The following is a 288,358-nucleotide window of genomic DNA, read 5'->3' as shown; positions in this document are numbered from 1 at the left end:
CATAGGGAGCCCAGTTCTGGGGGGTGAGCGCCTCCGCAGGTGCGTTTTCTCTCTGGCTCACACACCACCTTGACTGTTGTGAGCAGCGGACGGGCCTGGAGGGAAGGTGGCCTGACCCTGACCCTCACACAGCGCTGGCCTGGCCGACCCTCTGGGGTCTCTGGCCTTAGGGGTTCCAATGGTCTCACTGGCCTCTGCTCTTGGCTTAATGCCAAGCGGTGACCTGCCCTTGAGCTCTGGGAGGGAAGGAACACTGTTCCTGAGTCGCACAGGCCCTTCTTCTGCAAGAAAAGGGAAGAAAATTCTCCCTCATTAGTAGCCAAGGGTTAGGGCCGAAGAGGTTACCTAAAATGTAAAAGATGTGATTTGGGGTCTATCAGCTTTAATCCCCTCCTTTCCATTACCTCATTGATGGTTCTTTCCTTTCAATAGCCTAGAACTCTTGACAAAAATAGCAAAGGTCCGAGGAAACATGTATTGATCAGATTTTCTAGAATATTCCCAAGTCCTTCTCTGCCTGCACTTGTGCCGCCCACTGCAAGTTCTGCAGGTGAATGCAACTGGGGGGTTGGCCAGCTCTTCTCATGACCTGGCATTTCACGTGGAAGGATGATCGCTCAATTGTTTCCAAATCAGCGTGAATGTCACACGGGGGCCAATTCTGGGATCACCCTTCAAAGCTGCTGTGTGTGGTGTACGTGGTGAGTGTGTGCATGTGTGTGTGTGTGTGTTTGTGTGTATGTGGTATGTGTGTGTGTATGGCATGTGTGTGCATAGTGTGTACACGTGGCGTATGTGTTTACATGGTATGTGTATGTGTGTATGTGTTTACATGGTGTGTGTGTGGTGTGTGTGTGTGTATGTGTGTATGTGGTATGTGTGTGTGTATGGCATGTGTATGCGTAGTGTGTGCATGTGGCGTATGTGTTTACATGGTATGTGTATGTGGTGTGTGTGTGGTGTGGGGTGTGGTATATGTATATGTGCATGTGTGTGTGGTGTATGTGTGTGTGTATGTGTGTATGTGGGGTGTGTGTGTGTATGGCATGTGTGTGCGTAGTGTGTACACGTGGTGTATGTGTTTACATGGTATGTGTATGTGGTGTGTGTGTGGTGTGGGGTGTGGTATATGTATATGTGCATGTGTGTGTGTGGTGTATGTGTGTGTGTATGTGTGTATGTGATGTGTGTGTGTATGGCATGTGTGTGCGTAGTGTGTACACGTGGCGTATGTGTTTACATGGTATGTGTATGTGTGTATGTGTTTATGTGGTGTGTGTGTGTGTATGTGATGTGCGTGTGTGTATGGCATGTGTGTGCGTAGTGTGTACACGTGGCGTATGTGTTTACATGGTATGTGTATGTGTGTATGTGTTTATGTGGTGTGCGTGTGTGTATGTATGTGGTGTGTGTGTGTATGGCATGTGTGTGCGTAGTGTGTACACATGGCGTATGTGTTTACATGGTATGTGTATGTGTGTTTGTGTTTATGTGGTGTGTGTGTGTGTGTGTGTGTGTGTGTGTGTGTGTGGTGCGGGTCCCCCCTCGAGTGTGGAGGAATTCCAGGAGGAACGTAGCTGGAGGAGGTAAGCTGATTTCCCAGCCAGAAGGCTCCATCTGTGAAGCCTGGTGTTTGGTTTCTGTCTGTTTTTGTTTGTTTTTTGTGACCTTGAGACTCACAGAGGCTTTCCTCCCTGAAGCGAGCGTCTGTGGATGCTGCGTGGGTCTGGTTTCTGGAGCAGAGGGAGGCGAAGGGGAAGGCGGTCCTCCTCGGCAGGAGGACGGATGGCAGGACGGTGGGCTCAGACCCTTGGGTGCTGGCCCGTGTGGATTCCAGCAGCCGGGCTCTCAGCACTTTGCCACTTCTGACGTCAGGTGGCAGGGACAGGCTAGATGCCTTTGAGTCAACTGCTTGAAAGGCTCTAGAAGGCACTGGAGCGTTAGAAGAAGGCCAGGCCTCGAGTTTAAGCTTTAGCCTCTTGGTTTCTTCTCTCCAAGGAAGGTCTCTGGGGGAGCCTTGGGCTGAGGACGGCTCAGGGCTATGGTCCTGCAGCGCCACCTGGGGGCGACGAGGAGAATGGCCACCGGAGGATGAGCCAGAGGGACCTTCCGCGGTGGGTGGCCAGGGGCTCCTCTCTCTGGAACTGACCCCAGAGGAGACTCCCCAGTCTCTTGGGAGACCCTGGGGATTTGCTTCCTGTTTCCATCAGTAGAGAGAAAAAAACTTGCCCCGCAAGCCCTGGCTTCTGTGGGATTGCCTTGCTGGGGAATCTCAGAGCGACCAGAAGACCCCATTTCCCACCCTTCCTGCCCCACTTTTTGTTAGAATACCTGTTCTATTAAGAGGTAACAATTATTTAAAGATCCTGAGAAGATTCAAACCGGGGAGACAGTATAACTGATTCACTTTGTTATAAAGCAGAAACTAACACACCATTGTAAAGCAATTATACTCCAATAAAGATGTTTAAAAAAAAAAAAAAACTGGGGAGACAGTGGAGTCCGCCAGGCCATTTTACAGATGAGGAAACTGAAGCTCAGAAAGGCTGTCTCCTGAGTCCCAGCCCCGAGCTCCCCCATCCCCCGTCCTGCAGCGTGTGGCCCACCCGCCGTGCGGCCCGTCCAGCAGAGGGGCTCCGGGGACACACGGAACAGAGCAGAGAGGACCTATGACGATCTGAAGGGAGGGAGGCTGACCAGAAAATAAGGCCAAGGCAAGCGTGGAGCTGAATGTCTCAGAACGGGAGCTGCGGGCACGAGGTGGACAGAGTGACCCTGGGGAGGCGGCACAGAGGCAGCACACTTACCGTGAAGATATCCAGAGTGAACCCTGGGTTCAAGAGAGCTGCGGCTCTGGAGAACCTGGACGCAGCTGCATGCAACCTCTGTGGAACAAAGAAGGAATGAGTATTGCAATAAATTCCACATCTGAGTCCCACAGCCCAGCCCCCTTCTCCTTTGGCCTGGCCTGGCCGCCTTGTTCTCCGATGCTCCTCATCACCGACCCTCCCCCAGAGCCAGGCCACTGGCCTCCCTGGATGCTCTGTCCCCAGGCATTGGCTTTTGCTGGGTCCCCTTGCTGGGATGCCTGCCTTGCCCCTCTCCTCTGCAGCAGGATGAGCTGAAGCCCCACACAGCCAGGGGCTCCTGGAGAGGTGGATTAATTCGCCAGGGTTGCTGTAACAAAGTATGGCAGGCGGCGTGGGTGGGGAGGGGCTTAAACAACAGGAATGTATCATCTCAGGGTTCTGGAGGCTGGAAGGCCAAGATCAAGGTGTCAGCAGGGTTGGTTCCTTCTGAGGGCTGGGACGGAGCATCTGTTGCAGGCCTCTCTCCTTAGCTTGCAGATGCTGTATTCTCCCTGTGTCTCTTCACGTGGCGTTCTTCCCGTATTCCTGCCTGTCTCCAAATTTCCCCTTTTTATAAGGACACCAGTCATATTGGATTAGGACCCACCCTAATGACCTTGTTTTAACTTGATTGCCTTTCTAAAGACCCTGTCTCCAAATAAGGTCACATCCTGAGGAACTGGGCGTGAGGACTTCAACATATGAATTTTGCAGGGGACACAGTTCAGCCCGTAACAGTATATAGTTCTGGTCAGACAGTCACTGGGCTCTTCCTCCTGCTAAATTGTCTGACAGCTGAAGGGAATGGATTTCTGAATGGAAATTCTGATATGGAAGATGGCTTGGAAGCTTGGAGAGCAGCGAGGAGGAGATTTGGGGGGATGTAAAGGATGGATGAGGCAACTCCAGTAGCAACAGAAACCCTGACGAAGATCAGAGCCCTGTGGAAAGAAACAGTTTGGGGGAAGGTTTTGCTCTTTGAGTGTGAGATAAATTTCTCTTCCATCTCCTTTGGAAAACTTTAGCAAGTGTTACCTTATTTATCCCTAGATTGGAGTTAGATTTGTGTTGGGGATGCAATGTGAGGACACCCAGATTGGCTCAAGGGCAAGGGCAAGCACTGCTGAGGAACCCAGGGAGAGCCCCAATAAATCTAGATCCTACTCCTCCTCGGACCGGCTCAAGGCCCTCTTCCCTGCACAGCTGAGCTGCCTTTGTCGCAGCAAAAACACCCACATTACAGTAAACAGATCATCCACACCGTTTCCACCACAACCATCCCACTGGCTGTTAGCCTTACTTCCTGGCTGGTTCTTGTGCACATGTCCAGATGCAAACACGAGTCAGTTCTGTTTCTCCCTCAGCCCCACCCCAGGGTGCTTAATATATGCCCTGCACACAGCAGGTGCTCAAAGCATGCTTCTATAAACTGTAGACCTCTGGAAGGCCGACCCACCTCATGCTCCTTTATACCAGCATTAATGCAGCGCCGGGTGCATGCACACCCCCAGCTCCCCAGATGCAGGCCCAGTGCCTAGAATGTTGGTGGGAAGAGTGACCCTCACTTTGTACCCCTTCACTTTGGGAGCGGCTCCCACCAAGGTCTTCTTCAGATTTCTCCCTTCTCACCAATGTTGGCAGGGTTTAGAAGTTACTAGAAGGGCCCTGTGTTTAAGAGGGTCTGTGGCTGCCGCTCCCTTTGATCTCAGGCCCGCCCTCAGGCAAAGGAGCCAGGGAAGCATTTGGCACCCCAGGCAGATCTAAACCAGGCTCGGAGGGGCCGTTTGCTTCAGGCGCCAAAGCGATGGAATTTGCCTGATAGTCTCCGAGAATCTCTTCCCACTTAATAAATTCTGTTTGAAAGGAATGATAATGGTTTCAGGGACAACGTGTTGGAGATGGATTGGAACAGTCAGGAGAACAACGGGTTCAAGGCTGCCAGACCCGCTGACACAGGCTTTGCTTCAGGCCGCGCGGGAGGACATATGGGCTGTCTAGACTCTGGGCAGGTACAAATCTGGAGCTGGAGCGGGGCCACGTTGTGAGCGGAGGGATGTGCAAGGACAGCTGGAGCCAGAGGACAGCACGAGGGCAGGAAGGGCGGTGGGGGAAGGGTGGGGGGCCCTCTTTGATGCTGTTCCAGCAAATCAAGTCTTTTTTTAAAATATATTTTATTTTTTTATTTGGCCGCGCCGGGTCTTAGTTGCGGCATGCGGGATCTTTAGTTGAGGCATGCGAACTCTTAGTTGCGGCATGAGGGATCTAGTTTCCTGACCAGTGATCGAACCCGGACCCCCTGCATGGGGAGTGCAGAGTCATAGCCACTGGACCACCAGGGAAGTCCCTGCAAATCAAGTCTTGAGAGCCCCTGGTTGCCGGTCAGCGGTGCTGCCAGTGGGCCAATCATGGGCCAGTGACAGTGATTGCCGCCTCTGCTGCTTGGGAAACTTGGCACTGCTGAGGGCTCTGGGCTGCTCCTATTCAAACCAGGAGGCAGAGAGCCCTGCTATGGGCTTGCTGGGAGAGGGAGACTGCTCTCAGCACATTCCCATCATTGGGAAGGTATAAATACCCATGCAGTGTGTTTTACACATTGTTTTCATGTAACATGGAGCGATAATAAAAATAAACTAACATTTTGATAGTACTTTTCAGCTTACAAATTCTTTTGTGTATTTATTCGTTGATCCCTAAGTCTGGGAGAGGGAGCTGCCCCAGGAACCATCGGGAAACGTATGGGAGCCAAGGAGTATATTTTAGAGAAAGCAGGCATCATCATCAACATTGTCACTTCCATCTCACAGATGAGAACACTGAGGCTCAAAGAGTCTGGGACTCCCTGAAGAGCAAGAAGTAAATAGCAGAGGCAGAACGTGTAGCTCTGGATCTTCTGCTCCTGTTACTCCTACATTCAGCTGTTTATTGAACACATACTATGTACCAGGCCTCACAACAGCCCTGCAAAGAAAAAACTGAGTCTTGGAGAGTCCAAGTCATTATTAGAGCTGGGCTTTGAACCTCGGTCCTCTGATCCCAAACCCCACATTCCATGTGCTTCCTGGCCTTTCCTCTCCTCGGGGTGTAGCTCATTCCAACCCTACACATAAGGGGAGAGAGAAAGCTCCTCCAGCCCCAGGTTGGGTAGGACTAGGGCATCCCTTACAGACTGACCCGGTCAAGTCTGACTTTTCCTTGTTAGTGTGTTGTCCTCACAGTTTGTCCTTGGATGTAGCTGAGTCATTTTTTAATAGGAGATCCACTGTGTTTGAATTTTTAGGCACACTTTGGGGGAATCAAATCTACTGGCTTCCTTACTCTTTTCATGAGCTCAATAGTCAGCTCCCAGTGCCTGGGGTTTACTGTTTGTGCCTTCAAATTCAGGTTTCAAATATCCACATCGGTCCAGAAAAACTCTTGCCATTGTCTCCAGAGTCAGCTAAGGTGTCTGCAGGAGCTTAGGTCTTTGAAGACAGGCTTCGGAGTTTGTCATTTTCCCATGGTGCTGGGTGATAAATGTTGCTTTGCTTTCTGCTCTTTCTTCTATTTTTTCAGGCTTGTTCTTAATGAAAAGAAATGGCAGTTGGCAACGTCCCTGAAGCTTTTTAGTGGGGCTCCTGTAATGAGGTTTGCTGAAATTCTGGGTAGGAAATGTTTCCTCTGTAGGCTCAGATGCAGGATTTAAAATTTTGTGATGTCTGTGGCCTTTTTCCTTTGAGCCAGCTGGGTTTGCCTCTTCAAAGATGTCATCCCCAGCCTTGCCAAGCTTGGAGTTTACTGCTCCACTGTTAGTGAGGTACGTGAGGGTAAAAATAGGTCAGTGCTTTTTCTTCCCTCTCTTTTAAAGAAGAAAGTGTGTGTGTGTGTGTGTGTGTGTGTGTGTGTGTGTGTGCGTGTGTGTGTATTTTCCAACATCCCATCTGTCAAAAACAGTTGAAGAAATTTTAGCTCACTTTCTCCCCCAAAAGTTTCACTCCAGGACTGACTCAGATTGTGGAACACTTCAAGGAAAAAAATTTCCATGAAAGTTAGCTGCAATTAACGAAGAGGGAGGTGCGGCGGGGGGAAAGAATTCCTCAGTGTTGGCTGTAATGTCAATTTTGCTGCTGTCTGACAAACACATATAAAACACGTAACAGATCCATGGCCTGTTCCCTCCACATCCAGATTATTATGAGAAGTGAACACTTCTTTCCATTACGAATTTGCATGGCTTCATTTTCCCAGCTGAAACTTTCAACAAGATGAAATTATACACACAGGAGCACATTATAGTCTTTGAAAATACTGATGAAGAACGTTTCCTAAAAATACATAAATCAAGGAGTCAGTTCATCCATGAATAAATTTGCTGTGTGCTAAAAGGGATGGGTTAGAAGCCTGAATGCAAAACTGCTTAAATGCTTTTTACTGACACAGGGAAGGAGTCAGCTCTGTGAAGACTGTGAGTTTTATCCTATTTGTATCTGACTTCTGTTTCTTCCAAGTTCAAAAGTATCCTTATGGCCTTATCTGTAAGTACAGCCATGGGTATTTGCATAGAGCTTTATTAGTTTGCCTGGTCCTTCCCCTCCTCCCCCCCCATTTACTCCCCCGCCCCGTCCCCCTCCCTCTCCCTCCCTTCCGCCTACCTCCCCCCTGCCCATTTTCTTCCCCACCTCCAACCACGGACCTCCTATTTCTCCTGGGTCCTCAGCGCTCCCCTCCCTACTGGGTCTTCTTTCCATGAGCATGTCAACACCCTCAAGGCTCTTCCATCTGAAAACTGAACAAAAGCCTTCTCTTTGCCACATCTCCCTCCAAAACACCCTACATATTTTCTGCCCTTCACAGCCAAGTTGCTTGCTAGAGCGATCTACACTCTCTCACCCACTAGACATTCCCCAAACAACTACTGTGTGGTTTCCTGACCCTGCTCTGGGTTCATCAGTGACCTCTACATAGCCACAGCCAGGCCTCCTCTTATGGGGTTTTTAAAAAATTGAAGTATAGTTGATTTACAGTCTTTTAGGTGTACAGCAAAGTGATTCTCATATATATATATACATATATATGTATATATATATATGAACTTTTTATATATTCTTTTTCAGATTCTTTCCATTTTAAATTATTATAAGATATTGACTATAGTTCCCTGTGCTATACAGTAGGTCCTTGTTGTTTATTTATTTTATTATGGGATTTTCATGTAGCATTTGACAATGACCATCCCACCATCCATCTGCCCATCCACTCATCCATCTGTCCATCCACCAACCTACCTACACATCCACTGAACTACCTAGCCAGCCAGCCAGCCACCCAATCACCTATTCATCCATCCATCCACCCACTTACACATCCATTCATCCATCCATTCACCCTTCCATCCATCCACCCACCTACCTACACATCCACTCATCCATGCATCCATACATCCATCCACCTACCTACACATCCCTGCACCCATCTATCCATGCATCCATGCATCTATTCATCCTTCCATCCACCTACCTACACATCCATCCATCCATTCATCCTTCCATCCACCTACCTACACATCCATCCATCCATTCATCCTTCCATCCACATACCTACACATCCATCCATCCATTCATCCTTCCATCCACCTACCTACACATCCCTGCATCCATCTATCCATGTATCCATGCATCCATGCATCCATTCATCCTTCCATCCACCTACCTACATGTCCATCTATCCATTCATTCATCCATCCACCTACCTACACATCCATCCATCCATTCATCCTTCCATCCACCTACCTACACATCCATCTATCCATTCATTCATCCATCCACCTACCTACACCATCCATTCATCCTTCCATCCACCTACCTACACATCCATCCATCCATTCATCTTCCATCCACCTACCTACACATCCATCCATCCATTCATCCTTCCATCCACCTACCTACACATCCATCCATCCATTCATCCTTCCATCCACCTACCTACACATCCATCCATCCACCACACAGTTGCCTGATGTGTCTCCACTTTTAGAACCAGACCCCTGGCTTCCGTGCTACTGCTCTTCCCCGGTCTACTCCCACCTCTCCGGCTACCTCTCCTTAGTCCCCTCTCCCAGCATCTCTTCTTCTACTTGCCCCTTAAATATCAGTTTTATCCACGGCCCTGTCCTTGACCCTGGGGTTGCTCAGCGTCCACATTCTTCCACTCTTTGCTTCAACTTCTCCTTTGGTACTGATGATGCCCAAAGTTGTATCTGCACCTTAGGTCTCTTCCTTAAGCTCCAGAAACCCCCTGGGTCCCTCCAGTATCAGGTCCTCTGATTCTAAGTTATCTTATCCACAGCCCACTCTTCACTCTGTGATCAGAGAATGGCTCCAGAATCCTGGGGGTCATCTTGACTCCGCTTCTGCTTTGGTCAAGTTCAAATCCCTCCTTTTGGGGCAAATCCCATCCGCTTAATGGCCCCTTTGTGCCTTCAGAGAAGGGGGCCCAGCACTACCCGAGAGAGCGTCAGCTCAACCTCCAATCCACGAGCCTCAACCTGCCTGCTTCTCACTGACCCCAGCGGTAGCCCCTTGGTGTTGAAATAATAACAGTGAACATGTAATGCGTGCCTACTGTGTACCAGGTGCTCACAGTACACTTGTACTGTGTACAAGTGTACTGTGAGCTCAGAACTAGTATTATCCCAATTTTACAGATGGGAAAACTGAGGCCCAAAGTGGTTTTTGTTGGGCCCTTCATGTGGACGGCCTCTTAGGCAACCCAGCCTGTGTGGCTGTCCCTCTTGCTTCACTCCACAATCCCAGAGCAGCCGCCGACCTCCAGCTCAGGTCAAAGTTCTGGGGTCCCACTTGCTGGGACCTCACTTCCTCTGCCCTCATTCCTGAGTTCCTACAATTTTTTTTTTTTAATTTAAAATTTTTAAAAGTCTATGAACTAAAATCCTATGTCCTCAGGTTGTATCCTTCCACCCCTTTTCCTCACTGCAGCAGGACTATTTCTTCAAAATACTAATCTAGTCATGTCCCTTCTTATTTAAAACCCTTCAGTGACATGACTTTGTTCTCAGGACAAAGTCTGAACTCTGGGCTGGGAGTGGGTCATGGCAGTTTCTTTTTATATATATATAAAACTGAATCACTTTGTTGTACACCTGAAACTAACACAACATTGTAAATCAACTGTATTTCAATGAAAGTTAAAGAAATAAAAATAATAATTTTTTAAAAGACCTTCTCTGTCACCACGGGTGGTTCTGGATGGGAGGATGTGTGTGGGCTCATCCACAAGGGAATACTTTGTACTACTGCATCTCATCAATTCCAAAACACATTTTTTTCATACTTAACACTGAGCAATCAGGATGCATAATACACTCAATTGCCATTATTTAAATGGCAGTTTAAAAACTTGTATTAGTGATACATCAAATAAAGGAGTATCTTATAATCAGTGACATCTTAGATAGGATGTATTGTTTCACTTTTATTTTTATAACCAACTTGGAAATCCATTGAACAAGATGTCTGTTGGCCAAATACATTGTCATCTGCTTCATGGAAATAATGAAAAATCTGCCAATGAAGCAAGTCCTTTGTTGGCTGAGGTTGTGACTCATATATTGTTGATGCCCTGAAACTTTGGGTCTGTTCTGACCCTTGGCAGGAGCCTAAGATTCTTGTGTAGACGGTGACCCTGGTGATGGCAATCCTATCCCTAGGGGTCTGGGGATGCTTATATTCTATTGCTGCTTTTTCTATTACTGTGTTTTCCTGAGAGCTAAGGATTTGCATTAGCTTGGGCAGTAGTTTTAAACTTTACTGGGCAGCCACTAGGGCTCGTCCACATTAAATGTCATGGTGGTAGAGACTATGAAACAACTTAAGGAGGCCAGGCAAATAGGTCTTGCATTCCATCTACTATTTTCTGTAGGGGTATGTTGTATAAATGAGTTAAAGAGTGGCCCTTGTGTATTGACCCCTATGTTGTTGACTTCTTCATGCCTACCTGCACTAAAGTCAATTTTTTACACATCAAATGGCTTTTTAAAAAACTTATTTTATTCAAGTATAGTTGATTTACAATGTGTTTATTTCTGCTGTACAGTAAAGTGATTCAGATATATATATATATATAGATATATATATATATGCATTCTGCAATGGCTTTAGATAGAGCCCAAATAAGTATGTTTTTTATCCATTTAGGGCCTACCTGCTTTGCATAACCCATAAGTCATGAAACAGCACCCAACATCTGCTGTCCATAGATAAAGACAAACCCCAGGTCTATAAAAGATCCTAAACCGTGACTGCCCTTTGGAGCTCTCTGACCTAAAGACTCCGCACCACGTTGCTGAGTGACCTCACCTAGACATGTGATGCCCTCTTGATCCCCCTCTCCCCTGGGAGTGCCCTTGATGTCCCACCTTCTGGGTGGTGGCCCTGAGCCTCTGTCCCTGGAAGCTCTCCTGCTGTGAGGGACTCTCCCTTCCAGGTAACCTGTCCAAGTGCCATCCAAATAAAGCTCGTTGTGTGTCACTGCCACCTCGTGGTCATGCCTTTTTCCTTCATCAGCCCTGAAATCCTAGAATTCACACAAGATATAACTGTGTAAAGACGCAGATACGTACGTCTAATTGTAAACATTGACCTGCCACGAGGCTTCCCTGGAGTCTGAGAGCAGGGCTGATGACACCATTGAAAGGGCATTGTTTTTACCTAAAGACACAATATATGCAGGGGTGAATCATTACATATGCAGAAAATTTCAAGATTAAAAAAATGGCATCAACTCCCTTAATGCAAAGATAAACACATTTAAAAATTACAGAGCAGGGCTTCCCTGGTGGTGCAGTGGTTAGGAGTCCGCCTGCTAATGCAGGGGACATGGGTTCTATCCCTGGTCCAGGAAGATCCCACATGCCGTGGAGCAACTAAGCCCGTGTGCCACAACTACTGAGCCTGCACTCTACAGCCCACAAGCCGCAACTACTGAGTCCGCGTGCTGCAACTACTGAAGCCTATACGCCTAGAGCCTGTGCTCTGCAACAAGAGAAACCATCACAATGAGAAGCCCATGCACTGCAACGAAAAGTAACCCCTGCTCGCTGCAACTGGAGAAAGCCCGCACGCAGCAATGAAGACGCAACGCAGCCAAAAATATATAAATTAAATAAATAAATTTTAAAAAATATATTACAGAGCAGATGAGTGAGCACACTTGGCTCATTGGTTTGTTGCTGTCCTCTGTGGGCCTAAGGGCTGCCCCCTGGGCCATCCCAAGGGAGCCAGCTCAGCTCCATTCCCAGGAAGAGGGCACAGCTCTTCCCAGTAGCAGACATCACCGACGGGTGAATGTCAATAGGCATCTCTGATGGGGATGAAGCTAGAGACCTAGTGATCATCACTAGAGATTGTTGCACTTGTAGTAGATGCCAAGTACTTGGATTATTGCAAGTAAGACTCATAAAACTCTGTTATTAGCCTTATAATACAAATGAGGGAACCTCAACTCAGAAGAGTTCATTGACTTGCCCAAAATCACAAATCTAATTGGTGGGACAATTGGGATTCAAAACCAGGTCAATCTGAGTCCACGAGTGAGAGGTTTGACCATCTCTCTCGGTTGCAGAAATTCAACCAGCCCAAGCATTTTGCAACAGTTCTGTCAAAGGGCTGGATGAAGGATGGCAGTGATGGAGACAGGAATTGTGTCTTCTCCTTCTGTCTCCCGCAAAGTTATGGGCAGAAGAAGGTGGGGGAGGACTCAGGGGATGGGCAGACCCTGCGGACACCCTACATCCTGGAGTCAGACTTGGGTCCTGACCTACTACGGGTCGAGTGTGGTACAACAGGGCTCTGCCCGCCTGAAGCCCAGTTCCACAGACCCAAGAACCCTATCAGCCTTCCAGATCTCCTCGCTGGTCACCTACAGCACCTGGGCCAAGGACTTCCCTATTCAAGCAAGAGTGATGCTCAAGAGACAGGGGATGGAATGGGATGCTGAGACATCAAGGGGAGATTTTAGTTCTTTCCAACCCACAACCAGGCTCTTGTTCCCCGTGACAGACCAGTCAAGAACATCCTACCCCCACCCCTCCCTGTAAGAATCCCACCCCCACCCTTCCCTGTAAGAATCCTACCCCTCACCCCTCCCTGTAAGATGCTCCAAGTGTTAGTTTCCTAGTGCTGCTGTGACAAATTACTACAAACTGAGTGACTTAAGCAACTGACATTTTTTGTCTCACTGGAGACTGGAGGACCCAGATCAAAGTGTCAGCAGGGTTGGTTCCCTCTCAGGGCTGAGAGGGACAGCTTGTTCCAGGCGTCCCCCCAGCTTCTGGTGGTTTGTTGGCAATCCTTGGCCACCCTTGACTTGTAGAAGCATCACTCCGACCTCTGCCTCATCTCCACAGGGTGCCCTCCCTGTGGATGTGTCTGTGCGCAAATCTCCCCCTGTTATAAAGATTCTAGTCACATTGGATTGGGGGCCCACCCGACTCCAGTACAACCTCATCTTAACTAATTGCATCTGCAAGGACCCTATTTCCCAATAAGGTCACATTCTGAGGTATGGGGGGTTGAGTTTTTGAGGGGATGCAGTTCAGCCTATAACACTCCATAACTCACATTTTTTTTTCTTTTCTGTGATGGTTTCCTTTAGCGATGGGCCACTGTGATAGGAGAGCCCCCTCACATTCACAAACCAGCTGCCCCCGCTCCACACCGCCCCCTTCTGGCAACAGGGGGAGCGCAGGCGTCTACGATGCATGTCAGCTGAGTACGTGTTTCTTCCTCTGAGGCCACAGAAGCCTCATCGCAGGGCACAGGCTGCTTGCGGTGGACACACGGTGGGAGAAGGGGGGCCAGCCTAGCGTGAGGCCTTGGGCCACCATCCGCTCTGAAGTGCTGGTTTTTCTCTCCTTCAGTCTTGTTCCTGGGCTGTTCACTGTCTCCTGACCTGGTCCCAACTCCACTGGCTGCAAGCTTTTCCTTCCCTCCCTTCTCTGTTCCCTGCACTATGTTTTCGGCTACCACCTTGGCTCCTGTTCATGGCTGCCCTGGCCGCCTTGAGTAATGTCTCTGAGGTCTGAGCTGACCTGGAATCATCCTACCTCTGCTCCTCTCCTGTGAGGGAAACGAGCACACCGGGCCCCAGCTCCATGGAGGGCCCTGAAAATACGACTCAGAGGTTGCAGAGTGCCCTCGTGGGCTGGAGCAACTCTTCAAGGGAACACCAGGTGGTCTGAGGACAACTCGGCATCACCACCTCTCCCCACCTCCAAGGTCTCTTCTGCAGAGAAAGGCAAAGCCAGGAATGTTTCCCCGATCCCCATCCTGTCTGGCTCTCGGTTAGAGTTTGCAAATGAGAGGTGCTCCTGAAATTAGGAAGAAGGGAGAGGAAAGGCCATTATTCTTTGGAGGCAGCCGTGTAACTGAGCAGAACCCTATGGGCCTTCCCAGGACAGACCCCTTCCCCATATCCTCTGCTGTAGCTCCTTTCTGAAGTACCCAGATAATAGTATCTCATGCATATTTCCCGAGTTTTTCAGATGCTAAAAACCACCACTGAATAGAAGAAACTACTTGATAATCGTGAGCAGACCTACTGGCACCTAAGGACTGATAATGTTAACCCTCGTGACACCGCCCTGTTACCTCAACATCAACCAAACAGAGAATTGTGCACGAGCTGGTCACACACCCTGGGACACCTCTCCCTCACATTTAAAAATGCTTTGCTGGGCTTCCCTGGTGGTGCAGTGGTTGAGAATCTGCCTGCCAATGCAGGGGACACGGGTTCGAGCCCTGGTCTGGGAAGATCCCACATGCCGCGGAGCAACTGGGCCCGTGAGCCACAACTACTGAGCCTGTGCGTCTGGAGCCTGTGCTCCGCAACAAGAGAGGCCGCGATAGTGAAAGGCCCGCGCCCCGCGATGAAGAGTGGCCCCCACTTGCCGCAACTAGAGGAAGCCCTTGCACAGAAACGAAGACCCAACACAGCCAAAAATAAATAATAAATAAATAAATTTATAAAAAAAAAAAATGCTTTGCTGAAACACTTTGGGTAGTTCGGGATTTTTCAGCATGAACCACCCATCTCCTTGCATGACCCTGCAGTAAACCTTTCTCTTCTCCAAACTCTGATGTTTCGGTATTGTTTGGCCTCATTGTGCATTGGGCACGCGAACTTGCGTTCAGTAACAGTTGCAGCCACAGCTGTGGGAGCTGGGATTCGGGACGTCTTCCTGGAGCTCTCTTGGGAAGCAACCCTCAGCTGCCACAGAGGATGCCGGTGGGAGCTTCCTAGAGGCTCTTGCCAGTCATGTGACTTCTGGGGTCCCTCTGCTTACGTGTTTCAGGCTGAGGCCTCTGGTGTTAGCTTCCCTGACCTTCAGTCTCCAAGGTATTCCACTAGTTCACTATACCCCTAATTCTCTAAATTAAAACTTCGAATACTTGGAATACCCAGAATGAACTTCTGTTTTCCCAAATGAATCCTGATTGAAACAGAAATAGTCAATCTCCAATGAACACAAATGTCTGCAGCCTGCTCCAAGAGCGGGGTCCTCTGGTGTTTTGCTAGGACTGGGAGATAGCTCTTCGGCAATGAGGAAAGAACAAGGCAGATCCCAGCAATGAGAGCAGTCTCTCTGAGCAAGCCACAGTGGGGAGAGAAAAAGGGCATTCCATTGGCCCAGTAAGAAGAAGCAAAGAATCAGAAAAACCCAGATTTGAATCCTTCACTAGCTTAACTCACTGCTTCACCTTTCTGAATCTGAGTCTGAGTTTCCTTCTTGTAAAAGACTGGAAGATCATCCGATGAGTAGAGATCAGTGAGTGGGCATGTGACCATTCCTCACCTGATCTTGTTATGGGGCTTAGGTGAGATGACTTAGGTAAATTCCCCAGCCCGGAGACTAGCAATAGAAGGCACCCAATAAATGTTAGTTCTTTTCCTCCTTCTTGGCAGAGACAGTCATTTGCTTAAAAAAGATGCTCCCAGCAGCTTTCATCGCCTTTACTTTCAGCCTGAGGCTACAACTTCTAACTCTTCCCTGCTATTCAGAAGGAAGAGGGATAAAGAAGCAAAGAACAAACTCTGCAGTGCCCAGCGAATGTTCCCTTCTGCTGCAGTGCAGTCTCAGCTAGCACAGCTCCATAAGGCAGTGCATTGGGCCCCCCCAAACCAGTGTGGGGACAACAGATTTACATATAAATGCTAAAACTAGAAAGCCTCCAGAAAAAAACATAGAGAAATATCCTCGTGACCTTGATACAGGCAAACATTGATCAGGTAGGACACAAGAATACCAACCATAAAATAAATTGATAAATTGGACTATGAAAATTAGAAGTTTTTCCTCATTAAAGGCACTGTTAATGAAATAGAGAGGCAAGTTGCAAACTCTGAGAACATATTAGTAATATGTATGTCTGACGAAGACTTGTACCTAGAATGTATAAAATACGTCTGCAAATCAATGATGAAAAGATAAACAACCCATTTAAGATGGACACAAGACTTGAACAGATGGTTCATAAAAGAATATATGTAAATGGGTAACAAGAGCATGAAAAGGTATCCAACTTATTAGGCGTTAGGAAAATGCAAACTAAACCCACTAAGAGATACCACTTCGCACCCACCAGAAAGGCTAACACACAAAAGGCTGACCATACTAAGTGCTGGCGAGGATTTGGAACAACTGGAGTCCCATACATAGTTGGTAGAAGCGTAAAATGTTACAATGATTTTGGAAACCAACTTGGCAGTTTTTTTCAAAGTCACATACACCTATCCTATGACCCAGCAACTTCATTCTTAGTATTTACCTGAGAGAAATAAAAACCCATCCACAAAAATATTTGTAAAAGAATGGTCCATGGTTGCTTTATTTGTAGTAGTGAGTAACTGGAAACAACCCAGTTTGCAGAAAACAACAAACCTCAACAGGGGACGGGATAAATAAATTGCGGGCAAGCCATACAATGCAGTGAAAAAGAACAAACCACTGATAGATTTGACGCCTTGGAGAATCTCAAAAAATTGTAAGTCAAAAACGCTGGATGCAAAAGGTTGACTACCAATTCCCTTTACCCGAAGTTCAGAAACAGGTGAAATTAATCAATGTTGATGGAAATCATGACTGGTTATCTGAGTTGGGGCAGGAATGGGTACCGGCAAAAAAAATAAAAAGTAAGCAGGCACTTTCCAGAGTGATGTAAATACCCTACATCTTGACTGAGGTAGTAATGACATGGGTATAGACAATTATCAAAATGTACTGAATAAACCACAAGGACCTACTGTATAGCACAGGGAACTACATCCAATATCTTGTAATAACCTATAATGGAAAAGAATCTGAAAAAGAATATATATATATATGTATAACTGAGTCACTTTGCTGTACACCTGAAACTAACAGGACATTGTAAATCAACTATACTCCAATAAAAAAAAAATGAGTGGATAACCAAATATTATTAAAAATAAAAAAATACATTGAAGTATACACTTATGATCTATCCATTTTATTGTATGTTAAAAAAACCCAGCCCAGTGAATTTCCTTCTCAGATTTCCAGAGCAGTTGCCTAGACCTCCAAAGAGGTCAATTTCACTCCAAGGACACGGAATGCAGCATCCAGACTAGAGGAATGGAAGGCAGATCCAAGGAACGAAGGACACCTGGATGGTCAACTTACACAACGTAACCTTGTCTCTGTCACCCACAGAGTGTTAACGTGCATTTATTTTGTGCTAGAACTGTGCTACTCGTTTCTATGTACCGTTTAATCCTGGGGAAAAAAATACAACAACAAACCAAACCCTGAAGCTCCAAGCAGTGAAACGATGCACAGCTAGGGCTGTAACTCAGTCTTCGGATTCCAAGCTGAGTGCTTCCTGTGGTTGTCTCTGGGGGGAGAGTGGGAGGACAGTAGGTGGGGAACTCCTGCCCCAAGCTCCTCTGAGGGCTGCAGGCTGAGCAAGGCTAGAGGCGGCGCCTTCACCAGCCAGGGACACCCACACCAGCTTTCCCTCCTCTGTTGGACACTGACCCTGAAAGTCTTCCCTAGACTGGTCCTGGTCCCGTGACTCATAACCAGACTCATAATGAGAGGTTTGCAGGTGAGTCCTGGTCCCCTCTCCAAAAAAGGCTCTCTTGTTTTCACATGGACCAGCGCGCAGAAACACTGGTGAGACTTATTTTTGCAAATCCCGCCAGGCTTGGCATGACCTGCAGGCCTGGAAGACGCTGGCTCAACAACACAGCTGCAGCCGGGGAAAGAGCTGGGAGCCCATAAATGGCCAAGGTCATTGGAGAAACCACGAAAGCGGCCTCAAGTGTTAGGCCCTGAGGGCTGCTTGAGCGGAAAACCCAGGTCAACGCAGCAGAAAACTGCCCCAGCTTCCAATCCACCAAAGCACCTGCTTCCTGAAGGGGCTGGGTCCCCGAAGAGACACGATGTCATTGATTTTTATCACGTCTCAGTGAGGTGACCTTCCCGGGGAGGAGAACGGAAAACATGGGCCTGCAGAAGTTCAGGGTCTGTGCTGGGAAAAGAAACACAATTTGCGGCCTGTTGGAGCAGGTCCCCAAGTTTCAGGAATAAAGCTGCCTTGTCATACTTGCCTAGACCCATGGGGCCTGAGACGGCCACAGAGCCTTAGCGAGTTCCTTCTGTGGAATTGTCTGGAAAATACAAATGTTTAATTTCTTAACAGGCCTATCTAAATGGAAGTTATTGTGGCCATGGAGAAATAAAATATTTGAATGCTAAGCAAAATAGATGAAAAGTTTCTTTAATCTTAAGAAAAATAAAATTGAGCAAGACCTTATATATATTGTGATGTGTATGTAATGTACATATGATATATATTCACATATACATGTGAATATCATGTATATTCACCTGTTGAAAGAATGCTGTTTTTCTTTGATGGTGCTTCAATTTTTAAATTCTGGCTAATTCTATTTTCTCTGTCTTCTGCCAAAGGCAGAAATTATCATCTCCATTTTATACATGTATATGTTGACTGTATATTCTGTATACATCAAAGTATTATTAATGAAATGTTTGCACAGAGTTGAACATTAAATAATACCAAAGACTCATAATGAGAGGTTTGCAGCCCCGTGTCTCACCCCATCCTCCTTCGATCTCCCTAAGCTCCCCCCCGGCCCTGCACCCCAGCACAATCACCTGTGTTTTTCCTTTGGTTGAGGCTGAGCAAGGAAACACACTTAGACTAGAGGTCAGCTATAACGAAGATAAGGTATTTAGGGTTTGTTTTTTTTTTTAATTGAAGAATAATACCATACAGAAAAGTGAACAAATTCGTTGCTACAGATAAAATGTATTGTCACAAAGTGGACACACCCATATCATCACCCAAGTCAAGAAACGGAACATAACCAGCTTTGGGGACACCCTCCCCCCAACTCCCCTCCCTTCTCCCCAGAGGTAACCATTACCCTCACTATCATCATTCCTGAGCTTTGCCTCCTTGAAATTTCTTAAAAATGGAACCGCTCAGTATCTGACATAGTTATGTCTCACTTCTTTGACTTGACATTTTTGTGAGATTCACTCATGTTGCTGCATGCAGCTTTAATTGGTTAATTGCCATTTCTGTGGAGTTTTCAGTGACCACAATTTATTTATGCATTTTATGGCTGATGGATATGTGGGTTGTTTCCACTGTTGGCTACTGCACAGAATGCTGCCGTAACATTTTTGTCTTCTGTTGCATATGGGCATGGATTTCTATCTATGAGTAGAATTGCTGTGTCATAGGACACATGTGGATCCAACTTTGGTAGATATCAATGGACTGTTTTTTAAAGTGCGCCAATTTACATTCTCACCAATAATATATGAGTTTCAACTGCTCCATATCCTTGCCAATACTTGATACTGTCAGTCATCTTAACTTTAGCCATTCTGGGGGTGGTATTGCAGTGTTGTTTTAATTTGCACTTCCCTGATGACTAAAGGAGATTGACTATCTTTTCATCTGCTTTTGGACATTGGATATACTTTTGTGAAATTCTCAAGTCTCTTGTTCACTTGTCTTTTGTGTTGTCTTTTTCTTATTGATCTGTAGGAGGGTTTTCACATCTTGGCTATGAGAATCCTTTTCAGATACATGTATTCTTCCATACTCTCATTTGCCTATTTGTTCATTGATGGTCCTTTTTGGTGAATAGGTCTTAATCACATTAATTAATTAATTAGTCTCTTGATTTCAGTTGATTCACATCTTATTCCTGTACCTTCACTCTGTTTACTGCCTTATAGTTCTCCAGTGCCTTTAAGTAGATTTAAAAAACAGTTTCTCCAGATCTTCTAGATGTCCCCTACAGAAGAATTGGGCAAAACTCCCTCAGGCAACCACCATGAATTTGTCTAGTTCCTTCCTCTGGCATTTTCATATTTCCAAATTCACACTCTGAGCGCTATTTCTTTCTTTCTTTCTTTTTTTTTTTAAAGGAATTCCTTTATTTTTATTATTTATTTATTTGTTTATTTATTTTTGGCTGTGTTGGGTCTTCGTTTCTATGCGAGGGCTTTCTCCAGTTGTGGCAAACGGGGGCCGCTCTTCATCGCAGTGCGCGGGCCTCTTACTATTGCGGCCTCTCTTGTTGCGGAGCACAGGCTCTAGACGCGCAGGCTCAGTAGTTGTGGCTCACGGGCCTAGTTACTCCGCGGCATGTGGGATCCTCCCAGACCAGGGCTTGAACCCATGTCCCCTGCATTGGCAGGCAGATTCTCAACCACTGCGCCACCAGGGAAGCCCCTGAGTGCTATTTCTTGATTTAACATTCTAGACATTTTATATTGATTTTATATTGTGGTAGGTGAGCATTTATCTATCTTACACTTGTACTCCACATCCTTCTATCCTCGCAATATAGTTATTTCATAATTTCAAGCTCTCAGCCGCATTCACTTTACATTATATTAAGCTATCTAAATAGTATTCACCGCAGATTCATGGGGGCGGCAAGAGAATTACAGAGTCAGTTATATTTGAGATGATGAGTGAGAATCTCTTTGAAGCTTTCCGCAGCCCCAATCAATATTGTAAAATTGCCAGAATAGTCTCAGTTCCAAAGACAGCAAGCTCTCACCATTCTTAGGCTGAATAGTTCCTTCTATTTGGGAGTGACCCCCGAAGGACCATGCTGTATGGAATTTATCAATTTCCTGAGGCCTGACTCTAAATTGCTGGGACCCCCCCCCCCAGTACCCACATCTCAACAAGGCACTGCTAGTTTTTTCTGTTGCCATACATGCCAACAGTGAGACTTGGAAAAATAGCCTCAAAAAGAATTCCAACTGCTGAGCCTGGTGATGGAAGAGAAGACGAATGAAAGGAATTTAAGAAAGTTTTGGGTCTTTGCCAGAAAAGAGAGGTTTTAGAATAAATTAGAGTGGCGTGTTGAATTCTGTGGTGGCTGGGATTTATTATGTGAACAGGTCCTGCATCAGCTCTGTAAGGAAATGTCCAAAGGTGCTTTTTCAGTGTGTTTCATTTGTATTTTTAAATAAGAGGATTAGAAAAGGCTGTGGGATAGACTCCTTTCAGAAGTCAAGAGTTACCTGTGTTGCAACTTACTGTTCCTATAAATACACGTGCACTTGTCATTTCACATGTCCGAGGTTTGGTTTGGAGAAAAGAGTCAAAGTGAAGGTCACCCATAGCAAGGGTGATGCTGGATGTAGAGTTACCTGCCTCCAAGCCCCCCAGCTCCTTCCTCCTGGGTCCTGTCCTTACAGGAGGTTCTGATGGGGAGATTTCATCAGTGTCTGCACTGCCCACGCTCCTGCAGCTTGGGGAGAACCATGGCTGATGAGCAGGTCAGGCAGGAAAGATCGCACTGAGACAAAGTGGCCTTGCTGCTCTCTTCTGAGTCTGTGATTTTAACTGTTATTGGCAGCAGTACTTTGTTGTTGGATTTTGTTTTACTGAATTTCTTAGTATGAGGTTCATGAGGAACTTCTTCACTCTGTTTTCCTTTCCCATCCCTCCATCCCTCCATCCTAGCCCAACTCCTGGCTGCTAGTCGAGGAGCTCTACTCATGCCCTATCACTTGAAATGAAGGTCAGTAGGTTTCTTAAAGTCTGTGATCTCCCACCGCTTCAGCACCCATGTGGATGTCCGGCTCTCCTGGCCCCTGCCCTGCATGTCCCAGGAGCATCTAATAGTAGCAGTTTTGACACCAGGGAGACTTTGCAATGTGCTTCATCCATTCACCAGGCATTTATTAAGCATATACTATGGGCCAGGCAGCATACTGGGCTCAGGATACAAAGGTGACAAGACGAGGTCCCTGCCATCAGGGGTCACAGTCTAGGTAGACGCTGCATATCCATACACACACTGGTACAACACAATGTTATATATCAGTGACAGAAATCTGTGGGGTCACAAGGAATGAACAGTGGTGCTAGGAAATTCACCAGGCAGACGTGGGGCGGGGGGTGGGTATGGAGAAAAGGAATCCCAGGGGGAGGAAGAAGCATGGACAAGTGTAGATGGGAAAGTCTCACGTGGTCTGGAAACCATATGTGATCTGTTATGGCCAGTGAGGGTGGGACACGGAAGAAAGGACCTTTTCTCACGGAGCTTATAGTCCAGAGGGGTGGGTGGCCAGACAGGTTCACAACTCTCAGAGGAAGCAGGAAGTAGTAAGAGCTTGTTTTAAAAGAATGGATACAGCGCCAAAAGATTTCAAAAAAGTGAGACAGGATTTGGGTTGGAGGCATCCAAGGAGGCTTGGCGGGCTGGAGTTTGAAGAGCATGTAGGATGGACTGCAGTGATGGGAGAACATTCCAGAAGGAAAGGACAGAGTGGGGGTTGTGTGTGTGTGCATAAGAACAAGGCTAATGGGTGCAAGCATTGTTCAAAGAATAAAGAACAATGGGAGCAGGACAAGCTCAGTCTTATGGACCAGAGGGGCCCCAAGAAGTTGGGATGACAACAGCTAGTGTGTGTGTGTGTGTGTGTGTGTGTGTGTGTGTGTTGGAGTTAGGACGGGGGGGCGGGCACAGCGAGGGAAGTGAGTGACATGTGAAATACTGAGTCCCAAGCTGGATTGGATTTGGAGGAAGCTGTTTGGGAAGCTGGGGGTAACTTTGGCACACCTTCCTTGGTTTAAATTTTCTTAATGCTTTTACAGAAAGACATTTCTATATTAAAATAAACATGAAAAAATACGAAATATATATAGGTTTCTTTTAAGATAAAAAAATACAACTTCTAAGAAATCACGACTGCCTCCAGAAGGCCGCTGGGTGTGGGTTCCCTCTCATGGCCATTAGGGTGACTAAGGATAAGATCGGAAATGTACAGGGAGCGAGGTCAAGATGGCGGACTGGGAGGACTCGGAATTCGCGTCTCCGCACAACCAGGGCACCTACCAGGCACCTGTGGGGGACCACAGACACCTAAGGGGACGGGAGGAACCCCCAGTGACCGGGTAGGCTGTGGGGTGTGGGGGGAGTGAAGGGGGAGGAGTAGTGGAGGCCAGACGGAACTGGTGACCCTGAGGGGCGGCTGGGGGAGGGGAAGGGATCCCACACCCGAAGGGGGAAATTGGGGAACCATTGGGAGGGCAGAGGAGCAATAGGGAGCGTGGCCAGGTTTCCCCTGACCACGTGGACCCCCAGGAACCTGCTGAGATCCCGGGCCTGATCCTCTGCCCACCGAGGCCCCCTCCAGCCGCGCGGGTCCTGAGGGAGTGGGAAGGAGGGAAGGGGGAGCAAAAGTAAAGGCCGGACCTCCAGGACCAGAATGGCTGGGGGAGGGAAGAAGTCCCTACACCCAGAGGGACTCACCCACGGTTAGGGGTCCAGTGGCGATGGGGGAGACCCAGGGGGAGACCGTGTGGGAGGCATGCAGGAATGGAAGGGAAAGTGGCAGTGCTTTCCCTGTCCACTTGGGCACCGGGGAGCCTGTTGGGTTCCTGGGCCAATCCTCTGCCCTCGGATCCTCCCTCCTGCTGTGCAGAACACAAGCCCCGCCCTTACACCTCCACCCAGGGCCCCACCTCTACACTCGGAGACCCCCTCTGAGACCCCCTCCAACGCACTGGGCCTAAACCCCACCCACACACGCTCACCCAGGGCCCTACCTCCAAACTCTGGAATTCCACACTCCAGAGGGCCTCTCTTCCACGCTGCCTCTCCCCTTCTGGGCAGTCCTAAGCAGAGGCCCCACCCCACGCTTGAATGTTGCCCTGCCTAGGTCCCACCCTCAAGGACTTTTCTGGCTGTATAGGTTTTGAGCCGAGACCCCGCCCCACACTCAAACGTCACCCCCCCACCCACCTAGGTCCCACCCCACCCTAGACCCCACCCCTGCCTAAGTTCCACCCCCACAGCCAAGGCTTTTGTTTGTTTGTTTGTTTTCCTCTTTTTGACTGGGGTTCTGTTTTACCTTGTTGATTCATTGCTGTTGATTCTTTTATATTTTTATTTTTCCTAATAAATCTTTTATTTTTCCATTTTATTTTATTCTTTTTACTTTGTTATTGTTCTCTCCTTTTGGCTTGTTCCCCACCCCACCCCCCTTTCATTTTTCCCTTTTTCTGTTGTGGTTTTATTTTACCTTGTTTCAATTATAGTTTTATTTTTCCTAATATATATTTTATCTTTCTAATTTTATTTTGTTTTTTATTCTTTGATGTTGTACTGCTTCTTTCTTTCTTTCTTTCTTTCTTTAAACTGTGCCACGAAGCTTGCGGGATCTTGGTTCCCAGGCCAGAGGTCAGGCGCGAGCTCCTGTGGTGGGAGCTCTGAGTCCAAACCACTGGACTAACAGAGAACCTCAGACCCCAGGGAATATCAATTGGAGTGAGGCTGCCTGGAGGTCCTCATCTCAGCACCAAGACCCAGCTCTATCCAACTGCCTGCAAACTCCAGTGCTGTACGTCTCAGGTCAAACAACCAGTAAGACAGGAATACAGCACAACCCATAAAAACAAACAAACAAACAAACAAATAAATAAAATGAAACAACAAAAATATATGTTACAGATGACGGAGCAAGGTAAAAACCTACAAGACCAAATAAATGAAGATGAAATAGGCAACCTACCTGAAAAAGAATTCAGAGTAATGATAGTAAAGATGATCCAAAATCTTGGAAACAGAATGGAGAAAATACAAGAAACATTTAATAAGGATCTAGAAAAACTAAGGAGCAAGCAAACAGTGATGAACAACACAATTACTGAAATTAAAAATACTCTAGAAAGAATTGATAGCAGAATAACTGAAGCAGAAGAATGGATAAGTGAGCTGGAAGATAAAATGGTGGAAATAACTGCCAGGGAGCAGAATAAAGAAAAAAGAATGAAAAGAATTGAGGACAGTCTCAGACACCTCTGGGACAACATTAAATGCTCCAACATTCGAATTATAGGGGTCCCAGAAGAAGAAGAGAAAAAGAAAGTGTCTGAGAAAATATTTGAAGAGATTATAGTCAAAAACTTCCCTAACATGGGAAAGGAAATAGTCAATCAAGTCCAGGAAGCACAGAGAGTACCATATAGGATAAACCCAATGAGAGACACGTCAGACACATGTTAATCAAACTGTCAAAAAATAAATGCAAAGAAAAAATATTAAAAGCAGCAAGGGAAAAACAACAAATAACATACAAAGGAATCCCCATAAGGTTAACAGCTGATCTTTCAGCAGAAACTCTGCAAGCCAGAAGGGAGTGACAGGACATATTTAAAGTGATGAAAGGGAAAAACCTACAACTAAGATTACTCTACCCAGCAAGGATCGCATTCAGATTCTATAGAGAAATTAAAACCTTTACAGACAAGCAAAAGAGAATTCAGCACCACCAAACCAGCTTTACAACAAATGTTAAAGGAACTTCTCTAGGCAGGAAACACAAGAGAAGGAAAAGACCTACAATAACAAATCCAAAACAATTAAGAAAATGGTAATAGGAACATACATATTGATAATTATCTTAAATGTAAGTGGATTTAAATGCTCCAACCAAAAGACATAGGCTGGCTGCATGAATACAAAAACAAGACCTGTATATATGCTGTCTACAAGAGACCCACTTGAGACCTAGGGACACATACAGACTGAAAGTGAGGGAATGGAAAAAGATATTCCATGCAAATGGAAATCAAAAGAAACCTGGAGTAGCAATTCTCATGTCAGACAAAATAGACATAAAATAAAGACTAGTACAAGAGAAAAAGAAGGACACTACATAATGATCAAGGGATCAATCCAAGAAGAAGATATAACAATTGTAAACATTTATGCACCCAACATAGGGGCACCTCAATACAAAGGCAAATGCTAACAGCCATAAAAGCAGAAACCAACAGTAACACAATCATAGTAGGGGACTTTAACACCCCACTTTCACCAATGGAGAGATCATCCAAAATGAAAATAAATGAGGAAACAGAAGCTTTAAATGATACATTAAACAAGATGGACTTAATTGATATTTATAGGACATTCCATCCAAAAACAACAGAATACACTTTCTTCTCAAGTGCTCATGGAACATTCTCCAGGATAGATCACATCTTGGGTCACAAATCAACCCTTGGTAAATTTAAGAAAATTGAAATCATATCAAGTATCTTTTCAGACCACAATGCTATGAGACTAGATATCAATTACAGGGAAAAATGTGTAAAAAATACAAACACATGGAGGCTAAACAATACATTACTTAATAACCAAGAGATCACTGAAGAAATCAAAGAGGAAATCAAAAACTACCTAGAGACAAATGACAATGAAAACATGATGATCCAAAACCTATGGGATGCAGCAAGAGCAGTTCTAAGAGGGAAGTTTATAGCCATACAATCTTACCTTAAGAAACAAGAAGCATCTCAAATAAACAACCTAACCTTACACCTAAAGCAATTAGAGGAAGAAGGACAAAAAAACCCCAAAGTTAGCAGAAGGAAAGAAATCATAAAGATCAGATCAGAAATAAATGAAAAAGAAATGAAGGAAACAATAGGAAAGATTAATAAAACTAAAAGTTGGTTCTTTGAGAAGATAAACAAAATTGATAAACCATTAGCCAGACTCATCAAGCAAAAAAGGGAGAAGACTCAAATCAATAGAATTAGAAATGAAAAAGGAGAAGTAACAATTGACACTGCAGAAATACAAAGGATCATGAGAGATTACTACAAGCAACTATATGCCAATAAAATGGACAACCTGGAAGAATTGGACAAGTTCTTAGAAAAGTACAACCTTCTGAGACTGAACCAGGAAGAAATAGAAAATATACACAGACCAATCACAAGCACTGAAATTGAAACTGTGATTAAAAACCTTCCAACAAACAAAAGCCCAGGACCAGATGGCTTCACAGGAGAATTCTATCAAACATTTAGAGAAGAGCTAACATCTATCCTTCTCAAACTCTTCCAAAATATAGCAGAGGGAGGAACACTCCCAAACTCATTCCACGAGGCCACCATCACCCTGATACCAAAACCAGACAAAGATATCACAAAGAAAGAAAACTACAGGCCAATATCACTGATGAACGTAGATGCAAAAGCCCTCAACAAAATACTAGCAAACAGAATCCAACAGCACATTAAAAGGATCATAAACCATGATCACGTGGGGTTTATGCCAGGAATGCAAGGATTCTTCAATATACGCAAATCAATCAATGTGATACACCATATTAACAAATTGAAGATAAAAACCATATGATCATCTCAATAGATGCAGAAAAAGCTTTTGACAAAATTCAACACCGATTTATTATAAAAACCCTCCAGAAAGTAGGCATAGAGGGAACTTACCTCAACATAATAAAGGCCATATATGACAAACCCACAGCCAATGTCATCTTGAATGGTGAAAAACTGAAACCATTTCCACTAAAATCAGGAACAAGACAAGGTTGCTCACTCTCACCACTATTATTCAACATTGTTTTGGAAGTCCTAGCCACGGCAATCAGAGAAGAAAATGAAATAAAAGGAATACAAATCGGAAAAGAAGAAGTAAAGCTGTCACTGTTTGCAGATGACATGATACTATACATAGAGAATCCTAAAAATGCCACCAGAGAACTACTAGAGCTAATCAATGCATTTAGTAAAGTAGCAGGATACAAAATTAATGCACAGAAATCTCTTGCATTCCTATACACTAATGATGAAAATTCTGAAAGAGAAATTAAGGAAACACTCCCATTTACCATTGCAACAAAAAGAATAAAATACCTAGGAATAAACCTACCTAGGGAGACAAAAGACCTGTATGCAGAAAACTATAAGACACTGATGAAAGAAATTAAAGATGATACCAACAGATGGAGAGATATACCATGTTCTTGGATTGGAAGAATCAACATTGTGAAAATGACTATACTACCCAAAGCAATCTACAGATTCAATGCAATCCCTATCAAACTACCAATGGCATTTTTCTCAGAACTAGAACAAAAAAGTTCACAATTTGTATGGAAACACAAAAGACCCCAAATAGCCAAAGCAATTTTGAGAAAGAAAAACAGAGCTGGAGGAATCAGGCTCTCTGACTTCAGACTACTACAAAGCTACAGTAATCAAGACAGTATGGTACTGGCACAAAAACAGAAATATAGATCAATGGAACAGGATAGAAAGCCCAGAGGTAAACCCATGAACATATCGTCACCTTATCTTTGATAAAAGAGGCAAGCAAATGCAGTGGAGAAAAGACAGCCTCTTCAATAAGTGGTGCTGGGAAAACTGGACAGCTACATGTAAAAGAATGAAATTAGAACACTCCCTAACACCATACACAAAAATAAACTCAAAATGGATTAAAGACCTAAATGTAAGGCCAGACACTATCAAACTCTTAGAGGAAAACATAGGCAGAACACTCTATGACATAAATCACAGCAAGGTCCTTTTTGGCCCACCTCCTAGAGAAATGGAAATAAAAACAAAAATAAACAAGTGGGACCTAATGAAACTTAAAAGCTTTTGCACAGCAAAGGAAACCATAAACAAGACAAAAAGACAACCCTCAGAATGGGAGAAAATATTTGCAAATGAAGCAACTGACAAAGGATTAATCTCCAAAATATACAAGCAGGTCATGCAGCTCAATATCAAAAAAACAAACAACCCAATCCAAAAATGGGCAGAAGACCTAAATAGACATTTCTCCAAAGAAGATATACAGATTGCCAACAAACACATGAAAAGATGCTCAACATCACTTATCATTAGAGAAATGCAAATCAAAACTACAATGAGGTATCACCTCACACCAGTCAGAACGGCCATCATCAAAAAATCTACAAACAATAAATGCTAGAGAGGGTGTAGAGAAAAGAGAAGCCTCTGGCACTGTTGGTGGGAATGTAAATTGATACAGCCACTGTGGAGAACAGTATGGAGATTCCTTAAAAAACTAAAAATAGAACTACCATATGACCCAGCAATCCCACTACTGGGCATATACCCTGAGAAAACCATAATTCAAAAAGAGTCATGTACCACAATGTTCATTGCAGCACTATTTACAATAGCCAGGACATGGAAGCAACCTAAGTGTCCATCGACAGATGAATGGATAAAGAAGATGTGGCACATATATACAATGGACTATTACTCAGCCATAAAAAGAAATGAAATTGAGTTATTTGTAGTGAGGTGGATGGAGCTAGAGTGTGTCATACAGAGTGAAGTACATCAGAAAGAGAAAAACAAATACCGTATGCTAACACATATATATGGAATCTAAAAAAATTGGTTCTGATGAGCCTAGAGGCAGGACAGGAATAAAGACACAGACGTAGAGAATGGACTTGAGGACATGGGGAGGGAGAAGGGTAAGCTGGGACTAAGTGAGAGAGTAACATGGACATACATACACTACCAAATGTAAAATAGATAGCCAGTGGGAAGCAGCCGCATAGCACAGGGAGATCAGCTCGGTGCTTTGCGACCACCTAGAGAGGTGGGATAGAGAGGGTGGGAGGGAGGCGGAAGAGGGAGGGGATATGGGGATATACGTATGCATATAGCTGATTCACTTTGTTATACAGTAGAAACTAACACAACATTTTAAAGCAATTATACTCCAATAAAGATGTGAAAAAAAAAAAAAAGAAAGAAAACCAAGGGATGAGATCGGAGATGCCCTGATATCCCTGGTCGATTTAACTTTCACGGCACCTCTGTGAGGTAGCGGCAATCACGCCTACAGATGAGAAAACAGGCCCAGCGAGGGTGTGTAACGTGCTCGAGGTCACACAGCTCATGAGCAGCAGAATCCGAACTCAAACCAGGTTCTTGGTCCAAGTACAAGTTCTTTCTGCAACAGACTGAGTGGTTGATAAATGAGATATGGGGGGAAATAAAGCTGAAATAGGCTGTTGCTAAATCACGGAGGTTCTTGAAAGCCAGCCCAAAAGAAAGGTTGCAAGCAAAAAGAATGTTCACGGCCCACTAGGGTTAGACCCAAAAGGTGAGAAGAAGAGGAGCAATATGGTCCCAAGAGAGCTAGTTATTCTCATCCCAGCTTCTTTGGAGCCATCTCTTATCCCTGAGACTGAGGGTGACCTGCGCTGAGCAGTGGCATTATTCCCATGGATATAGTAGGAAGCACACACCTCTTTCTCTTTGTTTTCTACTTAATGTTGTTCTGCCAGGCACAGAGCCCTCAGAATCACCGAGCAGCCCCTTCTGGAACTGAACACTGGAGAAAGGGTGTCGGCCACCTGTAACTTCTCCCAAGGTGCCCTTCCCACGACTAGGATATATCCCGTAGTCAGTCGATGCAACAGGAGGGAACCATGTTACCGGATCTGAAAGGAAATCGATGGAGAGTGGGAACCGTTGCGGGCAGTTGCAATTTTCTAGATCTATTACTTTGCATTTGGAGATCAGTGAAACAAAACGTCGTGTTGCTATGAAAATCAAGAGATTTATGTAGTTTTTATCGTAGGAAAACAACAACTTCATAAAGGACCCCAAATGGTAACTTAGTGGAAATAAAATGTGAAGAGTTACTTGTGGCTTGAGAGAAGTGGAAAAGTGCTCCTTTGACTAGGAAATGGTGGTTACACTTTGCAGCTGAATGTCATTGTCTTTCTTCCTTTCCTTTTCTTTCTTTAGAATGCACTGAGAGAGTTTGTTGAGAAACCAGCCAACATCCTGGAGATCCTCAGGCCACCTCAAGTACTGCTGTTTCTGGACGAATCCTCTGATGGAGCGATGCTTCATCAGCTGGTACTGGGACAGGGACCCCACCACCACCATGATGAGGGCGCCACTGAGGTCAGCTAAGCACCTGCTCTGGGCGTAACTGAAGGCTTCGAGGCACCACCCGTCTCTAAGGAAGTGTCTGCTCACGAGACAGACAACCTTTCTGCTGTTCCACAGGGCATCCTGGATGTTGGTGATGTGGTTTTCCCCGGGCAAAAAGTCTCTCTCTTCAAAGCACAGGTTAAATCTGTTTTGGTTGCTGTACTGGGCATCCAGGTGTTTGATCAAAGCATTCTGCACCCATTCAAAGTCTTTGCTACTGAAGCACAAATAGGCATCGTATTTGTATGTCTCTGATTCTCTTCCCTCGATGGGGTCCTTGAACACCAGTCTCTGGGCTTTCTTATAACAGATGAAACAAAACCCCCGAAACTTCGTAACGATGAGGATGGCCACGAGGAACAGAGTCAAAGTGACAGTGAAGAAGATGAAAAGGGAAAACTTTAGGGACTTGAAAACTTCCTCTTCATCACAGTCTTCCGTGGAAAGAGAGTAGAGGGGAGCTCCAGCCATGGAGCTCGGGTACATGCAGTATATGTCTGCCGGAGAGCCAAATATTGTGACGTTGGTTTGATTGAGCCAACTGATAAAAGTGCTAAGTTCGCACTCACAGATGAACTTGTTATGAGTTATGTCCACGGCACTCAGCGATGCAAATAAATCAGGATCAGGAGAGAGGAGCTGGTTTCCGGATAAATCCAGGACCTCTAAATTAGCAGGTAAGTCGCCAGGAAAAAGAACGGTCAGCCTGTTGTCCTTGAGGCTGAGTCCCCTCAGTGCAATCAGATGACGAAATACTCCTGGTGGAAGGAAATTCAGGTAGTTTTTATTCAAATACAGGACTCGGAGATGCGAAAGCCCCTTAAAAACATCCCAGCAGAACCCGGCTCCCCAGGCAAGCTGCAACATATTTTCTTCAAGGAAAAGCTCTTCTAAGCTGAGGTTCTCTGAAGGGGCATGGTTTTGTTTACAAAAGGAAAAGCGATTTTGATTTAAAATGAGAATCCGGAGATGAGGTACCTGGAGAAGGAAGTAGAGATTATCCAGATTTTCCAGCCTATTCTCTGATAAGGTGATGAAGTTAGCTGTAAGTGCGATGTTCGGCAAAGTAGCCAGTTTATTGCCACTCAAGAAGATATTAGGTATGCTCGGAAGAAAAGAAATAGTTTTAAGAGCATTATCCCGGAGATCCAAGGTGTTTAATTTCTCCAGGAATCTGAATGTTTGGTCCTGAATGATCCCGATGTGATTCTTTTGCAGATCAATATAGGCTACCTTAGGTAGTCCATAGAAATTAGAACTATACAATTCCCCCAGAAGGTTATGTGATATATTGAGAACTTGGAGGTTGTCGAGTCCATAAAATGCTTTGCCTGCAATATTGTTTATCTTGTTGTAGGCGAGGTTCAGAACCTTCAACTCCTTGAGCGTCTCAAAGAGTTGGAAGTTCAGGGAGAAGATAAACCCATGTGAAAGGTCCAGCTGTATCACTGAGCTTCTGGCCAGACCAGCAAAGGTGTGCTGGTCAGGGTCTTTGATGTTAGTGAAGCCAAACCCAGAACCCATCACGTGATGGGTAAGAACCAAAGAGAAAATCTGGCTTCCATTGATGGCATTGCTGAAGTTTCTTGTGACGTCCACTGTCCAGCCATTGCCAGAAACATCTAGGGTTTCCAGGACCATGTTTCTGAATGGGTTCAGACATTTCCCCCAGTCCACTGAGACCCTGTTGTACAGGTTATTACCAGCAAGGCTTAAAAAGGAGAGTGTTTTTCCCTGGAGGGGTTTGAGCTCGTGCTCACATACAGTGGTTATTTGGTTGAGGGAAAGATCGATGGACTTCAAGGAATTCAATTCCCCGAATGAAGGATGAAGGTAAAGACTCTGAATCTGATTTTTGGATAGATCCAAGTGAGTCAAAGACCCCAAGTTTCTGAAATAGCCATCTTTTAATACAGCACTGGAGAGACCACAGTAAAACAGTCGAAGTTCAGAGAGATGGGGCAGTTTCTGAAAAGCATCTGGGTGCAAGAAGTCTATCTGACTTTTGCCCAGGTCCAAGATTCTGAGATTGGGCAGGTTTTGGAAGGCTTCTTTGTCAATGGTCAAGGGGGTAAACTGAGTCCCGAGCTCCAGCAGCTGCAGCTGCTCCAGGAAGGGGAAGGACGCGGTTGTGACTGTCCTGATGTAGTTGAAGCTGAGCAGGAGGCTCTTGGTGGTGCTGGGGACCTGGGGGACTTGGGTGAGGTTGCAGAAACGATATAAGGCTCTCCAACCATCGAAGAAGCAGGAAGAAATTCCAAGCGCGGGACTGGCCATGAGCACCATTCTTAAGAGAAGGTCCAGGTGGTCTCCCATGATCCTATGGAGAAGAAGGGAGAGTGAAAACGCAGGAATCTAAGCTCAAGGCATTGTGCATGGGCTCTTAGGGCTTGGGGGATTCCTCTGTGATGTGGCGTTTCCTTAGACCCTTTGTTTCTCTGGATCCATGGCTGTAGCGGTTGGCAGATACTGTCTGGTGTAGACAGAGCTTTTCTCACTCTCTATCATTTATGTTGCATTTTTCTACATAGCAAGCACAGTTCTAAGTACTTTAGAAATACTTCATTTAACCTTTATGATAACTCTGCATTCATTCCTAAGTTTGTGCCTTCATTCATTCAAGATTTGCTGATGGAAGTTGGAGAAAACGGCAGGAGGAGATACATTTTAACTTCACCTCAGCCAGGGACCCCATTCCTAGCCCAAGGCAGGCTCAGCTGAGGAGTGGAAAATAAATCCACTGATTTTCTTCCCCCTCTAACCTGTCAAGGATACTAGCTCATCTCCATTCATCCATCCTTACTCCCTACACCGTGCGTCTCATAATATAAAAACTGGGTATGTTGTTTTCCACAAAGAGTCAGATTTCAACAGTTTAACAAAAATGTATTCAGCACCTCCTGCACGCCTGGCACTTGTGTGACCCCATGAGTGTACAACTAAACAGAAACCAGTCCCCTTGCCTAAGCCCAATGGGTGAATTGACTGTCTGAGTTGAGCATTTGCCTCACACACACAGCAGCAAAAGGCACTGAATGAGTGTGTCTGGTCATGTTCCCAGTGCTGTGCTGGGAGCTGTGAGGGGTACAGAGAAAGTGCACGAGGGCCCACCCCTCAGAGAGCTTCGCCTCTACCCATCTGCACGGCATCTCCACCTTGGTGCCTGCGAAGTATTCAACTTGCTCTACGGTGTAATATCTGAACGCCTCTGTTGCAAGGTAAGGAAAGACCTACATGGCTCAGAGGGCAGGAGAATGAGGGGGAAAGAAAAGACAGAAATAGGAAGAGGACCCTGGTTTATAAAACCATCACTGGCACAGTTTCAATATCAGGGTAGACAACGTGAAGCAGTCATGGTACTACAGGAGGCACTGGCCCTGGACCACCTGCCAGCTCTGAAGACGTTTCGCTGTGTTGGGGTAATTTGTGGTGGGGTTTCCATAGCACCTTTGAGGCTGTGACACACAATTTACAGCAAATCAGAAGTAGACATTGACTTCTGAGTTGACCCAAAATATCAGAAGCAGGCATTTACGCATTAAGAGTAGGGCAGCATGGTATACTGATGTATACTGTCAGGTGAGATACAACTATTGCCATTTCATATCTGAAATTAAACAATTTCTTGTTGTTAGAAATTAAATATAACCTACTATTAAAAACAAACCAACAACCAGGCATTTAATAATCATTAGAAAAAACTCGCTGAGAATGTTTATCACGGCTCTTAATTTCTCCACCGTTTCCACCCAGAGGCTCAGGGTAACAACAGCAGGGTCACCTCTGTTCCCTGAAACGTCACCCACACTTCAGCAGGTCCTGTCAGTTTCACCTTCCACGTCTACTCGGTTCAAGCCGCCATCTCTTGATGGGGCTAGACTTGGGACTTCTTACTGGTCTCTCTTATATCTGGGCTGACTCTCCATTTTCCAAACAGCAGCCAGCGTGTTCTTCTAGAAACATAACCCAGGTGATACCACGCCTCTCTGCACAGAGCCCTTGCTTCTCCTCCCACTGCTCTGGGAATAAAATCCTGCAAAGACTTCCTTCATCCGGCTCTTGCCTGTCTCTTCAGCATCCCCCTCCTCAATAACTTGTTCAGTTAATATCTGCTGAGCATCTATGTGTCTGGCACTGTTTTAGGAAGAGGAGATACAGTGGTAAACACAATAGACTAAGCCTGCCCTTTTGCTCTCCAAAAATGAGCATTTGCATCATATACCAAAACTTGCACCCGATTTCAGAGGGTTCACTGACCTCCTGAAGGCTACCCCTTTCAACCTCATGATGAGAACCCTTAGTCTACATATAACAACCACCACATTTTATGTTCTAGAATGGGGCTTGGAAAACTTTTTCTGTAAAGGGCCAGATGGTAAATATTTTAGGCTTTGCAGTCCAAATACTGTAGCTTGCCAACCTCTGTTCTAGAAGAAAAGAGAAGAGAGACTTTGATTTCACAAACGAGGATTTTAAGTGACTGCAAGATAAATGTGCCCTAATACTGAACTGATATTTGCAGGAAAGAACTAGCCTGGCCCCCACGCTGCTGACAGTTTTGCAGCTGTTGTTTTATCCAAACATCAGAATGAATTCTCATCTTATGTAATCTGACAGGAAAATCCCTGCAGAGACGTGGAAGTGAGAACACCAGTTCAGAATAACAGAGTTAAGATGTCTAGTTTCAATTCTGTCTTTTTACAGACCACTCAGGGCTGGCCTCGAAACGCCTACACTGTACTGGGCGGCTTGACCTTGAATTTGTAGTAATAACAGGTGAAAGAAAGCCCCAAACAATACATATTCAAGATACTGAATTTTCAAGTCCATAATGGGGAAGCTAAAATTAAACCGTAAGGTAGATAAGGCCAGCTGAACAAACAGATTTTAAAGAAAATTATCTGGGCTTATGTCATATTACAAAGATATCGTGCAGACCTATTTTCTTATGAAATACAGCAAGGTGTGAAATAGCTACATCTTCATCTCTGAAGCAGACTTCTGTGGGTCAGGTGCCAGGACAGGTGAGCAGAGGAGCCAGGTGAGCTGAGCTGACAGGAGTCTGGAGGGGTTATTCATGAAGACAGAAGCTGGGAGGAGGGACCACCCATGCAGGGGTGTCCTGGAATGAGAGCCAGGAGCCAAAACGCGTTGAGATAAATATGAATGAGCACTGATACAGGGCAAATCTAATTCAAAGATGAGAACCAGGCCATGAAGTTGTTTCAGACCCGACCAGACCTCAGAAACATGAGCGACCAAGAGTGAAGTGTAGGCAGTGAGACAGGCCAGGTGGGCAGCAGCTGTGGACTTTGGGAACCCAAGAGAGAAGATCAAATGACCTAAAACCCCAAACCCTGAATGGGTTGAAGCCAGAGGGAGCAAGAGGGATGAGGGTGTGTGGAGTAAGACCCCGAAGAAGAAGCCTGTGCTAGCCGGGGCCACTTGCTTCTTTCTCCCAAAGTGCAGGTCGCCGACGGCAGCTTCTGACCCTGCAGAGGAGGGCGCCATCTAGTGGTGGCTGGAGTGAGTTCTCTGAGGCAGCAGGTAGAGGAACACGACAGCGCGCTCCTAAACCATTATTGAAAAGATGGTGAGTAGCGACAGGTACTTACACTGTTAGTTCTGCCATCAGGAGACACAGGCATTCCTTCCTAAAAATCACTCAGCTACGCAAAATCACACAACAAAACCACAGGGCTTCTGGGATAAAAGAGGACGGCATATAGCACTCAAAACCTTCATCAGCGGCACCTAAAAAAACCTAATAAAAATGGTAGCACCATCTTATACGTGTTAGGCGGTTAATACATACACACTACAATAAATATTCCTTTACCTTGTAAAAGACCTGAGGGTTGCTGCCTCGGGAGCTACTGTGAGGTGCTGGACGGAGGGGGTTATTTGGTATCAGGGGAAGTTGTACACCAGTTGCGGATGGGTGTTGGCTCAAATCACAGGCGGAGCAAGGAGGTCACTGGCAGGTTTTTGAGGTCTTTTCCTTCATCATATGTAGGTCGGTTCAGCTGGGTACAGTTTTCTTCATTTAAACTTAAGATATGGCATCTAAGCAAATGCAAATTTCATGTTCACTAATATGCTAATGTTGTTCCCTAATATATCAATAACTTCCCTAATATATCAGTATTGTTCCTTAATATGTCAATGTGCTGGAACAGATTCATTATTTCAGAACAAGCATTATAGCAGAACTGACTGTACTCTCATTCAAGGCTAACAGTTCCAACTGAGAGTAGAAAAAAAGTAGGTTCTATATATGAGTCTACCCTCTGTGCCTGTGTGATAGAGTTTGGAGAAGCCATGGGACTGGCTTGGGAATCATCCCTGGGGACCAGTGTGGACTCAGGTCCCAAAGGGCTCAGAGACTCGAGTGGATAGTGTCACCTCCAGCAGCTTCAGCTGGTTCCTGTTTCAACAGGAGACTGAATGGGAAGAGGAAGTTCTCAATCCTGGCGACACATTAACCACCGGGGAGCCTCAAGCCCGCTGAAGCCCAGGCTTCCAATAGACCAGTTAAATGAGACTCTTGGGGGGGGGGGGGCTCAGGGGTCTGTACTCTTAACAAGTATGTGAATTTTGTACACACCCACATTTTAGAATCACTGGTATAAACCAATGGTTCTCTAACTTGGCCATACATTAGAATCACTGGGGGACTTTAAAAATAATGCAGGTACCTGGGTCCCATCTGAGAGGTGAGGTTGGTCTGGGGTGTGGCTAAGGCATCCTGAGTTGTTAAATCTCTCCAGGTGATTCCGATTTCTGAAGGTCGGCTCACACGGCTGCAATTCTGACTGTACCTTGGAACCACACAGGGTGCTTTAAAACTGCTGACTCCACAAATTAGACATAGAACTACCACAGGACCCCGCAATTCCACTTTTGGGCATATATATATACCCCAAAGAATTGAAAGCAGGAACTCAAACAGATATTTGCACACCACGTTCATAGCGGCATTATTCACAATAGCCAACAGGTAAAAACGATCCCAATGCCCGCTGACAGATGACGAGATAAAGTGTGGTACACATATGATGGACTACTATAAAGTCTTAAAAAGGAAGGAAATCCTGGCACATGCTTCATCGTACATGAACCTGAAAGATGTTATGCTAAGTGAAATAAGCCAGTCACAAAAGCACATATACTGTGTGATTCCACTGAGATGAGGTCCTTAGAGTAGCCAAATTCGGAGAGACAGAAAGTGGAATAGAGGTTGCCGGGGGCTGGAGGAGGGAGGATGGGGAGCTACGATTCTGTAGGTTCAGAATTTCTATTTGGGATGATGAGAAATTTCTGGAGATGGATGATCGTGAGGGTAACACAGCAATGTGAATGTCCTTAATGCCACTAAACTGGACACTTAAAAAGGTTAAAATGGTGAATTTCATGCCCTGTATATTTTACCACAATCAGAAAATAAAATTACAGAGAAAAAACCAACATCACTGCTACCTGAGCCTAACTCCCGGAAATTCAGTTCGGTAGGTCAGGTGGAGCTGGGGTAGTGCGTTTTATGGCCCAGGTACTTTGAAGCGAGTGGTCCTCAGGCCATGCTTTGAGAGACGCCGGTCTAAAGGATTCCCTCCAGCTCAGAAGCCCCGTGATTCTCTTAGAGGAAGAGGGCTGGTAGGAAATTCAGAGGGCTGTGGATAACTGGCTTTTGATTACTGAGGCTAACTTGCGTCGAGGGCTCTGAGGGGTAACAGGAAGAGCACAATCAATGCGGGCCTCAATACTCCTGCCAAACGCTGTTAATTGAGATAATGAGACCAGAGGGAGAAGGGTCGGCAGCCCTCTCCTCTGAGTGGAATTCATTTAGCTTTAATCCCAGCCGTCAGCAGAGTGGGTTCCCTTTCTTGACTTGGTTGCCAGCGCAGCAGAGCCGTGGGCCTCACCTTGGGTGAGTTACAGGCCGTGGTGTCTCCATGGGCAACGGGGAAACCTGCACGCAGGGGCACCTCTGCTTCCTGGGCAACACGGTTAGCCTGCAAATCCCGCTGGCTGGGGCCGGGGCTTCTCCTGGGCTAAGTTAAATGCTTGATCCTTAACAAATAATACTCATAATGGGCTCTTTGAGAGGATCCGGGATTCTGAGCTTGGCCGCAAGGCTGGAGAGAGAATGTTTCTCCTGGCAGGTGGTAGCTCACATCCGGCAGGCGGTCGGAGTGCTGGGCATGGAGGACCGCTGTCTGAGCAAAACAGTTCATTCATTTCCAAATGGGTGCTGGGGAGGGTTTCTCCAAGGGTCACATAGTAATAAAAATCCTGGACTGACACCTTATTTTTGATAAAGGAGGCAAGAATACACAATGGAGAAAAGACAGCCTCTTCAATAAGTGGTGCTGGGAAAACTGGACAGCTACATGTAAAAGAATGAAATTAGAACACTCCCTACCACCATACACAAAAATAAACTCAAAATGGATTAAAGACCTAACTGTAAGGCCAGACACTATAAAACTCTTAGAGGAAAACATAGGCAGAACACTCTATGACATACATCACAGCAAGATCCTTTTTGACCCACCTCTTAGAGAAATGGAAATAAAAGCAAAAATAAACAAATGGGACCTAATCAAACTTAAAAACTTTTGCACAGCAAAGGAAACCATAAACAAGACTAAAAGACAAGCCTCAGAATGGGAGAAAATATTTGCAAATGAAGCAACTGACAAAGGATTAATCTCCAAAATTTACAAGCAGCTCAATATCAAAAAAACAAACAACCCAATCCAAAAATGGGCAGAAGACCTAAATAGACATTTCTCCAAAGAAGATATACAGATTGCCAACAAACACATGAAAGGATGCTCAACATCAGTAATCATTAGAGAAATGCAAATCAAAACTACAATGAGATATCATCTCACACCGGTCAGAATGGCCATCATCAAAAAATCTACAAACAATAAATGGAGAGATTAACCAAGATGGCGGAGTAGAAGGACGTGCTCTCACTCCCTCTTGCGAGAGCACCAGAATCACAACTGGCTGCTGGACAATCATTGACAGGAAGACCCTGGACTTCACCAAGGAGGACACCCCACGTCCAAGGACAGAGGAGAAGCCACAGTGAGACGGTAGGAGGGGCTCAATCAGAGTAAAATCAAATCCCATAACTGCTGGGTGGGTGACTCACAGACTGGCGAACACTTATACCACAGAAGTCCACCCACTGGAGTGAAGGTTCTGAGCCCCACCTCAGGCTTCCCAACCTGGGGGTCCGGCAAAGGGAGGAGGAATTCCTAGAGAATCAGACTTTGAAGTCTAGTGGGAATTGATTGCAGGACTGTGACAGGACTGGGGGAAACAGAGACCCCACTCTTGGAGGGCACACACAAAGTAATGTGTGCATCGGGACCCAGGGGAAGGAGCAGTGACCCTGGGGGAGACTGAACCAGACGTACCTGCTGGTGTTGGGGGGTCTCCTGCAGAGGCGAGTGGTGGCTCTGTTTCACCGTGGGGATAAGGACACTGGCAGCAGAGGTCCTGGGAAGTTCTCCTTGGCGTGAGCCCTCCCAGAGTCTGCCATTAACCCCACCAAAGAGCACGGGTAGGCTCCAGTGTTGGGTTGCCTCAGGCAAAACAACCAACAGGGAGGGAACCCAGCCCCACCCATCAACAGTCAAGTGGATTAAGGTTTTACTGGGCTCTGATCGCCACAGCAACAGGGAGGGAACCCAGCTCCACCCATCAACAGTCAAGTGGATTAAGGTTTTACTGAGCTCTGACCGCCACAGCAACAGTCAGCTCTACCCACCACCAGAGCCTCCCATCAAGCCTCTTAGATAGCCTCAACCACCAGAGGGCAGACAACAGAAGCAAGAAAAACTACAATCCTGCAGCCTGTGGACCAAAAACCACAGTTACAGAAAGACAGAGAAGATGAAAAGGCAGAGGGCTATGTACCAGATGAAGGAACAAGAAAAAACCCCAGAAAAACAACTAAATGAAGTGGAGATAGGCAACCTTCCAGAAAAAGAATTCAGAATAATGATAGTGAAGATGATCCAGGACCTCGGAATAAGAATGGAGGCAAAGATTGAGAAGATGCAAGAAATGATTAACAAAGACCTAGAAGAATTAAAGAACAAACAAACAGAGATGACCAATACAATAACTGAAATGAAAACTACACTAGAAGGAATCAATAGCAGAATAACTGAGGCAGAAGAACGGATAAGTGACCTGGAAGACAGAATGGTGGAATTCACTGCTGCGGAACAGACTAAAGAAAAAAGAATAAAAAGAAATGAAGACAGCCTAAGAGACCTCTGGGACAACATTAAACGCAACAACATTCGCATTATAGGGGTCCCAGAAGGAGAAGAGAGAGAGAAAGGACCAGAGAAAATATTTGAAGAGATTATAATCGAAAACTTCCCTAACATGGGAAAGGAAATAGCCACCCAAGTCCAGGAAGCGCAGAGAGTCCCATACAGAATAAACCCAAGGAGAAACACGCCGAGACACATAGTAATCAAAGTGGCAAAAATTAAAGACAAAGAAAAATTATTGAAAGCAGCAAGGGAAAAACGACAAATAACATACAAGGGAACCCCCATAAGGTTAACAGCTGATTTCTCAGCAGAAACTCTGCAAGCCAGAAGGGAGTGGCATGAAATACTTAAAGTGATGAAAGGGAAGAACCTACAACCAAGATTACTCTACCCAGCAAGGATCTCATTTAGATTTGATGGAGAAATCAAAAGCTTTACAGACAAGCAAAAGCTAAGAGAATTCAGCACCACCAAACCAGCTCTACAACAAATGCTAAAGGAACTTCTCTAAGTGGGAAACACAAGAGAAGAAAAGGACCTACAAAAACAAACCCAAAACAATTAAGAAAATGGTCATAGGAACATACATATCGATAATTACCTTAAACGTGAATGGATTAAATGCCCCAACCAAAAGACATAGACTGGCTGAATGGATACAAAAACAAGACCCATATATATGCTGTCTACAAGAGACCCACTTCAGACCTAGGGACACATACAGACTGAAAGTGAGGGGATGGAAAAAGATATTCCATGCAAATGGAAATCAAAAGAAAGCTGGAGTAGCTATACTCATATCAGATAAAATAGACTTTAAAATAAAGAATGTTACAAGAGACAAGGAAGGACACTACATAATGATCCAGGGATCAATCCAAGAAGAAGATATAACAATTATAAATATATATGCACCCAACATAGGAGCACCTCAATACATAAGGCAACTGCTAACAGCTATAAAAGAGGAAATCGACAGTAACACAATAATAGTGGGGGACTTTAACACCTCACTTACACCAATGGACAGATCATCCAAAATGAAAATAAATAAGGAAACAGAAGCTTTAAATGACACAATAGACCAGATAGATTTAATTGATATATATAGGACATTCCATCCAAAAACGGCAGATTACACGTTCTTCTCAAGTGCACACGGAACATTCTCCAGGATAGATCACATCTTGGGTCACAAATCAAGCCTCAGTAAATTTAAGAAAATTGAAATCATATCAAGCATCTTTTCTGACCACAACGCTATGAGATTAGAAATGAATTACAGGGAAAAAAACGTAAAAAAGACAAACACATGGAGGCTAAACAATACGTTACTAAATAACCAAGAGATCACTGAAGAAATCAAACAGGAAATAAAAAAATACCTAGAGACAAATGACAATGAAAACACGACGACCCAAAACCTATGGGATGCAGCAAAAGCGGTTCTAAGAGGGAAGTTTATAGCTATACAAGCCTACCTAAAGAAACAAGAAAAATCTCAAGTAAACAATCTAACTTTACACCTAAAGAAACTAGAGAAAGAAGAACAAACAAAACCCAAAGTTAGCAGAAGGAAAGAAATCATAAAGATCAGAGCAGAAATAAATGAAATAGAAACAAAGAAAACAATAGCAAAGATCAATAAAACTAAAAGTTGGTTCTTTGAGAAGATAAACAAAATTGATAAGCCATTAGCCAGACTCATCAAGAAAAAGAGGGAGAGGACTCAAATCAATAAAATCAGAAATGAAAAAGGAGAAGTTACAACAGACACCGCAGAAATACAAAACATCCTAAGAGACTACTACAAGCAACTTTATGCCAATAAAATGGACAACCTGGAAGAAATGGACAAATTCTTAGAAAGGTATAACCTTCCAAGACTGAACCAGGAAGAAACAGAAAATATCAACAGACCAATCACAAGTAATGAAATTGAAACTGTGATTAAAAATCTTCCAACAAACAAAAGTCCAGGACCAGATGGCTTCACAGGTGAATTCTATCAAACATTTAGAGAAGAGCTAACACCCATCCTTCTCAAACTCTTCCAAAAAATTGCAGAGGAAGGAACTCTCCCAAACTCATTCTATGAGGCCACCATCACCCTGATACCAAAACCAGACAAAGACACTACAAAAAAAGAAAATTACAGACCAATATCACTGATGAATATAGATGCAAAAATCCTCAACAAAATACTAGCAAACAGAATCCAACAACACATTAAAAGAATCATACACCACGATCAAGTGGGATTTATCCCAGGGATGCAAGGATTCTTCAATATACGCAAATCAATCAATGTGATACACCATATTAACAAATTGAAGAATAAAAACCATATGATCATCTCAATAGATGCAGAAAAAGCTTTTGACAAAATTCAACACCCATTTATGATAAAAACTCTCCAGAAAGTGGGCATAGAGGGAACCTACCTCAACATAATAAAGGCCATATATGACAAACCCACAGCAAACATCATTCTCAATGGTGAAAAACTGAAAGCATTTCCTCTAAGATCAGGAACGAGACAAGGATGTCCACTCTCACCACTATTATTCAACATAGTTCTGGAAGTCCTAGCCACGGCAATCAGAGAAGAAAAAGAAATAAAAGGAATACAAATTGGAAAAGAAGAAGTAAAACTGTCACTGTTTGCGGATGACATGATACTATACATAGAGAATCCTAAAACTGCCACCAGAAAACTGCTAGAGCTAATTAATGAATATGGTAAAGTTGCAGGTTACAAAATTAATGCACAGAAATCTCTTGCATTCCTATACACTAATGATGAAAAATCTGAAAGAGAAATTATGGAAACACTCCCATTTACCATTGCAACAAAAAGAATAAAATACCTAGGAATAAACCTACCTAGGGAGACAAAAGACCTGTATGCAGAAAACTATAAGGCACTGATGAAAGAAATTAAAGATGATACCAACAGATGGAGAGATATACCATGTTCTTGGATTGGAAGAATCAACATTGTGAAAATGAGTATACTACCCAAAGCAATCTACAGATTCAATGCAATCCCTATCAAATTACCAATGGCATTTTTTACGGAGCTAGAACAAATCATCTTAAAATTTGTATGGAGACACAAAAGACCCCGAATAGCCAAAGCAGTCTTGAGGCAAAAAAATGGAGCTGGAGGAATCAGACTCCCTGACTTCAGACTATACTACAAAGCTACAGTAATCAAGACAATATGGTACTGGCACAAAAACAGAAACATAGATCAATGGAACAAGATAGAAAGCCCAGAGATTAACCCACGCACCTATGGTCAACTAATCTATGACAAAGGAGGCAAAGATATACAATGGAGAAAAGACAGTCTCTTCAATAAGTGGTGCTGGGAAAACTGGACAGCCACATGTAAAAGAATGAAATTAGAATACTCCCTAACACCATACACAAAAATAAACTCAAAATGGATTAGAGACCTAAATATAAGACTGGACACTATAAAACTCTTAGAGGAAAACATAGGAAGAACACTCTTTGACATAAATCACAGCAAGATCTTTTTCGATCCACCTCCTAGAGTAATGGAAATAAAAACAAAAATAAACAAGTGGGACCTAATGAAACTTCAAAGCTTTTGCACAGCAAAGGAAACCATAAACAAGACGAAAAGACAACCCTCAGAATGGGAGAAAATATTTGCAAATGAATCAACGGACAAAGGATTAATCTCCAAAATATATAAACAGCTCATTCAGCTCAATATCAAAGAAACAAACACCCCAATCCAAAAATGGGCAGAAGACCTAAATAGACATTTCTCCAAAGAAGACATACAGACGGCCACGAAGCACATGAAAAGATGCTCAACATCACTAATTATTAGAGAAATGCAAATCAAAACTACAATGAGGTATCACCTCACTCCTGTTAGAATGGGCATCATCAGAAAATCTACAAACAACAAATGCTGGAGAGGGTGTGGAGAAAAGGGAACCCTCTTGCACTGTTGGTGGGAATGTAAATTGATACAGCCACTATGGAGAACAATATGGAGGTTCCTTAAAAAACTAAAAATAGAATTACCATATGACCCAGCAATCCCACTACTGGGCATATACCCAGAGAAAACCGTAATTCAAAAAGACACGTGCACCCGAATGTTCATTGCAGCACTATTTACAATAGCCAGGTCATGGAAGCAACCTAAATGCCCATCAACAGACGAATGGATAAAGAAGTTGTGGTACATATATACGATGGAATATTATTCAGCCATAAAAAGGAACGAAATTGAGTCATTTGTTGAGAAGTGGATGGATCTAGAGACTGTCATACAGAGTGAAGTAAGTCAGAAAGAGAAAAACAAATATCGTATGTTAATGCATGTATGTGGAACGTAGAAAAATGGTACAGATGAGCCAGTTTGCAGGGCAGAAGTTGAGACACAGATGTAGAGAATGGACATATGGACACCAAGGGGGGAAAACTGCGATGAGGTGGGGATGGTGATGTGCTGAATTGGGCGATTGGGATTGACATGTATACACTGATGTGTATAAAACTGATGCCTAATAAGAACCTGCAGTATAAAAAAACAAACAAAACAACTAAAAAAAAAAAAAAAAAAAAAAAACAATAAATGTTGGAGAGGGTGTGGAGAAAAGCGAACCCTCTTGCAACCCTCTGTTGGTGGGAATGTAAGTTGATATAGCCACTATGGAGAACAGTATGGAGGTTCCTTAAAATCTAAAAATAGAACTACCATACGACCCAGCAATCCCACTACTGGGCATATACCCTGAGAAAACCATAATTCAAAAAAGAGTCATGTACCACAATGTTCATTGCAGCTCTATTTACAATAGCCAGGACATGGAAGCAACCTAAGTGTCCATCGACAGAGAATGGATAAAGAAGATGTGGCACATATACACAATGGAATATTACTCAGCCATAAAAAGAAACTAAATTGAGTTATTTGTAGTGAGGTGGATGGACCTAGAGACTGTCATACAAAGGGAAGTAAGTCAAAAAGAGAAAAATAGGGCTTCCCTGGTGGCGCAGTGGTTGAGAATCTGCCTGCTAATGCGGAGGACACGGGTTCGAGCCCTGGTCTGGGAGGATCCCACATGCCGCAGAGCAACTGGGCCCATGAGCCACAACTGCTGAGCCTGCGTGTCTGGAGCCTGTGTTCCGCAGCAAGAGAGGCCACGATAGTGAGAGGCCCGCGCACCGCGATGAAGAGTGGCCCCCGCTCGCCACATCTAGAGAGAGCCCTCGCGCAGAAACGAAGACCCAACACAGCCAAAAATAAATAAATAAATAAATAAATAAATAAATTTTTTAAAAAAAGAGAAAAATAAATACTGTATGCTAACACATATATATGGAATCTAAAAAAAAAAAAAGGTTCTGATGAACCTAGGGGCAGGACAGGAATAAAGACGCAGATGTAGAGAATGGACTTGAGGACAAGGGGAGGGGGAAGGGTAAGCCGGGACGAAGTAAGAGAGTGGCATGGACATATATACACTATCAAATGTAAAATAGATAGCTAGTGGGAAGCAGCCACATAGCACAGGGAGATCAGCTTGGTGTTTTGTGACCAACTAGAGGAGTGGGATAGGGAGGGTGGGAGGGAGATGCAAGAGGGAGGAGATATGAGGATATATGTAAATGTATAGCTGAATCACTTTCTTGTACAGCAGAAACTAACACACCATTGTAAAGCAATTATACTCCAATAAAGATGTTAAAAAAAAAAAAATCCTGGACTGAGTCCACATGTGAATACGTTCAAGGTCAGCCTTGGAAAAAGGCTCAAGGCCAGTGGACACGGGGACCCTCCCAGGGCAAACGTGTTCTCCAGATGCAGAATACAGCATCCCATCGGGACAAGCCAGCAAACGGGAACTCTGAAGGCTGCAATGTCGCCGGGGCCATGGTCCTTCCAGCCCAGCATTCCGCCTCTGACAACAGTTCCAATAAAACCCATGGGTGACTGCAGTGCCTTGAACTCAGAGTTTGCTCCCCAGATACAAGTCCAGCTTCCTCCACAAACCACCATGACTTTGAGGCTCTCCTGGGTGTCCTCTTTTTCATTCAACACCACCTCTTTTCGTGGTGACCAGCTGCTGTACTGAGAATCTGTGCTTGTCCTAGAGTAACTCTTCCCAGGCCGAGCCTCCCACTCTGTGCTGGTCACTGCTGGACGCTGGGGAGTCCCTACCTGCAAGGGTCTCAAGGTTTCTAGAAAGACTCTAGAGCAGGGATGCCCCAAGTGATGTCCCCGACAAGCAGCATCAGCACCACTTGGGGCCCCACCTCCTCCTGAATCAGAAGCTCTGGGGCTGGCGCCTGGCAGGCTGTTTTATCAAGCGCTCTGGGTGATTCTGATGCACACTCAACATCTGAGAACCACTGGGCTCACTTCTGGAGGGAGGAAATAAATATAACCTAATAACTACAATACCGCACAGTGGGCATCTTCGCCTACATGCTCGTCCCCACAGAGCTCTGAGCTTCCCCCTTCCCTCATCCTCCCAGTCTTTGGGAGGTATCATTGTCTCCCCATCTATACACTCGAGAAAACTAAGGCCCAGAGCAGTTAAGTAACTTCCTTAAGAGCACACAGCTCTGTCTACCCTCTAAGCCTAGCGTCTCTGGCGTGGCTGCACAAGTGGGTCAGTACAGGGGTACTGCTGTAGCCCACCTCTTGGTCATCGTCTGCTGATCTTGTGGTCACTTGCCCTGGGTCACAAAGGGTATGAGCCCTGGCTCCCAGGGGAAGGTGAGCCTCTCAGCCCCTCGCCCCTTTCAGCTCCGCGTGAAGGCCCACCCTAGCCCGAGATGGTCCCTTTGAAATGCTGAGTTCTCTCCCACTCTCTCAGCACAACCTTCCTCCTTCCAGGTCTCTTGGGCCCTTCCTTCCACTACACTGACTCTCTGACGGCCCCGTAATTCCCCTTGAACCTTCCGTGACCTTTAAATGCATCCGCCTCTTTACACCTCCCCATGGTTCTAGACTCCACAGACCTTCTCTTCAAACCCTCTTTCAACACCTCCAACTCGGATGCCTCCTTGCTCTGCTATCCCATCTGTCTATACCAGCCACCTGCCCTCTGCGCGCCTACACCTGGTGGCTGTTGCTCTGTCAGGAAAAACCGCCTTGGTGCCCACACTTAATGTGCAGAATCCAATCGTGCTGTCACCCTCTCTCCTACCCCTAAGGAGTGATTCCAAACCTTCACCAGCTTTCTCTCACCCATCCTGCCTGGCCTTGGCCCTCTCAGAAGATGTTGACCTTGCTTCCTACTTCTAGGAGAGAAGGAAGGTCTGGCTCTTGACGTGGCACATGCCGCAGCCATCCAGTGACTCTCTGTGTCCGCCAGCAAGGCCCACAGGAGGGCTTGTGGCCCGTCCTGGGGCCAGTGCCCTGCGGAGCCACTGGGAGGTGAGCTCCAGGGTCTAGAGTGTGTGGTGGGACTGAGGCAGCTCAGGCTGGTCCGGCCAGAGAGGGCAGCTTGTTGGTGCACACCTGGGTGCAAAAGGCACTCCACGGCCAGACCTGGCAGTCCATTCATGCAAAAAAAAAAAAAAAGAAAGCGTGCTCCCCACCCACCCTTCTCCTCAGACCCATCACACGCCCGAGGGGAGACAGTCATCAGCAGCTTCCATGAGCATCACAGATTCACACAGCAGGGCAAAGCCTGACGACTCTGTAGGGGTATTTGGTTCTCCAGAGAGGAAGCAGACAATTAGCACACTGGGTCTCTGTGCACTGGTGCGACCTCAGGAGAACGGTTTACTGATTTGCTGGTGCCCGGGGGTCTCATTAGGGTTTGTTTGCATCTCTCCGTGTGCATGATGCTTCGATACAAAGCTTGTCTAGTGAGTCTAGCCCAGCGAGAAACTTCCCTTTCATGTGTCGGGGTGGAAGGGGATATAACAAGAAACTCAGTCAAATGCCTTGCTGAGTTCCCTGGGCTGCTGGAAGCTGGTAACCCTGTCAGGATGGAAATGAGCTGAGTCTGATACGACTTGCTGTTCCAGAACCTATGCTGACCTGCCGGGGTTCCCGCCACCTTTCCTCAGAGCTGCAGACCCTGGGCCAGATCTCTTCTAGGAATTTGTCCACAACTGCTGTCAAGCTCACTGGTTTGTAGTTATTTTGTAAATATCTGTTGAATGAATGAAATTGCCACATCCTGCCTCTGGGTCCTCCTCCCTCTTCACGGCCCGCAGGGCCAGCTGCCAGGGTGCTGAGGGCTCATCTGCACTCTGGATCCCTCGGATGGGCTGCTTTGAGGCGGGGGAAAGCCTGGAGCTCTTCAGAGCAGCTGCAGCTTGCCTGCTTTCTCCCCTCCTACCTGGGGGTGGTTATCTGTGCTTATGATCCCATCAGCTTCTGAGAGGGGGCTTGCCCCTTCCTTCTTCCTCCTCATCTGGACATACCTTGAAATATCCTCTTGGGCATCTGTAGCATTTCCTCCAAATTCAGAGCATTTGGGGCTATAGCCTTTCTGATCAAACACTGCACCATATTCATCTTTGGTTGTGGACCCTTATTTCCATCTTCAGTACATATGAAACTCTAACAAGGTGGGTGAAGTCAGACCAGCTTCCTTAATCCCCCACTGGAAGAAGCCTCAAGTACATCAATGCAGATGGTGGCTAATTCTGTGAAGTTCATCTCAGGACACCACCACCAGCATCGATTCCGCTCACTTCCAATTGTTTGTGCTGCTCAGCTCCACAGCCCCTGCCTCCTGTCTGGGCTGCTGCAGTGCCCACCCCCTCCAGCTGATCGCCCACAGCAAGCCTGACCCCGACACCTGCATCTCTCGCTCAGCTAAGTGAGGGGGCTTGTAGAGCATGGCTCTGACCAGAAATCTTCACTAGCTCCTCCTGCCCACAATGACCCAACTCTTCAGGGCATAAAACTGCACTGTGGATGATAATCTATTCCTGGAATGGCTGATTAGAGAGGTCCCTTAGCGCCTGAACCCTCCCATCGGACAGAGGGGAAACTCCATCCAATCTACCTTCCGGCTTATCTAGTCTTGCCTGGGCTCCAGGGATAACTCACCTTCTCCCAACGTGAAACTGGAGCCCAGAGATCCAATTTCTCTGCTTATGCTGATCCTGGGCTTGGAATGCTTGTTCCCATCTCATCTGCTTACCCAACTCCAACTCACCCCTCACAGGCTACCCCAGAAGCCAACTCTTTCGTGAAACGGTTCTCATATTCCTACAGGCACTTTATCTCCCTCCCTTGTTCTGTGTCCATTTTCACGATGGCATTTTCATCACATCTTGTCTCCTCCAGATTGTCCATCTCCTGAGGGTAAGGACCCAGTTTTGCTCATGCGGTACCCCTGAGGCACACAGCACAACTGAAGCGCCCGGTGATATGTTCCCCGTTAACATTTTGAAGGAGAGTGCTTGTCATCAGGAGTACTTACGTCCAGTCCTAACAGAAGGGGCTTCTAGTATGTTCTTATTCTAGAGGCACGGGGTCCCTGATTGTTTAAAGTCTTCAGTTTCTGAGACAATGGGACCTCCTAGCAGCGATGATGGTCGTCAGTGTTTTTCTGGTGAATCGAGAGAAAGGGCTTTTGTTTTCCTAAGGGAGAACAGGAAAGCTAATTAGGAGGGAGAAACAGAAAATATTACGTAGATGTTCTTCTGTGCCACACAGTGATTTTCTCTGTAGGGGTATTTAAAACTTTAGGTGTGTCTCTGATTAAGGGGAATTTTAATTGAAAGAGATCAAGACCCTTTGGTAAATCGAGGCATTTGGAACATCAGAGCTGAAGAGACCTGGAGAAATCTCATGCCCAGCCTCTGGGCCAATTAGTCAGGGGGGCTTTCTTCCTTGTCCCTCCAGGGAGGGAACTCCATACTTTCATAATCCACTCCATCTTTATTGTCACAGTGGTGGTGAGGAAGCACCTCCCTTGGACCCAGATGTCCCTTTCATGACGTTTCTGTGGTCATTTAGTTACTGGGGACCCACACACAGGATGAGGACAATCCACCGTCTTCTCCACAGGGAGCAGAGAGCTTGTGGGTTTCTAGGGAAAAAGCTAGGTTTGCCATCAGGGTTTGACATTTCTAAGCAGTATGATTAAGTAAACTGTGGTTGAGCTAGGAGACACTGGATAATTATTGGGTCTCAGATTTAGGATGAGATGGGCCCTGAAAGTTAAGAATGACATATAGTACTTTTCACCATTTTATTGAACTCTGGCTCAGAGGTTAAGCATGTGCCTGTCACATATCCATCACATTGTGGAGCTAGGATTTGAATCCAGTTGTGAGCTTAGTTGTCATTTTGATCTTCAAAAGAAAAAAAATCAAAATTGTGGACACTGCAGAATAGATACAGAACCTCCAAGGATGATTTGCCTATGAATCACCCAGAGATCTTGCTGAAATGCACATTGTGATTCAGCAGGTCTGGGGAAAGACCCGAGATTCGGCATTTCTAACAAACCTCCAGGTAATACTGATGCTGCTGGTTCAGTGACCATGATTTGTGCGGTAGGGACTTAAGAGAGCTGTTATGGGCCTCACTGCTCACTACTCAGGCTGCCTCATCTCCCAGGAATAAAGTATGACCAGGAAGCTGCATGATCACTTTTGAGAAGGGGACCATACATTCGCCCCCAATTCTTCTTAGTCCTGAAGCCTGAAGCATTGGATGGTGCTCGAGGAGGGTTATTTGAGGCTTCTGAGGCAGGGGAGCTGGGCAGGTCACATCGTTTTACTTGGAGCTAAGGAAAAAGGAGAGCTTGGGTACCACTTCTCAGGCTCCCGGACAGGCGCCTCTCCTGGAGACCAGCAGGGGGCGCACAAAGGGCGGAGACCAAGGCAAGAGCCCTCCAAGGGCCTCTGGAAAGTCTGGGCTGAGGGGTGTGGAAGCCACCAGGGGCTCTGAACTGAGCCCCGCTGAGAAGTTCCTATTGCTCGCTTACATTTAGAAAGCACGCAAGTGCTCCTGGCAGGCTGGCACAGGGAGAGGAGATCACGACTGAATTTCAAAACAGGACTGTGATATCTTTTCTTCCTTGGCATGCACCTTAGAAGGAATTACCCACCCCTTCCCCCATCCCCATGCACCCTTTGAGGCTCTGAATCTGTTGGGCAGTGTACACAATTTTGATTTTTAGGAAAGGTCAAAATGACAACTAAGTTTGTAGCTGGATTCAAATCCTAGCCCCACAATTTAATAGATGTGTGACCTTGAGGAAGTGCTTAACCTCTCTGAGTGCCAGCTTAAATCACCTACAGATCGCAACAATAATAGTTTCTACTTCCCTGGGGAAGCATCCACAGAGGCTTTTGAGGACCCTCCAGATTCCGAATGAAGAGCCCCGTTATTGATGTATCATCCTCTAATATTTCTTGCTTGCTTAAGTAGACAGACATCATTTATCCAACTGCACCTCACCAGAAATGTATTCCTTTTGGAAACCACTGAAGGGGAACAGTGAGAGAAGGAAACGGAATTATTTCTCAATACGCTGGGGAGATTTGGTGTTTCTCCTTTCTGCAGTCATGGGAAATTATGTAAAAGTTTCCCCTGTTGTCTTTAATATCTTCAGGTGGCAGTCCCCCCAAACCAAAACAAAAACAGCACCATCCAGAGGCATGACAGTCTGAAGGCAGGATGTTAAAGACCCAAATGGTTCAGGTACAAAAATGGCTTCTCTTCTGTCTGCACATTATAAACTCTTTAGCACACAGTTTTAAAGCATCTGATTGAAAGAAATAATTCCATCCGAGCGGTTATTAAAAACTAACAACTAGCGTGACGCATCTAAAAATCCTTGGGAACAGATAGCTCACCAAGGAATTGAACATCTCTGTCTTCAGCTTCAGGCAGCACCAATATCCTCAATTAGAAAATTAACATCTGAGACTCTGACAGCCCCCCGAATGCAACTCAGCTAAACCCCGTGTGTTCAGGGGTAAAGTAAATTGCCAGGAAAGATGGGCAGCTGCGAGGTCAGGAGCCCGAGCAGACGGAGAGCTGGGAAGTCTGATATTGCCTCCCCTGAAAGTAATGACACAGGCAACCCGCTAAGAGCGGCAAAAATCATTTGGATTGTGATGTAAATTGGAAGCAGCTGGGGGGAGGCATGGGCAAGAGAAACCTTATTAAACTATGATCCGTTAGACACAGGGAATGGAAATGTGAAGAGATTACAAAACACTTGAGAACCGTCCTGGGAGGGATCTGCAGTCTGTGCTGGGTTAACAAGAGCATCAAGAGAAACCTCCCTAGGCTGGTAAAATCAAGTCCGCTCTGCGGCTGAGGGAGACACCCCCTGGTGAGAGGTGAGGGAAGGGAGAGGGAGGGAGTCAGGCCAGGAGGAGGGGGTCCTGCATCTCCAGGCCTGCCGGCTGCAGAGGAGGAAGGATGATTTCACTGGCGGTGCCCCAGGGACTGTAAGCAGGGCAGGCAGGGCTGGGAAACACGCCCCTGCTGGAAGCACGCATTCCTGCTACGTGCCCAGCGTCCAGGGCCCCCAGGGAGGTGCGTGGAATGTGGAATCTGCCCTGGGCAGGCTGCCCGGGGTGGCTGTGCTCCATTCTGAATGGGGGAGGGGTCAGCAAGAAACTTGGCTCCTCAGCGCTGTGGGTGGTCCCTTCCAAGATGCATGAGATATGGCAAAATCTCTGGGCTGGGAGAGGGGAAACCTGGGTTCTAGCCCTCCTTCAGCCATCACCTGGGCATCCTTGACAAGTTAAACTTCCCTTGTCCTGTTTCTGTACGTGTATGATGGCAAGTTTGAACTGGAAGCATTTTCACAGCCTATAAACCCTAAAGTTATCTAATGAGACTTGCTGAGTATCATGACAGCAATCACAGACCAGGACACAATCACAACCCGCCCCCCACTTTCAGCAAATTTGCAAATCTGTTATAGATATTCTTGAAAATATCTATGGAAAACAATGGTATTGATGTACCAATAAAATGGATAAATAAAATGGATCCACATATATCCTAGCCTCGAATAGCAACTTTTTCCCGCCTAGGAATTTACTCTCAGAGGGAACTGCTTCTTTGGCTAGATAATCTTTTGAGAGTAGAAAACTTTTCCCCCTCTTTGTATTTCCACCTTCCGCTGCCCACCTCCACCCTCTAGAAGTCTCCTCATGTCATTGCCCCAGGCCAGGTATGTAACAGGACTGATTCCAGTTTGCAGGATCTTCTGGCTTTCATTTCCCAAACAGGGACTTATGTCCAGGACACAGAGGCTTTTCCAGGAGGTCCTGAGAGGAGTGAAGTTGGAGGGGCAAAACAGTGAGGTTTGGAAGAAACAGGAAAGGAAGAGAGGTCTGGGGGCCCCAGGAGGACAGGACTTTGGCAAGTCCCCAGAGTTTGGCCGTGTGGTCCAGAAGCAGCAGAGACTGCCAGGGAGGCAGGGTCAGGAGCATGCTCAGTGGTAACCTGAATGGACCAGACTGGTGAGTAGGATCACCCTAAGCCCTGCCCCGAGGTCTTGGCACTGCGTAAGATCCAGAAATTATGACACCACCCTGGGGTGGTTTCTATTCTTGCCAGCCTGGTGAGACAAAGGGTGCAAACGGATATTAAGTTGATCTCTAGAAAATAAAAGGAGAGGCAGTTATTTCTTACGCACCTCAGCGTCTTATTGATTCATACTTGCAATCCTTTTGTGTGTTGAGAAAGAATGTAAAGTTAGCCTTGGGGCTTTCTAGAACCAGTTAAGTCTCGGACCACGTTGAGGCAGAACCTCAGAACACAGAAAATCAGGGCTGAAAGTGGTTTTCAATCTTGCCTTCATTATGGCCAAGTTCAAATGCTGGCTCAGTTGTCCTGTCTACAGAATGGAGTGGTTATGAGGATTAAATGAGATGATACATGTAGCTCATATTTCTGGGTCCCTTGCAGTGTCTTGCACATGGTAGATTATTCGTTGACTATTAAATTATTTATTGACTAGTAAATCATTTATTGATTATTAAAGCTAGACTAACCTACTATGAATAGACAGATAGATAGATTAGTAACGGGTTTGGTGACCTTGGATAAGTCATGCTGTCAGCAGCGCAAGGACTAAGAATCGTGCAGTAGTGTCGGGACCGTGAACATTCATCTAGAGTAAAGCACGAGCTGCTCATCTTGAATCAGTGCAGTGGTTTAAGCGCGTGGACCCTGAAGCCAGACACATCCAGCTGGAACCCTGGCTCTCCATTCGCCGCTGTGTCATTGGGTGGACTCCCTGGGCCTCATTTCTGTCATTGGAAAAATGAGAATAATAACAATACCCACCCCATAGGGACTCAGAACAGAGTCCGGCTCAGTGTAAATGCTGTTTTTGCGTTTGCTGTTATTGCTGGTGTCATGAATTTGTGCACAGTCAAGGAGAAAACATCTGGTCCCCACCGTTATGAAGCAAAGTCAAGTATGGGGCACTTGAGACAAGTTTACGGCATGCCAGGGAGGTGAGAACCAGGTGTTTCCAGGTTGCAATACCCTCTTGTTGGATCTGGCAATACCATGACTTTGGAGATTACCCCAAATCAGAGTTCTCTGGGACAACTGTGGGGAAGGGAGGGGAGGAAGGTTAAATGAAATACAATCAATGTGAAGCGGGGAATTTATGTATTTTCCTTAGCATAAATGGGCTCCTTCCCTCCTGCATTCAACTGTGGTTAAATCTCTTACAAAACAAACAAAACTATCTTCTCTTGACATGACCACTCCTCCCTCCCTGCTGAGAGAAAATCTATCCTTTTGTGGGCAAATTCCTCAGACATGAGGTCTGAAGACTCCACCCAATGATCCCACTGCCCAATAACCTAGCCTCTTCTGACCCCAAGAGACCTGGCTTTCTTGTGGGAGCTCCCCTCTCGAATTTGGCCTCCTTCTCATCTATTCTTGCCTGAATCTCTCTGTTCTTCTTTTTGGCACACACAGCTTTGGCCGCCCATCTCTTCTTGAACTATCTCCTCCCTTGGCTTCCTTGATTTTCTTCTCTCGTTCTGTCATTCTGTTTTCCATCAGTTCCTCTCTCCCGCCCCCTGCCCCTAGAATGTAGGTTTTCCCCTAGACCTTGTTCTCGGCTTAGCTTCTTCTGGCAGTGATCACATTTGCTTTCACATGCTGGACCATCCCTACTACACTCCCACCATCTCCCCCTAACCCTGACCTGAATCGTATTCAAAGTGCTGATTAAAGGACATCCCCACTTGGGTGTCCTGCAATAACTTCAGATGCAATAATGCCCCAAAGTGACTTAACAATATTTTGGTCTTTGAAAATCCTCCAGAAAACAGAAACATTTTTGCACAGTGCTCAGAAGGATGTGGGTGGACCTCTCCCTGGGCCAGGGACCCAACTCTCGTGTGAATCAATTTCCCCCTGCCTCACAGGTTATGAGCCAACCTTCTCCTTTACTCTATATTACTCATCACCAAATCTTACTTGTTTTCCTTTCAGATGTCCCTAGTGTTGTCCTTCCTTTTACATTTTCATCACCCAGGTTCAGCCTTCCATCCAATGTATGTTTATTGGGCACTCTCTCCCAGGAAGGCTGTAAGCTGATAGGGCTTCATCAAGGATGAATCCAGTCCCAGTGATCAGGGAGCTAACAGTCAGGGCTGGGGCGGGGTGGGGCGCAGCCACAAGAGGGAGGGATGCTGTGAGAGGGTGTGCTGGCAGGGCAGCGGGGCACGAAGGAGGACGTGCAAACCCAGCCTGAGGGACCTCTACTCCCAGGGGATATAGACACTGAGCACTGAGCCCTGTGGATGGGGAGGGGTAAGCTCGGGACAGCAGTGGGCATTCCCGGCAGAGGCTGTCAAACAACACCGTCAAGGGAGAGGAGGAGCCCAGGCATGGGAATACACTGTGGGTTCAAGGTGGGAGCTGGTGGGAGGTGAGCCTGGAGAAGACACCCTGGGGCTGGATCAAGAAGGTCCTCGAAGTCTGTTCTGAGGCAGAGGGGGCTGCTAAGTGTTTTGAGTACTGCCACCACATTAAACGCGAATTCCTCCACCAAACTTATCCAATCTTTAAATTCCCAATAATAGTGCTTAACCCGCAAGTAGGTGAGGTGCTTCACAGTGCCCAAGTCTGGCTGAATTTCAATCAAGAATCATTTACCAAATGCTGCCTGCTATGTGCCAGACACCAACGCCGGCTCAGAGGACCGCGACCTGAGTGAGACACAGCCCCGCCTCTGTAGGTGGGGCAAAGACCCCTCAACCCAACTGGGCAACACAGGGTGTACGCACTTCAGTAGAGGTGCAGGCGAGGTGCAGCGGAGGGCAAAGGAGGAACGCCCCCAACTCTGCCTGAAGACTGGGGAAGGGGCCAGCCAGGGAAGTCTTCCTTGGAGAAGGTGCTATTTGAGGTGCTTCCTAAAAAACAGAGGATTCCCGGGACTTCCCTGGTGGCCCTGTGGTTAAGACTCCACGCTTCTAATGCAGAGGACACGGGTTTGATCCCTGGTCGGGGAGCTAAGATCCCACATGCCGCATGGCCAAAAAAACCCAAAAAACAAGAACAAAAAAAACCAAACCCAGAGGATTCCCCAGCAGAGAGAATTCTGGGCACAGGAGAGCAAGCGTAGGGAGAGAGAGGCATGCAGAAGAGGCCTAGTCAGAGCGCCATGGGCAGTCAGTGTGGTATGGGCAAGGGGTGGACCGACAGTGGCAGGAGGCGGGGCTGGGGAGGAAGGCAGGGAATTGGGACTGCATGGGGGAGGGGCAGCGAGTGCCTTTGCTTAGTCTGAGCTTCATATTATCCTTGGGCTTTCTGCCCTCTGCCTTGCCTGGTGCCTGACTGTTGTTTCTATAACAAATGCAGCTGAAGACCAAGTAGCTCCCGAAGCCCTCTCTGCCTTTTCCAGCCCACATGGGCTGTCTTCTTTGAACCAGCAGATGACAACACCTAATTTCACTTACTTGCTCTCTAATTGTTACGCAGGTGCTGGTTTTCTCTCCTCCCCTGAACCTGGAAGCTTCTGAAGGGCAGGAACAATGCCTCAAACCTGAGTTGGTCCCATAAAGCTGAGCACAGTGTGGGTCGTGGCCCCCATATGGGGGAGGGCGCTGCAAGACCAGTGCTGGGAATTCCTGAAGTTTGAGACCTGACTGAAGATTTGAATCTGCTTTCTGCATTCTTCTCCACGAAACAAAAAAGGGAAGCAAACACATGTGGATTCAGTAACTGTACATTCCAGTGTTTTCTTGCTCTCCAAGTCTATGAGCATGAATAGACAAACAGGCCTATTTTGATTTCAACACTCAGCAACGCCAAACTTCCGGATGTGGAGAAATCAACAAAGAAGGCTCTGGGACACAACTTCCTCAGAAGTCTTGCCTCCTCAGAAACAAACCCAGAAAGCTGGCAGGGATGGCTCTTCATTCAGACAACAGAATCTAAAGGCTTCTTGCTCTGCTCAGAGCTATAATACCCAAGGGGATGATCCTGTGATGTCATTTAGGATGGAAGTACCGGTCGGGTTGATATGCATGGTGTGGGCATAGGGATTGTTAAAATATGCTGGGCAGTTAGCTTTGGCCTGGGCCCCTCCTCTGGGAACCCCCCTGGAATGTCTCCACAATCCGGCAACTCAGGGATCAGCACTGAGCACCACAGACCTTCTCCCAGGGCCCTGTCCCAGGGTTCCCTTTCAGACTGGCTGTGCCCGGCACAACCGGAAGTTGCTGGCCACTGTCTTCTGTCCACAAGAACAAGGGTGAAGTGAGTCAGAGGGTCCAGGAGATCTTGGACAGATTTGTCAGTGCTCAGCCTGGCTGAGTAAATGCAGGGAAAAGTGATCGAACAACAGACGTTTGGCAAAGGCCTGGCTGCTCCCCAGGGCAGCTCTCCAGCATCAGCGTGGAATCACTATCGCCCTCGTCCAGGCACTGAGCAAGAGGGTACATCCCAGATACACCTGACAGCCAAACAGGGCGCGGTATTGATTGGGTCACTGCTCGACAAGAGTGCCTACCTGAAGGACACTGGGGTTACTTGCTTGTTTGTGGGTCCCGGTGCTGGATAGGTGTTCCAAACACTAAGTGACTACATAGCTAACCCACTGCAAGGGAAAGCCTCCGCCACCAATTCCCACCCAACATGGCCTCAGCAGACTTCCTGGGATAGCACCCCTCACCCCCAAGACAATCAACTAACCCCCTTCCTTACCCCTTAAAAAATGTCGTTCCAGCTGTGGTTTTCCAGGAGCACTGCCACTGTGCTCTTATTTTCATAGGCAGATTTTTTTTTTTGAACATAAAAGTCAACAATATTTACCTTGGAGGCTTTGCCAGGCTGCTCTACCTGGTGTTATGGGGGCGGAGAGGCGGAGGTTCAAAGCCTTTTGTTGAGCGGCTCAGTAACTTTCTCGGATTTCCATGGCTCTGCTGAAGGCGGCTGTCTCCCTTTTGCAAGGAAGATAGTGAAGCCACCTGCCCCTTCCCAGGGTGGGAACGAAAGTGAAAGTGAGAAAGTCTGATAGCACTGTTCCACGGTGGAGATGCAAGTGACTTCTTCACAGCCAAGGTTTCCCGAGTCCCGCCGGCAAGGTATCTACGTGCTCCCCCTTTGCCCCCACCCCCGGGGCCCCGAGGAGCCAAGAGCGCGGTCCTGGGAATGGATCCAGGGAATGGGCGCCAGGGGCGCAGGAGGAGAGCTGGAAACAGCCCAGGACGCCCCTGGAGGGGAAGAGGCGCCCGATGGCCACAAGTGGCCCGATCCCCGCCCCCCACCCCTGGGGACTCCGGGTCCCCGCCCTGCCCCTCCTCTCTTGCACCGCAAGGCGCTCACCTCTGGGGAAGTCTCCCGGCGCCGCGCGCCAAGTCTCGCTCCTCCCAGCCGCAGAAGCGGCGCCCCAGGCAGGGCCCCAGAAGACCCCGCCGGCCCCGCCCCCGGACAGGCCCCGCCCTCGTCCCAGCCCCGCCCTCGTCCCAGCCCCGCCCCGCAGCCCAGGTAACCTCTGCGTTCTCTCTGGCAAGTGGACCTCCTGCTCCAGCCCTGACGCTCCTCAGATGCGCCCCGGAGACCCTGCGGCTGCGGGGACCGTCGAAAGGGTCCGTTTGACGAGGAAGAATATAGGGCACCCATGGATTTGGGAGTCGGGAGGGAGGGACGCGGGTGCTGGGTGAGTGGGGCGACCTGGATCCCAGGGGGAGGGACCGCCTATAAGGGCTGCGGGCGTCCAGGTCCGGAAGAGGGGGACCGAGCTGCAACCTTTGTAGACTCCCGAAATGTCCCTCGAGATCATCCAGGCCAGCATTCCCTTCCCTTCCTCTTCCCATTGTACAGAGGGGGAAGCCCAGGCCCGAGGACCTGGAGTAGTGGTCCAAAGGCACAGCCAGAAGCTGGCGAAAGAGGAACTCGACCCCATGCCCTCTGACTCCCAGTGCAGTGCTCCTTCCACTACGCCAAACCGCAAGCTAAAAGCGGAACATTCTGATTCATTCCAGTCAGCGAGGGCCAGCTGGGAGCTGGCGCGATTTGAGGAAGGAAGCCCCGGGTTTGTCTGGAGAACCCCGGAGAAGACAGACCCTTTCTGTCCCATGAGCACGGCGATCCTTCTGCCCTGCCTTCTCTTTTTCTTTTCCCAACTCCTCCACTGCTAGAGTTTGCAGGTAAAGGGACCTGTCAAAAGTAAAAACCCGGCTCCCCAGAGGCCTGTGCAACCAAAGGGTTAAAGAGAGGTGACCGTCAGAAAGTGGTGGAGGGGCTCGCTGGGATGAAACCCAGTTCAGGGACAGATAGGGCACTGTCTTGAGTAGGACTGAGGGTGGGGGGAGCGTGAGGGCGGGCGCACAGACTGCTCGGGTGGATGAGACCCTCAACCCCACTAACGGCGGGAGCTCGGGTGTAATCACAGGACGGCTGACTCTCCCACCCGCTGGCCGGTGGAACTGGGTGATAGGATGGGCAGGGCGGGAAAGATCCGTGTAAAACGTGGGACTTAATTACAGCGCAAGGATTTCATCACAGAGTGTTTCCGGCTTCTGTCCTTGGCTGGGAGCCTGAAGTGTGAGTGACAAATTGCCTCAAGTAGGTCTGAAGGGCCGCGTGCAGAGGGATAGAGCCGCCTTCCCGCTCAACCCTAACCCCACTGTTTGGGGGGCTGCGGAGATGGAGGGGTGCTCACACTCTGGCTGCCAGGAGTGGAGGGGGGGTGGTCTTCAAGGGCACCCAGGGAGTGCTGAGAGCTGGGAGCCCCAGCGGCCAAACCCTGACCGGAAACAAAGCCTTGCTGGGACAGGCCCAGGCTTCCCTTTTTTGTCTTGTGGTATCAGGGGCACCAAGTGGGAGAGCTTGGTTCATGGCATGTTGACCCTGCTTTGTCCCGCTGGAACTGAAAGGCCAGCAGGGGCCTTGCAACCCGCAGGAGCAAGAGTGCTCAGAATAGGTAAGGGAGGGAGGAACATCCCAGGCTGGAAGGCCTCCCCAGGGACAACCAAAGCCCTCTCCCCAGGCCAGGCACCTGGCTTGGATACCATTTCCATTCACCTGGCTGCAGGGACTCATGTCAGGCCTGGAATGACTCTTAGATCCTGAGGTCACTGAGAGAGAAGACAACTTAGGCCTGAATCGCCAGGACAGCTTAGGGTGTTCTCACCTGTGGCCCTTGAAGTGAGCTTCCATCATCTTTCTCCAGCGTGGCAGGGAAGGGGCTGGTGATCAAAGCTTTTGCTGATTAGGGCCGAGGCCTGTTGCTTGCTTTTCGTGCATTAAAATCCAGAACGGTACACACCCTCAGGGCAGCACAAGGTGCTCACAGGCAAAGCCCTCTTAGAGGTTCATATCACTCCCCTGTTTAAACTTTCAGTTACTTCCCTATTCACTGAGATTAACATTCAGATTGCAGACCAAGGCCCTGGCAACTTCTCCAGGCTTGTCTCCCTAACCCTCACCTCTCAGACTCCAGCCTCACCAGCTGCCTTTCACTTGCTTAGGGTCCTTACACTGCTCCTTCGGCCTGGGATAACCCTTCCCCACGACTCCGCGTGGTTCACTCCCATCCATCCTTCAGTCTCCCCTCAAAATGGCACCTCTTGTCTTTTTTTTTTTTGGCCAGGCTGCGCAGCTTGTGGTATCTTAGTTCCCTGACCAGGGATTGAGCCCAGCCCGGCAGTGAAAGTGCCGAATCCTAACCACTGGACAGCCAGGGAATTCCCTCAAATGGTACCTCTTCAAGAAGTTCCCTATCCCCTCTATCTAAATGACGCTTCTCCTGTAATTCCTTCTCCTTGTATCCTGTTCTTTTTCTTCACAACTCTCACCTCGATTTGTAGTTTTGTACATTGTGTCTATTTTGTTTACTGGTTCAAGGTCAGTCTCCCCTTAATACTTAATAGACCGTAAGCCTCATGAAGGGAAGAGCCGAGTCTGATCTGTATCACTTTGAATCCGGTATCTGAGAAGTGTCTCCCAATAAATATTTGTTGGTAAAAGAATGAATGAAAGAATGAATGATATTAGCACTCTTCATTTTAAAGGACAAAATTAGAACTCAATAAACTTGTAAGCATAGGCATTAGGGACTATTTCTATTAAAAAGGTAATAACCAAAACAAGATTCAGGGAAATACAAATTCCAAGGTTGATTAGGTACTTCTTAAAACTAACTGTCCATTCAACAACCATATATTAAGCTTCTACTCTAGACCCTGTGCTTCTGGCCAGGAATACAAATCTGAATAAGATCTGGCTCTCAGCATCAAGGAGCTCACAGCCCAGCGGAGAGGGTGGACATGTAAACAAATGGTTACAGTATAATTTGATAAATGCTACAGTAACATGTGTACCTAACTCTTCCCGGAAGTCCCTGCATCCAGGACCTGAGGTCATTGCTGCAACTAAAAAGATAACGGCAATTTTTTCACCCGGACAGAGCAGAGAGAGGGCATTCCAGGCTGGGGGAACAGCTGGAAGAGGAACTGAGGGGAGAAGGGGGGTGGCTCCCTTGGGGAACTGTCACGGGTTTGGTGTAAATGGAGTGAGGGGGTGGGGGCCAGATCGCAGGAGTCCATCACGTAGGCTCTGCTAAGGAGTTTGGATTTTTCTCTGGCTGCCTGTGGGGACTGGGGATCCATTGGATGGTGTTAAGCAATGGAGTGACACCACACCTTCATATTTGTCTACTAAACTTATAACCCTGACATCAGTGTGCACAATGAATGGGGTAAGGGATGTGGAGGGGGGCAGGTCTATCAGCAATAAGCCCAGCTAGGAGGCTACTGCTATTGTCCAAGCAGAGATAATAAGAGCATACATTAGAGCAGTGGCATTCATTCATTTCAACCAATAAATTTTGTATGCATTTATGAACCAAGCCCCATGCTGGTAGTAGGATAGGAGATTAATAGCCAATGTTTACTGGGTGCTTACTAGGTGCCCTACTCTGTTCTGAGCAATATACAGGCATTCACTGATTTCGTCCTCACCACAGCCCTATGAATCAGGACAATTATCATCCCCATTTTACAAATGGGGAAACTGAAGGAGAAGAAGTTGTGTAATTTACACTTGCTTACACAGCTAGTAAATGACAGAACCAGGATCTGAACTCAGGTAGTTGGGCTTCAGAATCCATGCTCTTAACCGTTATCCTATACTGGTAACACGGTAATGAACACGCTAGACAAGGTCCCTGGTCTTATAGAACTGACATTCTGGCCCTGGAGATGTAGAGAAGACAGATTAGAACAAGGTTTAGATCATGGAATCAGCAAAACATGGTCCCTGCAAAAGAAAGTGATGTCAGGGTAATTTCACAGGATCCTGCCTTTGTGACTGGTTACAGTTGTACCAGTCACAGAGCTAGGAAATACAGGTTTGGGGCGGTAGTATGGTAGAAGGTGGACTTGGAGGGACAGGTTGAGCTCAGTTTGGGGTAAATCGGTGTTGGGTTGTCTGTGGGATGTGTAGGTAGAGCATCCAGCAGGCAGTTAAAATCTTATATCCGAAGAACAGGAGAAACTTTTATATGGAGACAGAGTTGGGAGGCATCAAGATAGAGGTACCAGTTGAAGTACATAGGTGAAAAACTGTCTAGAAGATAAGCAAAGTCAAGGCCCAAGAAGGAGAATAAGTTCATTAAAGAAAAGATTGATAAATTTAACTACATTAAGACCTCTGTTCATCAAAAGACATTATTAACAGAGTGAGTAAAAAAAACCGGAAATAAAACTGGAGGAGATGTTTGCAACACATATAATTGCCGAAGAACAAGTATTCAGATCATATAAAGAAGTCATACAAATCAGTCAGGAAAGACAAAAGAAAAATGGACAAAAGATACGGGCAGATACCTCACAAAAGAGGAAATCCAAGATAACCAGTAAATCAACAAATGAAAAAGTGCCGAATTGCATTAGTAGTATGCTAAATGCAAATGGAAACTATAATATGTCACATATTACACATACATCATATGGACCCCAAGTAAAAAATCTGATAATAACAGGTGCTGGTGATGATATGAAACAAAAAAAAATTCTCAAACATTGCTAGTGGGAATGAGAATTGGTACAACCATTTGGGAAAAGTTTGGTATTAACTTGGAAAGCTGAAGATTCACATGCACTAAGACCCAGAAATTCCATGCCTACAAAGTATATAACCTGGTATTCTCCATACCAGAATATATACATGAAAATGTTTAAGGCATCATTGTTGTAATATCCCTGCAGTAGACAGTTTCTATAATTGCTCCCAATGATTCCTGCCTCCTGGCATTCTTGCCTTTTTGTAATCCCCTCCACTTGAGTGTGGGCTGTATCTAGTAACTTGCTTCTAAAAAACAGAATATGGCAAAGGTGATGGCAAGCCATTTTTGAGACTAGGTTATAAAATAATGTGACTTCTACCTTGATTATACCTTCTCATTGGCCCTCCACCATGTTGCTACCATGTTGCCAGCTGCCCTATAAAGAAGTCCACATGGCAAGGAATTGAGGGAGGCCTCTTGCGAACAGCCAGTGAGGATCTGAAACCATTAGTCCAACAGCCTGTGAGAAATAACTCTTGCCAACCACCACTTGAGTGAATTTAGAAGTGAATCCACCCCCAGTCGAGCCTTAAGATGAGACCATAGCCCCAGTCAGCCTCTTGACTGCAGGCTTGTGAGAGATCAGAGCCAGTTAGACCATGTCTAATGTCCTGGCTTCCAGAAACTGTGACATAATACATGTTGTTGTTTTAAAACACTAAGTTTTGGGGCTGATCTGTTATACAGAAATAGATAACTAATACAGTCACCAAACTGGAAATCACCTGAACATCCATCGAAAGTAGAATGGATAAACAGACTGCAGAACAATAATGGTCATACAATGGAACATTAGACATCATTGAAAACAAGTGAACTATAACTATAGCCACCAATACGGACAAAACATAAAAACACATGTTGAGCAAAAGAATCAAGACCTAAGAGAAAAGATAAATGTTATTCCATTTATGTAAAATTCAAAACAGGCAAAGCTAAACTATCCTGTTTAGATATACATAAATAGGTGATAAATTATTTTAAAAGATCAAGAAAATGATGATTGTGGAAGTCAAGGTGGCCATAGGGAGGAAGGCACCATTGGGGAGGAGCCCCAGTGTTCTTCTAGGGTGGGGACAATGTTCTGTTTCTTGACCTGGGTGCTGGTCACTGAGGGTTTGCTTTATGATTGTTCATTTCAGTGTGCTGCTATGCTTTATCCACTTTTATGTATGTGTGTTATCTTTCACATTAAACAACTGTAGAAGAGATAAAGGAAGAAACAAATAAAGTGGAAAGAAAAATAGGAGGAAAATGAAGAAAGAGAGGAACCAAGGAGGTTGTTGTATGAATTTCAAGCAGGCGGAAGTGGTCAACTGTTCTAGAAATCAAATACCAAAAAGAGTAACGTCTTCCCATTGGATGTGACAAATTGGGAATGTGTGTGGCAGAATTCTGAGATGGTCTCCAAGGTTTCCACACCCTGGTGCACCCACCCTATGTACTCCTCTCCCCTTGAGTGTGGGTGAGACCCGTGACTATGATGGGGTGTTTCCGTCTTTGATTAGGTTATGCAAGCCTCCATCTTAGCAGACTGTTGAGAGATTCACCTGTTGGCCTTGAAGAAGCAAGCAGCCTGTTGTGAACAGCCTTATGGAGGAGACCATATGTTTAGGGCCTGAGGGCAGCCTCTAGGAGCTGACAGTGGTCGCTGGCCACCAGTCAGCAAGAAAACAGGGGTTTCCATCCTACAGCCACAACCCCAAGCTCCAGAAAAGAACATAGCCCAGCTGATGCCTTAATTTCAGCCTTGTTAGATCCTGAGTAGAGAATCCAGCTACATCACTGGACTACTGACCCATGAGACTGGACTACACCATGCTTGGACTTCTGACCCACAGAAACTGTGAGATGATACATGTGTGTTATTTGAAGCCACTGAGTTATGCGACAATAGAAAACAAACACAGCAGATCATTGAGGACCTCAGTATCGAGTTGGTCATTGAGAGAAGTCTGTGCAGGTCTTTAAAATAGGATGATGCCATGACTCCCATGCCCCTGTGGTCCCTTTGCTTGAATTCAACAAACTCTCCCTCACTCTGCTACCTGACAAATTTGGCTGGAATAGATCATTCCTTCTACTGTGTGCTGCCATCATATGCCATCCCTGTTATCGGTGCCACCGTTCTCCCCTTGAATCCAATTTACTCCTGTCCATCATTCTGCCAGGCTGTGAGCTTCAAGAAAGCAGGTCTCTTTGTAGAGTTTCCTTATCTTCACCTTTATGTCCCTGGCCCCTTGATCTGGTTATGACACATGGTGAGTGCTCAATAAACGCTGGCCAAAGGGGTGAAGCAATGAATGGTGAAAACCCATGCTTGCTTCATTATGCTTGTCGGGAGCCAGGCTTCGGGAATGTACAAAGCTGACTTTCTATGGCAGCTTTGCGCTCTGGAGTTCTATGGGACCACCACCATGTCAGGGAATTTGCAAGCCCTGGAAAGGCCCTTATGGGTGACCATGGTTGTCCCCTCTCTAGGGCCAGTTGTCCATGTACCGCTGAAAAGGAGCCCACGGAGAGGGCAGCTGGGATGGCCCTGTCTACCGATGGTCTCAGATCTGAGCTGTAAAATGTTTCTAAAAGCCCCTTGGCGAGGTCATTTTATAGCTCTTCAGGACGGCCAATTATTTGAGGGCCTGAAACAGTTGGAGGGCTCAGGAATATGACAAAGGCTGTGTAATTCCAGTTTTATAACTGAACTTCATAAGAGTCCTTTGGCCAATGCTCTAGGTTAGGAAAGGAAATAGCTGCTTGTCACACACTCCTAATGTGAGTTGACATTACCCATCTGGTCTAGTGCTGGATTTTAGCTTTCTGTTCTTTTGGAAATGTCCCTCACTGGATTTTTTTTTTTTTTTTTAATAACATCTTTATTGGAGTATAATTTCTTTACAATGGTGTGTTAGTTTCTGCTTTATAACAAAGTGAATCAGTTATACATATATATATGTTCCCATATCTCTTCCCTCTTGCGTCTCCCTCCCTCCCGCCCTCCCTATCCCACCCCTCTAGGTGGTCACAAAGCACCGAGCTGATCTCCCTGTGCTATGCGGCTGCTTCCCACTAGCTATCTATTTTACATTTGGTAGTGTATATATGTCCATGCCACTCTCTCACCCTGTCACATCTTACCCCTCCCCCTCCCCATATCCTCAAGTCCATTCTCTAGTAGGTCTGTGTCTTTATTCCCATCTTGCCACTAGGTTCTTCATGACCTTCTTTTTTTTTTTTTTCCCTTAGATTCCATATATATGTATAACAAAAAAACAAACAACCCAATTCAAAAATGAGCAGAAGACCTAAGTAGACATTTCTCCAAAGAAGATATACAGATGGCCAACAGACACATGAAAAGATGCTCAACATCACTAATCATTAGAGAAATGCAAATCAAAACTACAATGAGGGGCTTCCCCGGTGGTGCAGTGGTTGAGAATCTGCCTGCCAATGCAGGGGACACGGGTTCGAGCCCTGGTCTGGGAAGATCCCACATGCCGCAGAGCAACTGGGCCCGTGAGCCACAATTACTGAGCCTGCGCGTCTGGAGCCTGTGATCCGCAACGAGAGGCCGCGATAGTGAGAGGCCCGCGCACCGCGATGAAGAGTGGCCCCCGCTTGCTGCAACTAGAGAAAGCCCTCGCACAGAAACGAAGACCCAACACAACCATAAAAAAAAAAAAAAAGACAAAAATGTAGTTCCCAGAGGCTCTCATTATAAAAAAAAAAAAAAAAAAAAAAAAAAAAAAAAAAGAAACTACAATGAGATATCATCTCACACCGGTCAGAATGGCCATCATCAAAAAATCTAGAAACAATAAATGCTGGAGAGGGTGTGGAGAAAAGGGAACACTCTTGCACTGTTGGTGGGAATGTAAATTGATACAGCCACTATGGAGAACAGTATAGAGGTTCCTTAAAAAACTAAAAATAGAACTACCATACGACCCAGCAATCCCACTACTGGGCATATACCCTGAGAAAACCATAATTCAAAAAGAGTCATGTACCAAAATGTTCATTGCAGCTCTATTTACAATAGCCAGGACATGGAAGCAACCTAAGTGTCCATCGTCGGATGAATGGATAAAGAAGATGTGGCACATATATACAATGGAACATTACTCAGCCATAAAAAGAAACGAAATTGAGTTATTTGTAGTGAGGTGGATGGAGTTAGAGTCTGCCTCACTGGATCTTAATTGCTTCCTTCTTCCCCTCCTTTTCCCCCGTTTCTTCACCTCTTTCCTCCTTTTACCAAAACAAAGTTTTTTATTTTCAGCATGCTTATGCAGGTACACCTCTCTCCTTTAGACTATAAGCAATCAAACTCCCTTTGATTCTAGGTAGAATCTGGCTACTTCTTCCTGGATCCTCCTGTTTCTACTCTCCCTACCCCTTCCTCCTCCCAAGTCCCAGTCAAGGTGGAATGTCTTTTACCTTGTTAGTTAGTGAATGCAGTTAGAGTGAGCAGTTCACCCTCCTGGGATCCACACTTGCATGTCTGAGATCACAGGTTCAAGCGTAGCTGCAGGGCTGCTAAGATGGCTTTGCTGGGTTGTGCCTTCTGAAGATTTCCCAGTTGGTCGGCAAAAGGTGGTGGGTCAGAGGGAGGTGTGTGTTGACAGGGGTGCAGGCACTTTTCTTCTAGCAATGTTTCATTCTGCTGCCTGGCAACACCAATCATAAGAAAGGGAGATATTCCCCTCCTTTCCATCCTCTTCTGTTTATGCCAAGAGCATGAATTATTTTCTTTCTCTCCATCTTTATTTTCTGTAACCTCCTTGCTGCATTTCTATCAAAGAATATGTCTCTGAGAATCTCGAGGAGGGCCTGGTGAGACCCTACATCACACACTTCTACCAACGCCCAAGGAGCAGTCATAAGGTTAAAATGTGACTCCCCGCAGGGCAAAGGCAAAAGTATAATCAGAGTGTTATGTTCCCGCTGTGGGCTGGAGGGAGCCTCTCCTTTTGGGTGAGTTGCCATCAGACTCAGGAGTCTTCCATTATCTGGGTCTGGGGGGAAATCTGCCCACCGTGACCAGAAGCTTCATGGTTGTGTCCTGTCTTCTTCCCTCATGGCTGTTGAGCATCTGGGGCAGGGGATGGGTGTTGGTGGAAATGAACTTCATGACCTCACTTCACCCAAACTTGATTCTCCATAATCCAGTTGCAAAATATTCTTAGGTGGTATTGCAATTTTGGTTCCTTAAAAAAACTTTGTGGGGACTTGCCTGGTGGCAGAGTGGTTAAGAATCCGCCTGCCAGTTCTGGGGATGTGGGTTTGAGCCATGGTCTGGGAAGATCCCACATGCCGCGTAGCAACTAAGCCCATGTGCCACAACTGCTGAGCCTGTGCTCTAGAGCCCGTGAGCCGCAACTACTGAGCCCACGCACCTAGAGCCCGTGCTCCGCAACAAGAGAAGCCACCACAGTGAGAAGCCCGCGCACCTCAACGAAGAGTAGCCCCGCTCGCCGCAACTAGAGAAAGCCCACGTGCAGCAATGAAGACCCAACGCAGCCAAAAAATAAATAAATTAATTAATTAATTTTAAAAAACAAAACAAAACACTCTGTGGTAAAACGTTTTGTTTTTAATCCATTTGACCTTGAAGAAACAGTTTGATCTTGTTGATAGCCATCTCCTCCAAGCTGCCTTCTCTCTTTGTTTCTGTGACACATCAGCGTCACCCCTGATCTTTTTTATCACAGCTCCTCACGTTAGATGAGAAAGGTCATCTCTCTTAGCTCAGCTCTCCGCTCCTGGCCACTTCCATGACCTGGCCGGCCCTGTGTGCTTCCAGTCACCTAGCTGGGCCATGATGAAGCTGTCTTGCATGACTGCTTCCTCCCACACTTAATAGGCACAAATGTCCATCCAGATTTTCCTTTTGAGATTTCTCTTGCTACCAGTTCTTTACCTCTAGTCTCATCAGCACTGCCCTAGTCCAGGACCTCATCTCTTTGTTCATTCATTCAACATGCATTTATTAAACCTCTACTCAATAGCGACACGGGCTGGAGAGCCTCCTAGCCCACCATTCAAAGCCCAGCTACCCTATTTCCCAGCTCTATGACCTCCGATGCATTTTTCAATCTCTTTAAACCTGTTTCTTATCTGTAAAATGGAAAGAGTAATACCTCCCTTATCAGGCTATTGTCAGGATTAAAATAATACACATCCTGTACATCGCTTAGCAGAAAGCTGGTGGGTTATAGGTGTTCAGTACTTTAGTTGTTCCTATTGCTACATGCCAGCTGCTGTGGGAGCACCATTTAGGGGGGAAGGAGCCTGACCATTTACAAGAATGAGATGGACATGCACACAGGTAGTCAATCAATGGCTACAGTTGCAGCAAGAGACATCTGTAGGGGATATGTGCGGTCACGAGCCCACCTGGGAAGGATCAGGAAAAGCCTCAGATGGGAGGCACAGGTGGCCTGATTTTTTTTTTTTTTGAATTTTATTTTCTTTTATTTTTTATGTAGCAGGTTCTTATTAGTTATCTATTTTATACATATTAGTGTATATATGTCAATCCCAATCTCCCAATTCATCCCACCACCACCCCCTGCTTTCCCCCCTTGGTGTCCATGCGTTTGTTCTCTACACCTGTGTCTCTATTTCTGCCTTGCAAACCGGTTCATCTGTACCATTTTTCTAGATTCCACATATATGCATTAATATACAATATTTGTTTTTCTCTTTCTGACTTACTTCACTCTGTATGACAGTCTCTAGGTCCATCTACGTCTCTACAAATGACCCAATTTCGTTCCTTTTTATGGCTGAGTAATATTCCATTGTGTATATGTGTCACATCTTCTTTATCCATTCATCTGTCGATGGACACTTAGGTTGCTTCCATGACCCGGCTATTGTGAATAGTGCTGCAGTGAACATTGGGGTGCATGTGTCTTTTTGAATTATGGTTTTCTCAGGGTATATGCCCAGTAGTGGGATTGCTGGGTCATATGGTAATTCTATTTTTAGTTTTTTAAGGAACCTCTATACTGTTCTCCATAGTGGCTGTATCAATTTACATTACAGGTGAGTTGATTCTTGAAAGACCACCAGCTGAGTCATGTTTGCCAGACTCCACCATGTCAAGCCCAGCATCTTCCACTAGCGGTGGCCCTGACCTCCTGACTGCTCTCAGCGGTATATCTCCTGCTCCCCTTCAAGTCACCCTCCATGAGCAGTCAGTGACTTTTTGAAACATAATTCATGGGTCATTCCACTACTTAAAACCTTCCAATGGCTTCTCCTTGCACTTGGAATCCAATTAAAACTCCTTTGCATGGCCGGCGAGGCCCAGTGTGACTGGCCGTGCCTCCTTCAAGCTCAGCTGCTGTCCCTCTGCCTCTCGCACTGCTGTCCTTTGTGTTCTTCTTCCAGCCTTTGTCCCTGCAGTACCCCCTGCCTGGAATGCCTTCCCCAGGGCCAGCCCCTTCTCACCCTTCAGGCCTCAGCCCAACCTTGAGACCCTGAGTCCTTCCCTGACCAGCTTGTCTAACACAGAAATCCTTCCTCATCGTCTCCCCCATAGGATAGTATCAGTATCTTATTTCCTTCACATCCTTCGTCACTGTCTGCAATTAGCTGTGTATTCATTGGTTTGCTTGTTTAGTGTATGAGCTCCCCAGTCACCTAAACTTCTAGTCTGTTGTGCCTCTCACCTGAGGTTTTTCTTGATCCTTCCCAGGTCCATGATTAGCCCATGGGTGGTGTTCAGTAAGCATTTGTTGGTACATCAATAAGCTGAGAGCATCTCTTTATGGCTGGAGAGCTGACAAGGCTGGATGGGCAGGACCCTCTGTATCTCATGGCCTTGCTCCAGTCAACTCCAGATACAGTCAGACAAGCTTTCCTAAAACCTGCTGTCTTCACGTCCCTTCTCTTTGATAACACCCCACTGCTTGTTGCAACTAAAAGTATCATTCCTGGGACTTCCCTGGCGGCACAGTGGTTAAGACTCCACGCTTACCCTGCAGGGGGCCTGGGTTCAATCCCTGGTCAGGGAACTAAGATCCCACATGCCACACAGCACAGCCAAAAGATTAAATAAATAAATAAATAAATAAATAAAAGTATCATTCTTGACTTTATTTAAAACAAGTCTTTTCCATTTCAAAATTGACATCTGGATATTGTAGAAAGAATGGAAAATTCAGTAAAGGAAGGGAGGAAAAGAGATTACTCATAGTTCTTCCATCTAGTTATAACCGTTACTAACATTTGAATGAGTTTCTTTCCAAGTTATTTGCTATGAATATTTTAAATGCAATCATCATATGGCAAATACAAAATTGTATATGTTGATTTTTAAGAAATAATCTCTTTTTCCTGACTATAAAAGTGTACACATTAATGGTGGAATATTACAGAAGATGAAAATATAAAGAAGAAAAGAATTACATTCTTCTACATTCTTATATTCTTTTCGTACACACACACATACACACACGCACACGCACACACAACCCATACTTGGCACTTCATTATATTTCAAAACACAAATTCAACTTTACCATACATTAAGGAGGACTATTTTATAAAACACTTGTTGGAAGACAGAAAAGAGAATTCACATCCTATCTGCAGAAACTTACTTAAATTCCTCTCTTTCCCATTGGTCTCTTTCCTGGGCAGTGGAGAATAGCGGACAGTATAATGAAAGCAATGAACACAGGTCCTGCTGCCAGAACTGCTTGGTTTGAGCCCCAAGTTCTGGTACTTACTAGATCTAGGACCTTGGATGAGTTACTTGATCTCTCTGTGCCTCAGTTTCCTCATCTGTAAAGGGAGGATAATAATAGCATCTACTTTACAGAGTTGTTAGTACTTTCAAAAATGTACCTGGCAAATAATAAGTGTTAGCTATTATTATTCTCCTATTTAGCCACCCCCAATTCTTTGTGTTTCGGAACAATTCAGATACCACCTCATTTTGCATGCCATACTCAGCAAAACAAAAGTCTCCTGGTTGGAAAATTTAACCATTTGTAATGTGCCTGTCTGTGTGCATGTGTGTATACGAATGTACACATCACCATCCACCCTAAGGCTCACTAAAGTAAACTTCTGACATAAGCAAATATTTCCCTAGAGAGGATTTCTGCAGTTTGGGAAATAGGATTCATTTTTGTCTCGCTTTCTCATTCATGCTCTTCCAAGCTCTCTTTATATATATGCATTTGTATGTGTATGTATAAATGACACAGTCGAGATCACACTACGTATATTTCTTCAAAGAGTAATTAACATAAGAACATTCACATATCTTAGATAGAAGATGATATGAATAGAGGTTAATGACATAATATTTGCTTCTTGGTATTGTACTATTTTTTTAACATCTTTAATGGAGTATAATTGGTTTACAATGTGTACTACTTTTTAAACATCAAAAATAAACCCAAGGGCTTCCCTGGTGGCGCAGTGGTTGAGAATCTGCCTGCTAATACAGGGGACACGGGTTCGAGCCCTGGTCTGGGAAGATCCCACATGCCACGGAGCAGCTGGGCCCGTGAGCCACAACTACTGAGCCTGCGCGTCTGGAGCCTGTGCCCCGCAACGGGAGGGGCCGCGATAGTGAAAGGCCCGCGCACCGCGATGAAGAGCGGTCCCTGCACCGCGATGAAGAGTGGCCCCCACTTGCCGTAACTAGAGAAAGCCCTCGCACGAACCGAAGACCCAACACAGCCAAAAATAAATAAATAAATAAATAAATAAAGTAGCTATAAAATTAAAAAAAAAAAGTATTAAAAAAAATAAAAATAAAAAAAAATAAACCCAAAAATTTTGTACCACTCAAGATATAGAAAAATCGCTATTAAAGTTCCTTATTATTAGGTGGCCATATTAAAAAACTTTTTAATGGAAGGCAAAAAGAGATTCTTCATTTAGTAATTCTCCTGGCACAGCCTTCTACCGTGTTAATTATTTACTATTGTACATAACTGCTGGAACAGAACAGCAACAGTTACTGTTTTGTTGCCTGTCAAACCTGGCAGGAAATACCTTCTCAAGTATGGAGTGATGCATATGGCTCAAACCACACCTCCTGGTGCTAGAAAAGATATAGAAGCAGAAGGGAAAGGAAATGAGGGGATTCTGAATGGTCAAGCTTTGCCCTAGGTAGACACATAATCGGATTGGATTGCTAAGGGGATTCAAATCCAGTAAGAAAGGACCCACAAATACTCTTATATGTGATTTTACCAGTCTTGATCTAAATTTAGCTCTCGGTCAAGTGGAACATATGTTCATGTAATTTTTTTTCATAAAAGTTATTTTTCCATGCCTCTGTATAAGAATATTATTCTGCTGCTTCCATATATTACAAACAATTCGGATGGGAGTAAAATTCTTGAATCCTTACTTTCTTCATTCAAAACATTCTGGATATAACTTAAAAAAAATATTTAGCATTGTTGAGAAGTCTATAACATAAAATCCATTCCTTTGCTTATAATGCAAATAAAAAATTTCCCTTTTCTGTTTTTCTCTTTCTGACTTAGAGAGTGGCATGGACATATATACACTACCAAATGCAAAATAGATAGCTAGTGGGAAGCAACCGCATAGCACAGGGAGATCAGCTCTGTGCTTTGTGACCACCTAGAGGGGTGGGATAGGGAGGGTGGGAGGGAGGGAGATGCAAGAGGGAAGAGATATGGGAACATATATATATGTATAGCTGATTCACTTTGTTATAAAGCAGAAACTAACACACCATTGTAAGGCAATTATACTCCAATAAAGATGTCAAAAAAAAATTTCCCTTTTCTGGATGGTGATAGCGATTTCTAGAAATGGGTCAAGTAATTAATTGTGCCTGGAATCCAGACTACGCTTTTGTACTTTCAGGCAACTTATGAATTCTGTAACATGTTTTTAAATTATGTCTTTGATTATGTCTTCTATTTGTTCTGATGTTTTGAGGAATATTTATTATTCCTATGTCATACAATTACCCATTGAAGTGTACAATTCAATGAATCTTAGTGTATTCCCAGACTTGTGTAACCATTACCTCAGTCATTTTTAGAATGTTTTCATCACCTCAAAAAGAAACCCTGTACCCTTTAGCTGTTACCTCCTATCCCTCATCACCTCCAGCCCTGAGCAACTACTAATTGGCTTCCTGACTCTGTAACTTTTCCTATTCTGGACATTTCATATAAATGGACTCATATTAAAACAAAAAAATTGTATGACATGTGAATTATATATCAATAAAGCTGTTTTTAAAAAGAATATAGTGGGAAGAAAAAACCCTAGCAACTTCTGACATGTTTCCTCAGACTCTGCCAGTACACTTTAGCTGACAAATCTTATCAATATTCTGATGTTGTCTTATCAATTCTGATGTTTTTAGGAATATTTATTATTCCTATGTCAAATCCCCATTCTCTTTCATTTCTGCTGCTCGGAAACTAAGATTCATTTCTGTCTTATTTTCTCCCTCACACCCCCTCAGGTGCTCTCTCTCTCTCTGTCTACATACCTGTTATCTTCTTTCTCATAGTTTTCATGCCTTTGTCTTTTCTTCTGCTTTCTGGGAGGGCTTCTCAAGGTGGTCTTCCCATGACTGATTTAGCAGATCATAGTGAGCTCTGCTCTTTACTGACACATTGCAACTTTCCATCAACTTTTTATTTTGAAAAATTACCAGACAAAAAAGTTGAAAGAATAACACATAATGATCATCACATAGGTTCACTGTTAATATTTTGTTTAGTTGTAATATATGCATATTTAAAATGCTGACCCATCTGAAAATAAATTGCAGATATTATAATATGTATCCTTTAAGTACTTCAACATGGAACTCTTAAAAATAAGGACATCCTAGGGACGTCCCTGGTGGTCCAGTGGGTAAGACTCCATGCTCCCAGTGCAGGGGGCCCGGGTTCGATCGCTGCTCGGGGAACTAAATCCCGCATGCATGCTGCAACTAAGAGTCCGCATGTCACAACTAAGACCTGGTGCAGCCAAAAATAAAATAAATAATAAATAAATAAATAAATATTAAAAAATAATAAGGACATTCTAGCAACATGGATGGACCTAGAGATTATCATACTAAGTGAAGTAAGTTAGAAAGACGAATACCACATGATATCACTTATATGTGGAATCTAAAATATGACACAAATGAACTTATCTGCAAAACAGAAACAGACTCACAGATGGAGAGAACAGACTTGTGGTTGTCAAGGGGGGCGTGGGGGAGGGAAGGACTGAGAGTTTGGGATTAGCAGAGGCAAGCTATTATATATAGGATGGATAAACAACAAGGTCCTGCTGTATAGCACAATGAACTATATTCAATACCCTGTGATAAAGCAAGATGGAAAGGAATATGAAAAAGAATGTATATGTATGTATAACTGAGTCACTTTGCTGTACAGCAGAAATTAACACAAACTTGTAAATCAACTTTACTTCAATAAATTGAATTTTTTAAAAAAGTAAGGACATTCTCCTCTATAATCTCAATATTGTTTCACATTTTAAAAACTTAGCAATAATTCCCTCATATCTAATATCCAGTCCATACTCAGATTTCCTCAATTGTCCCCCAAGTGCCCTTTTTCCAAGTCAGTACATAATCAAAGTTAATACATTGCTTTTTGTTGTTTTACTTCTTTAGCCTCTTAATTTAGAACAGTTCCCCCTCCCCTTAGCACACTTTTTCCTGATATTAACTTGTACATCCTCCCACATTCTGGACTGTCTGATTGTTTCCTTTCAGTGTATTGAGCATGTTTCTCCAACTCTGTATTTGATATAAAGTGGAAACTTGGTTTAAATGTGTGATTGATTCTGCCTAGATATTTTTGGCAAGAAAATTCATGGTGATACTATACTCCTTATATTGCCCGATGTTCCATTAGTCATGATTCAAGTTTGATCACGTTGTTAAGGTAAGAACAATCTATTGCAAAGATGTATTTCCCCTTTGAGATTAGCAAGTGGTATGTGGGGTGATATTTGGCAGAAATATGAATTTTTAATTCCTCCACCGCATGTTTAATTTCCCTGTAATATTTTCTTATCTTCCTTTTTGTATAATAATATCTGCCATCTTTTCATCTCAGATCGTTTTTTCTTTGCTCTGCTTTATGAAGACCATATCTTCTCCTATCCTTTAGAGAATGCCAAGTACTATTTCTCAATTTTCCTTTTGGTGTCTGCAGAAAACCACTTCCAGAGATCTGGGCATTCTCTAAGTCTTCAGGATGACGGATGCTTTCCCATGGTCCACGGTACATTTTCGTAGGTCCTGTCTTGGGTTTTGGTTTACTTCTCAAAGCAGCAGGGACCCACCCAGACCCAGTGCATGTCCACAGAGGCATGTGTGGCTCATTGTAGCATCTATTTGTTCACTTACCTTTCTGTCAAATTTCCTTTCCGGCTTCATCTCTGGACAACAGGTCAAGGGGCAGAGCTCTCAGCCCAATTCCTATGTCTATGGGGCTGCCGTCACCTCCATTTCACTGGATGGAAATGCCTCCTCTCAACCCCTCCTGCCTGTGGACAGTGCAAAATGGAAGTACAGTCTCCAGAGGTCACTGCTACGGGGGCTCTTCTTGACATGCATCCCCCTTTCCCCCTCACTTCTCACTGTCTGCGTCATTGGCTTAGGAAGTAGAAGTCTATAAACAGATACATAAAGAGAGAGGGGGCTAATGAGGGGCTGGGGGGAGAAGGAACGCAGTTCTTTGCCTACTTCTAAAAGGAGCTGCTCTGTGGTCTGACTGCCCAGTTTCCTGGTTTGTACAGATTTTGTGTTTTGGACTCAAGGTTAGGCAGTGGGGGGAGAGATGAGGGGCCCTCTCTCTATGTTGAGACCGACAGCCTCATATCTGCCTTTGATTAGGCTTCTCAATCCAGTTTTATAAACTTTGTAGTTACTAACCGGGGAGAGATTGACTGTTAGACCTAATTTTTAGTGAGTACTCACGCTGCATCTTCAATATTTTAATGGGAAGTGGGGAAGGTTACGTTGGTGGCTGACACCCAGGTGGCCATGGAAACTCTCTGTTTGACGGTCACGACCCTTTGGAGTCCAGCTCTATTTCTTACCCAATTTATTTCCACTCCACCCAGGCCCTTTCCATTCCAGTTGGGATAACATCTCTGTTGTATTTGGAAAGCCAGGCTCATCCTTGCCTTCATCTAGTTGGTCCCTCTCACCTGGGACCGCTTTCCTCCACCACCTAACCCTTAAGGTACCCTTTACCTCCTCCAAGAATTGAGGGGTCAGCCCCTCATGAGTCCATCTCTCTCTGAATTCATGGAGCATGCTGTGTCTGAATCGACTCTTTCAGCCCCGATTCTCTTTTCTGTCTACTCTGCCTTTTTTTTTTTTTTAATTTATTTTTGGCTGCTTTGGGTCTTCGTTGCTGTGCATGGGCTTTCTCTAGCTGCGGCGAGTGGGGGCTACTCTTCATTGCGGTGCGCGGACTTCTCACTGCGGTGGCTTCTCTTGTTGCGAAGCATGGGTTCTAGGCACGCGGGCTTCAGTAGTTGTGGCACGCAGGCTCAGTAGTTGTGGCTCGTGGGCTCTAGAGCACAGGCTCAGTAGTTGTGGTGCACGGGCTTAGTTGCTCGACGGCACGTAGGATCTTCCTGGACCAGGGCTCGAACCTGTGTCCCCTGCATTGGCAGGCGGATTCTTAACCACTGCGCCACCAGGGAAGCCCTACTCTGTCTTTTTGCTTCATGGCTGTCAGCTTTGTCTGCTGAACTAGCCTGAAGCTCCCTGAGGGCGGGGACTAGGAGCTTCTCTTTATGCCCCTGCCCCCCCCCATCCCCCCACCACCAGCATCTCTGGAGGCACTGAAACACACCCTCCTCAGGCACAGAACTGTGAGACCAGGTGAGTCTCAGTTTTTTACAGCTCTGATTTATCTGTCAAGTGAAAAAATAGTGCCTCTTCCCAGGGCTGGTGTGAGTATTCAATGAATTCACGTGCGTGGACGTGTTTTTTGCTCAGTGCCTGGAATGTACTGGGCACTCAGAAATATTTGAATCTAAGTCTACATTACTACCTATTCATGTACAGCCTGTCCTGGAAATCGCTATATAAACTACTCACTACTTTCCCTCTTTCTTTATCCTGTCCTCTCTTTTTCACCTTTGTGCTTCGCACATTCTTTTACTTTCTTCCTTTTTGTTTGTTATTTCATACGCTCTCTACTGTCACACTGAAATGGTATATTTTTCTGGCTTCCATGGCCTATTTCCTTGACGTTCTGAACAGTTGGGGTATATAAAAATAATCCAGTCTCTAATAGTCACTGCTACTGAGTGTCTTCTGTCAACAGCCCTCTCCTCTGTCCTCATTCATTCATTTGGTCATTCACTCATCCATCCAAATACTATTTATTTACTTGTGGCAACTTTGTAGATGAAAATGAAGAGCTTGGAGCACGTGTGCATGCGTGCGTGCATGCATATGAGTGTACACGTGCACACATGTGCCTGTGTGCATAATTGCAGCCACCTACTGGTTACCATGACAGATTACAGGATAAAGATAGGAGAAAGAGGATGAGAAGAGAAGGCAGAGCTCAGCCAGGCACTGCTATGTGCAAGTAACAGACACAATAACACACTACAAACATATGTTTTAAATTTATTTATTTATTTATTTATGGCTGTGTTGGGTCTTCGTTTCTGTGCGAGGGCTTTCCCCAATTGCAGCGAGCGGGGGCCACTCTTCATCGCGGTGCACGGGCCTCTCACTGTCGCGGCCTCTCCCGTTGCGGAGCACAGGCTCCAGACGCGCAGGCTCAGTAGTTGTGGCTCACGAGCTTTGTTGCTCCGTGGCATGTGGGATCTTCCCAGACCAGGGTTCGAACCTGTGTCCCCTGCATTGGCAGGCAGATTCTTAACCACTGTGCCACCAGGGAAGCCCCAAACATATGTTTTTATTACAGAAAAATGTGTTCAGAATTCCTTTTCATCACGTTAGGGAAATTCCCATTCAACTCTATAACCTTTGGGAAACTCCCCATAATTCATAGAACATTAATAATACCCCCTGTGTGTCTCAGTTCAGTTGGGTTCACTGAATAGGAACCAGGACTCTGGAGAAGATGGGCCACAGCCAGGTGGGAGCTGGGAGCAAATGAGAGGTAAGCTTGCTGTTTCCCTGAAAAGTAATTATGCCAACGATCTGCTAACTGCAGCAAAAAACCACTGGGCTGTGATGTAAATTAGAGAGGGTTTGGTGAGGGAGAGAAGCTGGGAAGAGAAAAACAATTAAGCTGTGATGGTTTAAGCACAGAGGACCAGGCTGTTAGGAGAGATTATAAAACACTGGAGAACTGTGAGGGATGGCTAGTCCATGCTGGGTGAAGAGGACCATCAAGGGACACCTCTTGGAGCCCAAAGTTTCGAGTCAGCTCGGCCACTGATTAGGCTGACCTGGTGGTGGAAAGGGGGAGGTGGTGACACAGCCCAGGAGGTGCTGGTGCCAGGTGACTTCAGGACACAGAAACTGCAGAGGAGAGAGGAAATATTTCACTAGAGGCACCTCAGGGAGTATGTGAGCAGAGGTGACAATTTGGAGAAAATAGCCCTCCAGATGTAAACACAGCACCGTGTTCCTAACTGCATCTCGTTCCAGGAACTGGTTCATCCTGCAGCCATCCCAGCTCACCAGCTCTGGATTCACTAGCCCACTCAGGTTCTCTGGGGCCTCTGCTTATCTGGATGGACACAAGGCCTGTCAAGGCTCAGCTGCCCCCTTCCCCAGACCTCTCCAAGGCAGACCATGGGAAGACAATCCCCAATGTGGGTGGGACAAGCTCTATCCTCAAAAGAAAAGATCTGTCCTGAACAAAGATTCAGAGATGCCTTCATCATGTCCAGACCTGTGGGTGGTCCTCATCGTGCTCCACGTGAACCTTGGGTTTTCTGTCTTGGGAGGCTCCCCATTGCCCAGGGACAGAAGTCTTTCTTGGCATGTTAGTTGCTATGGCCAGAGGAGCTCCATTACCCTGGACACTGGAGCCTGGTGGAACTCTAGAAAATTGTGCTGTTCAGGACTAGCTCAGTGCGGGGAGGCTGACAATCTTCCCGCTCACTCTCTTCCTCCCCTCCATGCCTTTCCTCTTCATAAGGTTGGCCCTTAGGACTACACACTTTCACCTCCCATCCTTGAGATGTGGCCATAACAGCTTAGCACATACACATCCTGAAACTCTTGCTAATCCTAGCCAGTAAAAGGAAGCAAGGGATTTCTTAAACAAGATACAAAACCCAAAAACCTTAAAAGGAGGAATTGATAAAGGATTTGAGCACATTAAAACAAAAATCTTCAGTTTTCATGTACTTCTACTTCATTATAAATAAGTGAAAACACAACTCAAAAACTGAGATAATATATTAGCAACGTGCATGGCTGATAAAGTTTAGAATTCAAAATATATAAATAAATGCCTACAAACCTATAAGATAAAGACAGACAGCACCATGGAAAATGCACAAAGGATAGGAAGATGCAATTCCTAGGAGAGAAAGCTTCAATGGCCAATAAATTCATGAAAATTTGCTCAACCTCTGTCATAATAAGAAATGCAACTAAAAACGAGATGCCATTTTATATTGGCTGGAAGAAAAAAGGTTTCTTCTCCAATCCTGATGTTTCCTTTAAGAAGGAAGATCCCCCCACTATATATCCATAGCCTCTAGTCCTACCCTTTCCCCTCCCCATGGAGATGGAATGAGTTATCTGGTTGGGGGGGGTGTCCTTTGACCCACATTTTCCTCCTGAATGCAACTTATCTAAAAAAGATCTTCAATGCAAGGAGTTTTGTTTCTTTCTCTTTCCCTCTTCACTTGGCCCAGAATGATCCAGCAGTCTGGGTAAGCGTGATTACACTGCAGATTCTATCCTGCCATGAGTGGGTTGTTCCAGGCTTAGCAAGTTCTTTTCTGCTCTTGTGCTGACCCCAATTTATTGCTATTTGATTCTCCATCTGCTGGGTCCTTTGTCTTATTTCTCAGTTGGTCAAGAGCTTGGGCAAGAAAGAGTAGTCCTATTGGTTGGGCTGCCCCAAAGCCTGTCCATCAATTGGCAGAAATGAAAAACAAAACAAAAACAAAAGCAAAATAACAATACCAAGTGCTCTTAAGAAAGCAGAGCAGCAGGGCCTCTATGTGCTGCTGATGAGAGAATAAACGGATGCATTTATTTTAGAGAAAAATTGAACACTACTAAACTTGAAAATATTGATTCCCTAAGGCCCAGCAGTTCTTCTTTTAGGTAGAGACCCTCATCCACATGAACATGAGTATACATTCAGCAACGCTGGTAGAAATGAAAAGTTGGGACTGACCTAGATGGTCATCAATTGGCAAAATGAAGAAACAGGTCACGGTATATTTATACAACAGAGAGCCACACAACTACATTTATCAATAACCATAAAAAAAACTTGAATGAATAACAGAAAAGTTGCCAGTGGAGACATAGAGTGTGATACCATTTAAATAAAAGTTGGAAATTGTACAGAATAACGCTGTATACATATGTGTGGTGATGGTGGGGGGATGTAGGTGCAGTGGTTGTTGTACCAGGCACTGTATGTACATTATTATGTGTCATCAGCCCAATGATCCTGTGAAGTAGGTGTAATTAGGGATGAGAAACTAGGGGACCCATGGCTATAAAGGGGAGCAAGAACAGAACTTGGGTTTATGTCATCCCGGGGCTCACTGCCTTCTACTGACTTCAGAAGGGCAATTGCAGGAGGTAAGAAGATGGGTCAAGGGAAGTCATATGGGCTTCACCCATGCTCCTGGGCAAGGGGCCCTGGGTCTTTGTCCTCAGCTCCAACTGGATGGGCTCCTTCTCCTGCCCAGGCATCTGACCCCTTCAGCTTTTTCTCCATCTTCCAGCATCCTGATCCAGGGAGTCCCTAGGGAGCACGATCAGATGAGACTAAAAGACTCAAGATTTGACAATGACCATTTTGGAAAAGGTGAAATGTAGAAAGTAGAGATTCATAAAGGACGGAGAAATATTGAAAAATTTCCCAGGACTGGATATTGTATCGTTAACAAGCTGCAATCAAGTGTAATAAAAACTTGAAAAACTGGTTTAATGAATTAGGAGTTTTATTTTTCTCTTGATACAAGAAGTTCACAGGTAGGCAGGGTGTGATTCAAAGGCTCAAGGTAATCAGAGTCAAAGTCTCAGCCACTTCTTGGCATTTTCTCCATGGTTGCCCTGTGGTCACCTCCAGGCAGTAACAAGGAGAAAGGTCAAGGTCAAAAGGAGACTCACTCACTGAATCTAGCTGCCCTTAGAAAGATGGGAGCCCTCTGTAAAATCCCATCTGGTGATTTCTACTTACATCTCATTGGCCAGAACTGGCACTTGTCCACCCTATCTTCAAGGAAATGTAAGTTTTTTTGTTTTTTTTTTAAATTGAGTCCACCAACAAAATCAGAGTTGTGTTAGTAAAGAAGAAAGGGAGTACCAATATTAGATAACTCAAAAGTACTGAAATCCCCCTGATAGGAAAGGAGAAAGAACTTTTACCCTTGAATATCTGGTCCATAAAAAGGTCCATAAAAGTTGGATTTTTAATTTTAAAAATCCATTTGAATTTTACATTCAGTCCTATATCTGCTTGATTACAAAAGTCAATGTATAAATTACTTATTGGTTAAAGTACTTAACTGTTTACCCCAGAAACTTTTAAGTAAATTCACACTCCAGGAAGATGTCTCCTATTGATCCATTGTTTCTTGCACTCCCAACACACCCTCACACATCCCTGGAGTTGGAAGAAGGGGAACAACCCATTTAAAAAGCACTATAAAGTGATAAGGTGGATGAGAGGTGGGACATGAGGTAGGGATTTCAATTTATTCCCTGCTTGGGAACAAATGTTGACGCATCTCTAGAACTTTTTGTGCAATCCTGGCTGCCTTCCAACCAGCACACGCTGCTCTGAGCTGTTTCTCTCCCCTGACCACACTCCATCCTCTTGTGGCCACCCGTTTAAGTCTTGTGAAGCTCTTTAGGCACCTTTTCTAGTTCACTTTTCACAACCACAGTGCCTTAGGTCAGGTTCTCCAGAAGCTGACTCTGAGACAAGGACTTGTGTGTAAGTGATTTATTAAGAAAGTGTTCCCTGGAGGGACTTCCTTGGTCGTCCAGTGGTTAAGAATCTGCCTTCCAATGCAGGGGATGCGAGTTTGATCCCTGGTTGGGGAACTAAGATCCCACATGCCATGGGGCAACTAAGCCCACGTGCTGCAACTACTGAGCCCACGTGCTCTGGAGCCCACGCACCACAACTAGAGAGCCTGTGAGCTGCAACTACTGAGCCCACACGCTCTGGAGCCTGTGCACCACAACTAGAGAGAAGCCTGAATGCCACAACAAAGAGCCTGCACGCCACAACCAAGAGACTGCATGCCTCAACTAAGACCTGACACAGCCAAAAATAAATAAATAAATATTAAAAAGAAAAGAAAAGAAAGTGCTCCCTGGAGAAATGAGTAAGTGGTGGGGGAAGAATGACCAGAAAGGAGAAAATGCCCAGCAGGAACCCTGCTATGTACTAATTGTGTCTTCTAACCTCCCTCAAAATTCATATGATGAGGCCTTAATCCCCAATGTGATAGTATTTGGTGGTGGGGCCTTTGGGAGGTAGCTTAGATTAGATGAGGTCATGAGGGTGGGGCCCTCATGATGGTATTAGTGCACTTATAGGAAGGGACCAGAGAGTTTGTTTCTCTCTCTCTCTCCATCATGTGAGGGCACAGCAAGAAAGTGGCCATCTATAAGCCCAGAAGCAGGTTCTCACCAGAAACCTACTATGCTGACACCTTGATCCTGGGCTTCCAGCCTCCAGAGCTGGGAGGAATAATTGTTCTTTGAGCCACCCAGTCTGTGCTATTTTGTTACATCAGCCCAAGCTAAGACAAGCACCTTGAGGCAAAGTCTCAACCAGATGGTGCAGAAGAGCTCTTGAGGGTAAATGATGTCTCAGAAACTGTCCTGATGGAAGGGTCACACGAGCGAGCTGTTAGAAGCACAGGCACACCTATGTCAGGGAACCAGAGGGAATCCAGGCTGAGCACTCACAGTGCCTGCTACACACAGGTGGCCTGGCAGCCCTGTGCTCCCACCTGTGGACTGCCCCATCACCCACGGGCTCTGAGGGTGGCCAGAACCCCTTTGTACAGTTTACCCTTGTGGTCTGGGTTAAACTGAGATCCTTGCTCACCAACGTCTGATCCCAAAGAGAATTTGGAAGTCACTCATTTATTCCATTTACTGTCACACAGACAATATTACAAACTGTTGCCTGAAGGAAAATGAAAACAGAACTGTGAAATTTGATGCAACTCTGTGATCTGTTTGTAGCAGCAGATTTTCCATCTTTCTCAGGCCAACAGCATCATGGTGAGACCCCCATCTGCCTGTGGGACTATAAGGTGCAAAATACCAACTTGGACCTCGGCTTAGTGCGGAAACATCACTGTGTTCCCTTGTCCACGTCGGCGCATGAGCTTGAGACGTTTGTGTTCTCAAAGAGCCCAGATGCCACCTACCCGGAGACCACTTCCCCCAAGCTCCCTCCCAGGAACTTTTAAATTCTTAGTCTTTTTCTGACAAATTTCACACCAGTTTTGGTTAGTGCTGGCACATCTACATCCTGGGACACATGCAGCCTTAAAGATGTTCTTGGGGATATTTAAGTTGATGATGATGATGATAGAAAGAAAGAAAGGGAGGGAGGGAGTGAAGAAGGAGGGAAGAAAGAAGGAAAGAAATTAGTGTGTATTGTACATAAAATTAGTGTGAAACACTTCATATTTTACCCTTTAGAGTTGTCCTTAAGAAAATGTAACTACTCTGAAAACAGAGCTGTATGTTCTTGATGAAAGGATTTTTTTCTGTAAGTTATTGACCTTCCTTAGTGTCTGCATGTAGAGGATGCAACCATCTAAATTGCAATAGGAAAGCCTTGTGTCTGCAGAATTGTCATCTATAGAAAACAGCATGTCATTGACACTTCAGAAAACTAAAACTTTCTCTCTCTCCTTGCTCTGAAAGAACCAAACATGAACACTATCTAAACATAGAGGAAATATTAACTCATTAAACACTATTAAATGAAAAAAAATCATGATCCAGTTTGTATAGAAGATCCCAATCTTATAAAAATAACAAAACAGTGTACACCTGGGTCTGAAGATATATGCACATAAAAAAGTCTGAAAAGGAATGCACAAGTGTACCCCACAATGTACCCCTCCTTTCATTGTTGGCACAGTCTCCATTCTTGGGGACTTATAGAGGACAGGAAGACCAGAAACACACAAATGAAAAGCCAAACACAGCCTAGGGAAGGGCTGAGCAGAGAACAGTGGTGCTGGTTGGCAGTGGTTCATGACACTGCTTTTGGTGCCTGATAGGCCTGGGTTCAAATTCAGATTCTGTCACTTACCAGATGAGACCTTGGGCAAGTGACTTTACTGCTCTAAGTCTCATTTTCTTCATCTTTAAAGTGGGGTTCATAATCCCACCTTACAGTGTTATCTGACCATAAAAGTGGTAATATCAGAAAGTGCTTAGCGAAATGACTGGCATATAGCAAGGGCAAAGAAAATGGGAGTGGGTTTTTTTTAATATCAACTTTATTGAGGTATAATGTGCACACAATAAAATGCACTGAGCCCCACAAATCATGTAGCTGTAGCCTATCCTATCGTCACCATAGATTAGACTTGCCCTTTGTATAGTTTCATATAAATGAACTCATAAGTATGTGCTTCTTTCACTTGGCCTAATATTTTTTAAAATATTTATTTATTTATTTATTTATTATCATTTTGGGGGGGGGCTGCGTCGGGTCTTAGTTGCGGTACGTGGGATCTTCGTTGCGGTGCACGGGCTTCTCTCTATTTGTGGTGTGCAGGGTTTTCTCTCTCTATTTGCGGCGCGCGGGCTCCAGGGCACATGGGCTCTGTAGTTTGCAGCACGCAGGCTCTTTAGTTGAGGTGCGTGAGCTCAGTAGTTGTGGCGTGCAGGCTTATTGCCCCGCGGCATGTAGGGATCTTAGTTGCCCGACCAGGGATTGAACTTGCATCTCCTGCACTGGAAGGTGGATTATTTACCACTGGACCACCGGGGAAGTGCCTGGCCTAATATTTTTGAGATTCAGTTGTGTTGTTGCATGTATCATTAGTTTAATTCCTAACAGCCCCAAACTGACAACACTCCAAATGTCCATCAGCAGGTGAATGATATGCAGTGAAGAATTATCCAATGAAAGTTCTGGCTTTTGCCTTCGGCTACTGGGAGGTGATCTTTAGGCCCCTGGAATATCCCGCTTCATAGGACTGTCTGGGGACTTGACCACCCATCAACCTAACAAAGTGATTTAGGATGGATGGGTCTTTGGAACACACTATATCAGTTCTGGAGGCTGGAGACTAAAGGTCAGCCGTGTGGCAATATGTGATCAAGCTCCAAAAAAACTCTGGACACCAAAGCATGGATGACCTTCCTGTATTGGCAATACTCTGTCCATTTTGCCACACATCGCTGCAGGGGTGTGTGTGTGTGTGTGTGTGTGTGTGTGTGTAATACATCCCTGAGGATATGGAAACCTCATGTTTGAAACCCTCCCAGATTTGGGCCTATGTGGTGGAACATTTCGTTGGTTCTAATTTGTAACCCTTTACTATAATAAAAATGTAATTCTATTATGGCACTTTCCTGAGTTCTGTGAGTTGTTCTAGCAAATTAGTGAAACTGTGTGTGGTCATGGAGACTCCCAAATTTGTAGCCAGCTTATCTGAAGTGAGGGTAGCCCTAGGGACCCTCAAACTTGTGGTTGGTGAGTGACCTGAGGTCATCTTATGGGGATGCTTCCCTCAGACTTTGCAGTTTGACAAACTGATTGCAAATGGATAAAAAAACTGTAGTAGGTACCATGGAAGAGTACTCAGTGGTTAAAAAAAGGAACAAGCTATTGATGCATGGGACAGAGAGATAAACCTCAAAAGCATTGTGCTGAGGGAGTGTGAATTTTAATGCAGCAATTCAGCAACTGACTCAGACAACACATGACCAGGCACCGCTCTCCCGGGCTCATTGCACAAGAAATGCTGTGCTTTCACAGGAAGGCTAAATGCTATGGCCTGTGGGTGCGGAGAGCTTCAGTGGGAAGTGAAACGTGGGCAGGGCTGGAGGATAGAGAGGTGTGGAAGCCGAGAGGGCACTTCCGTCCTACCCAGATGAAAGGTACGCTTGAGGACAAGCCTGGCAGGAGCACAGACACTGAGGACTTGGAGAAGATGTGGCAGGCTAGGGGCCAATGGGAATTAGGATTCACCTTGTAAGGTGTGGCATTTCTGCAGAGCCCCAGGGATGGGCTGCAGCATGGGTATGGGGTATGGCAGTGAGCCTGGGCTTGTGAGGTGGCAGAGCAGGTATGAGGACTGGCTCTACCTCTCACATTATGTCACCTCAGGCACATCTCATTACCTCTGACCCCCCCCCCCTTGCCCACTCCTCAGAGGGACTGACCACCCCTGCCCTGCCTCGGAGTGGTTTTGGGGGGGGTGACATCACCTACTTGAAAGCATCTTGGAGCTGCCATGAGCTATTCGAGGGAAAGAGATTGTGTCCTTATTTTTGCAACTCTCCCCCAGCCCCTTCCCACAGACATTTGGCCACCACTGCAAGTGATGCTTATCACAAGGTAAGCACATGGGTGTGACAACATAGGGAATTTTAAAAGACTCAGCATCCACTCCAAACCAGTTGGGGGCTACACATTTTAGTTACATGATCTGTAAACCTCCCCAAAATATTCTTAGCTGGAAATTAGTATCCTCATCTTATGGGTGAGGAAACAGAGGCTCAGAGAGAGGAGGAAGTTGCCCAAGACAGATTTCAAAGCCCAGATTGTCTGCTCATCAGCCCTGCTCCCCCTGCCCACCCTGAACCCACAGTGCAGCCCTTGGACTCCAAAGGCCAGGCCCAGGACATTTAGGGATGTGTTGGCTGCAGACATCCCTGCGGTGCACATTGCAGGTCTGAGCTGTCCCACAGTGCTCCAGAGAGCTCTCGTGTATACAGACGTCTCTCTGCCTTTGGAATCTTGTTTTCCAAAATTATGATAATGGCAACTGCTAACGCTCAGGGCATGCAGCTCAGCTTTATATGTTCAGTGCCTCGATCCCCACCGTCATTGCCTGTTTTACAAAAGGTGGGAGGGGTGACATCGCTTGCCCAAGGTCATACAGCTAGCAAGTAGCAGAGCTGGGACTTGAACACAACTTGACCCCCAAACCTCCAATGATGTCAACCACTGTGTTTTGGGGATTTAAGGAAGAAGAAACTGGGAAGGAAGAGAGAAGGCAGATGCTCAATTCTGAGGATATCCTGAATACTCTCAAGGAAGGCCAAGAATAAAGGAAGAGAAACATAGACTAATAGAGACGGGCACCGACCAAGCCAGAATGTACAACGCAACCAAGATTCCGGTTCCCCTCCAAAAGTGTTCTATTTTCAAAATGGCCACATGTTAAAAATGGCTTCTGCAGATGAGGAACAGAAAGGCCAATCCTTGCTGCTCTCTCGGAATTGCAATTCCTCAGAGCTGCCGCCCAGTGCAACCACCAGAACCAGGTCTTGCTGTGGACCCTCACACAGGCAGGTGGATTTTTCATAAAGACTTTGTTTTTGATCTAGAGGAGAATAAAATTATTCTCAGGGGCTCTGACAGCTTAGTGGACCAGGAAAGACTCTCCAGCCCCCCTGTCTCAAGTGCATGGCGGGGTCGCTGGGAACCTGCAAACCAGAGGAGGGGATCAGAGAAAAGGGCAAGCGGCTGGAGAGAAGGGAGAGGCTTTATAAATAACTCCATCCTCCCTCCGCCTTGAAATCACAGCACCGTGACAGGTTGTGAAATTAAATGAAGAGCAGGCAGGGCCCTGGAGAAGCTAAAGCATCAGTGAGGAGAGAGGGTGCAGGAGGGTGATAAGCTAGAGAGGCAGGTTAATGATAACACAGGTAAACAGGTGGCCCCCGAGAGGAGTCAGAAAACCCTGGGCTGTGCACGCGTCTGTGTGTGTGTACTTGTGTGTGAGAAAGATACATACACACACACAGGGAGGGAGGGGGAGAGAGAGAGAGAGAAGGAGAGAGAGAGAGAGAGAAGCCCATGAAATCCATTTGTATTTCAGCCCTCCCTCCCTTTGTAGCTAATTAAAAGGGTCCTCCTCCCCGACACGGAGGTCTGTGTGGACTCCCACATTGTCCCTGCCAGTCCATCTCTACCCTCATCCCCAAAGGTCACTATAAACTACTTTGGGGTGAAGGTATCATTAAAATTTAACACCCTGTACCCCACTGACCAGGAGTGGAGGGATGATTAGGCAACCTGGTCCCAAAGAAGGGGTACCAGAAATGACTAAACTAGGTCTTCAGAAAGAGGGGCATCCCCCTTCCACAGACCCCAGTCGCCTCTCACTGATCTGCATCAGGAAGTTGGGAAGATGTGTCTCAAATCTGCTCCCTGAGTTGTGCCCCCGAGGCAGGGAGCCCACTTCCCAAAGGCCTGGAGTACAGAACATTGTTCGAGGGATGGGTGCCCTTTCTCTCAATGAGGTTAAGCATTTCCTTCTCCAGCTTTACTCAGTGGCTGTTTCTTATGTTCCCGCTTCCTTGACAGTCTGCTTCCTTGCTGAAGCATCTCAGACCTTCATGGTCCCTCTCTCCTGGCCCCTCTCACCCCCAGCAGCCTCTCTGGTCTGAGGCTGACCCTAGGGACTACTATGCTATAGACTGTATTGTGTCCCCCGAAATTCACATGCTGAAGCCCTAACCTCCAATTTGATGGAATTTGGTAGTAAGGCCTTTGGGAGATAACTGGGATTAGATAAGGTCATGAGGGTGGGGTCCTTATAATAGGGTTAGTGGCTCTATAAGAAAAGGAAGAGAGAGTTTGTTGTTTCTCTACTATGTTAGGACACAATGAGAAGGCGGCCATCTGAAAGCCAAGAAGAGAGCCCTCACCAAGAACTGAATGGGCCGGCACCTTGATCTTGGACTTCCCAGTCTCCAGAACTGTGAGAAATAGTGTCTGATGTTTAAGCTACTTAGTCTCTTATATGTTGTTATAGCAGAACAAGCAGACTAATGCATACTACAAATAATTCTCAAGCCCTTTCAAGTTTATATAGCATTTATTGACCCTGGTACTAGAAAAAGTTGAAGTCTGAGAGGCTGCCCAGTTTGCAAGGACTTGTGGTCTGTTTGATGATACAAGACTCACCACGAGGCAGACAGACATATGTAATAGGGTCTCTGAGCAGGAGCAGCTCAGTGTCGATCAGCGTAGTCTGAGCACATCTGGCTCAAGGACAACCATTACCAAATATACACACTCTCACCCATACAAACACAATTTTTCCCCTCAAATCCTTGGTAGCTAAGCTGTGTGACCACATGGGACAAAGTCAAGAGAAGTCTGCAGCCTGAGTAGGTTTCTCCAAGAGCTCTCACTGCGACCTTGACAAATGGCATCCTGTGAGTTAACCTCACAAACTAAACCAGTGGCTCCTGCCCCACTCGTCACCATAGCCGCATGGGAAAGACATGCCTGGCCATGGACCTTTCTATCAATTTGGTTCAGATTGAGCCCAGCCTCTTTCTTGGGATGGTTTTGTCTTCTTGCTCACGGCCTTTTTTGGTTTGTTCAAATATTTGCCTTATATTTTTTCCTACTCTGACTGGGGGCAGAGTCTTGTTAACTTAAGGATAATCCTTGAATGACATTGTCCTCCACGGTCCCTTCTAGAGATAGGAATTTCCTCCAAAGCCCTGGGATTGAGGTTTTCGCCATCTCATCTAGGATTCTCTGACAGAGAGAGGCTTCATGTTAAGTTCAGCTTTTCCTTCATACGAGGGGATAGTTGTTGCAGACTTATGGAAAGCTATTCCAGAACACATGCTACCCACTCCCAGAAATCTGCCTGAGCTACCCAGATTCAGTCAGAGTCCATTTACGCAACGCTGAGAGTTCTCCACACATAGAGAACTTTAACATCCCCAGGTAAATAGCTCTGCAAGGAGAACATGCAAATTATGGCTTAAAGCCTGCCTCTATTTTTGCACAATGCCTACCAATGTGGCTTTACCTTTTAGCTTGGGCAAAGTAGCTACTACTTCTTTTACGCAGAATCTATGCCCTGCATGAATTTGTTTCCTGAGACTGTTAGAAAAATAAAAAGACCATGAGCCACTTGGTTTCCCCTTCATAAACCCAGCAGGCATGATAGGGTTAGATGTGGAGTGTTTAAACATTAGGTTACTTAGAGCATCGCTTTGAGCAGAAATGAATAGGTTAAAGCAAGCCAGAGAAAGGGTGCAGTCAATCAGGTAGTTTGGAAGATGCTAAGCTTGTGCTGGAGATTTTATCATCAAGACTTTGCAATCAAGATTTTACAACAAGCAGAGAATCCACACGGATGAGGAGGAAGTATAAGAAGTCAAACAGAACATCAAAGGATGCAATGTGGAAGGCATAAAGTACCACACACCAGCGGACAAGAGGAAAAATTAGTCACAGAAATTGATCATTAGGAAGGTACAATTGTAGGATAATATGATCTGAGGATGCCTAGAGGGGCCACGGGATGTCTGTGGGCCCTAAGGTGCAGGTGGATTCCTGCAGTTCTCAGCAAGCCCAGCCTGGCCCCATGTGTCTGAGAGGTGAAAGTGAATGAAGTAAGGTAGAAAGATGGTTGGGTTTTAAATCATTGTCTAGTGGTTCTGCTAAATTTGATCAACTCTTCCTCAGTCTTAAAATGAAAAAAAGAAAGGTGGTGGTGGGATAGAAAAGAGAGAATAGAAAAAAGAAGAGTGTGGAGCAGGAGAAGGAGAGAAGAATGTGACAAGGATAGAAGAATGCAAAGGAGGATAAAGTGGGGGATAAATGAAAATTATGGTCTCAGAGCCAATATTAAAATGACTGCAGTGTGTGTCTGTGTGTGTTTACTTCTGTTTCTGGGAAGATGTAATAGACATACTTTTTCCTTTTCCTCCTGCTAAGAACAACTAGAAACTCTGGGCAATTTACATGAAATGAACATGAGAAGACTCTGAAATGTAGACAGAAAAAAGTAGATGAGTTAGGGACTGTGGGATCTGAAGAATGACACAGTAGTGGGATTCCTGGGAGTCTTTTTGGCTCACACATCCCAGACCAGGAGCTGAAGAAGCCAGCAACAGGTACAGACAAAACAAAGAAACAAACAAAAACAAGAAAAGCCTGCTCTCTCTAGCTAAGGAATGAGGAAAAAGGCAGACTAGCAAGACACAAAACTTTTAGACAGTAACCATTTTACCCCAAACACTTCAGAAAAAAAACCCCTGCCAACAAAGGCCTAGTGGGGAGCATAGACTTCTACCCTCATGAGACTATAATCAGGTACCCCAAGACCCCTGCCAAAGTGGTGTCAGAAAAAGTCAAGTAGAGAGCCAGGAGGTCACCTCTGACAGCTGGTTACAAGGACTCCCTGACCTGTGACTGAAGTGTTAGTAGAAATCACATGAAAATCTGGAACTCTAACCCTCACCCAGCAATAATGAGAGGCCCTTCCCTCTGGTATCAGTGGGGGCTGAGTGAAGAACCTTGACTTCTACCCCACCTGGCTGTAAGAAGGCAGTGCTTTTCATCTCCCTTTCCAGATTGGTGGTGCAGAGAGCCAGTTAAAACAGGAGGTTTAAATAAGATTCAGAGTTTCAAAACATAATACAGAAATGTCCAGCTTTCAATAAAAAATCACTTGTCATATCAAGAACCAGGAAGATGTCAAACTGAATGAAATAAGACAATAGATGTCAAAACCAAGATGATAGAGATGTTACAATTATCTGGCAAAGATTTTAAGCAGCAATAATAAAAATGCTTCAGTGAATGATTAGGAACACACTTGAAATGAATGAAAAAATAGAAAATTTCAGCAAAGAAATAGAAGATATAAAGAAATAAATTGAAATGTTGGAACTGAAAAATACCGTGAGCAAAATGAAAAACTCAGTGGATGGTCGAGTAGAATGGAGGAGACAGAGGAAAGACAGAGGAAGATAAAATATTAGAAATTACATAATCTGAACAACAGAGAGAAATGGACTGTAAAAAAAAATTGACTAGAGCTTCAGAAACCTAATATTCATGTCATTGGAGTCCCAGAAGGAGAGGAGAAAGAGGAGGAACTGAAAATGTACTTGAAAAAGTAATGACTGAAAACTTCCAAAATCTGGCAAGTGACATAAATTTACAGATCAAGAAACTGAATGAATTCCAAACAGGATAAAACCAAAGAAATCCATGCCTAGAAACATAATTATACTTCAGAAAACTAGAGACAAAGAAAAATGTTGAAAGCAGCTAGTGAAAGCAGCCACTTTACCTCTAGGGGGTAAAGCAATTCAAATGACAGCAGATTTCTCATCAGAAACCATGGTAATTTGAAGGAAATGGGATGATATTTTTCAAGTGCTCAAAGAAAAGAACTGTCAACCCAGAATCCTATACCTTGCAAAAATATCCTTCAGGAATGAAGGAGAAATCAAGACATCTTCAGATGAAGAAAAAATAAGAATTTGTCACTGGCAGACCTACCTTATAGGAATGGCTAAAGGAAGAAAGAGAAACCTTGGAACATCAGGAAGGAATTATTGGTACAATAGGCTTTCCTTCTCTTCTTGAGTTTTTAAAATTATGTTTGACAATTGAAGCAAGATAACATTGTCTGACATGGTTCAAAATGTATGTAGAGAAAATCTGTGAGACAATTATATTAACAGGAGAAGATGAAGGGACGTAGAGGGAAGTAAAATTTCTACACATCCCTCAAGTCGATAAAATGAAAACATCCTTAGACTGATAAGGTACAGATACATAATACAAGACCTAGAGTAACCACTAAAAAAGCTATATAATAGATACATTCAAAAACACGATGGATAATTCAAAATGGAAGACTAAAAATATTCAATTAACCCACAGAATGCAGGAAAAGAAAAGAGAAATGAAAAAACAGAACAAACAGAAAACAAAATAATAAAATGGCAGACTTAAGCCCTAACGTACCTACATTAAGTATAAATAGCCTAAATATACCAATTAAAGACAAAGATTGGTGCAGTGAATTAAAAAATATTACCTATTACCCAGCTCTATGCTGTTCACAAGAAACTCACATCAGATATAACAATATAGCAGGTTGAAAGTAAAAGGATGGAAAAAATATATCATGCAAATATTAATCAAAAGGAAGCAGGAGTGGCTATATTAATCTCAGATAAAGTAGGCTCGAGAGCAAAGTAAATTACTAGAGACAGAGGGATATTAAATAATAATAATAGGGTCAAGTCACATTTAAGAGATAGAGCAATCCTAAATGTGAATCCATCAAGCATCAGAGGCAAAAACTGAAAGAACTGGAAGGAGAAATACACAAATCCCCAATACTAGTTGAAGACCAACAGCTCTCTCTCAACAATTGATAGAACTAGGCAGAAATCAGCAAGGATATAGAAGAACTCAACAATACTATCAATCTGTAAGATTTAACGGGCATTGTAGAACACTCCACCCTTCAACAGCACAAAACACATTCTTTTCAAGATAGGCCATAAAACAAACCCCTGCAAGTTTAAAAGAATTAAAACCATACAGAGTATGTTCCTGACCACAATGGAATTAAAGCAGAAATCAGGAACAGAAAGATAAGAGACAAGTCTCCAAATATTTGAAAACTTAACAACACACTTGTAAATCATTGATGGGTCAAGGAAGAATTCTCGAGGGAAATTTTAAAAATATATTGAACTGAATGAAAATGAAAATACAACATATCAATTGTAGGATACAGCTAGAGCAGGCTAAGGCGGATATTTATAGCATTTAAGTATTTATATTAAAAATGAGGAAGGTCTCAAATCAATGATCCAAGTTCCATCTCCAGCCGATGACCTGAAAAATAGTAGAAAAGCGACATGTGAGTTCCCTCCTGGTCCTTTCCTATGGTAAGTCCCTTGTGATTCTCTCCTCTTGAAAAACAAAGTGTGGTTGAATCTGGGATGTTCCTGAAGAGCGAGGGTAAAGACCACATCTGTCCTACTCTAGCTTCCGTGTCTAGAACAATGTCCGGCACAACATGTGTGCTTAATAAATATTTGTTAAGAAGATGGATGGGTGATTGGGTGGAAAGGGAATAGCTGTCAATCCTGAGAGCAGGGAGTATTGGGGTAGGGGAGGACGGAAAAAGAAAAGACAGGGAGAAAAAGAAGGAGAAGGGGGAGGAAGGGGCAAAAGCAGGAAGAGGAAGAGAAAAAAGAGGAAGAAGAAGGAGGAGGAGGAAGAAAAGGAGACGAGAAGGAAGGAGAGGTCAGGGAAGAGGGGAAATGCAGTGGGTTTGGGCGCCTTGATCGTGGGCCGAGCAGAACAGCAGCCGCGGATGTTCCTGCGCGTCCCCGGGTGCAGGAAGTTCCTCCCGTTGCGTGTGTGTGGCGCTGGCTTGCAGACACCCTGCCTTGTGGGTGGGACAGCTACTCCACGCCTTGGCGCCCCCGTGGCCCTTGTGGCTCCCTTACACACTTGCTCTTCAGGGTCTCTGGGCGCCCCCTTGCTCATCCTCGTCCCCACACAGCTCCAGCACAGCGCAGACGTCAGGGCTGTTGGAGGCATTGTCCCGCTGTTTTAAACCAGGGAGACCTTGCCTATTGCGGAAAAACTGCAGATGGGGAGGCGGAGGTAGAGGGATAGCGGTGCTCTCTACACACCTCCCTTGTCACCTCCTTCCCTGAGGGGAGTAGATAACTGGTGGAACAAGTAGTGGAGGAGGGAAAAAACAGGCAAGATGCTGGTTTGGGTGGACCTGCTGGTTTGGGGGACTAAGAGCCAGTAATAGCCTAGCGGGGCGGGGGATGGGCAGGAGCTGCACGGGCTGGGGGACCGGGGGGCGCCTACGTGCAGTAGAGTCAGAATCTCCCAGGCCACATGTTGATTGAGTGCATCCATGAGTTGCCTTTGAGTGCTGGACATGTGTCCCCAGCAGACAGGGCCATGACCCTCTTTCCCCATGTGGCAAATTAGGCAATGGACCCTAAGACACCCATGGGGCTTCAGTAGGAAGATGGGGATAGGATAAGACGACATCATCTCTCTCTGCCTGGGGTGGCTCAAGGGCACGCCTCCTGGCAGCTGCGCATGGACTAAAGGATTTGCAAGGTTCCTGCTTACCGTGGGATTCTGACTTACTTCCACAGCTCTCCCGGGCAGTAAGAAAAGTAAGAAAGTAAGTAATTTATTTAGCAACATGACAGCACAGGATGGCAAGCGTGCCAGCTGCAAAGATACCAGGTTTTGTCCCATCTCTGGCACACGGTGCCCTGGCCTCCCTCTGCTACATTGCACCTCTTGCTCAGGTGCCTCTCCCCTCACCTTCCACCTGCCCCTCCCCTGGATTAGAGAGACCCCTGTGTGAATTGCCTTTGGGCTACTGAGCCCCGCAGCCAGCAATTGTTTGGTGTGTCTAAAATGCTCGGGGAGTGTAGGCTGCAGGGCTGCTGTGGAGGTCTCTCCTTGAGATGGCAGGATTGGGTGTTTCCAAAATGACTCTAGTCTCCCGTTGTTCTAAACTTTCTAACCACCAAAAATTTATGAGTTTTATACTGTCACAGAGAAAATAGAAGTATGATTTATGCCACACCGTTATGGACCCAAATTCATAGCTATTTGGTAGTTCTAGACTATATCTGACAGTTACATATTATTTTTTCCCCTAAGAAGTTGTTGAGTGTAGATAGAAACTGCTTAAACATGATAAAGACTATTTACTAAAGACCAAGATCAAACATTTTACTAAATGGAAAAAATGCTGAAGTCATTTCTGTTAATTCAAGAACAAGATATAGTGTCTGCTGTTGCCACTATTGATCAACACAGGTTTGGGGTTTTAACTAATAGAGTTAAGACAGGAAAATGAACTGAGTGGAATAAATATTGAAAAAGGAGAGGAAATATCTTTATTTATAGATGATAGAGAGTATACCTAGACAACTTAATAGATTTTAATAAAATAATAGTCAAATGAATAAGAGAATTTAGTGAAGTAAATGGATAAATATATAAAGTTTTGACCTATGAGAGCAATAAACATTTGGGAAGGGAAATGGAACAAATAGCCCATTCATAATAGCAACAAAACGATAGCATTTCTAAGGGTGTATTAACAAGAAAAAGTATGCCACTTATACAAATAGAATGAATAAAATTGTACTGAAGGACATAAAACAACACTTCAACAAATGGAGATGTACAAGACATGTTTCTGTGTGGAAAGACTTAATATCATAAACATGCCGGTGCTTAGGAAACGAATATATAAATTTAAGACATTAATATCAGTATATACATTTAATGCAATTGTAATTAGAATCCTAATTCTAAGAACTGGATAGAGTAGTTTTAAATTTTATATGGGTAAAATAATTTTACATTTCAAATGTTCAGAGAAAAACAGTGAAGAAAATTACAAATGGGGGGGGGGAGCAGCTTTAGTTAGTGTTAAAACGTAGACTAGGGGGCTTCCCTGGTGGCGCAGTGGTTGAGAATCTGCCTGCCAATGCAGGGGACACGGGTTCGAGCCCTGGTCTGGGAAGATCACACATGCCGCGGAGCAACTGGGCCTGTGAGCCACAATTACTGAGCCTGCACGTCTGGAGCCTGTGCTCTGCAACAAGAGAGGCCGTGATAGTGAGAGGCCCGTGCACCGTGATGAAGAGTGGCCCCCGCTTGCCGCAACTAGAGAAAGCCCTCGCACAGAAACGAAGACCCAACACAGCCATAAATAAATAAATAAATAAATAAATAAATAAAATAAAATAAAATAAAATAAAAAACATGGAAATAACCCCCATCTGTTTAAAAAAAAAAAAAACTTACACTAAAGCTGTCAATATCTAAACGGCATGATACTGGCACAGGAACCGACCAGAATAACAAGGAAACAGTTTAGAAAGCCCAGAAATAGATGCAGTTAGATCAAGAAAACTAAAATATGATGGTGGCATTTCCAGTCAGAGGGAAAGGGTGGTATATTTAATGAATTATACTTTCATTGGTCATCCAGCTTTAAGAAAAACCAAGGGAGAGCCTACCTTAACCATATATGAAAACAAATTCTAGGTGAATTAAATATTTGTGTCAAAATAAAACACTAATATATTAGAATAGGATTTAGGGGCATATTTATAAAAACTTGGATGAGGCAACACTTCTTAAAGAAGGCAGGAATCTCAGAATCCATCAAAGAAAGGGTAGAGACATATTGACTATTTACAAATTGAACATTTTATATGACAAGAGAAATCCAGAAACAAAATCAAAGAGCGAACAATTGATTAGGAAATATATTTCCGTTCGCTTGACAGATGAGAGATAGATTGATAAATGGATAGATGAAGGGTTAATATCTCTTGTGTTGAGTGCCTATAAATTAATTATGTTTTTAAAAGTTAAATAAAAAACATAGTAAGAAGATGGTGAGGGAATATGAGCTACCAGTTTGCAGAAGAAGGAACCGAAGAATCCAGTAAACGTGAAAAGAGCGCAAACTCACTAGCTGTCAGAGAACAGATTAAACAAATGAGGGAATGGGGCCACCTAAAGTTTTAGGGTGACCAACTTGTCCCAGTTTGCCTGGGACTCTCCCAGTTTCGAAACCCCCTCAGTCCTGGGCAAATTGGGATGGTTGCTCTGAGAGAAGGAAGAAAAACCTGGAGAGAGAGTTTGAACTTGGACTGGACCAAACATTTACCCAGTGAGATCAAGTTAACTCAAACCGGAAGAGAAAAACCCGTTTTCTCTGTGCTTCATCATTACCTGCTTCCCAGTTCCCACCAGTACTTGGTGGTTTTGTAATATCCTGGCTGTGTCCAGTCCCCTGGCAGACATGAATCCACTTTGAGTTATGGGGGCTGGAGAGGCCAAGATGCAAGAGACTGGAGAGTGTAATGAACTGAATGTTTGTGTGCCCCTAAAATTCATCTGTCGAAGCCCTAATCCCTAATGTGATGGCATTTAGAGGTGGGGCCTTTGGAAGGTGATTAGGGTTAAAAGAAGCCATGAAAGTGGGGCCTTCCTGATGGGGTCCTTTATAGGGTCCTTATAAGAAGAGATACCTGAGCTCTCTTTCTTTCTCTACCATGTGAGGACACAGCAAGCCAGAGGTGGCCACTTGCGAGCCAGAAAGAGGGCCCTCACCAGAACCCGACTATGCTGGTACCCTGATCTCGGACATCCAGCCTCCAGAACCGTGAGGAAAAAAGTGTCTGTTGTTTAAGCCACCCAGTCTATGGCATTTTGTTATGGCAGCCCAGCCGGCTGAAAGACAGTGGGGAGAGGAAGCTGGGGAAATCACCTCCAAATCCAAAGGAAGCATTGACCATTTAGATGCCTGGAGGCATAGTACCAGCCACACCTGGGAACTTGTTAGAAAAGCAGATTCCTGGGCCTCACTCAGACCTCAGAATCAGAAATTCCGGGGTTGGGGCCCAGCATTCTGCATTTGAACGGCCTGCCAGGTGATTGCAGTACGCACTCAAGTTGGAAAGCCACTTGTTTAGACTCTACCTGGGAAGTGCCAAGTGTGCCTCCCCAGCTCTACAGTCTCTGGGGACTGAAATGCTGGGCTGTAAGGTTGAATATGAGACAAGAGACAAGGTGGCACAGAATGTTTGCAATTAACAGGCAGGCAGGAAACGTACAAGCCATCTGCCAGCCTCACCACTCAAAGGCTAATGAAGGTGTATGGGAGGGGTAGTGACAGAGAGTTCCAGCCTGGATCAGCTAGCTCCTCCCCCATCTCTGGGGTCCCTCCCTGCCTCACATTCTGAAGTGGTTAGAGGTTAGGACTCCAACATAGGAATTTCGAGGAAACTCAATTCAACCCATCAGAGCGGATGATGATGGAAACCAGACATCTGGTTCTACATTTTACCTCTTTACCTCAGGTCATCTGCTGCAACCTTGCGAGAAAAGTACTGTATTTTTTTACTAACTCTTTACTATAAAAAAAAATTTTAGGCAAACAGCAAGCTGAAAGAATTTTACAGCGAACACCCCTAGATTGCATATGCCTACCACCTAGATGCTACCTTTGACATTTTGTTATATTTGCTTTGTCACATAATCTGTCCATCTATTCACCCTTCTAGCCACCCATTAATCTGCTTTATTTTTAGATGCATTTAAGAATAAATTGTAAACATCAGTACACTTCCCCCTAAATTGGGCATGCAATCACTAACTAGAGTTCAATATTTTTTTAACAGATTTTTCTTTTGAGGTAAAATGTACTTACAATGAAATGCTCAAGTCAAATTTCTTGAGTTGAAACCCAGCTGTGTAATCCAAACCCCTATCAAGATACAGAACATTACCATCATCCCAGAAATTTCCCTCATGTCCTCTCAGTCAGCCCCTGCCCCCCAACCCACAGAGGTAACCACTGTTCTGATTTTTCCACCATAGGTTAATTCTGCCTATTCTAGCAAGTTTTCCAGGCTCATCCATGTTGAGTGAATGATGTTGCGTGTGTCAGTAGTTCATTCCTTTTTATTACAGAGGAGTAGTTGCTATGTGGCTGTACCACGCTCCGCTCCAGAGGCCCCTGGCTTGTTTCCAGTGTTTGGCTACTCAGGAGAATCATGTATTCACACCTGCATTTTACAGATGAGGAGAGTGAAGCTTGGGCTGTTCATGTGACTTGCTGAAGGTCACACAGCTGTGAGGGGCGGAACCCAGATCTGAACTCAGCCACATCTGTCTGATGCCAGTGCCCAACAAGTTTTTTTTTTTTTTTTTAATTATTATTATACTGTGATATCCTCTTTGGCTTTCCCTGGCCTGGGTAGCTTAGGAAATAAAGTATACCCCGGTGTGTGTGCTTCTGCATCAGAGTCAGGCAGTCTGCAGAGAGGCTGTGAATCCTGCTTTGCCCTTTACCAGCTGGGTGACCTTGACTGAACCTGCCTCTGCCTCTACTTTCCCATCTGTAAAATAGGGCAGTAACAGGAGGCCTTCACTGGGTTGCTGTGAGGATTAAATGAGCGAATATATGTGAAGCCCTGAGGCCGTTCTAGGCATATGGTAAGTGCCATGTCAATGATTTCTGTTACTAATGTGACAGGAATCTATTTGGCATTGTCTCTAGGCCGGAACCCTGTGCTAAAGGATGAATGACACATTGTATCAGACTCCTCTTGTCCACACCTCACATCCTCTGGACACACATTTTCCTCCAGCCATTGGTGAGGTCATCAGCTTCACGCAGGTGTACCTGTCAGCATCTCTCGCAGGAAGCTGCCTGGCACTCACAATGGGAAACCTGAATAAGTGAGGGTGTGAACAGCCCATGGAGCAACTCTAGACCAGCCGGGCACAGGAGCCAGTTCCGTCACTGGGATTCCCAGGCACGTTCTCTTGGGCATCTCAGAGGGTCCCAGTGGGACCGAGTTCCAGGTGCCCCGAGCAGTGACATCTCAAGAACATAGCCTGCATCACCTTTCCTTACTTCTCTGCTTCACTCTTCCCAAGTCCCCACTCCTGTTTGTTTGCAGGTAGGTGATTCAAGGAGGTGATGCCAAAGCATCATTTCCCCCAAATTAACCACCTGCAAACCAGCCCTTGTTTCAGGCTCTGCTTTTCAGGGAGAAGCTGGGCTGAGAAAGCTGACGTTGCTCACAGTCTGGCAGGGAAGGCAGATGAAGCCAGTGGTGGGTACATACTTCAGAGGTGGCATCCGGGAGCCTGTTGCCCTGCGGCCAGAGTGCACTGGACACAACTGACGTGGCGCAGAGGACGTGGCCTGGCCAGTGCATCCTGGAAGTGAGGCCCGAGGGGGCTTCGTGCCATCTTCCTTTCCACCTTCTTCAGTCCCAGGGGCATTCTGAGGCTGGTGAGCAGCATCCAGGTGTCAGGAAGCATCTGATTAAAAGAGCCTGTGTTTAAAGTGGTGCAGCCCCTGTGGACAACAGTATGGCGGTTCCTCAAAAAATTAAAACAGGAATTAACATATGATCCAGCAGTTCCACATCTGGCATATACCCAAAGAACTGAACGTGGGTCTTGAAGAGATATTTGTACACTCATGTTCACAGCAGTATTATTCACAATAGCCAAAAGGTGGAAGCAACCCAAATGTGGGCGCTGGATGAATAGATAAAAAAATTGTGGTATAAACATACCATGGGATGTTCTGGGGCCTTAAAAGAGAATTCTGGCATGCTCTCTGATGAACCTGGAGGACATTATGCTAAGTGAAATAAGCCAGACACAAAAGGACAAATGTTCTATGATTCCACTTATTTGAGGTACCTGGAATAGTCAATTCATAGAGACAGGTTGCCAGGAGCTGGGCTGAGGTGGGAATGAGGGAGTTATTATTTAAGGGGTACAGAGTTTTCAGCTTTGCAAGATGAAAATGGTTTTGGAGATGGATGATGGTGGCAATGGCTGCACAACCATGTGAATGTACTTAATGCCGCTGAATTGTACACCCTCAAATCATTAAGATGGTAACTTTAATGTTGTGTATGTTTTACCACAATTAAAGAGAAAAAAATCCTTCTAAAAACTGTTTTAATTTTTTTAGAAGTCTGTGTTAATTACTCCCTCCTGCTATTGACCCCTGGTTGTGAACCTAAATGATTCTCCAGTGTTGCAGATGACACAGCATCCGAGAAATGTTCTGGGGCGAGAGAGCACATAGTCGACTTTTCTGCCTGTGGGTCTGGATGGCCCTGCAAGGGGAGGAATGTTCGAACCTTCCCGAGCCCTTCTTCCTAATTTGTGAGAAAGCAGGTGAGGAGGGACCTGCCTGAGCAGGAAGATGCAGCTCCTGCCCCACGCCTGCCTTTCCAGGACCGGGCTTGGGGCTGGGGTTTCAGGCCTCAATTCAAGCCCCTCTCTTGCACCCCCTGGCGGCGTGCTCCCAGGCCCGACACCCAGTGTCTGTCAGGGGAGGGACGGAGGGGCTCAGACACTTGAGTCTAAGTCACGTGGGCTCTGGGGTCCTTGGGTCCCTGAGTGCAGGCTTCCCCTCAGGACAGTGGGGAGACACCCCCTTCTGGGAAGGACAGGCTCAACTTGGAAATGTTTGGCTTGGTGATATGAAATCTGAGTCAATCCCCAAATGCTCCCTATGGCAATTTACACGAATGTCTGCTATTTGTGATTAACGCTCCGAAGCACTCATTCATTCACTCAAAGAGCAGGCACTGTTTACCAGGTGATAAAAAAAATTGTGGTATAAACCACAATAGCCCCAGGGCAATAGATATGATGGAGACAGACCTGCCCTTCCCTCCAGCAGCTTCCAGGGCAGAGGGCGAGGAGGACGTGGGACAGGAGGTGACGCAAAGCTGGGTGAAGCCTCTGATTGGGGAGGAGGGCTTTGGGCACGGAGGACAGGAAAGACGTTTGGTGATGCCTAAATTGAGATTAGCCAGGCAAAGGGGGAGGGGCAAGAGCGTTGCAGGCAGGGAGATGGCATGCACGATGCTCTGGGGTCCAGAGGGCAGGACCCAAGCAAAGTGGAATTTGGGTGAAACATGGAGCGGGAGGGAAGAAGGGCGAGAGCTGGGCTGGCTGCAGAGGCCCTGTTGCTTGTGCGAAAGAGATTGGGCTGCATTCCGAGGGTGGCGGGGAGGCCTGGAGGGTCTGGGGCAGGGACGGTCAGCTGGCTCTGAAACTGGCGGGGAGCTTCACCACCCCCACCCCCCCATTAGCGGAAGCAAACAGCTGCTGGCACCCAGCAGGCTCTCAGCATCACCCCTGAGCGCCTGTCCAACCTGCTGGCTCCCAACGCTGGCTGGTTCCCTGCCCAGCCAGCCTGGGAGGCAGAGGCTGTTGAATTGCTTCTTCATCCAGGGGCCAGAGCCAGACCAGACCTCAGCCTCTGCAACGTGAAAGCAGGTGGAATTCCGAGGGGTTCCGAATTAGCCCACATCTGATCCTCTGAGCAAGCCTGCCTGGGGCAGAGTCCCCAGGATCCAGTGTCCCTGTGACCCAGCGTCCTCTTGGTCTTTGGGCTAAGACTGAGAGCTGATGCGGGCACTAGGTGAGCTCAACTGTGCCGGGACCACCCTGCAGCCTACCTTCCTCCCCACTGTGTGTATGCACGAGTGTACACACGCATACACACACAGTCTCGGAAGGTGGGCTTTGCTGCCATGCACCAAGGGATAAGGAGCTCCCTTCTGTGGGCAGCAAATGGTCCTTTCATGGGAATTGCAGGGAGTGGAGTGCTGGTGCCTGGAAGGACCCCAGTGTTCATCTCTCTGCTCCAGTAATTCCCAAACTTCACTCATTTGTCACGCTCACCTTCTTTGAACATGCTTTGTTTGCTGATATTTTTCTTTAAATGGATTCATTTGAAATCAAATACACTGATTTAAAAAGGACAATTGCATTCCTATGGTTTAATGAAAAACTACTTTCACTTTCCATAAATAGAAGTTTAAAAAATAGAAGCCTAAATATCTAGAAGGTTGTCCATATACCATGTCAAATCACCTACTGGTGTTCCCCAGTAGGTAGGGGTACCCCAGTTGGTGATTTTGTTTGCATTTGAGAGCATTATTTTGAAGTTTTGTAAATCTTTAAAAAACATTTTTTTTTAATTTTTATTTTATATTGGAATGTAGTTGATTAACAATGTTGTGTTAGTTTCAGGTGTACAGCAAAGTGATTCAGTTGTACATATACATGTATCTATTCCTTTTCAAATTCTTTTCCCATTTAGGTTATTACAGAATATTGAGCAGAGTTCCCTGTGCTGTACATTAAGTCCTTGTTTGGTAATCTATTTTATATATAGCAGTGTGTACATGTCAGTCCCAAACTCCCTAACTATCCCTCACCCTCACCCTTCCCCGCTGGTAACCATAAGTTCATTTTCCAAATCTGTGAGTCCGATTCTGTATTGCAAATAAGTTCATTTGTATCATTTTTTTTTTTTTTTTTTTTTAGGATCTGAGAACATCTGAGAAAAGTCCCTGCACCTGTGCTGTGCTGAGCCCCCAGGGCCGGGGCTGACCTGAAGACGCAGGTGGGAGGCTGCAAGGTGTCAAGGTAGGGGGTGCCTAAGAGGAAGTGGTCAGCCAGTGGGTAGACGGGGCTGGTCTAGGAAGGCTTCCAGAATGTGAGGCTCCAGCTGCCTCCCAAAGGACATGGCGTGACGTTGGGCTGAGGACTTTCCTGGTGAAGCAGGGGCCGAGGGGCCCAGTGCCCTCAGGGGGCTGGAGGGCATCTAGAGAAGCCAGCACAACTGGCCATGGGGGACCCTTATTCCCACCCGAATAGTAGAGCTGTGAGAGGCTGGTCATGATACCGGGGAAGCCCTTTATGAGACCAGTGCTGACAGGCACAACTTATGTCGTAATTACAGAAAATACACAGAAAGGACCCAAGCATCAGATACAGTGAGAGTCTTCAGTCCTTCCTTTGTGGCTTCTGCACTTTGATGCCCCTACCACCAGCCCCTAGGCTTTGCTGCCGTGCACCAAGGGCTAAGGGGCTCCCTTCTGTGGGCAGCAAGTGGTCCTTTCATGGGAATTGCAGGGAGTGGAGTGCTGGTGCCTGGAAGGACCCCGGTGTTCATCTCTCTGCTCCAGTAATTCCCAAACTTCACTCATTTGTCACGCTCACCTTCTTTGAACATGTTTTGCTTGCTGATGTTTTGCTGGGACCCCTTCCCAGTCCCTTGGTTGGACGCTGCTCCTCAGGGGCCTGGCCGCCTGCTCATCTCCCGCCTTGTGAATTCTCCAGGTCATCTTGCCCTTCTCCTGGCTGGGAGTCCCATGCCCATGACTCCAAATCTCCATCTCCAGGCCCACCTTGCTGCTGCATCGCTGGCCCATTGCCCATCTTGAATCTCTGCTTCCAAGGCCTGCAGCTCCTCAAACTCCACATGGCGGAGTCACCTCATCTTCTTCCACCTCAGACCTGTGTCTCCCCATCACCGTGACCGACCCCACCACCCACTTGCTTAAGCCAGACACCAGCAAATACACTTGGTCCCTCGCTCCTCCTTCCCCAGCAAGTCTGTGCGTCCATCCGAACAGCCTGTCTGTTCTCCAGTCTTCTCCTGCCACCCTGCGGCTGGACGGGTCTCCCCAGACCTCAGAGCTGCTTGTTAAAACCCTCCCAGGGCTCCCCGCTGCCCCAGGGATGACGCCACCCTCCTCAACATGGTCATGATGCTTCTGCAGTTTGTATCAGGTTCAGGGTCCCAGTTCCAGACTCCTTGCGCCCACTTTTCGTCCCCCCTCCTAGCACGCAGTGTCTGATTGCATTTACCCGGTGCTTCTCCTTCAGACTGGAGTGTTCCAAGGGCTGGCCATGTTGAGGAGGGTGGCACGGGTACAGCAAAGGCCAGAGGGACAGTTTAGGACATGGGAAAATGCTTAGTTTAAAAGAGCATTGGTTTTTGTAGGCTTTTAAAAATAAATTATTATTTAGGCCTATGGAATGATTTACCTACATACCCCAGAGTTGCTGGGAGAATTTAATGAGATAATTGACATGAGAGTACTGCGAAAACCCGACAGCTCTACAATTATTAGTCCTTATTATCACCTTATCATCAGAGGCTTACTGTCCTGGGTCTTATGGAGATGAATAAAATGACAGAGCTAGAAGGGATCCAAGGGGTCACCCTGACCCCCTGCTACCTCTCAACGAGGCTTAGGCAGGGGGAACCCAGAATCTTTCGGCCCTCTTTAAGAAAAAGAAAGCAAAACTACAAATGTGATGTTAATACAAAAATGAATATTTATTTAGAATGAGAAATCACAACAAATTACACATTTCAAAAAGCTTACAACACAGACATCACAAAAATCGAGGCAAAGATAATAAAATATTTTATAAATCATTATTATTGATTGTTGCTGTCACTCATCTATAATACTTTCATCCTACATGTTTTGGCTGTATGTTCTTTGATCTCCTCCTCATAGGACAATAATTGGTATTGTCATTTTCTATAGAGACAATAAAAAGATAACTCTGTCTTTCCTGTAATCATGGTCGATGTCAATTTGTTTTTATTGTCGGTAGTTTAAAAACGCGTTTCTTCTGGCTTCCCTGCTGGGTGTTGCTGATGCCGCATCTAACTGTCCTCCACGTGGGCTGCCCCATGAGCCAGCTCCTGGTGCTGGCAGACCCGTCGGGAGCCCTGGCCCATGTCCTCGCCCCCAGGCGTCCCCCCAGCAGCTGCTTCAGCTCGGCCACATCCTCGCCCACCTCAACACCCAGCAATCTTGGCCTCTGCTGGTCCAGTCCTGGGTTGGGGCAGGGTGGCCATGAGGCCTGGGTCACGGCGGTCTCTGAATAGGAGGCTGAGCAGTGTCTTATTCTTCCTGGGACCAAAGTGTGTGTAGTTTTGGTGAGGCGCCCCAGAAATAGGGGGGTGTCGGCCATTAGAGGTGGAGCTGGATGGCAGTCCTGGGACCCTGCTGGGACGGCACGTGAGCTCAGCTGGGGCAGGGCACCCACCGCATCCGGGTCCACCATGGCCTCCTAGACGCCCGGACGAGAATGTGTTGGGACCAGCAAGGCTCTATGAGTTCGGGGCTGTGAGGTGTGGGCTCAGTTGCCCTCTGAATCCCACTGATCCCGGGTTAGCATTTCCCAGAGGGGTCCTGGGGATGCCCTGTGACACCAGGGTCCTGTGAGACCATTTTACCATTTCCATAATAAAGACTCTGTGATGCCCTTCAGTAAGGATACCTAACGATTTGCTTAAGAGAACTTTCCCCAAAGTTGACCTTAGAACACCTCTTTCACCTAACATCTATTAGCATCCTCAACTTAGGGAAATGCTGCCGTACAGAGACTTTTTCAGAGAAAAGTGAGGGTAGTTAATGTTCAAGACCCTCCAAAGGAACCTCCACAGCTGGTTTCCCCACAAGGAAAGAGATGGGTCTGAGTATATCCTTCTCAGCGAAGTTACATATTCACTAAAGGGCTAGAACAAGCCCTACATCTCCAGACAAATGTCCCCTGGGAGGGGGGAAAAATCACCACCATGCTAGAGACACAGTGTGACACCTGAGGGTTATTTGAGGGTTAAGTTCAATTACACCTCAGTGCCTGAGCACGCAATCAAAGTGACTTTTCTTTACCCTGTTTTTGTTAGGACACCAGATTTCAGTAAGTTCGGGGTCAAGAGAGCCTGGTCTCATGGCCTGAAATTCCACAGTGAAGTCCCTCTGGTGCTGGCAGCCCTCACAGTAGTAATTATGACAAGGGACCCCCCGGGGAGGCCAGCCTCGGTGAGCCCTGGGTGGGGAAGAGCAGGGACCATGGGTGCCGGAGGAGTGTGGCCTGACCTGAAGCATGGACGTTTGGGGTAGGGGTCGGGCTAAGGACAGGAACGGCAGGGACACACTGCTGCCCAATGGATGGTGCAGGGCTGATTTTTTGCAGGGTTTTTTTTTTTTTTTTTTTTTTAATTTATTTATTTTTATTTATTTATGGCTGTGTTGGGTCTTCGTTTCTGTGCGAGGGCGTTCTCTAGTTGCGGCAAGCGGAGGCCACTCTTCATCGCGGTGCGCGGGCCTCTCACTATCGCGGCCTCTCTTGTTGCGGAGCACAGGCTCCAGACGCGCAGGCTCAGCAGTTGTGGCTCACGGGCCTAGTTGCTCCGTGGCATGTGGGATCTTCCCAGACCAGGGCTCGAACCCATGTCCCCTGCATTGGCAGGCAGGTTCTCAACCACTGCGCCACCAGGGAAGCCCCTTTTGCAGGGTTTTGATTGCTTCACAGGGCAGCAGCAGAAAGAAGAGAGTATTGAGAGCAGCTACCGTTTTTTTTAAGGATTTTCTTATTTATTTATTTATTTATTTATTTATTATTTTTGTCTGTATTGGGTCTTCGGTTCGTGCGAGGGCTTTCTCCAGTTGCGGCAAGCGGGGGCCACTCTTCATCGCGGTGCGGGGACCGCTCTTCATCGCGGTGCGCGGGCCTTTCTCTATTGCGGCCCCTCCCGTTGCGGGGCACAGGCTCCAGACGCGCAGGCTCAGCAATTGTGGCTCACGGGCCCAGCTGCTCCGTGGCATGTGGGATCTTCCCAGACCAGGGCTCGAACCCGTGTCCCCCGCATTAGCAGGCAGACTCTCAACCACTGCGCCACCAGGGAAGCCTGCAGCTACCGTTTTTGAGTGTTTACTTTGTGCCAGGCGTTGTTCTAAGCAATCTATGTCATCATGGTATTTAATCCTTTGAACAAACTACAAGGTAGGTGCTATTAGTGGCCTCACTTTACAGGTGACAGACGTGAGGCTTGGGTGTCAAAATCTTGCCTGACTTTGCTTCTGTAAGTGGTAGAGCTGAAATGTAAACCCAGGTCTGTTGGGTTTCAATGCCCAGGAGTTTAAGCAGCAGACAGCAATGCCCAGTGCCCACTCCAGGCACCCAGAAAACCCAGAGCTGATACTGCAAAACCAACGTTAGGGGCCCTTGTGGCACTGCGGAGGCTGGAGCGCCCCTGAGGCTGGAAAGGCCCATGTGGGACAGTGTTTGGCCAAACTAGAGAAGGTGGGGCTGGGACCGACGGACTTGTGAATTCAGTGTTGATAGTAGACAAGCATCTGGTTCAGTTACAAAATAGATGGCTTGTCAGCCCTTGGATACGGAAGTGGTGGTGCATAAAAATCACTGTGATATCCTAAGTTAACAAAAAACAAGTTATACCAGACGGACTTCATTCCTCTTTATGGCTTTGCCCTTCTGCTGGTCTGGGGCGTGGTGGAGGGGAACTTGTAGACGGCTGTCCATTGAGTGTCTGCTCCCATTTCTCCTGACATTGGTGAGGACACTTTTGGAAAGTGAGCTGGATGATGCCAGGGCGGGCTGCTTTCTGGTGGGTTGAAGACTTGAGCCCTAAGGGGCCCCCTTAGCCACGATGAGCACAGAGGGAGTCTCAGGAGGAAAGTGGAGACGGTTCAAGAATCAAAGAGGAAAATGTCACCGTGACCTGCTTGTGGAGAAAGCCAACACCACCGAGCAGGCAGATTTAACTCCACGTCTGGGGCACTGTCTGGGTGACACAACCTTTGAGTGGGTGTTCCAGGCCAGGCATGGCTCGAATCACCGTACACAGATTAACTTGTTAGTTCCTCCCAACACGCCTGTGAATTAGGTCCTATTATTTTCCATGTTTTACACTTGGGGAAATTGAAACAGAGAAAGGTCATGGCTAGCAAACCCCTGAGACTGTGTCCCTTTAGACTGAGATTGTCACCTACATTGGGGAAGAGCAGCTATTGTGTGCACAAAACGATGACCATCTGAGCTCCCATCCCTGGCTCTGGGAAACCTTCTCTGCCTCCCAGGCAGGGCTGGTGGCCCCTCCATGTACTTGCCAGGCCACACCTCCACCTGGTCTCTCAGTTCCTGGGCGTAGGTGTCTTCTCATCCATTTAGGGACCCTCAGCATGCAGCTCAGTGATGCTTCACGGGCTCTCTGTTAAAGTCGATGAGGGGGTGGGAAGGACTTGAGAACTGAGGGGTGGAAAGAGTTAGAAAGTGTGGAGGAAAGGTGGAAGTCCTAGGGCCCTGGAGCCTGAGGGTTAGCAAAAGTTTACAGGGCGTGTGTGGCCCAATCTCAGTTAAAGGCCAAACGGAGGGGATGACATAAGGAAGAAGTTTGTCAAACCCCAGAATGTGGTCTTGAGGGAAGCTGCAGAATGTTCTTTCCCGAGTCCTTGGGTGGCCCGGGGAGGGGACCTGGTAATAGACTCCCTGGCCTCTCACACTCTTCTCCAGCCCATGAGCCAAGAAGCCTATGAAGTCTTTGAAGTTTCCAGTTGTGAAAATTGGCTGCCTTCCTTGTTGTCCTTTTAAAAGTACAGAGATCTAAAAGACATGGAGGAGCCTTACTTGCATATTTCTAAGTGACAGAAGCCAGTCGGCTAAGGCTCCAGACTGTATGATTCCAACCATGCGACATTCTGGAAAAGGCACAACTATGCAGACAGTACAAAAGCTCAGTGGCTGCCAGGGGCTCAAGGGGAGGGAAGGATGAGCATGGTGGAGCACGGGGTATGCTCAGGGCAGTGAAACTACTGTATATGATACTGTCATGGCGGACACATGACATTGTACATTTGTCCAAATCCAGAGGATGGATGACACCGAGAGTGAACCCTGATGTAAACTATAGAGTTTAGTGAATATTAATGTATCAATATTGGCTCATCAGTTGTAGCAGGTGGGGACTTCCCTGGCAGTCCAGTGGTTAAGACTCTGCGCTTCCACGGCAGGAGGCACGGGTTTGATCCCTGGTCGGGGAACTAAGATCCTGCATATGCCTCGTGGCACGGCCAAAAAAAAAAAAAGTAGTAGCAAGCGTATCAAATTGCACTGAGAGAGGGGGGATCTGATGAGAACTCTGTACTTTCTGCTCAACTTTTCTATAAACTACAACAGCTCTGAAAAACAAAGTCTATTAAAAAAAAAAAAAAAAAAAAGCACAGGTCTCTGTGTCCACACCTGCAGCGTAACCAGGAAATACTGCCGATGTGTTACCGTGAAGTCACAGGAACGTGAGAACTATGGGGAAGGACAGCCTTCTCACTCCCAGCGATGAATGTACTGATAAAAGAGGCACAGCCAACGGGAACCCGGCGCGTGTCTGCTTCCTTCCCATTCCCCAACCCCGAAGGTACACAGTAGGTGAGCGTGCTTCATAGCGTGGACAACGCTACACAATTATAAAGAATTTGTGGGCAAACTCAATCTAATAGATTTGCTTGGGCTTTTAGTTGCTTCCGGTCCTCAGAGTGAAATGGACTCCGTGAGGGGCCCTGTTAGCGTCAGCTTCTGGCCAAGGGTCCAGGTAACCGCCCCAGGTGGCCAGAATTGCCCGTGTCTCTTGTCTCCCCCATCCCCATCCCGATTGAGGTGGCTGCAGGTTTTCTAGAGGGTAGATCCCTCCACCAAGGGGATGTTGGGTGGGGGCTGCTCCTGAGCCCCAGGTGCTCAGTGGGAGGAGTAGGTGGGAGGAGTAGGTGGGAGGAGTGTGGGGACATTGTAGGTGGGGGGAAGGGCGGGAGTGGGCACTGCGAAGAGAGATCTTGGGGATGGGGATGGGGGATGGGGGATGTTTGACTCTGGATTTTTTAAAAAAACCAGGAAAGAGAATTTCACCCTGTCAGAGCTGGAAGGGCTCCGAGACCATCTGTTCTACCCTCTCACTGTACCGCTGAGGAACCGGAGGCCTGGAGGGTTCCCTCCCCGCCCCCGCCCTCCGTCCAAGACCCGGTGGCGGCCTCAGCTGGGTTCAGATGGCCGGGACTCCTAGGCGTGCTCCACAAAATGGAGCAGGACCTGCTCAAAGTCTCAGACCTGCTCATCTACCCCCATCTCACCCCAGCACTTCCCTGCTTCACACCTTCTCTGACTTCCCAACCCCCGAAGGGAACCACCTGCCTCCTTAACATGGCACAAGGCTGCCAGGGTCTGGTCCTGAGTTACGTCTCCAGTCCCTCCCCACACCCCCCCTCCAGGCCCCGAAGCACAGAACTACTCTCCCATTTCCCACAGCCCAGCCCTCCTCTACCTCCCCGCAGGCCTGTGCTCCTCTCCCCGCTTCCCCGAACACCCCATTCAGCCTGCTCCCAGCTGGGCTGCTGTGCCCGCGGGCAGCCCCTGAGAGCCCAGGCCTGGGTCCAGCGTCCTTCGCTTCGGAGCTCTGGGTTTGTATCTGCCGGTTTCCCAGTCCTTATTTCCACTGGACCGGAGAGTGCAGACCCGGCCTAGCCCATAGCGGGTGCTAATAAATATTTATTGACTGAACAGGGTCTATAAATATTCTTATGGGCTCCAAGAAGACAATATCAATCTCCTTCCCTCAGGCTCCATCCCATCCCCCTTGCCCCAAGCTCTTAAAGCACCTGCTCGTGTTCGGGTTTCTTTATCCCGGCGTCTTGGAGGACCAGGGACCAGAGTTCCCGCAGGCTCTGAACACATGGATGAGGCACTAAACAGGGCAGGTTTGGCTCCTACTCAGGTAGCTGGGCCCTTCTCTGGCCACTTAACACTGTGCACCGCAGGTACCCAGGGACTGATTTTCCAGCCCAGTGTGGAGATGGTACACTGCCCGCCACAGCAGTTAAACATGGCCCCCGTGACGCTGCACGCTCTGTGTTAAGTTTTACGGTTTCAGTGCGATCGTGCTCAGCATCTGCCCTCCCTGACAGGTAACTGCTTCTCCCCAGAGCCCTGTTCTGCCTGCTAGAGCACGCACCTTTCCCTTGGACTTCTTTATCACCTTGGAAATGCATGGGCATTAACTTTTATGCTTTAAATCCAAAACAGACAATAAAATTAGGGGAGCCTGGTAGTGTTAATCTACAGGGCTGCCTGTGGAGGTGATCTGAGTCCTTCAGAGTCCTTGGAGGAATTTCTGAGGTTGTCCTGCCCTCCCTGAGCAGAACTTTCTGCAGCACTCGAGGGCTATGCTGGGAGGGAAGGCAAATGCCCAAAGGATTGACAACTTCCCTCTGCGTGGAAAGCTTGGCTTGTGGAAGCCAGGGAGGTGCTCCTGGCAAGAGGGTCTGGGGGAATAGTATGGCATATCTCAGCCCGCCTGCTTGGGGCAGCCCAAACGAGCTTTGTCTACAAACACTTTGGAGGGTGGTGGAGACCAAGGCAGGTCAACGGTGCCTAGAGCTGCACTGAGTAAATCACCCACGTGACACCCTCTCTCACATTGGGAACAAGTGGAGAGCAGCGGCCATTTGTCAGATGCCTACTGGGCGCTGTGACTTACATTAGCTGTCATCCTCACTACAGCCCAGCGGGGAAGGCAGAGGTAAACCATCTCTAGTTTCTGCATGAAGAAATTGAGGGCTGGGGTGGGGGGCAAGGACTCGTCCCAGTGCACAGCCAGTTAGTGGCAGAGGCAGATTTTGAAGCAGGTGATGGCCCGTTCCAAAGCCAGTGCTCTCCCGGGGTGCTGCACCGCTCTGCAGGGGTTGCCTTGGGACCCAGACGTCCTGGGAGGAGGGCCGCCTAGCATAGCCAGGTGTGGAGGGAGGGAGCAAAGGAGCAGGCGAGGCCTGCAGGCCCGGCAGGCTGTGACCTGTGAGCCTCTGCATGTCACTCCTAACCGTCCAGGTCTGCTGTGTGCCCGGGGGCAAAACACTTCTGCAGGAATAGGAGGCAGTCCTGTCCATGTGCCAGCTGCTGGGATGGGTGTAATTAAGTGGAAGAGGCTCTTAAGGAGCCCACCCCAGCCAATCACAACCTTGCAATTAAAACAAGCTGCATGGAAGTGAAGTGTGAAGACATCCTGTGACTTCCGCCTGGCGTGCATATGATGGAGGGCCGCTGCTGCCCTGCAGTTCTTTCTAACAGGCACTTGTGTGAACACCTCAGGCTGACGCCTTGGAGCGCCTCGGTTCTCAGCATGCTCCTGACCACTGCCCTGGAGATGCCTCCCTCTCCCAAAGCAGAAAGCACTTCAGGCGGGGCTGGCTCTCTCCCACACCACCGCTCTGGGCACCAATTCACAATACAGCCCGGTGTGTTCTCACACCTACTAATTCCTGGGGCAGGGTGAGAATGATTCTGGTTATACCCAGAGGGCCTCCAGGACTTTTACACGAGAAGAGCTAGAAGCACGACATGCTTGGGATAGCATGAGGATGTTTTCCTGCCACAGAAGCTCACTATAATGAAAAAAAAAATCACGGCAAACAGTATTTGTGACTGCGACTCTGACGTGGTCACGCACTAGAGGAACCGAGGGGAGGATCCAGGTAATTCGGTCGGGCATCGTCTGACTCTGTCACTGAGCGGGCGTTTCCTTCCTACCAGCCTCTGTGCTTAGAACAACGTTGACACTAACACCTGGATGTACGTTGCACCTGTGCTACCTGTCTCCCAGGTGTGGGGGGCTGTGCTCGGCTCACGAGCTGCGTGCTGCTGCTCGCTACTTTGGGAGAGCATTTTCTGGAAGGAGGCGAGGCCAGGCCCCAGAGACAGCCTCGCAGGCTTCTTTGGTGGGAAATGAGGCACTTACCTGGTGGTCTCTGAGACACGCTCTCCATTTAGAGGGAGTGAGGGGAGGACAGGCGTGGCGTGGAGAAGAGCTGAGACCTGCCCGACAGGGACCCCGGGAAGGCTGCTGGCGGCAGGGGGCAGGAGGGTGTGGGCTGCCCACAGTGAACTCCGGACCCCGGTCCCACCCAGCCACCTATGCCGTCTGTCTTTGAGCTGGCCAGATGGAGTTTAAGCATGAACACCATGAAAACCAGCTTCTGGCACTAAACAATGTCACAATTACCAAACACCTTTACCCACTCGCTCAGCTGTTGCTGCTGGTGGCCCCGCTGCCCAGGGCACCGGGCCGGGCACGCCCTTTCCTGTTCCCTCCCTCCTTCAGCCTCTGGTCCTGGTCCTCCGCTGTCTCCATCCCCTGGGATCACTGCCACTGCCCCTCCCTGCCCACCCAAACCCACTCCGCTATTGAAGCCACGCTTCAAAGTGTCATTTTCTTTTTAATTTTTAATCAGTCTGTGTTGAGAAAAAACAGGATTTGATCAAGCTTCCAGCTCTCACCGCTCTATCAGCATAGCAATTTTATGGGTCAGAGTTTTGATTGTATTTGTCTAAAACCCAGAGGAGAAACGGAATCAGCTCCACAGATCAACATGTATTGGAAGAGACACTTCAAGACTCGGGAAATGTTTTTATCAATCATTTTCTTAGGAACGACACCCAGTGGGCCCCGGGAGAGCGCGGTGCGAGTGCTGGACGGACAGGCGGGTGAGACAGCCGGACACCTGGGAAGCAGGAGCGGAGAGCTGTCTGTCTTCAGAGACTGCGGACTTCGCAGGACAAAATAAAAGGGGGAAAAAAAATCCAACCTCATATTTTATTTGGAGGAGGAGGAATATATTTTCGGATACAATTTCTGTTTTGGAAAATTAAATCTGTCTGAGTTTGGCAGCAGGGGCAACAACCCTATTAGTGAACTGGAGATGGGCTCATGACTCAGATAAATTGTCAAGTGGGATCTTTTAAAGATGCCGAAACAAAACATTACCTTGGTTACTTCTCCACCATGAGATGCTATTTGAACACACTGTGACCATGTGTAAAGTCACAAGATTTAGCCACCGCCATGGATCCGTGTGCTAGACCATGAATACAAATACTGATGATATTTCACCAAAGGACAGCACGGAGGACAGGAGCTCTACTTTTTGAAGAAATTTCCAAAAAGCCGAGTCTTTCCTTTCCTTTCTCAGTGGAACCGCCACATCCCGCTTTAGTCTTGCCTTGATCAGAGTTGTCCAGCCCAAGGGACACACCAGAATCTTCCCTGGGGAGCCTGCAGGGGGCGCTCTGCCGCTCTTCCAGCAGCTCAACACAGACTTCCGGCAGAGGCTGATCCATCCTAATTTGGCGTCCAGAGACAGTCTGAAGCAGATTTCAGAAGCGATTTACATAATGGGACATGCTTTCAGAGGAGGCGGGTAGTACTCATAAGTCAGCGGGATGTGGGATTTGGTGGGATATGCGTGGAACCGTCTGTCCCATGTTCCGCAGCACAAGATGCACTTAACACCTTCTTCCAGGACCACACAGGGTCTTCTCCCCCCCCATCCTTTTTGTTCCTCACTGGTCTTGGCAAATCCTCAAGTTTCATTTAAAAGCACTGCCACTGCCCTTTGTATCAGCCTCACTGCTGAGTCCGAGACGTGTGATGGAGTCACCGTCCCCATGCTGATAAATTAGAAAACTTCCTCCATCCCCCCAAGCTCTGTCCTCCAGAGGCCTCACTCCAAAGTACAAGGTGCCCATCCCCAAAGGGACAGCAGAATCACCGGGACTTTTTCCAGTTATGGATCTTCTTCCATTAGAGGGATCTCTGTAAAAGAAGAGATGGTTATTATACTAATACACCGGAAAACACCGCAAAGATCTGGAATCGTGAGCTTTAGTAAAATGTCTACGGTTCCTACAAATCAGTGAGAAGAAGAAAATGCTAAGTTCCACATATCAGTCAACAAGCAAATAAACCAACTCCTCTGTACAACATTATTTGCTGGAAAATCTCATACTCAGCTCATAAAAAATAAACTGTTAGGCTTCAACCATGCACCCTAATGGTCATACAAACCAAAAGGTTACAAGTTCAAGTACAGAGAGGCAGGGTGGTACTGGAGAAAAGGAACTCTATGAGGAACCAGGAGACCCCTGTTTCCATGTGGTTACTGCTACTTACTGTCAATATAAGCTGGAATTAGCGCTTTCATTTGTAAAGTGGTGCTGGTGCCCCCTTGCCCCGGGAAACACAGCCCTAATTAGTCTGATGCATTTTTACTATTTTGCCATGAGCTGCAATCTGCCTTTCCTTGCAGTAGGCACATACACATCTTTTACTTCACCCCTGATAAACATAACTTGTATGTACCCAGAGCTTCTCCAGGGCTGGGCCCTCGTGCTGGCATCTGGGTCTTCCCTTTTAGCACGTGTGTGTTACCTTGATCCCAAGCACCACTTTCGGAAGTCCTGCCTAATTAAGGGAGAAAGAAGAAAAGCATCCTGGATCATACAGATGCTATGAAAACCCACTGTGGCCTTTCTACTTTGGATGGCTTGGTGCTCTTTTATGCCTCCAGTTAATGGGCTCATCACTTGTGAGATGTTGATCATTTCTTCCAATAATTGGCCTTGCCCACGGCCTCTACATGCAGAGAGAGCAAGATGCAATTTAAGCTGAGTGAGACGGTAGCACTGATTTGGCCCTGAGCTGGGAGCAGGGTGGGGCTGTGCAAGGGTGGCCTGGGCCTCGGGGCAAATGCTTACCATCTGCAATGTCAATGCCTGGGCTGGTGGATGCCACCTCCCCCGCCGTGCTGGGAGCTGTGTCAGGGCTGTCGGAAGCGGGGCGGGTGCCCCCTTGGCACGTGGGAGGTGAATACAAACTCTGGAGCAGCTCCGAAGAGCCTGAGACGCTGTCACGGGTTCCTGACTCCCCCGGGCCCGTGTCCGTGTCCCCTGAGCCGGGGTATGCTGGGGGGCTCTGGTCGTCCACGGGTAAGGGGCAGCCCTGGCCCACGGAGGCCAGGTACCCTGGGCCTAAGGCACTCAAGCCGCCACTCACAGCCTCGTCATAGGACGGGAGCATGACGGGCACGCCGTCTACCACCACGAAGTCGGGGTCGCTGCTGGAACTCCTGGGAGGCCCCCTGTGGAGAGGAAAGTGTTGCTAATCTGTCAGGTGACAGGTCACCCCGGGAACGAGGCCACAGTGCCCCCCACTGCAGCTGGGGTCCTGGGGGCTGCAGAGCCCTGGGAGGAGGTGGTGCAGGAGATCTAGCCTCCCTGCCCGGTCCCCTCCGGCAGATTGTGCGTCCACCAGGGCCACACTCTGGACAGGAGAGGTTTTCTTCTCCTGCTTCCCTCCTGGCCTTCTGCTGCCTCTGGGCTCCAGTATCTCCTCATACTTCCTTCTTCCCCCCATTGGACCTCTGGGCTCGGCCTTATGGTCATAAACCTGGGAACAGGGGACTATGTGGCCCATGCCAACCGAGCATCCCAATGTGCCCCTGCAGTGTCCCTGAGAAAGCCTGTTGGAAACGGAACAGTACCGTTAAAAGCTTGGGAAACCGTGGACCCTAAGTGCCCCTTTCAGTTACCCCTGTGCTTCGTATGCTTTGTGTTTGTTTTCTGCTACGGTATAAAAATCACTCATTTTTAGTCAAGACAGAAAAACAACAACAACAGAAAAAAAAGGAACTCTGAACACCATCTCACGGCCGCCCCCCGACCCAGCAGCCACCTGAACCTAAGCTCCGCCCGTGCTGCCCGGAGCGGGGGTTCCCTTACGCTGACACACATGCGGTTCTGGCCTTGCCCTTGGCCTCTGGTCCCTTGCACCTTCCGCACCGCGGGTCTGATGCCAAAGCCCGAGCTCCGTGACCACTCTCTGCTCCTGGTCCCTGGAGGAACCGGGGTGGCCAGTAAGTGGCCGCTGGAACTTGGTTCCTTATTTCCTCGGCTGGGAACTGGTGCTGAGTGATGTGGCCAGAAGGTAAACTATCAGGAGGAGAAGACAACCCAGCTGGGGGGGTGGGTGGTGTAGACCATGAACCCCTATACGCCAGCGCCAGGGGCTCCAAAATCTGAGGACTGAGATGTCTGGACGCTGGTGTTTGAGGTGGAGGAAGTGTCAGGCCGCCTCTCTCTGACGCTCGGGGCCACTGGCTTTTTGGAGCATCTTGCTTAGAGATTCTGGTGGGGGGGGCTCCTTGCTCCACCATCCTTAAGGCCACCCAGAGCTGGGGGAGGTTGCAAGGACCATGACCCCCAAAAGGCAGGAGCCAGGAGGAAAGGAAGAGTTTGCTCCAAATCCAGCTTCTCTCCCCTTCCACAGCCCTCGTGAGTGGGTCTGGAACCGGCCGAGCTCCCCTCCTCCCTGGCCTCCAGGGTCTCACACTGGCCTCCTTTCTCACTTAGGCCTCCCTGCCTCTCACTGTCCCTTTCACCAGCAAGCTGTCTGGGTCAGGGCGACCCGACGGATGCCTCTGTTCTCCGTTCTCCCCCAACCAAAGCTCCCACAGTGGCAGCTTCTCCCCCCTGGGCCCAGCCCCACGGCTGTCGTCGCATCTCTTCGGCGTCTACACCTTTGGGACCTAGAGTAAAAAAGTCCTTCCTGGACCTGCTCCTGAGAACCTTATCATCTATTTGCACAGCTGAGATCAACGTTTCCACACAACTAGAGAGTAACCTAAGATGGAAATAAATACTCAAGGGATTTAAAAAAAAATCAAGTGAGTTTTAGGGACCATTTTTATTACTTATTTATTAAATTCTTTTTGCTGCGCTGCACGGCTTGCGGGATCTTAGTTCCCCAACCAGGGATTGAACCTGGGTCCCTGGCAGCAGGAGCTCCAAGTCCTAACCACTGGACCGCCAGGGAATTCCCTAGGGACCATTTTTAAAACATCTTAATATTTAGTCTCTATCCTGGAAACTTTGTTCCCAAGCCTATGTAGAAAAATAGCTCTACAGGCCACATTCAAGTACTCCAGTGTACTGTAAATCACAATATGTGGTTCAGCTTTCTCCTTATAACCCTTAGGCCTTCTTTAGATAGGCTAATTGCTCAATGATAGAACATGGTCCTTTGACTCATAAAAAATAACGGTGAAGATAGAGAGGGCGGATGGCAGGTTGGGGAGGAAAGAAGATTCTGTCACTTCAGCTGGAGCTTGGCTGTGGCCCCAGGATGGTGTCCACACACTCTGGGCCTGGCGTGGAGGCAGGTACACACCCACCCCCGACCTAGCACACTTTCACAGCTGGGAGAGTGGGGTGCTTGCAGGTTGGGGGACTCCTGCCGCCAGCCTGGGGCATTGCTACGTGGGATGAGGCAGTCCTGGGGGCGGGATGTTGAGGGGAAAAGGTGGGTGGTGCTTTCTCCAGCAGCCCCGCCTGCTTCCCGCCCCCGCGCCTGGCTGGGAGTGTGAGAGACGCAAGTGAGTTTCCTGGAGGGCGGAGGGCGGAGTGGGAAGCGGTGAGTCCTGGGAACCGCCTCCCCCACTAAGCAACACGCTCTTTGCCAGGGGCGTGGTACACACGGCCCTGGGGGCCAGTTCGTCCCTGTGGGTAGAAACAAATGCCCTTTTCTCAAGCATGAGGTCCCCAAATGAGAAGACTCTGACATGGGCACAGGAATCCAAGGAGATACTTGATTCCCTTGGGAGCCCTGGCTAGCATCCTATGATGTTCGGTGCCCTGACTTCCTTCTCACGTTCACAAACTTATCCCTGTGCTTTGTTTTTTTTTTTTTTTTAATTTTATAAATTTATTTATTTATTTATTTTTGGCTGCGTTGGGTCTCCGCTGCTGCGCGCGGGCTTTCTCTAGTTGCGGCGAGCCGGGGCTACTCTCCACTGTGGCGCGCCGGCCTCTCATTGCGGTGGCCCCTCCCGTTGCAGAGCACGGGCTCTAGGGCGCACGGGTGTAGTCACTCCGCAGCATGCGGGATCCTCCCGGACAGGGGCTCGAACCCGCGTCCCCTGAATCGGCAGGCGGATTCCCGGCCACTGCGCCACCAGGGAAGCCCATCCCTGTGCTTTCTAAATGACTTCTCCTTCCAGGAACAGTGATCTGCCAGCAGCAGTGCTGGGTGGCTCTTGGTTCCGAAGGGCGCTGGTGTGCTTGCTTCCGGGCAAGGGGCCAGCGTAGGAGGGGCAGGGCCACAGGCTGCCCTGGGCACTGAGAGGACCAGACCGCCTGTGAGGGGCTTTGACAAGCTCCTCTCTGGTGATGACGACAGGGAGGATGAAGACATGGACCGAAGCTCACCTGTGCAGCTGAGGAGGATGGAGAACAGCCCCCCCCGCCCCCACCCGCCCACAGGTCCCACTCCGAAAGCTCAGACCCTACTTGGAGGCAGAAGCTCACCAGCCCTGTCCTGGTTCCCCATCCAGAGCCTCTTCTCCTTCCGGAGACTTGCCACGGTTTCACACACCGGTTTCGCACCTCTGTTGGGTCACGCACCTTGGACCTTGTCCCTAATTACTTCTGTGTATTTCTTATCCTCCCTGTGGCCTGGAAGCTCCAAGGTACGTAAGTCTAGCGCTGCAGGCACATAGTGGGCAATGGGGGACCCCTGGGGGTGGGAGGTGCAGGGTGTACAGCCTTGATGGTGCTCCCCTTCTCTGCACCCCCTACAATGCCTGCCTCGAGAATGTTTATCCAGGGAAGGAGGGAGACGGGGGGCTCACGGGTGGGGGGGCGGAAAGAGGGAAACGAGTGTGTCTCCAGCTTGGTGTTCTGACCCCAGACACCCCAAAACCTCCCAGGCGAGTGTTTTTGCTTTCTCCCCTATTCCCCCTTCGAAGCTCAACTCTGCACTCATGAAGGCTGACCATCCTTTCTCCTTGCTGCTCAAGGTGGCTGCACTGACCTGGGGGGAAAGTGGGCCTTGAACTTGGTCTGGAACATCCTGGCCAGGATGACGAGCAGCAGCGCCAGCAGCACGCTGGTGGCCGTGAACGCCACGATCTTCCACGTGGTCAGCAGGGTCTCATGGGTGCCGGGCCACGCTGGCTCTGCCGGGAGAGAGGACGAGGCAGCTGTGAAGCTCGCGGGCCGTGACGGGCGCTGGGGTTCCTGTGTGCTCGTTTGAGGGATTTGCCTTCTTTACTTCTCTGCACTCCACCCGCACTGGTTCGCGTTACCATTTGTGGGCCTCCAGATGCGCTGTGTTAACAAATGCTTCCCCCCCCCCTTGCTACATCTGGGGCAGCCGTCACCCCTGCTTGGGGCAGGTGGCCGTGGCCACACCTGGAAAAAGCCGGGGCAAGCAGGCTGGACGGGGTGGGCGGGAGACGGTGGGCGGACGTGCACGGGCGCCCAAGCCTCCGTCGTGTGGTCACTACCCGGGTGCTCTGAGACCAGGGGTGAGGATAGTTTGCATTTGCTACTAAGTAGGAAGCACTGACACTTGCACGTGGCTTACGTTTTTAGAAGTGAGAGCAGGTTTTACCCATAATCATATCATTTGTGTTCTGATATGCGTCCTGGACTGGAAGAGAAAGGCTGAGTCATGCATCGCTTGGGTCACACCCATGGGCCTGTATCCTTGTCAGTGGAAGGGGACAAGGCTGAGAGAAGACAGAGTGCACAGAGGCCAGGTCCTTCCATGGATGCTAGGGGTCTAGGGACCCGTTCAGAGGGTCAGCATTTTAACATGGGCATGGGCGGGTTAATACTCCTGACCCTCTGAACAGGGTTTGGAAGTATCAGCCACGTGTATCCACAAAGATGAGTTTCTATATCCAGTCCCTAACACCGCGTGTGAGGGGGGAGGGTGTGTGGGAGGAGGGACGGGGCTCAGGACACAGCCACCCGCCACTGTGAGTAGTCTGAACCTGTACCATCCAGGGACGCCCTCGACATGCTCACCTGACTTGATGCAGTAGACTTGATAGGAAGGAAACCACTCCCCGTACTGGCAGGTGATGTACTTGTAATCACTGGTGAGGCTGTAGCCGGGATCGCAGTAAAACTCCACCACGGTTCCGTGGTTGTAGCGCTCACATGGCCGCGGGTGGCAGATGAAATCGCCGTGACTCACCATGGGAGGTAGTGGACAGACTTGGGCAGTGGGGGAGAATAAGAGTTTCAGAACCACATGCTTATCCTGTCTGGACCCTCAAAACAGAGATTGAGCTCGGAGAACGCATCCCTCAGAGATGCACTGATACATGAATCATCAGACTAGTGATGATTAGCTGTCCCCAAGACAGTTCCTTCGTCTGTCCCTTCACGTGAGGTCAGACGGAAGCCTGCAATAAGATTCGGAGCACTTGTCGCTGTCATGTGTCACTTTATAATGATAAAGTACATCGTAAAAGAGAGGTTCGTTTTACATCGCAAAGAGTATGCCTAGTTAATAGGCAGCGTTAAGCTGCTCTATTAATAATGCATGCTATTATGTGCCAGACAACCTAGTAAATACAACTGAGATATTTATGCACAGGATCTTCGCTGAAAGGAACAGCTATCCTGAGCCTGCTCCTGTGGCTATGGGAGTAATCTGGGACCATCCAAATCCCTGGGTGTGCCTGACCTGATCCACAGATGCCCTCCTGGGGTTTGGCCAATGACGTATATGCTGCTCTTCTGCTGGCTCCGTGCAGGCCCAGGCCACAGCCTCCCTGTCATAGGCGCCCTGACCAGCGCGGAGGAGCCTCGGGGCCTGGGCCTGGTTTGCCACTAATATGCTACGTGACCTTACAGAGGTCACTTAACCAAATTTAAGCCTTGATTTTCTCCTCTGTAAAATGGAAGTTTATTCTACCCTTGATAATGTTTTATGGTTTTTCCTAACCCTCATAGTCTGATTTTAGGGGAAGAAAAGTTGTTTTCAGTTGCCTCTCTTGAACCCAAACTCTGGGTTGTCAGGTAAGAACGGTTCTGTCTCTGGGTCCAGAAAGATGGTTTTCGTGGAGTTTAGGGCTGTTCACTGATTCCCACAAAGAGCCCTCTTTCCTGGACGAGGACTCAGAACTGCCCTTAAACAGTCCTCAAGAAACAATCAAAGCCCAGACCACCGAGGCCAGCTTCAAACCCACGCCTATGGAAACCGCTATGAGCTTTGACCAAAACAGGGAGAAGGTTAACTTTTGAGCCTCTTCCCAGGGGTACCCAAGCCCTGGGCGGTGGAGATGCACAGGCAGGCCTCAGAGCTCTCCCCACGCAGCCGCATCTGCAGGGAGCTGCCCGCCCCACACGGGCCGCTGGAATGTGTGTCGGGAGCTCTCTTCTGGCAGCAGGCCGGGCACTGGGGCTGGTCAGCAAGATGGGCCCACCCGATGGGGGTGTCTCATGGCTTGGGGCCAAGAGGCTCTTTACAGACACTCTCTCTCATCCTGCAAACAATGCCACGAGGCAGATCTTGCTGGCTCTTTTCAGAGTCAGGGAAACAGAAACTCAGAGAGGTCAAGTTCTCCAGGAGCAGCTGGAGGAGTGCGTAGGAGCTCGGGCTGAGTTCTGGCTCAGCTCCTCACCAGCCGGGTGACCCTGAACAAGTGGCTTCTCATCTCCGAGCTTCAGTGGCCTCATCTGTAAAATGGGAGCATCTGAGGGTTATTCTGGGGAAGGCTGGCCAGGCCTCAGTTCCAAGCTGACACTGATGTAAGTGGGCAGTCAGGGATAACCAGGAACCGGGCATCTACAGAGAGAGGTCGTAATGAGGCAACTGCTTCCGCAGGTGATGGAAAAACCTATGTGGACAATGAGGCCGCTGAGATGCGCAGCAGCGGGAAGCCACGACTGCCCCTGGGCAGGTGGGATGAAGGTGTCCTAGTGGCCGGGCCCCCGTGGAAGTTGGAGCCACGGAGGTGATCCTGTGGGAGATGGAGGCCGCGGAAACTCAGGCACTGCTGGAGACGCCCTGGGGCAGCGAGGCTCAGGGGGAAATGCCCCAGCTTCTCCACCTGCCCTCACTTCCTCTGGACAAAGCCGGCGGGGAGCCAGCTGACCGGGGTGGGCGGGGTGCAGGGGAAGGTCCAGGACTGGGTCTGAGGTCCACAGGCCCAGAGCGTTCTCCATGAATGGCGGCTGGCAGGTGAATGCGCCTCGGGTCCCACGGGTAGACACTGGTGTAGAGTCGGGACCGGAGCTCTGGCTTTCCGCCAGCCCAGGGCATCTCCCGTCCCAGCAGATGCACGCCCTCCACAGAGCTGCCCAGGGCCACGGAGTCCCGTCACCCAATGCACTTCTAGTTCCACAAACTGGGGCTCCTGCCAAATCCACTCCCTCCAGGGTGTTCCATGAGCATCCCCAGTCGCTGATCAAGGCAGCAGGAGAGGAAAGGGAAGGGAAGGACGAGAAGGAGGGAGAGAGAAAAGGTACCAGCAGCATTGAGCTGGTCCTGGGATGCCAGCAGGGATTTGCAGCAAGGGCCCCTCCTTCCCCAAAGGCCCCTCTGTGAAGAGCACAGGGAAGGAAGTGTCCGGCTCCCGGCCCAGTGAGGGAGGCCACTAGGCTCTCAGAGCCACCTTCCTGGGCTGAAGGAGGCCCTGCCTTCCAGAGTGAAGGGGAGGTTCGATGTCCGCTGTGCGGCCAGCCTGACAGCAACATCTGCCACTCTGGTGGCCTCCAGGGCTTCCTGGCTCATGTGGCCACAAGGGGTCCCCCTCCTCTGCTGCTGAGTGCCCCCCAGCACTGCAGCAGCTCACGGGAGGCTGGACCTTTGCTGGGAGAGTAGGTCCTTTCCATGGTCAAGAGTTATACAGAGCAGCAGGTCTCTCCTCCTAGCTGCCCTCCAGACAAATCCCCAGCAGTCCCCACAGGATGAGAGAATCACCAGAGCATTTTCAAGGCCCAGAAAACGTCATGAGAGGTCGGAAGAAGCCCTGTAAATATATATATGCAAGTTTGTTATGCCGACTAAAAATCGGCATTCTCCACCTGGTTCTACAGGAATGAAGTCACTAAGTCACTGCAGTCGCTGACCTTCAACACCCCGTGAAAGGAGTTCAGGGCGGAGATCAGGAATGAGGCACTCTGTGCTCTGGAACAAACTGGCAGAACAGGCCTTCAGACGGTTAGATATTTTCAAGAGATTTTATGAGCCCAATTTCTTGCATCTTCTGATATCTAGAAAAGCACTAAAACCATTAATGGAGACATCTCCCTGTGACCAGCAGCAACCTTCTGCCAAGACGTGAGCTTGACTGTACGTATCCCTGTCACCAAAATCACATGTATACTGTCCTCCTCCCACCTCTCCGGAGCAGTTCCTCAGAGCCATCTGAGAGCCTGTTTCCCAGGCTATAGTCTTCATTTGGCCCCAAATAAAACTTAACTCACAGCTCCCACGTTGTGCAATTTTTTTCACTTGACAGTTTTCAGCAGCATTTTTCCTCACTTGGAGGATAAAGGACTGTTCAAATCGTTGCCTTAACCCTGAGGCAGGTGGTCCCTGATGTGCTAAGGAAGGCCTGGGCTGACCGGACCCTGCATGTGACAAGGGAAGGGGGTGGTACAGCGTGTGCCGCCAGGCACGGGCATGGAGGGCCCCAAATTCATGTTCAAATCCCAGCTCTATACCGCTGAGTTGGGGGCGGGTGTTAGGCAGCTTGTTTAACTTCTCGGGGGTTTAGCTTCCCCATCCGTGTAGTCAGGGCAACAATTCCTAACTCTTAGGGTTGTTGTGAGGATTAGAAAGCGTATGTAACGTACGTAACACAAAAGTCTGGAACGCAGTAGGCACTTAATAAATAACAGCGCTTAGTATTACTGGTGCCTGAACTTGCTGAGTGCCTGTGCTGTACAATCAGGATACGTGGATTGCACCAGGCTGGCCCCAAACATTCCTGGAGGGAATCTGGAAGCATCTCGCTGGCAGGTTTTTCTCAGAGGCCGGATAAAAACCACCCATGGTAGAGGCTTTGATTCTGAGACTGTCATAATCGGTTGCTAATAGAGATGCATTTGTCCCCTACGTGGAAACATTTATCTTCACACTTTGCAGTGTTTCTAGTGATTGCACCTGGCCGGCCATTAGCTTTGCTGCAAGGAAAACCACCCCGTGCATCCTGGTAGGGGCAGAGGGTCGGGAGTGTTCTTTAAACTTGGAAGGAACAGACAATCAAAGCGTTAATTATAAATTTGGGAAGCTTATTTTTTTTTAATAACTCTCTTTTTAAAAAATTATATATTTATTTATGGCTGCATTGGGTCTTCATTGCTGCACGTGGGCTTTCTCTAGTTGTGGCAAGCAGGGGCTACTCTTTGTTGTGGCACGTGGGCTTCAGTAGTTGTGGCTCGCGGGCTCTAGAGCGCAGGCTCAGTAGTTGTGGTGCACGGGCTTAGCTGCTCAGCGGCATGTGGGATCTTCCCAGACCAGGGCTCGAACCCGCGTCCCCTGCATTGGCAGGCGGATTCTTAACCACTGCGCCACCAGGGAAGTCCCAGGAAGCTTATTTTAAAATAACAGTTTAGGGTTATCTGAGGCGTGGTGCTCCAAGGACAATGGTGCTTCAAGGAAAAAGGACGACCCTGCCTGAAAAAGTGTCAGCGTCACACCCCCTACTGGACTCTTACTCACCCTCCCCACCCTGTTGCGATGGTTACGAAATTCCTGAGCCCACCTGGGCAACGGGACCCTGTCCCAAATAAGGAAAGGCATCTGGCCTGTCCCACTCCCACCCTATAGAAGGAAGGTATATGTGCCTAGACCGATCAGTAAACAAAACTTTCACCTCAGACTATTCCTTTGTTTTCTGGCTATAAAAACTGATCAATAGCACACGTTCGGGCTCGACTCTCCCAGACTACTAGGAAGTCGGCCAGCTGTTCTGGCAGCGACCCTTCCCTCTAATAAATTCTATCTTCTCTACATTCTGCCTTGTGTCTGGAAATTCTTTTCCAACCCGCGTTCCGACCACGACAGTAATGAAGCTGGGAAGAAAGCCTGATGCACTTCTAAGTGTAAAAAAACGATTCCGCAACCACCTCTGCCTGTTTTGCATTATCAGCACTAGGGCACCTGCCTCCTCGGTGTACACACGGCAAGCGATTTTACTCGGACAGGCTGCATATCAGACCTTCTGAAGGAAAAGCCTCTTCACGTTCTGTTCAAGTATCCTGCTTATACTTTAAAAAAAAATAATATTTATTTACTTATTTTGGCTGCACCAGGTCTTAGTTGCGGCATGCGGACTCTTAGTTGCGGCATGCACGCGGGATCTGGTTCCCCAACCGGGGATTGAACCCAGGCCCCCTGCATTGGGAGTGCACAGTCCTACCTACTGGACCACCTAGGGGAGTCCCTCCTGATTATATTCTTTTGCTCATTTCATTTTTTAAAAAATTAATTAATTAATTAATTTTTGGCTGCGTTGGGTCTTTGCTGCTGCGTGCAGACTTTCTCTAGTTGCAGAGAGCGGGGAATACTCTTCGTTGCGGTTTGCGGGCTTTTCATTGCAGTGGCTTCTCTTGCTGCGGAGCACAGGCTCTAGGCGCGCGGGCTTCAGTAGTCGTGGCTTGCGGGCTCTAGAGCGCAGGCTCAGTAGTTGTGGCTCACGGGCTTAGTTGCTCTGCGGCATGTGGGATCTTCCTGGACCAAGGCTTGAACCTGTGTCTCCTGCATTGGCAGGCAGATTCCCAACCACTGTGCCACCAGGGAAGCCCTGCTCATTTCTTAATTCATTTACTTAACACATAGTTTTTGGACAACCACTGAAACTAGATAATGCATTGATCCCACCCTCCTGGGGCTCACTAAAGACAGATAATAAGTAAACAAATGAATATTGATGTGTCTGGATGAGGCCTTTCCTCTCTCTGTTGAAAAACACCATCAACTCTCACACACAGGAGGTGGCCTGGGAGACCTGCCCCCACCTCCCGAGAGGCCTGGAAGGTGCCTGGGACTAAAGGCAGCCAGATGTTCTTTTAGGCACAAGAAGATCCAAAATGTAAGCTGGTCCTGGCAGGGGATTAGAGAACCAGGGGTGCAAAAGCTTTAAAAAGGCCAGACCACCTCACGCCCCCTGTGATGGAGATGGGCCAGAAGACAGCGGCTGTGTGTACCCCACGCTGGAGAAACCGAGGATACCCCAGACGCCAGAGCAGCCAAGGGCAAGGGCCCTGATCTAGGACAGGTGGTCAAGGGACATGTGGGGAGGAACATCCCGGGCAGAGGGGACGACGCACGTGAGGGCCAGCCGGAGGGATGAAGGGAGGAGGGGGTGGTGGCCGTGTGTGACCGGAGGGGGGAGGGGCTGCACACGGGAGGGTGCAGAGGCAGGCAGAGCAGTGTGTAGGCAGCTCCGTGGGCCCCGTGGCCGGAAGTTGGGATTTTACCCACAGTGTCAGGGACACTGTGAAGAGCCGGTATAGACCCATTTTCACGAGGAAGCTCTAGCTGCCCTGTGGAGGCTAGGAAGCAGGGATGGAGGTGGGGGGGCTGTCAGGTGGCCGCTGCCGCAACCAGGTGAGAGAGGATGGTGGCTTGGACCAGGACAGTGGCAGTGACACGGTGAGGAGGAGAGTGATGGGACCTATTTAGAACTGTTTCTACAATAGGATTTGCTGAGAGGCGGAATTTGGGGGCCACGGGAAGAATCAAGGATGACCCCCAGATTTCTGCCATTAGGACCCAGGCAGATGGTGATGCCATTCACCACGTCAGGTTTTCGTTTGTTTGTTTTGTGGGAAGGGAGAGGTAGTGAGAGTCTGGGCTGCCAGTGAGACAGTCATCCAAGTATCAATCAGGCAGCAGGAGAAAGTGCCTGGGGTCAGTAAAGAACTCAGGCATCGGAGAGTTCCCTGGTTGCCTAGTGGTCAGGATTCTGGGCTTTCACTGCCATAGCCCGGGTTCAATCCCTGGTCGGGGAACTGAGATCCTGCAAGCCACGCGGTGCAGGAAAAAAAAAAAAAAAAAATAGAGAGAAAGAAAGAAAAAGAACTCAGGCATCATGAGCCTAGAGATAAGACTGAAAACCATGAGACTGGGTGAACTCACCTAGGGCGAGAGGGTAGAGAGAAAAGAGGAGGGGTCCCCATCCAAAGGCTGAGAAATCAGTTGAAAGAGTGAAAGAGACTGGCCGAGCAGACTGGGATGGACCAATGAAGCTGAGACAGGAAACTGTTCTGAGCAGGGGGGAGTAGTTCCCAGCAAGCTGAGAACGATTGGAAATCACCAGTGACCTTGAGGCAAGCAATTTCAGAAGAGTGGTGAGTGGCCAGTGGAAGAGGGGCAGTGTGGGCTGAGGAGTGGGCGGGGTAGGAAATGTAGACTCAGAGAAGTTTGCTGAAGGAAAGCAGCTAATGGGGCAGCTGGAGGCCCAGGGGATCCTGCCCACCCCCCACCCCCCAGGAGCCCTGGACCTTGTTTATATGTCCTCTACGGGAGCAGACCAACATGGAGGACAAGGCTGGTGATGCTGGGTGGGAGAAGGAATGCAAGGTCATTATGAAGGTGAAAGGAGCTGTGGTCCTGTGCACATCGGTGGACAGACTGGCCTTTGACAGGAGCAGGAGGAGGCCGGAGGGAAGAACTAGAGCTGGACACAGGGACGAGTGGATCGAAGCCAGGGTGATGGAGACGTGGGGGACTTGCCATCTGTAGGTTCGCACTCTCTGAAGGCAGTATGAGGTGAGGCCGTTGCTCAGGAAGGAGGAACTTAGAGCTGAGAATTATACATCACTTATCACAGTCCTTCGCCCATTCATATATTTCACTATGTCCAGAAGAGGAAAACAAGGTTTAAAAATAGTCTGTGTGCTTCGTGAACATTCACAGAAATTATTCTGGGGGGGGACAGAAGAATGTAAAACAGTACCACCTCTAATTATTTTTTTAATCCTTCTGAGCCACGAGCCCAGGTATTTGGAGTGCGTGTTTCCATTCTTAGTCTTCCAAAGCTTCATGCGGCCCCCTGGGTGGTCCTCATGTAGGGAGAAGCTGGCTCTTTAGTCTGTGTGCCCAGATCCAGCCCACAGGGCTGGTGCTGGAGGCTGCTGGCTGCTCCCACGATCCCGTTCCCCTCTTCCTTCTGGGCACAGAGCTGTCTGCATTGCCCAGTGTCCCTTGTTCCTCTAAGTTCTGGTCAGTGAAATGTGAGCAGAAGTGATAAGTACTCCTCCAGACCCGATGCACGGAATTCTTCCAAGCTTCTAGGATGAGACGACCTCCCAAGAGGACCTTAGAAGCTGCACCTTGAACACAGCAGAGGCTCCACTGGCCCCTGAACGACTGGGTGGAGAGGAGGCACCGGCTGACCCACACTCACTAAGTCCACTCGTGAAAATAAACTTCTGTTTTGTTTGAGCCACTACACATTTTGGGGAGCCTCCTCCCAGGAGTGGGTCTACTACGCTCTACAGTGTGGATCAGCAAAGCACTCGCTTTCCTGCGGTTCACTGCTACCGTGACAGGCACCCACCCTCCCCGCCATGCCAACATCTTACCATCTGAGGAGCATCTTAGTGACTTAAGTCAGTGGTCCTTAGACCCTGCACATCAGCATCACCTGGGGTGGTCTGGGGTGGGGTCCTGGGTGTGGCCAGGTCTTTGAAGCTCCCCAGGTGATTCTCCTAGGTGGTCAGACTTGAGAGCTGGGGAGATGAATCTCCCTCCATTCTCCACCTGCTGGGATGGAGGGCTTACAACATCCAGGGGAGCGAGCATGAGTAGTAAGTTGCCACGGTTTCTGGTCAGAGTCTTTACCTTCCACGAGGCCCTTCACTGCTGTCCATGGACCATCAGCTTTGGGATCAGCCGGGAGCTTGTTAGAAAGGCATAATCTCAAGCCACATCCAAGTCCTACTGAATCAGGAACTTCATTTTAGCAAATTCCCAGGTGACTCACACACACAGTCCAGTCTGAGAAGCGCCGCCCCAGACCACGATGAAGCTTTGCAGCTGAGCTCAGCGGTGACAAGGAGAGAAGACTCGCTCTTAATGCCAGAATCTGGCCCTCAGCTGGCCTGGCAGAGCACGGGGAGGTGGTGGGAAAGCCAGCAGGTCTGTGTCTCAAGTCCAAAGGCGTCATCTCAAGACCAGCAGCATGATATCCGAGCCCCTCTCAGGAACCAAGAGCACGGGCGCTGCTCTGTACACGTACAGAACCAGCCAAAACTCTGCCTTCAGGAGTTCTGCTGGCTTCTAATAATTAAACTGCCACTGCCCCCACCGGCTGTCCCCAGGCTGATCTAAGTTTGGGTAAAGATTCCAGGAAGCTGCCTGGCACCCTCCATGCCAAAATCACAGCTGTTTCCAAGGCTACGTCCAAAACCTTGCTTTCAGCTCAGGGAAAATCAATAAACATTATACAGCACATAATATTTTCCACTTTTGTTTTGCTGTAACAACACGGAAGGCCAATAAATGTGTCCACCCAAGGAAGCAAATGATGACAAGGCTGGGCCTTTGCTTATTTCCAGGCCTGATGGAGCAAGGTGTTGACTTGCTTGGAGATGTGCTGACAGATCAAATTTAAGATCAATATTACCCGGCAGCCCCGAGGGAGGGGCTCTGATCTGCTTTCCATCTTGGAGTCACCACATTAGGGTGTCCCTGAAGGAACACACGATGCATCTGATGACCACTGTGAAACTTCAGTGCAAAAAAAAAATACGGCTTCACATAAGAAATCCAAAGTGTGTCTAGTTTTGGAGACACAGTGAAGCCGCAAAGGAGCACACAGGTGAGAGAGCAGGTGTAAAACCATGATTTATTCGGACACATGTTTCTGGGTACCAATGAGGTGTCCTTCCTTCTTTGTAGTGACTCAAGCACCAGGGGCCAAGCCCGGTACAGCCTCACTCACCGCGATGTGAAAATAAATCACAAGACATCTGTGGTGTCAAAGTGTTCGGATGCCTGTGAACATCTTCTCAAATAGGATTCCCACAGATGGAATGCCTGATGGTAATCGGGGCATCTTAATTTTTTGAAAGGGAGAGAAATCGGGGGCTCAAGATGAAAAAGGTGTGTGTCCCACAAGTTAACACAGAAAGCCCACAGGGAAGGGAGCATTTAGAGCAGGTGTCTCCTGCCTTTCCCTGCAATCAGCAAACCCTTCCCCATGAGAGCATGCTGAATATAAAATGTTGCCGGTGTATTCCAGCAATTCTTAAGTTCCTTCTGAACAAATTGGACCAAGGTGCTACACTGATATTAATGCATAACACATTGATTTTCCGAACTTCAAATTTTTCTCCCATAAATTTTTTCTTAAATTTCTTGTGCCTTCTCAATCTTATCTGTTAGCAAATCCTAGCAAATGAGGGAATAAATAATTGAGTACTAAGTTCATGATAATGGAAAGCAAGTGGTTATGCTTTATTCCTAGCTGAGTGTGGGTGCATGCGTGTATGTGCATGTGTACACTTATGTGTATGGTCCCATACTGTACATAGAAAATACATAGCTCTGTTTTCTGCTAGCAAAAGTGCTTCTAAGGCTTACACAGTATTCCTTAGTGTTCTGCAAAGACAAAAAAGAAAAAAAAACTTGCTATTCTGTGAAAAGTACCATGCTTTTCTGACATCTGAACGTATTTGAAAACTACTGGCTTAGAAGTCATGGACAATGAAAAAAGGAAAAAGGGGAAAAGTCAGCTAGAAGAGCAGGAAAGGAGAGAGTGTGAGAAAAGCCAGGAAGACATAACATCCGTGGATTAATGGAATCTGCCTACAGGCAACTTTACATAGTGCAAAGCGCATTTTCTTGGGTTCAAATCTTGGCTCAAACACTTTGGAGCTGTGTGACCTTGGGCACTTCATTTAACCTCTTTCTGAGGTAGTTTTAGTTTCCATCACCTGCAAAACAGGAATAGCAACACCCACACTGCAGAGATTTTATAAAAATTAGAAATAATAGCTGTAAATCAAGCGCAGTGTCTGACACAAAAATAGATGCCCGATAAACAGATAGCTACTATTATTAGTAACTATATTGTGTATGTATAGTAGCTATATTATGAGGCAATGAGAGAAAATGCAAGCAGAAAGGCCAGTGACAACTCTGAACAAGCCCCGACCATGAGAGCAGCATACATGCCACACACTGTTCCACTTCATCCTAACCACAGTTTTGCAGAGCAGGTATTGTTATGGCCTCATGTATACAGAGAAGGGAATCGAGGCTCAAGAAAGTGAAGTTACTTGTCCAAAGGCAAATAAATAGAAGACCTAGGATTTGACCTTAAGTGAGGCTTACTCCAAAGCTATGCTCTCTCACTGAGCCTTGCTGTAGGGTTTTACGTGTGCACAGGCACAAGGGAGTGTAGGCCACCCAAGGACCAGATGTGACAGAATGGGTTTCTTGATCTGCAAAGATGTGGGCTGTGCACAGTGGGGTTAGAGTTTGGAAAAGCCTTGGAGCCTCTCGGGAGAGAAGAAAGGCAAGATGGGGGAACCTGATGGACACAGAGCATTCCTGTTCCACCTGTGGGCATCAGCAGGATGCTGTGGACAGGGCCAGAGGAGAGGCGAGCTTAGGACAGGGCTGTGGGTGGAGCCCAAGGATGCTGGCCAGCTGGGGTTTGGGAAGCTTTGAAGACGGTCCTTTAAACCTGACACAAGAGGTACAAGGAAGACACAAGAAGCATCTGCTTCTTCTTAAGCCAAGGCAAGGGGAGCACGTGGTGTGGGTTGCATTGTGTTCCCCCAGAAGTTCTGTCGAAGTCCTAACCCCAGGTTACCCGTGAATATGACTTCACTTGGAAACTGGGTGTACTGCAGATGTAAAAGTTAAGATGAGGTCATATTATAGTAGGGTGGGCCCTTGATCCAATATGATAGGTATCCTTATAATAGGAGAAGAGACACACAGAAGGAAGATAGCCATGTGAAGACACAGACTCAATAGGGAAAACACTACGTGATGACAGAGGCAGAGACTGGAATGGTGTCGCTATAAGCCAAGGAATGCCAAGGCCACCTCTAGAAGGAAGGTGAGTCTCCAAAGGAACATGGTCCTGTCAACACTTGGATTTTGGACTTCTAGCCTCCAGAACCATGAGAGAAGACATTAATTTTATTTTACGTCACCAGCCTGTGGTACTTTGTTCCAGCAGTGCTGGGAAACTAGTACAGCATGAGTCTACCCTTGGCCTGGGAGGAAGTGGCCAAGCGCTTGGGCCAGGTCCACAGGGAAGCAACCGGCTAGAACAGGAGGGTTTCCTGGCTAATGTCAAAATGTCTCACTGAAATAACTAGACACCAAGATTTCCTCAAAGTGAAGTAAAAAGAAGAATCGTTTTACATGAAAGTGGTTATTTCATGAGCTATGCTTTAGTGGATGGAGTGGAATAAAGCAATGCAGGAGGACAGCATCCCAGGGCTGGAACCTTAAGAGCTCCTTGGGGAGATACCATTCTTCTCTTTGGGTAGTGCTGGCAGAAACCACGTTGGGGAGCCTTATGCTTTGGGGACAGTAGAGTCACTCACAGTTAACTCCAGGGACCACAGGATCTTTGAAAAGGTCAAGTAGTATGGGAGAGTAAGGGTCCTCTTACACGCAATTTTAGTCATGGTTGTCTACAGAACTCTTAACTTCCTAGCTTCCTATAAATTTACTTTTCTTCCCAATTTAAAAAAATTTCCCTTGGAATAAGATATTTATGGCATGAAAATACAGACTGATGTCGGCACAGTTGTTTGCCTGTGATCTCCTGAGCTAAGGACTAGTTTTAAAATCTGAAATCCAGTATAACTGGCTTCTTTAAAATTCCAGCTGTTTCCACCACCTTAATGCCTGGACCTGTTACCTCCCTGCCCATGAGTGGAAGAGATGGCATTAGAAAATGCATTAGGTTCTCATCCATTGAAGAACAAACTGGCCAGCATGTGAGCAAAGTCCTAGACTTTTCGGCAGGAGCCCCAGGTACTGGGAGGAAGAGGAACGATCAGATGAAAGGCCACCTCCGCTAAGCGCTTTGACTTTACAGAAATCTGGGCACAATTTAGAGTCGAGCACCATCTTTTTGCAAAAAAAAAAAAACCCCAAACAACAAAAAATCCTCCTGTACAGGAAGAGAAAATGCTTGCGAACACAGATATTATGTTATAGGTTCTAACTAAAAAAAAAAAAGAATGATGCAAGACACCAAGATGGACACAGACAGGTGTGACTGTTTTACCTGCCTATCATCCCAGACTTCTAATCACCTTAGGGAAAAAAGGGAACTCTGGTAACTGCTTGTGAAGAAAAGTGGGGTTGCGGGAATTCCCTGGCGGTCCAGTGGTTAGGACTTGGTGCTTTCACCGCTGAGGGTGTGGGTTCAATCCCTGGTCAGGGAACTAAAATCCCGAAAGCCGAGCAGCTCGGCCAAAAAAAAAAAAAGAAAGAAAGAAAGAAAGAAAAAGAAAAGTGGGGCTGGGGGTGGGAACTGGGGAGGAATGACCCCCAAACCACCCTGCCGAATACTTCCTGGTGACTCTCGGTCTGTAAAAGGCAGGGAGTGACTGAAGGGATTTATTACCTTCTGTGTTGCACCTGATTGCAAGAGGTTTTATTACCAAAGTCATCTAACTTTCCAGAGAGGAAAGAAGGAAATAAATCCTGCCTGGAGCAGGGGTGGAGAAGATATTCTAGAGTTTAAGGAAAAACACCAAGATTTTCCCTTTTGTACAAGCCATCTATTTTCTGAGCGTGATGAAGTCACCCTCTCGGCATAGCCAGTGGCTCAAACCACTGGCCGCAGCTTTGAAGTTGCTTAGTTGTGCGTTCCTTTCACTGACCTGACATTTAAACATCACAAAATAAAGACCTCTGCTTGCACGCCTGTGAGGTTTTCAAAAATATGAGGAGACTACAAGGCAAAGCAGAAATACATTTTGGTGAGAACCATGAACACGGTGGCTGAAAGGGATTGGTCCCCACACCCTTGTCCCCTCGAATCCAGCCTGGCCTGCAAAAAAGGGGTGAAAAATCTCAGATCTCTCTGCCATGGAAGGTTTGGAATTCAGACTAATTCAAAACACTGACCCCAGGAGAAGCTTGCGTGTAGGAGTCTCGTTTTATACGAGTGGCTTCCACTGCAGAAAATTTGCAGCATCCCTACTGACACAATCTGACAAAGGGTTTCGACAGAGCCAGCATGAGGGGGCTTCCGATTTATTCCGTTTCCGAGGATTCAACCCCACCTCTTTGCCTTGCAACCAGGAGGCATTTCCATAAAAACATGCGTGATGGTGCCTGGCTTCAGATCCACTGTGTCCCCCTGGGGCCTGAATCTGCTCCAGGACAGGCTGCCTGCCCGGGTGAGAGCTGAGGGGTAGGGGCCTTGGGAGAAGTTGCGTCCGAGCCCATCTGGTGGGACCCCATCTCTGAACGTGACAGTACATTGGGGGGGTCGGTTAGCCAAGTCCCCCATTGGTGTTCTCTCCTTTCCTTGATTTGGTGAGAGAAACCAGTCCAGAACTCTGCCACCTTTGCTTGCCTTTGGTGGGAAAAGGAATCAGTTCTATTCTTTGATGTCAATGTAAAATCTCTGCAATTGAATGAGGTTAAAAAAAAAAAAAAAGATGATCCTAGGAGAGCTGGAGGGTTGATGGCTACACGTTTCCAAGGAGGTTAAAAGGAAAGCAAGGTGGCAGGCAGAGCTTGCCGAGGGGCTACGGCTGGCAAACAGCAGGCCTGGAGAGAGAGGATGAGGGGGAGTTCAGGGCCATCTATCAGATCAGGAGTCATACAATTCAACAGAATAAGAGCCTATAATGTAGTAGCCGGGAAGCCTGAGAACTTGGTTCCACTTGAAAAATAGGAACAAGGTCTCTTGGTTTTCTTAGGATTTCTCAGTGTTTCTGGATTCAATATAGAAAAAAAAAAAAAAAAAAAGAAAAGAATCATGAAGCTTCTTGATGCCACGGCACAATCTACTCTTGAATACAAGAGAGACGTGTGCCCAAGAAGAGGAAGTGCTACAGCGGCAATTACTTATTGTATAAAGAAAAGAGAGAGAGGAAAATTAAGCACAGTGATCCCTCAGAAATGCTGCTATGACATGCAGGCGGCTATTTTCTGGTAATTACTCTGCTGTAATGTATGAACAGTACATGGAAATAGTATTAGAATAATTTACTATTGCTTGTGAACAATAAATTAACAAGGTTGCTTGCTAGTTTGCATTTTCTTCTAATAAAAAACCCCATGAGGGTCACAGGCAAGGTAGCTGTAATACAAACAGTGCCGGATACAGGAATTTTCATTGCCAGGAAACAACAGGAGAGGATGTGATGCCTTAACACGTGTGCCAAAATGGCAGAAGACATTTTCAGTTCACAACGCGACCTCCACATTGCTTCAGACAGGGCTTCTCCCTAGCCAACGTCACTGACACATGACAGGGGGACGACCTGAGATTTCCTCTTTTCCAGGCCCAGGGAACACATCTGTCTTCAGGGAACTGAAGAGTCTTTTGATTTTGAGAGTAAGATGGGGAAATCCCGTTAAGACTTTGACTGATGGAAGTTGGATACCTAATGAGGGTTTGAAATTAGCCATCAACTCACATACTTGAAGGCTGGGAGTTTGAAGAGATGGGGGAATTCTGCTGTGACCTGGCAAATCACTTCATTTCTCTGGTCTCAAGTTTTTAAGGAGGCAGAATTAGATGAATGATTTTCATACTTTACACTGGGAAGCTCTTTCTTCAAATAAATCTTAAGTGGGAACACGAGATGCAAGTATGTAAAACAGTGCCATGGGGGGGTGGTGAGGGCAGCTGGAACAAAGCTACCTTGGACCCTGCTGGCTTCCTAGGGACCCCCGGGGTCTCAGAGCCTTGAGGACAGGACAAAACCACCTGGCCAAGTATTTCCTAGCCCTGTGTAATCCTCTTACATTTGGAAGAGAAGGAAAGGGAAGGGTATAGGGTCAGATAAGCAGATAAAGAAGCCCTCTCTCCCTCTTCCCATATAGAGGCCCCACTGCTACACTGAGTAAACGAGAAAAAAGAACATTCACTGCTCCTTTCTTCATTGTCTGCTGACTCCATTTCATTTGGATTCAGCTGCTGGCAGGATCACAGGTGAGTCTGCAGGAAGCTTGAGAGCCCAGGAGAGGCTGATGGAGACCCTGGTCCTGGCTAGCTGGTCTCCTCTGAATTCTGGGAGGCCTGGGTGGGTGTGGGTGACAGTGGGTCGCTGCTATTATCACTCCAGTTTTGGTGAGCAGGACTTGAATTCCTAATAGCAATAGCCCCACAGCATTTAGTACATCTCTGGTTGGTACCAGAGTCCTAACTGGGAAGGAGGGAGGGAGAGAGGGAAGGAGGGAGAAAGGGAAGGAGGGGAGGAAGGAAGGAGGGAATGAGGGAGGGAAGAAGGAAGGAAGGAAGGAAGGAAGGAAGGAAGGAAGGGGGAGAGGGAGGGAGGAAGGGAAAGTTCCCATGTTGTCCAACATTATATGCAGTGCAGCTTGGGCCAAATCATATAGTGTATCCTCCTCCTCCCTCTAAAATCTCTTACATGATAAAAATCCAGGTTCTAGGGAACATCAGCAGAGAAAAAAGTGGCCCACCGGCAGTTGAGCAGATTATTCAGAAGGCAGGGACCTGGCCTCTCTCGCAGGAGCCAGCAGGGGCAGGAGAAGAAGCACAGCTGGGGAGTCAGGTCAGGGCTGGATCTTGTGAATCTTTTGAATCCTGGCTCTGCAATTTACTCCCCGAGGCCATGTTACCAGCCTGCTGACTGTCAGTGAAGAGGGGCATAATAATACCTGGAGTTGTTTTAAAGCTAAAAAAAGACAAGTGAAGTGCCCGGTGCCAAGATGACACCCAACAAACATCTATTTCCTCTCCCTGCCAGTTGCCTACTGGTGATGAAGGCTCATGGGTTGACTGAATACGAGCCTCCGGGAAACTGTCAGCAGTCGTCCAGGGGAGAAACTCTCCCAGCATTCCAGGCTTTTGCTTTGCTCCCAGAGCCAGCGGAGGGCAGGGTGGCCCCTCTGGATGGGTGCGTTCTGGTTCAGAGCAGAGTCAAGGAGCGTGGCGGCTAGGAAAGAGCCTCAGAAATCAGCTCTTCCCACTCCCTCCCTTCCCATCCAACGAAATGGACTCTCTGCAAGCAGCAGAGCTAGGATTAGAGCCCAGGCCCTAATCTGCAACAGGTACTCTGGGTCCTAGGAGTGCCTGGAAGAGCAGTGTGGGTAGAAAGTGTGGGCTCAGGGGGCCCCCCTGCTGCACCGCTTGTGAGCAGGGTGACCTTGGGAAAGGGGGGAGACTCTCTGAGCCTCAGTTTCCTCATCTGCCGTTGGCACCACACTTAGTTCTCATGACGCTCATTAGGATGAGAGATCACGTGCTAAAGGTGTCTCCACAGGGCCTGGCATGGAGCAGGCATCCACAAACAGTCAAAGGAGTCAAAGGAGGCTTTAGTTACAATAGCTACACATTGATGAGTACATATACCACGTGCCAGGGGAATGCAGGGAGGAACAAGGTGCTTTCTGCCTTGGAGTTGCTCCTAAGAAGCTAAACTTCTGATCTGTTTCTCCCTGTTCAAGAATGTAAGTGAGGAAGGCAGAGAAGATGAGTGGCCTGGGCCCCCCACGTTGAGGCAGCCCGGTGGTGCCAGAGCCGGGGTACAGGGGTGGGCACCTCGCTGGCACTCCCAGACCCCGAGACCTCGCACAAATCCACTCATCTCCAGCACTGCTGATTCATTTCTGCAAAGGGAGTGCCAGGGTGCAGTGCGTGGGGTGGGGGAAAGGTAAACCGGTGATGTCTAAGGCTTTCTAAGCTCTGAATTCTATGATCAATCGTCCCAAATCAGCACCAATAAATCCCGCTGTGACTTGGTTCTGTCATTTCCCTTGATTGACTTAAGATTCAATACAGAAGCTTCCAGCTAATTAAGAGGTCCAGTTGGCCACTTTGTGGTCGAGGATGGCTGGGCAGGAAGGCGCGAGAGACCTGGCGGTCCTTTGCTTGTCTGGTGAGATGTGGCAGCAGGAGGGGCTCAGCTCCATGGGAGCACGTCTGACTCTGGTTTAGGGGATGACACGGCAACACGTGACCTCACCACGGACAATAATTTACAGCAACCTTCCTCGGACCAGGCCTGGACTCCTTTCTGTGCTTCGTATTTTCCTTTTGTAAAATGGGAACCACCTTGGCACGGGGTGGGCCGTGATTATTCCTTTGAGTGTTATCTGCCGAGGATAAGACGCAGGGCAGGTCTTTTCTGAGGAGGCCCGGGTTCTTCCTCTCTCTTTCTCGTTCCTCCACAGGATTCATTTAAAGTCCCGAGGCGCTTCTGCGCGAAGGCAGGGCTCCTGGAGAGAGATCCCTGCAGGCGCCTCTGCCTCCGGGCGCCTCTTGTAGCAGAAACGAGTTTTGACTCGGGAACAAAGCACACTGAAAAGGCCTCTCAGGAACTGGGAATCCACCCCGTCCAAACTGGCTTTGAGTTTTGATCCCAAATTGGAACCTTTCAAGTAATTTCACATTTGATCGAACAGGGTTTTTTAATTTCTTATTTTTCCTTCTTTTCTTATATAAGGATGCAGACCTAAAAGGACCCCTGGGCACTCGTAGGTTCTTAGGAAATCTCGCTGCTGCCTTTCCTTGTAATTGCATCTGAAACTGATTAAGCTTCTGGCTCTGACCACGTGAGCAGTGAAATGGATGGGAAGGGGCGGGGCGCTGGGAATTACTTCGGGCATTCTGAGTTTGGGGACTGTCTGGATTTAAAAACAAAACGTCTTGGATATTCAGCTTCTAATGAGGTCAGGTTTGCTTGTTCCTGGGAGAAATGCCAGCCATGAAGCTGAGAAAGTCTGTTGAAAGGTCAGCATTGAGGAAGCCCCCGCCTAAGTCATGGCAAATGAAACCGTAGGCCCCTACGGTTCCTGGAGCGATTTATTTCTCTGTTTGGGAAAAGCAAACACACAAGCACAAGAAACTCTCCTGGGCCCCGGGGTCCATGCCCATGGTCCTCCTGGGAAGCCCGTGTTCCCGCTGCCTTTGGAGTGGAGCCCAGGCACCACGTGGCAGACAATCCAACACGGCAAAAAGTGGCCCACCATGCCAGTTCCTTCAAAACCATAGAGACCCCCTTGGGAACCCCTTCCAGGCGGCCTCAGAGTAGGTGACAATCTTCTCTACCACCAAAGGCCCTGAAAACTTAGAAATGGAATATTCGGAACCGAGCCCCACCTGTGTAGAGTGAACTTTCAGGAACTGCACGTGGGATGGGTGAGCCCAGCGGGCAGAGACCTCGTGTCACTAGTTTGCCTCTGTATCCTCTGTGCCTTGCAAAATACTTGGCATACGAGCATAAAAATTTTTACTGAATGCATACATGAATCTCACAGGCATTTATTTAAAATAGCATATACCACTGATTTGGGTGTCTTTCTTTTCAAACTCTAATCTCACGAAATGTTTGACTGGTCCTTTCTAGATCTGATCCCATCCTTTTCCCCAGAGGCTATTGAAAGAAGGACTTTTGGTTAAAGGATCCAGCCCTCTAATTTAATGGTTGGGAAACAGAGGAATCTTTAAGTGGGGAGGTCACAACCAGGGACTAAAGACTCCAAGTTTGGGCGTCAACCATCTGTCCTCCCAGCCCTTGCTACCTGCCTCAAAGATGCAGTCATGTGAACTCTGCTGTCGTTAACCTGCTCCCAGGAATTCCTGTCAACAGATACCCAGCACCCGTGTTACTACTTCCACGACATTTGAAAACTTGAATGTGAACGGAGTGTTCCGATACTTAAGGCTTTTGGATGGTTCTTCCCCATGCAGACAAAGAGCCCTTTTCTGCAGCCACCTGTAGCCAACATCCCTTGCAGCCCTAACATCACAGTGTCTATGGGATTCTGGGGAGTTAGTACCACTTCCTAGACATGTGTCTTTGCAGCCTTGCCTGTAACCGTCTGTTGCATGCTTGGTTCGTTTGCTTATTTTTATGCCCCTCAATATCCTCCTATATTCCACCTTCAAACCATTGGGCCAGCACTCCTCACACACACTAAGGCATGTTGCCTTGGCTACTGAGCTCTACAGAGCTTCAAAATGTACAGTCCTTCCAAATGAGTAAGATGTTTAGACTCTTTCTCTTTTCCCAAAGCCCAAGCAGAGACAAAAAACACACTTCTGTTTGGCCTTCAGGGAAAAGAAACAAAAACTCATAGATCCCCAGACAGAAGTTTTCATTTTACAATTGCGATACCACCTACCAGAACTTTCCTTTCACTCTTTCCAAATGCAGAAGCACGCACGTGCCCTTTGGTTAAGGTAGCTGTGGGCATACGCGGTGCAGTCTGTGATGATGCTAGTCTCTAGGTAACGGGATTTGTCATCCTGTTCTCCCCATTAGACTGTAAGGTCTTCAAAGTAAAGAATGATGTCCTTTTCTTTCTCTGTAATTCCCCAGAGCTCAATTCGGTGTCGCTCTGTGCCTACCAGGTGTCCAATAAACACTGCTGACAATGTAAACAGAGTTCTTAGCACTTACAAATGAGAAAATGCCCACATTCACTGTCAACGGTTTTTGTTTTGTTTTTTTTTTAAAGATTTCTTGGATTCAATGCGTGTGTGTGTATGTGTGTGTGTGTATGAAAGAGAGAGAAATGAAAGCCTCAGAGATGAAGACGACCTGAGAATGGAAAACATATAGAGATAAAGAAAAGCACGCAGACCCACAGCAAGAAAGACCAGCACACAGAAACCCATGGGGCTCCCTCCAGGCTCAAATTTATACATTCACGTATTTTTAAATGACGTAGCCGACATTGTGGTCCAAGGTTTTGTGATTTCAGGTGTTTTACCCCACACAACCCAGCTGTGGGAAAACAGACAGGAGACAGGTGTCATTACCACTCAACAAGCCAGGTGCCACGGCCCCAGGCCTTTGAAACACGTCACCCACACCTTCCTACTGGGCCTGGGAATTCTTGCCACCTTTGGTGAAGCTGCCAGAGTTTTTCCTTCCAAATTATAAAGTCCTTCATGAAGCCAGGCCTCAGTTACGGGACTGTTGACATTGAGTGTGACCGCTGCCACTCAACACTGGCGCCAGCAAAGCCTGCTCCTTGCCACTAGGGAGAGGAGACACCACACGTAGTGGAAGAAGCCACGGCCAAGGGTTGGCAATGTGGACAAGTCACGCCACCCTTCAAGGTGTCAGTCGCCCGGTCTGCAAGAGGAGACACAATCCCTGTGCAGCCCAGGGGCTGAAGTGAGGCTCTGCTGTAACGGGGTGACTCGTGGGCACGTGCGGGGCAGCGGGGAGTGCTCTCTGCCGCCCGGACTCACGGCCCCCTGCAGCCAGGATTTCTACAGGGCAGAGAACTGGACTAGGAGAACAAATCCCTGCCTGTGTGATAACTGTTTTAAATTTTTTGACGCTTTAAAAAAATGGCTATAAAAATATCAAATTGTAAAGAAATCAGAACAAATTAGATAACGCGTAATTACATAACGCACCTTAGTGATGAAGAGCACGAGCTTCCAAGTGGCAAAGACCCTTGTTCGAGTCCCCACTCCCCCACTTACTAACTGTGTGACCTTGGGTGAGTTACTGAATCTTCAGAAACCTGGGCTTGCTCAGCAGTAACATGGGGTTAGAAATAGTACTTGTCTGGGACTTCCCCGGTGGTCCAGTGGCTAAGACTCTGCACTCCCCATGCAGGGGGCCCGGGTTTGATCCCTGGTCAGGGAACTAGATCCCACATGCCGCAACTAAGAGTTCGCATGCCACAACTAAAAAAAAAAAGATCCCGTGTGCCGCAACTAAGACCCGGCGCAGCCAAATAAATATAAAAAAAAAAAAGTACCTGTCTCACAAAGGCAATAGGAGGACTAAATGAGATACTTTGTCAAACATTCTGCTACATAGTAAGCTCTCAAGATTACTGGCAATCATTATTATTGTTCAGTACTTCCTCCCATTATCTGGGATTCATCTTATACAAACACAGTTAAAAGTACACAAGTAACCAAAATCTCCTCTGAACAACCAAAACGGTGTTGCAATGTAAATGCATAAAAGCCTGGGTATTTTGTTCACACAGCCATGCCCAGATTCTCATTTAGTGTGACTCTGTACACAAGTCTAAGAGCAATAATAATGATGGACACTTGATCGACCACCTACTGTGCACCCGGCACTTCACTAAATGTGTTACACTTGTTATCACACTGGATCCCCCACAGTCCCACAGGTATAATCATCTCCCGCATTCTACAGATGAGGAAGTAGAGGCTGATAGAAGCTAAGTGACTTGCCCCGGGTCAAAGTGATTAAGTAGGAGACTCAGGATGTGAACTCAGCCAGTCTGATTCCAACCCACACTCTAATCAATACCCTACAGCTCTCCATGATCCCATCTCCAGGCTCATGGCAGGTTAGAAAAAAGAGCTCGAGGGGTGGAGGGAACTGAAGTGACAGGTACAGTGACATGTGATGGATTGACGGATTAATAGGGAGACAGGAAAGGGAAGGGGATAAAAAGCTCACAGAGAAAGGCTTCCACGGCACAGCTGTCCAGACCCAGTCGTATCAGGGGTCAGAACGCCCTAATATATATTCAAAGCCCCCGAGAACGTCATGATTCCACAGCACAGTGTGATAATTTTCACTCTGCCATCAAGAAAAATCAAATTGTGTGCTCAGGAAGACAGAAAACAAAATGAGGGGATGGGGGACCGTGGGTGATATATTAAAGGGGTGGGTAGATTCCGTTGGGACAGTGCACCTATGTTGAATACCCATTGACAATTTGCATAAATAAGGCACCGCCTTTGAAAAAGATGATACACTATTCAAGTAAGAGTTAAGGAAATACCAACACCCAGGTGCATCTGGATACTTTTTGTTCGTGGATCCTTAACTTGTATTTTAACCCCGCTTCTATCAAGTCTTGAGACAAAAAACCCTTTAGTCCTCTCTGCCTCTCTCAGTTTAGAATCATGTCTTTGGTGTCTTTAGCCAGGGTAGCATTTAAGGGTCTCACAAACTAATTGCATCAGGTAATTGAAAGGAACATGTATTGAAAATAAGGATGTAAAGATTATTTTTTTTAAAATGGAGGAAAAAAGGTATTAGGTGGCCGTCTTGTCACAGGCAGCTGTCACCTGGACTTTTAGCGTCCCCTTCGGGCACAGGCCAGGCTGGCAGAGAAAAAGGGACTTGTGTTAAATCACGAGACTCGTTTCCAATCAGAAGCCAGTCACGGCTTCCTGTTCATAACCTTAGCTCACTGCCCCTTAAAGTGAGATTTTGTTTTATGCCTATTCACATTATATTCCCTAAGGTCCAGAAAAACTGCTTTCAATGTCTCAAAATGAAGCTTAGAATATGATGGTTTGAAAGGTGTTTGAACCGAATTTGAAAAGATTTGAAAATAGCATTTTAAACTGATATAACTGTAACATGATACCTTTAACAGGTCCTCTAGTTCTGGTTATCTGAGCAGGGAGAAACCTCCAGGAACCAGAAAAGCCCCCATTCACCAGCAGCCCACACTCACCACGCTGGCCAGCGGTGTCCAGACGGCAGAAAAGCTGTTCCCAGTGGAAATAGAGGGGATACCCTTATCCCTCTAGGCTAGGGTTGCCAGATGTGGCAAATGAAAATACAGGACACTGAGTTATAGTGGAAGTTCGGATAAGCAAAGAATACTTGTTGACCATGAGTAAGTCCCATCCAATATTTAGGACATGTTCACATTAAAAAAGTATTTGCTATTTATCTGAGATTCAGATTTAACTGGGTGTCCTGTATTTTATCTCTCTCTACTGTGGGCTCTGACCCCCTAGGAGATTCAGGATGGGTGGGAAGTCGGGGTGAGCGGGGGTTCCGCTTACCAGCCTAGGAGAAGAGCACCACTGACGGCCCCGGCTGGCATTCCCTCTCCTTCAAGCACCAGGCTCCCCTCCCTTCCACCCCTTCCTCCCTTCTCTCTAAGGAGGCTCCATGGTTCCAGCCATTCCATGGTCTTCCTTAGGAGACACCACTGGTCCCTCTGGCTGTCACCCCCCATAACACACCTCCTAACCCGACCTCGCCCCACACTGAGGTGCACGCGCGGAGGCAGACGGTGCTTGTAAGAACTTGTTTGTTTCTACGTTCTATCGTGTCTTGATTTGTTTCCCAAGAAAAGCTGCAGATGGGCTTTGGAGGGGCTCTTGATTGGAGATTTCCTTTCATTTTTTTCTTTCCCCATATAGACCCCCCCTCCCGCCCACTGTATTCAGATGCCAAGAAGTAAGTCGGTGTTTGTTCCCTGCGATGATAATTTCAAGACCTGAATTAAAGTGAGGGCTGAGCCAGCATGCCCAGCTTGCCTAGGAGAAGTTTCTATAGACTCTATACCCACAGACACTGGCCTGACTCCAGCAGTGGAGGCTCTGACCACCTCCCACCCCGACCATTTCATACTACTGATTAGTGGTCTTTAGTGAACCACACTCAAAAATAATCACATACATTTAACAAAAACAAGGAGGAAAGATCTCTTGGTTTCAGGCTTCCAAGTGTGTGCCTGCAGCAAAACATTTAGAGCCAAGCCATAAAATGAATGGAAATAGGAGGAAACACTGACACAACAATAAAATGAGGGGTGAGATTAATGATGCCATAATACAATCTGTTTTCATTTGGTGCAGAGAAAATTAATTTTTGAAGACATTTCATTTAACTTTGCAATATTTTGCAGTGTAACCTTTGACGCTTCAAACTTTTCTCTTTCATCCCCTTTAAGCCTGAGAATGGAGGAAGCCAGTTTTATGTCTGGTTGTAAGTATTGCTTCATGGCAGATGACCAGGCTTGCTGCCTCTGCAAGCAATGTGTACTCAGGGAACAGAAGTTATTGCTGACCATAATTCTCAGCTCTTTACCTCCTATTGAAACATCCACTTTAATAAGCCAAAATTCAACTTCCAAAAGAATAAGATGTGATACCTTCCAGAGCAAGGCACCGGGGTGGGCTGGACGACCAGATAAGGTTGTGTAAGCACTCAAGATACTCCGACCCCTCGAGTTTGAATCCAGGAAAGCAGTGATAGGAGATCACAGTTCCCACTGGGAAGGAGGTCTGGAACTCGGAGATGTTCACATAGCCATTAGAAGAGGCAAGCGGTCTCAGGCAGCCTGCGACGTGGGAAAGAAAAAGGGAAGTGTCTCACGTGGTCATCTTTGTACACCTGAAAGACAAAGCACTATATGTCTTTCGGTTTCCCCCGCTGTAAACATGGCATGGCCTCTGAGGACTGCACACCTTGGTCTTAAATGCTCAGACCTCCTTATCTACATACCTATTCTATTTCTAAAGCAGGTATTTGCTTTTATAGTTGCAAGTGGCATCGAGAGGGTCAGACGAGTAGGGAAGTAGTAACGGGAGGTGGAGCTGAGGGTCGGGACACCCCTAGCTGGTGGTTCCAGCCCTGACTGCATGTTAGAACCACCTGAGGAAATTTTTAAATTAATTTATTTTTCATTGAAGTATAGTTGATTTACAATGTTGTGCTAATTTCTGCCGTACAGTAAAGTGATTCAGTTATACATATATATACGTACATTCTTTTTTATATTCTTTTCCATTATGGTTTATCACAGGATACTGAATATAGTTCCCAGTGTGATACAGCAGGACCTTGTTGTTTATCCATTCTGTATATAATCGCTTACATCTGCTAATCCCAACCTCCCACTCCCTCCCTCCCCCAACCCCCTCTCCCTTGGCAACCACAAGTCTGTTCTCTATGTCCGTTTCTGTTTCATAGATAGGTTCATTTGTGTCATACTTTAGATTTCACATATAAGTGATATAATATGGTATTTGTCTTTCTCTGTCTGACTTACTTCATTTAGTATGATAATCTCTAGTTGCATCCATGTTGCTGCAAATGGCATTATTTCGTTCTTTTTTATGGCTGAGTAGTATTCCATTGTATATATGTACCACATCTTCTTTATCCATTCTTCTGTTGATGGACATTTAGGTGGTTTCTATGTCTTGGCTCTTGTAAACAGTGCTGCTGTGAACATTGGGGTGCATGGATCTTTTTGAATTAAAGTTTTGTCCGGATAGATGTGTGGGGGCGAATTCCTAGGTCATATGTTAATTTTTTTTTTTAAACATCTTTATTGAAGTATAATTGCCTTACAATGGTGTGTTAGCTTCTGCTTTATAACAAAGTGAGTCAGTTATACACATACAATATGTTCCCATATCTCTTCCCTCTTGCATCTCCCTCCCTCCCACCCTCCCCATCCCACCCCTCTAGGTGGTCACAAAGCACCGAGCTGATCTCCCTGTGCTATGTGGCTGCTTCCCACTAGCTATCTATTTTACATTTGGTAGTGTATATATGTCCATGACACTCTCTCACCCTGTCACATCTCACCCCACCCCCTCCCCATATCCTCAAGTCCATTCTCTAGTAGGTCTGTGTCTTTATTCCCGTCTTGCCACTAGGTTCTTCATGGCCTTTTTTTTTTTTTTCCTTAGATTCGGTATATATGTGTTAGCATACTGTATTTGTTTTTCTCTTTCTGACTTACTTCACTCTGTATGACAGACTCTAGGTCCATCCACCTCACTACAAATAACTCAGTTTCATTTCTTTTTATGGCTGAGTAATATTCCATTGTATATATGTGCCACATCTTCTTTATCCATTCATCTGTCGATGGACACTTAGGTTGCTTCCATGTCCTGGCTATTGTAAATAGAGCTGCAATGAACATTGTGGTACATGGCTCTTTTTGAACTATGGTTTTCTCAGCGTATATGCCCAGTAGTGGGATTGCTGGGTCGTATGGTAGTTCTCTTTTTAGTGTTTTGAGGAACCTCCATACTGTTCTCCACAGTGGCCCCACCTACTCGCCTTCCCACCAACAGTGTAGGAGGGCTCCCTTTTCACCTGAGGAAATTTTTTAAAACACCAATGCCCAGCCCTGTGCCCGGGTCGGTATCCAGCCTGGGCACCCCTACCTTTTTTAAAGCTCCCCACGTAATCTTAAAGTGCCGTCAGGGCTGAGAACCGCCGAGGTGCCACAGGGGAAGGAGAGACTACTTCCGGTTTCAGCAGCGGCGGTGGGCAGCTTGAGAAGGTTAGGATGCAAACTGGCTCCCACGGCAGCAGATAATGGAAGACACCTGTCTGACGTAGTGCAATGAAAGTTTTGAAAGTCCCATTGTGTTTTAGGTGAAACAGGAAAGTAACACGTAACGCAGTGGTTCTCAAACTTGAGAATAACCCAGAGAGGGCCTGTAGGACAGACTGCTGGCCCACCCACCCAGAACTTCTGGTTCAGTGGGTCCGTGCGGAGCTCAAGGATTTGCCCTGCTGCAGGTTTCCGGGTGCTGTTGCCGTGGTACCAGGCTTCGAGCAGACGTGCCGTAGCGAGTTTGTGCACCGTGCACAGAATTCTGTGTGCCGTCTGAGTGAGCGTGAGGCCTGGATCCCTGCTTCTGTAAAACAGTAGCTGTCTTTTGTCGTGAAGCCTGTGCAGCCCGGCGGAACATTCCCAGTGGCACAGCAGCCCACTTGGTGTGGCATCTGCCGTGATCAGTGAATTTCTTATTGGCTTCAGCAGCTTCACTGGAGGGAATAATGACCCTGCAGAGCTGCGCTCTTCCCGGGGAGAACTAATTGTGTGTGTAGTAAATAATGGATGATGGAAAAACCTACTTTCCCTTCCAATCACCAAGCACAAATTATATCACGCAGGCACTGCAGCAGATGATGGAACTCCTCTCTTAAGATGACTCTGTGACACATTACAATACAAGCGTCGAAGAGCCACGTATTCAGCGAACTGCTTGGGTCGGCGCCTTAGACTGTGGTGTCTGTGTCTGTATCAGAGCAGACACAGACACCACAGTGAGGGGTGCAGAATGTAGGAGGCATTCACTCTGGGGCCGTCAAGGGTCAACCTGCACTGCTGCATCCTGGTGTCCTGCAGCCCCACAGACCCCACAGACCCCGAAGATCCCTGCCCGGAACAAGCCACACTCAGGATGGACCAGACCAGAAATGCATGGTGCCCAGCCATCCTTTTGGGCAGTCCCAACTGTCTTAAATGATTTTTCTTTTTTCGGAGCTGAAAACTGACACTGTTCATGGCAAAAGTGAAATGTGCGGAGGGAGGTTGGCAATCGGGCATAAACAGGATCAATAATTGAGAAAAAAAAAAGATAAGCAAATCAACACCAACAAGGGAATGTGTTAGAACCCTGAGCAGGGTTCCAATGTGTGGGCACATGTGACTGTGCCCCTGCCTCCTTCTGGGAAGGAGTGTGGTTCTAAGCTACCCATGTGGATAGACTGCATCCCCTAAGTAAAAAACTAACTGACCCACAGGGAGCAGGAAGCATCGGGCCATGGATCTCTAAAACACAAAGTTCTGGGGGAAAAATGGCCTTGGAACGGTTCCCACCTCCGACCCCAAAAGGAGATGAAAGGGGTTGGAACATGTGCAGCCAATCAGAGAAGGAAAGCTATGTCCACTCTTGGTTGGAGGACAGCCTGTCCTAAAAATACAGTAGAAAACTGGCTTCGACTCAATAGTTGAATGTGATTTCTACTTGCACTTCGAGATAATAGAGAGACGGTTCCTCAGGCTGTAGCCCCTGGATCTATAGGTGCAAATAAAAATTACAGGATGAAATGTCACTCGAAGGGCCAATTATATACCCCCTGGGGGCTCGAGAGGTGTCAGGCTGTCTAAAGCAACCCTGCTGTGCCCACGCGAGTGGACGGCAAGGTGCAGGGGCTGGAGGCGGGTGTCAGGGCCCAGACCAGGGGCACCTCCTCTGTGGGGACCGAGGGCTCTGAGGAGGGCTGAGGGTGGGCTGTGGGCTGTATTGCTGTTTGAAGAAGCACACCTTTCAAGAGCGGCCGGCCAGCTCTTTTGTTGCTGCAAAAAACATCGAAGCTGTGTTATGACTGAGATTTAGTAAGGGGTGCTAGAGGGGAGGGGCAAGAGGGCGCAGACAGAGCAAGAGGCAAGCCTGCACCTGAACTCGTGACAATGACACCCCAAGATGTCTATCACCATAGGGCATTTAAAAACAATCATTGGGATAAAAAGAACTCCTAAAGAAGCGTACTGTATTTAAGGGACGTAAAAGGAAATTGAAAGGGTGGGAGAACTGAAAGACAAGTGGAAAATATGAAAGCAAGAAGGGGTTGGAGTCTGAAATAATTTTCTTGGCCGTTACTCGGATAGCGCCGCAGGACTGGAACGAATCCATGGTTAATAAAGTTCATTTGGATAAACAGCCCCACCTGAAAGTTGGCTGCTGATTCTCTGGAGAGTCTCTAAGAGTACAAATAAATCAAGTGTCTCCTTTAAGAATGTAACACATAACACGCTAAACAACCCAGAAGCTTCTGGGGAGAAGTGCAGGAGGGTGAGGACCTGGGTTGCCTCTGTCCTCCTAATCCTGAAGCCTTTGTTTCTTCAAGGGGCTGTGACTCTTAAACTCTCACATAAGGAAATGATTTATTTCCAACTATGGAGTGCACAAAGCAATATCAGAGTCTGCCCGTCATGATTTCCAAGCACAAAGTTGACATCCATCTCAACTTTAACATGCCAGTGCTTTTGGTGTAAATAAGATTGCTAGCCCTCTCCCTTGGATTATGAATTATGCATGGGTTTCTTGGTCCTTTGGTCCAAGTCACATGTCAAAAAATAAAATCAGAATTAATGGGAACTCGAGGGCTTATTTTCACAAATAGGGCCCTCTGTGTCGGCCCAAGCAAATTTAAAAAACGCAAGAGGATAAATATTCATCGTACGGTTTGGATGAAATTTGAATTTGATTATTTTTCTGCTCCTCATGCATTATAAAAAAGGATAACATTATTAAGAGAAAATAGCCTCTGTAAGATTGGCTTTAAATATATTCGCACCACAACTGAAATCAGTATAAATGCTGTTATTTCCATTAAATACACAATAGTTCATCATTGGGTTCACAGCCCAGTTACAAGGCTCCTAATTCTGCAATGACTTTTGGTTTCTTAGAATAAAGGAGACATCCAACACACTAAAGAATAAGGTATTTCCCATTTAAACTTTAAAGCTGGGTGTATAGAGCTGGAGAGAAGCACAGGGAATTGTGGGAAGATTCCAAACACAGAGCTGTGGTGATCAGCGTGCAGTACAGCTGAACCATGAGGTGTGCGTGGCTTTGTGTTTCCCCCTGTCATCCTATTAGAGAAACGTGTACACGCTCCACAATCAAGTCTGAAAGAACAGCTGAGAACCACAGCCTCAGCCCCGTACCTTGACAGATGGGCAGATGGTCCCACGTTCCGTCATCACGACATAATGAAACCTTGTTGTACAGGTCAGGGTACCGGATCTTGAATCCTTCATGACAAGTGATGATTAATTTATCTCCATGTCTGTATGTCTTGTTATGAATCTCGGCATCTTCAATTTGCGGGATGCGGCAATCTGCAATTGCGTAAAAAGGATACATTATTTTTGGAATTCAAACAGTTGTGGTTCACAGCTTCACAAGAAAGCTCTTATTTTCACACCTGGTCTCAACCTACACGGCGATCTGATAAATGGTTCCTTAGTTATCACTAGACTCAGGTCCCAAGGGCAAGCAGCAGAAGCTGCAGAACCTGCTTCACAGACAAATAGGAAGAGGGGTCGAGGTGACGAGGTCCAGGTCCAAAAGGAACCTTGTTTTCTGCCTGCGACAATTTACACCCTACAGTTGAGCTTACAAGCAATTTTGGAAATGAGTGAAGAAAGACCTAAGCTGGGGATTCACCTGAACTATCTAGCTGGTTGCCCACTTGGCTGGGTTTGTGGACCGTGCGCTGCACTGAACAGCCTGGCTGGCTGGTCTCGCCTGGTCCCCCCGCCTCTGCCTGTGGGGTGAGGGCCTGGGCCTGATAAGAAAATGTGCTTTGCAAAACAGCAGGCGGCCGAGCTGGGGCTACGTTTGCTATTAGCATTTCCCATCCACCTTATCTGTTTTTAAAAAGATAATAAATAGAGCAGCACATACTACTGCCAGTAACACAAAAGGCTCAGAGAAAGCAACTGCTGCCTTTGAAAAATGGAGTCAGAGCAGAATGCAGGTGGCTGGGAGGGGAAGAGGCGACGGAGTCAGGAGAAGGGTATTGGGGGGACAATCATGCAACAAAATGATTAAAAGAGAAAATAAAACTGATCAATCGTAACTATCCGCTTCTAACTCTAGCTACCTCCGGTTTACCCTGCGGGCCACTCCACTCTGCACTGGGAAGTTGGGATCCTGCTCCCGCTGGACCCTCCCCCTCTGAACACCACCCAACTAATCCCATCTAATTTTTTTTTTAAATATATATTGGAGTAGAGTTGATTAACAATGTTGCTGTGTTCGTTTCAGGTGTACAGCAAAGTGATTCAGTGATACGTATATATGTATCTTTTCAAATTCTTTTCCCGTGTAGATTATTACAGAATGTTGAACCGAGTTCCCTGTGCTATACAGTAGGTCTCTGTTGGTTATCCATTTAAAATATAGCAGTGTGTACACGTCAGTCCCATCTGGTTTAAGTCACTTTGTTCACCATGTGTCTCTCTTCATCTCCTGTTTTAAAGTCCCTGATTTTACACGCATATATGCTTGTAAGCATGAGCTATTTATTTATTTCTACTTTTAGAGTCAGGTAGATGAGTTATGTTTCCAGTTTGCTGCTTCTTCGTTTTTTGAAACAAGGCAAAATTTAAAAACAGCACTTTGATGATCATAGAAGCTTCCTTCGGAAATTTCTCAGTGGGTTTCTCAGCCACTCCCCAAAGCCTAGTGAATCCAGAATAGGTTGGAATAGTATTAATAGGAAGTCTGACCTTCAAGTTCCTCTAAGCTTTGAACGATTAGCTCTAGGGCGATGAGCCTTGGGAGCCCTGATGCAGGTGGCTGGCTTGAGGATGGCTCTGGGAGCTGGGAACTTGGGTAGCTTTCAAAAGAGCGTGTCCCAGGAGCTTTGATGTGGGGTTGAAGCTGGGTTTACTGGGAGCAATCTGACAACAACGGACTCCAGAAAACAGAATGTTAGTGACGGGAAAGCCTCGGGCAGAAGAGGCCTCCCAGGCAGAGGAGGGCCCTGGCAGCTGAGAGCCCAGGGGTGGTGGCCATTCACCATCTCCTATGAGTCCTCCGGAGACAAACGCTTGCGAGCCCGGCTCTGCCTCGATCTCAGCCCTCGTTCCCACCATTAGCTTGAGAGCAGGGACTGTGTCGCCACTTCCTCTGACATTCCCTCCGTGCCTCCAGACCTTTGTACACACCTGGCAGAGAAAGGCTGAGGGAAGCCATGTGGACCTTTGCCCGAGAATGCTGTGCTCCTGCAGCCCCCTCGAGAGGCTGATTAACAGGCTTTCAGGGCAGTCCTGGCAGCTAAGCCTTGCCCTGAGGAAACCCATCATCAGCTCTTCCCTTTGCCTATGGATTTCAACAGAGAGAGTCTTGGCTGGAGAACCGGGTTCTGGTTTCCATCTTACTTCTCATTTTTGTGTCTCAGGCTGCAGAAAGAGGTTTCCTAACTGTTCATGTTTAACCAATAGTTTTTCTGCAAGAATAGCTGAATTCTTCCCAAATCAATCCCAGAATAATGATGACGGGAGTCACAGATAATTGACAGTTCTCTGCACACCGCTGCTGCCTTCTTCTTAATGGAAAATGTGAATTACATTTTTTTCAATATCTCTATGCAGAAATTATTCACAGCAAATAAAAACACATTTGTCAAGGCATCCGTCTGTAAAATCTGGGCTGTAAATAGATCCTGTGGTAGTAATTTATATGACTAACAGTTATTTTCATGGTTGACTTAAAACTTATTCAAGAATTAACCAGGATACTCAGGAGGTGGCCAACTAGTGGCAGTAAACTCAATGGACAGAACTGGCCATTTGAACACTGTGACATATGGACACTGGCTGACCAGGAGCGGAAGCACCCAAGCCTTGTTTCCAAGAGTGGCTTCTCTGCATAGTGGTCTATAGTATAGGATGCTTTGAACTTCTAACTAGAATGTCATGTTTCCATAGGCAGGAGCCGGGGACTATAGGTTCAAAGGGAATTCACAGCCTCCCAAATGCCAGTAATTATGTACTCTACTCAAAGAAGAGTCAGCATAGAGAGTGATATAGGGCCAATTTACTATGTGAGTGGAACCCCATATCCACTGGGGAAACAAAAGTTGGAGTTCAAATTCCACCAAGGTAGAGAGGCCAGAAGCGGCCATGCCCTATGCGTAAGCACAAAACTCAAACAGACCAGCTCTAACAAAGCCTAACCTAAACCTTGACAGGAGAAACTACCATCCAGAGCCTTTCTAATTATTTTTTATCCAGAATGTCTGGCACCTAAGCCCCCCAAATGAAGGAGGGTGAAGTAGAAAGAAGGCTTTGGAATAAATACATGTCCTAACCAGTTATCGGTAGCAGTCAACAACTCTGGACCTTATTTCTCTGGAAAGAAATAAACCAGGATCTTTAGTCTCTGAAAAGAAACATGCAATCTTCATCAATTCTAAAGTTTCATATAGAAATAACATGATTTTCTATAGCACAAATGCATCCAGCTGACACAAAGAATTTGTAAAAACTGCTTCAAAAATAGTTACCAAAGAAATATACCTATGAAAAAAGGTCTATCAATAACTGATTCTGTCAAGTAGAATCAGGTCAACAGTCAAAACTTTTGTCTACAGGGTATCAATGGGCACTTTGGAGATAAATTTGAGGGATATCAAAAGCTTCCATTCCAGAAATCATTTTTCACCAGCCTATCACTATCATTATTTTTGTATCTTGCTACTAGTAACAATGAGGTTTTAACATGATAAATAAATAACAGAGTGGATAAAAGGCCCTAAGGCAGTACTACACATGTATACCTACGTACAAATCAGTTGATCAGATTAGTTGCAGAGAGCAGAGTCCTAAAGGATGGAGCAGGAAAGAGAAAGAGGAATTTTGAAGAATATGTGGCGTGTGTTAGAGTTACTTCTCTTTTATTTAATTAATTTATTTATTTATTTTTATAAATTTATTTATTTAGTTTTGGCCGCACTGGGTCTTCATTGCTGCGCACGGGCTTTCTCTAGTTGTGGCGAGTGGGGGCTACTCTTTGTTGCGGTGCGCGGGCTTCTCATTGCAGTGGCTTCTCTTGTTGCGGAGCACGGGCTCTAGGCACGTGGGCTTCAGTAGTTGTGGCACACGGGCTCAGTAGTTGCGGAGCACAAGCTCCAGACGTGCAGGCTCAGTAGATGTGGCACACGGGCTTAGCTGCTCCACAGCATGTGGGATCTTCCCAGACCAGGGCTCGAACCCGCGTCCCCTGCATCGGCAGGCGGATTCTTAACCACTGTGCCACCAGGGAAGTCCCAGATTTGTTTCCCTTTAAAATGTTAGTTATACGTGAAAACAAATCTGATTCCTTAAAAATGCTAAGTTTCAACATTAATATGCCCCTCAAAGTGTTCCTAGGAACATGAATACATGATACACTCTCGGATTCACAATTCATATTAGCATATTAAAGGCTCTGAAAGCCTTGCTGTAAAGAATTCTACTGGATCTTGTTTAAGCCAACACTTGTGAAGCTTATTATTCATCCATCAGTTCATTCATTCATTGAGTTATTGAGTACTTACTCTAGGCCCAGTACATTCTAGGTGCTGGGGATAGAGAAAAAGTCAAGTATCTTACTCTTATGGCATTTGCAATGAGGGAGACTGCTAACAGGCAAATTATCAGGTAAGTGAGCTAGAAAATAACAGGCAATGATCACTGCTATGATGAACACATAACAAGGTAATAGGATAGGAACTGACTTGGGCACTCCTTTAATTTGTGTAGACAGGCAAGGTGCCTCTGAGGAAATGACTTTTATTAAGCTAAGACCTAATGACAAGAAGAATCCAATCATATGTGGACCAGGAAGAAGTTTCTGCCAGAGGGAACAGCTACTACAAAGGCCAGGAAAGAGCTCAGTGTCCTTAAGAACACAAAAGAAGATCAGGGACTTCCCTGGCGGTGCAGTGGTTAAGACTCCATGCTTCCAATGCAGGGGGTGCAGGTTCGATCCCTGGTCGGGGAAATAGGATCCCACATGCCACACAGCATGGCCAAAAAAAAAAAGGCTAATTTCATGTTAAAAAAAAAAAATTAAAATCAGTGCGCCTGTAGTAAGCAAGAGGGAGATGGAAAGTCAGATCATGCAGGGCCTTGTAGATGAGGACAGGGGATTTGGTTTTATTTTAGTGTGGCAGGAGCTCCTGGAGCTTCTAAAGCATGGGCCATGACATGCTCTGTGTCATGTGGGTACATGCAGTAAAGGGCTGGCCTTGCCAAAAGGGAGTTCTGGCCTTTGCCCTCAGCTCCTGGGAATTAACCTCTAAGCCCCTGGGTTGTTCTACCCAAGATGAGTATCTTTGTTTATCTGTAGCTTAGCATAGACCAGATAGTCTATGCTAACAATGTGACTTAGGCCAGGGAACGTTGGTCCCTACAGTTATCAGTTCTACTTTCAAAAGAACTGGAGACACATAAGTGGCCAACTATGTCTACATGACCAAGCCCCAGTAAAGATGCTGGACACTAAGCCTCAGGTGAGCTCCTCTGGTTGTCAATAATCTGTGTGTTTTGACACACATTGTTGCTGGGAGAACAGGCACTGTGTGTACAGCTCCACTGGGAGAGAGCAACTGAAAGCTCATGCCTGGCGCCTCCTAGACCCTGTGTGCCTCTCCCCTTGGATGATTTTAATCTGTGTCCTTTTGCTGTAATAAACCATAATCATGAGTATCATCAGTCCTTCTGGTGAATTATTGAACCTGAGGATGGCCTTGGGGACTTCCAAACTTGTAGCTGGAATCAGAAATTGATAGTCTTGGGGACCCTTGAACTTGCAGTTGTTTTCAGAGGTGATGGTGGTTTGGGGGGGGGAATCCCCAAACCTTGTACGACAAAATCCTTTTTTCACTTAATATCTACTAACATCCCTCAGAGTCACTGTTCTGTATCAGTGCTGTTCCACACCTCTACTATTCTACATAACTACTGTTCCATGCAGTAGTACTCAGAGAACACTGTCCTGACCGCCATAGTTTACCCAGGATCAGGCTGAAGATGCTGAATGGAGTCAACTGTGGCTGATGATGTCATCATAAACAAGCAACATAAGGCAGAGAAAAGTAGAGGCAAGAGTTGGTGCTGTTCAGAGAGGAGACGACTGGAGAGAGTGGACGCTTCACAGAAAAAGAGGCACCACCATGTGGGCAGTTTTGCTTTGGGAGCATGGCTAGTTCAGGCTGTTTCTTTCTTCTTCATAGGACATTGACTCTTATGAAACCTGAAGAAGCATCAGGACAGGATATTCAAGACCCTGTGGCTCTCAGCCAAATGCTAATGTGGAATTATCATCAGGTCATGCTTAAAACCACTGAGAAAAAGGCATGTGCGACAGATGTGGATGGAGTAAAGTTATTATAAGTAAGCGTGTTGCTTGTACTTAGTGTTTTTCTTTGACCTATAGATTGGTATATTTTATTTATCTGTGGTTGACGAAGGCAATTATTACCAGTGTTTTGTTATTTAAAGTATTTATTTTTATATTTAACACTTGGATAATAATTCTCTGTGGTTTCTTAGCTGTCCACTCTGAAGGACTAAGAATGTTATATATTTCTTTTAAGCATACATGGAACATTTACAAAAATTGACCATACTTGGGCCACAAAGTCTCAAAACGATTCAAAAGACTGAAATTATAGAGCACGTTTCCTGGCCACAGTGAAATTAAAATAGAAATGAATACAGTCATCCCTCAGTATCCATGGGGCACTGGTTCCAAGTAGGACCTCCCCCTAACCCCATGGATACCAAAATCCACAGATGACTCAAGTCCCTTATACAAAATGGAGAAGTATTTGCATACAACCTACACGCACCCTCCTGTATATTTCAAATCATCTCTAGATTACTTATAATCCCTAATACAATGTAAATGATATGTAAACAGTTGCAAATAATAATATAATAATATAAATGCTAGGTAAATAGTTGCCAGTGTGCAGCAAATTCAAGTTTTGCTTTTTGGAACTCTCTAGAATTTTTTTGTGTGTGTGAATATTTTCAATCTGAGGTTGGTGAATTCTGGTGAAACCTGTGGATACTGAGGGCCAATTGTTTGGAAACTAAGTAAAACTCCCATATGTTTGGAAATTAAGTAATACCTTTCTAAAATAATCCATGGGTCCAAAAAGAAATAACAATAAAAATAGAAGGTACTTTGAACAGAATAACAATGAAAATACTACATATTATAATGTATGCTCACAGACAAAACTATGGCTCTAAATTTCCCTTTAATCATAAATGCACATATTAGAAAAAGAGAAATATCTGAAAATTAAGAATGTATACCTTGCAGTTGGTTAGTTCAACTTTGTTAATTTCATTGTTCAAGTTTTCTATACCTAGTAGGTTTGCTTTTTCTTGATTACTCTATAAATTGCTAAGAGAGGAATGTTTAAAGCTTTCACTGTGTTTATGGACTTGTCCTTAAAGAGCTCTTTTTGTAAAGTCTTATGTCATCAGGCATTTATTTTTTATTTATTTATTTATTTATTTACTTTAATTTTTTGGCCGCACCACGTGGCATGCAGGATCTTAGTTCCCTGACCAGGGATCAAACCCACACCCCCTGTAGTGGAGCGCAGAGTCTTAACCACTGGACCACCAGGGAAGTCCCTGTGGACTTGTCCTTAAAGTTCTATTAACTTTTGCTTTATATATATTGAGGTATATTATTAGGAACACACAAATTTAGAATTATTATTAAGTACCCAAATTAAGAGTTCCTCTAGAAAAGTTAGAAAAAGGACAATTGAACCTGAAGAAATTACAAGGAAGTAAATAATAAAGAAAATAGCAAGCGTTAATGAAATAGAAAAGAAACATATGTAAGAGAGAATCAACAAACCCAAAAGTTTGTTTTTTGAAACCAATAAAATTGGTATATCACTGATGAAACTGGTCAAGAAACAAAGAGGGACCACACACATAACCATAAAAGAATAAAAAAGGGACAGCATTACAAATGCTACATTAAAAAAAAAAAGATGTCAGACTTCCCTGGTGGTGCAGTGGTTAAGAATCTGCCTGCCAATGCAGGGGACACGGGTTCGAGCCCTGGTCTGGGAAGATCCCACATGCTGCAGAGTAACTAAGCCCATGCACCACAACTACTGAAGCCCACACACATAGAGCAAGTGCTCTGCAACAAGAGGAGCCACCGCAATGAGAAGCCCGTCCACCGCAACGAAGAGTAGCCTCCGCTCGCCACAACTAGAGGAAGCCCGCATGCAGCAATGAAGACCCAAAGCAGCCAAAAAAAAAAAAAGATGTTGTAAAAAACTTTATACCAAGAAATTAGAAATTTTAGATGGAGTCAAATTCCTAAAACAAACAAAAATTGTACAATTTACCAAAAATGACACAAGAAAAAATAGAAAGTGGTTATAATCCCACAAAATATTAAATAAATTAAATTCAAAACTAAAAACCTTCCCACAAAGAAAACTCTAGGTCTAGGTGGCTTCCCTGTGAATTCTACTAAACATTTAAGGAAGAACGAGCACGATTCTTATACAAACTCTTTCAGAGTTCTAGTCTGTAGGACCAAAACCACTCATTTTATGAGTGCAGAATAATCTGGATTGTAAAACCTTACAAGAATGTTCCAAAAAAAAGAAAAATTCACAAAAACAAGACCCATGTATATGCTGTCTACAAGAGACCCACTTCAGACCTAGGGACACATTCAGACTGAAAGTGAGGGGATGGAAAAAGATATGCCATGCAAATGGAAATCAAAAGAAAGCTGCAGTAGCAATTCTCATACCAGATAAAATAGACTTTAAAATAAAGAATGTTACAAGAGACAAGGAAGGACACTACATAATGATCAGGGGATCAATCCAAGAAGAAGAAAATATAACAATTATAAATATATATGCACCCAACATAGGAGCACCTCAATACATAAGGCAACTGCTAACAGCTGTAAAAGAGGAAATCGACAGTAACACAATAATAGTGGGGGACTTTAACACCTCACTTACACCAATGGACAGATCATCCAAAATGAAAATAAATGAGGAAACAGAAGCTTTAAATGACACAATAGACCAGATAGATTTAATTGATATTTATAGGACATTCCATCCAAAAACAGCAGCTTACACTTTCTTCTCAAGTGCGCACAGAACATTCTCCAGGATAGATCACATCTTGGGTCACAAATCAAGCCTCAGTAAATTTAAGAAAATTGAAATCATATCAAGCATCTTTTCTGACCACAACGTTATGGATTAGAAATGAATTACAAGGAAAAAAAATGTAAAAAACACAAACACATGGAGGCTAAACAATACCTTACTAAATAACCAAGAGATCACTGAAGAAATCAAAGAGGAAATCAAAAACTACCTAGAGAAAAATGACAATGAAAACACGACAATCCAAAACCTATGGGATGCAGCAAAAGCAGTTCTAAGAGGGAATTTTATAGCTATACAAGCCTACCTGAAGAAACAAGAAAAATCTCAAATAAACAATCTAACCTTACACCTAAAGGAACTAGAGAAAGAAGAACAAACAAAGCCCAAAGTTAGCAGAAGGAAAGAAATCATAAAGATCAGAGCAGAAATAAATGAAATAGAAACAAAGAAAACAATAGTAAAGATCAATAAAACTAAATAGAAGAAGACCTAAATAGACATTTCTCCAAAGAAGACATACAGACGGCCACGAAGCACATGAAAAGCTGCTCAACATCACTAATTATTAGAGAAATGCAAATCAAAACTACAATGAGGTATCACCTCACACCAGTTAGAATGGGCATCATCAGAAAATCTACAAACAACAAATGCTGGAGAGGGTGTGGAGAAAAGGGAACCCTCTTGCACTGTTGGTGGGAATGTAAATTGATACAGCCACTATGGAGAACAGTATGGAGGTTCCTTAAAAATCTAAAAATAGAATTACTATATGATCCAGCAATCTCACTACTGGGCATATACCCAGAGAAAACCATAATTCAAAAAGACACATGCACCCCAATGTTCATTGCAGCACTATTTACAATAGCCAGGTCATGGAAGCAACCTAAATGCCCATAGACAGACGAATGGATAAAGAAGATGTGGTACATGTATACAATGGAATATTACTCAGCCATAAAAAGGAATGAAATTGGGTCATTTTTTGAGACGTGGATGGATCTAGAGACTGTCATACAGAGTGATGTAAGTCAGAAAGAGAAAAACAAATATCGTATATTACTGCATATATGTGGAACCTAGAAAAACGGTACAGATGAACTGGTTTGCAGGGCAGAAACTGAGACACAGATGTAGAGAACAAACGTATGGACACCAAGGTGGAAAGCTGCAGGGGGTTGGGGGTGGTGGTGTGATGAATTGGGAGATTGGGATTGACATGTATACACTGATGTGTATAAAATTGATGACTAATAGGAACCTGCTGTATAAAAAATATATATATTATTCAAGTCAAAAAATAAAATAAAATAAAATGAACATATTGTTCAAAAAATAAATAAATAAATAAAAGAAAAATTCAGTCCAATCTATCTCATCAAAGTAGATGTTAAATTTATAAATAAGGTATTAGCAGATATAATCCAGCAACAAATTTAAAAGAAAACACATCACAAGTAAGTTGGGTTAATTTCAAGAATGCCAGGTTAGATTAGCATTTGATGATCAAACAGTGTAATTCACTATATTAACAGAATAAGGGAGAAAAGTATTATTATCTCAACAGATGCAAAAAAGCATTTGATAAAATTCAACATCTATTCATGACATTAGAAAAAAAAACCTCTTAACAAGCTAGAAGTGGAAGGAGACACAATATAATGAAGGTTATCTTTTTAAAAATCTGTAGCAAAAACAGGCATTCCATTTGAGACTGAGAATAAGCCAAGGACGCTCACTCTTTCCACTTGTATTCAGCATTGTACTGAAGCTCCTAACAAAAGCAGAAATGCAATAAAAGAAAGCAAAGTATTAGGATCAGAAAGAAAAAAAGAGAAGTTGCATTGACTAATGTCATACATGACACGGTTGTGTGTGTGGTAAAAATAAAAAGAATTTACACAGATAAATAGAAAAATTAATAAATGAGTTTAGCATCATGAATTTCTATATATCATCAATTAAAAATTGTTTTAATTTCTCATCAATAGCATCAAAAATATTTGCATTTCTAGGCATAAACCTAACAAAAGGAATGTAAGACTTTTACACAGAAAACTATAAAATATTATTGAGAAAAACTGTTAAAGACCTAAGTAAATGGCAGAATATTCCATGTTCCTGTATGAAAACTCAATATCTTAAGGGCATTATCTTCCCCAAAATGTATCTATAAATTCAATACAATCATATTAAAAATTAAAACTTGTTTTTACAATTGATATGTTGATTCTAAAATTTATATGGGAATGCAAAAGGCCAAGAAGAGTCAGGACAGTCTTGAACAAGTAGAGCAAGATAGGAAAACTTGCTTTGTCAGAATTCAACACTTATCATAAAGCTACAGTAATTAAAACAGCACAGTATTGCTACAAAGATAGACATATAGACCAGACCAGAGAATTCTGAAATAGGACATCTGTCTTATGACAAAGGTGGCAATATAGAGCAGTGGGTGAAAACAGTGTTTCAAATAAATGGTGCTGAATTATATCACATACACAAATCAAATTCAGATAGATTATAGATCTAAACATGAAAGTCAAAATAATGAAGTCTGAGAAGAAAACATAGGGGAATGTCTTCATGACATCAGAGTAGAAAAACATTTTTTAAACAAGACAAAGAAAGCACCAGCATAAAGAAAAAGATGATAGATTTGACTGCATTAAAATTAAGATCTTCTGTTATCAAAAGACACTGATAAGAGAGTAATAAAAAAGTAAGCCACATGATGCGAGAAGATATTTTTAGCACATATAACCAACATAGCGCTTGTATTCAGCATATATAAAGAACTCCTAAAAATCATTAAGAAAAAGACAACTCAGTAGATAAATGGGCAAGTGAATTGAACAGACACTTCATAAGAGAGAATAACATGGTGCCCAACAAACATACAAAAAGGTGCTTAACCTCCTACTCACCGAGGAAATGTACAATAAAACCACAAGCTACCGCTACATACCCACCAGTGTCTAAAATACCGACAATACCAAGTGTTGGCAAGAAGCAACAGGGACTCTCATACTCTGTTGTGGGAGTGTAAACTGGTACAACCACTTTGGATAATGGCAGTACCTATTAACGCTAAACACAGGTATATCCTATGACCCAGCATATCCAATCTTAGGTGTATATTCAACAGAAATGTGGATATATATATTCACCAAGAGGTGTGTTCAAGAATGTTCACAGCAGCACTATTTGTAACAGGCCCAATTGGAAAAAAACCTAAATTTCCATTACCATCAGAATGTCCAAATTATGGTCTATTCATATAATAGAACATGATGTAGCAATGCCAATGAACAAACTACAGCTACATGCAAGAATATGCATGAATTTCACAAACATAAAGTAAAGGAGTCCAACATAAAATTATACGTACTTTATAATTCCATGTATATAAACCCAAAAATAAGGCAAAAGTAAATTACACTTAAAATAGTACCACGTTTAGGAATGCACACTTCCAGGCTAAGTGATTACCATAGGACATGACTGCCATGATTCAGGAAAGGGGTTACCTCAGAGAGGGAGGGAGGAGACGGTAATTGGGGGGTGCTTCTGGGGTGCCAGTGATGGTCTATAACTTCACCTGGATAGTGGTGACAAGAGTGTCTGCTTTGTGATAATTTGCAGAATTGTTTGGTTTTGTATACATCTCTCTATAGATGTTATATTTTATGAATTTTAAAGGTTAAAGCAACAACAACAAAATTAATCCAGAAAGAGGAGTAAGGAAATTCACCAGAAAGGTAGTGATCTTTCCCAACTAAACTGGGAGCTTCTGGGCCTGACAAATAGAGAGTGCTTAGCAGAATTTTGGGAAATGAATGACTAAACATCTTGGGGTGGCATTTAAATTTCCGAAAGTATAAAACCTTAATTATTTTCCAGAAACTTTGTGGAAGGTAATTTGACCTCTTATGTAGATATAGACGTTGTTGGAGAAACTGGGTTTGGTTCAGAGAGTTTGGCCAACAAATCAGGAGACAAATCGACCTGATTTCTTGCTCTTCTCTTTATAAGCAGAATTTTATCGATTTTATTTTTAAAAAAACTTTGAGGTCTCTTTCCACCTTCTGGAAAGTAGCCTTCACTTTCAACAACAAGGAAGTGATAGAAGCATGTGGTTGCTAGAGCTGAGCTCACAAGAAAAATAAAAGAAGACCGTTCAAATGCCATTCTCATGGGCTGCAGACTTAACATAGGTTGTAACCTACATCTTGATGTTCTGCTTGTGGAGCCCCTACGGCAAGAAACGCAAGGTGTGTTTTAAGGCCTGCCAGCATGAGAATCTCCTGGAGGTGCCTGCTAAATTCAGATTCCTAATGCATAAAACCTCTAAGAGGAGGCCTGGAAATGTGCATTTTTAACATGCCCCTTGGGCAATTCCCATGAAGTCAAAGTTGGGAACCACTGCTTGATGGATACACAAGCTGACTGACTAGATTGAAGACGGCGGTCCAAATGCAGAGGCTGGCTCACATTTAACAAGCCCCAGCCCATCCTTAGCAGCTTTGTCAGACAAATGCAGTAAAGAACAGAATCTTATCTGAGCAGCTGGGAGGCAGCTCTGCACCCAAGGCCTCTCCCTCCGCTGGCCCAATGTGGGGTTCTGAGGAGACCTGCATTATAACAGGACCTTCAAGATGAAGACTGGGGAGCCATGGTCAGCCCCAAACTGCTCAAGATCAGCATGAGGGGAAAATGAACTTCCTCTGGGATGGGTTTGGAAGGATGGGTTGTCCTGTATTTTTCACAAGCAGCCAACCTAATTCTGGTAAGTTTCAGTTGCAAGCTTGTGAAGAACTGCTTTCTAGGGAATCTCCATGATGGGCGTGGTGTTCGAGGTTGCTAACAATCACTTTGTGACCTTTATACACGATCTGACAAGGATCTGTACACGTGCGGATGTTCCTCACTTTCGAATAATTCTGCGACTTAAAGCCACTCCATACCTCCATGGCCCCTGTACCGAGAGGGCGAATGGCAGCACTCACATGACATGGGAGATGACGGGAAGCAGCTGGTAAAGGCTGCTAGGATTTGGATTTTGCCTCTGCACTTAGAGGGGGCTCAGCTGGGCAGGCTTGTGAACCCTTGTCTGAGGCGGTCTGGCTGTCATCTTGCAACAATGATAACTGATCATTTCTGTCACTTATCTTTGCTGCATCTGCCCCCAGCTGACCTGACCTTATTTCCTCTGGATTTGTTTTTCCTTTCAAGTCATGACCACATTTAAGTTAAAGAAATCTTTTTAAGAACAAAAACCCAAACTCACACTGAAGCCACAAGGGAGGGAGAGTAGGGAAGCAGTGACTTCTGTTACAAGAATCATAAATAAGTAATGACAGTGGTCCTGGAGACAGGGAAAGGCAGTGCTCTGCTCCTTCCCATCTTAGAAGATGGAAAATGAGAAGAGATTATCTTAGGGGACGACATGCAAATACTTGCCCTTGTGGGCACAGGCTGCTGTTTCTGATAACCCATGTCCAAGGCAACAAGAAAGAATTTTAGATGGTAGAAAATGCACACGAGAAGAAAAGGGCCCTAAATATAACATTTTTAAAGCATCCGTCTGTTTTGGGAAGTTTCTGGAACTGGGAGACAACTCACCTTAATATAGGAGTAACTGTAAAAAAGAAGTAGGACTACCTTGCTTTTGAAAAGTGCCTGCACCCCACAGTTTCACTGAATAAAGGAGTCACCTGCCATCTTTACTGCCAGCTTTAGCTCATGAGTCAAGTTGAATTTTTTAATTAAAAATTTATAATGTAATAATACTACTTAAACTTACATTGCACCTTTTCCCCAGGAAACTCAAGGAACCTTCTTAACATCAAATTACTCATCTTTTACAGCAATCCTGGTCAGGTCTATGGGAGTCAAAATATTTTAGTAAGTACTTAAAAATAACGCTTACTGAGTGAATTCATTTTTTTTTCCCTGTTGAACTCTGCAAGGAACTGGGGCAGAGAGGGGTTCAGCATGGAGACATAGCAGATTGGGACAGGGACAGGGCGAGCTCTCCTGTGCTCTCTGTGACCTTCAGCCACAAGCAGACAATGAGGGCAATTGATACAAAAAAGTGCAGGTGGCAGCAGTAACTGAAATTACCCTGGCAACTTTTAGAAATACCATGTCCGAGCTCCCATTGCCCAGAACAACCAAAATAGAACCTCTTGGAGAAAGTTCCAGGCACTGTTATTTCTAAAAGTTCCCGGCACTGTTATTTCTAAAAGTTCCCTAGGTGATTCTGACATGCAGCCTGGGTTGCACACCAGCAGGATGGTAGAAAGAGCACTGAGCTAGGAGTCAGGATGTGGGTCCTAATCCTGGTTTATTTGCCATGTAACTTGTGTAAGTCACTTAAACTCTACAAGGTTTAGTTTCTTTTCTTCTTCTTCTTACTTTTTAATGTGGACCATTTTTTAAAGTCTTTATTGAATTTGTTACAATATTGCTTCTGTTTTTATGTTTTGGTTTTTGGCCACGAATCATGTGGGATCTTAGCTCCCTGACCAGGGATTGAACTGGGGCCCACGGCAGTGAAAGCGCCAAGTCCTAACCACTGGACCTCCAGGGCATTCCTGGCTTTAGTTTGTTTATAAAATGACAGCAGTGACATTCTCTGATTCTAAGAATTAATGATCTCCCAGAACCTCTCTTTTACACTAGAGAAAATCATGTTCCCTTCCCCACTGTAAAACAATATCAGACCACATCCCCACATGAGTAGGCCTCAAACTTTTTTGCATAAGAATCTGCTGAGAGTTTTAAAAAAATATGCAGGATCCTTGGCCTCACTCCTAGCATGCTAATGCAGGAGGTGTGAATATGCATTCTTAACAAGTGCTTGATGCAGGGAGTCCTTGGCACACACTTTGGGAACCGGTGCCCTGCATGAATAGGTTCTTACCGGTTTAAGCAAGATGCCACCCCCATGAGGTGTGGGTGTGGCCCACTGTGATTATGTGTCACTTGCTCCCCCTCCCTTCCCCTGGGAAAAATCAGCTTTGGTCAGGTGAGATGAACATACTGAAAAGCACAGACCTGGATCTGGATACTAGCTCTGCCACTGGGATGCAGGTCTACCTATGAGACCGTGGAAAACTTAGCCTCTCCGAGCCTCCACGTTTCCTGTCTGTAAGGTAGTAGAACCTCACAGGGTTGCTGTAGTAAAGAAGATAATGCATATAAAGCATAGGTACCCAATACATATAACAGATGCCGCCTAGAGAATTCCCTGGCGGTCCAGTGGTTAGGACTCCACGCTTCCACTACGGGGGACATAGGTTCGATCCCTAGTCAGAGAACTAAGATCCCCCATGCAGTGCAGTGCGGCCATTAAATAAATGAATAAATAAATTAATTAATTAAATAGCAGACGCCTCCTAAAACACTGCAGTCTTGCTGAGAAGGGAAAACAGAGGCAATGTGAAGACCAGGAACAGGTATATGAGGGTGTTGGGCGGGCCGGGTGCCCAACACCAAGGTAGACTTTGCCGATAATGATGGGGGCGGGGCAGGTTCTGGATTGCTGTCTAGGGATCTTTCTCCTTCACCTGCTGCCTCTCTGAATCCATCTTTGTCAACATCCCCAGAGTGCAGGACCCGGGACAGGCAACTCAATTCACAACGACCTCTGGAAAACTCATTCCCATTTGCTCTGACAACATTGCTGATTGTGGGCAGAGCAATGATAAAATGTGTACCAAGATAATCAGAAGGATGGAAGGAAAGAATGCCCACGTGCTTTCCTTGTGTGTGAGTGACGAAAAATGGCTCGAGCCAACTGCACTTGGAACTCAAATGTCAGGAAAAGGAGTAAAGGGGAGGCCAGAAAAAAAAAATAGCAACTCCTGGAGGAGCTCGTTGTAAGTATTCACGGGCAAAGGCTTACCTGAGGGATGCAAAAGTCTTAGCCAGACCGCCTGTCTAAAGGGGGCATCAGGCAGATGGGCTCCACCAGGTCTACAGTCAAGTGATGAAAGAAAACAGGCCAGGAAGCACCACAGGAAACAGCTGCCAGTGTGCTGGGGCCTCCCTTGCCCGCCTCATGCATGAGAACCGCCTGCTTAGACTGGCAGGTGATATACATGGTGACATCTAGCGTGAGGAGCTGGTCATCACATGCACCATGGCTAGCGTGTCATTGGTACCCACGTCTCCCTCCTAGCTGGAGGGACCTTTCCCCTGAGAAGCACCAAGAGGCCGGATGTGGTTGCTCTGTGGGTCGTCAGGCAAAGCTCATGGGTCTCAACGTGGCCCCTGGGACTGCAGGTCCAACCAGACCATCCTGCCAGGGGCTACGCTGGTCCTTCTCAGAGCGAGGAAAGCCATCCCAAGGGGGACCCTCCTTACAGGGGCGGCCCTTTGGGGCTACACCAGTGTGTGCTTGAAACACTCCTTCTGTCTCTTGCTTGGCTCCAAGCACAGAGGGAGGACTTCCTGAGAAAGCCGTCTGCTCAGCGAGCTGGTTCTCAAACAAGCGGCGCTCAGCAGACCCACCAGCGCTCAGCGGTGTGGTCCTGGGGTTGCACAGAAGAGCCATGGGGGGTTCAAGCTGGTCTGGAACGTGCTCTGGAAGACTCGCACTTGAACTGTCTGCATGCGAGACCTGTGGGACTCTAACTTCACCCAAATCCTTTTTATTTGCTTAGTACAGATCTATCTGAACTTTACCAGCGTGACCACTGACTATTTGCAGAGCTGCTCAAGAGAGAAGGTGAGGAGAAAAGAGAAAGGTCCCCTCCACCTCATAGAGGAGGGTCTGAGAAGAAGTCCTCCGATATGAAGACCCTTTGCATAAAAATGTACTTCTGCAGCGGCGCTGGTGTAGCCTCTGCCTTCCCGGGTGCATGATCGGGAGGAGGAAACTCAAAGGAGACAAGAAACAGGTGTGTTTCTGTACAAGGGGTACACGGTCCACATCCAAGGATGCTTCATGGGCATCCTGAATCCACCCACAAGCTGAAGCTCTGGCTAGAGGTGTCTGGCTTTAAACGGTGTCCCAGACACTCTCCCAGAAATGAGAATCCAAAAAAGGGGGGATTTGGGTGGGTGCTACAGAACATCATCTCGCAGTCTAAGTAAGGCTCACACCCTACCCAGGAACTAGGCACAATTATTTAGTTAGTTCTCTTTTTTAAAACAAAACCAAAAACTTGTGTCTAGCTAGTATAACCAATGCCATAAGAGCTGAGATGTATTCTGTATCCCAGCTGGACCACGGGATGGTCAAGTAATGAAATATTTCCATTAATATTGATAATAAATAGATTTTGGCAAGGCATACGCAGATTCTTCTGTCCCCCCATATGATACTTGTTCATAATATAAGTGGTTTGAATTCATTTTAATTTAGTTTCTTTGGAATATTTATTTTTAAAATAAACTACTTCTTCATGGTGTGCAAATCACAGTCTGAATCACCACAATACTGACCCCGCCCCTTTTAAGGCTATCAGGGTATGGATAGCATCTTTCCATATCCTGATTTGACATGTATTGCATAAGTGTCAAGTGAATTTTTTTTGAACACCTTTATTGGAGTATAACTGCTTTACAATGGTGTGTTAGTTTCTGCTTTATAACAAAGTGAATCAGTTATACATATACATATATCTCCATATCTCCTCCCTCTTGCATCTCCCGCCCACTCTCCCTATCCCACAGCTCTAGGTGGTCACAAAGCACTGAGCTCATCTCCCTGTGCTATGCGGCTGCTTCCCACTAGCTATCTGTTTTACATTTGACAGTATATATAAATCCATGCCACTCTCTCACTTCGTCCCAGCTTACCCTTCCCTCCCCTGTGTCAAGACCATTCTCTACGTCTGCGTCTTTATTCCTGCCCTGTCCCTAGGTTCTTCATAACCACTTTTTTTTTTTTTTTATTCCACATATGTGTGTTAGCATACGGTATTTGTTTTTCTCTTTCTGACTTACTTCACTCTGTATGACAGACTCTAGGTCCATCCACCTCACTACAAATAACTCAATTTCGTTTCTTTTTATGGCTGAGTAATATTCCATTGTATATATGTGTCATATCTTCTTTATCCATTCATCTGTCGATGGACACTTAGGTTGCTTCCATGTCCTGGCTATTGTAAATAGAGCTGCAATGAACATTTTGGTACATGACTCTTTTTGAATTATGGTTTTCTCAGGGTATATGCCCAGTAGTGGGATTGCTGGGTCATATGGTAGTCCTATTTTTAGTTTTTTAAGGAACCTCCATACTGTTCTCCATAGTGGCTGTATCAATTTACATTCCCACCAACAGTGCAAGAGTGTTCCCTTTTCTCCACACCCTCTCCAGCATTTATTGTTTGTAGATTTTTTGATGATGGCCGTTCTGACTGGTGTGAGGTGATACCTCCTTGTAGTTTTGATTTGCATTTCTCTAATGATTAGTGATGTTGAACGTCCTTTCATGTGTTTGTCAGCAATCTGTCTATATTCTTTGGAGAAATGTCTATTTAGGTCTTCTGCCCATTTTTGGATTGGGTTGTTTGTTTTTCTGATATTGAGCTGCATGAGTTGTTTGTAAATTTGGGGGATTAATCCTTTGTCAGTTGCTTCATTTGCAAATATTTTCTCCCATTCTGAGGGTTGTCTTTTGGTCTTGTTTATGGTTTCCTTTGCTGTGCAAAAGCTTTGTAGTTTCATTAGGTCCCATTTGTTTATTTTTGTTTTTATTTCCATTTCTCTAGGAGGTGGGTCAAAAAGGGTCTTGCTGTGATGTATGTCATAGAGTGTTCTGCCTATGTTTCCCTCTAAGAGTTTTATAGTGTCTGGCCTTACATTTAGGCCTTTAATCCATTTTGAGTTTATTTTTGTTTATGGTGTTAGGGAGTGTTCTAATTTCATTCTTTTACATGTAGCTGTCCAGTTTTCCCAGCACCATTTATTGAAGAGGCTGTCTTTTCTCCACTGTATATTCTTGCCTCCTTTAGCAAAACTAAGGTGACCATATGTGCGTGGGTTTGTCTCTGGGCTTTCTATCCTGTTCCATTGATCTATATTTCTATTTTTGTGCCAGTACCATACTGTCTTGATTACTGTAGCTTTGTAGTATAGTCTGAAGTCCAGGAGCCTGATTCCTCCAGCTCCGTTTTTCTTTCTCAAGATTGCTTTGGCTATTCGGGGTCTTTTGTGTTTCCATACAAATTGTGAAATTTTTTGTTCTAGTTCTGTGAAAAATGTCATTGGTAGTTTGATAGGGATTGCAGTGAATCTGTAGATTGCTTTGGGTAGTATAGTCATTTTCACAATGTTGATTCTTTCAATCCAAGAACATGGTATATCTCTCCATCTGTTGGTATCATCTTTAATTTCTTTCATCAGTGTCTTATAATTTTCTGCATACAGGTCTTTTGTCTCCATAGGTAGGTTTATTCCTAGCAATTTTATTCTTTTTGCTGCAGTGGTAAATGGGAGTGTTTCCTTAATTTCTCTTTGAGATTTTTCATCATTAGTGTATAGGAATGCAAGAGATTTCTGTGCATTAATTTTGTATCCTGCTACTTTACCGAATTCATTAATTAGCTCTAGTAGTTTTCTGGTAGTGTCTTTAGGATTCTCTATATATGCTATCATGTCATCTGCAAATAGTGACAGCTTTACTTCTTTTCCAATTTGTATTCCTTTTATTTCTTTCTCTTCTCTGATTGCTGTGGCTAAAACTTCCAAAACTATGTTAAATAATAGTGGTGAGAGTGGTCAACCTTGTCTTGTTCCTGATCTTTGGTTTCAGTTTTTCACCATTGAGAACGATATTGGCTGTAGGTTTGTCATATACGGCCTTTATTATGTTGAGGTAAGTTCCCTCTATGCCTACTTTCTGGAGGGCTTCTATCATAAATTGGTGTTGAATTTTGTAAAAAGCTTTTTCTGCATCTACTGAGATGATCATATCGTTTTCATCCTTCAATTTGTTAATATGGTGCATCACAATTATTGATTTGCGTATATTGAAGAATCCTTACATTCCTGGGATAAAACACTTGATCATGGTGTATGATCCTTTTAATGTGCTGTTGGATTCTGTTTGCTAGTATTTTGTTGAGGAGTTTTGCATCTATGTTCATCAGTGATATTGGCCTGTAGTTTTCTTTCTTTGTGACATCTTTGTCTGGTTTTGGTATCAGGTTGATGGTGACCTCATAGAATGAGTTTGGGAATGTTACTCCCTCTGCTATATTTTGGAAGAGTTTGAGAAAGATAGGTGTTAGCTCTTCTCTAAATGTTTGATAGAATTCACCTGTGAAGCCATCTGGTCCTGGGCTTTTGTTTGTTGGAAGATTTTTAATCACACTCTCAATTCCAGTGCTTATGATTGGTCTGCTTATATTTTCTAGTTCTTCCTGATTTAGTCTTAGAAGGTTGTGCTTCTCTGAGAATTTGTCAATTTCTTCCAGGTTGTCCATTTTATTGGCATATAGTTGCTTGTAGTAATCTCGCATGATCCTTTGTATTTCTGCACTGTCAGTTGTTACTTCTCCTTTTTCATTTCTAATTCTATTGAGTTGAGTCTTCTCCCTTTTTTTCTTGATGAGTCTGGGTAGTGTTTTATCAATTTTGTTTATCTTCTCAAAGAACCAACTTTTACTTTTATTGATCTTTTCTATTATTTCCTTCATTTCTTTTTCATTTATTTCTGATCTGATCTTTATGATTTCTCTCCTTCTGCTAACTTTGGTGTTTTTTTTTGTTCTTCTTTCTCTAATTGCTTTAAGTGTAAGGTTAGGTTGTTTATTTGAGATGTTTCTTGTTTCTTGAGGTAGGATTGTATTGCTATAAACTTCCCTCTTAGAACTGCTTTGGCTGCATCCCATAGGTTTTGGTTCATCGTGTTTTCATTGTCATTTGTCTCCAGGTATTTTTTGCTTTCCTCTTTGATTTCTTCAGTGATCTCTTGGTTATTAAGTAGTGTATTGTTTAGCCTCCATGTGTTTGTATTTTTTACAGATTTTTTTTCCTGTAACTGATATCTAGACTCATAGCATTGTGGTTGGAAAAGATACTTGATACGATTTCAATTTTCTTAAATTTACCAAGGCTTGATTTGTGACCCAAGATATGATCTATCCTGGAGAATGTTCCATGAGCACTTGAGAAGAAAGTGTATTCTGTTGTTTTTGGATGGAATGTCCTATAAATATCAATTAAGTCCATCCTGTTTAATGTATCATTTAAAGCTTGTGTTTCCTTATTTATTTTCATTTTGGATGATCTGTCCATTGGTGAAAGTGGGGTGTTAAATCCCCTACTATGATTGTGTTAGTGCAGATTTCCCCTTTTATGGCTGTTAGCATTTGCCTTAAGTATTGAGGTGCTCCTATGTTGGATGCCTAAATATTTACAATTCTTATATCTTCTTCTTGGATTGATCCCTTGATCATTATGTAGTGTCCTTCTTTGTCTCTTGTAATAGTCTTTATTTTAATGTCGATTTTGTCTGATATGAGAATTGCTACTCCAGCTTTCCTTTGATTTCCATTTGCATGGACTATATTTTTCCATCCCCTCACTTTCAGTCTGTATGTGTCCCTGGGTCTAAAGTGGGTCTCTTGTAGACAACATATATATGGGTCTTGTTTTTGTATCCATTCAGCCAAGTTTAAGTCTTTTGGTTGGAGCATTCCATTTACATTTAAGGCAATTATCGACATGTATGTTCCTATACATTTTCTTAATTGTTTTGGGTTTGTTACTGTAGGTCTTTTCCTTCTCTGTGTTTCCTGACTAGAGAAGTTCCTTTAGCATTTGTTGTAAAGCTGGTTTGGTGGTGGTGAATTCTCTTAGCTTTTGCTTGTCTGTAAAGGTTTTAATTTCTCTGTCAAATCTGAATGAGATCCTTGCTGGGTAGAGTAATCTTGGTTGTAGGTTTTTCCCTTTCATCACTTTAAATATGTCCTGCCACTCCCTTCTGGCTTGCAGAGTTTCTGCTGAAAGATCAGCTGTTAACCTTATGGGGATTCCCTTGTATGTTATTTGTTGTTTTCCCCTTGCTGCTTTTAATGTTTTTTCTTTGTATTTAATTTTTGACAGTTTGATTAATATGTGTCTTGGTGTGTTTCCCCTTGGATTTTTCCTGTATGGGACTCTCTGCACTTCCCGGACTTGATAAACTATTTACTTTCCCATATTAGGGAAATTTTCAACTATAATCTCTTCAAATATTTTCTCAGACCCTTTCTTTTTCTCTTCTTCTGGGATCCCTATAATTCAAATGTTGTTGTGTTTAATGTTGTCCCAGAGGTCTCTGAGACTGTCCCCAATTCTTTCCATTCTTTTTTCTTTATTCTGCTCTGCAGTAGTTATTTCCACTATTTTATCTTCCAGGTCACTTATCCGTTCTTCTGCCTCAGTTATTCTGCTACTGATTCCTTCTAGAGAACTTTTAACTTCATTTACTGTGTTGTTCATCATTGTTTGTTTGCTCTTTAGTTCTTCTAGGTCCTTGTTAAATGTTTCTTGTATTTTCTCTATTCTATTTCCAAGATTTTGGATCATCTTTCCTATCATTACTCTGAATTCCTTTTCAGGTAGACTGACTATTTCCTCTTCATTTGTTAGGTCTGGTGGGTTTTTGCCTTGCTCCTTCATCTGCTGTGTGTTTCTCTGTCTTCTCATTTTGCTTAACTTACTGTGTTTGGGGTCTCCTTTTTGCAGGCTGCAGGTTCGTAATTCCTGTTGTTTTTGGTGTCTGGTCCCAGTGGCTAAGGTTGGTTCAGTGGGTTGTGTAGGCTTCCTGGTGGAGGGGACTAGTGCCTGTGTTCTGGTGGATGAGCGTGGATCTTGTCTTTCTGGTGGGCAGGTCCACGTTTTGGGGTGTCTGTGACCTTATTATAATTTTAGGCAGCCTCTCTGCTAATGGGTGGGGTTGTGTTCCTGTTTTGCTAGTTGTTTGGCATAGGGTGTCCAGCACTGTACCTTGCTGGTCACTGAATGGAGCTGGGTCTTAACATTGAGATGGAGATCTCTGGGAGAGCTTTTGCCATTTGATATTACGTGGAGCTGGGAGGTCTCTGGTGGACCAATGACCTGAACTCAGCTCTCCCACCTCAGAGGCACAGGCCTGACACCTGGTCAGAGCCCCAAGACCCTGTCAGCCACACGGCTCAGAAGAAAAGGGAAAAGAGAAAGAAAGAAAGAAAGAAAGAAAACTAAAATAAAATTAAATTAAAATAGAAAATAAAAAATAATTATTAAAATTAAAAAATTAAAAATAGAAAAAGAAAAAAAAAAAAGAACGAAAGAAAGAGAGAAGACAGCAACCAAAGTGAAAAACAAATCCACCAAGGGTAACAAGCGCTAAGAACTATATTAAAAAAAAAGAAAAAAGAAAACAATGAACAGACAGACCCCTAGGACAAATGGTAAAAGCAAAGCTATACAGACAAAATCATACCAAGAAGCATACACTTACACACTCACAAAAAGAGAAAAAGGAAAAATATATATATATCGTTGCTCCCAAAGTCCACTGCCTCTATTTTGGGATGATTCGTTGTCTATTCAACGAATAAACATATTCTATTGTCACAGATTCTATTGTGGAATCTGTGTATTCCACAGATGCAGGGTACATCAAGTTGACTGTGGAGATTTAATCCGCTGCTCCTGAGGCTGCTGGGAGGAATTTCCCTTTCTCTTCTTTGTTTGCACAGCTCCTGGGGTTCAGCTTTGGATTTGGACTCGCCTCTGCATGTAGGTCGCCTGAGGGCGTCTGTTCTTCCCTCAGACAGGACAGGGTTAAAGGAGCAGCTGATTCGGGGGCTCTGGCTCACTCAGGCCGGGGGGAGGGAGGGGTACGGATGCGGGGTGAGCCTGTGGCGGCAGAGGCCGGCGTGACGTTGCATCAGCCTGAGGCGTGCCGTGTGTTCTCCCGCGGAAGTTGTCCCTGGATCACGGGACCCTGGCCGTGGCGGGCTGCACAGGCTCCTGGGAGGGGAGGTGTGGATAGTGACCTGTGCTTGCACACAGGCTTCTTGGTGGCAGCAGCAGCAGCCTTAGCTTTTCACACCCATCTCTGGGGTCCGCGCTGATAGCCGTGGTTCGTGACCGTCTCTGGAGTTCATTTAGGCGGTGCTCTGAATCCCCTCTCCTCGCGTACCCTGGAATAATGGTCTCTTCCCTCTTAGGCAGGTCCAGACTTTTTCCCAGACTCCCTCCCGGCTAGCCGTGGTGCACTAGCCCCCTTCAGGCTGTGTTCACGCCGCCAACCCCAGTCCTCTCCCTGGGATCTGACCTCCGAAGAAGCTGGAGCCTCAGCTCCCAGCCCCCGCCCGCCCCCGCGGGTGAGTAGACAAGCCTCTCGGGCTGGTGAGTGCTGGTCGGCACCGATCCTCTGTGCAGGAATCTCTCCACTTTGCCCTCCGCACCCCTGTTGCTGCGCTCTCCTCCGTGGCTGTGAAGCTTCCCCCCTCCGCCACCCACAGTCTCCGCCTGCGAAGGGGCTTCTAGTGTGTGGAAACCTTTCCTCCTTCACAGCTCCCTCCCAGAGGGGCCGATCCCATCCCTATTCTTTTGTCTCTGTTTTTTCTTTTCTCTTTTGCCCTACCCAGGTACGTGGGGAGTTTCTTGCCTTTTGGGAAGCCTGAGGTCTTCTGCCAGCGTTCAGTAGGTGTTCTGTAGGAGTTGTTCCACATGTAGATGTATTTCTGATGTATCTGTGGGGAGGAAGGTGATCTCCACGTCTTACTCTTCCGCCATCTTGAAGGTCTCCCCTCAAATGAATTTATGCAAAGTCAATCTGACTTTACCTATACTTTTTCTTATGAAATGTGGGAAAGGGATGTATTAGCAGGGAAAGTGTCCCCCCATAGACTAGTTGAGTGATTTTGGAAAGGAAGAGGCCCAGATGGTGGCTGTCCCCCTGGCCTTTAGTCACTGCACTTAGTATGTCAGCAGCCCTGTGCCCCCAGGCAGTATTTTCAGTCCTTTGCCAACTCCATGGTACCCTCTCCACCATACTGGTCACCTCCCCTGCTCCCTGGACCATAAGTATCCCCACTCTTGCTCAGGGATGTGCTGGCTCTAGTCTTACAGAAGCAGCTTTGACAAGCACAGATATTTCTTAGGCTGGAGGCTTTGGGTGCCAGGAAATATAATTCATTGCCTATATTATCAGTTCTGTAAGTCCAAACTTCTATAAGTGAGTTTGCTTGGAATAAACCATTTAGATTGCAGTAAAAGGAGAGAAGGGAGATGGCTGGTATGTGTGGCAGGGTGAAGTGGAGAATAAAAGAGAGGGAATCTGTGTGAATGCACAAGAAAATATTTGCTTTAATACCACCTTGCTTCTGTAGAGCACTTTACGGTTATAAAGCATTTTAATGCATATGAACTTATTTTTAAAAATCTGTATCTCAGGCAGAACTGGCTGAGAGCAGGGAAGCCTGGAAGGAGTCCAGGCAACAGTGACAAGACCTGGCCTAGAACAGATGTGTCCCTAAGTCACCCTTTAAGTCTGGGAAGACTCTTAACTTCTCTGAGACTCAGTTTCCCTATTGATCAAACAAAAACTAAATTAGAACAAGGGCTTGGATTATCTAATTTCTAGAGTCCCTTCGACTCTGAACGTTGATGATGCCATTTGTTATAACAACGTGTTGTTGCATAACTGATTACAGTAGGGCTTTTGTGACACCAAGAGTAAAGTTAGACTTAATCTTGTAGAGGAAAAATGCTGGCTTAGAATGAGTTACAGATCTGCTGCTTACTCATCAGCTGTGTGACTTTGACAAAGCGAGTAACTTCTCTGAGCCTCAGTTTCCTAATCAGGAAATGAGGACAATAAGACTTGTCTTGTAGGGCAGTTGTACTTGTTAAATGAGATAGTGAATCTGAATGTACTTTTAAACTCTAATGACCTAAAAAATGTGATAATTTATTGTTATCACTATTACCAGCATGCAGAAAAATCCATTAGCCCTCTAAGAATTACCTAACAGGGCTTCCCTGGTGGCACAGTGGTTAAGAATCCGCCTGCTAATGCAGGGGACACGGGTTCGAGCCCTGGTCCGGGAAGATCCCACATGCCATGGAGCAACTAAGCCCGTGCGCCACAACTACTGAGCCTGCGCTCTAGAGCCCGCGTGCCACAACTACTGAGCCCACGTGCCACAACTACTGAAGCCCATGCGCCTAGAGCCCGTGCTCTGCAACAAGAGAAGCCACAACAATGAGAAGCCCGTGCATCGCAACAAAGAGTAGCCCCTGCTCTCAGCAACTAGAGGAAACCCGTGTGCAGCAGCGAAGACCCAATGCAGCCAAAAATTAAATAAATGAATACATTAATTAATTAAAAAAAAAAGAATTACCTAACAATGGAAACAAATGAATTGAGCAGCCCTTACTATTCACCCAGCATAAGTCCTAATCAGGGAGTAAAGGCCATTTACAACTCCAGGGAAAAAAAGTTTAGCTTCTTCCCTGCTTTACGATATCCATGGAGTAGACTTCTGTGTGCCCCTCGCCCCTGTAAGCCACATACAGAAGGCTTAGGATGCTAACAGTGATGATTTTCTCCACCGTGAGGGCAACGAAAGTAATCTCCTTATACAGATCTTTCAAAGACCAACAAAGACCACCATTTATATTAGAAATAATTAATTATACCATCGTACTTAGAAAGGCAATACCTGTTCTTCCAAACTTTGTAAAATGACGATTAGAGCACAACATCGTGACTGGAAATGAGGAATCCTGGAACGTTCTTTGGAAGCACCTGGTCTTATTTTAAGTTGCCTAATAAAAGAACTGACACTCCACTGCCATCCCCAGGTACACAGCCCCTCCCAGCACATTTGGGGCTAAGTGTTCAGAATTATGCACGCAGACCTATATAATAGAAGCCTCTACTCCAAGGTGATTTTTCACTCCCTTTCTTGGAATTACTGTGTATTACGTTGTCATGTACAAGGTTGGAAAGAAGCTCATCTAAAAAGGGATAAACTTTTTTTTTTTTTCCAGGATGACCAAGTAACAGAGGGCCTTCATCTCTGGGCAATAGTCTCAGGAAGCCTATTGTTTTCTTTGTTCTCTGATATTTTTGAGCTTGTCTGGGTTTTAAGTACTGGGTATCTTAGGCCATAGGTTTTAGCATGAAAGTCTTTACATACAAATTAAATAACCTTTTTTTTAAAATTGAAGTAGAGTTGATATACAGTGTTGTGTTAGTTTCCAGTGTACAGCAAAGTGATTGTTATATGTATTCTTTTTCAGATTCTTTTCCATTATAGGTTATTACAAGATGTTGAATATAGTTCCCTGTGCTATACAGTAGGTCCTTGTTGTTTATCTATCTTATATATTAAATAAACTTTTAATTAATAGAATCTTACAGAAATCATAGCTTGCATGGACTGCACGTAAGAGGAAAAATAAATTTACTTTTAAAAAACCTTAATTCTTTATATAATTTGGGCTTTTTAAAAAATACCTTGAAAATAAAAGCAAAGATAGCAAGTACTTTAAGGATAAGACACAAGCTCCATCCCCAAATAAAATCAATAATGGTGTTGAGAGAAAGTGAAACTCTCTTCTAATGAACTTGATGAAATATCAGTTCTGTGCCTCATGGAAATTTGGGGCTAGAATTAATTCTTAATTCATGCCTATTCCTACTTCAACCTTGCTGATCATCAGAGATATATAATCAACAATTTGGCATTCCAAGTAGCTAAACTCGATGCATTCTTTTAAACTCTAAAAGTATCTCTATAGAGTGAAAACAAACAAGCAAAAAATATATATATATACATATCTAAAGTTGTTTCAACCAACAGACTTAGGGGTAATTGCTAGGAGTAAATGAATATCTTGTCACGACCAATAAATTTAGGGATACCTGCTAGAAATAAATGTCTACCTTGTCAATCTACCATTGCTTGCCACAGTTCTTTCTTTCCTTAAATGAATCATGTCTAACGCAGAACTGATAAGTAGTAATTGATTTAATTCTCTGAGTAACATGCATCTTCTGTATCATTATATACAGTTCTGGCCCAATATATTTACTGCACTTTTTATTGAGTAACATGGAAGTGAGTGCTGAGTTGGCAGCCCAATAATAAATGGCCCTCATGTTATCTGAGTTGCTCTCTTGCATTGACAAAAATGGTGATAAATTGGGTTGTAATTGAGAAAGAAAAGGAAGACGATTACTCCTGATGCTGAGATGCATTTATCCCCTGCCCCAGCCCTTACTGAACATGCATGCTCCTCCATCAGCCTGCAGGATTAACCCTGAAACAGAGAGCAGCCCAGGGTACCGCCCTGTCTGGCACACAGCCTCATACCCCTGCAGCCACAAGCTGACCACGTGAGTGGCTTCCATGGGATGGGGGTAGGGGGTGGAGGGGAGCACTTTACCTTCCTGCACACAGACGGGTTTATCACTTGGGATCCAGCCTAGGGTTCCGTTCAGATGTTTCATACACAGTCTCTTTGTAGAGCCCTTCAGCTTGAATCCATCTTGGCAGTGAAATCGGGTGACAGAGCTTTCAAAGAAAACCCCTCCGCTGGGTGTCCTGAAGCCATTCTCAGGGACGCCTGGGTCAGCACACACCTGAAGGTCATCAAACCCTACATGGACAGAGAGAAGAAAAGGTGCCTCTGAATATATTCTTCGGATGCTGAAGGTTTCCCATGACAAATGGCAGACGCTGTATTCTTTCCGATGCTATGGGCCACCCAACTCCACCAATAAAAAAGCCAAGAAAATAAACACTCTAGTGCACATTTCACACTGCTTTTTGCTCTTTGCTTAGAAAAGCGCTCATTAGTGATTTCAGTTTCACGGTCAAGTTAGCCCTTCAAGAGGTTCTAGGAGTAGGGAGATGAGGAAAAGTAAACAACGAAAGGAATACAAAATGGTAAATGTCGAGACTTAAGTACAAAATGCAGAAGGGAGCGGAGGAGGGAGAGGTGGTCGGGAAAGGGGGAGATGGAATCTGAGCCTGGCTTTGAAGGACGGGTAAGACTTCAAGGACAGAACCAACTTTGTGGAGGGAGACACCGGGGAATGGCGTGCGCAATGGCCGGGCCGGGAGATCACGGGCGTGTCTGCAGAGCAGCAGGTGGCTGAGAGGATACAGGGTTTGTGGAAGAGGCAGGCTGGCAATGCCCAACCCCCCCCCCCGCCCCCTGCCCTCACCCCCATCATCCAGGCCTGGTCCACATTTCTCCTCCTCCGGGAGGCCTTCCTTAACCCCACTCTCCCTGCCCCCCCCCATTTGTTCCACCCCTGTAATGTGAACACAGCCCTGTACTGAATCATTTGGAGAATGATCGCCTCTCATCCTGGGTTATGAGCCCCTCGAGGACAGGTTTTGAGACTTTTTCACTCTTGTGAAACCTATCACAGCTCTGCCTAGAACGTGCTCCATAAATGTTTGATGAGTGAATAAACAGAGTTGGAAAAGGGAGTGGGAGACACACCGGGGTGACCCTAGAAAGCCGGGCTGAGCGAGGAGGCCAGCGTGGAGCCATGGAGCTGGGTAGTGGGGACCAGGAGGCCGAAAGGACAGCAGCCTGAGGGACTAAGTGGAGGAGGAAGAGCCCAGAGAGTGGCTAGGAGACCCAGGCAATGGTGCGGTCAGACGTGGTGGGCCTGAGGGCACAGGAAAGTGCTGGAAGCAGCAAGGAGGGCACCAGAGTGTGAGACATCCCGGTTCCAGGGGCCCCGTGTCAACTGACTGGATGTTGGGGTGAGGGAGACGGCCAGACGGCTGGGACGAAGGCCTGACTCTGGCCTCCATGAGGAGGAGAGGGGTGGGGTCATGGCACTTACTGAGAGCTTCGGACAAAGACATGACTGGGACCAGATTTGCATTTTTTTTTTTTAAGAATTTAACTTTTTAAATTAATTAATTAATTTACTTATTTTTGGCTGTGTTGGGTCTTCATTTCTGTGCAAGGGCTTTCTCTAGTTGCGGCGAGTGGGGGCCACTCTTCATCGTGGCGCGTGGGCCTCTCACTATCGCGGCCTCTCTTGTTGCAGAGCACAGGCTCCAGACACGCAGGCTCAGTAGTTGCGGCACACGGGCTTAGTTGCTCCGTGGCATGTGGGATCTTCCCAGACCAGGGCTCGAACCCGTGTCCCCTGCATTGGCAGGCAGATTCTCAACCACTGCGCCACCAGGGAAGCCCCCAGATTTGCATTTTTGAATGATCTTTTGTGTAGCCACACGGAGCTCATGGATGTCACGATCTTGTTGGGGGACACCAAGGATAAGGAAGGGGTCGTCTATGTGCACAATGCTCCAACGTATCCTCCAAGGAAAGCAATGCAGGCGACAGAGAGAACCCTAAACTTCTGTGCACTACGAAGGCCTTCTACTCCATTTTCTTATAAAATCAACCAACAAATCCTTCCTGAAAAGGTACCCAGAACAACTATGCATGACTCCGTCCAGATGGGGGTCGGTGTGCCCGTCCACCCCCACCCCCAGTGCAGCCAGGTCAAGACGTGGCAGAGGGACAGGAATAGCCTGGGCCATCTTAGAAAATCTCAGCCCAGACCCAGAGGCAGTATCACTGGGGCTCTTGGAGGACTTACGTGGTTTCCAGGTGATGCCCAGATGTCGGACTCATGAGACATCTGATCCTCTGTAACACACTGGGCTTGCAAAACGTCCTCAGCTGGTAGGTGATTCCCTGACCCCAACTTTCATGGGCTCATGAAGGACTCACTTGCTGTCCTCCCCAACTGACCTAAAGACCCTGGACATTCTGCCAGCACCGCTGTGCTGAAAGCCACACGACACGGCGCAGTAGGCACCGTGGCAGCACAGGGTCCAGCAGTTATAACGTGCTCTCTCTGCCGAGGGCATGCGGCTGTGGACCAAGCGAAAAGTCAAGGAGGAAAGCAGGGAAGTGGACAGCGTCCACATCTGACTCTATTACATCTTTAAGTGGGAGCAGGTCTGATACTTTATCAAACAGAAGATGCTTTGACAAAGGAGACACCATCTAGCCTCTCAGCCCCCCTGACACGCAGCCGCAGCTCTGCCCCGCTGTGAGTACCCCGAGAGTGGAGGCAGGTTTCCAGCCCCTTGGAGGGTGATTAATACCCATCTGGGGGGAGGGCAATAAAGTACTGGTGGGTCGTTAAGTGATGGCTTCATGTTTTTGCTTCAAAGGAAAGTACTGTAAATTGTCAAGTGCTTCCTAAGTGATGAAGGTCAATGATTTCCTTCTGAGTCTGGCCACCTCAGGGTGGGTCCTTTAAACGTATACCCATTATGGTATTGAGGGGGCAACTAGCAGCAATGGAATTCGTGATTCCATCCCAGCCTAGAAAGCCTAGAAGCATAAACATACAGAAACCTGAATGGTCTGGACGCTTTCTGGCAGTCTGTGAGTGAAAGTCACTCTGACACACACGCTGGAAGTCAAACAGAGGCTGTATCAGACACTGGGTGGCCACAGAAGGGCAAGCCGAGGCTAAGAGGAGGGGACAGCCTTCTGGAAGGTCTGGGGCTGACTCCTCACAGCTAGGCAGACACCCACCAGGCAGAGCGAGGAAGGGCACTGGGGGGGGGCAGGTCACAAGGCATGGAGGTGGGAAGCCGCTGAGCACATTTCAGGGAAGAGGCTGGGGTTCAGGTTCTGCCAGGCTTGGGGCAGGGTGACTGCCATAGGTGGAGCCCTGGGGTGGAGGGTGGTGAAGGGAGGGCAGGAGATGGCGACAACAGATCCCGAAGGCTGAATGTGTTAGCTAAGCGTCTGGACTTGAGGAGGAGGTGAGGGGTAGGGGCGTGGCACGTACTGAGAGCTTTGAACAAAGACATGACTGGGATCAGATTTGTTTTGTTGAATGATCTTTCCTGTACTCTCACAGAGGACTGACTCGTATAGACCAAGCAGGAGGCAGGAAGCTCGTCGGAAGTGCCTCCAGGCCACCAGCTGCACCAGAGGAGCAGGAGGGCAGCTCTGTAAAAGGACATTCACGGATCCAGGCTCTCTCTGGCTGGGGTCGGGCCCAGAAGTCTTGAGTTTTAGAAAGTTCTCTCAATGACTCAGGCAGCCAGTCCCGCACCTGCCCGAGGGAGGACCAGCATCTGAGAACCGTGGGATTTCAGGGCTCGTGCCAGAACTGGGTGGGAAACAAGGAGTCAGAACCAAGGCGGACGCAATGGAATAGAAAGAGGGCCACATGAGACACTAAGGACACAGAATCACAAAACCTGTGACCGCCTGGATGGAGGACGGGGTTAGGGGAATGAACTAAAAGAGAGGCATCTAGGATAACGCCCACGTTCTGATGCCGACGACGGCGTAGACAGTGGGGCCATGCACTCAGACTGACAGGACAAGGTGAAGACAGCAATGATGTGTCTGGTGGGGGGCCGGGGAGTTTGAGTTCTTGGTGGAGGGGGGACACCCAGGCAGAGATGTCTGGTGATGAGCTGGAGGCTGAGCCTGAAGCTCCATGGTGCCCTGGGCTGGTGCGGGCATGGGCGGGTGCTCTGTCCCGGGAACGAGCGTAGCGTGAGAGAAGCAGCAGCTGAGGCACCCACAAAGGACGCTGGGAATACAGGGCCATGGAGGAGGAAGACCTGACTGTGTCATGGAAGCAAGGGAAAGGGTTTCAGGAAGGAAGGAATGGGCGTCAGTGTCAGCTGAGATCCACTAAGCAAAGTCTGAGAAGCATCCACTGGCTGAGGGCAGGGAGCACTGAGACCAGTGCCCAGGCAGCTTCAGGGACAAGGAAGAACTAGCCCTGGGGGAGGACGCCTGCCTGCTCATGTTTCGGGGGGGGGGGCGGGCCAGTGAGAGTAAGCATGGGCTTCTCTTTCCAGATGCTTAGTGTGAACAAAAGAACACAGGTTGGGAGTTATCCCTGGATTAGGGTCAAGGGAGGGGTTTTATTGTTGTAATAAAATTATAAGATGAAGGAGATTTGAATACGTCTCTACACAGCAGGGGGAAACAAAGACTGCAGATGAGGGGGAGCAAAGGGGAGGCAAGTGGGGTAAGTTCCCTGCACCTGGATGTGGGCAGGGAGGGGACCCAAACCCCGGAGGAGGGATTGCCCTCCACTGAGGCAGGAAGGGGAGTTATGCCGGAACCTCCACGGAGGGAAGCATGTGCCCCATAATGTGCTCAGCCTCCAGGACTCAGCTTAAGTAGCGCCTCCCCCTGGGAGCGTTCTTCCTCCCTTCAGGCACCTGGGCTGACCTCTCTTAGCGTGCCCCTCGCCCTGTCATTGCTGGTCTGCTTAGCTGTCTCTCCCATTGGGCTGTAAACTCCTGGAGCGGGAGATGGGGTCCTATACTTCACTTCCTCCTATAGTGAGTGTGGGCATTCCACAAGTGCTGCTAATGAAGGATTGGTGGGTGGATGGATGGATAGAGGATAGGTGGGTGAATAGATGGATGGATAGATGGGTGATGGATAGAGGATAGGTGGGTGGATAGATGGATGGAGAGAGGATAGGTGGATGGGTAGAAATAGGTGGGTAGACGGATGGATGGATGGACAGAAGATGAATGGATGGATAGATGAAGAGGATACGTGGCTGGATGGATGGATGGTTGGATGGATGAATAGAAGATGAGTGGATGGAGGGTGGGTGAGTGGATGGATGGTTGGATGGATAGAAGATGAATGGATGGAGGGTGGGTAGGTGGATGGATGGATGGCTAGAAGATGAACGGACGGATAGATGAAGAGGATAGGTGGGTGGATGGATGGATGGTTGGATGGATGAATAGAAGATGAATGGATGGAGGGTGGGTGGGTGGATGGATGGATGGATAGAAGATGAATGGATGGATGGATGGATAAATGAAGAGGATAGGTGGGTGGAGGGATGGATGGATAGAGGATAGGTGGGTGAATAGATGGATGGATAGATGGGTGATGAATAGAGGACAAGTGGGTGGATAGATGGTTGGAGAGAGGATAGGTGGATGGATAGAAAATCGGTGGGTAGATAGATGGATGGATGGACAGAAGATGAATGAATGGATGGATGGATGGATGAATAGAAGATGAATGGATGGAGGGTGGGTGGGTGGATGGATGGATGGTTGGATGGATGAATAGAAGATGAATGGATGGAGGGTGGGTGGGTGGATGGATGGATGGATAGAAGATGAATGGATGGAGGGTGGGTGGATGGATGGTTGGATGGATAGAAGATGAATGGATGGAGGGTGGGTGGATGGATGGATGGATAGAAGATGAATGGATGGAGGGTGGGTGGGTGGATGGATGGATAGAAGATGAATGGATGGAGGGTGGGTGGATGGATGGATGGATGGATAGAAGATGAATGGATGGAGGGTGGGTGGGTGAATGGATGGTTGGATGGATGAATAGAAGATGAATGGATGGAGGGTGGGTGGGTGGATGGATGGATAGAAGATGAATGGATGGAGGGTGGGTGGATGGTTGGATGGATGAATAGAAGATGAATGGATGGAGGGTGGGTGGATGGATGGATGGATAGAAGATGAATGGATGGAGGGTGGGTGGATGGATGGAGCCACATGCTCTGCTGGACTCATCAGGCAAAGATCCCTACCCCATCCCACCAAACAGTCACACCTATCATTCTGATAGTCCCAGAAGCTTATGTATTCCATAGACAAGGGAGGTGTGCATTCTCTCCCGCAGCACAGACACACTCTCTCCTAACACCCTCTCACCTTCCTCTCTTCTCCCAGCCTAAGTAGACTGCATTCCTTAGATTTTTATACCCTTCTTCCAATCCACATCCTCAGACACCTCAGCCTTCCTCCTCCGTCTCCACTGTAGGATCCAAGGTAGGTTTACGCAAAGGATTTGGCTGAGACATCTGTGCCTCTCCCGCCACCACACACACACTTTTGGCCGGTCACCCCCTGCTCACAAATGAGCCATGCGGACTGCTAAGTCCTAGGCACTGACCCCTTGACTTGTCACACCACCCTACCACCGTGCCCCGGGCCACAGAGCTGTTCTCTCTCAGAGAAGGACAGATCATTCAAGTGAGAGCTGAAGATGCAGCCCCGAATCCATCAGAAAAACGACTCCTGCTCTAATAAATAAATGATGAGAGCATCGTGGAAATGATGATGGGAGAGCAGCAGAATTTCCCAATGAATCTAACTCGACACTCTTTCTTTCTTTATTCCTTCCTTTTAAAAAGAGCATTTCCATCCACTTTCCCTGCTTTCATGTCACCACTGCTAGCCTCCGGCTCTGTTCCCGTGCCTGGGACAGTGCTGATGATCAGGGTGCTGCTGGCCGTGGGATCCAGCCCTTGGCATGGAAGAGGGAAGTAAGAACAAGCGGTAAAAAGAGAGCAATCAGAAAATGAGATGGTATAAGAAGAAAATATTCTTCATTTTGGACAACTAATCTCATTGAGCAAGATAGTAATTTTCCAGGACTTGCCACATCTTCAGACTCCACTTTTCAAATCACCCCCGAGCGGATCAGTTCCCAGCCCAGGTCATTCTTCTGTAGAGCTGTTCTCTTAATGTCTTTCTGAAACGTTGATGACCAGCCCCATCAGATAACACATCCATTAAGGGGGTGGGCTGCTTTAGGTATTAGGGAAGAGGAGTGGAAAATAACTTGAGCATGAGCCCGCTCAAATAATCTTATCCTAGGACCCATACTCCTAAGGTCCCAATTGCTTTCACCCCATTCTTCAACTTCTGTGTATCCTTTGGAGCTAAGTAGGCACAGCATGGAGAAAAGAGTTCACAGAATGATTTCCAATATGTTTCTTTGTGGGGGAAGTGGGAGGAAAAGGGAATATTCCATTTTAATAAGTGGCTAGAAGCAGCATCCCCTAGCAGTTGCTTCTAAATTCAATTCAGAGTGCAACACTTATCTACAAGAGACAGTCTTTGTGATGGTTCATTGTATGTGTCCACTTGACTAGGCCAGGGGATGCCCAGATATTTCATCAGACATTTATTCTGGCTGTGTCTGTGAGGGTGTTTCTGGATGAGACTGACTTTGAGTGGGTAGACTGAGTAAAGCAGATTGCCCTCCCTAATGTGGGTGGGCCTCACCCAATCAGTTGATGGCCCGAATATAAAAGGGAGAGTAGAAAGAATTCTTGCTCTCTCCTGACTGCCTTCAAGCTGGTGCATCAATCTTCTCTTGCCTTCAGACTCAGACTGAGACTGGAACTTACACCATGGGCTCTCCTGGTTCTCAGGCCTTCGGATTCAGACTGGAACTGCACCCTCGGCTCTCCTGAGTCTCCAGGTTGCCAACTGCAGATCTTGGACTTCCCAGCCTCCATAACTGCATTAGCCAAGTCCTAATAGTGCGTGCATGTGATCTATCTCCTATGGGTTCTGTTTTCTCTGGAGAACCCAGACTAATACAGTCTTCCTAAAGGTACTCATGCACTTTACAAACGTGAGTAACATGGATGCTGACTGTCCCCACACTCCAGAGGATGATATTTCTCTCTGGACCCCTTTGTTCAGGTAAGCAGCCCGTTGAGGCAGCTGGGGTACAGTGGCAGGCGCGGGGTCAGCTCCTGGGGCCTGGGGTCTGAACAGCCTGCTGTAGAGTCCCGGCCTGAGGTCCCCTCTGGTTGTTTTCTCAGCCTGTGTCACACTCTTAAGTCCTGGTGTCTCCGTTACTGGCACTGATTTTCCTGCTTAGTGTTTGTGAGCCCAGGAACAAGTCATGGGTAGGATTGTAATTTGAACTTGTTCTCAGTGGGATTGAGAGAATCCCCGTCTTCACATACAAAGAAATGCATCCAGCCTCAATCTCATTATAAGGTCTTGACACTTCTGATTTGGTTACTTTTGAGTCTGCTGAAACCTACCAGACAGTTTTACTGTGAGCAACAGAAGTCTTTGAAAAGAATCATAAAAACGAAAGAGGTTAGAAAAGCAATCTTTTGGCTTATTATAAGTGAAAAGTCACATCCTAGAAAGGAAGAGTGTATCAAATGTAGCCAAATCAATTTCAAACTAGGGCCGGGCTTCCGTTTCCCTGTAAACTGCTATATGAGTCTTTGGGGGAAGAAACAGAATAGAGACACAAAAATTGATTTTTTATGCATTTACTTAGTGAGAAGGTCCGGGGGCTAGGGAGAAAAGGGCATCCCTGCTAAAGTGTAAACAGACACGTTTGCAAATTTTAGTTAGAATCAAGAGCAGCCCCCAAGCCTCGCCCCCCCACATCCCCCACTGCACCCACTGTCGGTCTCACACGGCGGCATTACAATCACCTTAGAGGGTCTCTCATCAGACCCCTTTGTCTCCCAGAGGAGGACACGGAGGCCTGCGGAGGTCAAGGGTGAGTCCAGTCCCTGATCACAGAGCTGGAACTGACACCTGGGCATCCGACTCACAATCCAGCGCTCCTGCCACTGACGATGTTGTCCCCCCTTAGCCTTTTCCTGTCGTATTTCACGTTTGCGAATGACTCGAATCTTCATGAATCCTAAACTCTTTGAGGGCAAGAATATTCGTAAATGTTTTTGAGTCCCTGTATCTGTTAAAACAGGACTGAGCCAATAGCAACGGTGAAACAGTTAATGATTCAATAGGACGTAAATCCTCATGGTTCCCCCCAAAGCTGACACCTCCCAGCACACCGTCTCAGAATGAAGAGGCTGGGGAAGCTTTATGGTCCCCAAAACATTCAAGAATCCAGGCAGTCAGCCGCCAGACAGCCACTGACCACAACGGGGATCTGTAGAGCATTTCTGGTGATGAAAAACGCTCTTGAGGGGATCACGACCTAACCTCAGATATCAGTTTCATGAAACAGAATTAGTCCTGGTGAGTGGAGCACCTATTGCCCTCAACAGCAAAAGAATAAATGGAGAAGGACGTAGTAAGCTTGAGGAAGTCCCTCTTGACCACGTAAGGGCTTTTCCCCCATTAGATGTGAACGTTCCAATTCCAGCTGCCTTGGGCTGAAATCTCTCTTTTTCTCATCACCAGCAACGCAGACCAAGTTTCTTTTAAACCACCTAACTAGTAAAATATCACTGTGCTTCAAAAAGCATTTATACCGGGAAGGGAATGCTTCTGCCGCATTAGAGAAAAATCTTCAAAAAACCTTTCCTACTCTTAAAGATTCTGGGTTTCAGAATCTTTAAGAGTAGGAATCTTTTTGAAAGTTTCATTATCTGGGCTTGTTGAATTACAAGCTAAAATGCATTGGGAAGGTCCTACGGATCTGTTGATGAGGGGCCCCTTTGACCGTCTCTTTACTGCCAACACACACCTCACCTTGATCTTCCCCACCGTCTCAAGAATCCCTTGCTCTTAGAACTACTTTAATTAATTTTGTTAATGAATACATGTATTGATAGCCTGTCTTATTCCAGAAACTGTGTGAGCTGGTGCTGTATCTGTAACAAGGCATCAGCAACAAAAAGAAGAGGAAGATAGAGGCAATACTACAGAAATCATATTAGGCGAAATCTATTCAGCAAATAAATCAATTCTCTAACATCAGTATTTTCAAACACAGTGCTTCTGTGTATCAGGTCAGCTATAGGTGACCTGATAACATAGAACTACCTGACGTGCCAGAAGTTTCTGGCCACCTGGCAGCCAACTGCACTTTTGGGCTGGTCCATTCTCTGCCTGTCAGCCCATCAGAGGCTCCTGACATCCCTTCAAGGTGATGCCACACTGGAGTTGAACATCAATGGATGTTCCTTCTGAGCCTGAGATCCTAGAGAAGTTCTACATGTTCTAGACGTCTGTCCTGAGCCAAGGTCAGGCTCAAACAATTAGAGGATCCCCCTCCCCGGTGCTAGATAGTTTAGGGGCTGCCAAACATCTTCCAGGAAATGCTAGGAGGACTGAGTAACCCGGGCCCCAAGGCTGCTGGAATGCCTCAACTCTTATGGAGATGGAGGAGCTGGTAAGCCCCTCCCAAATGAACCCACCTAGAGGAGAGAAGCCAGAGTGGGCCACAGAAGACCCTTGCTGGGATAAGAGGAGGTCCCAGAGTCAGAATGTGGTAGAAACAGCAATTTAACAATTTAACACTGTGGAAATTACAATTAAAATCAATGAGAAAATGTAATTTGCTTTATAAAGATTCATTAATAAACCATATCTCCATAACAAGATCATTAGTCAGTGTTTCTTGACCTCCTCTGTTCCAGTCTAAATCATCTCCATGTTTGGCAAAATTTCAGCTTTTTGTTTTTAAAAAGAAAATGAAAGAAAGGGAGAGGGCACTTACTAAAACAGAGATGGGGAAAGGAAAATATAATCTGTGTATACACTCACTCAACAAACAGTGCTGGGCGCTGGGGGAAGGAGCTAACGGGCGCTCACTCAGCAGGTGGCATGAACTGGGACTTCCTGCAGAGCCAGCCTGCATCTAGGACCTTGAGTTTTTGATCTACAGGCTGTGGCCTTGCAGTAGGTCATGAAATCAATTTTAAGGGTCACAACCAGCACTTTTTGGAAATGAAAGAGAAAGGAGAAGTCAGAGTGCACCCTCCATGGTAAGGGTGAGTACTGTTTTGCGTGGTTTTATTAGTTCTGCTTGTGCACACATGCTGGTCTGCAATGTAAAATATATTTCTTTCAGTGGTTCACAGTCAAAAAGGTTTGAAAAACACTGCTTTAAATATACTCCACCTTGTCATTCCACGTGATAACATACATTTACTTCAAATAACGTAGTGGGTGTTTAAGGGCTCAGGTTCTGCAGTGAGACTGTGTACTTTGAATCCCGACTCTGCCATTTTCTAGCTGTGTACTACTAGCTGTGTACCATCTACTATTTATTATAGCAAATTTATACTAACAGGATATCACTTAAACCTAGTTTTCTGAAGAACCAACAATGTGTTGGGGGGTTCAGGATTTATCTAGGTGGGTTGAAAACTCAGTATTTTGGATTCCATTACCCAGAATCTACACTGAATACTGCATACACAGTATTTCTATTATAAACATAATAGAAACTTGGAATATTTGTATGGTAATCAAGTTAGGTAACATTTCCCAAGAAACAGTGAGAATGTTTTAATGTTTCAAGAAATATCCAGAGATGAATATAACATCGGCTACGTCTGAGCAAGTAAATGTAGCAAAAATAAGTCTCAATAGCATAATTTCGACTTCATTAAAATGGATAAAGACTACAGATGTGGCAGTCATAGCACTCCCCATTTGATGCCAGAACTGATATTTTTCTCCTCTTGATTTAATTCGCTTTGATTACCCAATTATTCCTAAGTCCTTTCACTCAGTTTCAGCTCCAATAAAACTGATACCAATGCTAACTCATAATGTGATTTCACTCTAGTCTCATGATACTGCTCCGTAAAAGCATGTCCAGCAACATAATAAAATTATTCCAGATTGTGATATTATAACAGGGAAAAACAGAATAAACCTTTATCTGTTTGAAATAAACCATTCATCAGAAAAATCTGAGGATTTCTTCCATCAGCTGGGAAGAAGAATGGAACATGGTGGCATGGAAATTTCACAGTTGATGTAAACTTTAGGATTACCAGTTGACAAAACATTTGAAGAAGGCAAGGATAAATTTAAAAACTGACTGAGAAGTTAAACATGTGGCTCTTTTCGAAAGCAAATCCTTATTGAGTATAATGAGGCGACCTGTCTAGCTAGCTCTGTGACCCTGGATAAGTAACGCGATCTTCTTGGGTTTTAACATCTCATCACTGAATGAGGTAATTGGATGATTTATCAGATCTCTACCACTGCCAAATTCCATGATTTCTAGTCACTTTTTGATAAAAATTGGTAGAAACCTCCCAAAGCACAAGCACTCAGACTGAAGTGGCCCAGAAGATAATGCATGGTTGGTTAAAAAAAAAAAAAAAAAAAAAAAAAAATCCTAGAACACACTTTCAAAATGCTTGTGGTTATTTGTTACTTTCTAAAAATCAAATTCCCTTCACATGAAAAGGGAACATTGCTAATTATTAGAGAAATGCAACTCAAAACTACCATGAGGTATCACCTCACACCGGTCAGAATGGCCATCATTACAAAGCCCACAAACAATTAATGCTGGAGAGGGTGTGGAGAAAAGGAAACCCTCCTACACTGTTGGTGGAAATGTAAAATGGTGCATCCACTAGGGAAAACAGTATGGAGGTTCCTTAAAAAAACTAAAAATAGAGCTACCATATAATCCAGCAATCCCACTCCTGGGCATATATCCGGAGAAAACTATAGTTCGAAAAGATACATGCACCCCAATGTTCACAGCAGCACTATTTACAATAGCCAAGGCGTGGAAGTAACCTAAACGTCCATTGACAGATGAATGGATAAAGAAGATGTGGTTTATATATATACACAATGGAATACTACTCGGCCATAAAAAAAAGAATGAAATAATGCCACTTGCAGCAACATGGACGGACCTAGAGATTATCATACTAAGTAAAGGAAATCAGACAGAGAAAGACAAATATCATATGGTATCACTTATATGTGAAATCTAAATATGATACAAATGAACTTATTTACAAAACAGAAACAGACTCACAGACTTAGAAAACAGACTTAAGGTACCAAAGGAGAAATGGTAGGGGAGGGATGAATTAGGAGTGTGGGATTAGCAGATACAGACTACTATATACAAAATAGATAAACAACAAGGTCCTACTGCATAGCACAGGGAACTATATTCAATATCTTGTAATAGCCTATAATGGAAAAGCATCTGAATAAGAATATATATGTATAACTGAATCACTTTGCTGTACACCAGAAACTAACACAACATTGTAAATCAACTATACTTTAATTAAAATTTTTTTAAATAAGGATGTAATTAAAAATCAAATTCCCTTTCTTTTCTGTAATCAACAGCTTTAGAGCAATACGGAAACTGTTTTCCACATGGAGAGAACTTTACAAAGTGTTTTATATACACAATCTCATTTCACCCACACGCCAACCCTGTGAGATCAAGATAACAGTCTGATAGGATTCACTTTCCCAGCCACTTTATAAAAATCCAACTGTTAACAGTACTAACTTTTCTAACAGTACCCACAATCTTTTCAAAAACACTGTATATTCCCTCCCTTGAATGGTTCAGTCACCAACTAGAGTCCAGATCATGAGGTTTCTAACCTTTATTTACATTCTCAAATGCCACTGGGACTTTTTCAGCATGTGGGGACGGGCAGGAAGAGCAAGATACAAAACGAAATAGAAGATGGAAAAGAAGCTGTTGAGTGAGGCCCAGATCGTGCAAGAAGACTGTCTTCTTTTATCACCAAGACAGTCTTCAGTCCTATTAACAGGTAAACCTCGGTACATGCAAGTACCGAGATTAGGGCTCTGTTTTGGGTTTTTTGTTCGTTTCTTTCTTTGTTTTTAAGATGCCCTTAGCTCAAGGAAAATCTTGTTTCCATCACCTATAAAAAGTCACCATACAAACCGTGCCCATATGTTCCAGGAACCACCATTTCTGTTCTGTCTCCCTTGGATTCAGCTATCTTCGGTCAAAGCCACACTCTTCTCCTTGCTGGGATTTGTGCCAGCAGGTCCTCTATCTGAATGTGTCAGGATCACGTATTTAAATGGCAAGGTATTTTATTTTATTTTTTTAATTAATTAATTTATTTTTAACATCTTTATTGGAGTATAATTGCTCTACAATGGTGTGTTAGTTTCTGCTTTATAACGAAGTGAATCAGCCATACATATACATATACATATATCCCCGTATCTCCTCCCTCTTGCGTCTTCCTCCCACCCTCCCTATCCCACCTCTCTAGGTGGTCACACACCACCGATCTGATCCCCCTGTGCTATGTGGCTGCTTCCCACTACCTATCGATTTTGCATTTGGTAGTGTATATATGTCCATGCCACTCTCTCACGTCATCCCAGCTTACCGTTCCCCCTCCCCGTGTCCTCAAGTCCATTCTCTACGTCTGTGTCTTTATTCCTGTCCTGCCCCTAGGTTCTTCAGAACCTTTTTTTTTTTTTTTTTTTAGATTACTAAATGGCAAGCTATTTTAAATACAGTTTTATCACCTATCTCCCTCACAAGGTTATTTAAGTCAAATGGGATCTTTATAAAATTATTTTGAAAACTACAAAACAGTATGCAAGTATATATAAGCTGGAACTTTCCAGCAATACAGAAATTACAGAATGTTATTGCGGGAAGCAATCTTAGAAGTCACCTAAATAATTTCCCCCTCATTTTCTAGCTGAGAAATTTGTGACAAAGTTTAAATGACTGTGCAGACTCACACAGTGAATCCCTAAGTGAGGGATTAGAACACAGGGTCCGGATTCCTAATCCAGGCTTCTTCCTACTTGGAGGACAGAAGGCAAACCTCAAAGAGGGGCTACACTACGTTGCCCCCTGCTGGAACGGGCATCTTGCCATGATGGCACCTTTACCTCGGACCATTACCAAAATGTACCTCCAGGAAAACGTATGGGGATCAGATTGTTAAATCTAAAGGATTTCCTCTAAACTAGGATAACTATGTGAATTCATTCGAATAGACTTGTAGAGTATGTGGTTCTTCTCTGACTATAAAAATTGGGGCAACGTTGCTCTTCTGATGCATAGAGAGTTGTTTTTTCCTCCCTCTTCTAACAAACCCTCTCAGAGCACAGCAGGCTAAGACATGACCAAAACCTCCCTGCAACAGGCCAAAAGGGCTTCAAAGTGAAACTAGAAAGAGGCAACCTAGTTCGCACGTATTCCCAGCCATCTCACAGACCACCACGTGTAGATCAGCCTCCTTCTTCCGAACGGCTGCCAAGTATTCCATTTATGCCTTTCACTGTGCTGTCTACCTACTTATGATCAGTTATTTTTGTCACAGAAGAAAGCTTAGGCTGGAGGAAGCAGGAAGGGGCCAGGGTCGGGGAGACAGAGGGTCTGGAGGGCTTCTCCAGGGATAGGAGGGGATCAGGGGCTGCACAGGTGCTATGCCAGGGCCAAGAGCACTGGTACCTGGGGTCTTGCTCAGCTTTGAGGGGCGCTTTGGGGGCAGCCTGAGCCCTCCCAGAGGAGCAGGACTGGAGACCCTGGCTGGAGGTACCCGGGCAGCTGAAGAAGGGATGGTAACAGAGCAGCGGTCAAGTGCTTTCCTTGCCTGGCACCGCAGAAGCCCAGGACTCTTGTGGGATGCAACGAATGTGGATGTGGAGAAGGAGCTTCCCATGTCCCCCATGAGCTACCCACACGCGCACACACAAAGACTGATCTTCTCATCAGCCAGGCAGTTAGGGGCTCAAAGCAAACTACATTTGCTCTAGAGAAATCCAGGAATTTGTGCCACTTCTTCCCTCTTGGTTTCCACACGAAGCCTCGCTCCTGGTACGTAAGTTTGGTTCGAACAGGGAGGAGCCACCCTGGTAGCAGCTATCCTAGAATGCACGGGGCCTGGGTGAAAGCCATCCCTGGGGATAAGATGTATTCCACCAAAAGGACTAGTCTTTTGGGATACCCCCTGACATGTCTTTGACTGGCAGAGTTTCCTGACCTTATTGTATCGTTCACAAAGCACAGCTAATTTGGTTTCCCCACGTGACCTATGTTGCTTTAGAAAGCGTCACATCACTCAGCATTCTGTGGTTGAGTTGTAACATCCGGTGTGCCCATGAACTCCGGCACCAGGGCTTGCCTGGGATGACGGGGTGGCCTCACTTGTGGCCCACTGGTGACGAGTTAGAGATGGACCTTCAGCTTGAAAAGGCTGCACATCTTATCTTTTACAGGGTCCTGTGGTCCTGCAAAGGCGTCCCTCTCCTTAGGCTGGACAGGCACTGACACAGTGCCTTTAACCAAGCAGAGAGGGCAGTGAATCCGGATGGTGCCCTGGTGTCAGAGCCTACCTCTGTCGTGATGCCTAATGCCATGATGCTTTTTTGAGCACAGCAGTGGTGCTATGGCCTTGGGCTGCAGCAAGAATGTGCACTCCCTGTATTCTTCTACCTGGGACCCTTGTATAAAATTCATAGCATCCCAGTTTGCAAACATGTTGGTCATATAGCATTTTCTCAGGAGCACCTGTCCATTCGGCACCTGGACCATAATAATTGCTAGTATCTGTTCATACGATAAAACACTCTGAACCCATTAAAATTACATTGTGAGGACTTCCTGATCATTCCATGTTAATGATTATGGGAAAATTCCCCACGTGTAGTTAATGAAAAAAACAAAACACCAAAAAGTGTATACTGCACGAACAGTTTTTTTAACTATACAAAAAGGATGCATGTGCACAGAAAAAAAAAAAAAATGAAATGTTACAAAATATTAACTGTGTTACTTGGGGTTGAAGGCTGATGGGTGATCTTTATATTCTTTTTTATACATTTCTCTATTTTCCAAATTCTCTGCAATGAATATTTATAATCAAGAAACAAGGGCTTCCCTGGCGGTGCAGCGGTTGAGAATCCGCCTGCCAATGCAGGGGACACGGGTTCGAGCCCTGGTCTGGGAAGATCCCACATGCCGCGGAGCAACTGGGCCCGTGAGCCACAACGACTGAGCCTGTGCGTCTGGAGCCTGGGCTCCGCAACGAGAGGCCACGATAGTGAGAGGCCCGCGCACCGCGATGAAGAGTGGCCCCCGCTCGCCACAACCAGAGAAAGCCCTCGCACAGAAACGAAGACCCAACACAGCCAAAAATAAATAAATTAATTTATTAAAAAAATAGGCATCTCCTTGTTTAAAAAAAAAAAAAAAAAGAAACAAATGTTACTTTTTAAAAGTGAACACTAATGGCAAGGGTGGGTTAAATTTGAGGTGGGTGAGAGCTGGCCCGTGGGGCTCTCTACAGACACACACAGTCTCAAAGATTCAAAACAGAACAAAACTGCGACATTCTTCTAGAGGAGCGCGGTACTGAGGACTAGCTCTGCCTTGGTGGGTATGAATTCCACAGAGGGTCCTGCAAATAACAGAATGTCCCTTTAGTGGTCCCCCTAAATCATCTCCCTGCCCAAGGAGCGGCATTAACTCTGAGTGCCCAAGACTCTGAAGGTCTGCGGTGAACGTCTAAGGGCTGTTAACATCTAGAATTGTGCTGGCGTGGTTTATAGCTCTGCTCCCCAAGAGGGGTGCCTGCACCCTGAAAATAAATGGTGCTCACCCTGGGCAGGCACCAGGAGACTAGGAGAGAAGCAGAACAGATGGATGCCCAGGATAAAACAGGATAACACAGCCGTCTGGTCGGGATGGATAATGAACCACTACATCCTATGTGAAATTACTTAATTTCTGAAACACTGTATTATAAACATGCTGTCAATGGAGTTAGTGGGTTTGTGAGGAAAGGAGGTGAATCAGAAATGGTTTGACAAAATACCACTGGTTCCCCAAACAGATATCCTTCCCTCTGATCTTAGCCTACACGCTACCTGGAGGATAAAGGGAAACGCTACCAATGACGTAAGACATTCTCCAGGCAGCCTTGGGCTACTGACGAGCAGCTTTGTTTGGAAAAAAATCATAGTTACTAAAGGGCATCGAAACGTTGGCCCTTTTTTATCTGTAGACTTCTACCCTAATTTATGGTTTTAAACGTCATGTTACAGTCTTACAGTTGTGAAGGAGGTAGAGGGTGTCTGTGGGCAGTTGAATAGAGGAATAAATGCATAACATGAATGCAAAGAAAAATGCAATTAGATACTTGTTTATTTAGCAATAGGTTTGGGTTTTTTGTTATTATTTATTTTTCTTGCAAAATTTATAAAATCCCAAACTTCTATAACATAGAAGCAAGTAAATCGTCCTTTCTTGAGTGTCAACATGCAGCCTGTACTATCATTATTGGCCAAAACACAAAACAAAATAGAAAAATCTGCACTTAGGGTAAGCTGAGGCTTGCTCGCTATCTCTGCTGCTTCTTATGGCTGGAAGAACAGCAGAGAACTTTGTGCTCTAGGATTCGTCTGTTTGCTAATTTTCTCTAAGCGCAATTCATTTTCTAATTTCATCTCTTCACTATTATTTCAGCGAGAAGCCGCAGGTATTGCCTCCACCTGTGAGGTATTATTAATTAGCAGCTAACAAGGGTGAGCAGGAATCATGTACTCCAATTGGTTCATGAGAGGTGGTGCTCACAATCTTTTATACCAGCCAATCTGAAAAAACACAAAAATCTGATTCTGGGTGCATTTAAGGATTCTTGGATCCTGCAGGCCCAGACACGCATACCTTGAGCAACCATGTAGATGAGATTGTCATAATTTCAAAGTTGGATAGGAAGAAAATGAGCCAGCTGCTATTTAATTTTTATGGCGCCTACAATTTGTCTCATTAGCTGGCAAATAGGATAGGCTGGGAACTAAAGCTGCTCTGGCCTCAACTCTGCACGAGAGAAAAAAAGTGATGCATAGCTACTCACTCACTCTGATGGGGAGGGGAGCGGGTAAATCACAGCTGCTAGGCTGGCTCCATCACTGCAGTGACCCATGACCTTCAGCAAATTACAGAAGATTCCAGATCTTCATTCCCTTATCTAAAAAAGAGGGTTTTGGAATGACCCTGTCCATATCTCAGAGCTGCGGGGCACCTGGAGAGATAAGGATCCCTAAGTGCTTTGAAAACTCTGGAAGGCTATTCGAATGCGATCTGGAAATGACCTGATTGGTAACCTGAAGCCCAAGGGTGGCAGATTTGACCTGAATCATAGAGGTGCAGCCCAGAGGCTGGGTTCCCTTATTCAGAGACTCAAGGAAAATCCCTACATGTTTCTCTTTCTCTGTTCATGGTTGTTACCCCTTGGCCAGTGAGGCAGTTGGAGAAAGGGAGGATGAAAGTCAGTAGGTTTCCTAGGTCATTTCCGACTTAGAAACAGGGCGATGCTACCTGGTGACAAGTCATGGTAGCCTGCTGATAGAAGTCTGTAGACCATGCAGACCAAGTGGAGTTGGGGAGGTGGGCAGGAAGCAAAGAGTAAACAGAGCCCTTATGTATAATAAAGAATCTGGGGGCTTCCCTGGTGGCGCAGTGGTTGAAAGTCTGCCTGCTAATGCAGGGGACACGGGTTCGAGCCCTGGTCTGGGAGGATCCCACATGCCGCGGAGCAACTAGGCCCGTGAGCCACCACTACTGAGCCTGCGCGTCTGGAGCCTGTGCTCCACAACAAGAGAGGCCGCGACAGTGAGAGGCCCGCGCACCGCGATGAAGAGTGGCCCCCGCTCGCCGCAACTAGAGAAAACCCTAGCACAGAAACGAAGACTCAACATGGCAATCAATCAATCAATAAAAAATAAATTAATAAACAAAAAAAAAAAAAAAAAGAAGAATCTGGCTGGCCTTTGGCCCTGGATCCTACGAGGTACCCTCTAAAGCCTTGGAATGTCCTGAGTCATATGTGTCTTTATTATTCATGCTGGGCTCCAAGTAGTTTATGCTAATGCGATGACTCAGAATGGGGGTAGGCCATGCCAGAAAGACCAACCATGTGATTAGAGGGTTGGAGCACTGAGCCAGGTGACGTCCAGCTCAACTTTCTGACCTCTGGGGAGGAGTGGGGTGTTGGAGCTTGAGTTCAGCCATGTGGCCAATGATTCAGTCACTCGTGCCCACGGTGATGAAAGCCCAGTCCAGACACTGGACACCGGAGCTCAGGGCAGCATCCCTGGCTGGTGATTTACACTGATATAGAAGGAGAGTGGTGTGTCCTGAGGACAAGGGCACTTTGTTCGGGGACCCTCCCAGACCTCAACCTGCGTCTATTTGTTCGACTGGTCCTCATTTGATTCCTTTATAATACAACTATAATCATGAGTATAACACTTTCCTCAGTTCTGTGAGTCACTCCAGTGAATTATCAAACCTGAGGGAGTAGAAACCCCCAAATTTGCAGCCAGTAGGTGGCCTGGGAACCCCCAGAGCTTGTGGCTTTTGTCTCAAGTGGGGGCAGTCTTACTGGGGACCCTACCCTTAACTTACAGGGTCTGTGCTGAGTCCGGTAGTTGGTGTCAGAATTGCACTGCAGGCCCTTAGGGTCCAAGGTGGCAGGAAGGCAGTGAAAGATGGGATGAGTGATGTTGATCTGGATTTCAGTCAGCAAATTTGGGGCTGAATTCTCGCTTTATGGTCAAGTTAGCTTTGTGACTTTATTCAGGTTACTAAACCTGTTAATTTCCCCCAGACTTAGTGTCCTGACTGGTTGGTAAAATGGTGGAGATAATACCCGCCACGTGGAGTTATGAGGACTGAATGAAATGTCACACCAAGTCCTGGACATTCCAGGAGTGGAGGTCTGATCTGAGCAGAGCCGTGGGGTGGAGCCCAGAGGTGGGTAAAACAGCAACTCGGTCAGGTCCTGAGCCTCAGGGTGGGAGGCTGGGGGCATGATGTTGCCGTGGCCTGCAGGTCAGGGGCAGGAAGTGAGTGGGGCATATAGGTTTTGAGAGTAGAAAGATGATCCAGAAATGCTCTGAAAACCTCCTTCTTTGAGCAGAGTGTCTGACAAGTGATCCCCACTGAGAACGCTCTCTCCTAGAACAGGGGTTGTTCCAGGTTCAGCCTCGAAGGAAAAGGAGAAGCTGAGGGATTGGGGCTCTGGGGCCCCCCCACTTTTCATGTTTCCTATATGGGGGCTACAGGTAAAAAAAATCATCTGGAAAACGTTTCTGCCACTATTTTTAAAAAAGAGTTTGTTTTAGAGAATAGCTCTGATTGCTAGGATGGCTCCTCCCCAGTACTTTATCCTGAGTTTCAAGAATCAGACAACAAAATTAAAGTGACCAACCTTTGGGAGGGAGAGACTGCTGATTAGAAGTTCTGATTGCAAGGAAGGGGATGCTAGATTTACACAGCCTGTCTTAAAAGCCTGTACTTACAACAGCAGGTTTTCAAAAAAAATCAAAGAAAAAATAGGGGTGATTTCATAACAAGACTCTAGAAGAAAAGGTGACTCAGAAGTGTTGAGATGCTCTTCTTCTTTCCTCAGCCTCAAGGAAAGTGGCTTCAGATGTTAAGACCTGGGGAGCTCCCTGGTGGCCTAGGGGTTAGGATTCTGGGCTTTCACTGCCGGGGCCTGGGTTTAGTCCCTGGTCAGGGAACTGAGATCCTGCAAGCCACACGGCGCAGCATGGTGTGGCACGGCCAAAAAAAAAAAAAAAAAGTTAAGACCTGCATACAAAGGCTGGAAGGAAGGGCACCAGGGTAACCACGGATGCACATAAAGCTGTGGGGTGGGCTTGCAATCAGAGTGACAGGAAAGTATGGTGGATAGAACCTAAAACGACTTAACAAAAATCTTAAGGACCAAAAAATGGTAGGGGGTTGGGATGGAGAGTGACTATTTGTGTATTTACCCAGCATCCAGAAACGAGGCACAAGGCCAAGTGCTTCTGGGGAGACTGTCTCTCCTTTTTTACATCAGTCTGATGGGGAGGCCAAAATAATACTGTCTTGCACCCAGTGGCTTACAGAATTCTCACTGAAAACAGCTCCTGCGGTCTTAGACCTCTCTCTCTATCCTCTTCCACATCTTCCTCCATGCCCTCAGCCAGAAGCAACCCTGGAGGAAGGGGGATGAGGAAGACACCAGGCAGTACCGGGCTCTCTCCTCGCCCTGATAACTGCCACTGGTTATCTGCCTTTTTCTTTCCTGAGGATGAGTCTCTCCCTCATCCATCCCTCATTCAAACAGACTTCCGCTAGGTCAGTGCTGGGCTCAGTGGAGCGCAGACGTTAGGCGGGGCTGGGGCTCCCCGCCACACCCTCCTTTTACAACTGAGGAAACTGAGGCTCCGGGAGCTTGAGCAACTTGCCCAAGGTCATCAAGTTAGTGGGTCACAGGGTCAGGATCTGAATCCAGGACTGTCTAGCCCACTCTCTCTCCCGATACCACCCCACCTGCAGAGGCCGTGAACTGTAGAGGCCGGTGAGTCTAAGAGGGCAAGGGAGGGCCTCCGAGGCGGTGGGGGGGGGCCCTGTGGAGGTCAGAAGGCCTGGGAGCCGGATCTCATGGGGGGCGGCCACAAACAAGGGAGTGGGCTGGTGGGGGAAGGCCTTCAAGTGAAGCATCAGGGTCGTGAATCGCTCAGATCTCAACCTGGTTCTGCAAAAACTTTGCTCTGAAATTCCTCTGAGTCTTAGCCCTCAAGAAATTTGGGGAAGTGGTCTTTGCCAAGAGCTCATATCCCTCCTACTCCCAGAAGGACATCATTTGTTTATTTTTCAAAACCTCAAATCCCTGTTTCTCATGAGGCCAGGAAGCCCATCTGTTCCAGGTCCGCTTGGCTGTGGCCTTGACCGCACCGGAGCGGAAGCTCTTTAACTCGCCTTCTGAATGCGGGATTAATGAGCCCGGCAAGCTCTGCCCCTCACGAGGCTGACCTAACAACCTCCCCGCGAAGACACCTCCTGACTCCAGTGCCGGGTCAGGCGCCTGCACCCGAAACACACACTGAAAATCGCAAGCCGCGATGGGGAGCGCCAGATGGTCTGCTTTTCACTGGCAGGAGGAACAAAGCTGCGCTTCCAGCAGCACTGAGTTCTTTTCTAAGGGCGAGTTTCCTCTTGCTGAATTTTAATCCACAGTTCTTTATGTTTTTCAATAAAGTCAAAAGCTCCCTCCTGGCATTTCCAACCAGCAAAGAAAATAAAGGTGTAAATATGCTCAGAGGCACCCCTTTCCGTTCTAGGGAGAAGTGTTGGGGAATGGGCTGGACAGCGGGGAGGGCCAGAGCTTGAAGTCGATAGAAATGGGTTCGAGTCTAGCTCTGCTACTGGTCAGCCAGGTGGTCTTGGCTGGACAGGCTGCTTTTCCCTCTGTGACTCCGTTTTCTCATCAGCAAAACCAGTTTAACACAGGCTGAGTCATGGAGAGGATTCAATGAAGCGTCGTGCTGAGTAAGGGCGTGACGCCCTCAATAAGCTGCCTTCTGCCCTTCCTCATCTGGGAGAGGTTTGTTTTTTTTTTTTTCTTTAACGGTTTCTTCTACGAGTTTGATAATTTGTCCTTTAAAAATGTAAGTGAAAGTAGGAAAAGTTAACTTCGTCTCCTCTCTCTGCTTCCCTGCCACCTCAAGAAATCGTGCACCTCGAGCAAGGCAGTGCCCTGCGTGGTCTCCACCCTGCTTCGCTTTTAATGTCGTCGACATGGGGGAGGGTGGGTGGGAACGGGACCATCCTTAAGAACTCTGGTCAAGGGACTAAGGAAGGCACAAAGGAGAACAGGGCTCCACCACCCATGTGCCAGTGAGCTGAGGTGGGCTCAGCTCTCGGAACAAGATCAGGAGGCTGGGAGCCCCCAGGGGCTGGGGCTGCTGCTTCTGCCCACCCAGGCAGGGCCCAGGATGGCCTGTCCCTCTGCTTCCTGGGGCGCCACACAAGGAAGCCCCCGTGGACAATGGGTTTGCCCGCTGACATCCACATTTCCTTTGGGGGGGACAGAGCAATGGGGCAGAGTCCTTAAAAACGGGAAGTGGCTGACGCTAGCCTTTGGCACCCGGCCACTTCGCCAGGGAGAGGCAAACAGCTGGTTCAGTCTGAGGGTCTCAGGGCACGTGGCGCCCCTCCCCATCCAGGCCACACTGTCAAAAGCCCTCTGCGAGTCCCCACAGCCCCCGAGAGTGGTGACAAGGTCTGCTACTATAAAAGTCTCTTTCCTCCCTCGATGGCCCCGGGCTCAGGAACTGCTGTCCTGGGACAGGGTCTCACCTCCACAGGACTGTGCCCCCGTGCCACTGGATCCCGCCCCACTGACAGCCCTGCTGTTCACAAACCTGCCCTACTTCTCCTTGGAACCATTTTGACAGTGCCCCGGCTTCTGTGGGAGACAGTATTTCCTTCAAGGTTTTCCTAAATTGACTTCCTCCAAGTTTGGAAGGTTGCCCCTGACTCTGACAGTCTCTGAAGCCACACGGTTTACAATGTTACGGATTTCTATCTGGATGGCTCTCCCGATGCACCTTTCCAGACATGAGTCCGGGTCCTTGCAGACACCTCTCCATCAGCAGCCCTGCCCCTCTGATCAGGCCACTGCCCAGGTGCACTGGACTCGCCCCGCCTCTGACGGAAGCACTGACAGCACACAGCCAGCTGGTGAGAAAGGAGATGGGGCCCTTGTGCTGAGACGGATGGTGATGCCAGAGCAACGTCAGTAAGACGCTGGCTGACCTGAGCCAACTCCAGGCTCAGGCTCTGGCCCTGAGTGTTCCTTCCTGCAGCATTTCGGGAGGCAGCACACACGCAGAGGAAAAACACAGACACCAGCATCTGACAACCTGCCTTCAACCCGGAATCAGCCCATCTCTAGCTGTGTAACTTGGGACAAGTCAATCAACCTCTTTGGGTCTCAGTTTCCTCATCTGTGAAATGGGGACAATGAAGTCCTTACCTCTTAGGGCAGTTAGGAGGTTTAAAGGAGATATGATATCTAAAGCACTCAGAGCTCTGCCTGGTGCCTGGTAAGCAATCAGTACATGTTGACTATTATTATCATCATCACTGAGTGGCCTTCACCTCTTCTGGGAAGATGTTTGACTTCTCCCGGCAGTACGTGTGTTTCTTCCTCTGTATCTCCCCAACGTCATGCTCACATCACCAGCCCAGCACTTACTATGTTGCTATAATTATTTAGCCATGTGTTTTTCAATCCAACTAGATCACGTATTTGTTCCTCTGACCACCCGGTGAAGGCCAGGGACTCCTTCTCAATGCAGTGTTTTAAATGCATAAAATAAAATGCTAGGATTCTAAAGGAAACCAATCATACTGAAATACAGTTATCAAAATATTTCTCAAAAACAGATCTGTGATATGGTAATCTACGTTCTTCTTTATTAACACTTTAAATAACAAGATGTACTGCTGGGTCTCATAATTACCCTGATTTTAAAGGAGTGATGAACATAAATGATATTTTGAGATATTTACAACAACCATAAGCAATATGAAATATCTGTCATTTCTATTGGTGATAAAGTCACAGGGACTACTGATATCACTCTGGTCAATCCCCTGCCTTTATAAGTAAAGGAAACGCTACACTTCAGTTAGAGATTAGTGAAAATCAAAAGGCGATTTTTTTTCTAATCTAAACTCATAGACCCTTTGAATTCTATTGGGAACCTTGATCTGGGCTGTGAGTTTCTAAGAGCTCGTTGTTCTGTTTATCTTTGTAATCTCAGCCTCAAATACAGAGCTTGGTATGCAGGAAGGACTTAACACATTGTTTTTTAAACTTAATAAACTTAGGACATTGTGCCAAGTGCTACAAACAGATGCAGAGGCTCCTGCCCTCTAGAAGCTAGAATCTGTACGCAAGTAACTGTGACACAAGATAAAAGCTGGAAAAAGCCATAACGTAAGTGACTAGAAGGGTAGGGGGCCTCGGGTGTGTGTGTGTGTGTGTGTGTGTGTGTGTGTGTGTGTGGTGGGGAGTAGAGGACTGGATGACAGTCGTGCATCTATCAAATTATTTTAAAATTATAAGTCATCAATCTATCATCTCCTTGACTAAAGTGAGCTTTTCACGGACACAGACCATGCTTTATTTATGTCTGTGCAACAGGAATGGTATAGTGAAAATGTTAAACAGATGTATTTTTCATTCCCTTATAATCATGTTCCCTGCAGCCCTCACACAATTACAGCTAAGTCTTTCCCCCAAAGGAGGGGAGCAGAGCAGCAAGGAAGGCCAGGGAGGGAAGGAGGCGGGCATGGAGAGAAAGACTGCCACCTGCCACCCGACAGGCGGAGATGGTGGACAGACAGCCCTGCTGCCTTTGGGCGCCCTGCTGCCTTTGGGCGGGGCTGGAAGAAGAGAGTAGGGAGGGGTAAGGGCAGCACCAGGGTCCTGTTCCTCCTCCCCTTGGGGCTGACTCTCAACATGGGGAGGGCAAAGGGGAAAAGGGAGGGAGGAGGGAGAGAGGTTAAGAGAAGAAGAGAAAAGCTGAGGGCACTTATTTCCTGCATCCTCTCGAGACGCTGGGTAAGGACCACCTTGCAGACGCCTTGGCTTCAACAGGAGACGACCATAGCAGAAAGGAAGCTCAGTGGTGTGTCCAGGGTTCTGAAAGGCAGGGGCCAGGAGAGCACCCACAGGGGCCCCTGGGCTTCCAGGTGGCATGAAGGGACCCAGTGGGGACCTGGAAGGTAGCTGAAAACTGACAGGCAGCAGGGGTGCCATGAGGCTGCTGCCGGGAGGAGGGAGGGGGCTTCATACCTAAACTGCAAGGTGAACCACCCAGGCCGGGGGCAGGATGGAGAACAAGGTGGGACTCAGCGTGCAGAGCAGGCAAGCAGATGGCCACGCCGAGGGACCTCAGCCCCAGAGGTTACACCAGCTGTGGACTCCGTCCTGGAAGCCAGCAGGATGCCTGGTGCCCAGGGCGAGGACTCAGAGGAGGAGAGCTCAAGGCCAGCCTGCCCCTTCCCAGCGCCATGAGGACATCCCGGCTGCCCCTGCACCGAGAGGCCATGTCAGCCCTTGGGAGGGCAAGGACCGAGCCCATCTCTGTAGGAACGAGCGACAGGGAGGTGATGGGCACTCGTGGGAGAACCGTCTACATGGTTTACCGTAATTGCGTCTGCTCTTCTCGGCAGAAGGGCTTTTACCTGTGAACACGCACTCTCCCCACCCCACCCCAAGATCAATGTACTGCCACTCCAGTCTGCAGTTCTCTCTTGCGTGTCTCTGTGACACCCACTGCCACAACGCAGTTGAGACAGGCCTAGGAATCCCCGGCCTTCATTTCGCCAAGGGGGGAAAGCAACCACGGCACCTGAAAATCTGAATGACGCGCTTTGGTCATCCCCAACCAGGACTGGAATTAAAGCCGGCTCTCATTACGTGGTTTGGCATCAGTATCCCTCCTCTATGCTGAGATCTTTATTTTTTTAAAATTCAACAAGCAAATTAAAAAAGAAAAGAATTCCCAACTAATACCATCGTTTGATTGAATCTAGCTGTAAGAAAAAATTCAGAAAAGAACATGACTCTAACAGAAATATATTGAGAGTGGCAGGGGAGATTAACTTTGGAAGGTATGGAAGTTCTACAGAATTCGAAGGAGAGATCATTCATAATTCATACCAAGCTTCGACAATGTGCACAGTCTCCTGTAAACCACGTTTAACTCATCCTATGAGTTCACCCATTTGCCAGACAGAGTAAGAGAAAGTGGCTTTTCTATTATATGGTTAAAACGTGACTGTGACCCCACCATGCTTGGGGCCACTAGTTGCTGAGCTCCTGGAGAGCGGCTCCCAGACCCTACTTCCTCCCTGTTACTCTAACTCAGCGAGGGGCACAGAGCCACTACTCGCCCACAGGGATCCTCTGTGCACCTAGAAAAAGGCAGACATGAAAACTGCAGGCCAGAGCCCAGCCAGGGTGAGCAAAACTGGGGGCCACCTGTATAATCACAGGTGGGCACATTCAATAAGACATGGCATTTACACAAAAAGTCTCCTTGGTCAAATCTGTAATCATTTAGGGATAAAGAAGATGTGGTATATATATACAGTGGAATACTACTCAGCCATAAAAAAGAATGCAATAACTCCATTTGCAGCAACATGGATGGACCTAGAGATTATCATACTAAGGGAAGTCAGAAAGAGAAAGACAAATATCATATCTAAAATATGATACAGGGCTTCCCTGGTGGCGCAGTGGTTAAGAATCTGCCTGCCAATGCAGGGGACATGGGTTCGAGCCCTGGTCTGGGAAGATCCCACATGCCGCGGAGCAACTAAGCCCGTGAGCCACAACCACTGAGCCTGCGTGTCTGGAGCCTGTGCTCCACAACAAGAGAGGCCGCGACAGTGAGAGGCCCGCGCACCGCGATGAAGAGTGGCCCCTGCTCGCCGCAACTAGAGAAAGCCCTCGCACAGAAACGAAGACCCAACACAGCCAAAAAATAAATATAAATAAATAAATAAATTTTAAAAAATAAAAAAATAAAATAAAATATGATACAAATGAACTTATTTACAAAACAGAAAGACTCACAGACATAGAAAACAGACTTACGGTTACCAAAGGGGAGGGGGGGAGGGGTAAATTAGGAGTTTAGGATTAGCAGATACAGACTATTATATATAAAAGAGGTAAACAAGATCCTATTGTATAGCACAGGGAACTATATTCAATATCTTGTAATAACCTATAATGGAAAAAAATCTGAAAAATAATATATATACACACGTATAACTGAATCACTTTACTGTACACCAGAAACTAACACAACATTGTAAGTCAACTATACTTCAATTTTCAAAAATCTGTAGTCATTTAGAAAGCACCATTTTGCTGAAACTCTATCTTCTTAAGGGGTAGTTTCTTTTCTTTTCTTTCTTTCTTTCTTTTTTTTTTTTGAGGGGTAGTTTCTTATTTGGCTCTGGTCCACAGGGAAGCGTGCAGCAGAGAGAAGAGAGTTCTCAACAGCAGCCTCCAATCTCTTTATCCACAAAGGCAATCTTTTCCTCTGCACCCAAGATTGGACAGAGACAGAACACTACAGGGGTAATGTCATCTGTCATGAGTAAAATCATTAGTGCTGTGTAAAAAAATTTTTTAAAGTAAATTGGCATTTTTCCATCTCTGCTATGGAAATGATGATCATGGTGTCCAAATGTCCAAGTATGACTATTATTAAAATATCTCACATTTATTTGACTCCTCATGTTTTCTAAGGGCTCCCACTTATTAGTCCTTCCTACCGGGCCCTTACATCCTTTATTTCAGGGATGAGGAAACGGGACTCTGAGATGTTAAGTGACTTGCTTACGGTCTTAGCGTAGGTTGCAGAGCCAGCACTAAAACCTACACCAGCCCCCTTCCTACTCTATCCTATACTCAGGCAGGGTGGTCTGAATTGCCCTGAATAGAGAATCCACCTATTCTGTTCTTGAAAAGTTCCTGATTCCTCTGGTGAAACCTATCAGGAAACCTTCTCTGGTCAAAAAGTATCTCTGTGTTTGCTTTTTCCACCTGACTGCCCACACCATTCAGAGTCAGTGCACCTATCCAGGGAAAGGGAGACCAAGGATGTTGCTGCCTTTGCCGTTCATCAACCATGTCCCAAGTCTCACTGCTTCCCCATGGCCTGACATCAGGAACATCTGCAAGGCTTGCTGGGTATAAGCCTTACTTAGCCAATACCATCAGGCCCTTGTGTCAGCAGCCAGGCCTCAGGGGCAGTCCCTGCCACCTCGGCTGGTGGACCAGTTGGCTCCTGAGAATCCATAAGGGATTCTGCCATTCAGGGTCAAATTTGGCTCCCGATGGAGGTGAGTCCTGGCTTTTGAGGTATCTGTCCCTACCACCACTCCACAAACTTTTATTTTGGCCTGGAGTTGATAACCATTATTAGCACCACGCTCTATCCACTAGGCTTCCAAATCCATCTGTCACTGGATCGTGCCAAGAGAGCAAAAATCAGCTGCTGTGCTTAGTCCTGACTTTCAGTTGCCTGAAGTTGAGGATCCTGTCCTACCACTTGGCGTGCCTCCCTCTCCTAACATCTCTTCTTCTTCAGATCACTGAACTCCCCAGGGGCGATTTTCACGTCAGTTCAGCAGCCTTAAAAACAGGTATAGAGAAGAGTGAGAAACAGGGGTTTTTAAGTCCAGTTTTCTGTTTATAATCAGGAAGAAGATTGAAACACATGCAGACAAAAATATAAGGATTATTGATGGCCTCCATTTCCCCAAATTATCCTATTCTTGATCAATAAAGGAACGAGAATGACTGTGGGTTGTCTGTTCTGACAATAACTTATAATCTTCTTCCAAAAAACTTGAAAACACCTTTGCCTGAAATTGCCCTGCTTTTCCCACGCGTTCACACTCCAAGTCCTTTTTCCCAAGGTTGTAACTTGCCCTCCTCTAACCTTCCCCAGCACTTCATCTACATGTTCCTTTTTTTGCTTTCGCTATTTCATAGCCATTTATATTTATAGTGTTCTGTGCTCACCTTTTACTCTAAGCTCCCGGAAGGCACATACTCGTGATTCAATTTTGCATCACTAAGGTTCTTACTGCTGGCCTTTCAGATGGGTGGAGCTCAGAAAAAGTTGGTTTAGTGAGTGGACCAAGGGAGGGATGGATGGATGGACAGATGGGTAGATAGATGGGTGGATGATAGATGGGTAGCAGGGAGGAGGAGAGAAGGGAGACTCTTCTTTTGGGTATACTACTACAACTTACTCTCTTTTCGTATTTCTTTGGAAAAGCAACTCACATTCATCCTCATTATAACACTCATTTCATTCCTAGGCACGTTCTCAGTTGGGGAGGTTTTGCAATTTCTCTGCTGCCACCACTAAATTAAAAGCACACTGGCAAGCTGTAGCAAGGGAAAGCCATAAAAGGTCCAGAACTTTAAAGGGCTGGATTTCTGACTAAACCACAACCCACATATCACTGTTCTCACTTCATATTTAAGAAATAAAAGTTTTCTGTTTGGAAAATTCCCCAGGCCTTCCTTCTCTCACCTGCTTAACAGACTTCCCAGTTCTCCTGAAATATCTTTATTCTTTCCTAAGACTCTCATTGCCTATTTTCAGCAAATTTTAAGTTTTAAGCAAGGAGAGTCAGAAAACAACAAAGGAGAAAATAAAGTCCACACTAAGAAAAATAAAACAGGTTAGTTGACAGCCAAAGGAATATCTGCCAATAGCAATGCCGTTTGTCTTAGTTACTGCTTTTAACTTTCTCTCTCACCTGGCGTTAACAGAAATAACACTGCGTGTCTCCAGCCTCACGCAGCTAACATACAGTTAGCACCCCAGGCAACAGGAACCACAAAGTTCAAGTACAGTAGAGACAAGTTCAAGTAAGCAGATTGTAGACACAACTGATTGCAGCATTTAGTCTCACGGTGCTAGACACTGTAGCTGGTGGGTTTCATGCAAAATCAGGGGGCTCCTATGGGAGAAGAGCCCCATGTAGTCAGCTAGGGCCTTGTCATCACGGAAGTATTTACCCACTGGACATAAAAGATGTAAGGATGGCAGAGAGAGGGGAACAGAATGAGGAGGGCTGCCAAATGGTGATTTGGGATCTTTGTTCCAATAAAAATGCCTGAACCCACATGCTAGCTCTGCTGAGTCTCCCTCCCCGGCACTGTCAGATCACTGCTGGAGGATCGCCACCCGTGCGACTGTCCCGCCGCGAGGCAGTGAAAGGCCCAACAAGCCCTTTAATGGATCCACTCAATGTCACCCCTTAAATTTCTATACCCGCACTTCGACATCAGATTCGTACTATATTCTCTGACGGCACTGGCAATCATAACTGCTCGGAGTGGCGACCACTGCCCATAATCAAGAGTAATAATGACAATGGCTTAGATTTGGTGGCCCTTTAGAGTTCCAATTCCAGCATCCAAGAGAGGCCCATTCCTTAGCATGGAACCAACGCTCTGAGCTACTGAGTCCCACATGCAAGCTTTTTCTGAACATTTATTCTTCTCGTTCCAACCCAGCTGGGAAATCTTCTGTGCCAACAAAGCGCTGTCATTTCCAGCAAAACCACAGCTGAACCCGTATCCCCACATGGTCCAGGTTGAGCACCACTGAAAGGGCCTCGGAAAAGCAAATGCAAGTCTGGCCTGGAAACCACAGTCATCCCACACTGCTTCCTGGAAGGCCCTGGGTTTATTACCAAGGCCTTTGATACAACCTGTATGAGGCAGAACTGGCGTTCTTGGGGCCTGAGACTTTTCAACAGCAACCTCCCTGACTAACTCACACACTGTGCAAGGTCTCGATTTGCAGGACTTCGTGGGCTTTTCTCAGCCGGGCCGGAAAGGATCCGTCCAAGCCATCTGCCCCTGCAGGCAGGAGTTGGCACCCCACAGAGGCCAGGGAGGATGTGGGCTCTCCCCGTGCTTGCCAGAAAACCACCCCCAAACCCCCCGAAGGGCAATGACGAAATGTCCACGTTGTACTGAAAACAAGAGTAAAAGTAAGAAGAAGACAGCTCCTAGTGGATGAGGCAACAAATGGGTCCTTCATAAAGCCTAAAGGGACACTTGGGAATTCCAGTTTCCCATCCCCCCCACCTTGCTGACCTCCCACCTACACTCAGCTCCATAAAATCCCAGCTTGGCGGTTCTAGATTGCTACATGGAACCCCCAAAGAGAGGGCTGAGTCACGGGGACAGAGGACCCGTGTGGCACCGGTACAAGCCCCCCGATTCTCTAGCTTCTGAGTTCCAGTCCTCTCAGTCAAAGGCCAAGTACTACGCGAAGCAGCAGTCAGGGCGGTACGTCAGGGATGCTCTAGGCAGCCGTAAAATACATAAGATGCAGTTCATAAAATATTCGCAGGGTGTTATTAGGAAGCATGGCTAGGCTACCTCAAAGCAACTTGTTTTCTACGTGACCATATACACACATATCTACAGAAAATACTATAGTATGTGTATAAATGGCATATCTATATTCAGACATGGTACCTGAATTCCACTGAGCATCAAAGGGATTAAATTACTTCGGTGAGGTCTCTTGCAAAAATTGGATACTTACTGCTGCTGGTATCTATAACAATTTTCAGGCACTCTGCATTACTTCACACCAACCTTCCTCGTTCATTGCACTGAGATATATAAAGTTTCTTAGGATCTGCCCATTTCAACTAGAGGTCGTTCGTTATTTTTAAGGCTATAATTTGGATTCAAGACTTTAAAATACACATCCTGGGCACTGAAACATGGCCTGACCCCGCTGGAGTGAGTTATTCTGCAATTCTCAGTGACTGGAAGTACTTGTGGGAAGATGGGAGCCTCCACAGACAAGCCTCTCCTTCAGGCCACAGGGAAATAGAACCAGGGGTTAAAACTTCCTCCCGTGGCTTGGTGGTCCGAAGCTGGACCCCTCCGTCTCCTGCCCTTGTCCTTTATAGATCCCTCTGGCTAATGGGGCACCGGGGAGGATGGGGACCATTCTAGCGGTGCCTCACCTGCCCATCTTCCGCCACGTTCCCACTCCAAGGACTGCCCCTGGCCACGTGCTCCTAGCACCCTGGGTGGACACTGCCCCAACTGTCCACCTCGCCCAGATCACTGTCCCAGGACAATCAGGCACACATTCCCCTTCCTAAGATGCAGCAGTCAAAGCTTAGACCCCACTGGTGCTTCAAACCAGACTCTACCACTCACTACCAGGGCAATTACTAAACCTCTCTCTGCCTAAGTGTCCAAAGCTGTACCCCCAGGATATCAGTACCTCCTTACTGAGCAAGCAGGAAGATTCAGTGAGATGATACACACAACCACTTAGAACAGCGTCTGGTACTAGTGGGCACTCAATTTAAAAAAATCATTCTGAAAGAAATTAAAATGAAATCAGAGTTTCCTGCTGATCTTGGCACACTTAACACATGGATAATTTTTCTCCTTCCCAAAACTTCACTGAAATGAAAATAAAGGATTATGAAAAGGTGTAAACCCCCAACGACACAGAGAACAGGAGAAGCAACAATGCAAAAAATGTCTCTAATTTTTTAAGAAACTGGAACGTGGATAGGGAAGTTAGCAGAGCTGTGAAGAATAAAGTAAGGGGCACCCTTTCTGAGCCATGAAACCTCAGAAAGGCTGGGAGATTGGCAGTACCAGCTTCTGCAGAAAGTGAGGCTGAAATGTATTAAGGAGCGGTGAGACCCAGGTCCCCTCTCCTGGCTGGGGCCTCCAGGTGATCACCCTTCCCCCATCACAGCAGGAGAGGAGAGGTTCATTTTATGGCAGCCCCAGACTCGGAGACTCGGGGATACCAGGCACAGCAGAGATCAGGGAAAAGGCACCATACACAAAACAGGGGCTTCAGTGAAAGTGTAAATCTAGACCAAACACCCCTCCTCACTGCCCTTCTACCCTCTCCAGGAAAGGTGGATCTCCTCATCCCTACCCCAGGCGAGAAATCAGAGGTTTCTCCTCTGGAGAAATGAACAGCCACAGAGAAAACACTTATGGATGCTACAGATGTGGATAGTTGGGGACCACCTCCCCCCACCCTCAGTGAAATGGCTGAAATTCCAGCACAATCAATTTTCAGTGATGCCCAGGAATTGACAAACCCCACCTGCATACACAGAGCTCCCTACATGTCTTGGTATTAATTACGAATGGGCAAGGAAGTTTCCAATTTAAAAGGCAATCTATGAAGAAATAGGAAACAATGCAGAAAGAAAAACACTGCAGTTAATATCCTCAAATATATAATAGAAGATAGGTATCCATGATACATGAACAGAATGCTATTTAAAAAAGAATCAACTAGAGAAAGAGTTCTTAGTAATTTAAATATGCAGCTGAAAAAAATGTGACAAAAGTCTGGAAGAAAAGTCATGGAAATCTTTCAGAAAAGAGAACAAAAGGGCAAAGAGATGGAAAATTGAAGATAAAAGATAGGAACATTTAAGGACCAATCTAGGAGTTATAGGAAAGCCAGAAAGAAGAAAGAAAACGAAGAGGAGAAAATAAAGCAGTAATATAAGAAAATTTCCCAGAAATGAAAGGCACAAGTCTCCAAATGGACAAGACCACAGTAAAGGAACAGACCCCATACTGTGTACATTATTGGGAATTTCAGGAAACTAAGAGATAGAAAGAGATCCTAAGCTTCTGGTGTAGGGAGGACAGGTCACGTATAAAAGACTGAGAATCAGAATGACATCACACTTCTCATCAGAAATATTAGAAGCCAGAAGACTACGAATTGATTCCTTCAAAATTCTATGCTTCACACCAAGTTATCAGTCAAATGTGAGAGTAGAAAAAAAAGACATTTTCAAACAGTCAAATCTCAAAATATTTACCTCTCGAACCCCTTACTCAGGAAGCTACTAAAGGATCTGCCCCATCAAAATCAGGGGGTAATCCAAGAAACGGGAAGACACAGATTCGGAAAACAGGGAATCCAACGCTGGAGGGCAGACAAACCCTCCAGATAACTGGGCAGCAGACCTGGAGAACAGGAAGTCCAAATTGGGATGGTGGGGGGAGGACTCCAGGAAGAATATCTCCAGGGAAAAATGCGATCGATAGATCACTGATTGCATTTAACCATACAGAAAATAGCATTAAGAAAGATTTAGAGTTCTTTTGGAGATTTAGGGAAGAATTAATTGCAGGGACACAGAAAATACTTCAGAACAAAACAAAATACCAACAAAGTGATGGTTAACTCCTGGAAAAATAAAAAGTTATTGAAAAAAAAAAAAAGGAAATGTTATCTGAGTATACTTTTGTGCTTAGTATAGTGAACAATACTCACCACGTCAATGGAATGTAAACAATGACTGGATTTAAACAAAAATTAGGAGACAACTGTCTTGAGACCAGAAAGAATGGGAACTGGGGGAGGGAACTTCCCATATGAAGTCAATAGGTAATATCTAAAACTTTTAATACCTTTAAGTTTTAGAAATCAAGAGATATCAGTGTAAGCAAATGACTTAGAAAAGTGAAGGTAGCCTTGTGAGCAGTGACAAGTGTTGACAGTGGCTGCCTCAGAGGGGCAGAACTCAGGCCAGGGAGGGGTGATGCAGGGCACCGCTCTCTCCCAGGTTAAACCTCTACCCAGAGGTCACAGTTTCTGTGTGTCCTAAAACTCTTGGCTAGCAGGTGAGAATTTCAGTCAATGGCCCTATGGACATGTATGAGTCTGCATCGTTTATGGAATAGCTTCTTGGTGATTGTAACGGAGAGCTGTAGCCTGACTTAGTAAAATGTTCTGTTAGAAACTGTTTTATGAGAAAGATACTTTCAACTACTAAACGCAAACCTGCTTCCAAGAAAGGAAAAGTTGAAATCTGTTCAAAGCATTAGCATTTGATTAGAATCATCAGGAAAAGCACAGTGGTGCCTGAATAGAAATGATACTGCCAAAGTGGTTCTATTAAGAAAAAAATGAGCTGGCCTTAATTCTTATTGGGGTTCAGCTATGACTATCTCACCCAGAAGAAAACTGTCTGATGGGCCAGGTTGGAAATTAACATAATAATAACAGCCACTACTACCATATTTATACTTGCATAACATTTTGCTCAATACTTTCACTTGTATTATCGCATTATCCTCTTTTTACAGCTATACACATATTTTTCCGTAAGGACTTAACAAAATCCACACAGCTAGTATTCTAGGCGGGCTTGGACCCCAGCTCTTCTGACTCTAAATTCAGTGCTAATTCTATCTCACCAGCACCTAGCACAGTATCTGGCTCATAGGAGGTGTTCAAAGGGTATTTGGTGAAGGTGTGATTTATTGTGCCCCTCAGCTTGTGACTCCAGCCCACCCTGCATGGCCCAGAAACACCCCGGAGAGCCTGAAACCGGGCGAGTCACAGAGAAGGTAGGACAGGCTACCGCCATCGGCTCCCAAATTGGTCTCGCTCCTCCAGCCCTGCTCCTGCCGTATTCTCTGCACCCTTCACACTTCATTGTTACTGTTTTCCTGTCCATCTTCATCTTGACTGCACACTCCATGAGGGCAGGCTGTGTCTATCTCCACGGCACCCTCAGCGTTCAAATATCAGTTGAATGTGTGAATGCATGAATGACACTTCCTAGAGCCTCCCCACGGACTGTGCCGAGTGGATGAGACCTTAAATGGCTAATTTTAGCATAAGGTGTGAGGGACAAATAGAAGGATCCAATGATGAGCTCCTGACGACCGGGGTGGGAGGAAATGGGAGGTCTCGCTACAACAGGGTATGAATCACAGAAGCTCTTCTGCAACCTGCACACCACCGGCATCAGCCATCTACTCAGAAGACGACAATTAGGACACTGCAGTCAGAAAGCCCAGCACCACGTGCTCATGGCTGTGAGCTGTGTACACAAGTGGCAGGTCGCACGTCCCCTCCCTCGCCTGTGTCAGCTGTGTGGTTACCTGCTACATGATCTGTTTACAGAGTCATCACTCAGGGTTGCTTTTGTGCTCAAGAGGCAGGGCTATTGTTTTTGGCATCAACACAGGAGAAAACAAAGGAGGCTTAGACTGAAAAAATGAGGCCAAAGCACACCAAATCCCTGAAGAAAGATCCCAGGAGCCCCTCAGAGAGCCTGCCCGGCCGAGGCCACCCAGCCCTCTGCGCAGAGCTTCTTTCTCAAGCAGGACTAGATCCGTTCCACCCAAGGTCCCCGGACTCTGAGGGGATGCTTGAACAATTTTTCATTTCTTTAGAAAGATGAATGGAAATAGTACATTTATTTCAGGACAAATCCACATAGACCAACATAAAAATCCAGGTTTCTTTGTTTGATTGGGAATATAAGGTGGTGAAAAAGCTGATATTCACATCCACATACCTCTTTAATCAAAAAGGAGAGAAATGAACGAACTATTGCTGAATAAAGGTAGTCCCTCTCTTTTAGGACACAGTCAGTGGGTTGAAAATAATAAAAGGGATCCAGAGGGGTGAAGGCTGGGAGTCACTGTTCTCAGAGGCGTATTTGGGTCCTCGGCTTTGTAATCAGACCGATCAGAGCTGCACAGAGTATCCAGGAACCCTGCAGGCATTTAGTACAGCCGAAAAAAGAGAGGAGGTGGCCAAACTGAGGCAGGGGAGAGACGCAGGTACAGCTTGCAGAGCGCTCTGTGTCTGGTGCTTTGGTTACACTCCAACTGCAAGGGGGACCAGTGAAGGACCCGTGCAGGAAAATGATTCAAGCAAAGATGTGTTTTGGAACAACAACTCTGTTAGCAGTAGGGTTGATAGACTGGACGCAGAGAACCCACCAATTGCGCTTCTCCGATGGCCCAGGAGCAACAGGAAGAGAGCGGGAATGGGGGCAGCGGGGCTGGGGACGAGGGGCAGTACTCAAGGTGCCTATGGTGCAGAACTGCCAGGGCGGGCTGGATACAGAGACTCGGTGGGTCCAGGCCTCCGATCTGGATCAGAGGCCCAGACAGATGAGAATGCCAGTCACCGAGACGGGGAACTTGGAGAGAGAAGCACTTTGAGAAAATAATATAATTCAGCTGAGGTATGATGCGGGGGACACCTCAGTAGAAATGTCCAGTAGGCAGCTGCACATCCCTTTCAGGTCCAAGAAAAAATTCTGAGTGGGGAAATACGTGCAGTTCTAGGTGGTAATTCAAGCCACAAGTGGAGATAAGCTTGCATGGGACGGACTGTGTGTCGCGAGAAGAGAAGAGGGCCAAGAAACTCCGGTGATAAGGTGATGTCCTCACCGTCAAGGGAGGAGAGGATTTCAAGAAAGAGGAGAACAGACAAGACCCCATGGTGGGCGTGGACTTAGTGCTCCCGTGTCTTCTGGTGGTGACATTTACCAGGGGAATTTCAGTGGGGCGGTGTGGGTGGAAACCATATTGTTGTGGGTTGAAGAGTGAGATGGAAGTGAGCAGAGAGACTAAATATGGACTATTTTCAAGGAGATCGGCTGCAGAGGGAGAACACTAGGGCAGGGCCAGGATCGAGGAAGGGTCTCCATTTGAAAGGGGAACTATTAGGTCTATCTATCGACTGAGAAGGAGCCAGGAGGGGCAGTGGTGGGATGGAACAGAGGGACCCCATACTCCCCACCTCGCTGGCCCCCATCCTGCCTACCATAGCTCAGAAGGTGGCATCTCCCGCTGTCTTGGGATGCAGTGCAGCTGTGGCCACCTTCCTTCAGGGACGTCAAGTCCTCTCAGATCTGGTGTGGGACTGAGGGGGTCACTAGAGAACGGTTACCAAACCTAGCTAGCTACCCATCAGAATCTCGTGGCATATAAATCCCCAAGCTCCACCCAGATCTGCCTTCTCAGAGTCTCTGGAGGCGAGGTCAAGAAATCTGTCTTGGTAGAAACTCCCCAGTGGTTTCTGATGCGCTGGGGCACCACTAACTTAACTAACAAGCCTTGTGAATCGTACACTGAAGGGCCCACAGGAAGCAGGGCCTGGTCCGCCCCTCACCCAGGACCGGCTGGTCATGAGGCCTACCCACCGCTCCTGCCCTCACACAGTTCAGGGCAGTTTCCAACAGTCTTGAGAGAAACCGAGGCTAATTTGCAAAGCTGAAGGGACTGGGGCCCTCATGCACCAGCCTTCCCCTGACAGAGCAATGACAGAAATCCTTTATCTCCTTAAAGTTGTCCTCCTTTACCCAACAGGGCTGGGAAGAACTGCAGGTAACAGAGCCCCGCGATCTTCTTGCTTGAATCACATTCCCTGAGGATGACTACATACAGCCCAGTCCTGGAAGAACGTTCTGGCTGTGACACGAGTTTGAGTGCCAGGCCCAGTACCCTAAGACAGAATGAACAATGCCAAGAAGTTAAACACCCTATTCGTCTGGGAACCAGAGGAGCCACACTTGTGCCCATCACTCCTTCCCCAAGACTCAGCTCGGCTCTCGGGAAATTGGTCCTGTCCCCCAGAACTGACAAGAATTCAGGCTCTGGAAGCTTAGAAGAACCGCAGGCTTGTCAGTCCTTCCGAGGGGGGCAATGGGAGGAGCTGGGCACCTCGGCAGACACAGAGGAATGGCCTGACCCCGTGAGGCCTCACTTGGGGGTATGGAGCTGGGCGAGCGTGCAATGCTGCAGCTGTGAAGGAAAACCGCAGTCAGCTTCGCGTCAGCGAAGAGACAGGAAGGGCATCCAGGTGCAGAGAAGGCTTTGAGAGTAAAGGCGAGGAAGGGGATGTCAACACTTAGTCCTTTATTATCTTCGCTAATCCAAAGGGGCTTCAGTCCAGAGGCCACGGGATTCAACCTGCTTTGACCTCTAGGACGCTGGCTGGGTCAGAGAGGTTCCAGCCAAAGATCAGAGACTGACCTCTTCCCACAGAAGGTGAAATGTGGTCCCTCTCAGTCCTGTGAACTAGTTAAGGCAGTTAGGGAGACAGAGAACCCATGCAATCAGGCCTGTGGCGGGAGAGAGGACATCAAAGGCTGCCAGACTCTCTGTAGGAGCATTTCTTCAACCTCCATTGTTTCAGAAACATAATCATCACCTAGCCAAAACTGTCTTCCCGAAAAAGACATACGTGACCTCATATAGCTAACCTCCTGTGTGTTACACATGGTCTTTTAATCTGGTTTGCGTGTAGGTGCTATCTGTTCTAGGGAGGGAATAAAAGTAGCTTTGATGGCTAAAATACACTTGTTTGATGTGCAAAGTCCTCAGCTTGAAGCAGATACGGTCATGATATGCTGTTCTCTGGAGAAAGGTGGTTCTTGTTGTAAATTTATAAAATCCAAAGGTATTTACAAGAGCCGTGGCAGTACTGGGCCTGCCGGGTACCCCTGTCAAGGGGGTCGTTTGTCACCCTACCTGTCCCCCACTAGGTCACCAGAATCCAAAATGCAGAGCCAGATGCCTGTCTGGGTACTTGGCAGGCTACAGGCGCAGCTGCAATTAGCAAGCTGGATCATGATTCAGCATCAGACGCGGGCAGCCTCCACCGGAGCATAGCGGACAGCTTAAAAATAGCGGAGCTGCGGCTGCATCTCGCCACCCCAGGCTCCACGCGAGGCAGGGCAGCTGCCGCCATCAGAGCCTGCAGAGTGTCCGCCTTCCAGCTGTGATGACGGCGTGGGAAGCGGAAGGGGCGGCTCCCATCAAGCTTCCCAGGAACCACGCCCAACGCAGAAGAGCCGGTGGTCCCCGGTCCCGCCATGTGGCGCGCGTCCGAGGATTCACAGGTCCAGGTCTCATTTGAAATACACAAGCCACCGAGGGACACATCCAACACTGCTTCCCCACGTCCAGAGCACCACACAACTGCGTGTGCGGCCACACCCACAGGGGGCGCCCCCGACTCCCCCTCCCCAGTTAATGACCAGCGAGGGGCTGCTCTAAGCCTGAGGGAGGGAAGCAAACATCTCGGTCTAGCGAAAGGAGGTGGGATTTCGTCTTCAGAGAGGCCTGGGTTCCAAACCCGTTCCAACCATCTGCCAGCAGACACCACCGGCTTCCTGGTCGCCCATCACTACCCGTCCCTGTTTGGGACAAATTTTGTCCCTTCTTAGGGTCTCAGACTCTGGTGTAAAACAGAGCTCATGATCACTAATTTTCTGGTCATGTTAAGAGTAAATGAGGCTTTATTGAACATGTTTGCCTTCATTTGAAATGTCCTGAAAAGTTAAACTTTTTATTGTTATTGCTCGTGAAATACTCATATTAAAACTGAAGTCTTAATTTAAAAAAAAGAATAAAAGTAAATGAGGCAACATACAAAGCAGAGAGAAGGATGGGCAGCATAAATGAGCCGTGATAAATCCACACTTCCTTCATGGCAGTGACTGAGCTCTGCCCTGGGGGACCACAGTCACAGTGGAACCATGGTCAGGAGGACAGGAGGCGGCCTGGGGCATACAGGGCAGGGAAAACCACCGGCGGGCCCTCGGTGTCCTGCTATCGGTCGAGTTTTCATTTCAGTCATATTTTCTAGATGAAAAGGCAATATCTTTAGGGCTGCTGTTGTCTTTAGACATGTTCTACCCAATAGCCCAAAAGGAGATTTACAATAATGGAGAGACTTGCCCTTTTTCTGAGAATACTAGTATTGAATAGATGTCACTTGTCCCCAAATTAATCTATGAAATTAACAAAATGATTCTAAAATATATCTGGAAGAATAATTCCATGGTACTAGCTGAGAACATTTTGAAAAAGAAAAGTAGTGAGTGGAGATTTGCTCTATCAGATTTTAAAAGGTACAAGTAGTAAAATAGTGTGGTAATGGCATAGGAAGAGACATCAAATCAATGGAATATAATAGAAGGTCCAGAAACAGACCCAAATATCTAAACATGTTAGTATATTATGAAGCTAGTATTTCAAAACAGTGGGAAACGGATGGACTATTCAATCAATACTGTCGGTACAACTGGCTAACCACTTGGATGAAAATAAACTATATCCCCACTTTTCTGAATACACACAAATGAATTTCCAGATTGACTAAAAGTTTAAATATAACAAATAAAATATAGGAAATATAAGTGGATATTTAAATAACCTTGTGTTGGCAAAGAAATTTCTAAGCATGACACCAAATAGCAGAAGCTGTAGAGAAAAAAGGTTGATACATTTATAATAAATGCAATTAAAGGCAAACGGAAACTTCAAGGACAATCACTGTAATACACGTGAAAGGGTGAATATTTGAAAAGTTTTTACAAATGAATAAGAAAAAGATAAAAACATCAATAGAAAAATTGACAAAGCACATGAACCAACAACTCAAACCAATAAATACAAATGGGCTTTAAAGATATGAGGCTTTCTCAACATAATAAAAGCCATATATGACAAACCCACAGCCAACATCATCCTCAATGGTGAAAAACTGAAACCATTTCCACTAAGATCAGGAACAAGACAAGGTTGCCCACTCTCACCACTATTATTCAACATAGTTTTGGAAGTTTTAGCCACAGCAATTAGAGAAGAAAAAGAAATAACAGGAATACAAATTGGAAAAGAAGAAGTAAAGCTGTCTCTGTTTGCAGATGACATGATACTATACATACAGAATCCTAAAGATGCTACCAGAAAACTACTAGAGCTAATCAATGAATTTGGTAAAGTAGCAGGATACAAAATTAATGCACAGAAATCTCTTGCATTCCTATACACTAATGATGAAAAATCTGAAAGTGAAATTAAGAAAACACTCCCATTTACCATTGCAACAAAAAGAATAAAATATCTAGGAATAAACCTACCTAAGGAGACAAAAGACCTGTATGCAGAAAATTATAAGACACTGATGAAAGAAATTAAAGATGATACAAACAGATGGAGAGATATACCATGTTCTTGGATTGGAAGAATCAACATTGTGAAAATGACTCTACTACCCAAAGCAATCTACAGATTCAATGCAATCCCTATCAAACTACCACTGGCATTTTTCACAGAACTAGAACCAAAAAATTTCACAATTTGTATGGAAACACAAAAGACCCCGAATAGCCAAAGCAATCTTGAGAACAAAAAATGGAGCTGGAGGAATCAGGCTCCCTGACTTCAGACTATACTACAAAGCTACAGTAATCAAGACAGTATGGTACAGGCACCAAAACAGAAATATAGATCAATGGAACAGAATAGAAAGCCCAGAGATAAACCCATGCACATATGGTCACCTTATCTTTGATAAAAGAGGCAAGCATATGCAGTGGAGAAAAGACAGCCTCTTCAATAAGTGGTGCTGGGAAAACTGGACAGCTACATGTAAAAGTATGAAATTAGAACACTCCCTAACACCATACACAAAAAGAAACTCAAAATGGATTAAAGACCTAAATGTAAGGCCAGACACTATCAAACTCTTAGAGGAAAACATAGGCAGAACACTCTATGACATAAATCACAGCAAGATCCTTTTTGACCCAGCTCCTAGAGAAATGGAAATAAAAACAAAAATAAACAAATGGGACATAATGAAACTTAAAAGCTTTTGCACAGCAAAGGAAACCATAAACAAGACCAAAAGACAACCCTCAGAATCGGAGAAAATATTTGCAAATGAAGCAACTGACAACGGATTAATCTCCAAAATTTACAAGCAGCTCATGCAGCTCAATAACAAAAAAACAAACAACCCAATGCAAAAATAGGCAGAAGACCTAAATAGACATTTCTCCAAAGAAGATATACAGATTGCCAACAAACACATGAAAGAATGCTCAACATCATTAATCATCAGAGAAATGCAAATCAAAACTACAATGAGATATCATCTCACACCGGTCAGAATGGCCATCATCAAAAAATCTAGAAACAATAAATGCTGGAGAGCGTGTGGAGAAAAGGGAACCCTGTTGCACTGTTGGTGGGAATGTAAATTGATACAGCCACTATGGAGAACAGTATGGAGGTTCCTTAAAAAACTACAAATAGAACTACCATACGACCCAGCAATCCCACTACTGGGCATATACCCTGAGAAAACCATAATTCAAAAAGAGTCATGTACCACAATGTTCATTGCAGCTCTATTTACAATAGCCAGGACATGGAAGCAACCTAAGTGTCCATCATCAGATGAATGGATAAAGAAGATGTGGCACATATATACAATGGAATATTACTCAGCCATAAAAAGAAACGAAATTGAGTCATTTGTAGTGAGGTGGATGGAGTTAGTCTGTCATACAGAGTGAAGTAAGTCAGAAAGAGAAAAACAAATACAGTATGCTAACACATATATATGGAATCTAAGGAAAAAAAAAAAAAAAGGTCATGAAGAACCTAGTGGCAAAACGGGAATAAAGACACAGACCTACTAGAGAATGGACTTGAGGATATGGGGAGGGGGAAGGGTAAGCTGTGACAAAGTGAGAGAGTGGCATGGACATATATACAGTACCAAATGTAAAATAGATAGCTAGTGGGAAGCAGCCGCATAGCACAGGGAGATCAGCTCAGTGCTTTGTGACCACCTAGAGGGGTGGGATAGGGAGGGTGGGAGGGAGGGAGATGCAAGAGGGAAGAGATAGGGGAACATATGTATACGTATAACTGATTTACTTTGTTATAAAGCAGAAACTAACACACCATTGTAAAGCAATTATACTCCAATAAACATGTTAAAAAAAGAAAAAGATATGAGGGTTTCTTCACTCCAGCCACACTGGCCTTCTTTCAGGTTCTGGAACATTCTATGCCACCTCCTGCCACGGGGTCTTTGCACAAGCTCTTCCCTCCACCAGGAACCCTCTCCCTCCATCTTCACCTAATTAAATCCCTCAACTCTCTGGTCAAAGCTAACTTCCCCAGGAAAGCCCTCTTTAAACACTCCCCCAACCCAGACTAAATGAGATTCCCCTCCCTCCTCCTTTACAATTCTTTTAACACCAAGTAGTTTTCCTCCTGGCACTTTTTACAGCTGGTAATTATACATTTATTTTTGTAATTATCAGACTGTTTTCTCCCGCTCTGGATAAACTGCCTGTTTTTTGCTGATCATTTTATGTGCTGCACAACGGTTACATAAATTACATGATACACATAAAATGGAATTCTACACAGTGAGTTAAAGTGTTATAGAAGATTAATTTTAAGAGTATAAAAGATATCATCATATATTGTTAAGAAACAATAGCAGGTTATAAAATCACATATATAGTACCATTTGGGGGGAAAACGTGTACATATAGAAAATAGACATACATCACATTTTTAACAGGAGGTTAGTGTGATGTCTGTTTTCTTAATTTCGCTTATCCAAATTTTTGTTTACAATTTCAACAGTGAACACACACACACACATACACATATAGCTTTTTTAATAAGAGGAAAAGGTTGAAACGAGCTATGGTTTTCCTCTCAAACCCACGGAGTCCAGTGATTCCTACAGGAGCCCGGTGGGTGTCCCTTTCCACAAGTTTCCCCCGACCCTCCACCACCTCTCTACCTTCATTTCCACCAACAGAAAGAGTCTAGCTCCAAGGCACCGTACAGAACTCTGTTTAGCCACCTCCAAGCCCCAGATTACTTGTCTTCAGAAAATAAAAACTAAACGAAAGAGCATACCGCACTTTAAGAAAACTAAACAGCCCAACTCCCAAGAACAGTTAAAATGGGAAATCTGTGCTTAGCCTTGAGAACTATGTCTACTCAATGAATATATGTGGACAGACTGACCACCTAATAAAATGGACAAAGGGGCAACTGCAAGTTTTAATACCGAACAGCAAAGATCATGCTTACAATAGTTCAAAGAGGTGGGCATGTTTTGTATGTTACAGGCATACACGATGTCTGACACAAGCAAGACCCCGGGAAGGAAAAGTGTTGCTGCCAAAGGTCAGGGGAGGGGTGGAAAGGGGACCCAGCTTCTCAGGTGAGGGTCTCATACAACGAAAAGATACATTTCATGAGAGTTCAAGTACCCCACTGGTCTGGTGTTCTTGACACAGTAAGCCTGTGCTGACACCGCACTTTCCTGGGGCTTCCCTTCTTGAGAGTGAATTGGCCTGCTTATTGGTAGGTAAGGATGAAGCCAGCCTGCACTTAATACACTGGTGGAACTGCTCAAGAATTGTCCATCCCTGAGAAAAAACCTCCCCTTGAAGGGCCGCCAAGGACAAAGTCCGCTCTCCTTATCGGTGTGGGATGGGCATGTTTCAGTCCCAGTGAGATGCGGACTTCAAGGCCAGATAAACTGCCGGTCACACTTCACGGTCCCCAGACCCCGTGGCCCCGCTTAATGGGGATGGACCTTTCCCATTTGCGGCCGGGGCGCACTCGCCTTCCGCTGAGCTCTCAAACCAAGCAGGCCTGTCCTGTGGTCCATCCAGGAGGAGCCCCTTTGCCATGCACTCGGGGAAGGCAGGCAGCTTGCCCCCTTGAGCCCATCTGGACCGCTTTCCTGAGTTAGAACATTTAGCGCTATCTCTTACGTTCAAGGCTTGGAGTTTGGGGGTAAGAAGAAAAACAGATTCTGCAGAAATACTCCCAAAGTCCCCTCTGTTGTCTCTTCCCTCCCATTCCTAACTCATTTGGGCTTCTTCTTTCTCTCTCTTCTCCTACAGCTTCTCTCTCTTACTTTAAGGGGGGGGGGGGGAAGATAATGCCAGTAATTCACTATTAAGTCCACATATGCACAACTTCTGTCACCCACTGTAAAATAGTAATGATAATACCAGTGAGGCTAACCTACATTGAAGGGTGCTCACAAACCAATCACAGAAATGCCGCCCCAAAGCCACAAATGAGCTCCCAACACAGGGGCCGCTGCTTGCCCTCATCCGTCCCCTCCCCCTCTGCAGAGCTTCACGCTGCTGACCACCCCCTCCCTAAACCATGTTATCCCAGAGTTTGGTAACACTGCCCTATCCTGGTCCCCTGTCTGTCTCTCTGAACCTTCCTTGGTCTCCTGTGGGGAAACTGAGGCACAGAGAGGTTCCACGACATGTCCCAGATCATGGGCATATTAAGACATGGGCTGGGACTCAAATGCAGGCCTCCGAACTCTCTCTCTCTCCACCAGCCCTCAGGGGAGTCACCCCCAGGCCCCCAGGCCCCTCCATCTCCTCTCTAGACCACTGAACTGCTTCCCGTAAGAATACTCCTACATCCGCGTTTATACCCTCAGCTTCTTTCCATCCTCATTCTCCAACGCCTGCTGGACAATCCCACCTGCGTGTCAAAATTTAACCATCTTAAGACCAAACTCATCATCTTTCTAAAGTAAGCTTTTCTCCCTGACATCTCCATTACAGTTAATGATTCCACTCTTCTCTCTGACACCCACATTGGAAACCTCTGGTTACAAGGTCTTCCTTGATCTTCCCTTCTATTCTCTTGAATCCATCCTTTGAAAGGTCTTCCCGGCTTTCTCTCCCCTCCAAGTCCTGCTGCCAGTGGGCCTCCTCTGGGCCTTTAGCACCCCTCCCCTGGAATACCTCCTCCTGGTTACCTGCTTCCACGACCCCTCCAGCCTACCCTGTCCCAACCACAGCCAGACTCATCACCCCAGAGCAGGGCTTCTCCACCTCGGCCCCATGGACACCGTGGGCTGCGTACTTCTTTGCTGCCGGCGGGTATTCTGTGTGTTGTTAGATGTTCGGCAGCATTCCTGGCCTCTACCTTCCACCCATTCCAGTCATGACCCCAAAATGTCTCCTGGAGGGGAAAAATCGCCCTCGTTGAGAACCATGGCCCTAAAGCATGACTCAAACACGCTGCTCCTTTTAGAAACGCTCAGTGGCTCGCCAATGTCCTCCCAACAAGTTTTCAGGAAGGAAACAGTCTTCAAGAGATTAGGGAATTATGTTTCCTACTTAAGATCTCTTTTCTCTGGAGATTTTGGGCTCCACCACCTTTGGGCTGGGGTTCAAGGTGTAGTGGGGAAGAGGGGTAAAGAGGCAAAGCAGAGAGGGCAGCTGACAGATTCACCTTTGGTCTGACAGCTGAGGCTTCATGGCTGAGGGTACCCCTGCCTGGAGACAGTGAGGCAAGGAGGGTTAGACACACAGGGCTCAGGGCCAGATGGCGCGGACTGGACCCCAGGCCCATCCCTTCTTAATTCTAGGACTTTGGGCCTGTCCTTTCGTCTCTCTCTGCTGTGGTTTGCTTGTCTGAAAACGGGGATGAAAACAGTACCTAATTCATAAGGTTGCATGAGTTAATATGAATAAAGCACTTGAAAAGTGCCTGGCATGAAGCAAGTAATTGATAAACATTAGCCATCACTATTACCATTATTAATAATATTGCTACTACATTTCCAGCCTTATTGACTGTATGTTTCCAAAACATGCTCTCAGTTCAGGCCACAGTGAGTCCTTACGTGGCAGTGAACACACCTTATGCTTGCCCACGGCGAATGCCTATGTTCATGCTCTTTCTTCGAAAATCCTCTGCTTTCCATGCCCTCCTACAGAAATTGTACACGCCTTTCAAGGCTTACCACAAATGTCATCTCTGTTACAAATCCTTCCCTCTTCAAACAAGCCAAAAACCATCTTTCCCGCTCCTGGACCTCACAACACTATGATTATGTACTCAACACATACTTTCTTCTGTTACAAGTACAGGGAATAGAATTATTCCAACTAAATACATCTCAACCCCTATCTTAGGGGTCACTCTACAGAACCTGGAATATTGCCTTTTCACATAGTTAGTAATTCTAACTTGAATGCATAAAGGAAATAACTAATCTAAGATACTATTTTATAATACTATGATTTCTTGTCTGAGAGGAGCATTATAAGGCATATAAATACAGTTGCCCCTTGGTATCCTTGGAGGATTCGTTCCAGCACCCCCAAGGATACCAAAATCCATAGATGCTCAAGTCCCTTATATAAAATGGCATAGTATTTGCATATAATATATATATAATTTATGCACGTCCTCCTGCACACTTTAAATCATCTCTAGATTACTTATAGTACCTAAGTAAATGCTATGTTAATAGTTATAAATACAATGTAAATGTTATATAAGTAATTGCCAGTGCCCAGCTAATTTAAGTTTTGCTTTGGGGAACTTTCTGGAAGTTTTTTTTCAAATATTTTCCATCTGTGGTTAGTCAAATCTGCAGATGCACAACCCTTGGATATGGAAGACTGGCTATACTCAAACTTCACTGTACTGAGCTGGATATCCTTGCTAATATATATTTGTAACAGAAAAGTGTTCAAACTTTCAGTTCTTAAAGTCGTAAGCATACCATTTCTCCACTTTTCTTTAGTATGTTAAGTGCTGAATTAATATTCTTACATAAATCACCAATTGTTTCCTCATAGTTTTGCTTCTGTGCTGGCTTTGATAGTTTCCCTGTACTAAAACATAGTCAAACCTCACAGTTCCTGCTCAGGAGCCTGAAGATCTCAGCACGAAGGGAAGGGTTTCCCGTTACACCGCTCCTGAGTCTTTGTGTGAGCGAATCAGGCTCAGAGAAAACAATTCACACTATAGAGTATTCATGAAACAACGGGCTGCCGGCCATCAGTGGATGGCACAAAAGGGCCTGAGAGTTTGGGTCTCTGTTCCCCGGAGAAAATATCACCTCGTGTGCTGCGGGAAACCAAAACAGAGCCATCATCAGAAAGGAACCTGTCACACCAGCCTTGGGCCAGCCCACAGGCCTGGGCAGCTGAGCACCACTGCCCTGCGGCCAGGCCTCAAGGGGACTGGATCCCCGGGCCCCAGCCCAGGGAGACTCAGGCACACGGACAGATGAGGAGACAGAGGGGGGCAAAATGACTCACTCATCTTCCCAGGGAGGTGAAGTGTGAAGAACAATAGCGTATTTAAATTACACAAAAAACGTGCCAGGCTGATCTGAGTGTCCCCTATAACTCTAAATGTATGGGAGGGAAATTAAAAAGAAGTACTTAGCAGTTCATAAACATATGAAATACATTACCCAAGACACAGGGGGCAGAGAACCTGTGGAAGAAGGGTTTTAAGGGAATTCATGGAGAACAAGGTTCGAGGGAGGGAGGGAGGGAAGGAAGGAATGGCAGAAGCAATCGTGGCTAGCATTCACTGAGCTTCTGTTCCTGGCCAGAACTAGTTACAAATGCTTTCCCGTTAAATGCTTTTCTCATTTAATCCAAATAACCCCCAAAAGATGGGCCCTATTGTTATAATCCCTCAAGTGTCTGACGGACGGTGAATGATGTCACAGAAAATCCCCAGCAGAGAAGAGACTGGGCCCTAGGCCTGGCTGTGCCAATAACCAGCTGTGAAACCCACAACACACCCTCACTCTGGGCCTTCATCTCCACACCAGCAATTTAGAAAACCCGTAGGGCTCTCCAGTTCTACCGCTGCTAATCCAAAGCCCAGCCTGGGTGGACCACACACCTGAACCACAGGAACGACCATCATGCTCCCAATATTCATTATGGCAAAAACATAACCAAAAAAACTTATTTTCAGGAGCAACTAAACCATCCGCGTATAACACTGGAAGCAGTAGCATCGGCACACTTGATGCTTCAGTACGTCACGACGACGTGCTGACTTACAGAGATAAGCGAGACAAAAGCATTGCTTTTGCCTGTTTATTGGACTATTTCTCGTTCTGCCCACATTTTCAGGGAGAAAAAATAAAGATGACTATTTCTCGCACATCATGTCCTATGACCCCACAGGCTCCCGGGTCCCGCCTGTCATTCACCTCTGCCTCTCCCACCCTGCCTGGCCCAGAGCCTCGAACACATAATAAAGGCTCCGTAGATGCTAGTTGAGTAAATGATCACCCCACCTCTTCTCTATTTATTCTTTTGATATTTATAGAGCAACCACTTAATAGCAGAGAGTTCTTCTAAACCGCACAGCGTTTGTTTGCCACTGCCAGGGCGGAGGAAGGGTTAAGTTAAAGGGGCAGCTCTCCAATCACTGCCAGTCCAGATGAATTTGTCAGCCTCCCTGTCTGCTGTTCCTCTTCACACCCTCTTTCCCCAGCACGCCCTGAACCTCAGCCCCTAGGGGTTTAAGACCAAAACTTCCAGAGAAAGGCACTCATAAGGAGGAAAAATCATTTGCCAGGCCCTTGAAAACGGCTTCCTTCTCTGCACCATTTCCATCAGGAGCTTGCTAGAGACTCACTCCCCAGCACTCTGTACTGAGCCTGTGATTTTTTTAACCCTTTCGGGTCATGAACCCATCTGAGGATCTGTGGACAGCGACACACCCTCTTCAGAGAAATGCACACACACGTCTTCAAACACATGCAGGGCCTGGGCAGGGACGGTTCCCAGACCTCCATAAGCCGGTTCACAGGTCCACAGGCACAAGGCCGCAACTCCTAGGCTATGGGGATCAGAGAGGGGAGGGGGAGCTAGGCCTCAGTTGACCTGGCACTGCCTTCTCGGTTGGTCTGGACGACACCTCTCCTTTAACCAAAAGGGATTAGGGTCTCATAACACAGGCCCCTCAAAACAGCACCACAACCCAGTCTGAATTCACAAATCATTCAGCTCTTCCATTTGTTTCAACTTAAAATATAAGAAGAAGGGGAAAAGAAAAGAACAGAGGAAATGTTTTGACTAGGAGAGAAAAATTGCTCTATAAAAGATACTTCCGAAATGACTTAAAAACACAATCAAAGATAGCTTCCTGCTACTGTGCATGTTAACCCGTCACTTCCCCGCAGGCTAACTCCACATAATAATCCAATATTTACCCGACCTGAACCAGGGGTGGGCCCACCGGGTGGCCTGGGGAGCCATCTGCAATAGATTTTTTAGTGGTCATTTACACTTGCCACTGTAATGGAATAATGGGAGCGCCTAGCCGTAGATTGATTCGGTTAAAGCGAATATGATGGCCCTTTAATTTGGGAAACTCTGCAAATCTGAGCTTTCAGATCATCTCTGGACCCCACTGTCAGACTCTGTATGTGGTTTGTCTGTGTACAGCAAATCTTAAGAAATGTTTGGTGAATGACTTCATGAGATGCATGCATAAGTGAATGGCTTGTAAACCAGCCCCCTTAAATACACACACACACAAACACACACACACACATGTAGGTTCACATGGCTGTACCCTTGACTCATATTGCTTCTTCCTCCCCTTGTGCACCTAACTGCCACTATTCCTTCAGCACTCAGCTCTGCTATCATCTCCTCCTGGAAGCCTTCCCTGATCTCCCCTGGCTGGGATAAGAGCTCTGGATCCTCATAGTATCTTTCTATTAGAATTAACATTTGTCTTCCTTTGATATCTGCTAAGGACTGAATTATGCCCCCCCTCCAAATTCATATCTTGAAGTCCTAAACCCCAACATGCCTATATTTGGACACAGGGCCTATAAGGAGGTTAAATTAAACCTAGTAAGGTTAAATAAAGTCAGAAGGATGGGGCCCTAATCTAATAGGACTGGTGTCCTTATAAGAAAAGACACCAGAGTGCTCCCTTTCTTTCCCCCTCTCTCCATGCACACAAACCAAGGAAGGGCCATGTGAGGACACAGCTAGAAGGCGGCCATCTGCAAGCCAGGAAGAGAGCCCTCACCGGAAACCAACCCTGCTGGCACCTTGACTTTGGACTTCCAGCCTCCAGAACCGTGAGAAGATAAATTTCTGTTGTTTAAGCCACCCAGTCTGTGGTATTTTGTTACGGCAGCTCAAGCAGACTGACAACAGTACCAATGCACAGACACACGAGCTCCTTGAGGGCTGAGACTGTATCGTCTTCCTGTTTCTAGTCTTAGTACCTAATGTGGTCCTTGCACACAGTAAGTGATTAATAAATTCCTGTTGAGTAAATATAAGAGTGGATGGAGGTAAAAGGCTGCAAAGACCTCCTCCCTTTCTCACCCTTAGAATCTCAGAGCTATGTTTAAACCCCCTCAGGTCAGAGTAGGTAAAAAACTCAGACCCTCCAGGTGCTGTCACTCACTGAGGGAGAGGCAAGGTGGCTGCCTTCTAGCTGTGTCCTCACATGGCCCTTCCTTGGTTTGTGTGCAGGGACGCAGAGAGGGGAAGGAGAGGGAGCACTCTGGTGTCTCTTATAAGGACACCAGTCCTATTGGATTAGGGCTCCATCCTTCTGACTTCATTTAACCTTAATAGGTTTAATTTAACCTCCTTATAGGCCCTATGTCCAAATATAATCATGTTGGAGTTTAAGGGTTCAAGATATGAATTTGGGGGCATAATTCAGTTCAAGGCAAAGCCAGACGTCAACCCTCTCAGTGTCCTTCCTGCCAATTACTTGCAGCTGTTGGGGCCACCTGCCCAGATGTCAGATGCAAGAGAGAAGAGACAGTTAAGAAATAATAAAATGCTCAACTCAACAACATCTTTTATTCATATGGGAGCAGGTCCTGGCTGCAGAGTCCTTTAACCCGTTGACCAAGCCACCAGTAAGGGACCACTAGCTACGTCGGCGGTGCTTTGCAAGATCACCAAGGGGAAAGCCTGGTGCCTGCCCTGAAAGAACCTGTAATCTAGTTGTGAGGTCTGAGTTAGGAAATATTCTCTGGGTCCTTGGTACCTTCATTGGTCAGTAGACTCGTGTTTACTGAGTATCTAGAACCCGCAGAACATGGTCAGGTAAAAAAAAGATTAATCAGCTATGGACCCTAGCTTTCAGGAGCTTTTATAAGTAAAAACAAAACAAATAATAATGATGAGGATAATGAGAAGAGTAGCAGTCAACACTTAATGAAATCTCATTATAAGCCAGGCACTGGTCTCCATGCTTTCCATATATTAACCTATCTATTCCTCACAACAGTTCTATGACATGGGTTTTATTATCCCCATTTCACAGATGAGGAGACTGAGGCAGAGACAGATTAAGTAGTTTGCCTCACATATAAAGCAACCAAGGAGTAGAGCTGGGATTCAATCCCAGCGATCTGTCTCCAGACCCCTTGTCCTTAGTGACTAAAAGTGCCACATAGGTGACAGAGACCTTCTTTTCCCTCCTCCTTAGAAAGTGGGGCTGGACAGGGTGCAGTGTTTTCATAGGTTGATGACAGAATAAGAGGAGGTGCAGCCATGTAAAGCAGGTACACACCCAGGTGGAAGCAGGTGGGGGCCCTGGGGTGGCTTGCTCAGCCAGGTCCCCACTCAGTGCCCACTCTGTCCAGGCAAACCCTATAGGTGGAGCCAAGGGGCTCTGTGCAAACCCCCTGGACCAACCATCTCCATGGTCCTCCCCCAGCTCAACAGTCTACGATTCCAGTGCTGTGAGACTTCTGACAACAGAGAAGATTTGCAGAGCTAAGGAAGCCAGAGATCATCCAAGAGTCTCAGAAGGTGTGGAAGGGAGATGTAAGCTGTCTCCTCGGGGACAGGAAGGCTCAGTGAAGGCAGAAAGAGGATGGCGGGTAATGTTCCAGGCCCGGGTAAACGCCAGCTGGAGGGCGATGAACCCTAACCCTAACCCTCACTTAGGGCAGAGCAAATGAACGGGTTCAGCAGATCCAATTTGAATTTTGTCCCACCCTTGTTTTTCCAGGTCCATGGGTCATCTTTAGTGCATCATCTTTCTTCTGGAACTTTTAACGAATATGTGGTCATCTGGCTCTTCAACTTGATGAGAGCAACTTTACACGTGTACCTTCATCCAGGAACGATACTGAAAAAATAGAGTTTGCACGTAAATGGAAGGTCCAGGAGAAACGGGCTTGCTGCAGCCTCTTGCATTTCCGTGGAAGTTAGCTGATGCTCCATCACTGAGAACATGACCCAGTTTAGCAACAACATCGACACAGCAGGGACTAGGGAAAAGGCCAAGTATTAGAAGACCAAGGCCCATGGGAGGTGAGATGCCACAAAGTGGAGGTAGAGACCAGTCCCCGGCTCTGCTTTTGATTAGAGCCTCTGGTAGTCACACGGCTGGAGGAAACCGAGAGAGAACAATGTGAACAGTAGCAGCAACAACAGACTCTCAGGAATCTGCCCTTGAGCGTGGCTGCGGTTCTCTGCCCAGGGCGCAAAGGCGATCCTCACAGAGACAGGGCAGGTTCACTCCCAGTTTTAGATCCTCTGTGTTTGGGGAGTCCCCAAAGAACTGGGTCTTCCTTCATCTGGAGGTGACAAAGGGCAAAAGCTCTGGGCTCATTACCATGTAAATGAAAACTACAAGGCAGATTTTCAGCAAAGCCGCTCTCAGGCGATAAATGCCCTGCTACCTCATTAAACCATGCAGGACCCTCTTCTATTAATTCAAAGCCCGCTGATTGGGCTGTCCTTTAAAGGGCTCCTTCCCCAAAATGAGACCCGGCATTCCAGGGTTGAGGACAGCTGGGGACCCGAGAGGCTGCTGCACCAAGGCGCCCTTGGCGGCTAACAGGCTTTTTCCCGAAGGGCTCTGAGGATGGATCGCAAACGGGATTTCCAGGCATTCCCGCTAAGGACTAGGAGTCCCAAGGTCTCCAGCCCACAGACACCCAAAAGCAGCATCCCATCCGCAAAGCTCTAAAGAGAGTCTGGAGGATTAGAGCCAGTATGCAGCTGGAGTTCGACGTAGATCAAGCACTTAGTGAGTCTCTGGATCCAGACGCGGCTCCCAATTCATGCTACTGTCCTACCTGAGCCCGGAGCTGCTGGCTCAGCGTGCCGGGATGCTTCCGGCAGAGAAATACGACTCAGGAGGAGGAGGAGGCGGAGAGGGACACGCGGAGCCCCCGCCTCGCTCCTGGACCTCTGAAGCACCTTTAATCCATCCCCTGCCTGCCTCACATGTTGAATTGCTTTTTCCTGGGGCATCTGTGAGCACACAAAAGGGGCTGACTGGGCTTGGGCCAACAGCTATTGAGAAGTTCCTCTCCGCGGTACAAGGACCTTCTCAATCTCCAGACGCGACCATTCACTGTAGGCGCCGGCAGCAGGGCTGGAGCACAGATTGGCACATTCCCCTTTGCAGCAAAAGAGCTCCTCCAGCTGCCTTGACATCGTGTCTGCATAAAATGAGCTTTCAGGGGGTCAGGACCCGCACGTGGGGAGGTGTTTCCGTGCTGTGCAGGGCATCTTCCTTTTGGATTTAGGAAAGCAAAAGGCAAAAATGGCCCTAGGCACAGTGGAGAAGTCTCCTTCCAGACCGGCAAGCCTAACTCTGTCTTGTATTTATAAAACCCCTTGTCTTCTGACCCTGCCTCTTCCATACCTGCACATCCGGCCCCCTGCGGAGTGTAAAGGACCGAGCCTTGTTGCCCCTGATTTACAGATGAAGAAACCAAAGCATGGAGAGGTTAAGTGACTTGCTTCAGAGGTGACAGAGCTGGTCACAGGGGGTGGGGGTGACAGAGGGCTCTCTCTCTGACAATCGCACCTTTGAAGATTAACTGACAGCCTGAGAGGACTGAATCTTTGAAGGACCGGAGAACAGGGCTGCCAAAGGATTTGTGTAAGAAGGACGTGCAGCTGAAGCACGGAGCTCGTAAAATATCCCAGCCCCCCAGGAGTTCGGAGGAAGGGGCAACTGCGGGGAGGAGGTCCCCCAGGCAACCCTCACTGCACTCACGCACACCATCCCCTCTGCTCAACATCCCCAGGAGGGGGAACACACAAACACCACCTAGTGACCGTGTCCAGCTCTAGTTCTCGGGTTAGCTCCGTCCTCCCTGTGAAGGCTGGAAAAGACTGCGACACTTCTGCAGTCAAGCATCAAACATCTCTGTGCAGACCCTCCATCCTCCCAAACAGAGCCTTCCTCCCTCCTGCCCTGCTTTCCTTTCTGTCCGGTGGGTGTAGGCATCCCGAATTCAAAGTACTTAAACATCATCCTGATAATAACATAAGATTAAACCTCCTGCCCCCAAACAGAATGGGCCATCAACAGTCAGAATCAAGTTCTACTGTCGTTGTCACTGTTTTGTTATTATCACCACCAATACTGATTAGCAGCACAACTCCTCACCCTCCTTACTGGCTTCTCCTCTTGACATTTGAATGTGGATGTTTCCTGGGCTTCCTCCTCAAACCCTCTTCTACACTCTCCTCCTGGCAAAGTCATGCCCCTCCTGCAGCTCCTGCCACTTTTTTTTTGGCCACACCACGCAGCATATGGGATCTTAGTTCTCCGACCAGGGATCCAACCCGTGGCCCCTGCAATGGAAGCGTGGAGTCCTAACCACTGGACCACCAGGGGATTCTGATGCATAAATCTGAGTCTCCAGCTCTAATCTCTCTCCTGAGCACCTAACCGAGTTTTCCACTGCCTGATGGACAGATGGTGCCCGTCCATCAGGTGTCCCAAATGGGTGTCCTGCAGGCAATGCAAGTCTCCTAGTCCAAACTGAGCTCATTAGCTTCCCTCCAAATGACTGCTGCTGAGGCTCTGCTAACGGCTCTTCCTCCGTCCCCACATCCAGCCAGCTGTCTGGCCCCAGTTCCTCCTCCTTCTTCACCTATGTTACATGCATTTATTTCTCTGTAGTTAAAGCCCTCATCATGTCCCTCCTGGGCCAACGCAAGATTCTTCTAACTGGCCCGTGCTGGAATACAAGTTCCCTGAGGTCAGAGCTGTTTTGCTCCCCACTGGATCCTCCACCAAGTCACAGTAAACCCTTCATGAGCAAAGATCTCTCTATCTCTCCTCCATCTTCACATTGCTAAAAAATTCTTCCCTAAAGCAAAGATCCAATCACGTCATGTCCCCGAAGACATATTCTGTAGGTCACCAGTTGACCTCAGTGTTCAAATTCCTACACATCATAATTAGCTGGGCATGTAGCCCCAACCTGCCTGTCCGGCCCCCTCCCTTGTGTCTTCTCAATCTATCTGCCCTTTACTAAGGCTGCCCTGGGCTAGTCCTTGTCTTTGGTACATATTCTTTTCAATCTTAGTATTTGTATCCTCTCTCCTGGAGGGAAAAAAAAAAAAGCACCTCTCAACCAACACTTTCTCTGCCTGGAAAATTATTTTATTGTTCAAGACTTAGCTCAAGTGTCCTCTTCTTCGGTAAGCCTCCCCCTGCTCCTCCTCCTTCCCCAGAGTCTCCAAGATACATCTCCACTATAGGACCTGCTATAGGAATTATGACAGTGAGTTCTATACCGGGGCCAGGGCCCGGTGACCTCCTAGTGATCTTAATACCACACACCTGTCTCAGCCTGTGCCATCGGGTGTTATTATGTATTTGTTACACTATATTCCTTCAAAACAAATGAAACTCTTGGTAGGCTAACCCCAGCATGGTGAATGTAGCAAACATTCATTATTCATCATCAGTTTGTTAGTGATGACGTTGGCACCTCAGATAGTTACGATACTTCCCCCTAGTCATGCATTTGATTCTCACAACAATCATGGGAGCCAGATGGTCCAAGTATTTCACAAATAATGAAACTGAGGCAGCAAATAGGTTACCATCACTTGGCCAGATGGTGACAATAGCAAGGAAAACTGACTCCAAAGTACTCCAAAGTACTCCTGAAAATGCATCCTTGGGTTAGATTCTGACATTGAGACTGAGTTAGTTAACAGAGGCAGTGTAATAGAACAATTGAGAGCCTCTCCCAGGATTACGCTTCTAAACCTATCAAGTTTCTACAAAACAAGTAGATCCTGTTATTTCTGCCTGGAGAGAATCAGAATCTTCTGACTTTAAGTGTTAAAGGATTCTTCTACATACAGAAACTCTGAATTTGGAAACCAGCTAGATGAGCCACAATGTTGTACAACATCCAGGTTTTAAAGAATCCACGATAAGAATGGATTTTCTTTCTTTCTTAAAAGAACCTCTCTCTTGCTGCTTCACCCAATTCAATCACATATACCTTTTATAAATGCAATCAAACCAAAGAAATAAGGTCTTTTCTGTATTTTGTTACTCGGAGAAAAAAGGCGTCTTGAACACGAGTGACCCTCCTTGTTCGGCTCTGCTCCCTCACTGGTAATTCCAGGACATAAAAGTCACCAATTTCAAACAGAAACAGGAGATAACCAGGTCGAACTGTCATTTCCAGAAAACCTTACTCATCCTCTCTCTTGAAAAGGTCAGTTTATTGGGATAATGATGAAATGATTATTAACCAATCTTACTGGGCTCTGCAAGTCCTCTTACCTCTAAGGATAAAAATCCATTCCTGGAGACCAGGCATTCACTGGACGTGCTCACACTTGTGTACACCCATAGCCCCCTGCCCTCCTGGGGCTGCCTGTGGCTTTACCCCACGGTGAATTAATGCAGGCTCCCCCACCACAGTGCTCCCAAGTTTACTGGCATCGCCAGACAATGTCAAGAATTATTTTGTTTTACTTCTCTGATGTTCCCAGTTTACCTTGTTTCAGATTAATAAAGCAATTACAATACTCTCAATTAAGAAGCTATTTTACAATGCACTTTCAATTCCGGTTTGTGAGCAACTCACTTAATTATTTCTATTTGTTTTTCTTCCTGAGTGGATAATTTCTTCTGTCTTAGAATAGTAGAGCAACCTTTTTCTTAAAGAAGAAATACTGGGCCAAATTCTTCCTTAAAACTTAGTGTCTTCAGCTCATACCATCAAACATAAACATCTTCCTGGACAGTAAACAGAGCTCAGATCTCATCAAATATCAAACCTTATTCTTACTTCAAAGCTGTTGAAGGAACTTTTCGTCATCTTCATGATCCTCAGCTATAATTTTTCTTTTTATCTTTTGATATGTACTAATTAGATTATAATCTACATCGTATAAATGAAAAGACAGGTTTAAAGGCTGGCCCCGAACAACAAAGAAAAAAGAGCCTCGACCCATAGGCCTGGCTGCTTATCCGTCTTTGTCTATTTGTGGGACCTTAGGAGATCAACCTCCCAGAGAATGTTTCTTCAAATTAAAAAAAAAAAAAAAAAAAAGAGAGAGAGAGAGAAAAATCAAAATCTCTTCATTTCACTGGGTTGTTAAGAAAATTAAAGGTGGTGATACATGTAAAAACACCTTGCAAACCATAACACTCTAAGCACATATTAGCTAAAGTTATTATTAGTGCTTGACAACATGGCATGGAAAAGGACCCCTCCAGGGAAGGTTATCTCATTGGGAACGATAAACAGGAGGGGATGGTGATGGCCTGACAGTCACTAAGGCTATCTCATTGGGGACAATAAACAGGAGGGGATGGTGATGGTCTGACAGTCACTAACAGAAGGCCCCAGAGACCAGCCATTTGTTTTCACACCCTTTGCTCCTCAGGACATGTAAGACTCAGAGCATATCTCATTCATTCTGACCCCCTTCCTCAGACAGTCACAAAGAGACTGGAATTGAAATAAAACACATCCTGATAGGTTCACGAGTTTCTAGCCCCTTCCCTTTCTCCATTTGGAGCTCAAGATTTAGGCACTGTGGCCCTCACTTTTTCTCGAGTTGAGAGATTCTGTTGCTGTTGTTGATTTGCTTATATATTTTCTGCTTCTGAGTCACAACACAAAAGAGTGCCCCTGGAAATGCAAATCAAAACCACAATGAAAAATCACCGTACACCTGTCAGAATGGCTATCATCAAAAAGATAACAAATATTGGGGCTTCCCTGGTGGCGCAGTGGTTGAGAATCTGCCTGCCAATGCAGGGGACACGGGTTCGAGCCCTGGTATGGGAAGATCCCACATGCCGCGGAGCAACTAGGCCCGTGAGCCACAATTACTGAGCCTGCGCGTCAGGAGCCTGTGCTCCACAACAAGAGAGGCCGCGACAGTGAGAGGCCCGCACACCGCGATGAAGAGTGGCCCCCACTCGCCGCAACTAGAGAAAGCCCATGCACAGAAACGAAGACCCAACACAGCCAAAAATAAATAAATAAATAAATAAATAAATAACAAAGATAACAAATATTAATATATTAATAGTATAGCACAGAGAACTCTTCTCAGTACTCTGTAATGACCTACATGGGAAAAGAATCTAAAAAAGAGTGGATATGTGTATATGCATAACTGATTCACTTTGCTGTACAGCAGAAACTAATACAACATTTTTAATCAACTATAATCCAATAAACATTTTTTTTAAAAAAGACAACAAATAATAAGCGTTGGTGAAGATGTAGAGAAAAGGGAACCCTTGCACACTGTTGGTGGGAATGTAGACTGGTGTAGCCACCATGGGAAACAGCACAGAGGTTCCTCAAAAAATTAAAAATAGAACTACCATATGATCCAGCTATTCCACTCCTGGGCATATATCCAAAGAAAATGAAAACACTAATTTGAAAAGATATATGCTCCCCCATGTTTATAGCAGCACTATTTACAATAGCCAAGATATGGAAGTAACCTTAATGTCCGTCAACAGATGAATGGATAAAGAAGATGTGGTATACATATACAATGGACTATTACTAAGCCATAAAAAAGAATGAAATTTTGCCATTTGGAACAACATGGATAAGCCTAGAGGATATTGTGCTTAGTGACATAAGTCAGACAGAGAGAGACAAACACTGCATGTTTTCACTTATATGTGGAATTTAAAAAATAAAACAAATGAGTATAACAAAACAGAAACAGATACAGAGAACAAACAAGTGGTTACCAGTGAGGGGAGGGGCACAATAGGGGAAGGGGATTAAGAGGTACAAACTACTATGTATAAAATAAATAAGAGGGACTTCCCTGGTGGTCCAGTGGTAAAGAATCCCCCTTACAAGGCAGGGGACACAGGTTTGACCCCTGGTCAGGGAACTAAGATCCCACACGCCTCAGGGCAACTAGATCGTTGCACCACAACTACTGAGCTCGCGTGTCTCAACTAGAGAGCCTGCGTGCTGCAAACTACAGAGCCCACATGCCCTGGAGCCTGGGCGCCGCAACTAGAGAAAAGCCCGCGCGCCGCAAGGAAAGATCCCGCATACCTCAACAAAGATCCCACATGTCGCAACTAAGACCTGACGTAGCCAAAAATAAATAATAAAATAAATAAATAAATAATTTAAAAATAAAATAAAATAAATAAGATACAAGGATGTAATGTACAGCACAAGGAATATAGCCATCATTTTATAATAAACTTAAATGAAGTATAATCTTAAAAACTATCAAATCGGGGACTTCCCTGGTGGTGCAGTGGTTGAGAATCTGCCTGCCAATGCAGGGGACACGGGTTCGAGCCCTGGTCCGGGAAGATCCCACATGCCACGGAGCAAATGGGCCCGTGAGCCACAATTACTGAGCCTGCGCATCTGGAGCCTGTGCTCCGCAACAAGAGAGGCCGCGATAGTGAGAGGCCCACGCACCGCGATGAAGAGTGGCCCCCGCTTGCCACAACTAGAGAAAGCCCTCGCACCGAAACGAAGATCCAACACAGCCATAAATAAATAAATCAATAAATCAATAAAAAATAAAAAATAAAAAATAAACTATCAAATCACTATGTTATATACCTGAAACTAATGTAACATTGTATATCAACTACACTTTAATTGAAAAAAAGAGTTCTCTTATTCCAAGGTGGGGCAGGCCACAGTTCCAAAATATTTGATAACTGTGGCTTAAAGAGAAATATTTGGGTTGAAATACAAAAAGCAAAAAAATGCATTTAGAGATTAGCATCCCCATGCCTACGGAGAAAGTTTACAATTAAAAGGATAATATGGGTCACCATGCCTTACTATCGGGGTGACCCTGAGCAATAATAGTTCCTACTTCGTAGAGCTGTCATGAGGATTAAATGAGTTAATATATGTAAATGTGGAGAAGAGCATTGGCACAGAGGAAGCACTGTCTAAAGGTTTGCCATTAGTATTATTACAACAATTGACAAATTTTTATCAATCACTCAGGTGCTGGCCAATTTAAAACTTGTCCCCCCCAAAAATAAAATAAAATAAATAAAACTTGTCCCATCTTGCAGGGGACACGGGTTCGAGCCCTGGCCTGGGAAGATCCCACATGCCACGGAGCAGCTGGGCCCGTGAGCCACAATTGCTGAGCCTGCGCGTCTGGAGCCTGTGCCCCGCAACGGGAGGGGCCGCGATAGAGAAAGGCCCGCGCACCGCGATGAAGAGCGGTCCCCGCACCGCGATGAAGAGTGGCCCCCGCTTGCCGCAACTGGAGAAAGCCCTCGCACGAACCGAAGACCCAACACAGCCAAAAATAAATAAATAAATAAATAAATAAAAGAAAATCCTTAAAAAAAAAAAAAGAAGGAAAAGCAAAATTTAAAAAAAAAAAAAAAAAAAAAAAAACTTATCCCATCTTTTTCCAATCTTCAATGGTTAGCAACAGTTGACAGTTTGTTCTTGTGAGAATGGACCAATAAATCAACAAAATGTTGTATCTGATCCACGAGAATATACATCGGATGCATCTGTCCTAAGTGCTGTGGTTGGTTTTGGAGAAATGCGACTGTGTTTATAAACAAATTAGAAAACCTACTTTTCTGCCCCTTTCTTTCCCTCATTTCAGAGACAATGATCCCAATGACCTCTTTAGACATATTGTTACTAAGTGTGGTTGTTTCAATTATCAAACACCAAATGAGCTTGCAAAATAAGACAAGGATAAAAGAAGTCTGGAAAAATCACCTTCCTCTTCAGTATCAATAAATAACACTAAATTTTCAATTGAATTAAAAATGTACATGAAGAAAACAGTTTGATGCAACCTTCTGCATTCAAACTTTCGAGAAGAAACCAGCCCTTACTTGTCAGTTTCCTAAGGATCAAGGACTACATTCCCTTATCTTCATATCCCCAGGGCATGCAACAGACACTCTCAAAAGATGGATGCATAGATGGAAAAAACAGAGCTGCCTTTTACCCACATTGTTCAGAACCCATCAAATTCCTATAATCACGGAATTAAAGAATGTTAGTGATGTGGAAGGAATTGAGCTCAGGAGAAGTTACACAACTTGCCCAAAGCCACATAGCTATTTAACAGCAGAGACTGAACTTGATCCATCACCCCTATAAAGAACACAGGGCTCTCAAGCTGTACCAGAGCTTCCCAGCTAAGGGCAAGTCTCCGTGGCCTTTTGGAAGCTTTTGAAATATGCCTCTGACACCAGGAAAAGTGTCACATGGGTGCTTTTCTTCATGTATCTAATCAATATTTACTGGAGAGCAATCTTCACCTACACTCTCCGTTACTCTCAGGAATTAAAGAACCACTGACTCTCTCTCCAACTTGCCACTTCAGGCCTCTGAGATGAGAGATTCGCTACTTGTGGTATGAAATCCTTCTCCCGTCTCCCAAAGCTTTCCGATTTCACCTCAGGGATAAATCAAAAGCGTTTCCATGCTGTTTATATTAGAGTGGCCTTTTGTTGAAGAAACATGCTTTATAATTTGAGGCGCCGGGACTTTTGTTTACAGACGGAATTAAGTACAGGTTGAAACTGTGGCTTTTAGACATAACACTGCAGGAGAAGCTTACGCTCTACCACGTAAGAAATCTTTCTCAAACTCCAAGAGACTGGCACCTCCAAATCAGTGAGCTGGGCAGACAGCATTTGTTCCTGCCTGCTGGCACACAGCTCAATGCTACGGCCACATGGCCCAAACAAGACCTCCAGGAGCCTAAGCCAGCGGTACCAGTGCCACACCTCTGATGTGCAGACAGGGCAGCCCAACGGAGAGTGCCCTGGGTCAGAGACTTGGAAGCAGAGAAAGGAAACGGAGCATAGCTCAGATGATATTACGTTCCTGCTCTAAACCCTTCAGTGGTTCCCACTGCCTGCTGTGCGACACTCAGAATCCTCACCGGGGCTTACAGTTGGGTCCCAATCTATTCCTCCTCCTTACCTCCTGGTTCCCTGCAGGTCTACCATGTTCTAGATGATCCAGACTGTTCTATCTCCCTGAACAGTTCAATGACGTCACCACCTCCACACCTCTGCACAAGGTGCCTCTCCCCCGAGATGCTCCAACCACTCCCTCCCTCAGATCTCATCCTAAGTGCCACCTCTTCTCTAGAACCTTTCCTGAGTTCTCCTCCAACCTCCCAGGCCTCCTCCAAGTGGAAGTGGCCTCAATCGCCATGACACTCTTGCAGTCCTTTTGTAACCGCCCATGGTAATTATTTTCTAAACGGTGTGGCAGCAATTTGGGAATGTTTTTTCTTGTCGTCAGTCAGCATTAGCTGAGCATCTTCCGTGTGTCAGATGCTGTGCTGGGTGCCTGGGACATGAAAATAAATAAAGTCAAGGTTCTTGCCTTCAATGGGCTTATGCTCTAGTGGATGAGATGACACTAGGACAAAGAGTTATACCTAGTGCAGGGGGGAAATGAAATATGAGAGAGATGATGGCATTTTAAGTTGGGTCTGAAAGAGAAATGTGTTCACTGGGCAAAAAATAGAGAGGGAGGAAGGGTTCTTCGAGGGAAAAAGAACATTATATACAGCAGTGCTTGTCACAGGTTTTACTGAATGAATAAAACAAAGGCCGGGAAGGTTAGCTCCTTCCTGATTGGTTAGCTCCCTGCTCACTACTGTCTACATTTACTGAGTGTGTTCACGACTCCCATCCCTCACAGCAACCCCGGAAGTTAGGCAGCACCATCCTCATTTTATGGATGAGAAAACTGAGGCTTCCAATGCCCAAAGCCCCAAAGCTGTCAAGTAGCAGAGCGTGGCCGGTGTTCCTGATACTATAAGGTTGTACTAATGAGTTCGCCTTCAAGGACCTAAATATAAAGCAAACTCTTAGCTCTCTTCCTCTGAGCCTGGGTGGACCACTCCGGGCAGCCCTCAAATACCCAAAAACCATCTCAGGGAACACATACTGCGAGGGAAGAAGAGAGAAGCAGCCGAAGCTGTGCTGCGTGCAGATTCTGGGAACAGCGAGGCCCTGTGTCTCCCTATAAACCTGATGTTACTCCTCTCACGGTACATGGTTTTAGTGGCCCCAAATGTGGGCCCTCTGTCCTAAGATATAAACGGCAACCGGGAAAGAGCCATCCAAAAGTCACCTCAGGCCAACTCAGGCTCATTAAAGCTCCCTTAGGGCTCCGAGAATTGAATGGAACCTCTGGCTTTCTAGGAGAAAGCATTTCGTTTTTGACAGAGTTCTTTTCCCCCCTTTTCTTCATCTGATCATTTTCTCAATTTTTCCCTTTCACGTTCAGGCTTTTTCTGTAACTCTTGTATTGGGCACATGCTCTTCTTTTTTTTTCCTCGTAGCTGAGACTATTATATCTTGCTATTGTCATGTTCCTTTTCCATTGAAAGCAATCAAAAATGAAAATCCACATTTCAGAAGTGTCTATTAAATAGGCACCTTTTCATGGTTGGAAAAAAAAAAAAAAAGACAGCACTCTCTGAGGGCTGAGTTTCAGTTCTGTGTGTCACCTAAAGATTAGACACTTGGGTGAGACTTCTGCCTCTTCACAGGCCATTTGTATTTGGGTATTTGGGAGAGATGGTAGAAAGTCTGGAGTCAGAACCAACTTGTTTTAAGGAATTCGTCGTCGAAAGCATTGCTAATCAAAGTGTGGTCCTGGGACCAGTAGCAACTGCATCGCTTGTGAGCTTGTTGGGAACGGAGACTCTCAGGCTCACCCCAGACCAGCTGAACCAGAATCTGCCGTTTTGCAAGATCCCAAGTGATTCGTAAGTACATTAAAATTTTAGAAGCACTGGTCTAGAATTAAAAGGAATTTGCTTTAATGAAACCATCCTGTAGCCTCCACGTGGATTTCTTTCCGAAGAAAGAAATCTCTGTACAGTGAACTCCATAGAGCAACCTCCACCACCCTTTTCCACCCAAATTGTTTATTCATGGAAGAATTCTGAAATGATAAATCATCTTCCAGAAATCACACTCAGCCTGAGGGAGTTCCAGATGACACAAAGCTGATGGCCAGCCTTTCTGCGGCGTGTGGGAACTAAGAAGGGAGAGGTGATAGGCGACCCTCGTCCCGCCTTCTTTAAGGCCCTGGATCTTTTTGTTGATATCTTTGCCTCTCGGAAGAGGGGAGCGAAAGACGTGTTGTACAACCGCACGAGTGACTAATGTGAGACTGAGGGGGCTGTGCTGTGTACTGAGCTCTGAGATCCTTGAGTGGGGGGATGCTCTGTAAACACAAATGGCAGAACCAAGGGCCAACCAAGTCCAGGCTGTGCTCAGACCTCACACTTCCAATAACAACAGTCAAGACACACACAGATGAACCCAGACTAACCTGTCATCTACACTGGAGAAAGGAACAGAGAGGATGGAGAATCACGTGCACCTGGTTTAAGGAAATGACAGCTAGAGCTGGAGGCAAGAAAAGAGAAGAGGGGAGGTGATGACCAGGCCCTGCTCGAGGCTGTCCTGCCCATCTGGTCCCACTCACCCTCCAAGTGGAGCTAAAGCTCACGGGCGGACAGAGGCTGTGACCAGAGCCCTGGCAGGCCACACAGGTGCTGGCCTGGCATCCCACTTGACCTTGTCCTCTATGAAGAGGACACCTGCCTCAGAGACATTTCTGTAAAAAAAGGGAGCACCAAAAAAGTTACCTCTTGTTGAAAAACCAAAACCGGGTCCCCCATCCAAAGTGAGTGTTTTCGCACTAATTCCGATAAATATGCACATCACAGGAAGCTCGTTTAGACTCCTGGCATCTCTCAGACCTCTAAGTGCAACACCTGGGTTATTGATTCCTCTGTGTTAAAGCCCAACTTGGTAGTGCCCTCCCCCACCTCTACTAATTTTTCACCCATTATTTCCATCTTCACCTTTGAATTCTCTAAAACGGCAATATTTTAAAACACTAAAATGGTTTACTTGTATCAATCAATACCTGCTTTTCCACCAATTATAATTTATTTGTAGATTAACAGTTTTTCAGCTCCAGAAACATGATTCTGTCCTCTTAATATGCCCACATCAGCAAGCTCTCACAGGAAGTCTGGAATGGACAGCAAAGGGCAGTGGTGGCAGAAAGACCCTCAGGCTCTGAAATCCAGACAGGAATGCCATCCATCTTCCTCCACCACAACCAAAAGACAGCCCTCCCCCCCAGAACCGAATGCGTCAGAGATCAGCCGCCCCTGAGGACTGAGGCTCTGAATTTGATTTCAGCTAACTTCCACTTCATAGAAAAGCACTCGACTTTATTCCCCCTGTAACTCAGACCTGGATAAGCCAAGCAGTTCTCCAGAAACACATCTGAAGGAACACCTCTGCATCCCCTCCCCACCGCCAACATGCACGGGCATGCCTGAACACACCACCTCCCAAGGCAAAGAGAAAGTTAACTTTCAAATAAAGCTGTCCTGCAGCCAGTCTGGTCACATTTCCAGACCCTTCACATTCACAAAGGTGGTTCTTGCAACTCTGGCCTAAATCCAGAAGCTGAAAACTGACCTCTGCCTGCTGAGGGCACAGACCAGGGTCAAAGGTCCACAAACACACGTTCGCCACAAATACACCACTTTCTTTCTTTCTTTCTCTCTCTCTCTCTCTCTCTTTTGGCCAAAGTGAGAATAATGGGCCAGGCTTATTGTCTTTCCTTCAGAGAAGCCAGGATGGGCGGCTGGTGGGAAGCTCCAGACAGAATGTGGGCGTGTGAATCTATACAGGCTCCACAGAGGAATTTTCTGGGAACTCCAGGGGTTTTGAGGAAGGGTGGTCTCAGGCTGGGACACAGGGGCTCCTCGGATTCTCGGGTACCCCAGAAGTCTGGGGTGTAGGGGGGGCGGAGTGGCAAGGCTATCCTGCCAGCCAGGCGCCCCTTCCCTGCCGTCCCAGGCCCTCCCCGCCACGGCGGGGTCACTCACCGCCCGTGAGCTGTGCAGGGCCGAAGCACAGCGCCAGCTGAAACCACAGGATCACGGCCAAGAGTCTCTGGGGGGACTGAGGCTGCTGCTGCTCTAGAAATCCATCTCCATGGCTCGGGTTCATTCCATGATACATCTTTCATCCACAGAGGGCATCCGGCTTGCAAGAGTCTGCAACCAGGAGCGAACACGACGATACCCCAGGCTGCCGGGGAGCCGGGGGCCACGCTCCCCCTCCTCCGCCCTGGGACCGGGACCCTTGGCTTCCCCTGCTCTTTCCCCATTCCTCCCCCGCGCGGCCCCCGCCCCCTTTCCCACGGCGAGCTCCCCCCGCTTCTCCCCAGCGCGGGGTACACTGAGTAACAGCCGCCGCGGGATGCTGCGCGTGCGGGAGCGATGGAGGAGGGGAGGGAGGGCAGGGGTTAGCGCACATTGGCTCCGCGCCGGTCCCCTGGATTCAGCGGCTGTGACCACGACAGGAAAGTCTAAAGCCCTCCAGCCTCTCGGGGCTGAATAAACACTTTTCCCCGGGCCTATACATTTCACTCTTAGGAATCTCACGAGGTGGCACCGGATCCCCCCAGCTACTTCTCTGGTTTTCCCCAGGATCGGGATGGGTCCTACTGCCCAGTCCCCAGTGAGATTTCTCTGCGCTGTCAAAAAATTCCTCCCTCGGGGAGCAGAGCCAGGCACCAACTCCCCCTCCTCGGCCTGCGAGCGCCTCCCCGGGATGGAGAGCCCCTTCCGGGGCTCTCGGTCTTACCTGTGGGTCTCATGCATGCAGCTTCCTTCCCTCCTCCGCCTCCTCCCCCCGCCAGTCTAACCCGCATCTGTGCGCGACCTCTGCTGCCGCCGCTGCGCGAGCGAGCGAGACGGAAGCCTCGGCGGCGGCGGCAGCGGCGGCGCCGGCGGCGCCCGGCTCCAGCTCCCCGCGCCCGCGCTCTCCCTCCCCAGGCTCCGGGAGCGGACGCGTGCGGGAGTTGCGGGGGGAAGGACGACAGTCCGGTCGCGCGCCCCCGAGGAGGTACCCGCGCGCCCGCTACCTGAGCTCCCGAGCGCGCGGCGGCGTCGCGGAGAGAGGGAGGGGGCGGGGGCGGGGCGGAGGCGCGCAGCCTCGACACGCACGAGGCGGGCACGCGCCTCCGCAGACCCAGCCAGCGCCGCGGCTGGGGAAGGGGCCCAGCGAGCGCGGGGAGGGGGAAGGGACCCGCCGCCGCCGCAACCAATCGGAAGCCCGCGCGCCTGCACCTGTCGGCACAGGCCTAGGGCCGGGTCGCCCCTTTCCTGGCGCAGGACGGCGGTCTCCGCCTGCGCTGCGCGCGAGCCCGGGTGGCCGCCGCGGCCTCCGCGCGTCCTCCGGTGCCCCCAGAGCGCGGCACGGTGCGGGAGAGGGCTCCGCTTTAGGCTGCTGCCGCGGTGGCGGCTCCAACCCGTGGGACAAGAGTGCACAGGGCGGCTGGTCCCCACCCCAAGACCCTCACCACCGACGGGGTTCACGTGGGCGGGGCGGGGGACGGCCAATTGCCAAAGTCTTCCTTTCCTGCGTTTAGCTCTCTGCACCTCACCACGTCCCACCAAGGCTCTGCGTGTCCCCTCAGAGCCCGAATGACACTCTTCCCCCTCCCCCGCTCCCTTGATATTTGCCCTTTTGCGAGCCACAAGCGTTGTGCAGGAGGACTCTTAGCCTGTCTGGGAGATGCGCTGGCCCCTCCGAACCTCCGCCCGGCGCACGCTCTCCTTGCGGGGAGAGGGAGGGTCCTCGGTGCAGCTGCAGAAGGTTGAGTACGGAGGAGGGGGCGGCGGTGGGGTGGGGGGCTTCTGGGGCTGTGGATCGGAACCCAAGGGGGTCGAGGGTTTTTGCCCTCCCAGCCCCCGGTGGAGAGAGTTTGCCTCGTCGGTGTTGTCTCTGTGTGGCTTTTGGTGCCCGAGCCCAGCCCGCAGAAGGGTGCAACTCACTCCCCACTGGTTCTGGCCGCCCACTGGCCCTGAGCAAGGCTCGCCTTCCTCGGCCTGCCTGGCTCCGAGGGCCTATGTCCCAGCCACGGTAGTTAAGGGGTGTGAGCTAATGAGGTGGTGCAGGCAGGCGGCACTTTAGAACCAGCGGCACCCCATTATTCTGTAGCAATTTGTGGATATGAAAACCATGTTTCGGATGCCACCACCAAATCATCCTCTGCTTCCGTCGGCTTTCCCCACATCTCACATACTGATGGTAGTCAGGAAATTACAGCTTTTACTGTATCGACTCTTACTGGGAGTAATTTTAACAAATTCTTTCAGGATAGATTAACTTTTAGCAGATACATCTAACTCAGCATTTTTTCTCTTTATTTATTTTTGCTTTGTAAAACTGAGATGGCAGCTTTGCTTAGAATAAGTTCAAGATTTTTCACTAGCACAAGTTCGTTTCTGCTAAAGCTTGTGCTTTGGGGCTCCAGAATCTTAGTTGGGTACCCACACTTCCAAGGTCCTATGACTGACCTCTAGAGTTTGAATATTTATGTAATTGTTTTTCTCAGTAAATTTTCTAAAGCTTTCTAATAAGCCGTCAAATCAACAAACTCAAAAACATCTGCTGACCATGTGTATGTCTTTACAATCATAAGAGATATGTCTAAGCACTATTGAGACCTGTTCTCCAGCTGATAAATACAATCCAGTCGTACAGAGAATAAAAGAATTGAAAGAAACATCCAAGTTTATCTGGTGCAAACACAGGACCTGTGCTTGAGTCCCCCCCCCCCCTGACATTTCTGCTAAGTGGTCATGCAGCCTCATGGAATACTTGAGGAAGCCTGTAATGTTTGCCCTCAGCTCTCTTAGAAAAGCCCTCTTTGTACTGAACTGAAACGTACCTCCCTGAAACTTTTACACACTGGTTCCGGCTCTCCCATCTGGGCCCACACAGCTAAATGGGATTCCTCTTCCTTAAGACAGAGCTTTACTCATTTGGAGATGGCTTTACGTCCCCTTAACTCTTCCTTTCTCCGGGTTAAACTTAGCTACTTCGCACAGTGTGGCAGTGCCTAGACTCCTCACCAGCCTTGTAGCCTTTCTCTGGATGGGACCCAGTTTCCCCATGGCCACCCACCCCCCAGCAAGCAGAGTTCGTTTCCAGAAGGGGATTCCACATTCACTCCGTGGGTTCCGACCAGCACACGGCAGGACTGGCACATCCTGTATGTTAAATAATTTGCTTCTATTAATGCAACGTCAGAAGACAAGCATGTGGAGGGCAGGTACAGCACACCATTCTGTTAGCTTTCCACATTATCTCATGTATTAGTTTCTAGGGCTGTCATAACAAAATATCACACACTAGGTGTCATAAAACCACAAAGATTTATTTTCTCACAGCTCTGGAGGCCAAAAGTCCGAGATTAAGGTATCAGCAGGTTTGGTTTCTTCTAAGGCTGCTCTCCTTGGCTTGCAGATGGCCACCATCTTGCTGTGTGCTCACATGGTCATCCCTCTGCGTGTGCAAGTGTCTGGTGTCTCCCTCTGTGTGTGTGTGTGTGTGTGTGTCCTAATCTTTTTTATAAGGACACCAGTTATATCGGATTAGAGACCACTCTAACAAGCCCATTTTAACTTTATTCCCTCTTTAAAGGCCCTGTCTTGAAATACAGTCACATTCTGAGGTACTGGAGGTTGGGGGGGGGGGGACACAATTCAGTGTCCAGTGTTACACTCATTTTACAGGCGAGGATGCTAAAGACAAAGGAGTTCAATCCATTTACTCACGACCACCCAGCCAGTGGAGGCATCAGATTAAATCTAAAGCAGTTCAGTTCCATCCTAATGGTTTTCCCAATACATCACAGCTATTGCTATGAATACCTTCCACCTCAAGGATTCTAGGTAAGTTATCCTGAATATTAGGATGTAGATTTTTCTCAAGAGGACGAGAATAAGGGTAGATGGAATGCAGGAGAGAGCATGACTTACTTCCTGCTAAATGGGCAAAAACTTAATCTTTCTTCCTCTTTCATATAGAAGTCAATGCCAAAACCAATACCAGTGGGGAGACATGCTGAAGCAAAGCCTCCAGAGTCTCCCTCCCAAACACAGGAGAGCTGAGGGGCTTCTCTGACCTGATTAAAAACTCCACCCCTCCTCGGACTCCACGCTTCTCTCAACCCTCCATGAATGACATTCCTCACTGTTTTCACTCATTTTCCCCTCCCCCTCCCATCCTCTTACTGCCCCCCCACCTTGCCCTAGGATTCTTTTTCTAAACTTACTGAAGCTCTGTCTTCATGGCATAGCCTTTGATTTCATTTTCAGTGGACAATAACATTTCATTCCAAATATATTCATTGAGCACCTACTATGAACTGGGCACTGTACTAGGTGCTGGAGATGCAGTAGTGAGCAAAGATGCTAAACCCCCTGCCCTGGAAGAACTCACAGTCTACTTAAGGAATACATGATAAACAAAAGAAGAAAACATTGGGAGTGTTAGATGGTGTGAAGTACTAGGCAGAATAATAAATCAGGGAATTTATAGAGGAGATATGTAGGTTAGAGCATAGGCAGAGTCGTTATAACAAAGTGATCCAAATATTCAGTAACTTAAATAGAAGTTTATCTCTCCCTTATGTGAATGTCTTACTATTCTAGGTGGATGGGGCATCTCTGCTCCATAGGGTCATTCAGGGACCCAGATTCCTTCTACCTCATTATTCTGCCATCCTCTAAGATACTGTCTTCATGTGTGGGACAGAAGCTGGGTCACTAATCTGTCTGGGGCCCAGTCTGAGGGAAAGTGATAAGAAAAGGGAATCTAAGGCAAACAATTTCCTTTCAGGCAAGGGAGGCAGAAGTTACACAAAAATTAGCTCCCTCACCTATCATTAGTGAGAACCTAGTCACGTGACCATATCTAGCTGCAAGGGAAGCTGGGAAATGTAGTCTTTATGGGGCAACCAGGTGACCAGAAGTAAGAAGAGAGTGGACTGAAGGGGTCAGGGGAAACTGGCAGTCTATCACATGTGCTGTGCAAAGATCAAGGCTTAAATTTTTGATAAAGTAGGCAGGGAAGCCCTTACTGGGAAGGTAACATTTAAGTAAAAACCGGAAGGAGTGAGCTATGCAGTTTTCTAAGAGAAAAGCATTTCCAGGCAAGGGGAGAACAGATGCAATGTCCCTGAGGCAGGAGCATGCCTGTTGTGTACATGAAACAGGAAGGATGTCAAGGAGGCTGGAGTGAGTAAGTGATGCAGACAACTAGGGGGGCTGAGGTCAGAGAGGTCTCCTACTGAGGTGGACCTTAGAGGCATTGGCAGGGATCTGGTTTTTACTCAGGGTGAGAAGAGAAGCCATTGGAGGTTTGTGAGCAGAGAAAGGACACAATGGCACTTGAACAGGAAGTGTCTGAAAGGATTTATGTCCAGCATGGCATCAACCACACTCTACCACTCTGTGCTCTGTGACCCTTTCATCCTCCCTCTTGAGCACCTCTCAGCTCCTGCACCCCTGAACCCCAGAATGCCAGCTTTGAAGGCACACTGCTTCACAGTCCTATCAACCCTCAGCGTCTAAACATTATCTCCACGAAGCACCTCCCACAGTCCACACCTTTTCATTCATCCCAACGTGCTTGCACTTAGCAGACTGGTACCGAGCCTCTGAGTAGATTGTGAGTTCTCTGGGAGCAAGTGTTTCTCTACTTGTTCCACCTATTGCTAAACATAGAGCCTGGAACACAGTAGAGCAATCAAGAATTATTTTCTGAATTAACGGATTAATAGCAGAAGGAAAGGAGACCTTCCCCACCAATCTTGCCCTGGCATTGAAAACCAGACTGAAGTCAGTTGATATTCTTCTCTCTTCTCTCTGGGTTTCCTCAATCCTGCGCATCCAGGAAAACATAGAATCAACTACAACCCATTTAATGAGCTCAGAACATGCTAGAACATAGGTTAGCATTGCACTAGATGCTGGGTTTGAGTACAGATCTAGAATTGTCAAAGCATATGATCCACCCACCACCTCTGCCCTGGATGGATAACACACTCAGTGAGGAGACACACTTCCAAGGCTGGAGTGTGGAACAGGATAAAAGTACTCATTTGGAAATAGAGTTACTATATGATCCAGCAATCCCACTCCTGGGCATATATCTGGAAAAGACAAAAACTCTAATTCGAAAAGGATACATGTACCCCAACGTTCATAGCAGCACTATTTACAATAGGCAAGACATGGAAGCAACCTAAATGTCGATCCACAAATGAATGAATAAAGAAGATGTGTCATATATATACATATATATATATATATATATATATATATATATATATATATATATATATACACAGTGGAATATTACACAGCCATAAAAAAGAATGAAATAATGCCATTTGCAGCAACATGCTGGTACCATGCTGGTACCATGCCAGCACTGTCCCCCTGCCATAGGTCCAACTAGAGATTATCATATTAAGTGAAGTCAGTCAGAGAAAGACAAATATATGATATCTCTTATATGTGGAATCTAAAAAAATGATACAAATGAACTTATTTACAAAACAGAAATAGGCTCACAGACATAGAAAACAAACTTATGATTACCAAAGGAGGGAGGGACAAAATAGGAATTTGGAATTATCAGATACACACTACTATATGTAAAATAGATAAACAAGGACCTACTGTATAACACACGGAACTATATTCCATGTCTTGTAATAATCTATAATGGGAAATAATCTGAAAAGGAATATATATATGTGTATATGTATAACTGAATCACTTTGCTGTACACCTGAGACATTGTAAATCAACTATACTTAAATTTTAAAAAGTGCTCATTCAGTCACCTCTCACCCATTCTTCCTCCATTCAAGGTGTATTCTTGGGTACTTGACATGTTTCAGTCATAGTAATGGTGTGGAGGATAAAAAAATATAAAAGACACAATCTTTGTCTTCAACCAGTTTATAACCTATGGAGAGAGTAGAAAAGTAAATCTGCAATTACAGGGTCATGGGCTAAGTGCTAAGATTGTAAAGCAGATAGGATGGAGTGTGCTGGAAAAGGATCCTGGGGGTGACTTCATATGTTGTATGAGTAGAATGTGTGTGTGTGTGTGTGTGTGTGTGTGTGTGTGTGTGTGCGTGCACGCACATGTGTGTGTATAAAGGGAAGAAAAGGAAGAGAAGGTGCAGTGAGTTTCCAGGCAGAGGGAGCAGCTTGTGTAAAGACCAGGAAGGAGGGGGTGGGGAAAGAGACCAAGTGTAGAATTTAGAAGACAAGTTGGGAAATGCCAAGAAGTAAAAATTCCGAAAAGCACCTGTGCCATACTGAGAAAGGCTTGGAAAGTCATGGAGGGACATTTGGTTTGTGTCTGAAAAAAAAGAGAGAAGACTGTGGAGGAGTGGAAATAAACTGGAGAGAGGAGCCAGGAATGGACTATTCACCATTGGACCAAAGATACATGAAAGGTACTCAACATCACTAATTAATGAGAACATGCCAATGAAAACAACAGACACTGTTTTCCCCTATCAGATGGACTACAAATATAAGTCTGATAACATCAAGTGTTTGGTGATGATGCAGGGAGAAGGGAATTCCCATATTCTGCTGGTAGGAGTGCAAATTGCTATGTATTAACCATGTCTTTTATTTTCTGTATTCTGATGCTTTGACACCTGGGGCCTTGTTGACCCTGGAGAGACTGCCCTTCCCAGGGCTAAGCAATTCCTAGAGATAGTAAACTAGAGCCCACACACCCCACTACCTCCTTTATGGTCTCTCACACTTAGAGTCACTATTCCCCTGCCATAATCACCCCAGCGCCAGGTACCAGACAACTACGGACAGCCCCTATGCCTCAGAGCCCACTGAAATTATTCAAACTAGCCTATTATAAACTTGTTTACCCACCTCACCCATTCCTTCCCATGAAAACCACACATTCCCCACTCACCCCTCACTCCCTTTGCCTCTTGACCGGTTCTGGTGCTTCCCCAAGTGGCCCTGCATGATTTGCCATGCCTCCTGCTTCTAGGGAATTGTGAGTATAAAGAAAAACACCTCTTTCCTGACAGTCATTTCCATGTCTACATGTCTTACTGTACCTGATTAAAACAAAGCCTTTGGTGTCCTTAAAACATGCTACACTTAGAGGAGGGTAAACTGCCCTGCAAACGCACCACTCATTATTACCCCTAAAGAAGCCCTGGCAAGTTCACCTCAGACACTTCACCCACTAAGCAAAGATGATGTCAGTACTTACCTCATACAACTGCTGAGAGGCTTAAATGGGATCTCCTAGAAAGCACCTGAAGAGCACCCAGGACTGAGTAAGTACTCAGGCAAGCATGTCCCAGGATGTTCACTGAAGATATTTATGTAATGGTGGAAAATTGGAGACATCCTGAATAATGGAATGACTAAATGAATTGTGGTACAGTCACACTAAGGAACAGTATGTAGTCATTAGGTACAAACTAGATCTCCATGTAGGACCATGGAGAGCTCTCCAAAACATTGTTGGGTGAAAGAAGCAAATTGTGGGACAAAATGGACAGTAAGACATGATTTATGGAAAAACAATACCATAGATTTTCTATCAACTAATGTGAATAAAAAGGAAAAATGCCTGAAACCATGCACAGAAGACAGCGGGGTTGCATCTGGGTTGGTGAGAGCAGATGGAATTGTTGGGGAGGATTAATCAAAGAATAGTTTTATTTCTATAATTTATATTTTACTTTCATTATTTATTTATTTGTATATAATTTTGTTGAGAATACCATTATGTAATGCTTAGATAGTTAGAAATTAATTTGCAATGCAAAGGAAAAGATAGGAGGGGAAAAAGATAAACATAGAAGAGGAAAAGGTCAGAATGAACCTGGGGCCTAAGGACATGAAGTTAACTTTGAGAATACTGGGCACTGATGGTATATTTTTTGAAACTAGAGATAATGGAGATCTAGCTACATAAGGCATCTTTTGACTGAAGCATTTCCTTGGACAGGAGTGGAGGGATGTCCAGTAAGGACTAACTGCAAAACTAGTTTGCCATTTTGTAAAAGATCAACCCTGAGCTCCCCTCCTCATAGAGATTATTGAGATACTGGCTTCCCTTGTCTCTCTCTGGAGGCTTCCTCATTTCATACTATATCCCTAGCAATGGGTTGGTTGTTTTCCTATAATAATTATAGTAGGCTAGACTGACATAACCGATAAGCCAAAACAAGTAACAACATAATAGAAGTTCCTTTCTCTTAGGACAGTGCAGGGCACTGACGGTGGGGCAGGGATGGGAGAGTTAGAGGAAGACATTCAGGACCAGACAGAAGGCAACTTTGCCATCATCAACATAGTTTCCAAGAATCTGTGATCACTGCCATTTCAGCTGTTTTATAAGATTTAAAGATGGTGAGACCCAACACAATGACACTTGGATAAATGAAAGGCAAAATTCTTTGATTCTTAGAGCTCTGAACAAGAGAAGGTTGCTAGGCAAGGCCACACAGGGGATTGTACCCAGGAACAGAGTAACAGCAGGCTGGGGCTCTAGGGGGCAGCTGATTTATGGCAAGCCGGGTGGGGTTAGCTAGGTTTCATGGTCTTCCTGTGGATTGGCTAAGTTGAATAATTTGGGGGCAGGGCTCTGGGCATAGGGGTTATCCTTAGTTGTCTGGTACCTGACTCTGGGGCAATTAGGATATATGTTTCATGGCCCCAGAGTGTTAGGGCCCAACAATGAAGTGGTTTGGGATGTGGACTTAATCAGCTGTTTAAGAAGGGAAACTGACTGACCAGCCTCTTATTCAGGGCTTCAAAACTGGGACAAGACAGTACAATTAAAAAAAAAAAAAAAATATCAGCCCATAGAAGAAGGAGGGTAAGGCATAAGGTCCAGGCCTAAAAGTGGTCCACATCTTTTCTGCCCACATTCCATTGGCCAGAATGAGGTCACATGGCCAACTAGTCACATAGTCTCACATAGATGCAAAGGGAGCTGGGAAATGTAGTCCCAGGGACAACCATTTCTGAAGAAGGAAAGCTCAGATTTCAATGGCCAACTAGCAGGCTGTGCCAAAAGGCTGTAAATGAATCTGAACTCAAATATTTCTTTACTTCTTCCCTCCCCCCACCCCTCCAGCCCCCGATTTCTTAATATCTGTTTCACATGCTTACATGGTAAGCTGCTTCAGGGCAAAGACCATCATGTTCTCTTGCTTTTGATTCTTCCCCAGCAATTATTTCTGCACCCAATGGGCTTCTCACTAAAACAAGTCTCAAGTAATTTCAGTATGCAAATTAGCTGCCACTTAAGAGCCTGGCATAAATATCTGATACTTAGAATATAATTTCAGTTAGTTAAATTTAGATCACTGGGGGGAAAAAAGAACAGCAGCATAAACATTCTCCGGGCCTTTGGCCTTTTTATTTAATTCTGAATTGGATAAGTCTTCAATAACTTTAAGCTTTGACTTCTATATAGCAATATTTGGTTCTTGGATTAAATCAAACAAGTGTTGCTAATGAAATGGTTTAACAACGTCACATATAGTCATATTTTCCATTTCAGTTGACTCTTAGGTAAAGGTAAACCAGTGCTTTCAGGAACACTTTCAGTAGTTAATTACATTAAAAATGTTATTTTCCTGACCTTTTTATCTTGTCTCATCTTCTTTCACCTTGCCTTTTTTCCTTGGTTTCTTAAAGACTCTTACCTTTAAAACCACTGTCAACTTAGCATAAATATTTTCTTTGGAAGGCTAACACTTAATGACACCAGGGAAGGGGTGGGAGAAAACAAACTTCACTATGGAATCACTCGACATTCATCCAGCACTAATTGAGTGCCTAAGGTATGCTGAACACAATGCAAATCCATAAAAATGCAAATGGCTATCATCTCAGCCTTTAAGAAGTTCACAGTTATGAACCTGAACCTACACTTTTTCTACGTAAAAGTTTTTATTCAGTCACCCATTCTTTCAACAAACATATCTTGGGTCCTACTCTGTGTAGGTTGCTGATCTAGCTACTGGAAATATAGACTTGAACAAAACAAAGATGCCTGCCCTTCTGGAGCTTACATTCAAGGAGAGGAAGGTAGGCAATAACTTATCCCCACTCCCCACCCTTCCAACCCAGAGGTGATTTCCTTTACCTGTGAAGTCCCCTGATATTTTAGTATCTTCTGGCAATTGCTACTCTCTACGAGAGTTGACAAAGAGCAGGAACTAGGTCTTAACTTTGATATCCACCATGATGCTAGGACAGGGTTAATAAATGCTTATGAGCTCAATAAATGAATAATGAGTGCGTCTTTTCACAAAAGTACAACCTGTGTAGCTAAAGCAGGTGAAGACCCACAGGAAGCTGAAAATGCCTTTTTCATGTCCGAAGGCAACAAAGTAGCTGCAAGCTCAATGGGGTTTGCACCCACACTCTCCCCCTGCCTTCTCCTGACCTGGTTTGGGGACTGGGATGAGAGGGTGCAGACATGAACTACATCTACCATTGCAACTGCATCGCAAATAAATTTTGCAATGGGCTATACAGTATGATTTTTTTTTTTATTCTCAAAGGAGAATTTTAATTCTCTAGGGGTCATAATAGTATGAGAAAAGATATAGACCACTTCAAGGCATGTTTGGGAAATTATGGATAACGTCTTGTGCCGAGAGAGTATGTGTGTTTAGGGGTGAGTTAGGAGATGGCTATTAATAATAAACGTAGAACATCCTGTTAGGGCCTCACTGTTAGGGACCTTACATGCCACACCAAGGAGTTTAAACTTTATTCAAAAGACAATGGAGAGGTTGTGGATTGAAGGTTGGAATGGAAGAGGTTGTGGGGAAAGAGGAGAGTGAGAAAGCAATGGAGCAGGCATCACAACAGGCCAGGTAAGGGGTAATGACGTGTGAACCAGAGTGGTGGCAGTGGCCATGGGAGAATGGAGGACTGAAGAGGAGGACTGTCAGATCTTCGGATGTGTTGAGGGTAAGGAAAAAGAGGATGCAAGGATGATATGAAGATTTAGAGCCTAGGAGACTAAGCTATAAATTACTATCAAAAATAGGGAACACAAATGAAAAGGTTTCATGAGGATGGTTATGAATTCAATGTTGGACATACTGAGTTTGACTTGCTGGAGGGAAACACGCATGCAGATATCAGGCAGGCAGTTGGAAAATAGGGCTTAGGAGCTTTGAAGAGGGCTCGGTGTGGAAGAAGTAGGTCCACGGGTTGCTCCAAGTCTGTCTGTTGAAGCCACAGAATAGATGTACTTGCTTGGGGAGTGCACAATAAAAAGAGAAGAGGCCCTGGACAGAGCTTTTGGGAACTGTACTGTAGGGGAAGGAAGGAATGGAGGGAGGGAAGGAAGAGGGAGGACAGTCAGTGAAAAAAAGAGCAGTGGTTCTTAAACTCTAGAGGGTCAAAGAATCACCCAGAGACATTCATGCAGATTCCTAAACCCCTCCCCAGAAAACCAGATTCAGTAGGAACATACGATCTAAAGAGAACACTCCCTTCATTATCTATTGATGCATGACAGATAACCCCCAAATTTCACATCTTAACACAGCAACATTTTTGATCTCATGGTTTCTGGATATCAAGAATCTGTGAGCAGCTCAGCTGGGTGGCTCGAGGCCTCTCGCAAGGCTGCAGTCAAGTTGTAAGCCAGAAATCTGAAGACTTATCTGGGCCTGAGGCTCTGATTCCAAGATGAGTGTCCTCATCAAGTGGCAGCCAGCTTCCCCTAGAGCAGGTGACCCAAGAGAGCAAGGTGGAGACCACAATATCTTTTATGACCCAGCCTCAGAAGTCACGTTTGTCATTTCTGCAAAATCCTATTGGTTACATAGGTGAGTCCTATTGACTGTGAGAGGAGAGTTCACAGAAGTGACAGGAGACCAAATCAGGGTGGAGGGGCAACTTGAAGGCTGACTACCATATGTCCCTACCCTCCTGGAGTTATTTTGATGCAAGTAGCCCTCAAAGAAATACTGGATGGGAAAGAGTAAAGGTCAACAGAGGAAAGAAAATCAAACAGAAGGTGGACCTCAGTGCCAAATAGGACTGAGAAATCAAGATAAGGTTGAGAAGAGGCCAGTGGATCTGGCCTCTGGTATATCAGTCTTGACCTTCTCAACTCGGAAGCAGCACTTCTAGAGAAACACAACTCTTTTTATGCAACTCATGGTGAGAAATATATTTTACTTCATTGCCTGGTACACAATGCACTCGTATATAGAAACAAATGTTTCATGAATTACTACCTATTTCTACTGCATGAGAAGCACTCATATTTCTTATTCTAGTCTGGTCTATTTCTCTAAAAAAAATGCTAGTCAAGACCCACTGAACTGATTTTGTTGGTCATTAAAGCATCTGACCTGAAGCTTGAAAAATCAGTCTCAATAGGATTGGATAACAGTGAAGATGATGGTGATGACAAAAACAAATACATTTTGAGTATATACACTTTGCACTAAATGTAATACCATGAATTATCTTATTCATAACAACTCTATACTATAGTACGATTATCATAATTTTAGATGAAAAAGTTTAGTACTTAAGTAGCTTTCTCAAGGCCGTATGGTTAGGAGGTGGTACAACTGTAATTTATTTTAACCTAAACAATATGATTTTGGAACTTACACTTTAGAGCTGTGGGATCCAATATGGAGGCCGCTAGCCATATGTGTGTATTTTAATGTTAAATTTAATTAAAACTAAATAAAATTAAAGTTTCATGTCTCAGTCACACTAGCCATATTTCAAGTGCTCAATAGCCACATGTGGTAGTAGCCTCCATATGTGACAGCAGAGATACAGAGTATTTCCCCCACTGCAGAAAGTTCCATTGGACAGCGGTGCTCGAGAGCTAAACCAACAAGGGCCAACGTATTGGGAAGATGGGAGTCACCTGAGCATGGCTGTAAGGTGAGAGGAAGGAGTTGGAAGAAGAGAGAAGAGTCGAGATAGGGCAGGCAGGTTGGAGCAGTGGCCTGGGGGAGGATGGAGGGGCAGGATCAGAGTACGGGGAAAGTTGGCTTTGGCAAGGGATGGGGACAATTTCTGCTCTGGATCACAAAGGAAGAGGAAAATGGGTGAAGGTCCAGAGGAAGGGGAAGGTGACGAAGCTTGCTTTGATAACACTTGATATTGTCTAAAACGTAGGGGCTGAGAACAGGAACAAAGAGTGAGCGGGCCAAGTTTGGGCATTGAGTCAAGTAGGAAAGATTGGAAATCATCGCTGCAGGAGGTGCATATACACATAGAGAATGATTGATGCTCACCCATGGGGGCTCAGCTGTGGTTAGATACTGAATTTTAGGTGCAGCCAACCATTTATTTCATTCATTCAACAAATACTTGCCAAGTGCCTACAACATGCCAGGCACCATGCCAGGCACTGGAGAAACATTAGTGAATGATAGTGACAAAAACAGGCAAGCCCATTCTCTCATGGAACTTACTGGTGGAGGTCTTTGTTAATCACAGAGCTGCCAAGAGTAGCCCTGCAATGGACACATACCACCAAGGAGAGGGGCTGGTGCTCTAAAATGGCTATGAGAGGGCATGGCAGGAGATTTCATCTGGTCAGGAAGGTCAGGGAAGTCTTGCCTCAAACCAAGACTTGAAGAAGGAGCACCAATCCATACAGAAGGGAGAACGGCTCATAACTTTGCCCTGAACTGGGACCATGCAGAGACCCAGGCAGGCAGACAAAGGCACCTTTGTAAGGTTCCTGCGGACAGAAGTGTTTGCTGAGCACACAGACAAAACCACCCATGGTTGTCGAGATTCTACTCCAGCCCTGTGTGTGGGTGGCTTTGAGTGAAAAGACACCGTATGATATCCACAGTAGGATAAGCCTGCTGGATGTGGCAGCTGGAATTTTAGTGGGCTGAGGATTCCTACCCTGCTGATAACATCAGTAAAGAAGTCAATGCACAGGACTTCCCTGGTGGCACAGTGGTTAAGAATCCGCCTGCCAATGCAGGGGACATGGGTTCGAGCCCTGGTCTGGAAAGATCCCACATGCCGCGGAGCAACTAAGCCTGTGCACCACAACTACTGAGCCTGCGCTCTAGAGCCCGCGAGCCACAACTACTGAACCTGCATGCCACAACTACTGAAGCCCATGCACCTAGAGCCTGTGCTCCACAACGAGGGAAGATACCACAATGAGAAGCCCGTGCACCGCAACGAAGAGTAGCCCCCACTTGCTGCAACTAGAGAAAGCCCGCATGCAGCAGTGAAGACCTAACGCAGCCAAAAATAAATAAATAATTAATTGATTAATTAATTTAAAAAAAAAAAGAAGTCAATGCACAACATTATTACTGATACACTACATGCAGAGTCAGCACTCACAGCAAACCATCCATCACCAGACTTGTTCTGTAGAGCTATCGCCCCTCACTTAGACCTTTCGGAAAAACAAATTTCCTTTGAAGTTAAAAATGCCAGGCTCAATTTTAGTAAAACAGAAAAAGATAAAACTTTTAAAAACCCACACATTTTTTAAAGTTTCAACAAAGCACATTCTTTAAAAAAAATTTAATATAATATCTATATTATGTTGAGGATGAAGAAGAAATTCCAAATTGGGTAAGTTATTAAGTGTGACTATTTTTGCAAATTTCCATTGGGAAAGCCTCTTCCTATGTTTAACTTTACAAATTATTTGTGATAAAATTTCAAAAATAAATAACGTTATGGTGCAGTTTTGTGTTCCTGTGTCACTGCTGAATGATCCAGTAACTGCATCCCGTTATCACACCGTGGAAGTGAACTCCCTTTCGGCTCTCAAAGTACTTATTTTAAGTCCTTCCTTCCTTCATAACAATTGGTTGATTACCATCTCCTGCTTTTAATTGCATTAAGGTTACAAATGTGAAAAACATCAGAATGCTAAGATGAAGCAAAACTAGAAATGTTTAAAATCCTGTCCTGCTCTCTGGTCCCCACGTGGTTCTCTCTGACTATAATTATGTTGCACTTGCTCAGAAGGGCATACAATGTAGAGGTTAGGGTGAGGGCCAGGGTTCTGATTCTGGCTCTACTGCTAGCTAGCTTCCTGATCTTCTGATTCTCTCTCTGTGCCCCAAGAAAAAACAGTCCCTACTTCACTTCACTGTGGTAGGGTTTACACATAAAGCACTTAGAACAACACTCCAATGCTCCAACTTAATATGGGTCAGCCCTCATTTCTACGCATATCTACTCTCATACACATGGAATATTTGCATGGTGGATAAATGATTGTTTCCATGGGAACTTAACTTTCATATTTCCAGGTCCTTATCCCACTATCTTCTTCTTTTTTTAAAGAAGTTTATAAGCTACAAGTTTCATTCTTAGAACAGCATTAACATAAGTTTTTCATTCACTGCCGTGGGTGTTCCCATGAAAAATTTTTTTTCACTGTTTTGTGGGTCTGGTATTTTTAATGAGTTCATATCTCATAGGCACATGTACAGAGTGGCCTATTCTGTATTCTCAGATACTGTTGCTTTGGGGCATCGTATTCTTGTGCAGTAAGGAAAAAGTGGGGGTGGGGCGTGAAATAACTGAATTCCTGTGAAATTCTACTGCAAAGCTAAGATGTGAAACTTAATAATTTAACCTATCATCCAGCCATTGAAGAAAAAACCTTTTGACCCAATTATTATCTTTTTAGAAAAGGTAATTTCAAAGCAATACATTTTTTAATTATCTAGTGTCAGGTGTACAGCATCATAATTCGAAATCTGTATACACTACAAAGTGATCACATCCGTCACCATAAAATTGACCCCTTTCACCCCTTCTGCCCACCCCCTAACCCCCTTCCCCTCTGGTAACCACTGATCTGTTCTCTGTATCTATGAGTTTGTTCGTTTGTTTTGTTTTGCTTTGTTTTGGATACCACAGATGAGTGAAATCATATGGTATTTGTCTTTTTCCTTCTGACTTATTTCACTTAGCATGATACTCTCCAGGTCCATCCATGTTGTCACAAATGGCAAGATTTCATTCCTTTTCATGGCTGAGTAGTAGTCCATTGGGTATACATACCACGTTTTCTTTATCCATTCATCCATGGATGGACACTTAGGCTGCTTTCATATCTTGACTATTGTTAATAATGCCGCAATGAACATAGGAGTGCATATATGTTTTTGAATTATTGTTTTCATTTTCTTTGAATAAATCCCCAGAGTGGAATTGCTGGATTGTATGGTAGTTTTCTTAATTTTTTGAAGAATCTCTAAAATGTTTTCCATCGTGGCTGCACCAGTTTACATTCCCATCAACACATCCTCTCCAACACTTGCTATTTCTTGTCTTTTTGATACTAACCATTCTAACTAGTGTGAGGCGATATCTCATTGTGGTTTTGATTTGCATGTCCATAATAATCAGTACTGATAAACATCTTTTCATGTGCTTATTGGCCATCTGTATGTCTTCTTTGGATATGTCTCTATTCAGTGTCTCTGCCCATTTTTTAATTGGATTGTTTCATTGTTGTTGAGTTTTATGAGTTCTTTATATATTTTGGATATTAACCCTTATCAGATACATGATTTGCAAATATTTTCTCCCATTTAGTAGGTTGTCTTTTTGTTTTGATAATTGTTTCCTTCACTGTGCAGAAGCTTTTTAATTTGATGTAGTCCCATTTGTTTATTTTTACTGTTGTTTCTCTTGCCCTCGGAGTCCAGTCCACAGGAACATTGTTAAGACTGATGACAATGAGGTTACTGCCTATGTTTCCTACTAGGAATTTTACTGTTTTAGGCCTACATTTAAGTCTTTAATTCAATTTGAGTTGATTTTTGTGTTTGGTGTAAGACAGTAGTCTAGTTTCATTCTTTTCTCAACACCACTTATCAAAGAGACTGCCCTTTCTCCATTGTATGTTCTTTGCACCTCTGTCATAAATTAATTGTTCTTATATGTGTGGGTTTACTTCAGGGCTATCAATTCTGTTCCACTCATCAGTGTGTCTGTTTTTGTGCCAGTATCATACTGTTTTGATTACTATAGCTTTGTAGTATAGCTTGAAATCAGGGAGCATGATACCTCCAGCTTTGTTCTTCTTTCTCAAGATTGTTTTGGCCATTCAGGATCTTTTCTGTTTCTGCACAAACTTTAGAATTATTTGTTCTAGTTTTGTGAAATATGCCATTGGAATTTTGATAGGGATTGCATTGAATCTATAGATTGCTTTGGGTAGTATGGACATTTTAACAATATTAATTCTTCCAATCCATGAGCACAGTGTATCTTTCCATTCATTTGTGTCTTCTTAAATTTCTTTCATCAGTGTCTCATAGTTTTCAGTGTACAGGTATTTCACCTCCTTGGTTAAATTTCTTCCTAGGTATTTTATCCTTATTGCTACAATTTTAAATGGGGTTTTCTTAAATTATCTTTCTGATAGAAATGCCACAGATTTCTCTATATTGATTTTGTATCCTGAAACTTAGCTGAATTCATTTATTAGTTCAAAGAGTTTTTTGGTAGAATCTTTAGGGTTTTCTATATATAGCATCATATCATCTGCAAATAATGATAGTTCTGCTTCTTCCTTTCTGATTTGGATGACTTTTATTTATTTTTCTTGCCTAATTGCTGTGGCTAGGACTTTCAACACTATGTTGAATAAAATTGGTAGAGTGGACATCCATCCTTGTCTTGTTCCTGATCTTAGAGGAAAAGCTTTCAGCTTTTTCATCATTGAATATGATGTTATCTCTCGGTTTGTCATATATGGCCTTTGTTTGTTGAGGTACGTTCCCTCCATACACATTTTGTTGAGAGTTTTTATCATAAACAGATGTTATGATTTTATCAAATACTTTTTCTGCATCTATTGAGATGATCGTATAATTTTTATCTTTCATTTTATTAATGTGGTGTATCATGTTGATCGATTTGCAGATGTTGAATCACCCTTGTATCTCTGGAAGAAATCCCACTTGATCATGGGGTGTATGATCCTTTTAATGTATTATTGAATTTGGTTTCCTAATATTTTGTTGAGGATTTTTCCATCTATACTTATCAAGGATATTGGCCTGTAATTTTTGTGTGTGTGTGTGATGCCCTTATCTGGTTTTGGTATCAAGGTAATGCTGGCCTTATAAAGTGAGTGTGGAAGCATTCCCTCCTCTTTGATTTTTTTTTGGAAGAGTTTGAGAAGGATAAGTATTAAATCTTTGAATGTTTGGAAAAATTCACCAGGGAAGCTGTCTGGTCCCGGAATTTTGTTTGTTGGGAGGTTTTTGACTACTGTAATCAGTCTTCAGGTTTTATATTTCTTCATGATTCAATCTTGGTAGATTGCATGTTTCTAGGAATTGGTCCCTTTTTTTCTATGCTGTCCAATTTTTTGGTGTATAATTGTTCACAGTATTCTCTTATGATCCTTTGTATTTCTGCAGTAGCAACTGCAATTTCTCCTCTTTCATTTCTGATTTTATTTATTTGAGCCCTTTCTCTTTTTTCTTGGTTAGTCTAACAAAAGGCTTTTCAATATTTTTTATCTTCTATTTTCTATTTTTTTTAATCTTCTCAAAGAACCAGATCTTAGTTTCACTGATCTCTTGTCTCTTTAGTATTTATTTCATTTATTTCTGCTCTGATCTGCTCCTTCCTTCTACTGACTTCGGGCTTCATTTGTTCTTCCTTTTCCAGTTACTTTAGGTGTAAAGTTAGATTGTTTATTTGAGAGGTTTTTTTGTTTGTTTGTTTGTTTCTTGAGGTAGGCCTGTAATACTATGTACTTCTCTCTTCAACTGCTTTTGCTGCATTCCATAGATTTTGGTACATTGTATCTCTGTTTTCATTCGTCTCCAGGTATTTTTCAATTTCTCCTTTGATTTCTTCAATGACTCACTGGTTGTTTAATCTCTACATTTTTGTGGTTTTTCCAGTTTTCTTCTTGTAATTGATTTCTAGTTTCATAGTGGTCATTGTGGTCAGACTAATTATTAACTAATTATTATAATTTTAGTTAATTTTACTACTTTTGTCTTTCAACCTTTATACCTGCTTTGTAAGTGGTTGATCTACTATCTTTCCTGTATATTTACCTTTCTAGTGAGATTTTTACTTTTGTACGTTTTCTTATTATTAATTAGTGCCTTTTCTTTCCAGCTTAGAGAATTTCCTTTAACATTTCTTGTAGGGCCAGTTTAGTGGTGATGAACACCTTTAGCGTTTGCTTATCTGGAAAACTCTTAATCTCTTCTTCAATTCTGAATGATAACCTTGTCAGGTTGAGAATTCTTGGCTGGAAATTTTTTCTTTTCAGCACCTTGATTATGTCATGCCACTCCCTTCTGGCCCATAAAATTTCTGTTGAAAATTCTACTAACAGCTTTATGGGGTTTCCCTTACACATTCTAAGTTGTTTTTCTCTTGCTGCCTTTAAGATTCTCTCTTTACCTTTAACTTTTACCATTTTAACTATAATGTGTCTTGGTGTGGTTCTCTTTGGGCTCATCTTACTTGGAACTCTCTGGACTTCCTGGACCTGGATATCTATTTCATTCCCTAGATTAGGGAAGTTTTCAACCATTATTTCTTCAAATTATTTTTCTGGCCCTTCCTCTCTGTCTTCTCTTTCTGAGATCACTCTAATGCAAATGTTATTCCACCTGATGTTGGACCCGAGGTACTCAAGTATCTTCACTTTCTAAAATTCTTTTTCATTTTCCTGCTCTGGGTGATTTTCATTGCTTTGTCTTCCAGCTCATTGATTCATCCTTCTACTTCATCTGGTCTGCTGTTGAACCCCTCAAGTATAGTTTTCAGTTCAGTTATAACTTCTGTTTGGTACTTTCTTATATTTTCTATTGCTTTGTTGAAGTTCTTGCTGTGTTCATTCATTATTCTTCCAAGTTTGGTGGGCATTTTTATGATCATTACTTTGAACTATTTATCAGGTAGGTTGCTTATCTTCATTTCATTAATGTCTTTTGCTGGGGATTTGTCTTGTTCTTTGGTTTGGAACGTATTCCTCTGTCTCCTCATTTTGTCTTACTACCTCTGTTTGTCTATATGTATCAGGCAAAACACCTACTTCTCACAGTCTTGAAGGAGTGTTCTTATGTAGGAGATGACCCTTGGGGCCCAGAAGCACAGTCTTCCCTGAACACCAGAGCCAGGTGCTCAAGGGGAGGCCCTCGTGTGGGCTGCATGCACACACCAGCTGTGGTGGGGTCTCAGCTGCTGTGTGGAAAAGGCAGGGCCCTGGGTTGCTCACCTGACTTGGTTGCAGCATGGCCACTGCCTGGGGAAGGCAGGACACAGTGCATTCGCCCAGCCCAGTTGTGGCGCAGCTGCTGCACAGGGTGGGCAAGGCCCTCACCCAGCTGGGTTGTATTGTGGAGTGGGTGGAGCATGCCCTCCAGTGCTATCAGGCTAGAGGGAGGGTGCCAAAAATGGCATTCACCAGCTCTTCACCAGCAAGTTAGGATGAGATTGTAACAAAGGTGCCCAATAGCACTTCCATCCCCAAGAAAGTACCAGCAGGTTCCTAGCTCTCTGGCAGCTACTGTAAAATCAGTAAGTGGGTCTCCCTCACTTATGGTCTAGGTGTTCTTTGCCATTTTTGCCTTTTCTGCTGCTTTTACCCTGGATCTCACTGCAAATGGGTCTGCATGTAAGCCCTTTAAGAGTGGGTTCACTGTTCCCTATAGTTTTATGGTTCTCCTGGACTTAATCCCCACTGATTTGTGGGGCTTGTCTTTTCAGTGTTGGACCCAAAGGTCAGGGTGCCTCACATGGGGCTCAATCCCTTCACTCCTTGAGGGAAAGTTCTATATCTTTGGGATCCCTCCCAACTGTGGGTCACTGCTTCTGGGGTGGGGACCTGGGTGAGACACTCTGCTTCTCTGTCTCAATGCACCTTTTTTATCTTTTGTTGTCAAGGCACTGTTTATCTAGTTCTCAGGTCCTTTTCAAAGGAAAATCATCCATATGTTGCTGTAAGTTTGTTGTGTCCATGGGAGGAGTTGAGTTCAGGGTCTTCCTATGCCGCCATCTTAAACCCTTCTACTCAAAGCAATAAATTTACATAAAATAAAAACTACCTAGACATTGAAAGCTTTCACTTGCAACATGAATGTTGAGGAACCTCAATTATCTAGAGTAGTGTTGTCCAATAGAAATATACCATGATATATACTTACATATATATAATTTTAAATTGACTAATAGCCACATTAAAACAAATAACATGTGAAATTAACTTTGATAATATGTTTTATTTAGTCCACTGTGTTTAAAATGCCATCTCAACAAGTGCCCAATATTATAAAAAGTGTTGAGATATATAACTTTTTTTTATAGTAAGTTTTTAAAATCAGTGTGTATTTTATACTTATAGCACATGACAATTGGAACTACCCATGTTCAAATGCTCCTACCCATGTGTGGCTGCCAGCTGCTATATTGGATGGAGAAACTCTAGTTTATTTCTCCCTTTTGGCCCATCCAAGAACTAGTTGCTTTGTGCCAAGAGATCAAATCTGAAGTCACTACCACTAACAGTCATTCTGAGTAAGGGCCCACTAACAGTCATTCTGAGTAAGGGCCCAAAACACATGTCTATTCCATAAGTCAATTCAGATTGTGAGGTTAAAGCACATTTTGCCATATTTTCCAAGTCTCCAACAAATGCAGAAAAGAGGCCCATGTCCTCATTTGGCAGAAGGTCTAAATTCTGAGGCCTCCAGTGAAATACACTGAGGATTTTTCTGCCAAATAAAAAGGAGGCTGATTGTTCCTAGTATCAAGGGAATGCTTGGCAGCTGAACATTTACAAAACATCTCTTTCATCTGCCCGATGGAAGAGCTGACATAGGCTTCCCAGCTAGTCATTCTCCCAGGGATCTTGATCAGATGCTAACGATGCAGGTGAGAGCACCTGTCCTGCTTGGGCAGCTGTGCTCTAAGCAGGAGCCTCGTCACCAGGTCCCTCAAAAGATAAGGTTTCTCTTCCCAGTTTCATCAGCCTCTTCCAGACATTCTGTTTGCTGCTCTGTGCCGTAGTCACTTTTATTACAGCTTCTTTCACCTGATTTCCAAAATCACTGTTTTCAAGGTCACCTAGACTGAGACCTCTTGTCACTGCCACTCGCCATCTTCCCAGGCCCCTGGGGTAGAAACCCTCTTTCTCCAGATCGAGTCCACCTTCAGGTCATGGTTCCTTGACTTCTGCAGTGTACCTTGAATCCATCCCTCCCTCTCCCCTTGCCAATGTCTGGGTTTACACTCACTTCCTTCTTGCTTGCCCCAATTATTGAACCAATTCCTTAACTGGCCCCCTTTCTCCAATTTCCCTCCCCATACTCCTCATCTCAATTTATCTTCTACCTTGCTGCCAGGGTGAGCTTTCTAAAATAGAAACTAAATCGGGTCATTTTTTGGTTTCAAGACTTTTATTGACTCACTGTTGTCTACATAGTGGATTTTAACCCTTTTTTATAAGCAGAGGAAGCCCCAACTTTTTTCAATAACGTGTTACCAAGAACCCCAGGATAGAAAACAGATAAAATCTGAGCTGCTCTGAGCTGCTCTGGGTGAAGCAGGGACAGACGCCTCAGAGGCTGCCCTAAAGTCCTCTAGCCCCACCTCCTCTGGGCTCCCGGCAGCTTCAAGGAATCCTGAAGCACTTCTGGACACAGCTGGAACCCTACTGCCCAGTGGGAAGCCTGTGCTCCTTGGTCTAGCATTCAGGGCCCAGTGGAATCTGGGTCCAGCCCACCTTTTTGGTGCCATCACCCGTCACTGCACTGCACACATACCCCAAGTCCCCGCTACACAAACCACACATGACCCCACATGCCAGGCATTTCTGAGGCTTCACACTGTGGCCACACAGTGTCCTCTGCCGGCTGTGTCCTCCTGCTCCTCCCTGTATGGCGAGATCCTAGTTGCCTTCCCAGGTTTAGCACCATCATTCTATGTGAACTCTTCCCTTATGAACAACGTGGATGAACTTCCGTTATAAACTAATCCCTCCCTCCTCTAGGAAGACTGCTGAATTTACTGTCTAACCACTTACCACATCTGTTACCTGGACGTGTTTCTCCTAGCAATATTGTGGGCAAGGGCCTTTGATTATCTTTCTAATCCTGGCCCAGATTTCAATAAATGTTTGTGGCATCATGAAGTTAAGACTGTGTCCCCTCTATCGTCAACAGAGTTGAGTGAGCTGTTCTCAATTCCATGAGGAATTCTGAGAACCTTCAGGGCAAGAAAGAGGCCAAAGAGCCCTGAATTGGGAATCTGGCTTGCTCCAAACTATGTCTTTCTTTCTTTCTTTCTCTCTCTCTTTCTTTCTTCCCTTCTTCCTTTCTTCCTTCCTTCCTTTCTTCCTCTCTTTCTTTCTTGCTTTATAATTGAAGTATAGTTGATTTACAATGTTGTGTTAATTTCTGCTGTACAGCAAAGTGATTCAGTTACATACATATATACATTCTTCTTTTAAAAAATATTCTTTTCCATTATGGTTTATCATAGGATACTGAATATAGTTCTCTGTACTATACAGTAGGACCTTGTTGTTTTTCCATTCCATATGTAATAGCTTACATCTGCCAAACTAGGTCTTTAAATTCAGTCCTACACTGCTATGGTTTTAAAGCTCTTGGAATAATGATAATGATCACTCTAGTGACTAACTTTTATAAGGCAGCAACCACATGCCAAGCACTGCTGTAAGCATTTTTCAGGGATTAACTCATTTTTGTTTTGCAGAATGAAGGCTGCAGGAGTTACTAAATTGAAGTCCTCTTTCTAGTTGCATTGGGGACAGAATGAGATCTTACAGATCATCTCCAGCAGCAATGAAGAAACTACCAGAGTCACCAGACAGAGAATAAGATGACCACTTCAGGTGATTCAGCAGGTGGCAGAGCTGCCTGGTGGCAGGTCTCCTGGCTCTTGGGTGGCTCTACTTTCGCCCACACAGCACTGCTTCTCTGTAACAGAAAATGGCCTGGTACCAGCCAGAGCCACATGTAGATGTACAAAAATGTTTTACAAAGCTTCCGCAAAGGCATATGACATTCAGGTACCAGCACAACTCAGTTCATGCCCAAATATTTCCTCACTTAAATGATTCCATTTCAAATTTGATTTATTTTATGTAAAAGTTGCCTCCTAGTAAAAATTATAATCACTAAATAATTTCTCTAACAATGGTATGAGTTGCACCAATAGAAACCTAGGGTAGAAACAACCTCCTGTCCTCAGCTATAGACGTGCTAATGACTGCATGTGAGATCCCATCCAGGCAGAGTGGGCTCCTGGGGAGGCCTCAGTCACTCTGGTTAAGGCTGCTACCACATGGCTTCAAGGACATGGCTGTCATGACCCTCGGATATATACTGATCATAATTTTTTGTAAAGCATGTCATCTTAGTCAGCTGAGGCTGCTCTAACAAAACACCATAGACTGGGTGGCTTAAACAACAGACATTTATTTCTCACAGTTCTGTAGGCTGGGAAGTCCTAGGTGAAAATGCAAGCACATTCAGTTCTTGGTGACGGCCCGCTGCCGGGCTTACAAACAGCCACCTTCTGTTTGGAATCTCACATGGCAGAGAGCAGAAGTTCTGGTCCCTTCCTCTAATCCCATCATGGAGGCCCCACCTTCATGACCTCATCTAAACCTAATCACCTCCCAAAGGCCCCACCTCCAAATACCATCCCACTGGGGTTTAGGGCTTCAACATATGAATTGTGAAGAACACAAACTTTCTGTCCGTAACACATGTCTCAATTCAAAGTGCATTTCCTGAAAGGCAGCATGATATGGAAAGACAAGTGAACCTGAAGTCAAAACTTTCACCATTGACCAACTGATCTTTGGGGGAATCAGTTAATATGGCCAAGTCTCAGATTTGTCTTAAGGAAATGTTATCAGTTCTACTGGCCCTGTCTAGCTGGGTCACTGTGAAACTTCAAGGAGATGTGGGTGAAGAAGACTGGGATCAGTAAATACTTAATTTTCTTCTTTAAGGATTGACCATATTTGGAGAATGTTATCCAGAACTGTTTCCTCATTACATCTCAGAGAAAGGAAGTGACTTAGCCATGATCCACAGTCCAGGATGAACACAACAGAACCTGGGCATCACCCCTCCCTAGCACTCTATCCTTTACCTAAACTGTTTTAGGATAACATTAATTCCATTCTTCTTTTCTAGGAATGTGTAGAAACTTTTGTAAACCCATATATTAAACCTTACGATTTGTACTTGAAGGCTAGAAGGACATCAAAATAATGTTTATTGAATGCATTAAGGCACTAAGCTCTTGATACATAGTTTCATCCGACCCTCAGGGCAGCCCAACAGTGCTATTGTCACGGCTCCTCTTCCAGTCCACTGTTCCAGAATTTGAGGGTCAGGAGAGTTAAGTAACTAGCCCAAGACCACACAAGTGGAAAGTGGCAGAGGAGATTCAAACTCAAGTTTGCATGACCAAATTCAGTGCTTTTCCCATTAGCCCTGGGTGCCTCAACAAGAAAAAATAATCTCACAAAACTGGAGAAAAAGGAAAACAACAATAACGATGTGATTTCGGCATGCTGTCCACTGATGTTATTTCAGAAATGTGCACTTAACATTCATATTTTAACAAAAGCAGTAATTGCCATATTAGGAGAAAACAAATTAGTTGTTTATTTTTTCTCTCTCTCTCTCTTCTAAAAGTTTAAAAAGTATACTTTGGGCTTGCTAACTTAAAAGGGCAGAAGGATGGTGCAGTGAATTAACGTGCTTCCACGGCCGCTTCATTTGCATACACTGCAGAGGCGCAGAGAATGGAGGGACCCCTGACTAAAGGACTTGCCCGCCGCATTCCATTCTGGGGGTAATGCCTTCACCTGTCTACTTTTAAAATTCTGCTACTTTAAGGTGTACAAATGCGAGTTCAAATTCCTGCCTGAAACACCAGTGGGGGTTCACTACACACCCTCAGCTTTAAGGGTCACCCTGTCTTTCTACAGCCCCTCCCCACTCCCCTCTCCTCCCCCTCCCCCTCTCCTCCCCTCCCCCTTTCCTCCCCCTCTCCTCCCCTCCCCCCTCTCCTCCCCCCTTCCCCTCCCCTCCTCCCCCCTCCTCTCACCGCGCGGGGTGCTAGGAAGGCTGGGGTGGGCGAGGGCCGAGGGCCGAGGGCTGCGGCAACCGGGGGGCGGAGGCGCATTGTGAAGTGGCCAGAGCGTCACAGGCGGCCCGGACCCCCAGGATCCGAGGGCGGGGCGGGTCTCCGCAGCGCCCCCCGTGAGGTCCAGGGACCCTGGCTCAGACGCTGGGCGCGCGGGGAGGGAGCATGGAGGGCTTCGGCCGCTTCTCCCCGTGGCCTCACTCGGACCTCTGGGAGGCCCCGCCGCCCCGCAAGGAGCGCGCATCCTCGGCGCGGCTGGGCGGGTCAGGGCCGCAGAGCGAGCAGGGCCTGTGCTCCCGGCCCGGGACTCCCCGCGAGCGGAGCGAGGCCTCGGCGCCCTGGCCGCACCTGCGCTGCTCGCCCACCCCGCGGCCCCGCCGGCGCCGGTACCCGGACTTTCCGCCTGAAAGCCGTAGCCTGACCGACGTGGCCCGGAGGCCCCCGGACCACGCCAGGAAGCACCGGCCCCGCAGCCGGCGCCTGGAAGACGCCTGGGGGGAGGCGGGTACCAAGCCCCTGGAGCAGGGAGGCAGGCCGCCTAGCCCGGCCTGGCAGCAGCAGCCCCAGCTGCCACCGCAACAGCCTCAGCCCTGCCAGCACTACCCTCCGGCCCGGGGAGATTCGCCCCCACCTTACCCGCAGGGAGCTTACACTCCCCCGAGTGGAACTTTCGGGGTAGAAAAGGTGCAGAGCGGAGACCAGTGGGCAGTGCCAGCCTGCAGAGGTCTCGGTCGCTGGTCCCTTTCCTCGGTTCACACGAAGAGGTGTTCTGTGCCCTCCAGAGAGTTCGGGACGCAGTCAGGTTGCGTGTACCTCCAGAAAAGATACCGTAATGATCCGGTGGAGTCCTTAGCCAGCCAGTACTCCCAGCCCTCGCTCTCCAGCAAGGCGATGCAGAACCAGCACACCCAGATCCTCAAGAACAAGCTGGAAGAGGCAGTAATGTCCTCCAGGGACCGGAAGATTGTGGCCCTGGTGCTGACCTGGCTCAAGAAGGCCCAGAGGATGCGGGAGCTGCAGCAGCAGGCGGCCCTAGCCTGGGAGGAGCTGAAGCGCTCGGACCAGAAGGTCCAGTTGACCCTAGAGACAGAGCGCAAGCTGCTGCTGCAGCAGAGCCAGGAGCAGTGGCAGCAGGAGAAGGAGCAGCGTGTCCGACGGCGGGACCGGCAAGCGACGAACACGATCCGGCAGGAGCGCAGGTGGAAGGCGCAGCTAGAGGACCAAGAGAACCAGCGCCAGGAGAAGCTGGAGGGGGCCCCCTCTGAGACCGAGGCCAAGCGCGGGAAGCAGTACCAGGTGCAGCGCCTGCAGGAGCACGAGAGGATGATGCAGGACCTGCGGGAGCAGAACAGCCTGCAGCTGCAGAAGAGGCTGAAGCAGGCCTGTCTAAAGAGGCATGTGCACACCACCGAGGGCCAGAAGAAGATCCAGGAGACCCGTCTTAGCTCCCTAGTCAATTACCAGGCCCGGAAGGTCCTCATGGACTGCCAGGCCAAGGCTGAGGAGCTCCTTAGGAAGCTGTCCCTGGAACAGAGGTCCCAGTGGTCCCAAGAGATCCCCCAGGGCCTGATTAAGGAGCATCACCGGGAGCCGAAGGAGAAGGTCAAGAAGGAGGAGGAGCAGTGCCAGCAGGTCAAGGGTGCGCGGAAGAGTCCGGGGAGCAGAGGAAGGGGCACGAGCGGCTGCCCGTGGAGCTTGCGGACCAGAAGATCCTGCAGACCAGGAGTAACGTCCACAGGAATATCAGCGACAAGGTGCAGCAGATTCGGGAGCTCAACATCCTGCGGGAGAAGAATCATCACATCCTGAAGCTGAAAGCCGAGAAGGAGGAAAAGTGCCACATCGAGCGCATTAAGGAAGCCATTAGGAAAAAGGAGCGGAAGATGGAGCAGATCTCGCGAGAGAAAGATGCACCCTTCGGTGAATTCCAAAAGATCTCCAGGGCGTCCAGGGCAGACAACGTGAGAAAGTTTGCCAACAACTTCTTTGATCCGATAGGGCGGGAGGCCCAGGTTCGAGCTGGGCAGCAGAGAGGAGGCCACTGAGAACCTGACGACAAATAGCTTACAGCCCAGGCGGCTAGAAAGAGATGTGGCAATGTGATTCGTTTTATAATCTGATTATAATTGAGCATTCATTTTTTAAAAGTGTATAAAATAGCTGCAATTTCGTCTGATGAACTAGTTTATTAATTCATTTGGATGGTTGAGAGGGTTGGGGTAGAAATTTGGAAATTTTAAGAAAATTACTTGCCTTTGTACATTTGGATTTAAGTAGAAAATATTCATTTAGTTCTCAAGTAATCTTAGAAGCATATGTCAGACACATCTTTGAGGAACCAAAGAAAAATCTACAGTGGGGAATACAGTTCTGTGTCATGAGGTAAGTCTTTCCCTGTCCAGAACTTACGAAAGTGTGAAGTGTGATGTACCTGTCATAAGAAATCTGCAAGAAAAATCTGCACAAAAAGAGTGTGTGGGGGTAGGGGTGGGAGGAATTTCTGTAAACAAGTATATTTGGGAACACAGCATACTACAGCCCCTCTTGGGATTTCATAATGCATGTGAAATTTTTAAAGGCTCTGAAAAGTCTGGCAGTAAAGACACATTTGATTAACCTAGTGTTTTTCACAAACCACGGAACTCTTTTTTTTCTTGGATCTTTCCATGGGATTGATGTTCTGTGAAATATTTTTGGAAACAGCTCTCTGTAGATCCTCCCAGGCTGCACTTCTTTGGCCTTCCCTTCCTGTGTTAATAGGAAATATTTATAATTCCTTTAGCACTACTGATTGACTGCACCACCACAGACATGCTGTCCAAAAGCTCACTGGAATCTTTTGGTCCAATTCTTCCCCCCCCCCCCCCCTTTTGGTCAGTCTCATCCAGTCTTTTGGAACAAAATTCTATTAGAATCCTTCTCTTCCCCTCTGTTTCTCCTCTGTCTCTTCTGAAGGAGGTATGTGATGTCATTCTGTCTACCCACATTGTGTCTAATTAACCTAACCAGTCTGAATGAATGGCTAAGCATGATTCAGGAACACGACATTTAAAAAATAAGGAGCCAGAAGCTAAGTAGAATTTAACCCATCACATCTCAAAGTCTCTATTGAAAAATTCTAAAGGTGTTCTTTAAATGCCCCTAATGTAACATTTGTCTTTCAAAAAAAAAAGAGGAGAGAGTAAGCCCCACTGGAAGATTTGTGTCTTCCTAGTGTTTTTGAAGTGACATGAAAGGTGACCTGGCAAGGGGTTTTGTTCAAAGGTCAGTGTGAGATCCATATTCTCATCTTACATAATGGAAACTGGGCCCACTTCACTGCCGTAGTTCCCCTCTGTCTGCTGTCCCCAAAGAGGCCTACTCAGGCCCTCACTCCTTTCCTCAAAAGTAGAAAGGCCCATACATCTTGGCTCAATTTCTAATCTTATTATTTTCTTCTCTTCACCCAAGCTAATGCTGTTCCAGCCAAATGCTGTGTACATTCCCAGCATTCTAGGAAAGTGTTTAAAATATCTCAGACAGACATCTCATGAATCTAACTCTTCCTCTTGACATAGGTATGTGACTTTGGGAAAGTTACCTTCCTGGGCCTCAGTTTCCTCATCTGTAAAATAGAATTGTATTTCGTACTTCAAAGGGGTGTTGTGAGGGATGATTAAAATAATCTAAGGTGCCTGGCATAGTGTCCAGAACTTAATACACACACAGTAATTAAATATTGCAGTTGTTGTTATATTACTGACTTCCCATTTTTGTCAATTCCATTCTCCCTATCTAATTGCTTTCTCACCAGCTGCCTCCTCCCATCATACCCACATCTGATTTCTCTGAGGTTAGCTCACATCCTGCCTCTTGCATGAAATGTGGGACCTCCGTGGCTGCTCTGTCTCAACATCAGCCTCCTTTGACAAGCTGCTCACTTTATGGCTTAGTGAGCACTTAGAAATTGCTGCTTTGTTGGCATATCCGTTTTGCAATCCCCATCTTGGCTTCCAAGCTGGACTGCATGCTACTTAAGGCTAGGGTCATTATACCCATGCTTAACATGGTGGTCAATATAAAGTCAAAAGCCATTAAGCACAATATTTTGACCCTACCTCCATATCCCATGCCTTTACCCTACTAATGTTCTTTGCTCTTTACTCCAAGAAATAAATACAGACTTTCATTCTTTTATCCAATTCTTTATGAATATTACTGGTAGAAATAATCAATACAGAATAAAACTGACAGAAGATGAAGTACATTTACTTTCCCCTATTTCTCCCTTAAAAAAAAAAAATTCTATATATACATATATATCCCCAGTATAAATATATATATTTTTTGACCCCAACCATTACCCATGCCCCCAAAGACCCAGTGGGGAGCCTAGACTTTTACCCTCACCAGGATGTAATAAGGAGCTCCCCACCCTGGCAGAGTCAGTTGAGACCACTTGGGGAGCCTAGACTTTCAACCACTACTGACACCACCGCCACCACCACGATGCAGTAACAGGGCACCCCTCTCTCTCCCTACTGAGTGGTATCAGATAAAGCCTAGTGGAGAGGAGTTTTATCACCCTCCATTAGTAACACCCCTCTGGTGTCAGTAGATGTCATGTGGGGAGCAGTAATGAGGCACTCTTAGCCCTCCCAGCCAGGGAGGTATCACTGGAGGCCTAGAGGGGAGCCAACATCCCCACCTCCACCCAGCAGTGGTGGAGAGAGCCCCCTCCCCCCAACTCAGGTGGCAATGGAGGCTGAGTGGGGAGCTGGACTTATATCCCTGCCTGGCAATAATAAGGCCTCAACCTTCTTCCCTTTCTAGAACAGTGTGAGAGAATGCCAGATAAAACAGCAGATCCAGTCCTGCAATACTCAAAATGTCCAGGTTTCAATTCAAAATCACACTTCGTGTCAAGAACCAAGAATATCTCGAACTGAATGAAAAAGACAATAGGTGTCAATGTGAGGATGACAAATGTTAGAAATATCTAAAGATCTTAAAGAAGCCATGATACAAATGCTTCAACAAGCAATTATGAACACACTTGAAACAAGCAAAATATAAAATTGTCTTGGCAAATAGAAAGCCTCAAAAAAAAAATACAAGATATAAAGAAGAACCAAATGTAAATTTTAGAACTGGAAAACACATTAACAAAAATAAAAAGCTCAGTGGATGAGCTAAACAGCAGAATGGAGGGGACAGAAGAATCAGTGAACTGTAAGACAGAACAATAAAAATTACCAACTCTGAGAAATAGAAAATTACCACAAAAAAAAAAAAAAAAATAGCAGAGCCTCATGGACCTGTGGGACTATAACAGAAGTTCTAACAGTCATAGCATGTCCCCAGAGGAGAGAAGTAAGAAGGTAGGGCTGAAAAAGTGCTCAAGGTAATAATGGCTGAAAACTTTTCAAATTTGGTAAAGAGCTAACCCTACATAGTCAAGAAGTTGAGTGAACCCCCCCAAAAGAGTAAACCCATAGAAATCCATAAGACATATCATAGTCAAACTTCTAAAACTGAAGAAAAGAAAAAAATTCTTGATCAGAGAATGAGAAAATAAGCCACAGACTGGGAGAAAACATTTGCAAAAGAGTGGCTATATTAATATGAGACAAAGTGCACTTCAGAGCAAAAATTACCATAGACAGGACCATCATAAACTTACAAGAGAGTCAATCCACTGAGAAGACATAGTTCTAAACATCTATGTATAAACAACAGAATTACAAAATATATGAAGCAAAAACCAATAGAACTAGAAAAAGGAATAAAATCACAGTTGCAGCTGGAGACTTGAACACCCTTCTCTCAACAATTGATAGGACTTCTAAAAAGAAAATCAACAAAGATACAGAAAAACTTAACACCATCAACTAACAGGATCTAATCAACAGTTACAGAAAACCCCAGCCAGCAGCAGCAGAACACACATTCTTTTCCAGCACTCATGGAACAAATAGCAAGAGAGATCATATCCTGGTCCAGAAAATAAACTCAGGACATTTAAATTATTGAAATCATACAAAATGTGTTCTCTGACCACAAAAGCATCAAACTAGAAAACAATTACAATGATACCAGGAAAATCTCCAACAGTTAGAAATTAATCAGAACTCTTCTAAACAATCCCTAAGTCAACGTCTCAAAGGAAAAATTTTAAAATACATTGAATTTAATTAAAATAAAATGTCAGATTTGTGGGACACAGCAAAAGCAGTGCTGAGAGGGAAATTTATAGAATTAAGTACATTTAAAAAGGCAAAAATCTCAAATCAGTAATCTAAGCTCTCACCTTAGAATAACCTAGAAATAGAGCAAAATTAAACCCAAAGCAAACAAAGAAAATCGAAGAACAGAAATCAATTCAAATAAAATTGAAAAATTCTCTGAAAAATTCAATAAAATAGACAAACCGCTAACAAGACTGATAAAGAAAAAAGAGAAGACACAAATTACCAATATCATGAATGAAACAGCAATATCACTACAGACCCTGAAGACATCAAAAGGATAATAAGGGAATGCTATGAGCAACTTTACACAAAGTTTGACAACTTAGATAAACGGACCAATTCCTCCAAAAACACAAACTACCACAACTCACCCAATATGAAATAGATCATTTGAATAGCCCATAATCACTAATGAAATTAAATTCATAATTTTAAAACTCTCCCCCCAAAATCTCCTGGCTAAATGGTAACACTCAAGAATTTCACAAATGCTTAGACAAGAAATAACACCAATTCTACACAACCTCTTCCAACAAAATGGAAGAGAAGGGAACGCTTCCCAATTTATTTCATGAAGTTAGTGTTACCACAATACCAAAACAAAGACAGTGTGAAACAAACCAAACCTGCAGAATAATGTCACTCATGAATATAGATGTAAAAATCCTTAACAAAACGTTAGCAAATTGCATTCAACAGTATATAAAAAGAATTATGCACTACAACAAAGTTGGATTTATTCCAAGACTGCAAGGCTGATTCAGTACTTGAAAATCAATCACCATATTAATAATCCAGCACATTAGCAAATTGAAGAAAAGCACATGAACATATAAATCAATGCAGAAACAGCATCTGACAAAATTCAACACCCATTCATGAATAATACTTTCAGAAAAATAAAAATAAAGGGGAACTTCCTCAACTTGATAAAGAGCATCTACAAAAAAATCTACAGCAAGCATTACACCTAAGTGAAAGA

General features: G+C 45.9%; 3 protein-coding genes across 9 annotated transcripts; 1 reads left to right on the top strand and 2 right to left on the bottom strand.

Moving 5' to 3' along the window:
• Positions 1 to 30,792: 30,792 nt before the first annotated feature.
• TLR5 (toll like receptor 5) lies at positions 30,793 to 60,395 on the bottom strand. 4 transcript variants are annotated; one of them, XM_057534225.1, is made up of 5 exons: positions 60,305 to 60,395; positions 59,792 to 59,952; positions 58,435 to 58,651; positions 50,949 to 51,109; positions 30,793 to 33,509 (listed from the first exon to the last, which is right to left on the bottom strand). In XM_057534225.1, exon 5 carries the CDS (start codon positions 33,503 to 33,505, stop codon positions 30,929 to 30,931), a length of 2,577 nt encoding a protein of 858 aa, XP_057390208.1. In that variant the 5' UTR covers positions 33,506 to 33,509; positions 50,949 to 51,109; positions 58,435 to 58,651; positions 59,792 to 59,952; positions 60,305 to 60,395; the 3' UTR covers positions 30,793 to 30,928. The 4 variants fall into 4 exon arrangements, with proteins under 4 accessions (XP_057390208.1, XP_007172095.2, XP_007172096.2 ...); XM_007172033.2 differs by lacking the exon at positions 58,435 to 58,651; XM_007172034.2 differs by lacking the exon at positions 58,435 to 58,651 and having other exon boundaries at positions 59,792 to 59,946; positions 60,305 to 60,391.
• Positions 60,396 to 118,060: 57,665 nt separating this feature from the next.
• On the bottom strand, positions 118,061 to 255,143 carry SUSD4 (sushi domain containing 4). 4 transcript variants are annotated; one of them, XM_057554012.1, is made up of 9 exons: positions 255,019 to 255,143; positions 253,976 to 254,146; positions 184,868 to 185,080; positions 155,451 to 155,624; positions 150,112 to 150,299; positions 125,132 to 125,330; positions 124,131 to 124,275; positions 120,020 to 120,402; positions 118,904 to 119,078 (listed from the first exon to the last, which is right to left on the bottom strand). In XM_057554012.1, the coding sequence occupies exons 2-9, from the start codon at positions 254,109 to 254,111 to the stop codon at positions 119,050 to 119,052; spliced, it is 1,467 nt and encodes a 488-aa protein (XP_057409995.1). In that variant the 5' UTR covers positions 254,112 to 254,146; positions 255,019 to 255,143; the 3' UTR covers positions 118,904 to 119,049. The 4 variants fall into 4 exon arrangements, with proteins under 4 accessions (XP_057410000.1, XP_057409995.1, XP_057409989.1 ...); XM_057554006.1 differs by lacking the exon at positions 255,019 to 255,143 and adding an exon at positions 254,739 to 255,010; XM_057554014.1 differs by lacking the exon at positions 255,019 to 255,143 and adding an exon at positions 254,739 to 255,009 and having other exon boundaries at positions 125,132 to 125,323; positions 150,111 to 150,299.
• Positions 255,144 to 281,241: 26,098 nt separating this feature from the next.
• On the top strand, positions 281,242 to 286,908 carry LOC130709044 (coiled-coil domain-containing protein 185-like). Its single transcript, XM_057554722.1, is given in 3 exon segments — positions 281,242 to 282,785; positions 282,788 to 283,528; positions 285,959 to 286,908. Coding segments are annotated over 2 exon segments (1,878 nt in total). The 5' UTR covers positions 281,242 to 281,311; the 3' UTR covers positions 283,192 to 283,528; positions 285,959 to 286,908.
• The last annotated feature ends 1,450 nt before the right edge of the window (positions 286,909 to 288,358 follow it).

The sequence above is a fragment of the Balaenoptera acutorostrata genome, chromosome 1 (assembly GCF_949987535.1).
Source record: "Balaenoptera acutorostrata chromosome 1, mBalAcu1.1, whole genome shotgun sequence".
Classification (NCBI taxonomy): Eukaryota; Metazoa; Chordata; class Mammalia; order Artiodactyla; family Balaenopteridae; genus Balaenoptera; species Balaenoptera acutorostrata.
This window is presented reverse-complemented; position numbering and strand designations above follow the sequence as displayed.

Bases quoted from the DNA above. Each gene is read 5' to 3' on its own strand.
- TLR5 (XM_057534225.1), bottom strand. From the start codon at position 33,505: ATGGGAGACCACCTGGACCTTCTCTTAAGAATGGTGCTCATGGCCAGT.
- SUSD4 (XM_057554012.1), bottom strand. From the start codon at position 254,111: ATGTATCATGGAATGAACCCGAGCCATGGAGATGGATTTCTAGAGCAG. The intron at 155,625-184,867 runs GTAAAGTGCTCC...ACGCAATTGCAG, and splicing joins ACCCGTCTGTGTGCAGGAAG to ATTGCCGCATCCCGCAAATT. The intron at 120,403-124,130 runs GTCAGTGCAGCC...TCCTCTCCACAG, and splicing joins AAGGCCCACTTTCCCCCCAG to GGGGCCTCCCAGGAGTTCCA.